This window comes from Myotis yumanensis, unplaced genomic scaffold, assembly GCF_028538775.1.
Source record: "Myotis yumanensis isolate MYYU_CA2020_CCGP unplaced genomic scaffold, mMyoYum1.0.hap1 SCAF_1, whole genome shotgun sequence".
Lineage (NCBI taxonomy): Eukaryota > Metazoa > Chordata > Mammalia > Chiroptera > Vespertilionidae > Myotis > Myotis yumanensis.
In genome coordinates this window covers 14711263-14986149 of record NW_027223752.1, presented here as the reverse complement: position 1 = coordinate 14986149, position 274887 = coordinate 14711263, and the positions used below count along the sequence as shown (strand labels likewise).

Sequence of the window (274887 nt, the reverse complement as noted above, 5' to 3'; positions counted from 1 at the left end):
AGCCAGTCCCCACTCATGCACCAGGCCTCTATCCTATATAGTAAAAGGGTAATATGCAAACTGACCCTAACAGCAGAAAGACTGGGAATGACTGGTCACTATGACACACACTGACCACCAGGGGGCAGACGCTCAATGCAGGAGCTACCCTCTGGTGTTCAGTGTGCTCCCACATGGGGGAGCTCTGCTCAGCCACAAGCCAGGCTGATGGCTGCCAGTACAGCAGTGGTGGTGGGAGCCTCTCCTGCCTCCTCAGCAGTGCTAAGAATGTCTGACTGCAGCTTAGGTCTGCTCCCCACTGGCAAGTGGACATCCCCCAAGGGCTGCCAGGCTGCCAGAGGGATGTCTGATTGCCATCTTAGGCCCAATCCCTCGGGGAGCAGGCCTCAGCCAGCAGGTGGTCATCCCCCAAGGGGTCCCAGACTGCGAGAGGGCACAGGCTGGGCCAAGGGGACCCCCCCCCCCCGAGTGCACAAATTTTTGTGCACCAGGCCTCTAGTATATATTTTTTTTTCTTTTTTAATACAGTAATAATGAAATACCTTTCATCCCTGCCATATTGGCAAATATTAAAAATTTTAGGCCCTGTCCAGTTTTTCTCAGTGGTTAGAGTGTTGGCCCTCAGACCGAAGGATCCAGGTTCGATTCCTGGTCAAGGACATGTATTTGGGTTGCAGGGCCAATTCCAGCCTGGGTCGGGGCTTGTGCAGGAGGCAATCTATTTATTTTTTTTTTAATTTGGTAATATCCAACATTGGAGAGTGTGTGGCAAAACTAGTAGCATCTTCATAAACTTTATAGGAATGTAAATTGATGTAAACTGTTTGGAATACAATTTTACATTATCTATAAAAAATGCACAGAGCAAAGAAAAAGACAATACAATTTTTTAAATGGGCAAAACTTAACACTTCACAAAAAGACAACATTCTCCTGGCCGATGATCATGTGGAAAGGTGTTCAATGTCAGCATTCACCAAGGAAATACAAATAAAAGCATAACCGTGCCCTTATACCCCCCTCCCACTGCAGCGGCTACAATGAAGAGGAGTGGAAAACAAAGTGTTGGTGAGGAAATGGAGCAACTGAAAGTGTAAATTGGTACGACCGCTGCGGAAAATGGTTCTGCAGTATCTAAAACTCAGCAAACATATGAGCTAAAGCACATACACCCTATGACCTACCAACTCTGCTCCTGGGTGTATAACTGAAATGCATGCTTTGATTACAAAAAAAAAAAAAAAAAAAAAAAAAAAGCATACAAAAGTGTTCTTTATAATAGCCCAACACTGGAAATAACACAATGTCTGTCAGCAGCTGTAACATGTTGCACAGGTTGTAGTATGTTCATACATTTTCGTGGAATACTACACAGCAATGAAAAATGACCACTGCCATGAAATAAAAATTAAAAGACAAAAAAAAAAAAAAAAGACCACTGCTACACACATCAACATAAGTGAATCCCACAGACTTAATGAGTAGAAGTAACCAGAACATAACAGACAATACTGCCCAACCAGCGTGGCTCAGTGCTTGAACGTTGACTTATGAACCCAGAGGTCACAGTTTGATTCAGGGCACATGCCCAGGCTGCAGGCTCAATCCCCAGTAAGGGGTGTGTAGGAGGCAGCTGATCAATGATTCTCTCTCATCATGGATGTTTCTATCTCTCTCCCCCTCTCCCTTCCTCTCTGAAATAAAAAAAATATATATCTTAAAAAAAAAACAGACACTACTAACTATTGGTGTCACAGTAGTGGTTATCTTTGAGGGAAACGATTGAGAGAGGACATGGGGAGCTTTCAGGGATGCTGGAAATGCTATATTTTAATTTGGGTGTGTACATATGGAAAACTTTATCAAGCACTACACTACACTTACGATTTTTGTATGTAACTTATACCTCAATAAAAAGTAAAAGAAATCCAATCTATAATAATAAAAGCATAATATGCTAATTAGACCTGACGTCCTTTCGGACGAAGCCAGGGCTGCAAGGGAAGCCCGGGTCCCCGGTGCCAGAGGGAAGCCAGTGTCAGCAGCCATGGAAAGGAAGGCCTACTCTTGCATGAATTTCATGCATCAGGCCTCTAGTTGTCTAATAAAAATTAAAATAAATGAAATGAAATGCCCTACCTAGCCCTACTAAAGTCAGGACAAGACTGTCCATTGTTCCTACTACCGTTTAACATTGTACTGAAGGTATTAACCAAAGCAACCAGACAAGAGGAAGAAATTACATACATAAACATCAGAATGGAGGAAGTAAAACTTTTACTATTTGTCGATGACCAAGTACTTAGTAAACCCAAGAGAATCGACTAGAACACTGCTATTAAGATAATGTATTGTGATGGGGAATAAAATTATGTACAGAAAGCCGAAGGCTTTGTGTGCACACATGCACAGGCGGCGTCACCGTGACCATCCTCACACCTGTCCTCTTAGGGGCCCATGCGAGCCTTTCCCTTGGACGTGTGCTCAGGAGCAGATCCTGGGCCCGAGGGCTCTGCATTTGACTGAAACTGCCAGGTGGTGCTCTGGAACAGCTGCACCCACAACGCTTCCCCCGCCACACACACACCCCCAGCACACCAGCCGGCGTTTGCCATGTGCCCTAGAGAATGTGCTTCTGCACGCCCCACACTGGGGATTGAGCCCACAACCCGGGCATGTGCCCTTATTGGGAGCTAGCAAACAGGGATTCCAGTGGAGGGGAGAGGTGGGAGGAAGTCCGGGGAGGGCAGCAGGCCTAAGACGGAGCAGGAAGCCAGGCGGGGGAGGGAGGATTCCAGGAGGTTAGTGGGTGACCGCTGCACTTCAGTGCCTTTTTGTTGTTGTTAATACTCATCTGAGGATATTTTTTTCCATTGCCTTTTTTAGAGAGAGTGGAAGGGAGGGAAGAGGGAGGTAGAGAGAGAAGCCTAGAAACATCGATGTGCCTCACATTGCTGGTTGCCTCCCAAACACGCCCGAGCAGAGCTGGGATGGAACCTGCAACCCAGGCACGTGCCCTTGACCAGGAATCGAACCCACGACCCTTCGGTGCCCAGGCTGACACTCTAACCTCTGAGCAACACAATCCAAGGTGCATTTCAGTGCTTTTTTAAAAAATATATTTTATTGATTTTTTTACAGAGAAGAAGGGAGAGGGATAGAGTTAGAAATATCGATGAGAGAGAAACATCGACCAGCTGCCTCCTACACACCCCGCACTGGGGATGTGCCCGCAACCCAGGTACATGCCCCTGACCGGAATCGAACCCGGGACCCTTGAGTCCGCAGGCCGACGCTCTATCCACTGAACCAAACCGGCCAGGGCCATTTCAGTGCTTTTGAAAATATTATATTGTTGGTATTTAAAGGATCTGATGGAGACTGTAGAAAAAAATTTATAAAGCATAAACAGTGCAAATAAATAAGTGCAGGGCAATTATTAATGGGTTAATTAAAGGTTATCAAAGGAGGCCATGTAATGGTTACAGTTCTTGGCTCATCATTGAGCAAGTCTTACATATCCTTAATAATGTAAACACTATTGATTTAACCAAAATTTATTGTAAACTATAGCGGGAGGATGGGGAGCACAAGCAGGGGTTGGTGTAGTACAGAGCTCCGTCTTCACATATCATAACAGGAAATCAGTCGTATGTACTGGACATTTTTTCAATAGCTGCATAGGCCTATTTGTAAACTGCTAAAGGGGTCGAAAGTGGCTGCCTGCCTGTCCCAGGCGGTGGGGGCGGGTGGCCAGCAAACTGCTGGTTTTCATTATAAGCCTTTTAGAAAAATTTTATTTTTAAACTATATATTACTTTGGAAAAAATCAATTTAGATTGTGATAATGTTACCGGGAAACCCCAGTTGGGCTTGGGCTGCCTGTCGCCGTGTTCAATAACGAAGGCAGGGTTGAATCATAGGCGTTTATTGAGGAGAAGGCTAGCCAGCCAAGAAGACAGGGTGCTTACCAGTATAAGCATCAAATTCTGTCTCCCCAGCAAGGTACAGGGGGCAGGATTATAAAGGGGAAGGGGCGAGGGTGAGGCAGCCCTGGAGGTCCGCAGACGTCAGCTATGGTCCTTAGTCCTCAGGCGATGAGATGATGTTGAGGAGATAATGTTGCTGAGATGATGTTTTGACTCCTGGTGGGTCTGTTTGACCCTGCTTATCCGTTCTGCTTGCTGGATTCACAGCTGAGCCAGCTCCTCAATCGCTTGGCACAGTCCTTGAAAAGGAAACTTAAGGAAAAACTTAACCCTCTATTCACACATAGGACACTTAACCCCCTATTCACATAAGTATATGTGCTCTAAGATTTAAAATATTATGATTGCTTTTTCAGATTAATCCAGGTGCCCCCTATCAGTAAGAACAATGAAAGCACTAGCAAGTTCTGAAAATCCTGCTCTATTCTAACAATCCTATACATTTGGAAAACGAGGATTCAAAATAGTGTTTGTGGTCCGTGCAGTAGGTTGGATTCAGGAAACTATCTCCTCGGGTTGCGTACTTCGATCAGCACAGCGCTCTGTAGTCAAACATGTCTCAGTAAATCCTGAAACAACTGTTTAACCACAATACAGACACACAGTGTATACACCGCCAAATTGTCAACCAGGTTTCAGTGAACTAAGAAGCATTACTTTTTAAAATTGATTTCAGAGAGAAAGGAAGAGAGAGAGAGAGAAACATCAATGATGAGAGAGAATCATTGATCGGCTGCCTCCTGCACATCCCACACTGGGGATTGAGCCCACAACCTGGGCATGTGCCCTTATTGGGAATCAAACCTTGACCTCCGGGTTCATAGGTCAACGCTCAACCACTGAGCCATGCCGGCCGGGTGTTAGAAGCGTTCTTGATCTTTCATGACATTGACAACAGAGGAGCATTAGATTTTGCCTTTGCACGTGCAGAAAACATTTTAGTCTGAATAATCTTCAGGACTGTCCCAGAAATATTCCCTTACCCAAGTATCCCTGCATGTGCCTTAAACCCCGAGAAAGCCTGGCCGGTGTGGCTCAGTGGTCTAGCATCGACCCATGAACCAGGAGGTCACACACAGTTTGATTCCCGGTGAGGGCACATACCTAGGATTTGGGCTCGATCCCAAGTAGGGGGACGTGCATGAGGCAGCTGACCGATGATTCTCTCTCATCATTGATGTTTCTTTTTTTTTTAAATATATTTTTATTGATTTCAGAGAGGAAGGGAGATGGAGAGGAAGATAGAAACATCAATGATGAGAGAGAATCACTAATCAGCTGCCTTCTGCACACCCCCCACTGGGGATCAAGCCCACAACCCGAGCATGTGCCCTGACCAGAATAGAACTCAGGACCCTTCAGTCCGCAGGCTGATGCTCCATCCACTGAGCCATACCAGCCAGGGCAATAATACAGAACTCTTGATGTTTGCCCCTAAACGTATTCTTCCCCAGTCCTTTGCATCCCAGAAATGACAGCACCCTCCCCCCAGCACTGCTCAGTCAAAATCCCAGGCTTAAAGAAGAGCTTTTAGAAATTGATGACTATCATTGCCAAACTTCAACATGACTGCTCATTGGAACAGGCCATCGTGAAAGATTTTTGGTATTTATTGAAGTCAATAAATCATCAACATTTGCTGCTGAGCTTCCTGACACTCTTCTGAATGGACAGACTTTTTCTTTATCATCTCATCTTTCCCCTATTGTTTTGGTTCCTGTCTGAGAGTGTCCTGAGTCTCATAATCTTCTGTCTCTCTTGTTTTCAATTTCATCATCTATTCTTCTTGGCTGCCATGATTCTTTTCCTCATCTTCATGATTTTGACCGTGAGAATTGTTAGTGTCCACTGGGATGTAATGGCAGTTTTTAAGGTTTTTACCTTTCCACCCATCTTCTTTCGCTTCGTGTGTCTCGCCTCCACTCGGTTACCTCCTTCTTATCAGATATGAATTTTGGTGTGATCAGAAATTTGGAAAGAATGTATAAAATTAACCTGAAATTAAGAAGACGTGCAGACATAACAATTAAGTGGGTTTTAGCCGCTACGGCGTATTGCGCCACGTTGTTGTAATCAGATTGTTTCTGCACTTTCACGCGGACTCGCCGGTGAAAACGTGTGGAGCTCTGTCACTTGTTCCTGAGGCTTCGCCACCTCTGGGTCGGTTTTGCATGGCAGACTTCATCAGGTAAGACACGCAAGGCAGGCATATTTGCGCTCCAGTACACGGGGACGGAGAAAGCCCGTGACTTCATACACGGGTGTCTTTGGCTATTTGCAGTATTGCTACTGGTTCTTGCACTGGACACGGGAATTCTGATCAAGTCGGTTTCACAGAATGCCTATTTAAAATGTGTGATGCGTTTAGCAGAGCATTCGCTGCACTACTGTGTGTGTCCCTAACAGAAGAGGCCTCCCCTTTGACCAGGCCTGGGTGAGAACTGTCTTCCATCCACGTCTCACACCTCTGCTAACTGGCAGGATTTTCCACCAGCTGCCTCCTGGTTTCATGTACTTCACAGCTGGCGTCTCCCCAGCGTGGCACAGTCTCCTGTTGCCGGGCCCAATAGGACACAATAGTTCACAAGCAAGCTGGGGGCACCGGGGCTGCACAGCGGCGGCACCCCTCAGCACAGCCCACTAACCCGGACCAAGTGTCGCTGGCCCCCAGGAGGAGGGTGACGGGTAAGCACAGCAGAAGCAGATGATGGTCTTAACCAGGGGTCCTCAAACTTTTTAAACAGGGGCCAGGTCACTGTCCCTCAGACCGTTGGAGGGCCGGACTATAGTTTAAAAAAAAACAACTATGAACACATTCCTATGCACACTGCACATATCTTATTTTGAAGTAAAAAAGCAAAACGGGAACAAATACAATATTTGTTTTGCATGTGGCCCTCAGGCTGTAGTTTGAGGACCCCTGGTTAACCATGTGGTGGGAAATGGCTTATTTTTTCGAAAGTTACAGAAACGTGAACACATTGTAGGACTGTCCAGGGGGACCCCTCCAAGTGAGGGACCCTTCATGCTAGAGCCACCCCGTGAGTGGCAGCTGCCCCCAAAACACACCAGGCCCCCCCACTCCACTTCCAATCAAGAACGTGCTCCCCTTCCTTCCACTCTGCTCCTCTTCCTCACAGGCACCTGCAGGACGGCGCCTCTCTGAGGCCGATCCCGCCTCCAGGAGCCAGGCCGGCGAGGCGGCAGCGGAGGCTCCGAACACTCACCCACTAATAACTTTCCAGTCCACAGAGTACCTCTGTCTTTTATGAGATGACTTGGGGGTCTTGGGAGGGTTGTTAATATCCTCTTGCTTCCCTGCCTGAGTTCAGAACTACTTGAGACTCACAGGAGTCGGGCAGGTGGGGATTAAGCTATTAGCTTGATTACTGAGAAGCTGGTTAGGAAGAAGGGTTATACATCTGTGGCCAAAGGGACTTCCCTTTGAGTTCCAATTCCCTTAGGATTCCTTTCACCCTCCCGTCACAGCCTGGAGGGACGATGGCAGGCCCCCCCTTGGGGCAGAGAGCAGGCCAGGGTGCGTGCTTGTGCAGCTGGGCCATCAGAGAGGATGGCTTTGAGGGTGCTCAGTCCTCCTCCCAAACGTCAATCATCTCCTCCAAGAGACCAGTGTTAGGTCAGAGCCACAGGTCCTCGACTCCAGTCCTCGGCTTCCGAGGGTCTGTGAGTCCCTGACTCGTGTGTGTGTGTGTGTGTGTGTGTGTGTGTGTGTGTGAGAGAGAGAGAGAGAGAGAGAGAGAGGGAGTCTCCCGGAGAGTCTGAAGAAAATGTGGGTGTCTTGGCCGGATCCCTTTCATCCACCCAGGGCTGCTGAGAGTGTTGGCAGATAACTCCCAGCTGCCCCTTTAGTGATATTTCCTTGGCCAAAAGGGCGTCCCTACCAGAAAGGCTGTGCCTGCCCCCCACCAGGAGAAATTGACTGACTGGGGGTGCAAAAGTGGATACGGTGGGAACAACTCTATCATGCTCCAGGTGTCTCAGGAGGCCAGGCGGAGCTGGACGGTCTTGCCTTTCTCCCCGGCCCTAGCCTGCTCCCCTCGCCTTTCTCCTTGGGGCGCTCCCTCCATAAGTCACCTGATCAAGAAGCCCTGCCCAGGCTCTGCTTCCAATCCCGGTTCCCTAGCGCTCATCAGACTCTGAAAGTGGCTTATGACCCTGTACTGGGTTGAATGCTGGTCCCCAAAGGATAATTCACATCCTGATCCCCGAAACCTACGCACGTCAGCTTATTTGGAAAAAGGGCCTTTGAGGATGTAAATAAGTTAAGGATCTTGAGGTGCAACCATCCTGGTTTATCCAAGTGGACCCTACAGCCAATGACAAGTGTCTTTGAAGACACACAGAGGAGACGCAGATGCAGGACGAGGCATGTGAACACGGAGGCAGTTGGGAGTGATGCAGCCACAGGCCAAGGAACGCCTGGGCCACCGGGAGCTGGAGGAGACCGGGGAGGGCCCTCCCCAGGGTCTTTGGAGGGAGCGGACACCTCGATGTTGGACTCCCGGCCTCCAGGCTGTGAGATAAGAAATCTCTCTTGCTTTAAGCCGCCCAGCTTGGGATCATTTGTTACAGTGGCCACAGGAAACTAATACCTCCAAAAGGTTAAGAATTCCTACAGCTCCAGCCCTAGCCGGTTTGGCTCAGTGGATAGAGCGTCGGCCTGTGAGCTGAAAGGTCCTAGGTTCGATTCTGGTCAAGGGCACATACCCGGGTTGTGGGCTCCATCCCCAGGAGGGGGCGTGCAGGAGGCAGCCAATCCATGATTCTCTCTCATCATGGATGTTTCTATCTCTCTCTCCCTCTTCCTTCCTCTTTGAAATCAATAAAAATATATATTTTTTAAAAAAAGAATAATTCCTACAGCTCCTGAAGTCGAAGTCCTTCCACATGGAGAAAAAAGAGAGAGTGTCATGACTGGCCGTTCCCCTGTCCCCTTCTGCATCACTACGGTCTCCAGAGTCGCCATCCCCAGGCCGTCTTAAAGGTCTGCGCTTATCAGGAAACAGGCCTGTGCTTTGCTGGAATCAGTGGCAAGGGCAGCCGCCCTGTGTGTGTGAAGGTGCAGCTGTGGCGCATTCACACCATGGAATACTGAGCAGCTGAAAAAGGAAGGACCTCCTACCCTTGGCGACAAAACGAATGGACCTGGAGATTATGCACATGAAATAAGCCAGTCAGAGAAAGACAAGTATCACATGACCTCACTCATATGTGGAATCTAATGAACAAAATAAACTGACGCACAAAATAGGACCAGAGGCATGGGTGCATGGAACAGACGGACGGATCTCAGAGGGGAGGGGGTGGGCAGATGGGAAGAGATTAACCAAAGAACATATATGTGTATATGCATAGACCATGGACACAGACAATCCTGTGGTGCCCTGGGGTGGGGCAGGGGTTGGGTGGGGAGGGCAAAGGGGAGGGGAGAGGGGGGACATCTGTAATATTGTCAACGATTTTTAAAAGGTGCATGTTCCTTTTTTTTTTTAAGTAGACTAGCTAGTTTTGCTTTTTATTTTTTAAAATATATTTTTATTGATTTAAGAGAGGAAGGGAGAGGGAGAGAGAGATAGAAACATCAATAATGAGAGAGAATCATGGATCGGCTGCCTCCTGCACACCCCACACTAGGGATGGAGCCCACAACCCGGGCATGTGCCCTGTCTGGGAATTGAACCGTGACCTCCTGGTTCATAGGTCGATGCTCAACAACTGAACCATGCCCGCTCTCAGCATCACTCCACTTCACCATCCCCTGAGCAGCACATCCATCCCTTCTTTGTTCTTCTGTCTCTGAGAATAGCTCTAAAGACCTTTCCGTTCTCCTTGGGTTTTCTGCAAACCTCAGCAGCCTTCCGACAGTGCTTGTCAGGGCTGTCATGTTGCAGGTGCACCTCCGCCTGCTCTTTCCTTCATCTCTATTCTGTCCCTCCTCTCACAGTGAGCTGCACGGGGAGCTGGGGCTGGCAGCGGGCCTCCACGGCTCCTGGCTCCCTTCAGCTGTGTCCTGACGCATCGTGACTGGATGCATAAGCAGGATTTCCTTTGGAAGGAGCCCCCTCCTCGGGACGAGCTGTAGAACAGAAGGTCCTTGATCAGAGGGTGGCTCGCTGCTGCTCGCTGAAAGTCCAAAGCTAACGAAATGCTCTGAGCGACATGAACGTGGATGTCCATTGCTGCGAGAACAGCAGGAACCCTCCAGGAGCCATTGCGTAGCTGTGTGGGCAGGTGCTGTCAGAGGTCAGGAGAAGCCGGCCGCGCTCCCTCACTGCAGGGGGGTGATGTGAATGACTCACGCCAGGTTCCTTGTCCAGGAAGCCTCGCTTCTCTGCCTGGACCCGAGCCTTCCTAACTGCCTCCCCGTGCCCAGGCTGGTGGCCCTCAAATCCCAGCTCCACCGAGTCACCGACCTCCACCAAGAACACAGATTTGTGAATGGCTGTCCCTGCTGCCCACTGCCTCCTGCAGGACGGACACCTCGCTCCCAGTCCAGGCGCCCAGCCTGCCCGCTGCCTCTCGCCTTACCCCTCGGCCAGGTCCCCTCCGCGGGCACGCCCCTCCTCCGCCCTGACGAGCTCCATCCTTGCCACTCACTCAGGTGGCATCTGCCCTCTGAAGCCTGCTCTGCCCTCACTGTGCTCCTCACACCCTGAGCCTCTTTTCATCATCACCTTGTCCGGGTGTAGAACTGCCTGTTCTTGTGTCCGTCTCCCCAGCGGTGAGCCCCCGTGAGCGGGGACGGGTCCTGTGGGTCTGAGCCCCGACCTCGGTCATTGCGTGCTGAGTGAAGGTCGAAAGAAACCTCTTGCCTCATAGAAGGAGCGACAGCAATGCCCGTTCTCTGTTTCTCCATCTACCTCATAAATTATTTTTGAATGGTTGAAATGCTTACTTATACTTAGTTTTATCCAGAACGAAAAGAAACTAGCAATTTCTGTGATAAAAAGTCCATTATTTAACTTATTAATTATTTTATACCTCTACCAACTTCTAAATATTATACGAGGCAACGGATAATAAAAAGAAAACGATCAAACCATTAAACCACACTCCTCCACACACCACCCCAACCACCACCCTTAACGGCCTGTGCTTCTGCCTCGTTGGCCAGGACAGGGTCCCAGGCCCCCTGCTGAGAGGCGGGGGAGCCAGGACAGCGCTGCTCAGCTTTCCGGCCTCGCTGTGCTGCCCAGGGAGAGGCTGGGGGATGACTGAAGAGAAACCGAGTGTCTGCCGCTGAACGTAAGGAGCACGAACAGTCCCTCATTCCTTCCTTATCCGACCCAGGGGTCCTGCCTCGGCAGCAAAGGTTCCATCTCTTCGATTGGGAAGAAATGCATTACTCCTCTGAGGCCCCGCCACCCAGGAAGAGCTTCCTGGGGATGCTGAGGGATGCTTCACCCCAGGCCACTCAGATCTCCTTTGGTTGCAGAACACGGGACCCCACCTCTCAGTAGCCTAATGACAAAGGGAGTATTGGCTCCAGAGCCAAGCGGGAGGGGCAGGAGAGGAGCGTGCTTCCATGCTGGCTGCTGAAAGCGCCTCACTGTCCCCCTCTCACCTCTGCTCCTGGAGGCCTCCACACACCAGAGGCACACACCCTATAACCTTGAATCTGAAAGGGAACATCAACTCTTCACCACCAGCTCTAGTTAGAACACTCCCATAAGGGAGGCATGATGGTGTCTGTCCTGAACCAGTCTCCATGTCCCGTGATGCAGTGCTGCAGATGACCTCCTGAGGCAGGCGCCCAACAGAGTGTGTGTGTGTGTGTGTGTGTGTGTGTGTGTGCGCGCGCGCGCGCTATTGGTCACCCCACCAAGAAGCAACGGTACTGCGACATAAGAAGAGGAGGAGGAGCCAGTGCGGGGCCCACAGAAGCCTCACCACGCTGGTGGGTGGCCGCCCTCCACACTTTTGACCCACAGGCCTCGTTTCCCTTCTGCCTCACCACTGCCCCTGAAACCCTAACAGCTGTGGGGGGTGGGGGGGCGGGCCCATGTGCCCGAGCTATTGCATAGCGGACCAGCAGACTGCAGACTCTGGCTGAGTGGGGCTCTGTCCTCACAACACTCCGAGCGGTGAGTCCTCAGGATGTGGCTAAGGCACCCCTCCCACAGACCTCGCTCCATGGGGGCCATTCACACCCCACCCCATCTCCCCAGTCCCAATGAGCCGCTCTGTTGGCCTATGCACAAGCCAGCCTTTCCCCAAGACGTGTCCCACGGCCACTGGCTGTGCCAAGAGCCAGTCCTTGCCCAGGATTCCCTCCTTGGACCCCTGACACAAACACACATATTTTTTAATATAAAAAATTGCTCCCTTCTGTTCTCGTACAAAGACAGCTTTGTTCTTACTCAGTGAAAGGCCGGAAGCTTTGCCACGAACGTTTCAGGGTGAGACACTAATGATGGTGATCTGGATCGGAGTTCACATAATTCTCTCCCCTGATTCCCCTGTTCACCTTGTGCCCCAAAGCCTCTTCCAGTTGGAGGCCCAAATACAACCAACCAACTGGCCACTAGATGGCGCCAAAGGTCCATCACTGCCTTTGGGCTGAAGGGTTGCAACCTGCGCCTTCACATACAGCAGGTCCTTGATGGGTCTTTTCCTCGAGGTGGTTTCATTTTAACACGAACAGGGAAAACACGTTTCCTATCCGGGACCGCTGTCCATGAAGTGTGCCGGTGTCCCCGTGGACTTCCTCCCACATCACAGAGCCGTGCACGGGAGGTGAATGGCCTGTCTACACCGTCCCGGTGTGAGTGTTAGTGGTTGTGAGGTCACCTGCGATGGGAGGGCGTCCAGGGTGGCCTCGTCCTGCGCCTTGAGCAGCCAGGAGAGGCTCCAGGCACCTGGGACACTGAACTGGAATCATTATCGGACTTGTGTTTTTGTTTTGTTTGTTTTGTTTTTAATATATTTTATTGATTTTTTACAGAGAGGAAGGGAGAGGGATAGAGAGTTAGAAACATCAATGAGAGAGAAACATCGATCAGCCGCCTCCTGCACACCCCCTGCTGGAAATGTGCCTGCAGCCAAGGTACATGCTCTTGACCAGAATCGAACCTGGGACCCTTCAGTCCGCAGGCCGACGCTCTATCCACTGAGCCAAACCAGTTAGGGCTGACTTGTTTTTATTCATCATTCTTAGATGTCTGTATAGCTCAATTTATTTCAATATTTAATGTTAAATATTGGGTCTTCGTTATAAGTTTGGTGATGTTTCTGTGGCCAAAAATATGCTGTAGGAACGTAACTCTTGTTTATATCAATTAGCCTAGGGTACAACTGGTTTTGTTATGCTGCGTGGTTTTGCTGAAAGTCGAAGTTTCCAAGAATCTACCATCAATGTTAAATGAGGGCTCATGTACTCATTCATGCCCCACGTTAGGTGGCCACCTGCCATGGGCCAGGTCCTGAGCTGGTCTTGGGCCAAAGAGGTAAGAAAGACAACGTCTAATTTCAGTGGGGCCCCCTGGGCTAAGAGCTGCGGAGGAGGCACCTGGGGCGAGTTTGGCCTCAGAGCCCCTCCCCCACACAGCGGGAGGAATCTCAGGCCGCAGCCCCAGGTGACTCCAAGTTGAGCTGAGCTTGGTAGACAAGTGTCAACCTGCAGACGCGGTGAAGGGTGTTGGAGGTGGAGGAATTGCCCTGAGGTTCCAGGCACGTTTGGGGAGCAACTGAGAGCGGACAGATAAACGTCCTGAGAGAAGGTCAGGGCCAGCCATCAAGCCTTTGCATCGCTGCAATAATCAGGTGGGGGGTGGGGGTGGGGGGCTGAGAGGATGGAGGAGGGAGACCAGGAAACAATGCAGCAGCTTGTTCTTGGTGCTCACCCGCCAACACACACACACACACACACACACACACACACACACTTTCATGTTCTATTCTTCCTCCCTTCCTATCAATTTCTCTGCTATATTCTTACATTTAAGGCCACCTGGTCAGGGCTGACAGTGGTTCCTCCTCCTCGGGAGGGGTTGTGAGCAGGGCCTGTGGGGCCTGGGTGACATGTGGGTGTCTGTAGCCGGCGTTCCAGATCTGAGAGCACCGAGGTCAGAGGTCAGGCATGCAGATGGGGAGGATGAGGCTGGAAGAACGAGGGGCCCAGGGGAAGGATGAGCTGGGCAGCTGGGCCCTGGGCTTTGCCACCTTGTGAGGGACTGCTAGTTTGGTGTCCTGGGAGTCCTGCTCTGGGAAGGGGCCAGATGAAAACAGGAACAGAGGATAAATCCTGAAAGAGCCAGATGAAGGTGGCCATTACTTGGGACTCTGAACATGAACAGACAGGACACTTTAAAGGAAAAATCCACCAGACTTGGCAGCTGGCAGAATGTGGAGGTTGAAGGATGAGTCAGATGACTCAGAAGGTTTGGAGGTGAGTCCAAGGGGAAATGATGGTGCTTCCAGGAAGTTCATGTTTGTGGCCAGGACTGCTGGTTCCTTTAGGATTGAAGAACTACCTGAACTGGGCCCATTCCCTGTTTGCATGTTTATTTTATTTTTAAACATATTTTATTGTTTTTTTACAGAGAGGATGGGAGAGGGATAGTTAGAAACATCGATGAGAGAGAAACATCGATCAGCTGCCTCCTGCACACCCTCTACTGGGGATGTGCCCGCAACCAAGGTACATGCCCTTGATCAGAATCGAACCTGGGACCCTTCAGTCTGCAGGCCCACACTCTATCCACTGAACCAAACCGGTTAGGGCTGTTTGCATGTTTATAGTTTGCACCAACCCGCCCTACACACACACACACACACACACACACACACACACACACACACTGGAATGCAAGCTCCTGAGGCTGCTGCCTGAATTCCTCCAGCTGGGTGGGGAGGGGCTCAGTGCATATCTGCCCACTGCCTGACTCAGAGCAGGCCCTACCGATGGGGCTTCCACCAGAGACTGGGGAGGCGGGAAAGGGACGGGGAGGGAGAGTCCTGCCACCCAGGTGTCCCCACCCTGCATCCCCCTCAAAGGCCAGCCTCCTGTTCCCAGTTCCCTCTCCCTCCCAGTCTCCAGCCCTTGGGCTCTACAGAGACCGCCGTCCTGCACCTGTCTAGGCACGCACAGGTCCCTTCCTTCCATCCGTCCCTCCCACCAGTTCTTGCTCACATCCCCAGACCCCTGTTTCCTGGGCACTCATCCACGTTTAGGCCCAACATGGATGACACTGAACAGTCACCTGCCGCACCACGGTGACCACAGCCCCGCCCGTGTAGGATCCTGCGGGCTCTACGGCCTCGCCCAGCCTGCTATCTCCTTGGTCTCTCCCAAGCCTACCCGCCTCCACACACCAGCTCTGCAGGTGCAGGCCTTCTCGGGTCTCACTGGTCCCAGCACCACCCGCACCCGGTCAGCGTGGCTGCGGGTCTGACTGGGCTCCTGGGAAGGCCTCCAACGTCTCCTGTGACGCTCGGGCCACACGGCCAGCCCCTGGCCCAGCGCCTGGGGCTTTCACTGCTGCCACCTCCTCTGAGTCGATTGTGCCTCTTTCCAAAGTATGCACCACTGAATTTTCCTGTATGACTTGACTGAACACACCTCCCAGGTCTTTGCTAAACAACACCCATCTTTAAAGAACAGCTTTATGGGGTCTAATTGACACATGCTGCAAACTGGACGTGTTTGAAGTGCAGTTTGAAACGTGTCAGCACAGGCGGGCACCTGCGAACCATCACCTAGTGAGGAGCTTCATCTCCCACGGTGTCCTCTGCCCTGCCGCCCTCCCTCCTGGCCCCAGCAGCCCTGCCCCTGGCGTGTGTGCAGCACACACAGCCGCTGATCTGCCTTCTGACACTACAGATTAGTTTGCATTGTCTAAAATTTTATTTAAGTGACTGGCATCTTTCCCTCCGCATAATTAACTTGTGCACAGAACCTTTACCAAGATAACTCTCAATAAATTTGAAAGAATTTAAATCTTGCAAAGTGATCTCTGATCACAATGGGATCAAATACCAGAAACCAGTAAAAGTTGTCTTGAAAACCTCCACATATATGGACACTAATACATTTGTAAATTGCCCATGGGTCAGAGAAGAAGTCGAAAGGGAAGTTAGAAAGTTGTTTACTTTAATAGACATATACAGAGCAGTTACTGTATGCCAGACCCCGTCCTGGCCATTTTCAAAACCAGAAGTAGCTCATTTAAGCCTCGAAACAACCCTACGAGGAAGGTAATCTCATGCCCATTTTACAGATGCTGAGCCTGAGGCACTGAGTGACTTGCCTGGGTCACACAGAAAGGAAGTGGCCGAGCTGGGATTCAGGCACCTGGATCTAGAGTCTGTGCCTCCTGTCTCAGTTTAATGGAGGGACACTGAAGGTTTCCAATGGAGGAGGTTTCAAATGTCAGCTTCCCCCGACAGTAAGATCACTTTGGGGCAAGTTCAACAAAACGTAGGAGCTATGTCTGCAGGACTTGGCGAGGCGTTAGAAATACAGAGTTGAGGAGGCAGGAAGAGGCTGGCAGCAAAGGAAGTGAGGGGGGAGTGGACAAGTGGGGGCTGGAAGGTTCAGTGAAGTGGGTGAGCCATGTGGTGCATGCTGGGAAGGAGGCGCCCAAGTTCTGAGAAGCTTTTCATCTCAGGGCAAGGTGGGGGTGGGAAGGGGTCCCTAAGGAAATACTGAGCTGGAGGTCCATTAGGACATAATTAGAAGAAAAAGAGGGGGGATGGTGTTCCAGGCTGGAGGAGCATGCCGACAGTCCTGTGGGGTGATCATGGAGTGGGGCTTAGAAAAGAGTGAACTGAAGATAAAGGGGCAGGCGGGGTGCCCTGCTGGGCTCATGGGCCTGGTTAAGGAGCTGTCTTTCTCCCAGGAGTGATGGGGTGTCAGTGAGCGTTTGGGGAGTGTGTGGAGGAGGGAGTGACAGGGTTAGATCTGTGTTCTCAAAGCTCGCTCTGGCTACAGGGTGGAGACAGACCTGAGCAGATGCAAGGAGCAGTCAGGTGGCTATGAAGGTCTTCCAGGTGAGCTGATGCTTGTGTGGACAGTAGTGAGGGACCTAGGGAGGTGGCGGGGGGAGGGGGGACAGTGGAGAGAAGTGGGGAGATTCACGAGGTATTTAGGAGGCATAAATGGCAGCGCTCACCCAGTTCCCCTGTAGGGATGCTTGGGTTCTAAAAGCTGGGGGGTGGGGGAGGGGGACCATCACCTGGCTAGTGAGCCCTGGAAGAATGCCAGGTAGGTGGGGAAGTGGCCTCAGTGTCCAGGTCTGGAGTCCCGATCTGGGCTGTTCTGTGAATCACCTGCACAGGTACTGCTCCGGGAGCTCCAGCAATAGGCCAGGGAGAGAGTGAGTCTGCAGAGGAGACTGTGCGTGTGTGCGTGTGTGCGTGTGCGTGTGCGTGTGCGTGTGTGTGTGTGTGTGTGTGTGTAGGGGGGGAGGGGGCAACGGTGGTTACCCAGAGGTCAAAGAGGTCAGGCAGGGTGAGCTGGAAGGCAGCAGCATTTGGAAGGTGGAGCTTGCTGGGAAGCAAAGGTTCCCCGTGGCCTCGGGCGAGTTCCCCCGCAGGAGAGGGGAGGTGAAGGCTCCAGAACAGAGTTTCACCGCTGGGGTTTGGAGTGGCTCGTCCACAGGAAATCTTAAACCCCCTGGGCCCCTGCAGAAGTGGGCCAGGCTCCAAGTCAGGAGAGCAGGTGGAGGAGGAGGTGGAGGAGGCGCGTGGTGACCTGGCCCTGCTGACAGCGGCCACAGGGAAGTTGCCGCTTCAATTGCTTCTCCTTCCTCTTCCTCCTCCTCGCCCCGGCCGCTGGGAAAAGCCCGGCTGAGAGCATGAGGCGCAGCTGGGTCGGAAGTGCTTCTGCAGCGTTACCCCCAGATGCCCAACGACCACCACGTGGTGGGCCTGGCCACCCTGTTTCTTCTGTTTTAACGTGACTCAGGGCGCCCCGCGTTGACTTCACCCACTTCTAATGGGTCCCCAGCCCCAGTTTAAAAGCCCGACCTTGGAGAGACTGGGGAAGGCAGGGGAGGGGTGTGCGGCCAAGTTTGCTCACTTCCTAGGAAGATTCCAGACTGTCCCCGAAGGCCCGGGTGCGGGGAGGAGGAGGGCCGCCGGGGGAGGAGCTGGAAACAAAGAAGCGGAGTGTGGGCGGCTGGGGGAGGGCGGGGCGCTCAGGTTCCTCACCCCCAAACCCCCAAACCCCGCGTGGGGCCGGCCAGGGGACAGAACCCCTCTCCTGGCCTGGTTCACGGCGCTGTGAATGGCCATTTAGAAACTGGCTTTGGGCGCAGCTTACTCACCCCTAAAAGGATTCCTGGAATTATGTAAATTAATACTTTTTAAAGAAAACACGTGCTTTATCGATAGGTGTAGCTGGGGCGCAGCATTTTGTTCACCAAGAGCTGGGATTCCGCACCAAGGGGCCCGCAGGGTGTGGCTCCGGGAGACCACGGAGCTGTGCTAGGGTTTGGGGGTTCGGGGCTGTGCTAGGGTTTGGGGGTTCGGGGCTGTGCTAGGGTTTGGGGGCTCGGGGCTGTGCTAGGGTTTGGGGGTTCGGGGCGGTGCTATGGTTTGGGGGTACGGGGCTGTGCGCCCGCCCCCTTCCGCAGGTTCCAGCCCCGAAACCGGGCATTGGCCTGCGCTCCCCGATTCTAGGGGGACAGGCGGACCCCCAGCATCACCTCGGGGCGCCGGGAGGGCGGGGGCAGCCTTCAGTGAAGGCAGAAACCAGGGGTCCATTGCCCCCCGGGCCACATGCCCTGGTCACCGCCCCGGCCGGGCCGCACCGGGAGGCTCTGCAGACACATGTCCGAATTCCAGGGGCCTGAACCCACACTCGCTGCCAAAGAGATGCGGTCCCGTCCCCCCACAAGCCTCTACACGTGCCCCGGATCCTCCAGTCAGTGCCCCGCACTCCTACCCACGGCCTCGAGGCCCTGAACCTGGCCCCGGGCCCCTGAGGCTGGGGTCCCGGTTCTGGGGCTGCGAGGACCGCCGGCAGGAACCTGGGGGCTGCCCCGCCTGTAGTGCACGCAGCTGACGCCATCGGGACACTCTAAAACCACAAGTTCACTTTCTCGGACACCACCGACGCGCGAGCGCGGACCCCGAACCCCCCACCCCCCGCCCCGGGCCTTCGGGGTACGGCCCGCCCGCGCGCGCGCAGAGTGGAGGGGGCGGGGCGGGGCTGGGCCGGCGGCGCCTCGGGCGCGAGACCTTCCCGAGAGTTCCGGGCCGCGCAGGCGCGCTGCGGCGGCGGTTGGGGGTGGCGCGGGCGGCGGCCAGGGCGCAGGCGCAGGCGCGCGGCCGCGGCAGCAGTTGGGGAGGGCTCTTCCGGAAGGTTCCGGAGGCTTCTGGAAAGGCGCCGCGCGCGCAGGGCGGGCCCGCGTCTATATAAGGAGGAGCGGGCGCCGTGCGCCACTTGATTCTGCGTCCTCGTGCGGTGTTGCTGCGGAGCCTTTGCGGACCCTTAAGCCAAGGTGAGGGGGCGCCTGGGGGCCTTTGGGGAGCGGGGGAGGTAGGGCTCAGGGGCGAGCAGGCGCGCGTGGGGCGGCGGGCGGCGGGGGCCCGGCCCGGAGCCCCTCGGCCCCGCGGGTGCAGGGCAGGCTTGGTGCGCGGCGGAGGCCTCGGCCTGCTGCGGGCCCGCACCCCCTTCGGGAAGGGCCGTGCGGCGGGGGCCCTGCGGGAGGGAGGACCTCCCCCCGCCCGGAAGGCCTCTCCCGGGGCCCGGCCCGCGGGTTGGAGCCGCAGCGAGGCGGCGCCCGTTGCCCGCGGCCTGCAAGCGAGTGGAGCTCGGGTGGCGCGCGCCCCTGTGAGCGGCGCGGCGCGGCGCGGCCCGGAATGAGGTCATCCCTTTGTCGGCAGCCTCCTGTCTGCGTGTCCCCCGCAGTCTCGCTTGTCCCTGAAATGAAGCCCTAAACACACGGGGCGGCCGCGGTTGGGGCCGCAGCGCTGCTGCGGACGTGCTGCTGCGCGCGGTCCCAACGGGCTGCCGGGGTCCTTTGCAGATGCCGGAGGAAACCCAGACCCACGACCAACCGATGGAGGAGGAGGAAGTGGAGACGTTCGCCTTCCAGGCAGAAATTGCCCAGTTGATGTCACTGATCATCAACACTTTCTACTCGAATAAAGAGATCTTCCTGAGGGAGCTTATTTCAAACTCATCCGATGTAAGTCGCCTTTCCCTGCAGAGGTGGGTTTTGGTTTCACCATCTGGGGCTCTTGTGTTTTAACAACGTGTATTTTTTTTTTTTTTTTTTTTTTTTTTTTGATAGGCTCTGGACAAGATCAGATACGAAAGCTTGACAGATCCCAGTAAACTAGACTCCGGGAAAGAGCTGCACATCAATCTGATTCCCAACAAGCAAGACCGAACCCTCACTATTGTGGATACCGGAATCGGAATGACCAAGGCCGATTTGATCAATAACCTGGGTACCATCGCCAAGTCCGGGACCAAAGCATTCATGGAAGCTTTGCAGGCTGGTGCAGATATCTCCATGATTGGCCAGTTTGGTGTCGGGTTCTATTCAGCCTATCTGGTTGCTGAGAAAGTGACTGTGATCACCAAACACAACGATGATGAGCAGTATGCCTGGGAGTCCTCTGCAGGAGGATCCTTCACGGTTAGGACTGACGTAGGTAGGCACCTGATGGCTTAATTTGCTGGGTAAGCCAATGGCTGGGAGGTAGGGTGCGTGGGCAGTGGACCCAAAGAGGCTGTGAAATTTGCCTGACGTTGGGGAGCGAGCTGGTGAGCAGCGATAGTGTAATAGCCTAACATGGAGGTTATCTTGGGCAGGCAGTTAACTGCTGTGAGACTGACTCCATCCAGGAACAGTAAAGCTTGCTTTGTAAATTGGCTTAAAAAGTGTTAGGTATGGCCGATGAGAGCTGAATAGATTGTAGTTTTTTACCCTAATTTGGCCATTGAGGTTGAAATTGAATTGTTTTCCCTGCTTCTCTTCCAGGGGAACCCATGGGGCGCGGAACAAAGGTTATCCTGCACTTGAAAGAGGACCAGACTGAGTACTTGGAGGAGAGAAGGATCAAAGAGATCGTGAAGAAACACTCTCAATTTATTGGCTACCCCATTACTCTCTTTGTAAGTTTCTATGTAGATAACCAAAGCGACTGAATTAAAATGTTTGGTCCTTTAAGATTTGTTAAGGCAAAGACCCAAACTTCCAGTAGTTATTGGACTAGTCTGAAGTTCTTAACTGCAAGGTACCCCAGGTCTCTCTATAATACTAAAAGGATAACATGCTAATTAGACGGGATGTCCTGCTATGAGGGAAGCCTGGGTCCAGGGTGCCAGAGGGAAGCTGGGTTTCCGCAGCCGCAGCCCCCGGGGGAAGGAAGGCCTACTCTTTTTTTTTCTTCTCATTAAACTTTCTTACTTTAATGGGTCTCAAAATTCTGTGACAGGTTTTTGGTCATGTTGTTTCCATTAAAAAGTGTTGATTTTAAAAACTAGTAACTTAAAACTGCCACACACAAAAGAGTCAAATGGTACACAAAACATTCTAAGAAGGCCTACTCTTGCATGAATTTCTTGCATCAGGCCTCTAGTATTTAGTTAAAAACATCAAGTATTCATGAGAAGTTTCTTGGTTAATGTTTCTTAGCTAATTTAGGCTTTGGTATAGTCTTTACCTTCATTTAGTTAATTTTTTCATTCTAGAATGTGACTGTCTTTTTTTTTGCAGGTGGAGAAGGAACGTGATAAAGAAGTCAGTGATGATGAGGCTGAAGAAAAGGAAGAGAAAGAGGAAGAGAAAGAAAAAGAAGAAAAGGAGTCCGAAGACAAGCCTGAAATCGAAGATGTTGGCTCTGACGAAGAGGAAGAAGAAAAGAAGGATGGTGACAAGAAGAAGAAAAAGAAGATCAAGGAGAAGTACATCGATCAAGAAGAACTGAACAAAACAAAGCCAATTTGGACCAGAAATCCCGATGACATTACTAATGAAGAATATGGGGAATTCTACAAGAGCCTGACTAATGACTGGGAGGATCACTTGGCAGTGAAGGTGAGTGACTGCCGAGTGCGGCCGGGCCAGTCTGCCTCTGCAGGTTCTGTCTGAAGTAGTTAAATTTTCTCATCCCAGCTCTTCTCCCACAGTGCTTTGAGTTAGGGAACGGCTCGTGTTTATCCACTGATTAAGACTTTGTGTTTTATTACAGCATTTTTCAGTTGAAGGACAGTTGGAATTCAGAGCCCTTCTTTTTGTCCCAAGACGTGCTCCGTTTGACCTGTTTGAAAACAGAAAGAAAAAGAACAACATTAAGTTGTATGTTCGCAGAGTTTTCATCATGGATAACTGTGAGGAGCTGATCCCTGAATACCTGAGTAAGTAGAGTTGGGTATGAAGAATGACCACTGTCACTGGTTAAAGTTATTCTTAACTTAAGGGGGGGGGGGGGGGGGGGGGACAATTTATCTTTGGTTTTGGGGGCTTGCTCGTATTTGGTTGATTTTTGTCCTTAGAGTGACTTTGGTCTTTATATTCTTTCAGATTTCATTAGAGGCGTGGTGGACTCTGAGGATCTCCCTCTAAATATTTCCCGGGAGATGTTGCAACAAAGCAAAATTTTGAAAGTTATCAGAAAGAATTTGGTCAAAAAATGCTTAGAACTCTTCACTGAACTGGCAGAAGATAAGGAGAACTACAAAAAGTTTTATGAGCAGTTCTCTAAAAATATTAAGGTTGGTATAAACACACTGGAGCATTAGTAATAATGAAACTGGCTTCTCAAATTTTAAATTTTGTTTTAATGCAGAAAGTTTTTCTAAAGCTAATGTTTTCTTTCAGCTTGGAATTCATGAAGATTCTCAAAACCGGAAGAAGCTCTCTGAGCTATTAAGATACTACACATCTGCTTCTGGTGATGAGATGGTCTCCCTCAAGGACTACTGCACAAGAATGAAGGAGAACCAGAAGCACATCTACTACATCACAGGTAATGGACGATAGTGTTCATGTCACCCATGGTGCTTGGAACCTCACGGTGACTGGGTGTTTTCTACCTGTGTGGCTCTCTCTGTACATTAGTAGGTGTTTATCTCGGCAAGGTAGTTAACTGAGCTGGCCATATCTGTGGTGGTCAGATCTGACTAGATAAGAAAAGCCAAGGGAGATGACACCTTGTGAAAGGTCTAAAAGTAATTCTTCGATACAGGGGAGACCAAGGACCAGGTCGCTAACTCGGCCTTCGTGGAGCGTCTTCGGAAGCACGGCCTAGAAGTGATCTATATGATCGAGCCTATTGATGAGTACTGTGTGCAGCAGCTGAAGGAGTTTGAGGGGAAGACCTTAGTGTCAGTCACCAAAGAGGGCTTGGAACTTCCAGAAGATGAAGAAGAGAAAAAGAAGCAGGAAGAGAAAAAAACCAAGTTTGAAAACCTGTGCAAAATCATGAAGGACATCTTGGAGAAAAAAGTAGAAAAGGTGTGTTTCTTCTACCTACATTTGCTAATTTTTGACACTTCTGAGAAGTGTTGTTATATTCTGCCCCCGCCCCCCGCCCCCCCCCCCCCCCCCCCCCCCATGTTAAGCCATACAATGTACTTGCAAACTTAGGATAGAAAACTTTTAGCCTTTCTGTTCAGTGGGATGTCTAAGTTTGCAAGTACATCATATTTCTGATTCCTCAGTACTTGTTAGATTCCTTAGATTTCACTTCACAATAAAGCTGACATAGGTGCTGAGGAGTTGTAGTAATCTTAACTACAACTTAATGCCCAGACATCTTAATGCTTAATACTTTGATTACAGGTGGTCGTATCAAACCGATTGGTGACATCCCCATGCTGCATTGTCACAAGCACATATGGCTGGACAGCAAACATGGAGAGAATCATGAAGGCTCAAGCCCTGAGAGACAACTCAACAATGGGTTACATGGCAGCAAAGAAACACCTGGAGATAAACCCAGACCATTCCATCATCGAGACCTTAAGGCAGAAGGCGGAGGCAGACAAGAATGACAAGTCTGTGAAGGATCTGGTCATCCTGCTCTATGAGACCGCGCTCCTGTCCTCTGGCTTCAGTCTGGAAGACCCTCAGACACACGCTAACAGGATCTACAGGATGATCAAACTTGGTCTTGGTAAGCCTGTGTTGTCAGAAAGAGACTTCCCACGTGACTATTGGGCGGGTAACTTTTAGCTACTTGATCACAATTGGGATTATGTCATGCCACTTGAGAAACTAAAGTAACGTGTTGAAGGGGTGGATAAATAGGTCCCTAGTCCATAAAGGCTAAAAAATGGAACTGGACTCAAATACCCTATAATTGCTTAGCGTTGGGAGCAGTTATAAGCCAGCAGTAGTATTAGGCTAACTAGTTGGTTTTAAGAAATCTAATACATGGCTTTTATTTCCAAAAAGGTATCGATGAAGATGACCCCACTGCTGATGAGAGCAGTGCTGCTGTGACCGAAGAGATGCCACCCCTGGAAGGAGACGACGACACCTCCCGCATGGAGGAAGTAGACTAAGCTCCCCTGCAGGACACCTGCTCCCGTGTTCAGTTCTTTACCTTCATTCCCTTGGATAATATATTTTCAAGGACTTTTTTCTTTATTTTTGTTAACATTGTAAAAATATGTATGGCATGGCAACTACTTAAAGGGAAGACCGGGTTCCTTTCCCCCTACGTGTATGAGACTGTGATACTTCAGGCACTGAAGCCGGGCTTGTTTTCTTTCCTAGTTCCATGTTGGCCTGTTTTAACAGAACGGGGCCATCTTTGTTGTAAGATACGTGTAGCCTAATGTTTGTCAGCTTTGTGGTCTGAAGTGTTTCTCTCAAGCAGGTTCCTAAGTAGACCAAATCTTTGTTGCTCCAGTGTTCTGAGATGCGTGGTTAAAACAACCTTCCTCCCCTAAGATCTACTTTTTAAGCCTGACATCCCCTGTAGTTATCAACTGCATGTACTAGTACGGCCTCTAGAAGTTAGTATGCTAAGCTGACCAACAGGATGGTAGTAACTGTCCATAGGGTTTGTCTCTAAAGGATTGTGTAGCATAGCAGAAATATAAGCTACCTAGGCATATGTTGTAAAGCCGTTGGGAAGTAACTCAGAGCAAGTTTTGTGAATAGAAGTGCAGTGCTCTCGTCATGTTCTGCTTTAAAAGGTTATGACAAATACAAATTAAAAAGAAAAGTTCTGTGAAAGTGTCTTATTTGGGGGCTGTTGCTGGTGTAACAGCACTGGGTATACATAAATCTTGCCTAGACAAGTGGAGGAAACAATAGATGGTTCACATTGATCACCCCAAGTCTCTCTGCGACTTCCCAGGGACCCAGGTTTCAGGGTGTCATCAGGCAGCATGCCCTCCCCATCTGTCTAATACGGTCTCTAATCGAGCGTTCTACATCGGGGTTGGTATGTCCAAGCTGCATGTTGGTGGCATTTCTGAAACATTGCTGTCCAAATAGAGCCCTTTAAAACCTTGGCCTTAGTGTCTCCAAGTTCTTTCCTAAATCTACTTACTGTCATCCCCCCCTCATACCTTGCTTTGTTTTTTTCTGTTGCTTTATTGAGCCTCAGGTAAGAGGCAGGTTTAGGTGGCTGAGCTGCTGGTATCAGTAGGAAGAGCATGATCATTGGTCTCAAAGGAAACAATGGGGTCCCTTCTGGGACAGCGATAGCTAAATTAGTCTTCCAGGCCTGAAGTTGATTGTTTTTAGAAAACTTGGTGGTAGGTCCATGCAGGATTCGTGTTCATATTCCATACCCTGGGAAAAGCCGGTGCCCTAGTGCTCAGTAGGTTCTTAGTGGCCTGGTGAACACTAATCACATTTACTCCTTAAAGTCCTCTGCGGCAGAAGTTCTTAGGAATTACTTGAGGTGTCAGTACTTGACCCACATTTAACTCCACAGCCCATAGTCTTTCTGCTGTTGTGCTTACTGAGAGGTTACCAGCTGGAGGAAGTGAGTGTACTTGCTGGAGCTAGTGCAACAGGGAGGTTACAATGGCTCCTAAGAATGTTCAGGACAATTCAAATCAAAGCAGCAGGCACTTGAGGGAATCTGCCAACTGAGGACTAACTGACCCTGCCCTCAGAGATTGATGGCAAGTAGGCAAGTGCTGTCTCTGGAACTGTCCCCAGGAACCCCTGGGCTGGAGATGGGACCACCCACGGGTCGCTCAGCCCAGCGGGCACACACACCACCAGGAGTCTCACCTGCTTTAAAACCGAATGTGACTTCACACCTGTCAGCCCCCTCCTGCCCTGGAGGAGGGTAATGAGTGCTGAAAAAGCAGAGAGGCACAGACTGGAAAAGGTAAAATTTATTCACAAAAATGGTCTGAGAATTAATACCTGAATTTAGCAAAGTCCTAGGATAGATCAATATACAAAAACCTTTTGAATTTGTGTTAGCAACTATCGTTAATTAAATCTGTAAGTGTTCATTCACAGTAGCGTACTAAATTGAAATAAATTTTACAAAAAGGCTTTGCAACACCTGGACACAACAAAAAAAATTAGAGACCTAGGTAAATATCGGTTCCGTGTTGGAAACTCAATGGTGTTAAGATCAGGGTTCTGAAAAAGCGTTAAATGAGCCAGTCATAAAAAGCTACCTACTACTTGATTTCATATAATTCTAGAAAAAGCAAAAATACATCAGAAAATGGGGCCTAGTGGGATTGTCGAGGGGCAAGAGGGAACATTTGAAAGTGTCCAAAAACTTTAAATAATGATTGCATGGGTGTATATAAATCCATAGAGCTTAAAAAGGGGTGGATAATGAATGGTGTACTATACCTAATAACAAATGAAAAAAAGAAAAAGATGTAGAAAGCAGCCTACTGCCATTCAGGTGACCTTGAGCAAGTCTCTGGACCCCTTCCTCTTACCTCATTTGTAAATGAGACAGAGTACCTTCAAGGCTGCTCTGCCATTTTCTAGGTAAGTGGGCTTAGCAGGTGCCTGGCATTACCAAGTGCTCACTAATGGACAGCCATTACTTCCAAAGACTCACCTCAGGTGGGACCTTTCCTCCCTGGCGTCCTATGAGGTCACCTTACTCAGGTTCACTTCTGCCACAGATAATCTCCTAGCTCGGTGGTTCTCAACTTTCTGGCCCTTTAAATACAGTTCCTCATGTTGTGACCCAACCATAAAATTATTTTCGTTGCTACTTCATAACTGTAATGTTGCTACTGTTATGAATCGTCATGTAAATATCTGATATACAGGATGGTCTTAGGCAACCCCTGTGAAAGGGTCATTCGATCGCCAAAGGGGTCGCGACCCACAGGTTGAGAACCGCTGTCCTAGAGTGTAACATCCTGCAAGCCCCAGTCTAAGTCTCACTCCGCCAGGAAGTTTTCTAGACTACTTCTAGGGAACACCCAACTGAGAACCAGCCCAGTTCAGTTTGGTGGGCCACACGAAAACGGCGTCACTGGGAAAGGGGGGCAGAGCCAAACAGAGGTGGCAGCTGCAATGAGGCCCTGAGGATCCCAGCAGAGGTGTGGGACAGCAAGAAGGGGCCGGGTGTGGGCAAGCTCCTGGGAGGAGCCGGCTGGGGACAGGAAGCTGACCTCATTTCAACAAGGGAGTGGGGAGCCTCCAGGACGAGGGAGGGGGCGTTGCCAGGGCGGAGAGCCTGGAGGGCTCGGTCTTGGGAAGGAACACGTGGATGGTCTGATGAGAGAAAGATGGAGGGTGGAAACCACTGTGTCTTGAACATTAGCCCCAGGTAAACATATCTTACCATTTTAAGTGTACAGTTCAGTGGCATTAACTACATTTAAAATGTTGTGCAGCCATCATCAGTATCTATTTCCAGAACTTTAAAAAAAAATGGATCTGAGAGAAAGAGGGGAAAGGGGCAGGGAGAGAGAGAAAGATCAATTTGTTGTTCCACTTATTCATGCATTCATTGGTTGCTTCTTGCTTGTGCCCTGACTGGGGATCGAACCCACAGCCTTGGTGTATTGGGATGATACTCTAACCAACTGAGCCACCCGGCCAGGGCCTATTTCCAGCACTTTTTCATATCCCAAACAGAAATCTCATTAAGCAGTAACTTGCCTGTGATGGGTCTCATGCCCCCTAGGACCAGGCTAAATCCTCCCATTGTCTGGCCTCAGTTTACCAGTCCTTTTCTTCAGAAAAGCCCCGGTAGCCTCTCCCTTTGTGGCATTTCTCACAATTGTCCTGGGGTGATTCATTTTAGGTCTCTCTTGCCTCCCTGCTGCCTGTCCCCATGAAGGCAGACACGCCGGCCCAGTGCACCTGGGACTTATTTGTGGAATTGAATGAATAACTGGTATATATAACTGTTGTGTCTCCCCCTTCCTCCGGGGATGGCAATTTGCTTAAATAACTTTGTGTAATTTGGGAAGCTTATGTTCCCTTTTCTAAGCCTTCACGATCTGCTCCAACCTTTGAAAGTGTGATTCCAGATGACTCCCTGTAGGAAGGAACATCACTTCACCTCCCTGGGAAGAACGTTCCAGGAAGCAGGGCTCTCAGTGAGTCACGGTGTATAAATAGCAGCGTTAAAGCCTGAACGAAGATTCCATGGAGATATGCAGAACCAGCCAGCCGAGCAGATCGTCCATCCAGGGTGTCGGCCTGCTCAAAACACACATCACCTTGTGAAAAGTACACTAGGGCCTCAACATGTGACCAATGCGTGTTCTAGAGCTGGAACGGGGGTCCAAAAGGAAGCACCGTTGTTTTTAAAATTCCAGATCAGAAAAACAGCAACCCTAACAAGTCAGAATGAGAAAGAATCAATAGATCAGCTCCCCGCTTGTTACATGGCTGAATGGATGGAGACACAGCCCCTGAAATCCCTCCTGGCTCTCTGAAGTGCCTCCTGGGTTTTGTCACATGGTTTCATCTGTTCCTTAGCACATCTTTGTAACTCAGACACACACCGGGTACTTGTACGATGAAATGCACAAGTCAGACTAAGGATGTTCATTCTCACCAGTTCTACTCAACACTGCACTGGAGGTTGGAGCCAGGGCCATTAGTCAAGAGAAAGGAAAAGAAGGCATCCTGATTGGACAGGAAGGAGTAAAAAGTATCTCTATTAGTGGATGACATGATCTTGTATAGAGAAAATCATAAGGACTCCACACACACCCACACACACCTCTATTAGAACAAGTTCAATAAGGTTGCAGGATACAAGATCAATATTTAAAAATCAGTTGTATTGCCCAGCTAATGGTGCTCAGTGGATTGAGCATCATTCCATGCACCAACAGGTCACTGGTTTGATTCCTAGTCAGGACATATGCCTGGGTTGCAGGCTCGATCCCCAGTAGGGGGCGTGCAGGAGGCAGCCGATTGATGTTTCTCATCATTGATGTTTCTATCTCTCCCTCTTCCTTCCTCTCTCTAAAATCAATAAAAACTATTTTTAAAAATCAGTTGTATTTCTATACACTAACAAGGAACAATTCAAAAATAAAATTAAGAAAACAGTTCTATTTTTACAATAGTATAAAAAATACTTAGAAATAAATTTAACAAAAGAAATGTGTGACTCATGCTCTAAAAGCCACAAAAATGCGTTAAAAGAAGATCTAATAAAGCAATGGTTCTCAACCTTCTGGCCCTTGAAATACAGTCCCTCATGTTGTGACCCAACCATAAAATTATTTTCGTTGCTACTTCATAACTGTAATGTTGCTACTGTTATGAATCGTAATGTAAATATCTGATATGCAGGATGGTCTTAGGCGACCCCTGTGAAAGGGTCGTTTGACCGCCAAAGGGGTCGCGACCCACAGGTTGAGAACCACTATAAGGAAAAGACATTCCATGCTCAAGGATTGGAAGACAGAATATGGTTAAGATGGCAATACTCCCTAAGGTGATCTACAGATTCAACACAATCCTTATCAAAATCCCCGCTGACACATTTTTCAGAAATGGACAAGCTGATTCTAAAATTCACATGGAAACGCAAGGGACCCAGAAGAACCAAACAACCTTGAAAACAAAGTTGGCCTGCAGTGGGCGCACGCACGGAGAAGCGGCTTCAAACCGGGATTTGGAAGCCACGGAAGGCTTCCCGGAGGAGGTGTCAAACTAAGCCAATAAGGTAAAGCTGGCGGGGATGGAGGCGGGGTGCGGGGCGCATCTCGGGCCGAGGTCAGAGCTGTGGGTAGGGGGAGAGGAGGGGCTCGGAGCCTCCCCGGTTTAGGAGAAGTGGGCCGGTTCTCAGGAGGCGAGCGGGAGGCCCAGGGAAACGGCTGGGACCGCCCTGGGCACGAGGGAGTCGCTCAAGGTTTTGTGGGAAAATTAGGTCCTAAAAAAGGCCTCGCTGGCGCCGCGTGGAGCACCGAAGGCTGGGCCCGGCGGGAGGAAGGATCTGGAGCTTTGTGGAGGGACCAGCAAAGCGGCAGGAGGCACTCCGCCCTCCCGAGGGTGCGGACCGGACCTCGTTGCCATGGAGACGCCTGTGGCGTCACACAGCCCGGGTCTGGCCCGCATGACCTTCCTTCCTGACTCAGGAAGGTTCACTCGGGGCACAAAATGGACATGCGGTGCAGAAGGTAGGTGCGGTGACGGCCCGCCCTGCGCACCCGACCCTGCATCCCGGCCCCCGCTGCTTTCAATAAGCACCGCCGGGGCCCTAACTTGAGTGACAGCGCCTAAGCGGACTCTGGTGACCCCAACTTGAGTGACAGCACCCCTATTCGGAGTCACCCTCGCGCCCCAGGTCCTTGCCGCCCTGGGAGGTTGAAGGGCCGGGAAGCTGCGGCCCAGCTCAGGCTCGGACAGGTGCGGGGCCAGGTGCGGGGCCAGGTGCTCGGGCCACGTGCGCCCGCCCCGCTCGAAGTGCTGCCACCTGGGGCGCCTTTTGCAGGGCTGCTGGCCCCGCGGGGGGCGCTGGCCGGGATAGGAGAGGGATGCCTCCTCCAGAAAGAAGGGGTCCCGAGGCCGCCCAGCCCCCACCCCGTGGGAGTGAGGACACCCTCTGGGGACATCTCTGCCTTTTGAGAGTAAGGACATAACCACCACACCCCACTGCCCCCCACCCCCACGTGAGGGGTGTCCCTGCAGGGAGCAGTGAAGAGTGAGGATGGTCCCCACCCTCTGTCCCTGGGGTCCCTGCTTCGGAGTCCCTGGTGGGGGCTGATGTGACAGGTATGAGGAGTGAGGGACGGAGGAAGCGCCTTCCCAGCCGACTTCCAGCACGGGGTGGCGGGGCCGGCTCTGCCCAGGGAGCCCGGGAGCGGGGCCTCGGGCTGCCCCTGCTTTGTCCTCAGCAGCCAGCCTGTGCTGGGCAGTGTGGCCTCCCCACCCGCCCTCCCAACCCGCAGCAGAACTCCTGGCACCTGGGGCTAAGGGCGGTTAATTAGCATCTGCTGGCGAAGCTACTCCGGATTTCTCCCAAATATTAGTGTATCCCGTGGTTTCCTCTAGAGCAGTGGTTCTCAACCTTGGCTGCACATTAGAATCACCTGGGAATCTTTTTAAAATCCTGATTTCTGGGCCTCATCCTCCGGAAATTCCATTTCTTTGTTACTAATGTTGTGGCCCCACCCCATAACAAAGAAACAGAATTTCCGGAGGATGAGGCCCAGAAATCAGGATTTTAAAAAGATTCCCAGGTGATTCTAATGTGCAGCCAAGGTTGAGAACCACTGCTCTAAAGCAAAGGGCTTTGAAACAAGAAACGAATTCCCTGCGGTGCTGTGCTCCTGTATGTGTTCTGTGGCCGCCTCCCGCCAAACGGGTTTCCTCTCTTTGGGGTGTAGACCTCTGTGAGCTGATGGATTCTGCGAGGAGCCCAGGCACTGTGGAGAGGTCAGCCCACACATACCAGGTAAGACCAGCGGGCCGGAGCTCAACGGGTTTTTCCCTTTGAAGCGTGGCCCACATTGTCTGGAACACGACTTACAAATGTTGACCTTTTTTTTTCAGTGGCATAGGGACAGGAGATTGCAGAATTGGGGGAAAAATTCACTGTCAAGTCTTTTTAATTTGTTATATCTCAGAATAATTGTACAAAAATGTGTCTGGTCAAAATAATACCAAGTATGATTTGAAGATGTTCATCTTAAAAATTAACACTGGGGAAAACAGAAGGAAGAAAAGAACCTGTGATTTGAGCACCAAAATCCAGGCCTTGCTGTCCCCGTTAAGAGCCAACCTTGCCAATGAGTATGTTCCCATCCTCATGTGGAGCGTCCGTCTGCAGTTAGGCCAGGGGTCATGTTCAGTCCCGACTTCCCCTTAGGGCAGTTGTTCTCAACCTTCTGGCCCTTGAAATACAGTTCCTCGTGTTGTGACCCAACCATAAAATTATTTTCGTTGCTACTTCATAACTGTAATGTTGCTACTGTGATGAATCGTCATGTAAATATCTGATATGCAGGATGGTCTTAGGCGACCCCTGTGAAAGGGTCGTTTGACCGCCAAAGGGGTCGCGACCCACAGGTTGAGAACCGCTGCCGTAGGGGATCACACGTGAACATTTCCTGAGCACGGCCCCTGGCCCCTTGGCTGTGGAGATGATGAAGGTGTTCATGTCAGGATGGGTTCTTGTTACAAGTGTGTGTGAAGGACATAGTGTGTGTGTGCATGTCTTTGTGTGTCTGTGTATGTGGGATGTATCTGTGTGTGTACGTATGTGTATGTGTGTATGCCTCTCTGTGTGTATGTATGTGTGGTGTGTGTATGTCTGTGTGTGTGGTGTGTGTATATGTGTGGCCCACAGGTCTCTTCCTGAGCGGGTGGGGCCGGGACAGTTTTCTCTCTGACAAAGAGGCGGCTCGGCATGTTTTCTTCTGTTGTCGGTTCTGAGAGGAGACTTGCTAAGCCGCCTTTCTCCAAAGACGCTTCGTGTCTGCTCTGATGCCTCCCTTCGTCCTCAGGCCAGCGGCGCTGCCCCGACTCCCCTGCCCTCGGCAGCGGGCTCTCTGGACTCCACCTGCACCTCCTGTTTGTAGCCCTGCCCTCGGAGGCTCCCGCACTCCAGGTAGGAACCTAAGAGGCGGCTCTTTGGGGAGCTGGCTAGTTCCCTCAGGAACACCCTCCTGGGCCTGGCTCCAGGGGTGGAGGCTGGGGCAGGTCCCAGGCGGAGCTGCGGGCTCTCAGGCCTGGGCCCCTCCCTCCCGGGATGGAGGAGGCCGCCCTGGTCCCTGGGGATTTGGACTGCTTGGAGGCGTTCAGTCTGTTATTTTTAAAAAATTGTTTTTGCTGTTATCCAGTGTTTATCTAATGCGTTAAACGTTCTATTTACAAAGTGGAGTTTAAAAGGCGTCAGTAGGAAAATTTACCAAATGTTCACCTTCATTTAAACATGTGTCGAGTTCACGTCGACCCTTGCCATCGGGCACGCTGAACCGGCACAAGACGCCAGATGATGAGAGACAGTGCACGCTTCTGTCTTCCATTTCTGTTTTGCTTTTGGGCTGTTCATCCTCCTCCTTCAGAATCACAGCTGCCTGAAGCTGGGCGTCAGGATGGACAGGGCGGGGCCCGGATGGACAAGGGACACAAGCAAGGACTGGCCGGAAGTTGGCTTGCTGCTCCCTAACTTTTCTTTCCTTTTTTTAAAATATTTTATTGATTTTTTACAGAGAGGAAGGGAGAGAGATAGAGAGTTAGAAACATCGATGAGAGAGAAACATAGATGAGCTGCCTCCTGCACATCTCCTACTGGGGATGTGCCCGCAACCCAGGTACATGCCCTTGACCGGAATCGAACCTGGGACCTTTCAGTCCGCAGGCCGACGCTCTATCCACTGAGCCAAACCGGTTTCGGCTAACTTTTCTATTTTAACACTTCAGGTTACCAGGCTGTGACTTCTTAAAAAATGGTTTTTTAAAAATATACTTTTATTTATTTTTAAATATATTTTTATTGATTTCAGAAAGGAAGAGAGAGGGATAGAGAGATAGAAACATCAATGATGAGAGAGAATCATTGATTGACTGCCTCCTGCACACACACCCCCACTGGGGATTGAGCCCGAAACCCAGGCATGTGCCCTGACCGGGAATCGAACCGTGACCTCCTGGTTTGTCGATCGACGCTCAACCACTGAGCCACACTGGCCAGGCAGGTTATGACTTCTTGACCTCCCTCTTGTGAGGTCAGTCTGACAATGACTGTTTCCCAGGTTGGGAGGGTGGGTGGCTAGGGTTGCTTCTGTTTTTGTGTGTTTTTTACTGTCTAAAGCTCAAATATAACATTGGGAGATGATACCTTTAAAAATATAACATTTTTTCTGTGTTTCCTATCAGTTGGGGTTTTCTCCCCACATATTGGAAGTAGTGTCACTTTCAATGGTTGAAGTTCTGGTGACCAACGCTGAGTTCAGGGAACCAACACTGGTTTTGTGTCCGGCCTGGCCTTTTGCCATCTTGGTGCTTAAATGTCAGACTCCAGCCTGCAGCCCCGGCTGGCGTGTCTCCCATCCTCACAAAGTAAACGGCGCCGCGATCTGCTCCCGTTCTCTGCGGTTCAAACGAAAGGAACGGGATTCTTTGAGATCACGTCCCTTCTCTCGGAGGACCAGCCCTGGACTTGGGGCGCATTCCTTTCCCGAGGCTGCCCTGAGAGATGACCACCAGCTGGGTGGCTTCACACCACAGAGATTCCCTCTCCCAGGCCTGGAGGCCAGCGTCTGAGGTCCAGGTGTTGGGGGCCCTCCCGAGGCCCCGAGGGAGAGTCTGTGCCAGGACTCTGCTGTTCAGGAACCTACCAGAGACCCCAGTGGGTGGGGGGTGTGGAGCTGGGAGAGACAACTGGGCCATCAGAGGTGGTGGGTGGAGCCTTGGGGCCAGATGACACGTGGGTGTGCTCTGTGTGTTCACATGTCTGTGTGTGCGTGTGTGTGCATGTGCATGCATGTGCTCACACGTGCACCTGTGCCGGTGCTGGATGAGGGCAGTGGCACTCGGTGTTAGAGCTTCATGGACGGAACTGGCTTGAAGGTAGAGATTTGGTGGCTTGCGGGCTGAGGTGGTGACTTCTGAACTCTTCATGGAGCATTTCAAACATACAGCGGAAGAGAACCGTGTAACGTGCTCCCAGCCCCAGGACCGACATTCCCCGGCCTCCCTTTCATGCCCCCCACCCCCCCTCCGCCCCGTGCCTCCCTCATCAGCCTTGGGTGCTCACCTGGAACCTCAGCCCCTTGGGCCATGGCCTTGAGCTGTGGGGGCTGGAGAAGCAGCTGCAGCCCCTTGGGGTTGAGGACCTTCTGCTGGAGCACAAGCCAGTGTGGTCCCCAGAGCAGGCACGGGAGGGCGCTGGGCACAGTGGGGGTGGGGCCTCGTGTGCTTCCTGTGTGTGATTGAATAGTTTGGTTTGTTTTTAACCGACACCCAAGGATATGTTTAGAGACAGGGCAAGAGAGAAACATCAATTGGTTCCTCCCATATGCGGCCCGACCAGGAACTGAACCTGAAACCTGGGTATGAGCCCCGACTGGGAATGGAGCCCCCAACCTTTTGGTGTGTGGAATGACGCTCCACCACCTGAGCTACCCGGCCAGGGCTGAACAGTTGGTTTTAACCGGGTGGTGGGATGCCTGTGGTTGGAAACTGGATGAGATGTCCTTTAACCTGGTGCCCGCCCCCTGGTCTAGGAAACGGGGGGTGGGTGCTGACTGGGGGCCGAACCCGGTGGGTCAGGTTCCTCTGCTGGTTGTAACTTCACCGTTCTGGTGCTTTTGCCTGAACTCGGCCTGGGGGGAGGACTAAGCCTGCACACACCTGCCCCTGGGGGTCCCGGTTAAGTCAGCCTGGCTCGTTAAAGGGACGTGGGGGCCAACAGAGCGAGTCCCGGCCAAAGCAGAAGGAAGGAAATGACGCTGTCTTGGGTCGTAGCCCAAGAGCCAGATACACGGGAGTCCACGCTGATGGGAGGGGGCAGAGGTCCTGCTCCCTCAGGAGGCCCTCCCTGCTCCTGGAGTGGCTGCAGGGCGCCGGCTTCCCAAAGAGGACAGCGCGGAAACAGGGTCTCTCTCTCCCTTCCCGCCCTGAAATCAATAAAGATATAGTTAGAAAAAAGAGAGAGAGAACAAAAATAAAGGCAAAAAACCCCCCAAAACTGCTGTGTATTGCACACAATGAGGGTGCCTTAGGGCAGCGATCTCCTACCGGAGTGCCATGAGGATTTTTTTTTAAATCCCCAGTTCTTTTTTAAAATATGTTTTTATTGATTTCAGAGAGGAAAGAGAGGGAGGGATGGAAACATCAATGATGAGAGAGAATTATTGATCAGCTGCCTCCTGCACGCCCCCTACTGGGGATCCAGCCCACAACCCAGGCATGTGCCTGGATCAGGAATCCAACCATGACCTCTTGGTTCCTGGGTCGAGATGCTCAACCACTGAGCCACACCAGCCAGGCGTGAACCCCTATTTCTGAGCCAGGCATTGTGCTAGGTACTTTTCGTGCATACTTTAAAAAATATATTTTGTTTTAATTGATTTTTTTGGGAGAGGGGGAGAGAGAGAGAAACATCAATGATGAGAGAGAATCACTGATCAGCTGTCTCCTGCACACCCCTTACTGTGGATCAAGCCCACAACCTGGGCATGTGCCTTGACCAGGAATCAAACCATGACCCCTTGGTTCCTGAGTCGACAGTCAGCCACTAAGCCACATTATCCAGGCTCATGCGTACCTTTTCACAGCAACACTCCAGGGCTGGGGTTTTTATTATCTCCTTTTCAGTGAGGAAATGGAGGCTCAGAGAAGCCAAGGAACTAATCCAAAGTTACACAGCAATTAAGTGACAACCCGGGGACTCCCAAGTCACTCCCCTCACAAGGGGAGGGACTTATTTTTTTGCCAACCTGTTTCCTCCCCCCTTTTCCCCTCCCTCCTCGCTGTTATCCTCTGCTTGGGGAGCTGACATCATTACTGTGGCCCAGAGGCCCCATCAGGGGCTCTCCCCAAGGGACCTGACTACAGCAATCCCCGGCCCAAGAGGGCCTCCTGAGTTGAAGTTTTAATCAGCCATCACTGCTCTTCCCAGAACCCTGACCTGCCCAGGCTAGCTCTGCGGCAGGAGGCAGGACTGGCCTCCAACCCAACCCAGCAGCACAGCTGCAGCCACCCAGCACGGGCGGGGTGTGCCTGGGCCCTGTCCCACCCCGCTCCCTGGCCCCCTGCCGGGAGGATTGTACAACAGGCAGGGCCTGACTGTGTAGCCAGGGACACCGACCTCTTTCCCTTCGATTGTCAAGTTAAAAAAAATGACAACAGCCAACACATCAATAGCTGTCTGGTATAAACGAATCAAAATCATACCTTTTTTTTTATCAGATCGGCAAAAAATGTATTTTTGGTATGCCGCAGAATTTTAGTAATTAGTTTATGTGCCATGAGATGGAAAAGGTTGACAGCCCACAACCTGGGCACGTGGGCACTTTAGTGACGGGCACTTCCCCACAGGCCTCGCGGAGCCTCCCCGGGATCCTTGCGGAAACCGTGACATGAAACTCCACAGAGGTGTGTCGTCTCTTCTTCTCTTGGTTTGTTTTTATTTTATTTTTGTTTCATTTATTTTTATTAATTTCAGAGAGGAAGGGAAAGGGACAGAGATAGAAACATCAGTGATGAGAGAGAATCATTGATCTAGTGCCTCCTGCATGCCCCCCACTGGGGATCGAGCCCGCAACTGGGCATGTGCCCTGACGGGGAATCGAACTGTGACCTCCTGGTTCATAGGTCGACGCTCAACCACTGAGCCTCGCTGGCCGGGCGGTGTGTTTGTTTTTAGAGTGGATGTTCTCTCTGTTCTTTGGGTGTATAGTGTTTGTTTGTTTGTTTGTTTTTATTTTATTTTTTGTGTGCTTGCTTCAGTAGCACATACACTAAAAAAAAATTGAATGATACAGAGACGATTAGCATGGCGGCTGTGTGAGGGTGACGCGAATTCATCAAGCGTTCCATATTAAAAAAAATTATTTTTTTAACAACTTCAAACTTTCTAGGAAAAGCTCTGAGTTTATGTCACGTTGGCCGAGTCAGTCCCCAGCCTGGGCTGACATTTCTTTATCTGTTAAAGCAAAGCAGGGTGGCCATTTGGGCTGGATGGTGGTCCCGTCTGCACTGCAGTGTTCTAGAACTTTCCATGTTAATGCGTGTGGAGTTTCCCAGGCCACCAGCTGCCTGTGGGTTTTCTTTTGACTAAAAAATTTTTGAAAACTAGGTTTGTCCGACCGATGTACACCTTACGGTGAAGGTCACCCTTTGGGCCCACGGCTCTGACCTTTGACAAATGTGCCCCGTGGAGCGACCACCACCATAGACAGGACGGGTTCCTACTTGCAGAAAGTCCCCTCGTCCTTGTGTGGTCAGCGCTTCACCCACCTTGTGACCCTGACCTGTGCTCTGTCCCCATGCACCGGGTGTTCTCAGTGCAGTGAACAGCGCATCACCCACCTTGTGACCCTGACCTGTGCTCTGTCCCCATGCACCGGGTGTTCTCAGTGCAGTGAACAGCGCATCACCCACCTTGTGACCCTGACCTGTGCTCTGTCCCCATGCACCGGGTGTTCTCAGTGCAGTGAACAGCGCATCACCCACCTTGTGACCCTGACCTGTGCTCTGCCCCCATGCACCGGGTGTTCTCAGTGCAGTGAACAGCGCTTCACCCACCTTGTGACCCTGACCTGTGCTCTGTCCCCATGCACCGGGTGTTCTCAGTGCAGTAACAGCGCATCACCCACCTTGTGACCCTGACCTGTGCTCTGTCCCCATGCACCGGGTGTTCTCAGTGCAGTGAACAGCGCATCACCGCCCGGACCATGGCCAGTGTGCGGTCCAGCCGCCCCAGCTGCATCCGGGCCGCGTTCAGCGCCACCAGCACCAGGGCCGGCCTCCGCAGGAGGCAGAGGAACGCGCTCCATCGCCTCAAGGTGCTTCCCGCGCAGCCTTTCCCTCTCCCGGGAATGGGGCGGGGGGGGGGGGGGGGGACACGGGGGTGGGCAGGCGAGGGGACCCCGTGTGCCCGAGACCAGGAACCCCTGCCCTGGGCCTGGCCGCCTGAGAAACAGGTGCTTGGCGTCATCCTTCCAGGTCTTTTTCTCTTCCCTGAGTCAGGTGTTCACATCCCTGTCCTTAGGGGGCCTGTCTTTTGATTAAGAAAAAAACGGAAGAGTGGCTTTTGCCCCCGGCACCCTGGGTTTGCTGGGGAGGGTTCTAGAATGTCTGCCGAGCAAGGCCTGGTTCTAGAATGTCTGCCAAGCAAGGCCTGGCCGCGTCTGTCCGGACCTCAGCGTCTGCATCCTCGGGGAAGGGTTGGTGGGCGCCTGGTTCTCCCCGAGCGAGTGCAGCCGTCCTGGCGGGTCCCCGGGACATTTTTGCTCTTCCCAATGCGCTCGCTGGTGGGTAGTCACCGCCAGGTCTGTCTCCTGCGCTCCTGGTTCCTGGTCCGGGGAGGCCCAGCTTTGCGTTTCAGTCCCTCAGCCAAACCTCTAAGGGCTCTGCTGCCCCTGCTCCGGCTCCTCCTTGCCAGTCCCCGCCCCTGGCAGAGACCATGGGCGCGGGCAGCGGGCACCCTTGCTCTTGCCTTTGAACATTCAGCAGCCGCCTGCTTCCCTTGATTGGAAGGATTGTTCAACCCTTTTCCCCAGGTCAGTCACAGAAAGAACCACGTGGACTTCGTGGAAGGTATCTGGAGAGAGGTACGTTGGACCATGAGCTGGCAGCCACTCTTAAATTTTATTTATTTTTAATTTTTTATTAATGAGAGAGAGAGAGAGAGAGAGAGGGGAAGTGGGGAGAGAAAAACATCAATTTCTTGTTCCACTTGTTTATGCATTCATCGGTTGACTTGTATGTGCCCTGACCGGGGACCAAGCCCACAACCTTGGTGTGTCGGGAGGATGCTCTAACCAGCTGAGCCACCTGGCCAGGGCCGCCAGCAGCCCCTCTTATGTAGGGGATGGCGAGAGCCGTCCTGAAACCCCAGTCCCCAGGGTGAGCCCAGGGCCAGCCTTGCCAGCTGACCTGGGGAGCAGCCTTCCGCCTGCTCGCAGCCTCTTCCTGCACGGTGCTGGTGACATATTTTAGGAAAAACTTTATTCTGATATTTAAATTATTTTTACTCTTTCAAAAAAATTTTAAATAAGAAAAAAAAAGACTCAAAGTATTTTTGTCTGGACAGTTGACAGTTGTCAGCTTACAATTCATCAATTTCAAAATTCTCAGTCAAAACTAAAATGAACTCCAAAGGTCAGGGGTGAGGAGAGCTGCTACTAGACGTCCAAAAAGCTCCAAAGCCTTGGCCGAGGTGGCGGCCCCGGGGGTGGCGTGGGGGTGGCGCCTGCACTGCGGCCCACCCTGCGGCTCACAGGTGCTGCACAGGGGCGTGGAGAACAGACCACGGCGCCTTTCAAAATAGGGAGCAGTTGGACCTGAGGGCTCATTTCAGCTTCTCTCAGCCACTGTGCCAGGGCGGTGGGCAGCGAGGGGTCTGCGCAGGCCTGGTCAGGGCGCAGGAAGGGTGGAGTTTGTCCTGCACCAGGGACTCTGTGCCTTGGAGGGGATGTTGGGAGGGGATGGGCTCAGGTGGGCAGGCCCCGTGGACGGAGCCAGCAGGGGGCCTGACCCTGTGCAGGGTGAGGGCTTTCATCACAGGGCTCTGCCTGGCCGGACCCCAGCGACAGTGGTGCCTCAGGCGGGTTGGTGCCATGTGACTGATGCAGTTTAAAGGATCTATTTGGGAGGCAGGTCACGCCAACTTTGCCAGATCGGTGAGGGAAGCATGACTGTAGACCAGGGGTGCACCTGCCCGCTGCTGGGAGGGGCTCAGTGGCTTTGGCGTCAGTTTTTAGATCCTTACTCGGGTTTGGAGGACACCCCCGCCCACCTGGCCTGTGGCTTCAAGGACTGTTCTCCAGGTGACGTGACCGGCCACGGGCCTGCGCACACACCGACGCCCGGGAGCCCAGAAGTCCACTCAGGAGCCCCCCTCTCGACAGAAGGTCCAGCCGTGAAAGCCACCGGCGGGGCTTCCGTGTCCCTGGGGGACAACGATGTGGACATGCAGCCCGCAGAAATGACGGAGGAAGACTGGGGGCCCCTCCTCCCTGCCGGGGAGCCCCCCGAGACTGGTCGGCGCCTGCAGGGCAGGGCCAGAGTGTCACGGCCGCCACCCAGACTCGCGAGTGAGAAGGACAAGACGCCCAAGCTCTCACTGTCCAAGAGGAAACTGGAGCTTCTGCTGTCGGAGCCCGAGAAGAGGAAGAGGAGGAAGCAGTATGCGGCCTAGACCCAGGTGAGTGGGGGGTGGGGGGGTGACCGTGGGCGGGCCCCGGGCGGAGCTCTCGCTGTTGGAGGAGGAACACAGCCCCATCTCATTCTGCTGCCTCACCTGTGCTGCTCCAGGAACATCTGAGCCGATGGCTTTTTTTTTGGCAAACATTTAAAAAGTGTGTTTTGATTGACTTCAGAGAGGAAGGGAGAGGGAGAGAGAGAGAGAGAAAGCAACATGAATGATGAGAGAGAATCCTTGATCGGCTGCCTCCCGCACACTTCCTACTGGGGATCGAGCCTGCAACCTGGGCATGTGCCCTGACTGGGAATCGGATCATGGCCTCTGGGTTCCTAGGTCGAGGTCCAACCGCTGAGCCGCCCAGCCCGGCTGAGCACTGGCTTTGGCTTGGCTTTGGCTCATTCGCCGGCTCGTTCAGGCGAGCATGGTCCCAGGGCAGTGACATCCGAACACAGCAGGGCGGCCGCTCTCGTGCTTCCCGATTGACAGTGGTTCATTCCTCGCAGGCAACGACCGCACGCCCTCCGAGCCCCCTCCGAGCCCTCTGCCGGCCGCTGCCCGCAGCCCCGGGACCACGCTGTTCCCAGTGCCAATAAAGGGTCCCCCGAGGACAGGGCTGCGTGTCCTTTGGCGCCTGGGCCCTGGGAGTCGCTTCTCCTCCAGGGCAGCCTGGGCTGGTGGCCTGTTGTGGACTGGCTCCTCGGGCGGGTGCTGTCATGTGCCCCCTGGCCCCTCAGGTCCCCCTTCTGCCAGCTCAGCCAGTGAGAACAGGTAGGGCTGTGGCCACTGTCCAGCTGGACCCTCCAGGGGCAGGGCCAGTGGTGGTCCCAGAGATGAGGTCCCGAGTCAGCGAGGGGCTGGGTGGGGCGAGGCTGGAGGAGGCCCTGCCCTGGTGGCGTCACCTCGGGCGTGGGGTTGGGAGGCCGTAGGCGCTTTGGGCACTCCTCCTGGCAGTCCTCCGCGGGGAGCTGGGACCCTGGACCTGCGGGACGGCCCCAGGCTGAGGCGGGGGATGGTGTCTCAGGGGTGGCTGGGTGGCCGGTAGCTGAGTTGCTGCAGCCAAGCCCTCCGCCCTGTGGGGAGCTGCTCTGCGCTCCCTCCCAGGGGGCCTCTGGATCACGGCGAGTTCCTCCTGTTCTGGACCCTCACCTGGCGCCACATCAGCTTCTGTGCTCGGGACCCTCGCCCGTAAGTGGGGCGAAGTGGGGTGGGCTGGAGGGTCGGGACCCTCACTCTGCTGGGGCCTCACCACTCAACCCTGGGAACTCCCGCAGGGACCCGGAAGGGAGGCCACACCCCCTACGCCGCCCTCACGTCCCCCTGAACAGGAGCAGCACTCAGACTGCCAGCTGCCTCTCCCTGCCGCCCCCTAGGATCTGCGGGAATGAGACGCTGGGAGGAGGGGACCGGTGGCAGAGCCCGACGAGCACCTCGGCACCCGCTCCCCCACGAGGGGCTGCACAGGCTAAGGTATCGGTTATTTATTTTTATTGACTTCAGAGAGGAAGGGAGAGGGAATCATTGATCAGCTGCCCCCTGCATGCCCCACACTGGTGATCAAGCCCGCAGCCTGGGCGTGTGCTCTGACCGTGACCTCCTGGTTCATAGGTTGATCTCAACCACTGAGCCACGCTGGCCGGGCTCAGGTATCGGTTATTGATCCAGGACACCTGGCTGCTCGGTGTCCCGAGGGGTTCCTACCCAGGCTTGTAATTCAGCAGCCGCAGCAGAGCTCACAGTGCCCGAGGCGGTGCTGAGACAGAAGAGGCGGGAGCCGGGTCATGCTTAGTGTTTTATTTAATAAAACAAGCCATGCCATCGACCCTCAAAACACGTGCCTGGGCCCGTCCACCTCACCTCCCACCAGTCCTGACCGTCCGTCCTCACGCTCCTCCAGCCTCAAACCGACGACCTGGCTCCGACAAGTGCATGCCTTTCGAAGGTTTAAGAATGAGAATGAGTCCGTGTTAAATATTGCATCGTCCCCTACAGACGGGAGCTGGGAAACGTCGTTCACTCCGTGCACAGGACGGCGACCCCACGCTCGTAGAAGCTGCGAGGGTCTTCCTTGGTGGCGATTTCAAAGTCCACCGTGAAGATGAGGTCTGCCCGGGTGAAGTTCAGGTAGACGGGTAAGGTCACCTGCAAGGAAAGGCGGGGTCAGTGCTGGCGGAGGGAGAGGGAGGCGGCGGCGAAGGCGACAAGGGCCTTCCTGAGGGAAGTGGGGCTCCTGGACTGTGGACCAGGTGCGGGTCCCGCTCCCAGGTGGACGGGGGAGGTGACTTCTCTCTGGTTATGGGGTCGTGTCTCCCTGACCACAGAGGCCAAGAGGCGCCACCTACCACGTTAGCCTTCTTCTCCGCGTTTGTCTGCTTGACCCAGCGCAGCTGTGTGAGAGGCAGGACCGTGGAGATGGCGTTGGAGAGCGAGAGCTTGTTGTTGCTGCACATGGCCCCCTGCAGCTTCAGACCTGGAGGAAGGACCAGCCATGAAGAGTGGGAACAGCCCGGGAACCCGCGGCCCAGCTCCAGCTCCTGGCCCTCTGACCTCCTTCCACACGTCTGGGGGCGACACGGAGGCTGGGTCCACACCCTCCAACTCACCCGTGACCCCAAAGCTGCAGGCGTCCAGGGTGGTGTTCTGCGAAGTGGTGACATTGACCTCCAGGCAGAGCTCCTCCAGGGACCAGCTGTTGGCCTGGGCCACGTACTGCCTCGTGGCGGTGATGTACGCCTCGGGCACAAACAGGCCACCCAGACACACGTGGATGTTCTGTGGGGAGAAGCAGCCCCGGTGAGGAGCACGCCCCACGCGTCCTCCCAGGTCAGAGCTGGGCCTCTGCTTGCCCGCCCCCCCCCCCCCCCCGCCTGCTGCTGCCACCCCTCCCCCAGCCGCTCAGGAGCGCCATCACCACCTTCAGCTCCTTGGCGCCGCCAGACGCAGCCGCCAGAGAAATATTCTGTAGCTGTTTGATCCTCTCGCTGAAGTCAGACACCCACTGGATGACGGTCATGCCCGCAGGTACCGTGTAGTGGGACCAGCTGCGCGGCAAGATCCCTGCAAGGAGACCCAGGCTGCGGCATCAGTTCCCACAATCCCCCAGCACAGACTGGCCAACCTGCTGGCACTCACCTGGGCCCCGAGTGTGTCCACAGAGGCACACGCCCCTCCCCCCAGCTGCACTGGCCAGGGCTCTGCCTGCCCTACAGCAGTTCAGTGCACCCGAGGGTGCGTGTCTGGAGGACCTGACACCACAGCCACAACCTCTAACCCACAGCTCTGCCTGGAGGCCACTGATGATGCGGGCTCTTGGGGTTGCTGGGCGACACCTGGGCTGCCCTGCGTCTTTGCACCTGCGGCGCCCAATTTTCCTGTCCTGCCCCAGCCCCCCATACACTGCAGAAATTGCATAAAGCATTTAGTTCCTGTTCGACAGACCAGCATAAAAGGAAAACAAATGCCTTTGGCCTTCCTTCCTAAGGCTGCCCGAGTGAGGGGCCCAGCGGCCGGAGAAGCCGGAGCAGAGGACAGGGTGTGAGACCTGGCGGGACCTGATGATGCTCTGAGCACAGAGGCCGACGCCCAGCCCCCGAGCACACCTTTCACCAGCTCGTTTATGAGCGTGCGCAGGTAGTTGGTCTGCTTCTTCTTCCCTTCGCACACTTGGACGACGTCCGCGAGATCCTGGCGGACATCCTGCAGCAACTTGGCGCCCATCTTCACTTCTCTCTCGAAGAATCGGAACAAAGGGTCCTAAGGTGGTTCGCACCGAAGGCAGAGCGAAGGGAAGAGGGTTTAGAAGAGGCCTCCTCCCCAGTAACCAGCCCCAGGACCCCAGCACCGGTCAGGTGCCCACGGCTGCCCGAGCACGATCTGGGCCCGACCTCCATGACGCTGGTTGGACCTGACAGGGTCCTGCTGACAGGCAGCAGCCCAGTCCCCATCTCCTGGGAGATGGACAGCCTTCGGGACTCGCCGTTTAGTGAGGCAGCCTCCCGTCTGGCTTGGGCGAGTGCCCCTGGGACAGTACTGAGCACAGTCTGCCACTGGCCACCTGGCTAAGAGCTTCTCGAGCCCCTGGACTTGGGCGGCCCCGCCCCTCCCGCCGGCCACCTTGATGTTGTCCACTGTTCTCTTGAGATGGCTCAGCGTCTGGGGGATGAGGTGCAGCCAGTTGGAGGCGGTGGTGTGCAGCGTCCTCATCCAGGCGGGGCGCCCGTCGGATGTGGAGTCCGCCCGCGCCTTCTTCTCGGTCTCCGCGTAGGCCAGGTCATCCTCGTCCTCCAGCATCTGCATCTTTAGCATCTTGCTGATCATGTCCACGCCTGGGCCACAGTCCCAGCAGCGGAGGGGGCAGCGAGGCAACAGGGAGAGCAGAGGAAGGAAGGACGTCAGTGTGAGGCCACAGAGTGAGTCACAAACAGGTGCAGGAGGCAGCCCAGCCACGTCGCACTCCCACATCGATGTTCGTTCTCCTTCTCTCTCTAAAAATTACAAACCAACCCCCTCCCCAAACGGATGGCTGGCCCCCAGCAGCCAGTTCTGAGTCCGGAGGTGTGGGGTGGGCCTGAGAACCTGCCTTTCTGAGAATGTGCAGGCGAGGCTCATGCTGGTCTGGGGACCACACTTTGAGAACCACTGGATCAGATGCTTATTGGGAAAGCATCTGGCAAGTGAAAAAATTCTAAAAACATTCCAGTAAGAGACGGATGGTTTAAAACATCCCTCAGTACCGGGTACTTGCCAACTCTCAGACGACAAGCTGAAATGCTTTCTGAGTGTGGACTGACCCCCTCACTTGCAGACACAGCCTCCCAGCCCTGCCTGAGCTGCAGGACTCTGCGGGGTGAAGTCGCTGCCCGGGAGCGGGCGTGGGCGGCCTGAGGGGCCCGGGCACTCACCCTGGGTGGTGAGGAGGACTCTCTCGGCGTTGTTGGGCAGGCCCAGCCAGGAGGGTGTCTGGGTGTCGGGGAGCAGCTCCACCCACTGCACGAACTCCTCTCGCCTGGAAAACCAGCACACGGGACGTGCTGTCACGCGCGGCGGGAAAGTGCCTGGCGTCCCGACCGCACGGGCAGGGAGCGGCCGTACCTGATGCCGTCCGGCATTTGGATGTCCTTGTGCCCGTCGACCTTGCAGGCCAGCTTGAACTCGCTGTCGAAACTCTTCGTGGTGAACAGGCGCTCCAGGAAGGTGTTGAGCAGACGCTGGTCAAACTCGTTGTCCACGCGCCCGCCGTAGATGGACTGGGCCATCAAGGTCTTCAGCGCGGACCAGGGGATCTTATCCGGCGAGATGTTCTGCCGCCCCTGGGCGAGCAAAGGCTGGTCAGTAGGGGGTGGGGGCACGCCCCGAGCCCGTCTGCAGGGTCCTCCCTCACACTCACACCTAGCAGGTCGTTCGCGCTGCCCGCTGGTTTCTAAGCTGCCCTCACAACCGGAATGTTTCTAGGCTTCCCCTCCCTCTGACCAGGCACAGCCCACACTTGCCTTTGCCGTGTCGTCCAGCCACGTGTCCACGGTGTCGCAGGCCGACCGCAGGTCCGACTCCCCGAACTCGTACTTCTTTGACCAGCCCAGGGGAGCATACCGTAAGCGCTCCTGGATGATGGCGTGGAACCAGGCCAGCAGGAAGTACAAGCGCGCACGCTCGTTGGGAGACTACGGGAGGAAAGTTACCAAGGACGGGTCACCAGAGAGCAGCGCCCGTTCGGTCTAGGAAAACAGTGCCGATCCTCGTGGGAATCGAGGCTTTGAACCACCGTGAGCTGCAGGGCTCACTATGCGGCAGGTGAACACAAACGAGAGGTGTGGTTAGTGACACTGCTGAGGTAGGTGATTCAGCCAACAGTGATGCGGACGACGGTGCGTCCTGGCACAACATAAAACACAGCTGGCCTCCAACTACGTGGGTTTGGACTGCACGGGTCGACTTACACGTGGACTTGTTTTCAACAAATAGCTCTTCCTATTGCTGGGTTTTGCACCCCCAGGTGTGGAGGGCTGATGACATGTCATGTTCTGCACCATTTACAGAGGGGGACGTGAGCAGCACAGACTTGGTATCCACCGGAATCCTGGCACCAACCCAGACACTGACTGCAGAGGTTTTCGGGGAGTCAAGTGACACGTGGATTTTTGACTGCAGAGGTCACACTGTTCCAGGTCAACTGCAGCATGAAGAATGCCCCTCCTCCTGCCCACCCCTTGGGGCGCTCATGACGGGAGCAATGGATTCCCCAGCATCTGGGATAGTAATGGGTTCCAGGACTTTACTGCGGGCGTGTCACAGCCCGGCCCCCACACGAGTACGTGTACTTTAACCTTTCACCGCATGTGAACTGCCTGCAGTTAGGAAACCACCTGCGGTCGGGCCCTTCTGGGTGTCTGGGGAGCAGGGAGGCGGCGCCTGAATGCGGCGACGGGCCTGCCTTTGCTAAGACGGACTAACGCGGGCCTCACCTTGCATATCCGAGCGACGGGGATGCTGCTGAACGTCCTCAGCATGTTGGCCTTCACCCCCGGGGGCGGCTCAAACACGAAGATGCGGCCGGCTCGGAGCAGGTTCACGGGCACCTGGGAAGAGGGGCCTGTCACCGCTCTGTGTGCTGGGCGCTGTGGCTCAGGTGCCCACACCCCCCTGGGCAGGATGTCCGCCAGTCTCCCCTGGTGCCCACCTTGGGGTTGATCTCCATGGTGAGGAAGAGCCGGAAGCAGGCGTGCGGCTGCAGGGAGTGCAGCTTCTTCTCGAGCTGCATCAGCCACCCCGGGGCCAGGTGCACGTTCTTCAGCATCACCCACCTGCAGGCAGAGCGAGAGCCGCCACGCTCAGTTTCCTGTCGGCCCCTGGGAGCCAGGCGTCCTGAGCAAGTACAGCAGGCCTACCTGCCCGACTTCACCGCCGTGTTGATGGCCTTGTCCGCTTGGTTGAAGCCTTCTGCTGAGCCTGGGGCCAGAAGCTGAGTCAGCACGCAGGCCGCAGGCGGGAGCTCAGGGCTTCCACCCAGAACGTGACCAGGCCCCCGCCCACGCCCCCTTACCGATCGCGATGGATGTGATCTGTGTGTTCTGCTCAGCTGCCAGGTCTTCCACGTGCCCGCTGGCATCATAACCAGGCACGGAGCACATGAGGACAGGCGTGTTCGGCTTTACCTGCAGATGAAGAAGTCGGGATTCAGCTCGGGCGTCCAGCGGACAGCGTGGCCCCGTGCGGAGCGAGGAGAACCCTGCGATGAGGCCCACCTCCGTGTCCACGATGTGCGTCAGGTCAAGCGGCTGCTCCATGATCGACATGAAGGACTCCCCGAGGTTCGTGGAGACAAACACGTGGGCCATGGCCAGCAGGCGGTCGGGGCGGAAAGCCTGGATCAGGAGCAGGCGGTGGATGGCTTGCCCGATGGGCGCTGAAACGAGGCCGTGCGAAGGGTGGGAGTTGGTGACAGCACTGACTGAGCTGACCCCCAGCCTGGCCTTTCTCAGGAGGATTCTCTAATCAGCAAACACTCGACCCCTCAGAAGTCACGACACTGCCTCTGGTCCTCTCTGCCCGGGAGAACTGTCCCATCCTGGTCCTCAGCGAGCCCCTGGACACACGAGGACACCTTCACGGGCACTGGGCACTTAGAATTTTAAATGACCCACTGTACCCGCTCACTGTGTAGATAGAACCCCGAGTCCTCCGTCTACAGAGCAGGGCAGTCATCACCAGCCCTCCCCATGCCTCTAGGGGCCTGGCTGGCCACACACACAGTAACAGCCCATCTCTCCTCCATGCTGGGCAAGGGCCTTCCTATCATTTCTCGTTGGGTGCTGAAGCACGAGAGGGGACAGGCATGAGCAAGCGTTGCTCTCCCACTGCTAAGCCGACTCCTAAAGCTTCAGCACAGACACTGCTCTCAGGAACCAGTGGCTGCGAAGCCCAGGAGGGGATGACGGGGCTCACTTGCAGGGCTCTCTTCACTCCAGAGGTAGGGCACCGTCTGCTCGGGGGAGCTGCTGTCCAGCCAGATGCCAAATTGCTGTGGAGACACAGTGGGAGCGTCACCGCGAGCAGAGCCCATGCTCGTGGGCACAGGCGGCCCTGGTACCACAGGCGGCCCTGGTACCACAGGCGCACAAGCAGGTGGCTCTGGTGTGCACCACACACACTCCTGGTGCGTTTCCCGGGGAGAGGAACGTCAGCACCCACCTCGTCGGCCTGAACCTTGGCGATCAGGTCTCTGAACGCAGGGAGGCAGCTCAGCCTCACGACGGCTTCCGCCTGCTCCACAGTCAGGCCCTGGATGGTGGGTGTGGAGCCGGCCGTCAGCACGATCTCCTTCCCTCGCAGGAAGTGCTGGAACTCTGCATCGTAGGTGGGCTCCCTGCAAAGGGTGGTGGGCAAGTAGGTGTCTTAGACGCCCCTGTCACTGAGAGCCGCATGACTGACAGGACAGTGCCCGCCCAGGATGGAGTGGGCCGGCGCCGCCTTACCCGAGGGTGCCCTTCAGCTTGATCCTGGCCAGCAGCATGGCGAAGGTGATGTGGTCCTGGTGCAGCATGCCCCTGGCCACCCGGTTGAACGCCACCTGGGGGCGAAAGCAGGAAATGCTGCTGCTCCGAGGAGCCCCGCTGCCCGCCCCGCCCCACCCCGCCCGACAGCAAGGGGCCGCACCTGGAAGAGGTCCTTGGTGATGATGGAGAGGCGCTGCGTGTGGTCCGTGATGCCCTTCAGGTTGGGGTTCTCGTACAGGACGTTGTGGTAGATGTCCAGGAAGAACTGCAGCGAGTACTGGTACAGGAAGTGTATCTGCCGAGGAGGCGACAGGGCCGTCAGCACCCACCCGGCACCGCGTGCCCTCACCCGGCCGCGGCCACTACCCCTGCCGCGCGGGCACCTGCTTCAGGGACTCCATGGTGAAGTAGATGCTGCTGCAGGCGGTGGACAGCGGCAGGTACTGCTGGGACACCGTCTCCACCTCCTGCATCACGATGTCCGTCTCCTCAACCTTGCGCGTCACCTCGGCGGCCTCCCGCTTGAGGTTCTCCAGTGTCGTGATGATGGTGTCGTCGTCCAGGATGCGCCCCTTCACCTCGTTGAGCGCCTGCAGCAGGGACTTCTCCAGCTGCCGCAGGCGGAGCTGGAACTCCCCTGGAACAACCGACAGCGGGGTCTGCGGCAGCGCTCCCTGGCTAAGGGACGCGCTCCGAGAGCCTGGCGCACGCGGAAACATCGGCCCCTCGAAGCCCAGCCTCCGTACCCCCAGCCCCACCCAGGAACGTACCTTGGAGCTTAAGAAGGTCGGAGCGTTTCTCGTCCACGTCAGGTCTTTCTGCTTTGAGCACCTCATTGAGACACTGGCTTTGTAAGCTGCTGCGGGTGACGGTGAAGTTGACGAAGGTGACCCGGGAGCAGAGGTCTGGAGGGAACTCCACCTGCCGGAAGGGGTAACGGGACCGTCGGCTTTGATGCGTCAGCCTCAACCCCACTATGCCATGTGCCTACGGGAAGGGCCTCGCTCCTTACGGTTGGGTCGCGGGTGGACAGGAAGATGACGAAGGAGGGAGACAGGTCAATGTCCTGGTCCCCGAGGGTGATCAGCACTCTCCCTCCCGTGCGCCGCACCTCGCGGTTCAGCACCGGATTCAACACCGGGTCGTAGCTTTCCACGTCCTGCAGATACACGTGGAGACGGCCGGGGTGAGCACTGTGTGCACCAGGTGAGGGTGCCTCGACAGACGTCCCGCTCCGGTGAGCACACCTTCCCAGCGCACCCGCCGTTCAGACCGGCACCGGCAACACGGAGCCAGAGCCGCAGCGGCTGCTTTAAAAACACTCCGTCCCTTAGTCACATTAGCCAGACGTGCCCACGACGGCCGGGCATCTCCGTCACTGCCAGGGGATGGGACCAGCTAAGGGGCATCTACGTGCAAGCCCTGCTTTTGTTGGGTCTGTTTTCTAACAGGACACTCTCTAAGCTTTTCCTGCTCTGCCACAGGAAGGCTCACAAAGCTCACAATCTGCCCCTTTGTACCAGTCAGTCAGGTGTCTTTCACATGGACTTTCTGTGAAAGATCTCCTAACAGGACTTCACTCTCAGAAGCAGGATGTGAAGAGCTCAGAGGCCACAGACCTGGACCAGCAGTGGGTTCCCGAACCGCAGCGCGCTCTCCAGGTTCTTCCTGAAGGCGTCGTCCAGGAAGCTGGTCCGCGTGATCTTGCGGTCCTTGTACTCGTTCATGATGAACTCCGTGGCCTGTCCCGAGGGGTCGATGATCAGCGGGTACCTGAGGACGAGGTGGAGGAGCCGTCGGGGAAGGCAACAGGAAGGCAAGAACATGGCGGGGGGAGCGGGGGGCTGAGCCAGACAAGGCAGGCGGAGGGCTACTGCCGCTCAGGTGTGGTTTCCAGATACTGATGACAATGGTGACCGAACAGAGAGGCTGAGCAGGGCTGCAGTTACACCCTCTCTCGGCCGAGCACACGGCCAGAATGACTGTTCTGTGCTACGGCTGCACCTGTCAGCCATAATCCCATGAGGCATGTTCTCACACCTGTTTTTATAAAGGAGGAACGAAAAGGCTAAAATCTGTTCAGGGTCACACAGCCAATTAAAACAAAGTTCAACAGAATGTTAAACTACAATGGGGAGCCTGGGGAGGGTTGGGGGGGGGGGGGATTAAGAGACCAACTGAAGGACTTATATGCATGCATATAAGATTAACCAATGGACACAAGACACGGGGCGGGGGGGGGGGGCGGGGGGTAGGGGCCGGGGGAATGTCATGGGGGGGAAAAAGGAGACATATGTAATACTCTTTGTAATACTTTAAGAAATAAAAATTATTTAAAAAAAAAAAAAAAAAAAAAATAAAAAAATAAAATAAAAAAAAAAAAAAAAAAAAAAAAAAACAAAGTTCAAGCCGAAACCGGTTTGGCTCAGTGGATAGAGCGTTGGCCTGCGGACTGAAAGGTCCCAGGTTCGATTCCGGTCAAGGGCATGTACCTGGGTTGCGGGCACATCCCCAGTGGGAGATGTGCAGGAGGCAGCTGATCAATGTTTCTCTCTCATCGATGTTTCTAAATCTCTATCTCTCTCCCTTCCTCTCTGTAAAAAATCAATAAAAATATATTTAAAAACACACACAAAAAAAAACAAAGTTCAAAATGTAATATACACACACATGCTTCTATAAAGTTCAGAAGCTACAAAAGTGAGAATCCTCCTGTAGCCCCCAATTTCTGGTTGGTCTGTGTGAAGATTAGGCGTTTATATACGTGTGTCTGAGGGGAAGCGCACCCCCCTGCTCAGCACCTGCCCTCACCCCCTTGGTGCATGCACGGCTCTGTGGACAGCGGGCTGGCAAAGACCCCCGGCCTCCCCGTGCACAGGCCTAACAAGGGCACCCGCGGCACCCCACCTTCCGCTGGCGCACTCTGGCCCCACGTGCCAGCTATCGAATCAACACCTAGAAGTGTGTGTGCTTTCCATGAGCGGATCCAGCTCCACACACCACAGACGGGGCAACATCTCGAGATGCTCATGGGACCTGAGGGTTTGCTCCTGAACGCCAACAACACTGGCCGAGTCTCATCGTCTGTGTCCCTGGACCAATGGCACACAGCAAGGGCTCACAGGTCCTAACACATCCACATGAGGTTAAAAATAAACCTGAGGATAAGGTTTTAAAAAAAACAACCTGGGCCGGTGTGGCTCGGTTGGGCGGTGTTCCGTACAACAGAAGGTTGCCAGTTGATTCCCGGTTAGGGTACATGTCCGGGTTGCAGATGCGATAGATGTTTAGTTCTCTCACATGGATGTTTCTCTCTCTCCTCCTCTCTCACTAAAAACCAATTTTAAAAACTTTTAAAGAAAACAGCAAGGACACTGGGTGTGAGAGCAGCCGTAGAGGGCCGAGCCTGAGAGCTGGTGCCGTCACATCTGACCCGAGGGCTCTGTGACCGGCAGGGTCTAGCCCACCTGCGTGGAGCCACGGTCCATGTCTCACTCTGGCAGCCATTTCTCCTGTGACACTACTGCAAGCTGAGTATTTTCAGTCCCAACATTTCAAGAGCATCTGGTCTGTTCAATGTCCACCCGGCACACAACCCGGCCATTCAGTTTCATCAGGTTAGAGCAGACACAGTCACTGCAGAGCGAGTCAGACGCCGAGACCGAGCAGAAGGACGTGCCCCCGCCATCGGAGGGGAGCACAGACCGGTCAGCACGGCCTGCCCACGAGGAGGGGGGTTGGAAATGGGGCCTGCACACGGCCTGGCAGCCCGCATACCTGTTGAAGCGTTTGAGCATGATGGCGTTTTCTGTGCACAGGTCGTCGGCAGGTAAGGAGCTGGCCTGCCAGCGGAGGCGCTCGTCAGCATTGGAAAGGTACTCCGTCCTGGCGATGTCTGTGCGGAACTGAGGGGCAGGGCGGTTAGCCTCCTCGCTGCACGCTGCTGGGCGGGGCCCGTTTCCTGGACCCGGTCAGGCTCGCCCCCCAGGAAGCTCCCGGGGCTGTACCTGGATATTGGCCTGCTGCAGGTGGTGGGACCACGTGGTGAACAGGTTCTGCCGCATCTGCTGGTCGAAGTAACCCGCGTAAGCAATGAACGCCGCCGACAGGAGACAGTCCCCAGCGATGGTTGACATCTGGTTTTTGAAGGTCTCGCTTGTTTTTTCCCATCGTTCGCGTTCAGCAGACAGACTCTTCAGAAGGGCAGTGCTCCGGTTTACCTAGAGGACAAGCAGCAGGGTCTACACAGGGAAGCGCACGCGTTCCCCACAGTGTGCAGGCTTGGGGGCGGGCTGGGAATACAAGCAGGCTCCAGGTCACAGCCCGAAGTAGACGGCATATTAGCCTGTGCCTGAGCAGAGACGGGGCAGGAAGGACAGTGGAAGGAACAGTAGGAAAGGGCTGGCCTGTAGGGAAGATGCAGGGGCAGAGATTAGAGTATTCTGAGGACTCAGAGGGCGGGTGTGAGCAATGATGGGGACACAGTGGATGGGAGGCCCTGACAAGGAGGCCCTTGGTGACGGGAGAACAAACAGGTTTGGAGCTGGGGGTGGGGAGGGGTGCACTGGTTTTAGCCCGCCCAGGGGCATCTACCTATATGCCACTCAAGAGTCCCAGCACCCTCTCAGCCATGACAGCGCTAACTCGCCGAGACAAAGGTGGTGCGTACAGCATGTGTCATGGGTGTTGACGCCGAGACAGAATCCGGGGGTGGGCAGAAAGGTCTCGGGTCCCCAAGGACTTACTTTCGCCTCAACGGCGGCCAGGTCTGCTTTGATGGCCTGGGCCTCGGAGATCAGCACCGCGTACTCCTCCTTGTAGCGGGCGATGCTGGCCTCCAGGTCCCGGATCATCTGCTCCACCTCGTTGGCCTTCTGCTGGTTGTCCTTGGCGTCGTCCTCCAGCTTCTGCAGCTCGTTGCGCAGAGGCTCCACACGCTTCAGCATGTCTGCGTAGTTGAGCTGAGGAGGGCGGACAGAACTCTTACTCACAAGCGACTGCACAGGAGGTCACTGCGCACGGGAGCTCCTGGGTTCCTGGGCTCCTTACCTGTGCGATGGCCCACTTCACCATCGGCCCGCAGGCCAGGGAAGCCCGGTTCACAATTTCATAGTTGTAGCTCGGGTTGGACATGTAGTTTTTCTTCATCTTCTCCCTTATGGCATCACTGCAACAGAGGAGGCGTGTTTCTAAGTACGTGCCAGGCAAAGTGAAGCAGAGCTTGCAGGAAATTCAAAGGGGATGGCCAGTTCCCATCTGCTGCCCAGTGACCACGGAGGACTGGCCACTCTGACCCTCGTTCTAAGTGACAGTGGACGCAGCTGCTGAGGACTCTGACCTTCGGCCTCTCGCCTCCCTGACAGGAGACAGGCTGGGACCAGCTCTGCAGCCCGGGCTTGGCTCGCAGGGGTGAAGGGACCAGAAAAGCCCGGCAGGAACGTGGGAAAAACCTGACTCCTCGGGGGGGAAGTGGCCTGGAAAGGCATCTCTGTGACCAACACAACTTGCACCAGAGCAACCACCATGACACCTGCAGTCCCCGCCGCCCCCGCCCCGCTCACCTGATCTCCTCGGCAGAGAAGTTCACGATGGTGGGGATGAAGTTCTCCCGCATGATGATGGAGCGGATCTGCTTCCAGTCCGTGGTGCTCTCGCCCAGCAGCAGGCAGATGGACTCGAGCGCCAGCTTCACGGCGGCAGGGGGGTTGGCCATGGACCGCACCTCCACCAGGTGCTGCTTCTTGATGGACTTCACAGCTGAGCGCGGTGGAGGCGGAAGAGGTTTGGGGGGAGAAGAGAGCATGGCAGTGAGAAGGGAGCACACCACAGCCAGACACTTTGACTCCGATCGGAACAGGACAACGGCTCAGGAACAGCTGAGTTTCTGTCCTTAAACCCCGGAACAGCTTCAGCAGCCGGTCTTTTAAACAGTCGTGGAGAGCTTACTGAACGAGCACAAACTGCAACACTATGAAAAGCAGGCTGTCACCTTTAAGACTGCCTCAGGAAGGATCCGGAACTATTTAAAAAATGTTTTTACACATAATGTAACTGCATTTCCTACAGTTTAAACAAAGAGGCTTTCGACCGGCCAGTCTAGAGGCTGCCTGACTTGCTGCGTGAAGACATGGACCCAACAGGCCTAAGAAATGGCCAGCGCCTTCCACAAGCTGAAAGGCAGTTTTCCAGCCTGAACTTGACTTAAAACACTTTTTAAGCGATTACTCAGCAGATGAGAACTAAATTCTCGCCTACGTCCAACTATGAGTAAAAATGTATAGTCTGGATGATGCCTGTTAGTTTATCTTGTGGTGTGATGTGGAGACGACATAACGAGTTACCGGAAACAAGTTCAACGTTAGCGAGCAGGCAGGGGCACAGGGGTGAGGCCACTCCTAATACCGTGTAGACTGCCAACCAAGCAGGTCAGGCCCCTGCAGCCACGGTCCACAGGGCGCCAGCCAGGGGGGAAGGAATGGGAAGCACTGTGGTCACCACTTAAAAATCAGTAGGCACCGGCCACGACCAGAGCACTCTCAGACATGACCACCAGAGGGCAACACTGCACACTTCGGAGTATTTCTTGCTGAAATTCAAGCCAGAATTACAAATGGCCTATTTAAGTAATCACCAGATTTTTAGAAAATTTGTATCAGCACGAAGCTTGTTTTGTCAGTTTCCTCATGAGAAGGGCTTTGCTAAGGTGGAAGCAGCCTAGCTGGACGGGAACGTTGCTTTAAGGGCCAAAGACAGCCCTTACCGTTCTGGGCCTCGATGACGGCGGGCTCCACCTTGTCCAGGTCTTCCTTGACGCTCATCTGCTTGTCTGCGATGACCTCCTGCTGCTTGTGCAGCTGCTCCTGGATTTCCTGGCTCATGACCTGAAAGGGGAGGCCGGCTCAGCGCTGGACTACGGATGGGTAACCTGCCAAGTGGCTCCTAGAGCCGCACTCCTCACCCTACCCCAAGCCCCCCCACCCCATTAACCTGTTAAACCCCAAAAGCCACCTCAGTCCGCAGTCCCCACCCTCCTCAGAGACTGAAAACGCCCGGCTCACGAGGCCTGCAGATCCTGAAATGAAAACTCACCTTTTTCTTTTCGGCCTCTTGCTGGTCCTTCACCATCTTCTTCAGCTTGTCATTGGCGGCCGCATTCTTCACCTCCAGCTCTTGGCTCTTTATCCTCAAGTCACGACGCAGCTCTTCTACCTGAAACACAAAATCCACGCCAGGGAGGGAGGACCGTGGATAACCACTCAGAGGCCCTCACTGCCGTGCACCGTGTAACATGGCTGTGCGGCGAGTACCTGGTCCACGGTCTCCTTGATCTTCCTGAGCCCGACGTTCAGGTGCATCTGCTGCTCCTCCAGCTCGCTGCGCTTCTCGTGGAACAGGTTGGCGTAGTGGTTGATGAAGTCCAGATAGTGGCGGGGCGTGATGGCCATCGTCCTGCCACCCCGCTTGGCGAGCCGAGCATTAGCCTTTTAGAAAATAAAGTTAAACTTTCACTCTTCAGGACGTTCTCTGCGATTTAACCTCAAAAACCCCTCCTGTTTTGCCTGTTGGCCACAGTGTGACACGTGGCAGGTACCCAGCCCTCAGGGGCCACAACACTTGAGCTGGGGCCTTAGCTCAGCCTCCTGCGAGGTCTTGAAAGCCCCTGAAACCTCAGCTTTCTCCTCAAGCTCCTCTAAGACAGGAAGGGGATCTGACACCCCCAGACGCACTCCCTGGGGAGGGTGATGGTGTGGTCGCTGTGGAACTACGAACGGGATTGCTACAGTTCGCTACGCCTCCTCTGCCGCCGCTGCTTGTTTCTGTGGACACTACCATGAGAGCCGGCCCCGGGCAAGGCAGCGCAGGCTCCCCGTCACCATGCTGCCCTCTGCCAGAGGGGGCGTGTGGCGCACAGCGGCGGGACCTGCGGCCAGCAGGAAGCCAGGGCTGGACGGCCTTCTGGAAGCCATGGAGGTGCCCGCAGGTGTGATGGGGGTGTGGAGGGCGCAGGGCACTGGCCGCCAGAACCCCCACAAGCTCAGAGTAGTTTTTACAGGCTTTTCAGGTGGAAGCGGACTGGACGCTTCTACCAGAGTCAGGAGCAAGGTCAGCAGCCAGGCCCAGGCAAGCCTGCCCCCGCACGTTCCTGTGCAGGAAGCGGGCGGCACAGCACGCCCATCCGTCTACATGGGACTGCGGGGCTCCTGTGCTACACGGCAGAGCCAGAGCCCTGTCTGCTCGCAAAGCCTGAGACGTTTACTGTCTGGCCCTTTACAGAAACAGTGTGCGGATCCCTGGGTGAGGAGAGCACAGGCCCGGACACAGGCGTCAGTGAGCACAGGAGAGAACACTGTAGGGAGAATCGGGGGCAGGAAAGGGCGGTGACAAGGAGATGTCGACAGAGGCCAGGAAAGAGAAGAGCAGGGTATCTCTGTTGCAGGTGACGGCCCAGGGGCGACCGTGAAGCACCACAGGGCCCCGCTCTGTGACCCACCTGGTGAAGAGTCTGGTGGACAAACACACAGCTGTTCACGATGGCCTCCCGGTGTGACGGTGGCTGCGGCAGTTTGTCATACACGACCGGCATGTAGTCGGGCACAATGTAATTCGGCTTCTCCAGGTCCATCTTGCTGGTGAATTCTTTGCCAACTTGATAGAGCGCTTCCGTGGACCAGTCCCCAAACCAGTTCAACACACACCTGCGGGAAGGCCCGAGTCTCAGACGGCGGCCAAGGCAGGGTTTGCCCCGGAGGGAAATCTACGTGCTGACCCAGAGCTGAGCGCAGACCATGTACCTGTTGAAAAGAGCCGGGGATGTGGCCGCGCGGTCCTTGAGCCCCTCGGAGGACGGGTTCATGGTGAAGACGACGTGGAGGTTGCGGATGACCTGGCTGGTGAACCACTTGTACAGCTCCTCGTGTGAGTCCAGCATCAGGCCCTCCTTCTGGGCCCCCTCTTTGCACTGGGTCATCAAGGTGGCATACTCATCGCCTTCGAACAGACCAGGGACCTACGAGATAAACAGCACCATGCCCGACGGGTCCTGGTGACGCCACCACGGAACAGCCACCAGGGCAACAGGCCACTGCATCACCTCTCCATTGGCCAGAAGTGTATTCATTCGCTCCAGGAATCCAGAATCCAACACGTTGGACTCGTCCATTATAAATGCTATCTTTTCATTTTTGCAGCCAGAACGTCTCAGCACTGTCCGAAGGTCTTCGTCAAAGTCTTCCCCCGTGTACTTCCTGTGGACCTGCGGGGGCAGCGGCAGGTTAAGCCCTCTCACCCCAGGAGCTCCGAGCAGGAACCAGAACCCACTGCTGGATGAAGAGCCTACGGAGACCCACCTTGATCTGGTACACACTCAAACCGTTCATCCAGGCCACGAATCGGGACAGGGTGGTTTTTCCCGCTCCACTGACCCCAATCAGAAGCAAGTGGCCTTGAGGCTGGCGGAATATTCTGAAACGGTACCGGAAAGAATACATTTAAGGCTTTATGCTGCATTTTCCTTTTGATACTCGTGTTCTGCACTTTTCTAGGATTCAGTCTACAACATTTCTAACGTGTTTTAACTTGAATTTGTTAAATAACAATTTAACATTTTCATTTGCCAGGTCCAGTGCGATGAAAAGATCCGATGGCACGAGGGAGACAGGTCTGGGAGGTGGAAAGGGCTGTCAGCACAGGGGCGCAGGACTAGGAGGAGCTGACGGAGGTCTGCTTAGCAGGCAAGTGGGGGTCAGAAAAGCGGGACTCATAAAGAAGGGGGGGTCCCTTGGCCGGGCTGAGGTGGGACTTGGGAGGGTCAGTCGGGAGAAGAGCACCGGTCCCTGTACCACCCCCACCCCCGCCCCGCCCAGAGCAGCTCAGGTGAGTGGGGAGCTGTGATAACAAGAAGCCCACCGGTCGATCCTGAGCACGTGGTCCAGCACTTCGTTAAACAGGACCAGAGGAACGTCAAGCTCTTCTTCATAGAAGACTTTCAGCCTCGCTTTGACGTAATCTCTTAACTCTTCTTGGTCTACTGGGATGTAATCCTGGAGAAGAAAGATAAGACCCAAATTACTAAGAAGAAATGATCTTAGTTATTATACCAAAGTCAATTATATTTCCACATTATTGAATGACCCTCTGTTAAAAATGCAGTAAAAGATGTCATTTACAACACAGCCAAGAAAAACACAAGGTAACTGGGACTAGATCTGGAAACACGGAGAATCTGCAGAGAAGGCCGACTCCCTGAAGACACGAGGGAGACCTATGTACGTGGAGAGAACCGTGGTCCTGCAGAAAAAGCACCGACCGTGCACAGGCCACTCCCACCCACAGACAATCAATGGGATCCCAGCCCACAGCAGTGGGTGGCAGTTCTGCTGCAGCCTGACAAACCAATTCTAAATGTCATTTGGAGAGGAGAGGCCCAAAGGTCAGGACCTCCCTACAGAAGAGCCAGGGGTGAGGCCCTAGATCAGACAGACTTATCACTGTCATCAGGAGGATGTGGTTTGCACACAGGAAGCGACAAACCGATCAGTGGACAGGACGGAGCTCTGAAACAGACCCGTGCACACAGAAGTTCATTTTGATAGTGACACTGCAGAGTAGAGGTCATTCAACAAACGGTGCTGGGACCGTGGATGTTCATGGGAAAGAAAATGCGTCCATAGCTCACTCCATACACAAACAAAACTACTGATGAATTACGAATTTCAATAGTATTTCTTTAAGAACATTTGTTTCGCCCGGCCAGTTGTGGCACAGTGGTTGGACTTCGACCTATGAACCAGGAGGTCCTGGTTCAATTCCCGGTCAGGGCACATGCCTGGGTTGTGGCTCAATCCCGAGTAGGGGGCATGCAAGAAGCAACTGATCAATGATTCTCATTATTGCTGTTTCTACCTTTCTCCCTTCCTCTCTAAAATCAATAAAAATATATTTAAAACCAAGAAAAATCATTTGTTTCTCAAAAACCACCAAAGAGTGAAAAGACAAGCCACTGGGAGGAGCTACTGCCTCTAACTGAAGGATTAGCATCTCGAGTCTGGAAGTAAACTGCAGATTCTAGCACAAGCATGTCAAACTCCCCAGCCAATATAACGGTATGTAAGAAACGTTTACACTGTCAAACTACAGCAGGAAGGCCGGGGAGGGTTGGGGGGCAGGAGTGGGGGGGTAAGAGATCAACCGAAGGACTTGTATGCATGCATATAAGCATAACCAATGGACATAAGACACTGGGGGGTAGGGGAGGCCAGAGGATTGTCAAGGGCGGGGGGGGGGGGGGGGGGCGGGGGCGGGGAAAGGAGACATATGTAATACTCTTTGTAATACTTTAAGCAATAAAACAATTTAAAAAAAAGAAACATTTTAACAAAAATTTCGTTAGCTTAATTCTTACAATATCCTGTTATACATAATTGTTAATAACGAACTACAATGTTTGCTAATGACTGATAACTATAATCACGTTGCATTCATTTCCCTTACGCGCCTTATGCACAGGCGCACCATTTCTCTCCACTAATACTAGCAGCGAATATTTAAGCAGCCAATTGCCATGTCATTAGTCTTGGACTGACTTGTTTGGTGTGCACAACAGGAAATATTTCGCTTTTGGAGAACAAAAACATAGGCTTATTTGTGTTACGCTTATTAATTTGTGCAGTTATTCAGTGTCTGATAAGTTAATGTTTAAGAAAAAACATTACTTTTTATTAAAATGTCCTATTATTTTATGTTAATGATGACTCATTTACCTCAGCCCTTTGTGTTCAGCATGTCTCTATCGAAATAAACCTACGTTTCCATGAAAATGGAAGCTTTTGTTTTTTTGCGGCCACATACACTTAACCCTTGTTTGGCCTGTGTTAGCCGTGGAGTCTGACAGGCTTGCTCCAGCACAATGAACACACCTGCCCGCTGCCTTTGCTCCCGTCAGGCCCTCTGCCTGGCAAGCCCTTCCTGACGCCCAGGAGGCCCGCGAGCCTGGAGACCCGACGCCAGGACCTCTCGCGATGGGCCACGTCCCTGTCTCGCCCTTTTAGACTGTGGCCCTGACACGCCCCCGAATCAGCTGCTACCAAATGACGTGCACAGCAAGAGGACAACTCACTAAAGCGCCCCACCTCCTCTTCAGAGAAAAGGACGGCTCGCGGCTGTGCTGGAAACGTGACCTCTGTGGAGGATCTTAGTGTATGAAACGTTCACACAAATGAGGAAAGAGCGAAGGGGAAGCAGAGGCTTTCCCTGCAAACACGCTGGAGCCACATCTGCTGCTGGAGCAGCCATTGCACGGAGATAAGAAACAGCCGTCCAGCCCCACTCCGGGGACTCTACCCCAAACCCCTATGTTATCAGCGGCTGCAGAGACGCAGTCACCGTCACGCGCGTAACCACCTTCATTGACAGCGCACTTCCAGACAGACACGTTTTTTGGTCAGAGGATCATTCTAACCGACAGGAATGCAGAGAGGGCATGGCTGACTGACAGGAGGTGGGAGCAGGGCTAACTGCAGGGCCAGGTCACAGAGGAGGGGTCAGGGGTCACAGAGGAGGGAGCAGGGCTGACTGCAGGGCCTGGTCACCTTGGACAGCCAGTTGCTGTACAGGATGGGCCGGCTCATGGCTCTCTCCTTGTCGATGTTGGGGAAGTGCTTCAGAGCCACCATGTCGATGTTCTCGTCGGTCCAGCGCCGCTCCTCGTCCTCCACAAGCCTGCCGGGAGAGCAGCGTGTGAGTCCGGAGGTCAATGGGGGTGGGAGGGGAACACCAGGTTGTGTGTTAACACTTGGAGTGCAGGAAACGAGTTAAGTCGGCTCGCGTGAATTGCACGTACTCCGCGGGAGCCGTCTTTAACTTGGTTCATATAGATTTGCGGTGGAGTGCGGGAAACGTGTAAACTCGGGCCGATTGTAACTGCGTATTACCAAATATTTGTTTGTAATCCACCCTTTTGGTGGATGGAACAAAACCAAAAGACAGAGCCATCTTATATTTTGGCGGAAAATTCACCCGCACTCCAAGTGTTAAGGGTGACTCCAAGGGCTGAGATCAGTCTTTATCAGAAATTTTCATTTTCTACAAATGGAAAAACCTGAGAATCTGAACTCAAGATGCTTAAGCAATCCAAAGTTTTAACATCCCATATAATAAAAGGCCAGTATGCAAATTGTCCCCTCGACCGGGAGTTCTACCAGGGGACCAGGCCAGCCTGCCAACAGCCCATGGCTCCTTCCCCCAGCCAGCCGGACCCCACCTATGCATGAATTCATGCACCGGGCCTCTAGTTAAACATAAAACCCTGAGACCTATGGCACTACACTGAAAACAACTCCCTTAGAAAGGCTTAACCACGTGGTTTAAGAAGAGACCGTGGTCCAGGGCCTCGGCTTTTTGAACAGTGCTCTGAGCGCAGGTGCTGAGGACAGATGGGAACCGCAGTGTGCAGCTCTGGAGGTGCAGGCTCGTGAAGAAAACAGCAAGCAGGTGAGCTGTGCCTGTCCCTACAACTGGGAGGGGACCTTGGGAGGTGACTACACTGAGCAGGCATGTCATGGAGTTACTGCAGTCCATCAGAACTGAGATGCATGGTGGCTATGCCTACATTCAAATCTAAGCAAAACCTTTCTCTGGTATTTTGGGAAAGCTGTGAAAATTGCACTACAGCTCAAAATTCATTTAAAAAATATTTTTACTGCCCAAACCTGTTTGGCTCAGTGGATAGAGCAATCGGCCTGCGGACTGAAGGGTCCCAGGTTCGATTCTGGTCAAGGGCATGTACCTTGGTTGCGGGCACATCCCCAGTAGGGAGTGTGCAGGAGGCAGCTGATCGATGTTTCTCTCTCATGGATGTTTCTAACTCTCTATCCCTCTCCTTTCCTCTCTGTAAAAAATCAATAAAATATATTTAACAAAAATATTTTTACTGATTTCAGAGAGGAAGGGAGAGGGAGAGAGAAATAGAAACATCAATGATGAGAGAGAAAAACTGACAGGCTGCCTCCTACACACTCCCTATTGGGGATCGAGTCCGCAACCTGGGCATGTGCCCTTGACTGTAATCAAACCCTTCAACCCGCAGGCCAGCACTCTATCCACTGAGCCAAACCGGCTAGTGCTCAAAATTCATTTTTTAAGTTAAAAAAGGGAGAGCAAGCCCTGGCTGGTGTGGCTCAGTGGATAGAATGTCTGTCAGCCTATGGACTGAAGGGTCCCGGGTTCAATTCCAGGGGGCGTGCAGGAGGCAGCCGATCAATGATTCTCTCTCATCATTGATGTTTCTATCTCTCCCTCTCCCTTCCTCTCTGAAATCAATACAAACACATTAAAAAAAAAGGGGGGGGGGGAGTGAAGGTAGCTCACATAACAACGAAAAGACTGCATTTTTAAACCACAGAGCTGCCAGGGCTCATGTGCTGCTTCCCCGGCCCTGCCTCACGCACCTCGCTCCAGGCTCTCAGTAAGGCAGTCCGTGGGATCCAGAGATGCCATGCAGCCTGGCCTGAAAACGATGGGTCTATACGGCAGCACTAAGACCCCAACAAGCCGGGATGAGAACAGCTGCCTGGGGGCAGGACACTGGTCTCCAGGAGTAACTGCCAAACGCTTCTTTCTCAGTCTGCCAGTCTGGAAGCAGCTATTGGCCGGGCCTTCCCAGGGGAGTAACTGCTAACTAGCTGCCAGCGACTCCCAGCAGCTGAGATTAGCAGTGGCCAGATGAGCTCACCTGGTCCTGCTGCAGATGGCCACCTGGGAGGGCGAGGGCCTGGCCCTGCGTGCATCCGCTCTGAGCCCTCCCTGTCCACTGTGAGATCTGGCTCACGGGCACGTTTCCCCAAATGACATGCAATAGGAAACTTGGTGCTGTATTAAATACCAAGTCAGTTAAGATCTATTGTTTACTAAACGTTTAGTTAAGGCAACACAAATTTAACTTTTTCTCACTAACCTAAAATGAGCCTAATATTCTGTGAAAAATTGCAGTGTTGAAATACATAAAATTAAAACTGTAAGAAGAAAAAACTGACACAAACATTAGGAATTTATTGTAAAACAAAGGTTGTACGAAATTATAAAGAAGGCAAGAAAAAGGTCCTGATTTTACAAGGTCAATAACTTTCAAGATTCCTTAAATGAGAAAAAGACTCAACTTTTTACTGTGACACTTGGTCTGACTTGGACCACACCGGCTGTGATGGATACTGATCCCCACAGTCATCAGCAATTCCCTTCCCGAAGTAACAAGGAAAACACGAAGCTTACAAGACAACAGCGGATACAAGTGGCCAACAGTGAGAGAGAAATCCAATGCCTCAGACGCAGCTGCAACCCCTTGATGAGAACCAAGACGGGGGACAAGGAAGGGGGTGGCTGTGGAGGCCACACGCCACATCGTGTTAGAAGGCATTTAACTCACCGGTGAACTCTGCGCTTGGACAGGACATCACAGGTAACTACCTTGTGTGGTGCCCACTGGACAGAGGGTGAGATGCCTCCCCAAGGTCACAGGTGACCAGGGTGGGCGGCCACAGTGCGCTGCCACCCGTCTGTCAGGGGTGGGCATGATGAATCCCAGACACAAGGCTGCCCTGGCCACCTCCGTTCCTTCCATTCCCAGCTCAGAGCTCAGCTTGGCTCACGGGGCGGGAAAGCCTCACTGAACCCCACTCAGAGGGACTCAAAGTGGGGGGACGGCACTGCCCGGGTCTGTGGACTTACCTGTCTTGGAAGAGGCGCAGGGCTTCATGGGCCCAGATTCTGATGAGCCCTTCCACAGGCAGAGTCTCCAGCGGCCGCAGGGCCTCGAAGATGCCCCGCACCCACCTCGTCATCTCTCGGGGTGAGTAGATGTAGTGGGGCTGTGTGTCCTGGGTGAACCTCTCCTGCGGGAACCGGGAAAATGAAGTTACATGTGAGTATCTTAAGACATGAAAAGTGGTCGAAAGGTCAAATGCTGTATAACATTCTTACATTAAAAATAAAGAACCTAGCCCCAGAACACTTAAGGATGGATTAAATAGTGTTGGAGCAACTGGACAACTGTCCAGAACTAAGTTAGATCCAAGTTGCTCATTTTATGTTGGGAAAAAAAAAAAAAAAAAACCCCTACAAAATATTCCTCTAAAAATATTTTTTTAATGAAATTCCTAAGTTGAGCCTTTCTAGGCATGATTTCATTAAAACCACAATTGAAACAAAGAAAAAGACTTACAATGATGACAACAATAATTCTGTAGGAAAAAACTACAATTATACAAAATAAAAAACAATTTTAAAAACTGGGGAAGTTGTTGCAACCTGCCCGGCAGCGCTCCCAAAGGCCTGGAGCAAGATGGACGATGGCCGGGCACGGAAGCGGGCGTTCTCGGCCCTGGGAAAGGCAGGCAGGCAGGCAGGCTGCCCCAGGGATGCCGGGGAGAACCACTGGGCTCACCCAGTGGCAAAGGGACGCTTCTACTAAACATTAAGATGCTAACGAGGGCCGAAACCGGTTTGGCTCAGTGGATAGAGCGTCGGCTTGCGGACTGAAAGGTCTCAGGTTCGATTCCGGTCAAGGGCATGTACCTGGGTTGCGGGCACATCCCCAGTAGGAGATGTGCAGGAGGCAGCTGATCGATGTTTCTCTCTCATCGATGTTTCTAACTCTCTATCTCTCTCCCTTCCTCTCTGTAAAAAATCAATAAAATATATTTAAAAAAAAAAAAAAAAGATGCTAACGAGGAAAGGCAGAGGCCTTGCAGGTGGGGTGAGAGTCCAGCCGGGTGAGACAGCAGGTGCCCCTAGAGACACTGCGGCCCGATCAGACAGGCTCTGCTCACAGCCCCAGCCTCATAGGGAAACAGTGCAGGGCAAGAAGCAGCACAGAAACCTCGGCAGTCATGACCTGCACAGGGGAACGCTGGGTGGCAGACTCTGGAGAAAGGCTCTTGGCTAAACGAGGGGTTGGAATAAAGCTGTCTCCTGGCAGAGCCCTCCCATGACCAGAGGGGTGGGGAAGCCCGCGTACCTGAGACATGGTGTAGAACTCCACCATGGCGGCGGTGAGCGGCTCCGCATACGTGCGCAGAGACGGGATGAGCCGCAGCATGGCCCGGTTGAAGGTGCCGTAGATCTGCGTCAGCGAGGCAGGTCCCGGGTAATCCACGTACACCACAGGCACGTGACGCAAGAATCTGTGCAAAAACAGCGGGCTCAGACTCCCGGTGAGGAGTGGTGCCCCAGCGCGGCGCCCGTCCTGGGCGGGACCCCAACCTGCTCCCTAACCCACCTACACAGGCTTCACGCCAGTCACCTGAGATCACACCAAACAGCTCAGGTCTGAGCCTGACACCTAACAGTAGATGCAAGGCACTTGAGAAAGAATTAAAACAGCGCAGGCTTGCTCTAACCGGTTTGGCTCAGTGGATAGAGCGTTGGCCTGTGGACTGAAGGGTCCCAGGTTTGACTCCAGCCAAGGGCACATGCCCGGGTTGTGGGCACATCCCCAGTAGGGAGTGTGCAGGAGGCAGCTGATCGATGTTTCTCTCTCATCGATGTTTCTGACTCTCAATCCCTCTCCCTTCCTCTCTGTAAAAAATCAGTAAAATATATTAAAAAAACACACAAAACAAAACAGCGCAGGCTCATTTCAGCCTCTTCCTGGCCCTGCAGACAGTCTGGGCAGATCACTGCTGCCCGAGGAGTGGATGCTTCCACCGCCAGTGCTTCCCAGCGCACAGCAGTGCAGGAGCCCAGGAGGGGCCCCAGGATGTCAGCCTTTTGTTACCTTTTTACAGTTAAACCAGATGTTTGTTGTGCCGCCTATAAAGCCACCCTGGAATTCGTGTGTCAGGCCAGTGAGGTCAGCAGAGCTGGCATTACCTGTGAGAGAGAGGCTTTCTCCCAGGATCCGTGGGCGGATTGCAAGCCCCGACAAACTGGATCCTCTCCAGCTTCACCCAGGTTTGATCTGAGGTTCGGTAGAAGCCTCCATGTTCCACCATCTGAGGGAAGCAGGAGGGGACACGTTAGGAGCATACGTGCGAACCCGGGGAGCAGGGCCGCGGGCGTAAACAAACCTGTCTGATGAAGGAAATGACCCTCTGCGTCCCGTACTTGTCCATGTCTGGCAAGTTGATCTCATCACAGAACAGCACCAGCCACTTGCCCAGCTGGACGGGAGCCAGGACGACGCCGTTGGGCGTGCGCCGGTACTCGCAGTAGTGGTCGAAGGTCTTCAGCAGCAGCTCTGGAGTAGTGGCGCTCGAGAAGTTCAGACCCACCACCTGCAGACAGGACGACACCATCAGTATCAGAGGGCCGACCCAACCACGACAGCCTCCTGCCCACCTCCCGCCGCGTTACCTCCATGTCGGGCAGGGCCCGCAGGGCACTGAAGAGCGTCATGGTTTTGCCGGACCCGGGGGGGCCACACAAGACCAGTGGCTTGTGCTCGGCCAGCCAGGTGTACAGGAGGGCTTCGTGGCGGACCGTGTCCAGGGTCGGCACGACGACGTCTGGGGCCGCCACCTTGTGGGTCTCCACTTCAATCTGAGGCACCTTGGCCTGCCACGGCGACCACTCTCCACTGATGGACACCTACCCAGAGAGACGGGGGGAACAGTCACCCCGGGGCCCCTGTGCCTCCTCACAAGACACGCTCAGTTTCACACAAATCAGAACTTTCAAGCTAGTCTGTGCTCCTTGTACAGCATGAATCAAAGAGGAGAAGCTGCTTCTAGAAGTGGAGAGGGGAGTCCGAGTCCACAGCGAGGCTGCACCAAAGGGGGAGGCTGCGCCTCGGACCACTGACCTCGTAATCAATGATGGGGATGTTGGGTGCAGCGGGCAGGGGCACGGTCGTGATCCTTCTGATGTACTCGCCCAGCTCTGCCCTCATTTTCAGCCGACTGTCCCCAGACAAGGACCAGAGAATGGCATAAACCAGATACCGCTGTGGAAAGAGAAGCAACTTGTTTTCCATCAAGTTCCCACAACAACAAAGCAGACGTCAATGCAACATTAACCCTGAGAGTGGCTCCTGGACGCTCAGAGCACACGCAGGGCACGCAGTTGCCCTGACCTGGATGTAGCGCTCCAGCTGCTCAATCTGCATGGGGAAGTCGGGGTGGTTGGCGTTGTACTGGGCCACGTTGCGGCAGGCCTGGTGCAGCATGGAGAAGAGGGAGCCCAGGCAGCGCAGGCGGGTCAGGTCCATGATGTGCTCCAGCTTGAAGGCGTGCTCCAGGGCCTTGGTGACCAGGCCGTTGGACGTGAAGTACGGCTGCATGATGGTTGCCGCGTCCCTTTGGATCTGCGAGAGGAAGGAAATGCCGCGTAACTCATTTCAAGAGCCTGGGAACTTTCAAGCACTTCTAATCTAGGCCTGGGCAGGTCACTTGATCTCGGGAGAGTATATTTTGGATTAAAAAATGAAGGATGAGCTCAAATGACCAATCCTCATCCCTTCATCCTGATGGTTCTCAAAAATCATGTTTTCTGGGAACACTGGTTCCCTCCAGCAACGTGAAAGGGCAGACGTCCATCAGTCTATGTGGGAAGGAAGCAGAGGGCTCTACACGCTCTCCCGCGTGCCTTAGCTTTGGCAGCTGCAGTGGCTGGGCTTCCTCAGGGGCAGGTGTAACACAAACCTCAAGAGAGTGCCTGCCTGGCTTCCGCAGTGTGTGTGTACGCGCGCACGCATGTATGTGCATGGGACGGGGGGAAGGACACAACCCTCGGACCCGAGCTCGTGGTGCCTACCTGCAGCATCGGGGACGCAGCCTCCTCCCCCTCGTCCTCCTTGCCCTTGCGCCGGCGCTGGGCCTCGTCCTCCCCTTCGTCCAGGGGGATGCTGCGCAGCCGGGCCAGGAAGTTGTTGAAGATCATGTCTGTGCTGAGCACGTCCTCGCTGAACCAGACCATGCCGCAGCGCGACACCGTGGCCAGGGTGGCGTACTTCAGGTCCTGCACTTCAAACATGATTCGCACCTGGAGGGAAAACACCAAGCAGGTTGAACGATGCAGGTTTGGTAGAAACCTGGATGTTAAAGTTCTCTTTCCTATGTATGCCCTGAAAGAGTGATTTCTATCCAATTTTTCTGCACTTAGTTAAAAAGAAAAAATATCAATGGGCCCTTGGAGAAGCCACGGCTCCGGGAAGGGGACGCCAGCAGTGAGCACCCCTGCTCATCGTGGCCCATGCTCCCGGCTGGAACCCGCTCGGCCCTCACCAGTGCCCGGGGCAGGCGCACAGCGTCTCCACGTTACAGATGGGCTGGGGCTTTCCCAGGTCCCACAGCCACCAGATGGTGAGGCCGAGATCAAACCAGATGCCCAGACTCCAGAGCACCGCCCTCGGTGCTCACCTGCCTCTGGGAGAGCAAGCCCTCTCCGACCACAGACTCTACTGGACAATGCGCTCTGAGAAAACACCCGACTAGTCAAATCCAGACACGCGTCTGAGTGGGCACAGCTGCTGCGGCCAAGCACCTCGGTCATGCTCCGCTCCTCCTTTCTCACACCCGCCTCTGGTGGTCCATCGGCCACTCCCTACACCTTCGCTTCCGACCCACCCCCACGGCTCTGCCTGGTACCAGGCAGCCTCTAAAGGTCCCCTTGCTCCCAGCCTGTCCTCCAACCAGCAGCCAGAGGGGTCTTTGGCAACAACAGTGACACTGTCCAGACTCTCCCATGCTTCCAGCTCACCCGGCGGGCAGGCTCAGTCCTCACAAGGACCCAGAGGCCCATGTCCTCTGTGATCTCACTGCCTTCTCCCCTCGTTCTTCCACGCCAGCTGCTGCCCCTTGCTTCCCTCGCACACAGCAGCACCTGCCACGTCTCCTGCCATCTGTCCCTTCACCCAGAATGCCCAGAAGGCTCCTCTCACCCCTCCATCCTTACTAAGACCCACCTTCCCAGTGACACTTTGGCTGCCCCAGCCAACAGGGCAGCCTCCACCTGCCACCAACACCGCCCGCCCTCTCCCAGCATCCTTTCTGCTCACACCATCGCCTCTTCTCCTGCCCATCTGTCTTCCCAGCGACTGTGAGCCCCAGGACTACAAGGGTTCTGTCCATGCTCTTTATTCCTGCACACTCAGCATCTAGAACGGGCCGCACACGATGGCTCCAAAAACGCTGGGTCAAGAATGAACGTGAACCCCCGCCAGGCCTGCCCAGGTTTCCACGTCTGCAGGCGGTGTGTTCAGGGCCCGATCCAATGCTCACCTCCAGGGACGGCCATGACAGCGTTGCTATCTGAATCCCTCAGGTGCCACCTTCTCACATACAGTAACCCTACCTCCAACTCCACTCACGGGGTTGTAGGACGAGCTGAATGTGCTAAATATTCAGATCGTGGAGAGTTACGTGTAAGCCCTGTGAGACGCTTCTCACTAGCCCTGGGCGTGAATACCCAGCGTGCAGGCTGACTGAGAGGTATCTGCACAACCAGCTGCTCCCCCCGGAAGCGTCTCCAGGGCCGGGCTCTGCGGGCACTCGGTCTGCGGTTGGGACGGGATGGGACGGAGGAAGTGCCTACATTGGGCGGGAGGCTGAGGCGCTCGCCGTTGGGCAGAGTCAGGAGCTTGTTGTCATCCAGCACCGAGTTCAGGTTCTCCACCCACTCCGGGTCCACGTCGCCGTCGAAGATGACCCACTGGCGCTTCTGCAGCTCGCCCCGCACGTTGTCGATGATCCTGTGGGAGGGTCACAGCTGGGACTCACTGGGGTTAGCTTTTACATGCTCGCCCTGTGATGGTTTCTCAGCCGACTGTGCAACTAGGCTCAGACTTGGGCTGCAGAGCGCCAGGTCCCACTGGGACTCACTGACCGAGCGACTTACTTTCTCAGGACATGTGTGAACAGCCCATCGGTCCATTCCCTGGTGTTGGGGTCCAGGGTCCCGTACAGGTGGTCTTTGCTGATGGCTTTGGGGTCGATGATGTGGGCCACGCCTTCCACTCCCTCGAGTCTCTCCAAAGCCTTGAGAAGAACGCGCCAGGCCATGCTCTTCCCGCTCCCCGAGGGCCCCACCATCATCAGGCCGTGGTTGATCTGGGTGATCTGGTAGAGCTGGAGGACCTGCGGGCAGACACACAGCACGTGACCTTCCAGAGAGAGGAGCGAGCTTCTCCAGCCACTTCCCGTGTCAACAGCAAGAAATGTTCGGTGTGGCTTCTTAAAGGCACGTACTAGAACTTTCTTTTTTTTAATCCTCACCAGAGGATATTTTTTCAGAGGGGGGAGGGGGGAGATGAGAGAGAGAGAGAGACAGACAGACAGACATCAATGGGTTGCCTCCCTGTGCCCCGACCGGGAATGGAACCAACAACCTTTTGTTTTACGAGATGATGCTCCAACCATCTGAGCCACCTGGCCAGGGCAACACTGAAACTTTTTTCTTTTTTTAAAAATATTTTTTTAATTGAATTCCGAGAAAGGAAGAGGGAGAAAGAGATAGAAACATCAATGAGAGAGAATCATTGATCGGCTGCCTCTTGCAAGCCCCCTACTGGGGATCAAGCCTGCAACCTGGCATGTGCCCTTGACTGGAATCGAACCCAGGACCCTTCAGTCCACAGGCCAACGCTCTATCCACTGAGCCAAACCAGCTAGGGCAGCACTGTAACTTTTTAACCAGAGATACGTCACACAGGCCACACCTGCAAAACTTTCACAAGGGTTGTGACTACACTGTGGAGAGCCCTTTGGTGAGTCAGGAAGGTGGGAGCCAGTGGAATGGGAGACGCTGACCCAGTTGCCTGACAGACACCAAAGCCCCCCCACCCCCCAGGAGGGGAGCCCACGGGTGTTCAATGCAGACAGTGCGCTCAGGCGCATGCGTACTTTTCCTCATGTGAGCCTCCCAGAGGAAGGGAAGAGGCCAATGCAGTATGTCAGCCATGAGTTGGTTAGAGACTTACGCTGTCTTGTAAATAAAACTCTCATTGGCGTAAACATTTTCTGTTGTAAATCATGCCCTTAGCCAGCATTTTCAGAGAATGAACTATCTCACGTAAGTAAAATTCTCAGGTAAGTTTTGCTCTCTCTACATTTAAGTTAAGAAAAAAGTACAGTCCTGGTGGGTGTGGCTCAGTGGGTTGGGCCTGGTCCCGTAAACCGAAAGGCTCAGTCCTAATGTGCCTGGGTTGCAGCTCAGTCCCTGTCAGGCCCAGACATGCAGGAGGAAGGTAATCATTGTTCTCTCTCTCTCTCTCAAAATCAATAAACATAAATCTAAAAAAAAAAAAGCCAAAGGAAAAACGTCCACACAGGCGTGGGGACAAGCCATAAACCAGCAGGCCTGGCCTTTGACAGCTCTAATGTCCTCGTGTGCGGCGTCCCGCAGTTGTCATGGCTGCAGCCACCCCACCAACAGAACAACCCCAGGTACCTTTTCAACCCACATTCCGCCAACTTCTTCCCCGTCTCCATACGTCAGATACATCTCCTGACACACTTTCTTCAGCTCCTCCCGCAGTGCGGTCATCTCCCCGCGGTGGTACTGGACGCCAGGGAACACGTCCGACAGGAGACTGAAGAGCAGCGGGATGTCTTCGGCCACCAGCTTTGGCACCATCGTCTCACAGACGCTCTGGATCAGAATCTGCGTGGGAGAAGGGGCGAGCATGTTGCACTGCACATCTGGCTGAGCCCCTCACAGCCACGCACCCTGTGAACGTCGCCACCCGCCTCCCCCGCCCCACCGCCCCTGCAGTGATCGCACCGAGCGCTCCCATGTGGTTCAATGTGGAAGGAAAGTTTAACCAGTGCCCAAGGTTTCAGTGGCTGAGAGGACATGTGGACAAACCTCCTGTTCAGGTAGATTTTCTGCAATCTCTCCTTCATCCACTACTTCGCCTCGTTCTTCCTTCTCCCTCTTTATCTTCTGAATCCTCTCTCTCTTCACGTTACCTGCACTCACCAGCACACTCTTCAAAGCTCGAAGCCCAAAGTCATAATGGCTCTGAGAAGAGAGCTGCTCATCACACAGCCTAGAAAAGAAAGCGTCTTCTAAAAACCGTGCACTTACGTAACAAGTGCCGAGTCAGGAAACGTGAGAATACTATTCAAGATGCACCGTAATTGGAGGTAAACTTGAAATGGGCACGTTGGGCACCAGCTAGAAATGCGATTATGAATCACTGAGTCACTCACTTAAAGAAGGGGACGATCTTGTTGGCAAGGACTTCGGCCGTGCGGAAGCCCTGTGAGTACAGCATGACCTGGGCAATCAGCTGCCGGTCGGGCTTGGTCATGGCCAAACTCCGGAACAGCTTCTTCAAGTTGTCTGGGAGGTTGGACCTGCCCGCGTAGCCAGGGTTCATGGTGATGAAGATGGCCATGTCCGGGCTCACCTTGACTTGTTTGTTCAGCAGCTCACAAGTAATGGGGGCAGAGGCTGAAAATTGGGGGAGAACGTCAAGACTCACGATGTCCAAAAACTACATAAAAATCTCTCTAAAATTACAAAGCACCATTTCCCTGCTGGCCTCGAAGCGCACAGCCCAGGGCTGCAGGGAGCCGCTCGAGGCCTCTCTGCAGGCACCATCTCCCCACACCTCACCCACGGACGTGTCCAACTATGGAACAGACTGACCCCAGGCAGAAAGCCCTGCTCTAGGTGTGCGACACCGTGTGTCACAGGCCAACGCTCAGCTAGCGATGCAGTCTAAGGATGGTTGCAGAAATGAAACCAACCCAAGTGACACGACTGGCTGGCTTCGGTCATGAGTTACCCTTTCTGAGGATCGTTAAAAACACCCCACACTGAGCCTGCGGGGTGGCATGCACCTGCTCCAGGTACTGATTTCGCTGATTCTACTTGCTTTATGTAGGAGGTCTGGACATTGTTTCATAGGACAAGTTACTGTTATTCTGGGATAAAAGGAAACTCTGCAAGTTAACTGTGCACAGGAACTACCCAACATTGCCATGTGGGTGCACTCATCCTGATGTGCCTCTCCCTTCGCAGTGATGCAGCCCTCGGAGCTCTCTGCAGGCGCTCCTATCTGACCTCATTCCCCAAGCTCTGCGGAACCCTGGCCAGACAGGTGGCGAGGAAGGCTGGCTCCGGGGAGGGAGGGGGAGCACCCAGGGTTCACAAAGGCACACGCTGTGGGAGGGGCACGGGGATGCTCGGGTTGGGCTTCTCTGGGACAAGCCGTGCAAACTGCTGATGCGGAGATGCCCCGGGCTTCCCTTCCATCTGCACCCTGCCTGCAACAGTGAGTCCTGGAGCGAATGAAATGCTCCCTCACTTCTGATCAAAGCCGTCCCCAGTGGCATTCCACCCACATTCCGAGAGGCCGTGGAGGAGGGAAGCCTTACTCTTATCGAAGTTGGGGTTGGAGTGCTCCCGCAGCGCTTCCTGGATGCACTGCACCTGCTGGGACACGGCCGACAGCATCCGCTCCTCCAGGCGGTTGAACTCGTCAAAGCAGCCCCACGCTCCCACTTGGCAAAGGCCCACAAAGATGCGTCCCATCGCCTGAAACAGCAACAAGGGCGCTAAAACCAGCTGCCGCGGCGCTGGCTCAAATCCTGCCTGCGGTGACCTGTCCGACCCGGTCCTGGGCAAGCGCCATCTGGGAACCCACGTCTGCTCATCTCCGACGTGGGACTAAGAGCACCTCCCGCCCAAGGTGGCTGTGAAGATGTAATCAGGCTCACAGTGAGGCGAGGGCCCGCCTGCCACAGCAAGAGCTTCTTCAACAAGAGGGGTCCTTAGTGGACAGAGGGGCCCTCACACCTTTTCCTCTTGTGCCCAAGTCCTAATGACAAAGCTGTCATTTGTATTTTACACTTTCTGTTGCTTAAAACATTTCTTTTAATATATATATATATATATATATATATATATATATATATATATTTTTTTTTATTTCAGAGAGGAATGGAGAGGAAGAGAGAGATAGAAACATCAATGATGAGGGGGAATCATTGATCGGCTGCCTCCTGCATACCCCACACTGGGGATCGAGCCCGCAACCCAGGCATGTGCCCTTGACTGGAATCGAACCCGGGAACATTCAGTCCGCAGGCCAACGCTCTATCCACTGAGCCAAGCCATCCAGGGCTTAAAGAACTTTCTGCATAACCTGCATTTAGGACCCCTTCTTTAAGAAAGGCGGTATGCTGCACTAATGAGGGGACTCTGAAAACATGAAGCTCAATGTTGAAGCACAGGTGGGGACCGAAAGCTCCCGTCCCCAAAGGCCTCGGAGGCCCCGCTGGGCAACAAGGACGTCAGCTTTGAGAGGCGCAAGCACGGTATCCCCACCTGACCCTCTCAGGCCATCCAATTTTGTGTGGACCCCACAAAGCTGCTCACCTGGAAATCAAAGGTTTCGTCACAATTGAAAACCAAAACAAAGCGTCCCAGCTGATGGCCAAGGGCCTTGACAGACTCGGTCTTCCCGGTCCCAGCAGGCCCTGTTACAGGAAGAAGGCGACTCAGTGCCTGAGTCCATCACTCAGTGGGACTCAGCTATATCGTTAAGACAACTGTAAAAAGCAATTCGTTTTAAAAAACAAATGTAAAAAATGAAGACAAATTTAGTTTTTAGAACACAGTAGCCACGTGATTAGGAAATATATATGATGATTTAAATACACTGAAATCATTCAATCTTTAAAATGACGTCCAGGATGGTGGAGTCACTTACCAAACGGGGACCCGCCCAGCCTGGCCTCCAGGGCTTGCGTCATGGTCAGGTAGCAGCGGTCAGTGAGGGGCGTCTGCACCAGCTTGTCCTGGACTCCCAGGTACTCAAAGCCATAGTTAAACTTGGCGTTTGCCATCTGGATGGACAGCTGCTGTAACACGTCCGTCTGCTTGGGGTCGAAGTAAAACCGCATCTGGCGGAGCCATTCGAAAGACTTGCTGTTGTCGATCTTGCTTTTGATCAGGGCCCGGGTGACGTCTCTCTGGTGAACCAGCTCTGTAATCTGCAGAGAGAGCGCGAGAGCTCGTCATGGCTGAGCAGTGCTGTGCCCTCTGGGCGTGTGGATTATTGGGGAGACCGACACGCAGAGCTGAGTTTGTCTTCACTACACTCCCAGGTGCTAATTCACTTTCAGAAACGCTGGTCATCAGTGTGATTAGAGTCAAAAGCGGCAACAAACACGAAACACCTGCTAAGTACGAACTCTGCAACCAGCATACACCCCATCGGGAGAACAGCTGTCCCTGTCCCAGCCGTCTCTCTGCTGCACTGGGGGTGCAGAGCCCTGCCCACCTCACCGGGCCTGCCGACTGCCTCCGCGCCTCCTTGAAAGGAGACGAGGAGTGCAAGACTCAGGTCAAGGGCACCACTTCCCTTTCACCAGGATGATGTCGCATATATAACCCCTGTGCTCCACCCAGATTATTTTCAGGGGGGGGACACAGAGCCCTATACCCATTCCAGGGCATATCCGTCTGCTAACTACTGTTCTCCCTAGTGCAAAAAGAAAATTTTCCAGAAAGGATTCAACTGCCTGAGTTGAAGGCACGGAGCCGAACAGGGAGGGAATGAGTCGGGCACGGGACTGACCAAGTGCTCCAGCTTCCGCCGGCGCAGCGGGGGCTGCTCCATGAGGACCGAGTCGGCCAGCACGTTGAGGGTGACCTCCACGTTGCTCAGCACTGACTGCAGGGTTGCTGCGTCCCCGTTTCCACCCGTGCTGCTCAGGGCTGTCTCCACATTTTCAGACCAGGCTATCTGGGCCGACAAAACCACAAGCTGGGCCTGAAAGACACGAGACACAAGGTCCAAGAGGGTTGTTTTAGAGATCAGCCTGCCCTCACCTATAGCCCACCCCACGTCTACACTGTGTTACCTGGTATTTATCGATCCAAGTGATGTAGGTATTGGGGTCGATTGAAGTGGCTTTACCAAAAATCTCAACCTCCGTCACAGACTCAGCCAGGAGCTTGGCCAATGTGACTCTCATCTCCTTCTCCACCAGCGTGAGCCACTCGTTGATTTTGGGATGCTCGGTAATTGACACGGGAGTTTTAAATATAACCTGAAATAAGTGAAATCTAAGAATTAAGGTGTGCAAAAACGGGAGAGAAGCTTTCTAAGAGGCAGGCCCCAGCGAACTACCTCCTCTCCTTCTCGGGATGAAATGCCCAGGACAACAGAGTTGTCCTCGTTCAGGATGATGCTGGAAACGCCGGCGAACATCTTCTTGAAGTGCTTCTGTAACTTAGCGACATTCTTGCTGTTTCCAATGATTTCAAGCAAATCCTCGTCACCCACAAAATAGAACCTAGAATGGAAACAGCATCCGTATTCCTCAGATGTTACACAGAAACAAATAAGGGGAACCAGGGCACAAGGCCAGACTGCAGGTGCTGTCCAGCCTCAGCCTGGACTGGTCACACCCAAACTCCCCTTCCCCCAGCAAACGTCCACCCTCACCTAATAAGACACCAAAGAGGAATTCAATAAATCTGACATCACGCACCTTATTTCACAAACCCAATTTTTAAAAACCTGTCTGATTTACGCTAAGTACATTATTCAGAAAAGCGATGCCACTTAGAAAATAACCAGAACTAAATCTGTAAGTGATGCAAGCTGCCTGGAAGGTGGAGAAGGTTAAAGGAAGCCTAATAAACAAATCCATGTAGGAAATTAAGGATTATCTGTTGCACTTAGGAATCAGTGCATGAAAGGGAAATAGTACTGATTAAATGGATGATCGGTGACAAAACCCTTGACATTAAAGTGACTGCCACAGGCCCAGAGGGAGGGGAGGGCCGGCAGCAGCACAGCGGAAGGCTTACCTGGGGAAAGATGACCGCTCCCTTTCCAGGTACTCGCCCAGTGCTTTCTGGATCTTCCCCAGCAGGTCTGCCAGCCTCTCCAGGGACCTCTGCACCCCCTGGATGTTGAGAACATCCATCACCAGGGGAGACTTGGATACTTTTTTCATGAGCGCCAAGAACTCCGTGCTGATGCTACAAGTCGGGTGGAAGCCGAGGTCAGCCTTGGTGTGAGGAGTGGCTCCCAGCCCGCCTCACCCATGGGGAGGCCCTACCTCTGGAACCGCTGGGTTTCCACGGGCAGCAGGTGCTTGATATCTGCGCTGCCCGTGAAGATGCCTTCCAGGTAGACCCAGCGCCTCTGCACGTCGATCCACACGTCAAAGAGGGCCATGATGCGATTCAGCTTGTCTTCCCAGCTCAGGGCGTCCTCCTCGAAAACCTGGTGGGCAGATGGAAGGAAGAGCTCAACCACTCACTCCCATTCCCAGCAGACACGCAGCCTCACCGAGAATGCAGGGCGAGACCCGCCCGGTTACCTGGCTCATGCACCAGCAGGCCAGGACTGCCTCCGAGGCACTGCAGGGCCAGAGCAGGGGAAGCCTGAGGGGAGGGGACGTTCCCCACACGGTACCTTGTAGTACGGAGACAGCTTCATGGCGGAGACACTGTTGATGTGCTCTTTGACCTTGTTGAAGAGGTCGTCCCAGCCTCGAATCAAGCGACACTTGTTCTGGTAGTTAACCAAGTCTAACTCGTACGTGTTCCACACTTCTCTTATCTGCACCAAAACCAGAGACGCAGGTCATCACTGTGTGGGCACTCACCTGCACGGCAACCGTGTGACAGGGACAGAGGATCCCGGATGGGGCTCCGTTGTTACACGGCGCGAGGCTACACGGCAGCCTGAAACGTGACACGGAGGTGCGGCCGGTCCCGGAATTCACCTGCTTCAAAAACTCCTCCAACGCCATCTCCCCCTGCGCCACGAGCAGCACATCCTTCACGATGGCTTCGTTCTTCTGCAGGTCGACGTCCCAGATCTGCCCGAGGGTGAGCTCCGACACCACCCAGTTCACGTGCAGTCTCTTCATCAGCTGCTTCCAGTGGCGATCCTTCAGGGCCTCGGACTTCAGCTCGATCACCAGCATGTTGATCTGCGGAGAGCCAGCAGGTCACCCGGGGCAGCGCTTCCCAGTGGCCCCCCCCCCCGCCCCCCGACTGCAGCGCCCGTCACCCACCTTCAGGTAGCCTTTCAGGAGCCGCTGGACGAACTCGTAGGATGCGTACTGCCGCAAGCGGGCGGGGAAGTTTTTCAGCTGGTTCAGGAGGCCATCCAAATTCTGCCGAAGCTGTCGTGAGAAAAACCATGATCCCCAGTTAGCCAGCATTCTTCTCCGTGTTAAAGATGGTTGTAAAAGAAACGTTAGATTAGGTGGATGAGCGGTGCACATGACACACAGGGGTTAGGTGAGTTCCTGTGAGCTCCTTGTTGGGGGGTCTCTAAGGAAACCTGTAACTCCCAGGGCCTGCAGGCACACACAGACACTACTGAGATGTACCTTCCGAGGCTGCACCGACACCCACGGCTGCTCCTTCATCTGATCAATCTGCTCCCAGACCTTGGAGAGTTCCGACCAAACGCCCTTGAGGTCCTGTAATTCCTCCAGGGCCACCTGTGAGTAAGAACAGTAAGGCAGTGAGACTGGAAACAGACCGTGTCAGGATGCAGCGGGTCAGGGGCAGAGTCAGGACGAGGAGCCACGTCCCGGCCTCTCCGCAGTGGCTCGTACCTGGACGCGCTCTTCGCTGCCGCTCAGGAGTCCCGTGTCCGTCAGTTCCAGCGCCTCCTTGGCCTTCGCACACTTCTCCCGGTCGTCCTTCAGCCTGCCGAACTTGCCCTCGTAGATGGTGAGAGCCTGCAGCGCCTCCTCCGGGCGGAGATTGCCCTAAAAGCGGACAGAGCAGGGAGTTGCAGGCTGTGTCCAGGACAGATGGACGCTGCGGCTCCAAGGGGGGCAGGGAGCCTGCTGGAGTCCTGGACACTTGTGGTTACAGTTCTGAGTGCCATGCTTACACCCACATCTGACAAATAAAAATGTAAGGAAGGAAGGTGGGACGCCTCTCAGTTCAGCCATGAGCTCACGACGTGCCCTGGGGGACGGGAGAGAAGATTGACCTGGGGACACTGGATCTGAGGGGCCTGCAGCACACCCTCCCCGACAGGCAGCTGTCCCATCGGCTCCTGAGAGAAGCCCGAGAAACCATGCGTCGCTCTCCCTGGGACGGCCTCCGCTCAGCATTCGCACCCTCCACACACTTCCTTCCACGTTAATGACCTTGGGAATGACTAAAACGTCCGTTACAGTCCTGACTACGACACATCACCAGCAAGGTGACGGGCAGAGCCATTCAGGTGTTGGTGACCAGTGCTCACTCCCTCACTGGAACCAGCATTCTGCAGAGTCCTCAGAACCAGGGCTCCCGAACCAAAGTCAAACACAAATAAGGACGTCCGGGCCCATCCGCTGGGACAGGGTTGAGAGCAGGCAGGGCCCTGCCTGATGGATGGTGGGAGGCCACCCCGGCCACCAGGCAGGCCTGCTGTGGAAAACCTGTATCCTCACGAGACCAGGCTAACATTCAGGGCACTAACACCCTTCCTGTCTGTGCTTACACACATTACATTCCCAAACGAGTGAGATTTCATCTCCATCGTGATCCTCACCCAGCCTCACATGCGCTCCCCTCGGCCTGGAACCCTTGCCCCTCAGGCGCCTGCGGGACTTGCCAGCTCCCCTCGTCTGGGGTCCCCGCAGATGGCACCTCCCCTGACAGCAGCACACCACCCACACCCTCTCCCATGGGCCCACCTTCCCACAGCACATAGCACCAAGAATAAGTACATGCTTCCTTGCCCGGATTTATCATCCGTCTCTCCCCTGGGAGTGTGGCTCCGAGAGGGAGGCTCCTGTCTTTCTGTTCACTGCTATATCCCGATGCCCACAGGACGCCTGGAACACAGGGGGAACTCGACAAATACTGGATGAGCCAAGAGGACCGGAGATGGCAGTTCCTCTTGGGTACAGACAGTTACTAACTGCGACGTCGATGACAGAGACAGAGAGCCTGCAGCAGCATGAGGCTCGGCCTGTGTCCACAAGAAATTAAATTCCAATTTTTGAGTTTGTTTCAGAGGATAATGTAAGAACAGAAAATTTTTAAAACCATCTCCTGACTGAAGGGACTGTCATGAGGGAGGGGTTCTGGGTCAAGAGATGGAAGTTGGCGCTCAAGTTTCCAACCGTCCTATCTGTTAAGTTTTGCTTTCTTCATGACAAAAGAAAAAGTCTTCATCATCAGAAAGCAGAGCCAGGGCCAGGCCTTTTAGTCTGAAGACGGACACCAGATCACGCTGCTGGCTACGGGTTCTCAGGGCCAGACTCACCGTGACGGGCTTGGTCTTCTCCCAGTCGGTCAGCAGGTCGGTGGTGCGGCTCTCCACGGCCCGGTCCTCCTGGACGATCTTCATCTGCAGGTTTGCCACCTGCTGCTGAATGGCAGAGTCCTTCCGCCGCATGATGTCATTGAAGGCCCCCCACTCGCCCTCGATGTTGTCAATATAAAGCCAGGAGGGTGGGAACTGGAACCTCTGCTTTTCCAGCAAGCGCTGACCATTGCGGTAGAGCTTTGAGAGATAAGAAGTAAATTAAATTTTTGCTTCCATGACAATAATAACAATAAACTACCGTCAGGGTCTATGGTAGAGAAGTCACAGTGGCAACAGAATATAAAACATCAATACGTTTGCCCTTCTCCAGAAGCCTCCCACCCCGAGTGTGCGGTCACCTGGGTGCTGTGATCAGAGGCAGTGCCCCGAGAGCCTCCCTGGCAGTCCAGCTACGTACCTAGCTGCATCCCGAAGGCCCTGGAGAGGGCCTCTGCATGCTGCTCCACCCCACCCCCTCCCAAATTATAAAAAGGAAATTCAAGTTTGATGACTTGAAGATCAACAGCCAGTGGTTCTCAGACCTCAGTGCGTAGAGGAAACCCCTGCAGAGCTCTCTAAAATGCAGATGCCTGGATGCCACATGTGCACATTAACAAGCACATCAGGTGGTGACAATACAGGTGACCGGTGGCCGCGCCTCAAGGGCTGGTGGTGAGTCAGAGCCCTCGGTGAGAATTTTAACTACTCCTAGAACTCACTCACCTCAACTTGCTTCTCAAACTGCTTGATCTTCCGTTTCAAAGACTGCACGTAGGTGATGAAGGTGACTGCGTCCGAGGTGCTGGCGGTGTCCACCGAGTGCTGCTCCAGCTCTTGGCGAGACTGCGAGAGAGCACAGCGCTCAGCTGGAGCCGAGATCAACCCGCAGACCCCTGCGCCGACAGGTCCCATCCCCTCACCTTGGAGATCTGCGTGTGGAATTCTGTCATGTTGGATCCAAGCATCTGCCCAAACTTGCTGAGAACCTCCTTATGCCAGGAGTCGTACTTCAAGTTCACCTTGGACTGCACCTGCAGTGAGCGAGCACAAGACAGAGCGTCCGCCTCAGAGGCATGCTGCAGTCCCACTCCATTTCAGCCAGACCCAGAGGCCGCCTTTAGAGCAACCGGCACCTTTCAACAAGCCAGCAGGGCTCACCTTGCCATAATCTATGACCACGGGCCCAAACTCTTTCTTGGTTTCCGCGTTGTCAAAGGTCCCTCTGGCCTTCCTTATCTGAACCAAGAGAGCTTGCCACTTGTTGAGGTCTTCCCCGAGTCTGTTATAGATGTTCTCGGCCTGCATATCCCACAAGCACTGGTACTGGAGCCAAACCTGCAGACAAGAACATAGTCAGACTACAGTTTGGCCTTTCATTTTGTAGAATGTTGATACATATCTTCATGTTCTGTTAAAAAGGTTCATGTTCATTCACTACCATTAAAAAAAATTCCCACTTCAAATTCTCAGAACTTTCACATCAAAAAAGAATAAAATCGCCCTAACTGGTTTGGCTCAGTGGATGGAGCATCAGCCTGCGGACTGAAGGGTCCCAGGTTTAATTCCAGTCAAGGGCACCTTGTTTGCAGGCACATCCCCAGTAGGGGGTGTGCAGGAGGCAGCTGATTGATGTTTCTCTCTCATCAATGTTTCTAACTCTCTATCTCTCTTCCTTCCTCTCTGTAAAAAACCAATAAAATATATATTTAAAAAAAAAGAAAAAAAGAATAAAATCTGCCCAGCCAGCTTGGCTCAGTGGTTGAGCGTTGACCTATAAACCAGGAGGTCACAGTTAGATTCCTGGTCAGGGCACATGCCCAGTGTGGGCAGCCAATCAATGATTCTCTCTCATAATTGATGTTTCTGTCTCTCTCTCCCTCCCTCTCCATTCCTCTCTGAAATCAATAAAACTATATTTTAAAAAATTTTAATAAAATTTACAATCCTCCAAAATGATAATACCTCATAAGATTTGTCCAATATTTTTCTTTGCATTAAAATAGCAAATATCTACTGAATCATATTACATTTAGTCAAGACCTTTTAGCTTCCTCGTCATTATATCTCATGCTCCTAAGTGTCTAAGATGGAAATTGGGAGCTTCTTACCTTGACATACTGCTCGACTTCAGTTACGATGCCCATGACTGCAGAGTAGGACTCTTCCAGGGCCACGGGGCCATCCGGCATCCGTGTCAAAGCATTCCGATAGAACTTCTCCTCTTCCGTCAGTTCGTAATGTACGCCCACCTGACCAAGCAAAGCCGGAGATGAACGCATGTGTGCAACACTGCTCATCTCAGGGGCACCTCTCAGTAAAAATGAACTGAAAGACCAGCCCACGATAAAAATGGCATTTAAGGGACAACATCTACTTACCAGTCACAAGTGACAGAAGCCTACTTACATTTAATTCGTCAAGCCAATAAAAGGAAGAGATCAACCACGCCTGAGGGGCAGCGGCCCAGGAGCAGCCATGAAGGCAGCTCTTTCATGTTTGCCAAGAGGAGCAGGGAAATTAGGTGGCTGGAGGAGGACGAGGTCAAGTTTATTCACTGACAGGAAGACTGAGAAGAGAGGGAGGAACTGCTGGGCCCCAGGGCACGGGGATCAGTGCTCAAGAGGGGCTGGCGTTAGTGCGTTCCAGAGGAGACAAATAGGAGAACTGCAAACACACGTGTGCTGGCGAGAGGCAGGGGAAACACAGGCACAGACCCGAGGGGCAGGCACCACCCACAGCTCGTTCCCCCCAGGTGCACGTCGCCACATCTGGGCCCACACTGCCGAGACTGTGAGCCCACGGGCAGCTGCTACTGCAGAAAAATCTCTGAAAAACTGAGTCTGTGTTCAAAGTTAAGGAAAGAGATACACTTCCTAAGAGGACACTACGCTCCAGACAAGCCTGTCAGAGCAGAGGCTGTGGGAGCTGCTTATCTGACAGCACCAGTCCTGTTCCCAGAGGCCCAGGCGGGACCAAGTGGTCGGTAGAGTGTTCTTTGCTCTATGGGAGTTGTCTTAAAATAATCTGGTAGGGTGTGTGCAGGGGAATGCAAATGAAACAAAATTGGCCACGTGTTGATAAATAAAGCAAGGTGATATAAATTCCCCCGACTTGTGCGGATGTTTGCAAACTCCCATAATAAAAAGTGGGGGTGGGGGAAAGAAGCAGGAAGTAAAATTCCCCCAAGTTCATGGAGGGACTCTCTAAGAGCCACTGAGACCTGAGCTGCAAACGCGACGACTGGGAAAAGTACTGCGAGAAAAGTCAGGCACACAGGCTTCTCCCCTTAGAGAGCAGGGCCTGAGACCGGGAGTTGAAAAGACACCAAGAGTTGCATTTAAGGAGACCGGGGAGAGGCCAGGAGGCTCACCTGGTACCTCTGACTTTGGATCCTGGGGAGGGACAGCACGATCATCTTCCAGGCAAACATCTCCTGATACAGCTTGTACCTGCACTCTTCGATGGGCGGGTTCAAGTAGATGACCTGATTGGTTATTCTGAGCTCGTGAACGACATTCTGAAAAGCAAAGATTTCATGTCTTACTCCGCGATCTGCTTCAACAGAATGGTATTGATGCATCACCCTTTCTCTAAGTTACTAAACTGCTTCCCTCTGAACCATGATCTTCTGCAGTGCCATGCTTGCGGTCTGGGCCCTCCCCAGGGATGCAAGTCGGAGGGCAGGCTGAGCCTCCCGAAGGTCCCCCATGCCTGGGTGCTCAATGAGGCACCACCTGCTGGGCTGTGCACCTGAGCCCAGCGCAGCTGCAGCAGGGACATGAGCTGGCATTCGCAGTTGGGCTCCTGTTCACTGAGGCAGGTCTGCCTGTGCCACCTGCCGGTGCTGGGAGCTGGTCAGGAACTCCCCACCATCTCCACCTGACTCTATCACTTGGACACACTCATTTGCTTTCCTGACTCTCAGTATTTTAAAAAATATGCTCTGGGGATAAATAGCCGTAATATTCAAAAGTGAAAACATTTTTCAAGCATTAGGAGGAAAAAAACTGAGAAGGTAAAGTCTGGGAAGGAAAAGAAAGCCAAACGTTTCCCCAGGTCAGAGTTTTACTTGCAGTTCTTTTAGGCTTCTGATTCGTGATACCTTTCTTACTGATAATTACACAAACTACAGAAAACAACACGGCACTTAGGAAATTCCTGTGAGGTGCGCATGTCTCCGACCACCTCCCACATCAGGAGACAGGGCCTATTAGCACAGTCTGAATTAACAGAATTTTCCAGAAAGCTTGCTAGGATCCACTGACCACGTCGCACAGGAATGCGAACAGGCGCTTGGAGACAGACTGTGTCCAGGGTGTGACCACCGAGCTATTACCGACTCATCCATGCAGTTCCTACCCAGATTCATGTTAAGACAGGGACGGGTCAGTGTCATAGCCTGAACGTCCACTTGGAGATTACGTTCAGTCCCTGAAATGATTTCTTGCACGTGTGCTTGGAAAGCAGAGGGTTATTTTTTTCTGTGTACATTTTTCATTTGTTAAAAACGAAACTAAGTTTAGACTTTCAGGAGAGTCACCAAGAAAGCAGGAAGTTCCCAAGCGCCCTTCACCAGCCTGCTCTGACGTGAAGCCGGCCATGGCACAATGACCACAGCAAAGAAGTTAACACTGACCCAGCACCCCGACCTGGAACACAGGCTGTCACACGTGCAGGCTCTCGTCCAGAGCCCATCCCACGACTCTTCCCAGTCTCCCATCTTCCTCTCCTGACCTGGGCACTGGTCAGGCATTGTGCCAATGACCCTCAAGGCAGCAGAGTGATTTGGACGAGATCCTGGGGGCGAGGCACCCTCTGATCACACCGCACAGTCCCACACAACATCATGGGGGATGCTGGCCTGGGTCGCCGGGTGAGGTGATGTCTGTCAGGTTTCCATGGTGAGAGGCTTTTTCATTGGTACGTTTCAGGGCAGAGGTTCATTTACTTGCATGGGATGCTCTGGGAAACACTCACCTTGATCTTTGGCTCTCCACCAGGCTTGTGACTAACTTGTGGCGCGTCTGTGTCCATGTCGACTTCTGATTTATCTTCAGCTTGTCCAAGAAGCACCTGGGTCCAAGCTCTGAGGCCAGCTTGCAGGCGGACACCCAGTATTCTTTCAATCTGCAGAGAAAGCAGTGTTGCAGAACAGTGAGTCTTCTAAACTGGAGCTGACCGAGCACATTAAATAGAAAGAAGAGGCACCTTCTTGATCAATAAACCTTTCCTTACTCAAAAAAAAAAAAAGAAAACAAAAAGAAAACAGAGGCTTTAGGTCAAAGATAAAGAGTTAATTGTAACCATCCTCCCTCTATTCTGAGTCTCGCTTCTGGCGCTTCCTCCCAGCCTCAGGTAACTGTCTCCATTAGGCTCACTGTGTTGTCCCACTGAGGGCCGAGTCGCCAATACATGTGGTAAGGAGAGTAACACAAACTCAGATATGCAACTAAGGTCCTGATACTGTTTAATATAATAGAAAACTCACAAAACAAAAGTGTTTTCCTGGTCGCCTCAGAGATAAAACTAGAAAACTGTAATTTGAAAATTAAACCATTTTCTTTTTCTTATTGTTGAGGTATTATTGTCACATAATGTTACATTAGTTTCAGGCATGGCATAATCTGTATATGTAAAAGGCTAAGTGACCATCCAACCACCTGATCGGTAGCTATGACGCGCAATGACCACCAGGGGGCAGACGCTCAACACAGGAGCTGCTGAGCTGTGGTGACTTGGCAGCAGTGGTTCTCAGTGAGAACCCAAGAACCGCTCTCTTGCAATCTGGGACCCCTTGGGGGATGTTGGAGAGCCAGTTTTAGCCTAATCCCCGCAAGGCCAGGCCAAGGGATCCCATCTGCTGGAGGGACCCCGCTCACTCCAGAGACGCCCTTTGAGCTGCAGCACTGCCCCAGGTGTGGCTGGCCAGGGTGGGACCCAGGGAGATTGGCTCCAGGGCATGTCCAGCCCATCTTGCCTAGTCCCGCCCTGCCAGCCACCTTCTAATTAATTTCCTTTCAATGAGCATGAATCCATGCACCGGGCCACTAGTGATTAGATATTTGTATATGTTGCAAAATGATCACGATAGTCTGATCAACATCTATCACTCTCCATGTTGACCACTTTCTGTTACAAGTAAAGAACAAAATCTTCTCTCTGACCTAGAATGAGACAAGTAAGTTTCTGCGAACAGGACGCCTGTGTGTCTTTGTGAAAAGTCGGCCTTGGCCACAGGACCACCTGGGATGCTGTGAGGGCGGCTGTGAGGAAGGCTGAGACTGTCAGTGGACTCAGTAGAGTGGGCTTTGTCAGCTTTCCCTCTGTTGGTCTCCCTTTGTGTGAATACACCGCCACTGATTTACCCTTTTTAAAAGGGAAGGAAAGCATGCCCGGCTGGCGTAGCTCAGTGGTTGAACATCGACCTATGAACCAGGAGGTCACAGTGTGGGGTGTGCAGGAGGCAGCTGATCAATGAAATAAAAGAAAAGAAAAAAATAAGTGAAGGAAAGGCCTAGCTGGTTTGGTACAACGGATAGAGCATTGGCCCATGGACTGAAGGGTCCCGGGTTAGATGCCCATCAAGGGCACGTATCTCGGTTGCAGGATCGATCTCGTGTGTGGGAGGCAACCAATCGATGTGTGTCTCTGTCTCTCCGCCTCACCTCCATGTCAGTGAGGACCCATTCAGTGCCCAGCCTCACCTCCATGTCCAGCTTGTTGACCCAGATGGGCAGGTTGGAGTACGAGTGCAGGTTCAGGTCGTCCACAGCTTTCTGGACCCTGTTCAGGATCTCTGAGAAAGTCTTGTGATCGTACAGACAGGTCTCCAGGGAACGCACTTCCAGGTCTATTTTTTCTTCAATAATCAGCAGATCATCCACCTAAAGGGAAGTATATTTAATATTTAAAACATCTACTCACTCCATCCCTTAATTTTTACGTACATTCTTCTCAATTGACAAATGCTCGAGGCAGAGAAGTTTTTCCATAAACAGCTAATCCTACTGGGTGAGAGGGAAGGGAAATGTATGGAGACTGTCAGCTTGCCCCTCCCTCCTGCTCACGGGAGGGAAGGCCTCTGCTTGATAAGACTGGGAGCAGAAGTAAGATGGGCTCCACTCGCTTCCGTCCTCGGGAGCCAGCGTGCACCAGACGCACGCACTCTGGCCTGCTTGCGGTGGCAGGCGCAGGACCTACACTGGCCAGCTGCGCAGGGGCCGGGGCGGAAGTCTAGGACAGGGTGGAGCGACAGCAAGCACCTCTCCAGGCAGCTTTATCAGGAACAAAGCTCTCGTTTCGCTCTTCGACTCCTGTGCCGGTCATCTCTCCACTGATTTCTAGACTCAGGTGTTAGTTATTCAGGGGCCCCCCTAAAGCCCTCATCCCGTCAAACAGCCCAGTGGCCCTTTCTCCCTTTCAGCTCCCACGTCTCCTGTTTCAATCCCGCAGCTACGGGAGACCAACATGGTGAGCCAGCTGTCCTGGCCACGGGAGGACTGCCCGGAACACACCTTTTCCTGGAAGTTGAAGACAGTCTCCGCCAGCCGCTGCACGTACGGGTCGAGTTTGTAGGACTCCCACACCAAGGCGATGCCCTCTGCGATCAGGGCCTGCACCTCCTTCTTCAGGCCGGCCACCAGCAGAGAGATGGTGTTCCGTTCCTCCACCTTCTCACAGGTGCGCTCGTAGGTGCGCACGCTCTCAATCAGGGAGATGGCAAACGGGTAGAGCTGGTTGGCTTGATGAGCCTTGTTCACAATCGCCAGAGGGACTCGGAAACCAAGCCACTTGAGGTTTCGAACCTCTTTTGAAAGTGTGATAATCTCGGGGAGGAAGTTGACCTTAAGCTTGAGGACGTTCCCGGATCGGCCACGAACCCGGGTACTTTCGATGGTGAAGATGCGCCCCGAGACGCCCAGGTTCCGCTGCTGCACCTTCCGGGCCCAGTCGTCAAATATTTCTTGGGTGTTGAGCTTCATGCGGAAACTGTCGCCATCCTGCTTCAGCTTCTGCCCCTCCACGTGGTTCTCCCAGCCCTTGCCCAGGACGTCCTCCACACGCTTCATGTAGGCGGTCAGCTGTCTGTCAATCTGCTTCGCCCAGATGATGGACCCAGACACAGGCGGCAGATCGCGCACGTGGCTCATCTTACACGCCTGACTCTGTGGGTACTGGACTTTGAACTTGTCGTGAAGAGACTCGATGTCGTCTTTCACGCGCTGGATTAGCTGGGTCTGGTATTCACGGATGGCCCCGCGGATGTGAGGCCTGACAAACAGTGCGTTGAACCTGGAGAAAATCCTAAACATCTCGTTAGCATTCTTGGCCGTGCCGAGCTGATCGCGAAGGCGAGCAGTGATCCGGGTCTCCACCCTGTCAATCCTCTCGTCGTATCTCTTCATGGCGGCCTCCCACGCCTCTGTGCCTTCTTTGGAAACATCCAGTCCATCCACTTCCTTGACATTCTCATAGGCGAGGTTTACCTCCTCAATAGCATTCGCATCAGCAGCATCAAAAAGAACCTCAGCTACTTTCATATCCTGGGGTTCAGGGACCTCCCCTTGATTCTGCTGTGCAACCGCCGTGACCTGAAAGGGAAGGATTCGTGACAAGGTTACCAATGAAGGCTGTATTCTGTTGTACACCAGCAGAGCACACACACACACAAATTACCAGTCAGCCTCGGTAATGCTTGTTTGACTCTAGCAAACACTTAAAAAACATTTTTAAGAGAGAGGAAGAGGGAGAGATACATGATGAGAGAGAAACATCATCCATTGGCTGCCTCCTGCATGCCCCTTACTGGGGATGGAGCCTGCAAACTGGGCAAGTGCCCTGATCAGGAATCAACCAGGAGACAACCAAGATGGCGGCACAGGTAAACACCTGAACTTGCTGCCTCACACAACCACATCAAAACTACAACTAAAAGACAAAATGGATATCATCCAGAACCATGGGAAGGCTGGCTGAGTGGAAGAAGGAAAGAAAAAGGCACACTGAGGCTGGGAGGAGGTGCGGAGGTGCAGAAATGCGGAGGTATGGAGGCACGCAGAAACGGGCCGGCAATTGGGTATGCTGTTGTCTTTTTGAATTGGGAGGGAGATACAAGCTCCTGACTGCTCTGAACTCCAGTTCCGAGCAAGACTCTGCGGACCCAGACTCACACAGGGAGAAACTGAACTGTCTGGCATCGGGCCGGAACATGAGGGCGGCTTTCTCTCAGAGGTGCTTGCAGCAATCATTGTTCCTGCATGGGGCCGCGGGACCTCCACCTAGCCTGCACCCTCTCCAATCTGGGACCCCTCAGGGGATGTCCGACAGCTGGTTGTGGGACATCCCTCTCGAAATCCGGGACTGCTGGCTCCTAACTGCTCACCTGTCTGCCTGCCTGATTGCCCCTAACCACTCAGGCTGCTCGCCCCCAATTGCCCACCCTCGCCAGCCTTCTTGCCCCCAACTGCCCCCCCTGCTGGTCTTCTTGCCTCCAAGTGCTCCCCCTTGCTGGTCTGATAGCCCCCAAATGCCCCTCTGCCAGCTTGCTCGCCCCCAACTGCTCCCCCTGCCGGCCTGCTTGCCCCCAACTGCCCCCACTCCCACTGGCCTGATCACCCCCAACTGCCCTCCCCTTCTGGCCTGATCGCCCCTAACCACCTCTTCCTTGGCCCTGCCACCATGGCTTTGTCTGGAAGGACGTCCGGAAGGTCTTCTGGAAGGTCTCCTGGTCTAATTAGCATATTACCCTTTTTTTAGTATAGATTTTGCAGATGAGGAATCTGGAGAAAAGGTTAAATAATGTGTCCAAGTCACACAGCTAGTTCAGCAGTGGGTTGCAGGTTCTGGCTCTAGGGTTCATGCAATTTGAGGGTAGGAATGAATGGGTGGAGAACGTTAAAGATTTGGATTGAAACAATATAATACAGAATCACTAGATCTTAAAGATGACAGCGACAAGACGGAGCTAAAGGAGTAATAATGCAAAACAGAAACAAGTAGTTCATCTGAAACAATCATGCGTGAATATCTGGGATGGGAATCACACCTGTGGCCTCAGGACCCTGACGATGACTGCTCTCAGCTGTTCGTGCTGCCGTCGAAACTTCCTCATCTGGTCTAGGCGAGCCTGAAGCTTCCTGTGGGCAGGGTTGATTCGCCACACCATCTTCAGATTTTCTTCCCTTTTCCGTTTGACAATGTCTCTCAACAACACCTGAAGTTTCTCGTATTCATCATCCCAAGTCTGAAACACTTCAAAGCACGCAACCATAACCTAGGATGTAATTTCAGAAAGGAAGCTTGTTATTACAGCGCAGTTTGGTCTAATGCCCCGAGGTTGGTTTCTGATATAGTAAAACGTACTTTTTCAAATTCTTCATAAGCAACATGCATTAGTTTTCTAGTGCCCAACACTTTGAGTAACTGGGAACTCAAGTCTCTTGAAATGGCCTCCACCAAGCGCAGGGCCCTCTGGATGGGATACTTCGTGTTCCGGATCTTTCTCAAATGGGTGAAGATCGCCACAAGAGCCTGCCTGATCTTGTCCAGCTCAGTGGCAGACAGCAAATCGTTCAGAGGGAAATCTTTCATCAGAGGGTTGTAGTCATTCACGGTTTCCAAAGCCTGTTTTAGACCTAGATTAAGAGACAGTTAATGGTTTTCATATAAAGTAAAACGACTCTAACATAATGGTAGATGTCAATCTTACCTCGACTGAAAAGTAATGCAACTACAGGATATTCCGTACAGGCCTACTACTGGGAAAGTAAATGGAAATGTGTCCTCATGATGGGACAGTTTAATGTTGCAAAAGATTTAGTGACAAAGAAACTATTTGATATTTCGGGGAAAAAACTCATTAATAGGATGATCCTAGCACAGCCTCATTTTCACTTGTTAAAGAGCATCAGGGATGCCCTCATAGTTCATCTTCTTTTGCTTTCTAGATTATCTAAATGTTCTACTAAAAACAAGTTTAAAAAACTAGAATTTCGTCATCTTTAAAAACACTAGAATTTAAATTTTATGCCCATGGCACAATTTAGGTGAGTACGTTATTGACACAATCACAGAAACACCTGGGTCCTAGTCTAGTTTTTTACTTCCTCTGGCACAAGATTTTTGAAAACATGTTAAAAAGACATAAAGGTTTTGGAGGTATTACAGAAAATTCTATACTTTTCCACATTAGTAAACGTGTACAGTGTGATCAATGTAATAGGACGATTTCCACCCAAAATCTCCTCTAACATTTGCCGACTGTGGTCCGGCTGCTGGCTCTAGCGGGCCTCGTGGGCATGGAGTCGTACACACATGCTAACTGTGCCCGAGCGCTCCAACGTTCATGTGCCCACTGGGTGCTAACGAAACACCACTCACTGCGGCCCACGCCGAAAACTAAAGGCTCCTCGCCCCCTTTCAGAACAGGGAGGGGAGCAGAGAACAGGACGGAGCAGGTGAGAGGAGGAAGAGGAAGTACTGAGCAGCTCTCTGTCCCCAGCCCTGCAGGCAAGTAACTGCTGCTTCTGTGAACAGTCTTCCTGCCGCCTGTCTGGGGCACACTGACTTCACACTGAAAGCACAGCCTGCCCGGGGGACTGAGTAACAGGGACAGGATGGAACTCCCACGGCTCCCGACACTCAGGCCTAGAAACCGGCTGTGTCCTCCAAACCCCGGGAGGAAACGGGGGGTCCGTGGAAAGTCACTTTCATTACCTAGGACTGGGGGAGATATGAGACAAGATGCGAGAGGAAAAGGAAAGGTGGTGCATACATTAACTTTCATCTCAATTACCAGCAAGGTCTCACAAAAGGCAGATTAACTGCCTGATCGATGATCAGTTCTAGTTTTACCTGTGTCAGTATCGAAACTGACGGTGGCATGGAAGCGCTTGCCGTGCTTCAGGATATCCAGCGTAAGCAGAACCTCGGGGCTCTCGCGCTTCTCCTGTATGCGGTACAACGCACGTTCCAAGTTCAGCCAAAAACTGATTTCTTGTAAGGCCGTTCCCGAAGCGGGGTCTCGGTCGAGTTTGGTCACCTTTAAACATAAAATAACACTGAAGGGTATTCACATTTAAATAAAGGTGGAAAAGTATCATTAACTAAACGCATGCGTTACAATTTAATTTCCATATTTCAAGTGGATTTCCTGCCTGCAAATGACAAGTAGTTGAACTTGTCACAGGTAGGAAAGAGGTCAGACGAAGGCTCAGGGTGATGGCGCGCGTCTCCCACTTCCCCGGGCTTGGCAGGCCTGCTGAGCAGTCCCGGCACCAAGGGCAGGTTCGGCCAACAGTCACCCAAGAATTTACCTCACAGATAACAGACATGAAGCCTTTACAACTACTTTCAGCCTGTGCTCTTACTTTTTGAATTTCTCGGATCCAGCGGTTAACTCCGGATTGTAGCTGATTGAGAAAAGTTGGGTCTTCAACCTTATCTCCAAAGTCTGTAACTTTGGGCTTTTCTCCACGCTCATAGCACTGCTTTGCGACATTTGTAATAATTGGATGAATTGGCAGGCTGATCTCTGGAATTTCAATGTTTTGCTGCAGGTGAAGGAGTCCCATTTCAAGTTCCGCAATCTTTTTTTCAACTGAAGGAGCCATTTTATCACCATCCCTAAAAACACAGAAAATATTTCAAAACTTAGTGCACTACTGGTCTCCAAGACATGCTCTTATTTCAGATCTGTCAGATATTAATAATAAACATTTTATTAACACAACAGATTTACATCCTCTTGGTTGTTAGCTCTACCTCCCGATTCCTGAATTTTACATCACTTTCCAATGTCTTGTGAAGACGTAGTGAAGTATGATTCAAACCAACAAAGGGAAAATGGTTTTTACCTGTCTGCCTTGCCAGACTCTCTGATGTATGACTTAAAGAAAGGAGCCACCGCATTGCTAATGAAAGAATGCAAGGTTTCATATGGGGAGTCCTCGCTGAGCGTGAGAACACGGAGCTGGGAAGACACTGGTTTGTCTGCATCAATGACTGGAGTGCGTTTAATGAATGCCAAGCTACAAGAAAGCAAAGAAGAAATTAGAACACAAAGTCTCATTCCTAATCGGTCTTGACAACTGTGGCCTTCTCTGTGTTGCATACAAATTAAAAATTCATTTGGCCCTGGCCGGTGTTGCTCTGTGGTTAGAGCATCAACCTGCGCACCAAAAGGTCTCCGGTTCGATTCCCAGGCAAGGGCCCGTATCTGGTTGCGGGTTTGCTCCCCATCCCCGGCCAGGGAACATGTGGGAGGCAACCAGTTGATGTGAGATCTCACATTGATGTTTCCTTCCCTCCCTCCCTCCCTCCCTCCCTCCCCTCAACTCTCTGAAAAGCAATGGGAAAAAATATATGGTGAGGATTAACAAACAAAAATATTCATTTGACTGTTTCAATTTTAAAATCCTATTAAGAATAGAATATTGAAACACAGTGCTCATCTTTACTCACATGAGAACTAACCAAATCAAGGTTATGGTTATAATAAGGGACCGTGAAACCAAGCAAAATTCATTTGTCTTATAAATGGGTTACATTCATAACCTTGGCCTCATTAACGCTAACCTTCCTAGCAACTGCAGGTTACAAGCCATAACGTACTTAAATCTGATCTTACACTAATTTGTACCATTCACTTATGGTCCAGAGTCACATATCAGCTTGAATAAGCAAAGTCACTCCCAGGTTAAAGTGAAAGTGGGCATTCCAGGCCCCACTGCTCTCCCAGTTCCATCCCCTGCTGAGCCCCCCTTCCCTTCCCCACCTCAGTCACTACTTAAGCTAGATGTTCCTTTCTCCAAACGTGTCATGTGCTTTTGTGCCTTTGCTTAAGAATCGATATTCAGCTGCTGAAATTCCAAGTAACCCTGAAAACCCGCTTCCTGCACTGCTTCTTCCACAGGGCCTGCCCTAGCAAGAAGCAATCTCGCCGACCTCCATGTTTCAGGGCAGCTCGCACCGCTAAGACCGTCAGGTGCAGAGATGGCTGTGTACTCACCACCTTCCTCCCAAACACCACAGGCTTCTGGGGAACAGGACCCGGGTTTATTGTTTACATATCTACTGCATATCTTATGTATAGCAGGTGCTCAAAGGTAGCTGGATTAATATCTTTAAGAAAATTAATATCTGAATTTTCCTGTTCCCAGGCCAGTATTTTATATACAATACTTAATATTCTAAAATGTCAATGAGGTTCCCTGATTGGACACCATGAGAGGAACAAAGTTGCAACAGAATTCCTGCCAAAAATGTACAACCTGAATCTGACCATGGACAACACAGACAAACCCAACTGAGGGATGTGCCGTAGACCACCATCTGTCCTTATCAAGGTCAACGTCATGAGAGACACAAAGGACCAACACAGACAGACACAGAACTGAACTCTGGGTCCCGGGAGAACTGCTGTGAGGAGCTTTACCAAGACAGTCAGAACCCTGGACCTGAAGGACAGCATTGTTCCAATATTGCATTTCCGGAAGCTGATCGCTGTGCTGAGGCTAAGGATGGGGATGTTCCTGTTCTTAGGAAATACTCTCAAGTATTTAGGGAAAAGAGGCAGGTTGTCTATAACCAACTCTGAAGTGGTTCAGGGGGAAAATGAGAATGCGAACGTGCTAAATGTTAACAGCTGATACCTGGGAGTTCTATATACTAGTCATGAAACTCCTGTAAGCTTGAAATTATTCAAAATAACAAGTTTTAAAAGCGAACACAGTCTATTACAACATCTGTATATTTAAATCTGGATAAGTCTACTGGAGTATAAACAGGCACAATATTTCTAGAAGGTGGAAAATCTGGTAACACACATTGAAAATGTCGATGCACCATGTCTGAACCTGTGACACTGTTTATAGGGATTTGTCCTACAAAGACTCAGACCTGTACCTAACAGTGTTTACCAGTTATCTATACTAATAAAAGGGTAATATGCTAATTAGACCGGGAGACTTTCCGGACATCCTTCCAGACAAAGCCATGGTGGCGGGGCCAAGGCAGAGGTGGTTAGGGGCGATCAGGCCAGGAGGGGAGGGCAGTTGGGGGCGATCAGGCCGGCAAGGGGGGGGCAGTTGGGGGCGAGCAGGCTGGCGGGGGGAAGGGGGGCAGTTGGGGGTGAGCAGGCCAGCTGGGGAGGTGGCAGTTGGGGCGATCAGGCCGGCGGGAGGGGGGTAAGTTGGGGGCGAGAAGGCCGGCAGGCAGAGTGGTTAGGGGTGATCAGGCAACCTAAGCAACCGAACGACCGGTCACTATGACACACACTGACCACCAGGGGACAGACGCTCAATGCAGGAGCTTCCCCTGGTGGTCAGTGGGCTCCCACAGTGGGAGCGCTGGTCGCCCAGCTCACTGACGGGCACCCAGCCCAGGTTCGGGCTCCTCCCTGGCCACCTGCCGCTACTACTACATCCCTCAGGGGATGTTGGACTGCCGGTTTTGCCCGATCCTCGCTTGGCCTGTGGGGATTGGGCCAAAAGCAGCAGTACGACATCCCCCAAGGGGTCCCGGATTGCGAGAGAGTGCAGGCCAGGCTGAGGGACCACTCCGGTGCACAAATCTGTGCACCAGGCCTCTAGTTTATAATAATGATGATTCAGATATAATCTGAGGGCATTATTAGATATGTTACAATGGGTGCCATGACATGGATATTAAAGTAAAAATATTTTAGAATTTATCTTAATTTGGAAATCCTCTTAACTTGAATTCATGAAATCAAAGATAAGATACTGAAATTGCAGAGTAGAAATCTTTTGAGTGTTTTCTTAATGTCTTCATCTGAGTCAGTTAAGACTGATGCTTAATTCTCGCAAGCTCAGAACCCGATATTATGGTTACAGTCACACTACTCACCTGTTGGACTTGACTCCATAATGAATGTCTATATTGATATTATAGGAAATGAATTCTTTTTCTTCTTCTCCTTCATCACCAACATCCTCTACAAATTAAAATAAACATTGTATCACATTCTTGTCAACATTTCCAATTTTGAGTCAGCTCAACTTATTCTCCCTTCCTACCCATTTTTTTTCTGACTCCTGCCCTGGGCCCTCCTTTGCTGCATAATCTTGGGCAAGGGGGTGAACCTCTCTGGGCCTCCGTTTCTGTGCCTGGGCTGTTGGGCACATTAAGGAGCTGTTGCTGGGCAGTGCTGCAGGTGGGCAGGCATGCTGTGCTAGGGGAGCGGGGGTGCCTTACAGCCAGTTCTCTAGGCCCCACCCACCCCCACCTTGGCTCCCTACACAGAAGTTACCTCTCTCTTCCCTTCCTCTCCCTCCCCTGCCCCTCCCCGACACCCATTCTGCTCAGTTGCTAACTCTGCACTTACTATGTGACAGGCATTTTACTAAGTACTTTAGGTACATCATGTCTTTAACCCTCACTACAACCTATGGGGACTGGCATGACTATTACTATCCTTGTTTCCCAGGTAAGAAATGTAAGCAAATTGTCCTCAGACCGTAGCTGGAAAGGGACAACCTAAGAATTCAGGAGTCAGTGATTCTAAACCCAGTGTCCTCACCAGTACACAGGCTGCCCCTCCCTCATCCAGGCCCCCAGGGCAAACTGCTGTCTAGCATCACCCCAGGGTCCCTGAGAGGTGTTCCCCTCGCCTTCCCCTCTGCTCCTGGAGCATTTCTCATGGCCTGCTGGGGGATCGACTTAGGGATGCACTTCCTCCCCCAAGGTGGGCTCCTGATGCCCAGGAGCCCTTTGAAAAGCTGACTGAATTTAACAGTAAGATAGCTCAAGACACATGTGAGCACAATTTCTAAATGGCTGAAAATCAAAACAGAAAAATAAAAATAAAAATGTGTAAGAACGGAAATAACGCAAACCTGTAGGTGTAGCACTAACCCACCAGAGGCCTGGATGCTCTAGTCAATTATTTCCGAAATGATAAGTTATATGGAAACGTGTGCTAGCAGAAATCACTATCCCAGGATTAAGTTAACAGTATGTATGTGAAATCACTATCCCAGGATTAACAGTATGTATGTGAAATCACTATCCCAGGATTAAGTTAACAGTATGTATGTGAAATCACTATCCCAGGATTAAGTTAACAGTATGTATGTGAAATCACTATCCCAAGATTAAGTTAACAGTATGTATGTGAAATCACTATCCCAGAATTAAGTTAACATGGTTTGCCTTCCCTTTCACCTCCGTGATGGAACAGCATAAGCAGTAGACGTAGCTAAGTGATCTTGGGAAGGCCATTTTCCTCCTCTGGGCTTCAAATCCATGATATGACACGGGCAGCAGGGCGTGGGGTAGTAAGTCAAGTGGCCTACATGAGATGTCCCATTTCTTTAGTGCTAAACACTAGGAAATCTCAGCGTATAGGGCAGGAGTCCTCAAACTACGGCCCACGGGCCACATGCGGCCTGCCGAAAACATTTATCTGGCCCGCCTGCCGCCGCTGTGTGCATAGGAATTTGTTCATAGTTTTTTTTTTTTAAACTATAGTCCGGCCCTCCAACAGTCTGAGGGACAGTGAACTGGTCCCCTGTTTAAAAAGTTTGAGGACCCCTGGTATAGGGCCTGAGCAAAAGCCCTACTTCATTAGTTTTCACACGAGGCAAAACCCACGCTTCAACTGTATAAAATATTACTATGTCAATAAGACAATGACTCTTTCAAAATACTGTTTTTGGTATAGTTTTAGGAAGGGGAAGAATGGCAGAACATTCTAGTATGCCAGATACTTACAAGTTTGTTTTTTTTAAAATATATTTTATTGATTTTTTTACAGAGAGGAAGGGAGAGGGATAGATAGTTAGAAACATCAATGAGAGAGAAACATCGATCAGCTGCCTCCTGCACATCTCCTACTGGGGATGTGCCCGCAACCCAGGTACATGCCCTTGACCGGAATCGAACCTGGGACCTTTCAGTCCGCAGGCCTACGCTCTATCCACTGAGCCAAACCGGTTTCGGCACAAGTTGTTTTTTAAAAATGACTAAAAACAAAACAAAACAGAAAACCAACTGAACAAATCAGCTGGATGTTCTGACTACCAAAATGTGGCTCCCCCACAGGTATGAGAAGCCACACTGCCAGACACCAGCAACACACGTAGCTCAGTCGGTGCTGTGCGAGCACCTGGACCAAGAGCAGCAGGGAATCCTGGACAAACAGCTGTCAGGTGGCGGCATGCTGAAGGATCTCCTCTCTTCACTTTCTGAACTTTCCTTAAGCTGTTCTATAATTTATGTAAAACACATTATCAAAATAACACCCAAACCACACACAGAAAATAAAAGTCACATTCTAGAACCCACCAAAGGAGATACTGACATAACTAAAAGCAAGCACCTCATGGTAACTTGGAATCACTTCTTCTCCCAGCTAAAGTTTCCTCATCTATGTAAACAAAACGACTTGGACTGGACGCAGCATCTAAGGATGCGCCTGCACCTCCGAAGCGGGCCGGGTTACAGGAAGCGGGCAGCAGGCCAGGCCAGGGGATGAGTCAGGGCTCCCACAGGACACTGCAGTGCGGCGGAGCGCAGCTGGGGCTCAGCAGGCACACCCGCTGACGTAATCCCCAGACACAGACATGCAAGTGGGTCTTCTCCAATGCTCTGCGAAATCCTACCTCCTCTCGATGACAATAACTAATGGAAGTTGCTACTAATCGCTCACAGAGTACATTTTTAAAAAAATATATTTTATTGATTTTTTACAGAGAAGAAGGGAGAGAGATAGAGAGTTAAAAACATCGATGAGAGAGAAACATCGATCAGCTGCCTCCTGCACATCTCCTACTGGGGATGTGCCCACAACCCAGGTACATGCCCTTGACCGGAATCAAACCTGGGACCCTTCAGTCCGCAGGCCGACGCTCTATCCACCGAGCCAAACCGGTTTTGGCCACAGAGTACATTTTGGAATCATTTTTAAATGCCTATTCCCCATAAACAGAGATTAAATGAAGTCTGAGCATGTCTGATTCCCACAGAATTAAAGAATCTATGGCTGTTTTATAAACTGCCATCCAATAACTTAACCTTTGTGTCTCTCTGTAAATGATTCCATCTTCTAAATAACAACTTGACATTTTACTTCGGCAGAACTATTAAAAATTGTTCGGAGGAGGAAAGACACTTGATAGTTAATTCTTAATAACAAGGAGACTATTAATCCTGCTATATCTAGAAGCCTGTATACAAACACAAACTGCGTGCTTCATCAGGTACTGTCTGTCAGTAAAGTTTGAGTCAGTTTCCTAACGCTGCTGAGTACTACTGGTTAACACACAATGACTGACAGGAACTGCCTGTTAAGACAGTCAGAGAATGGAAGGACCCGGGCATGCTGGGCTGCCCCTAAGGGCAAACCGTGAGCATTTCTTTTGCTAACTTCTGAGACTGCCAAAATTCTACAGATGTTCAGAGTGTCATTTAGCATCAATCTGTATGCTTTTATTGAAGGACTAGTTTACTTTAAACTATGAGTGATTTATTTTTTTCATGTTTTTATTTTTTTTAGAGAGAGGAAGAGAGACACATCATCGATCGGCTGCCTCCTGCACACCTTCGCCCCCCTTACTGGGGATTGAGCCTGCAACCCGGGCACGTGCCCTGACCCGGAATCAAACCTCAAACCGGTGACCTCTTGGGCCATGGGTCACCGCTCAACCAGAGTCACACCGGCTGGGCAAACTATGAGTGATTTATAACATTATGCTGCGCATTAGGCGAGCACTATGCCTTGTTTCATGAAATAGGAAAACGTGCACATTCAATGACCTTTAAGACTCCAACTACCTCTCCTGGTAGATGGGGATGATTCCACAGTTTGGTGGACGAACAGGTGGAAGAAGGTTAAAGCAAGCTAAGCTGGTAACGGAGGGTGAGGCTGCCTGGCTCCCTGCACCCGTGGGCATTCCCTCATTCACGCTTCTCTCTCAGCCTCCTCCCAGCCACAGGACAAGTCTCTTTCCCAGCGGTGAATGAGCCAGTCCTTCTCTTGGGCCTACACACACTACCAAGTTACTTGTTACATGTTCCTGTTCTGTCTTCCACCTTCTTTTCCTTTAAAACCAAAACCGTGCCAGCGCCCCGTGATTCTGTCCATCACGACCACACATGTCCTCCCTTCCCCTCAGGCAGCGGCCCTAGTTCCCCTTTCCCGGCTCTGGTGCTTTCTCCTGTCACCTCAACAGCCACCCTTCCATCCTGCAGAGGGGCTGTGACTTCCCTGCCACAGCCACTCCGGGCTCCGGGACAAGGTGAAGGCCGGGGAGGAAGTCTGAGGGTCCCTTCAACCCGAAGCCTCCCTCTGAGACACTGTTAGGAATGTGGAGGGCTAAACCCCACATGATACTTGTACATAATGTAAAACTGGGGCTCGTTTTGATATTTCCAGAAAAATAAAGGAGAAATAAGGAACTGAAAACTAGTAAGTTACTAATGCCTAAGGGACTTAAGATTTAATCTTTTTGTTTTGTTAATCCTCACCCCAGGACATTTTTTTCATTGATTTTTAGAAAGAGTAGAAAAAAGGAAGGGAAGCAGGGAGGGAGGGAGAGGGGTGTGTGTGACAGAGACACATCCACTGTTTGCCTCCTACACATGCCCTGACTGGGACTGGAGATCAGACTGCAACCAGGTACAGACCCTTGACTGGGAATTAAACCAGTGACTTTTCAGTACATGGGCGGACGCTCTAACCACTCAGAACACCAGCCAGGGAAAGAAGAGAAACTTTATTTAGAAAGTTACAGAGGTAGAAAAACTGGGCTGTAGGAGAAATGGGTTCAGGAAACAAGTTACAGAAGCAAAAGGGCCTTTGGAGCTTAGGAGAGAGTGAGAAAATAAAAAAGAGACACACACACACACACACACACACACACGTACGTGTGCGTGCAAGGAAAACAACGCCCTGGGAGAAGAGAAAGGCACAGGTGGGAGGGAGAGTGACAAGATGTAATATTTTTAAGCTAATACTAATTCAAAAGACACAAATGATATAAAATAAAGGAAAACAAACTCTCCTATTTCAATAGGTACCAAGGAACTGAATTCTTTCTTTTTTAATATGTTTTTATTGGTTTCAGAGAGGAAGGGAGAGGGAGAGATACAAACTCACTGATGAGAGAGACGCATCAATGGGCTGCCTCCTGTATGGCCCCCACCAGGGATCAGGACTGCAATCCGGGCATGTGCCCTGACTGGGAATCAAACCGTGACCTCCTGGTTCCTGGGTCAATGCTCAACCGCTGAGCCACCCGGGTTGGAATTCAATTCTTAAAACATCTTTTTCTCAACTGGGTCTTCAAAGCCTCGATTTCGGTTTCTCAGTGAAGACAAAGGAGGCTGGACCAACTTGCCAAGTTCTGCTGATAAACAGAACTTCTACCCAACTTAACTGTTTAAAAGAAGTGCTGGCCATTTTCCCTTTGCTGTTCATAAATGTTATTACTCTGCCCTAACCGGTTTGGCTCAGTGGATAGAGCATCAGCCTGTGGACTGAAGGGTCCCGGGTTCGATTCCAGTCAAGGGCATGTACCTTGGTTGCGGGCACATCCCCAGTGGGGGGTGTGCAGGAGGCAGCTGATCGATGTTTCTCTCTCATGGATGTTTCTAACTCTCTGTCCCTCTCCCTTTCTCTCTGTAAAAAATCAATAAAATATATTTTTAAAAAAATAAATAAATGTTATTACTCTGCTACACTGCATTCAATCCATCTTCTGCAGATGGTTTCTCCTATGAAGGGTGCTGGGCCCCGCCTACCGTGTCACAGCACAGGACATCTATAAGGGCCCAGGTGGATGGACTCCTGGCCTGTGTGACAAGACAGTACGGTGCCATAGGAAATTCTTCCTGTTAACTTATTAACTATTTTATTAGCCATTTGGTGGATGTGGGGGCGGGGGGGAGAGCTAAGCAAAGGCCAAAAACAAGTACTTTTTAGTCATCAATTTACTTCATTTCTTTGTGCTTTAGGGAAATTAAGTCCTCAAATAATTTTTAAACACACACACACACACACACACACACACACACACACACACACACACCCCACACGCTCCTCATACAACTTTCCAGGCTGTTGCAGCTCTAAGAAGCTGAGTGCTGTCAAAGGCACTATTTGCTTTCAGACTCAGTCCCTACCTGCCTCGCACTGACGAAGAGGAGGTGGGCCCCTCGATATGTATCCCAGGAGAAGTAGAATTCTAAGCGTAGGGGAAGTGCTGGCTAAAGGCAGCCACTATTTTCAGTCTTCAAGTTCTAAGTTAAAGTTTTAGACCTTAGAAACACACAGCACCTGACCCCGGCCTGGTCACCAACAAGCGGGAGTGCGCACACAGGTCCCGGGGCACCTGCGGCCTGTTCCTCCCTCCACCACCAGCCTCTCCCGGGGATAGAGCACAGCCCTGAAGGCACCCAGTAGAAGTGCTACAGACACCCCCAACTCCAAAACGGCTACTCGGCAATGAGCTCCATCGGGCCTTCATTCCAGAAGCACACAATGAAGAAAACGATGTTAAAAAGAAAGAAAGAAAACAAGGTTCTACATGCCGGAGATGACAGAAAGGAGATTTCTCTTTTTAACGAGGAGCTACAATTTAACTTTCCCTTTCCCACAAACTCTCCAGTTCTTCACTATCAAAATAAACTGTTTAGTTCACAGCCTTTATTTTACATTTTAAGGAATGTTACCTTAACAACAACAAAAAATACTTTCATATATATATATATATATATATATATATATATAAAATCTGGGGTAGTTACAAGTAAAAAACATATAGAGATCTTCATGTAAAAATGCTTCTATATTCCATCACAAGTGTTTGGAAAACTCCTTCCATTAAAAGGGGGGAGGGGTAAAAGAAAAGCAATCTGTCCTCATTAAATAAGTTCTATGACTTCATTGTCGGTGGTGGCCTTTATTCAGATTAAATAGTTCCGGGTTGTTTTCCATATTATAATGCAAGCCTACCTTTTCACACGACTACAGGATGCTCGTATTTGCTTAAATGTACAAATGCCAAAGCTAACTCACAAAACCACCCGGAAGAAAGCCCTCTCACCAAGTGACCCGGGACTGCACGTCTATCTCAATTAGGCTAGTGTAGCCAGGATGCTAACAAGGCTAACGGTACCACCTAGCTTTCCTCAGACTTTTTGTAAGTGGAAAATAAATTACAGGCAGGCTGAATTACTTTAAATACCTCAGGGATTTATGTATTGTTTTTAACCCTCACTCAAGGATATGCTTATTGATTTTAGACAGAGGGGAAGGGAGAGATGGAGAGAGGAAAGGGGAGGAAGAGGGAGAGGGCAAGAGAGATATGAGAGAGAGAGAGAGAGAGAGGAGGGAGGGAGAGAGAGAGAGAGAGAGAGAGAGAGAGACAGAGAGAGAGAGAGAGAGAGAGAGAGGTGAGAGGGAGCATCTATTGATTGCCTTATGTATGTGTCCCAATTGGGGATCAAACTGGCAACTTGGGTATGTGCCCTGACTGGGAACCACCACCCCCAACCTTTTGGCGTGTGGAATGACGCTCCAACCAACTGAGCCGCACCAGGCAGGGCTTCAGGGATTTTTATAAACGAAGGAATGAGGTAGGATTTCAATTTTAGCCGGTCTCATTCTTTGGTCAATGTTCAAAAGTGCAAGTCATTATGGAGACAAGATTTGGATGCCTAGATATCCGCTTTGCTGAAAGAAGAAAATGTGCTCATCAAGATCTGCACAAACTAGAACACATACGAGAGGAATAGGGTTCCACCTAAAAATTAGCAACGTCCAATCCTAAGATGTTTGAGCAAAGTGAAGTACTTATGAGCACTCTAGAAGCAAAGAACAACGCAACTTAAAAGAAATTAAAGACTCAACATGGAAATCACTGATCTCAATCAACTGTTCAATGAAAATATTATCAAGAATTAGCCAAGGTCAAAGAACTCAAAATACAATAACTTAAACAACTAAGATTAAAATATGTTTTAATAAAATAATGTGCATTCAATGAAAAAAAGACCAGAAGAACTGACACCAAAAATGCTGACAGTGGTTACAGCTGGGTTGATGGTGACTCTAATTTTATCTGTATTACTTTAAATTTTTCTAGCATGACTATGTGCTCTTTTTGAAAAAGAGTATATGAGTTAAATGTATTTTAGTAAAAAACACTAGTGGGGCCCAGCCAGCATGGCTCGGTGGTTAAGCCTCAACCTATGAACCAGGAGGTCACAGTTCAATTCCCCTTCAGGGCACATGCCCGGCTTGTGGGATGGATCCCCAGTGGGGGTTGTGCAGGATGCAGCCCATGGATGATTCTTTCTCATCACTGATGTTTCTCTCTCTCTCTCTCCGTTCCTGTCTGAAATCAATGAAAATATATTTTAAAAAACACTAGTGGATTTCCATTCGGGAAAACATAAACTCAATCATAACAGAAAACCCTAAACATTAATAACCTAAATATGCCCGAAAGGCTTCTTTGCATTAACATTCCCTGTGGATCTAAGAACATTATTCTTTCACACTCTGACCCTCAACCCTCCTGCAGAAGCAGAGGCCACAATGAAGCATCTCCCGAGATCACTAGTCTTTGAAAGAAACAAATTATCACAAAGAAACAAATGGGTGAGGCCCATCGCATAGGCTCTCTGTTAACAGACCACGCAGCCTTCAGAGATTATAAGCAGCTATAAGCAGCTTGCAGGGGGAGGTTTTCTGACAATGCACAATTCTTTGGTGCTAACGCTCAAAGCTCAAAGACGCCTGCACGTCATCCCTGGGTTCCCAGACGGACCGGGCCACACCCATCCGCGTGGCCGTCCTCTACCAAGTGGTCTTCCAGAATCAACGGGAAGCCCTCCCTGCAGGCAAGCTCTACCCTCAAGGCAATCAAGCCCGGCGTTTGGAAGGTCACCATTTGCCTCCTCTCCCCACTAGCTGCCTAACCCGAATCTTTCTTTTCTAAAATCTGTGCAATAGACTCAAACATCCCAGGTATCCTCTAGGCATCACACAAATGATAAGGTATGATTAGCGTGGGCTGGAAGCTGAGCCGTTGCGTCTAAGGACGAGGATTGGCTGGTGACCTTGACTCACGTCACCGGAGCCTCAGTTTCCTCGCGTGGGAAATGGGGAGATACACACACTCCGCAGGGACGCTGTGGGGACCAAGAGGCGGAGCTGGGGGCGCGCATCCACCCAGAAGTGAAGCGGGGCTCGCAGCCCTGTCACTCCGGGAGGCCCGGCGTCCGGGTCCGCACCAGGCCCGGGCGGGGATGCCCGCCGGCCGCCGCTCCCCCGGCTCCGACCGCCTGGACCGCCAAAGGGCCAGGACCCCGCTGCCCACGTCCCCCCAGATCCCGGCGCCGGGACACAAATCGAAACCGAAAAGCTCATGTGACATTGGAGGCCGGGATGCGGCCTCCGCCCGCCGCGCTCAGCCCGGAGACGCTGTCTCCACCCAACTCGGCCATCTTGAGGCCGGCAGACAAAGCGATGCCATTGTTGGGGGTGACGGCGAGACAGGGACGCCCTCCTCCCTCCGCCACCCGGAAGGGGCACCCGGGCTCCGCCGGCCACCGGCCGGGCCGGACCGCACCTTTGAGCGTGGAGCGCTCCACCAGCACCGTGTGGACCTGCGGGTCCGAGAGGAACTTGCGCATCTGCTCGAGGGCGCTCTTCTCCTCCAGCGCCGCCTCCAGCGCGGCTGGCGCCTCGCCGCCGTCTTCCAGCAGCAGCGGCACCAACTTGCGCAGATGCTTCTGCAGCATCGACACGTCGGCCACGTTCTGCACGGCCGACACCTCCAGGCCGGCCGAGCCGTCCTCGCCGCCGCCCCCGGGATCCGACATGACGCCGCGCTCGGGACCCGCGGGCAGTGCAGAGAAAGTGGCTGAACTCCGCGCGAGACCTGGCGAACCAGAGAAACGGGCGCCGGACGCCGACCGCCGCTAACCCGCGGCCGACTGAGACCCGCAAGCACCGGCTCCGCCCTAAAGGCCACCGCCCGCCGGCCCCGCCCCGCCGCCCGCTCGCCGCCTGCCGCAGCCACTGGCGCCCGCTCGCGGCCCTGGCGTCACGACGTAGCGCATGCGCACAGGCGGGCCCATGGGCGAGGATGCGCAGACTTCTGGGACTTGTAGTCCCAGCATTGGGCGGGACCCAGCGTCCCGCACCTCCAGCCCTTAAGAATGGGGACTTAGCGCAGGGGTCGGTGTGGGGTAGGCATGAGCTACGGTTTTTCTTGTTTACTGCTGTGGCTGCTGCGAACAGCCTAGAGCCAAGACACTCCACAAATATTAAATGAACGAAGAAATGGTGTTATTGACGAGAGCTAACGTTTTTTGAGCACTGAGCTTGTGCCCGACATTGTTCTAAGCACGTAGCCAGTGTTCTTTCGTTGAACAAATGAATGACTACAATGTGTTCAGTGCTAAAATATGTAGTCATGACATATGTATAATTAGATATATTTGGGAGGGTGAGGACATTGATCAGAAGGGGGAGGAGATGAGGGGCGTGTCAGGAACGAGTCAGGTGGCTAGGCTGGAAGGAGGGAGGTGGGGAGGGGCACTCCCAGCAAAGAAAATAGCCTTTACAAGGGTAGAGGGCTTGAAGGTTGCAGCTGGAGCCCTGACTACAGGGGCAATGTTAGGTGAAGCTGAGAGATGACACCTGACCGGCAGGGTAAAGCCAAGCGGTGGGTCCTGGGCTGCTTATGACAAAATAATTCCCCCCAAGGTGCAGTGAGGACCAAGGGGGAGACCTATGTGAGAGCATCCACCCGGAACAGTGATGTTCCACTCGCAGGGACGGGGGGGGGGAGCTGGTACTGTCATTCGTGGGCCTCAGCATCTGGGTCCACACCAGGCGGGGCTGAGAGGCCTGCTGGCTAAGGGTCCCGGCTCCCATCCATCTGGACCTCCTTCCTTACACTGAAATGACATCAGGGCCAGAATCTAGGTGGCCTGCATTCTTGGTTTGTTTGTTTGTTTGTTTGTATATTACATGTTCTTGGTTTAGAGATGACAGTTTCTTTTAATTGGCCTTTGATAGTTCAAATTCATAACTTGCTTATTAAATTGCGTGAAGGAAGGGAAGCCAAAGGCATTATTTTTGTATCAAAGTGCACAGTCAGAGAGCTGAGTCCTGATTGGTGGAAGGATGGTGGGATGATTTGATTTCCCCAAATCACCTTTGGAAAACTTCAAGACATAAAATTATCCTTGCTCCATCACCAGGTGCCAGGCCCCAGCGGCTGCTGGAACATGAAGATGAAACAGATTCTTGATGTTAAGGAGCTAATGGAGGGAGAGATTAATATCCCGCTCCCCTGCCCTTGCAGTCCACCCTTGGGTAGTATGCCCAAGCAGATAGACACAGCCTTCCGGGAACAATAAGCGCAGCTGCGGCGAGTCTGCACTATGATCATAACGGTAATGAATAATCACACCGCCAACAGCTAACACTGAGTGCTCACTCAGTGCTGGGCACTCTGCTGAGTTCTCTCCCAACCCCATGTCCCTGGGGGTAGGAACAGGGACAGAGGAAAATCTTTTAGGTGCAGGTCAGTGAAATCGGAACTGACTGCACACCATCTGAGCCCAGAAATCCAGCAGCAACCTGGCAGAGGGGGAGAGGCTGCTTGAGGGCTGCACGGTGAGTCAGCACCAACCTGGAGACCTCACCTCCAGCATCTAAGCGACTCCAGCATCTGCAGCCTGGCCCCCCGCCAGGGCAACAGGGCCGCAGCCTCCGGATCTGCAGCCCAAACCTGGCTGCTCCCATTGCTTAGTGGATTGGATATCTCAGCTGTCTCTTGTCCCTAGTGGAATCATCCTTTAATAGGCAGTGGGCCGGAGGTGCTGGAGACAGGATTCGTTCTAAGCCAGTGGTTCTCAATCTTGGCTGCACATTAGAATCACCTGGGAATCTTTTTAAAATCCTGATTTCTGTGCCTCATCCTCCGGAAATTCTGTTTCTTTGTTATGGGGTGGGGCCACAACATTAGTAACAAAGAAACAGAATTTCCGGGGGATGAGGCCCAGAAATCAGGATTTTAAAAAGATTCCCAGATGAGTATCTTTGTGTGGCAATATATATACATTTTTTAAAGAATGTTTTCTTTTGGAAAAAAAATAAAAAGATTCCCAGGTGATTCTAATGTGCAGCCAAGGTTGAGAACCACTGTAAGTTGATGGGAAATGATGGCTGCTAGGGAGGCACTTGTATTTTATCGGAAATTGGCGATGAGCTGTCTACACGGAGGAGGCCGCATCCACTCTTTAAAATACTGCGTTGGTGGCTCTCCAAGTCCGAGTCTGTCAGTCTCACCTCCACCTTCCCTCTCCCTCCCCCACTCCCAACCCAGGTGGCCCGAGCGCCTCAGCGCGAGCCCCGCCGGCCCAGCACTTTTCAGGATCTGCCCCAAGGCTCTCCCTCCTCTCCCTCGAAATTCCACATTGGGTTGGGTTGGCCCTCTCATCCATCCATCCATCCATTCATTCATCCATCCCATGGGCGCTGGTTATGTCCTCCCCCGGGAAACGCGGTACTGGCGGTGGTAGCAGGGTCTGTTCCGCTGGGCACACTTTGGATTTTGACCTTTCCAGCGGCTGCCAGCGCGGGGCTCCACCCATCTATAGGGCACCGGGTTACAGGGTGCTTTCTGACGAAGCTCCTCCCAGGATCCACCCCCTTTTCTATCTTGGTTCCCAGTCCAGAACCCCAGGTAAGGCTGGGACCAAACAGGGAACCCTGGAGGCTTTGAGCCCCGCTGCCCACGGCTGCAGGGCTGGAGGGGAAGGGACCCCGACCAGAACGGTGCGGTGTCTTGGCGCCCTCTGGTGGCGCCGAGGAGCACGCGCACAATGGCACTTCCTCCCGGGGCAGGAGGGCCCTCCCTAGCCAGCTTCCCTATCCACCTTCGCAAGGTCACCTGAATCACTCGTCCAGAGCAATGCCAGCCCGTGGCTTAGCCTGCATCCCCCGCCCGTCCATTAGTGAAGGGTCTCTGAACCCCTGACAGTGCCCTGGCCCCTTCTCTTACGTAAGAACTGTGTCTGTCCCCAGCCAAGGCCACCCTTCCGGCCCTGAGAGCGCTGGCCCCCATCCCCTCTGGTGGATGGATATCGCCTCTGAAATTCTCCACCTGCTCCCAAATGTTCTCCCTCCCCCCCTCCTGAATTCTTCCCAACGGTGTCCAGTGCATCCCTTCTTTAAAAAGGAAAAGGAGAAAACCCTGCCAAACCTTCCTGCCCTTTTCAGCAAAACTCCTTGAAAAATGAGTGCACGTGGCGCCTGCCTCTCACCCGCCTTGAACATACCCAGGGGTGCTCTGAGCTCACCCCCACGTTCCTGAGCAGGTGCTCCTGTGGAGGTCACCCACGCCTCCCCATGGCCAAATCCAGCGAGCAGCCCTTGGTCCTCATCTTGCTGATTATTGGACAGGATTAGCCCCCGTCCCCCCAAACATTCCTTCACCAGCTTTTGGCGGCCACATTCTCCTGGTGGTCCTCATCACCACGGCTCCTTCTCCGCCTCCTTTGCTGGATCCTCTCCTCTTTCCAACCCCTGCAGGTTGGAGGGGCCCAATGTTCAGCCTTCAGATGGCATGTGTTCCATCAGCGCTCCCTCCCCAGGGGGCCTCCTGGTCCTGTGACCTTCAATACTTCTCCACATGACTCCCACCTCAGGAAGCGTTCCGCTGCTGGGGGGGGGGGGGGGGGGGGGGTGAGTGTTCTAGGAATTGCCAATTAGGCCACGTTGGTTGAAAGTGCTGTTCAAGGCCTCTACATCAAGCATGTTAAACACACAGCCCACAAGGAATATTTTTGCAGCCCAGCCAATATAATGGTATGTAAGAAACGCTTTAATAAAATTTTCATAACTTAATTTTTACAATATCCTGTTATACATAATTATTAATAACGAACTACAACGTTCGCTAATGACTGATTACTATAATCATGTTGCATTCATTTCCCTTACGCGCCTTACGCACAGGCGCACCATTTCTCTCCACTAATACTAGCAGCGAATATTTTAGCAGCTAGTCTTGGACTGGTTTGGTGTGCGAAACAGGAAATATTTCGCTTTCGGAGAACAGGAAAAATAGGTTTATTTGCCTTACCCTTATGAATTTGTACAGTTATTCAGCGTCTGCTAAGTTAATGTTCAAGAAAAAATAATTTTTGTTAAAATGTTCTATTATTTTGTTAATGATTACTCGCTTATTTCAGCCCTTTGTATTCAGCATGTCTCTATCAAAATAAACCTACATTTCTATGAAAATTTAAGCTTTTGTTTTTTTGCGGCCCACATAAACTTAAACCTTGTTTATTTGGCCTGTGTTAGCCTTTCAGTTTGACACGCTTGCTCTACATCCTTACTGATTGTCTACCCACAGGTTCTATAGATCACTGAGAGGCGTTAAACTTGCGAATTATGACTGAGCATTCGTCTCTCTCCTTGTAGTTAGATCTGTTTTTGCTCCATGTATTTTGAGGCCGTTATTAGATGAATAAACATAAGGCAGTTATGCCATTTTCATGAACTGACCCTTTTGATTTTTAAAAGTTGATTTTGGAGAGAGGAACAAAGAGAAATATTGATTTGTTGTTCCAATTATGCATTCATTAATTCCCGTATGTGCTCTGACTGGGGATTGAACTAGCAACCTTGGCATGTTAGGACAACACTCTAACCAACTGACCTACCTGGCCAGGGCTCCCTCTGTCATTTTGAAATGTCTCTCGTTATTCCGAGTAGCAGCATGTACCCTCTGATTATTTTTGTCCCATTTTAGCACGCCCAATCTACAAGGATTCATTCGTTCACGCACTCCAGCTTTCTTCTGATCAGTGTTAGTGTGATACATCCGTTCCCGTCCTTTACTTTTAACCTGTTGGTTCTTTATATTTAAAGTGGCTTCTTATGGGCAGTGTACAAAGTTGGCTCTTGCTTTTAAAAAGTCTTCTCTAACACCCCCTGCCCTGTATTTGGAAGAATTATTGCTATGGCTGGGTTAGGTCACCACCTTTGACTTGTCTTACATTTGTCCCCGTTCTTTGTCATCTCAGAGGGAAAGACGTCCTAGGCTTGCCCACGTGGGCCCTGAGTGACCTGGCCCTGGGCTCGCCCTCAGACCCGTCTCCTAGTTCTGTCCCCCGAGCTTGCTGACCTCCTGTTGTCCCCAATGACACAAGGCACACCTCAGCCTGAGGGTCTTTTCCTCTTCCCAGAATGCTCTTCCTCCAGGGTGCGAATGGGCTGGCTGGCCCCTTTTCTGAGTCACACCCCTGCTCAAGTGTGACCCTTCAGGGGGGACCTCCTTGACCACCTTCTCCAAAATAACACCCTTGCCGAGCTCCCTTCACTTATCGCTCCGTTTTTCTCCCGAGCATGTTTCCTGGTGCGACGCTCGTGTGCTTCCTGTTCACGGTCTGCACCCCCAGCTAGAATGAGATTCCATGCAGTCCAGGACGTTCCCTGAGTAACACCAAATCCTGCACGTGTCCCTGCCTGAACCTGTGTCCTGCTCGCTGTGGGTGTGGAATAAATCTTTGGGTCAGGAGTAAACAGAGCACTCCTGTCCAGGTGAATTGCCGAGTAATTCTAGAAGGACAGAACTTTAAAAATGAAAAGATTATTCAGCAACCAAGTTACAGATAAACACATCAAAGCCAATTTTTAAAAACAAGATATTTTTATTGATTTCAGAGAGGAAGGGAGAGGGAGAGATAGAAACATCAATGATGAGAATCGTTGATTGGCAGCCTCCTGCAAGCCCCCTACTGGAGATTGAGCCTGCAACCTGGGCATGTGCCCCTGACCAGGATCAAACCCAGGACCCTTCAGTCCACAGGTCAATGCTCTATCCACTGAGCCAAACTGGCCAGGGCATCAAAGCCAATTAATAAAGAAACAGTCCAGCTTATTTCTATGATATTACAGACTTGCACTAAGCACCTTGGGTCACATGCATCCCTGTCTAATCCTTCCCAGGCCTTTGCAGTTTATCACCATCCATGGTCGCAGTGGCAGCCACAATGTACCCCTTCATTCCTCAAGACTGAGAAGAGGAGACATGTACCAAGCTCTTTTTTTTTTTAAACATATTTTATTGATTTTTTTACAGAGAAGAAGGGAGAGGGATAGAGAGCCAGAAACATCAATGAGAGAAACATCGATCAGCTGCCTCCTGCACACTCCCCACTGGGGACGTGCCTACAACCAAGGCACATGCCCTTGACCAGAATCGAACCCGGGACCCTTCAGTCCACAGGCCGACGCTCTATCCACTGAGCCAAACCGGTCAGGGCACGTACCAAGTTCTTGATGCACCTTCATGAAGTCACTGCATTGGACAGCTGCGGATTTGGGATGTCACATTGTGGGTTGAATGGTGTCCCCCAAAATGTTGAAGTCCTAACCGCTGGTACCTGTGAATGTGACCTTATTTATAAAAGGGGTCTTTGCAGATGTAATGAAGATGTCATTACATTTAGTGCAGGACCTAAATCCAATGACTGGTGTTCTTTAATTTTTATTTTTTAATATATCTTTATTGTTGAAAGTATTACAGATGTCTCCCCATCCCTCGCCCCCCTTAATCCCTTCCACCCCGTTCCTGCCCCCTCCCCAGACCTTCACTGCACTATTGTCTGTCCAGGGGTTATGCATATATGCATGTCAGTTCTTTGGTTAACCTCTTCCCCCCTTTCCCTCTGAAATTCGTCAGTCTGTTGCATGCTTCAGTCTCTGACTGGTGTGCTTATAAGATGGAAATCTGGACCCAGACACACAGGCCCACGTGGGAAGGAAGAGCTCTACAAGCCGAGGACAGCAAGGTTGCTGGCAACACCAGGAGCTGGAGCCTGGAACAGATTTTCCCTCAGTCTCCGAAGGAAGCAGCCCTGCTGACACCTGGATTTCAGAGGTCTAGCCTGCAGAACCGTGTGAGAGTAAGTCCTACTGTTTGAGCCACCCAGTGTGGGGTAACTTACTACAGCAGACCTGGAGGGTGAAGTACTGGTGTCCCAGAGACAGCTTAATAATTTGCCCAGCACCCCAACTCCTGCACCCTGGAAGCTTCAGAACTTTGGGATGGAAGGGAACTAAGACCCCATCTGCCAGAAAATGAAGTTGTCTCAAACTTCCATTGGCAAGTCCTCCACTAACCAGTGGGCCAAACACCCATGCGTCTGATGTGGCACAAAGATAAACTTTCGGCAAATCCCTCGTGTGAGCAACAGCAACACACTGGTTTCAGTGCTCTAATGCAGCATCATGTGGTTCACTTTTATTTTATTTTTATTAAAATATATTGTATTGATTGTTTACAGAGAGGGAGAGGGATAGTTAGAAACATCGATGAGTGAGAAACATCGATCAGTTGCCTCCTGCACACCCCCTACTGGGAATGTGCCCCCAACCAAGGTACATGCCCTTGACCGGAATCGAACCTGGGACCCTTCAGTCCAGAGGCCAATGCTCTATCCACTGGGCCAAACCGGTCAGGGCAGTGGTTGGCAAACTGCGGCTCTCGAGCCACATTCGGCTCTTTGGCCCCTTGAGTGTGGCCATGAAGTTTCAACCGCACGGTACGTGCCCGCACGTGGTATTTTGTGGAAGAGCCACACTCAAGGGGCCGCAGTTTGCTGACCACTGGGTTAGGGCGTGATTCACTTTTATACTGAAGAGGCATATAGTCTTTTTTTCCCCTCAAAACATGTTTTATTGATTTTAGAGAGAGAGAGAAAGAAACATCAATGTGAAAGAGTAATATAGATCGGTTACCAATTGGGGATCGAACCTGAAACCCGGTTATGTGCCCTGACTCTGGGAATCCAACTGACAACTTTCTGGTGCACGGGACGATGCTCAACCAACTGAGCCACACTAGCCAGGGCTGAAGTGGCATATAGTCTTGTCATTAAATGGGCGAGACCTGCCAACAGCTTCACCTGCTGGGTGCCTCTGACAATGTAGCAGAAGTTGCAGGTGCAGGTGGAAAGACTTCATCTTCTGTCCCCTGATGAAGAACTTGCCAGATCAGGAACCTCAGGACCAGACATGCTGAAGGGCTGATGGGACTTGGGGAGAGGGAGTTCCGAACTGGCTGCGCCTCGTCTGGAAAGCCGCAGGCCCCTCTCGGTGCGGTGAAAATGGCACCTGTGTGCAGCAGCCCCACTAGGCCACGCAGTGCTGTGACTGTATACCCACTGGCCATCTCAGCACCTAGGAAACTCTGTGTGGCAGCCTGCAGCTCAGAGACCTGGGCTGTGACGACGCACCAGTCAGGGCCAGGTTTTCCCCATGAAGATGCATCAGGGTGGGGTGGGGATCAGGAATGGGAGAACCAAAGTGGAAGGATGAGGGCTGGGTGCTGGGGTCATGAGCAGGGGCTGCTCCCATTCCCCGGGTGAAGATGCCAGAGATGCCAGAGGTTTGGAATTTTGGGGGGTAGAGGGAATACTGCCTTCCTGGCGTGGGGTCTATCTAGCTTGGTTAAGAATAGCACAGCAAAGAGGCTGCAGGGGATGCTGGTGGGAAGGCTGTCTCACAATCCTACAAAGGCCTTATCTGAGAACTAAATTCCAAGTCTTTTTGTGGCCACCAGTTGTATCTCTGAACATCTCCTACTGTGCAAACTCCCATTCCACTGCGGGCTCCCTCCTACCCCAGGGCCCTCGCATGTGCTCTGCTTTTCTGCCTGAACGCTCTTCCCTCACTTCCTTCCAAGTAACTTCTCAGTTAAGGCCTCACCTGCCCCTTATGTAAATTTGTGCCCACCTCCTAGGCCTTTCCTATCCCTCTCCCGTTTTAGTTTTTCCCAGTGGCACTTACCACTTCTAATATAGTATGAATGTTGTTGATCTTGCTTATTGTGTTTTTCCTGCACTGGGAGGTAAGTTCTCTGGGGGCAGGGATTTCTACTTCTCTTGTTTAGCTAGACCTGCAGTGCCGAGAAAAGCGGCTGATCCCCAGGAGGTGTTTAATAGGCACTTGTTGAACTGAATGAACTAAGCTGTGGTCACTGTTTCTCTTTGGGCCTTGTCCCATTTCTCATGCCCCTCTTTCCACCTGTGGCTTCCGGGCTCCTCCCTCCTTCCGCTTCTTTTCCTGGAGCCGCCTGACACCCAGCTGCCTCTGCTGCGCCTGACACAGTTCTGCCCGGTGGGGAGGGGAGACTGGGGAGCTGTTGGCTCCATCCTCCAGCCACCAAATTTTGAACAGGAAGCAGTAGGGAAGGGGTATGTCATCGCGGCCTGGGTGACTATGCACGAAAAGAGGGCGTGTGTGCTCCCAGGTGGCTCGCCCACCCTCACTTTTCAGGGTGCAAGAGCCTTCTGGCGGGGTGAGCAGGTCTAACCCTGGCTCCTCCACTTCCAGGCTGGGCGGCCCCAGCAAAGTCTCTCCCAGGCTCTGGGCCTCACCCAGAGGGTGCGGGACCGCCACGTACCTATCGACGATTGGTCGCTGAAGTCAGCCAAGGACAGGGGCTCTGCCTTGCGCAACAACCTGGTTCACAGTCGGCTTTCCGAGCAGATGGCGCGGGTCCCCGCCTCACACTCGGCAGCGCATTTCCACGCACTCTGCCTCACGTAGGCGTCGGGCCACCTTGTTCTTCGGGCAACACTGGGCCCACGGCACAGCCGAGGGAACCGAGGTCCAGACGCAGAGGGCGGGCTTCTTACTTCGTAAGTGGACGAACCCGCCCTGCAGACGGCCGCGTGCGGAAGCCGGAGCCGGAGGGCAGCCGCGAGCTTCACCGTCCCGAGCCCCGCTTTGGGGTCTAGTCTCTCCAGTCCCCTCCCGCCACAGACAGAAACCAGTTTCAAGGAAGCCGCCACCCTGGTCACGTGTCCCGTTCGGTCATGTGAGCGCTCGGACCAATCGCCAAGGCTAGGACTGGGAGGCCTTAGGATTGGCCCATCCCTGCCAGGAGGCGGGGCTTTGCTCCGAGGAGGGGGAAACATAGTCAGCCCCTCCCTGCCCAGTGCTGTCATCCGCGTGAATCTCGCTCGCTCGCTCGCGAGACCCGAGGCCCAGCTGGTGACTCTAAGCCCTACAATGCACCGGGCAGGGGTGGGGCAGCGCGTATTGGCGCCGCCTCGCGCGCCGCTTGCGTCATCTTTCTGAGTCGGCCTTGAATTAATGGCGCTTGTCGTCCTGAAATCCCTGTTCGGCTTCCCATTGCATGGAAAATTGGGACAAGTTTCATAACGTGGACGCAAGGGCCTCCCACCGCCGTCCTTTCCTGCCTCCAGGCCCCTGTCCCCGCGGCTTCTGCAGCCCTCGGTTCCTTCCTCACGTCTGTCGTGGGCTGGCTCGCCTTCCAAGCACTCGCTGGATTGCTCTTGTTGCAGCTAGACTTGGGATATTTAAGCCGTGGTCCTTAGCTGGGCTTCCGGGGGCTGTGACCCCCTTCAAATTATATGCAGAATAGGGTGTGTAGGTGCAGCTGTGGGCTTGGGGTGGGAGGGGTTTTCGCTGAGAACCCCCACAGGACTATCAGGGCCCCGCGAGGTCTGTGGTTTGAGCAGGGCCTGGCACAGGTGTTCGAAGACATTCTTATGAGGCCGAGGAGAATATGCTAACGTCATTTCTCCCAAATCTGCACTCACCTCAGTGTTCTCCTGCAGGAATACTTGCTATTACCTGCACGCAACTTGATGGCATGCCTCCCTAGGGGGGTCGTGCTTTTCGGTCCGGAATGCTCATTCATTCGTCCTTTCATCAAATACCGATTGAGCCTATGTGCTTGGGGTGAAGGAGTCGGGCACAGCGCCAGACACTGGAGACTAGTGAACCACACGAGCCCAGGCACTGTTCTTCGTTGCTAGACAGTGAAGGACTCACTCTGCCCAGAGAGGGCCACCCCTTGCTCCCAGCTCCTGGCAGGTCGCCCCTGAACCCTGATAGGAGTGTCTGTGTACCTGGGGCCTTGGGCCATGTTGGAGAGTCAATGCCAACAGTGGGATTTACCCACTGGGTCTTGGGCTGCACAATATCCGCTCACCCTTTGGAGGGGCTGGACACTAAGGGCAGCCATGTAAATGTGACTGACCTCCAATAAAACTGTGGACACTAGGGCTTGGGTGTGCTTCCCTGGATGACAACACTCCCCAGGGAGAGGACACCTGGAAGCTCGGAGACTGGTCTCGGTCACCATGACCCTGCCCTGTGCATCTTTTCTGGCTTCTGACTTTATCTGTATCCTTTCACTCTCCTACATCATAGCCACATGTGCTTCCTAGGGAATTACTGAACCTGAGGGTGGCCTTGGGGGCATCCTGAAGTAGGCAGCCCCCTTCCCACTGACACCCCTAGAGCACCTGGAAAGCCTGCTTCTCTCCTCTGCCCATCACTCCAGTGTTTGGGCTTCACTGGTTTCATTTGATCAGTAGGCTTTTTGTTCCGGTCTTGAAACTCATGAAGAATCAGTTCTGGAAGAAGCAACCTCTAGATTTCCTTGCAGGAACTTTCACTCTAGAATCGTCTGGACTTGGACAACACTGAGAAAAAGCATTAAAACAACTCATTCAATAGTCATACTGGGTGTATTATTTGCTTTCAGCTCAAGACCAGCCAGTGATATGGCCGTGGGGGGTCAGCCTGGATTGTGTGGCTCTGTGGCAAAGTCCACATGGCGCCCAACATGGGGGTTTGCAAGGCCCTGTTTCTGTTCAGGAGGTGGCCACCCTCTGGTGATAACGCTTGCTCCGGTAACTTCGGATGGAAGAGCCCTTTTCAATAAGGTCTAAACACCCTCTAAACAAGTGTGCGATGAACAGGTGCCCCGGGCTCCCCTCACCTGTCTGGGGAACTTGGGGCTCCAAGAGACCCCTGAGGAAAGGGTCACTGGCCTGGTGCCCTGACCTTTACACCTAACTCGAGGCCAATTTCTACAAGACACATTTAGGAGACGGAAATGAAGACTCTAATGAAGCTACCACACCTGAGAGATCAGCCTTTTAAAAAATACATATTTTTATTGATTTCAGAGAGGAGGAGGGAGCGATAGAAACATCAACGATGAGAATCACTGATTGGCTGCCTCCTGCATGCCACCTACTGGGGATTGAGCCTGAAATCTGGGCATGTGCCCTTGACCCGAATGGAACCTGGGGCCCTTCAGTGCGCAGGCTTACACTCTATCGACTGAGCCAAAGCAGTTAGGGTGAGACCAGACTTCTTGATATCACAATTTAGTGTGAAGATCCACCCTACTTTGCCCATTGTCCCCTCAAATCCGTATTCTATGCTTATTGTGCGTGCATGTGGGTCATGGTGTGTGTGTATGGGGGAGCAAAACTTCTGGTACACAGACCCATTTGATAAAAGCTATTCCTGCAGAAGACATAGGCATAATTCCAGGAGGTCCGTGGGGGCTCCCGGGTCTGGGGTAAAGCCCCTCACAGTCCACGTTGCTCCCCTTCCATCCCAACTGTGCTGAGTTACCCAAAGTGCCTGCGACCAGCTGCTGTTATTGCAGGAACTACTTTATGGTAATTATGAGATGGAAGTTAACTAAACTTATTGTAGTAATCACTTCAGGGTGTGTATGTTGAGTCACTACACTTACCAGCATGTCCGAGCCAACCGGACTATCCTAGATGCCTATGGAGTGGGAGCATGTCCCAGCTCTGTGGCTCACCCTACACTTTTCTGGATGTGATCAGGAAAAGCTCTGGACAGAAAAGATGAATTAGTTTCTTTACTCCCCTCCCCATTCCCAGTCTATGGAATTTACATAATACTTTTGGAAAAAGCAGAAAAACATGAGACAGCACGCCAGAGTGTGTGTGTGTGGGGGGGGGACGACACTCGTCTCTTTACCCCTAGGAACTACTTCTTTCTTTAAAAAAGTGTTCTTAGTGGATTTTAAATTTTGTGGTAGTCAAACCCATTCTGCCCCCCCCCCATGAGTCTTATATAAACCACACATGTATTAAACAAATAGGAGCTGAATTTTTGAAAAATTTATAGGTTCATATTAGTAACAAAATTAAATGAAAACAGAAGCTAATGAGTTGCTGGTCTCCAAAGTGTTGAATGTGGTATATGTTTTTTTTTTTTAAAGTAAAATATTACAGAATGTAATTCACATAAAAACAGCTTCTGAAGTGTGGATGCGGCCACTGGACTAGATGGTGTCTGAGGTTCTAGTTCTAGGTCAGAAGCCCTCCCGTGTTCACGGCCACCCTGACACTGCAGGTTTCTCTGGCGATCCTGGGGCCTCACATGTGTGTGGCCTTCCCCTAAAATGCTCTAGGTGTTTCCACAGTGTCTGCAGTGGTGAGGGGAGGAATCCAGGGCTACGCCACTTGGGTTGAAACCTGGCTGCATTCAGTACTTGTGTGACCTTGGGAAAGTGACTTAACCCTTGTGTGCCTCAGTTTCCTCACTTGTCAACACACTGTGAGAATGAAGCAACACAGGAAAATGAGATACCTACAGCAGCCTGTGGCACAAAGGTGGCGGTAAGGAATCAGTTATTGTCATTCCTGTTGACTGTCAGACCAATCTTCATGGAAGGAGACACAAAGCCGGTTCAACTTCGCTTTTAGGCCTCTTGCTACCGTAAAGCAAGTGCAGCAAGAAGTTGGACTTAGATTCAACGAGAGAATCGAAGATGGCGGCATAGGTAAACACCGGAGACTGCCGCCGTGGACAACCACTTCAAAAATACAACTAAAAGTCGGAGCGGACATCAACCAGAACCACGGGAAGGCTGGCTGAGGAGAGTCTCTTCAACTAGAAGCAAAAACAACAGCATTCCGGCGCTCAGCGGAGGTGCAGTGTGGAAAATTTAAAGGTACGGCGGTGCGGTGGTGAGGGTGCGCGCGCAAAGCGGGCTGGCGGCTGAGGGCGCGATTGTCGTTTTCACTCAGGAGCGAGTCTCAGACTCTGGGCTACAGATCCGGGCGAGTCTCTAGGGACCCAGACTCAAACGGGAGAAGTGGGACTGTCTGGCTACGGCCCCTCCGAGGTTTGCAGCGATTGCTGGGACAGAGAGGCAGAGCCCCTGGGGACGGACTGAGAGCGGCCATAGCTGCTCCCTCCCCCCCGCCCCGTTGAGCCCACCCCGCCCAAACCCTGCGCAGAGCCATTTGCCGATCGCCTCAGGCAAGGGCTGGACTAGCGCCTCCCCTGAGGACTGAAGTTTTCCCACAGCTGATTTCCACCGCCAGTCGGCCTGGTGGTCAAATCCCTCTAGTGTTAACTACAACAATTAAGGCTTGGCTAGAACAAGACTGCGCACAGAGACCACAAGGGGGTGCACCAAGAAAGCATAAAAGATGCGGAGACAAAAAAACATGACAGAAATGGAGGATATGGAGCTAAGAATCGCAATTTTGAGGGCTTGCCATAAATTTGTGCAGAGCCTCACGAAAACTAATGAGACCCTCGATGCTACGATAAAGAAATTAGAAAGTAAGCATACACGGACTGAAATAAAGAATATTATACCCAATAGCAGACCAGAGGAGCACAAGAATCAAACCAAAGATTCGACAAAAAACACCCAATTGGAAAAGCAAAATGAAAAAAGAATCCGAAAATACGAAGATAGTGTAAGGAGCCTCTGGGACAGCTTTAAGCGGACTAATATCAGAGTCATTGGAGTCCCAGAAGATGAGAGACAGCAAGATATTGAAAACCTATTTCAAGAAATAATGGCAGGAAACTTCCCCCACCTGGAGAAAGAAATGGACTTACAGGTCCAAGAAGCGCAGAGAACCCCAAACAAAAGGAATCCAAAGAGGACCACACCAAGACACATCATCATTAAAATGCCAAGAGCAAAAGACAAAGAGAAAATCTTAAAAGCAGCAAGAGAAAGAGGCTCAATTACCTACAAGGGAATACCCATACGACTGTCAGCTGATTTCTCAACAGAAACTTTGCAGGCCAGAAGGGAATGGCAAGAAATATTCAAAGTGCTGAATACCAAGAACCTACAACCAAGATTACTTTATCCAGCAAAGCTATCATTCAGAATTGAAGGTCAGATAAAGAGCTTCACAGATAAGGAAAAACTAAAGGAGTTCATCACCGCCAAACCAGTATTATATGAAATGCTGAAAGGTATCCTTTAAGAAGAGGAAGAAGAAAAAGGTAAAGATACAAATTATGAACAACAAATATGCATCTATCAACAAATGAATCTAAGAATCAAGTGAATAAATAACCTGATGTACAGAATGAACTGGTGACTATAATGAATCAGGGACATAGAAAGGGAATGGACTGACTATTCTTGGGGGGGGAAGGGGAATGGGAGATTCGGGAAGAGACTGGACAAAAATCATGCACCTATGGATGAACTCAGTGGGTGGGGAGTGAGGGTGGAGGGTGGGGTGGGAGCTGGAAGGAGGGGAGTTATGGGGGGAAAAAAGAGGAACAAATGTAATAATCTGAACAATAAAGATTTATATAATAAAAAAAAAAAAAAGAAGTTGGACTTAACCCACAGCATGCCTCTATTCTAAGTTTTCTGGAGAATTCTTCTTGAGCTGAAGGAAGTTGCTAAACACTATGGCTTCCTCCAATTCCAAGATGGGAGATGAGGAGGCTGCACCTGAGGAAAGTGTTTGGGAGCTGCAGCAGACGGCTCCCGGGTGGAAGCGGGGACTGTGCGGCTCCCAAACTCCCCCACAGGGTTACCAGACGCTCAGGCCACAGACCCTCGGGGCGGTCCCGGTCCCTTTCCTGCACCCCAGCTCCCAGCGTGACCGCTTCCACTGTGAGGAGGAGTCACAGGCACAACTCACCTGCTGGAATGTCGATCAGGCGTGACTGTGGAGGTGATGGAACCTCCTCCATCCCAGGTCTCCTCTCACGGCCTCTTAGTAACAGCCTCGGTGAGGACAATGAGCTCCACCACACAGGAGGGGGGTCACCTAAGACCCCACATTCCTATTCTCAGTGAGTCTACTCTTATTTTCAAGATGTTTCAAGAATCATTCCAAACATGATCAGGGCTCGAATAATCCATTTCCACAAACTGTGTCCCAATTCACATTTGGCTCAAAGAGAGGTGGTTGGTATGAAAACACCTCTACTTCTGCCCGTAGAGAAATTAAAATGAGTTTACAGAACGCTGGGGCAGGACCCGCCATCATGGGCCGCACAGCAGGCACTGGCCTGGAGCCGCGCCAGCGCCGCCTGCCCACCTTCCAGCCAGTGTCCTGGGCTAGGCCGCCCGACCCTGGCAGTGACTTGAGAATGGTCAGAAGCAGCTGGCCCAACACCATGGCTACATTTAGTTTCATGATGAGCATTAAAATTCACATGTTCTTTATTTAGTCCATATAATACACCATTTTTAGAGTTTTTAAAAATTAGATAAAAGAGCATATTAAATGGCAAGTGTATGAAGTCTCTCTTCATAAACAATGTCAAAACAAAAAGTTTTGAGTTACAAAATGTTTAAAAATATGTAGGTACTTAACATTTCACTAAAGCATAATGTTACAGATATTTTCTAAAGAAAAATAATTGTGCCACTTACCTATTTTTGCTGTTTCTATGAACTTTTTTATTCTGTACATAGGACATTTTGTACAAAATATGAAGTCTACATTTTTATTATTACCATAAAACAAAGATACAATGTATGTACAATATTAAAAGGAAGCCATACTACAGCCACACTAAAAAGACACTCGGAACAGTGACATTTCTGATGTATAGGGACATTTGGGAAAGAGTGAAGATGCCAAACGCAGAACTTTATGAAGAAAAACAGTCACCAGTTTATTTTCAATGTAGTACTTTTGAAATCAGTTGGTACAGAATAAACAATGTATCTATATAATAATATATAAGTTGAACAATTAGCACAGGGCATCTGAATACTAACTAGGAAAACTTTAATAGGCCAAAATATTAAATAATACTCTTGTCAAAGAAAATTAGTTTCTCTCAAAATGCTTTTTCCCCTTTTTTGGTGAATGTTTGTCTTCAATAAAGAGCAGAAATAAAACCTAGACAAAAGATGTTCTTATACTTTGAGCTTTACACAATCACCCAAACATTGAAATGTTGCTATTTTTTAGGGCATAAGAGTCTTCCAGAAAGCTCTCTCACAAACATACTGAACATCCAAAATCAAGGCTATCTGAGCATCTGTCAGCCAAAGACGGAAGTTCAAACAATGGTATATCAAAATACATAAGATGCTGCTTTATACAATAAAAAGCACCCTTTTTCCCTCAAAAGGAGAAGGCATCTAAACTTTTTTTGTAATCGCAAATTTCATAATGGTAAAATGGATCGATACTTGTCAAGTTTCTCAGGAAGTGTGTCTGCTCGCGCAGCGGGCTTCCCACGGGCGGCTGGGCACTCTGAATCCAGCACGCGTGCTCCACACAGGAAGTCCCCTCCCCCCAAACGAGTCTCCTCCAACACATGGGACATACAGTCTGTGATTTAAGTGGCAGGGAACGACAGTCTGCTTTTACAATGAGTGGATACCAAGACCTCGAATAGAAGACAATTCCTAAAAGAAGCCACGTTGCATCTTTTATGCATAAAGACATTTAACATTAAGTTATATAATCTTATGCTGGAGACAAAAACACCCTAGAATCACTTGTTTAGGAGAGCAGTACACATCTCAAATAGCTTTCAAGCAGATAAATAAGTCAAGATACTGGCCACCCTGAGAGAAATAAAACATACAAAGCACTAAGTTTAAAGAATTTTCCTCGTGCTATTCCATCGAAAACGAGAAGCTCAACACATGCAAGGAAGTCTGGGAAATATATAGCAGCATTTGATGAAAACTCAGACACGGTACTTTCCTTAGAAGTGCATATAATGTGTGCTCGTTTCCACACAGGGGTTCACCTGCAGTCACCCGCCTGTTCCTCCCTCGGCCCTCAGCACCACGTCACACAATAATGAGTGTCACGCTAGCGCCCGGCGTGCACGGTGTGGCTATGTTTGCCCAAAGGCAGCTGCCGGCTAAGAACTGGCTTAACGCAGAATGTTCTCATCCTAGCCTTCTATCAGGTGTGGAATTCTTAGAGACTCTAATTTTATTAATTCGAGAGCCTTGCTAAAGGGCAACAACGTGTAAGTACAGAAAAAGAAAATCTGCAAACCCCAAATGAACACATTGTTTTAAAAATTCCAATTCTAGCCATGGGAGGCAGAAAGAGCTCTTTATAAAATAAATTTCTCCTATGAGCTTACTCCTGGAGTCCTGGTGCCGGACCACCAACGGGCAAATATGGCTTTAGAAATACACGAAAGAAGTCAGACATGATGTACATGTCGCTGCTCAAAGTGAAGGACACCTCAGGAAGAAACAGCGGCTGAGGATTGTCACTTTTCCTGTGTTAGAACAATGACAGCAAAAAATCATTTTAATGAAATTGAAAAAAAACACATCAAAAACAGAAAGACATTGCTGGTGTAAACAATCACATGGAAACAACTTCAAAGGTTGTTAAGTCTTAAAAATATGAAATATTTTTTAAGTGTTTCTTTGATTCGAAAAACATTGATACTCTTAGAACTATTTATTTTAAACAATCACCAATTCCATTTGGGTAGAAGGTGAAGGTGATGACCAGGGTGCTGATTTTGGTTCGCTGTCATATTTGGGACCGTGGCGGGGACACCGTGGCCGGCTCTGCCTGGGTCTGAGTCACCATTGTTTGAACTCCTAATCTCGAGCTGGGGACGGAGTGCATTACTGCCTACAGGAGGGGGGCGAAGAAAGCTCTGACTCTGAGTGTAACTGATTTGTATGGCACAAAAGTATGTGTTTTCTACAGAATCCAGGACCGAGCCGGCAGGCGGGCAGCTAGCGGCCGTCCTGGGACAGCAGCTCGTCGGCTCTGCAGTGAGCCTCCAAGGCGTTCTTGGTGTGGAGGTCCTGAGGCAGCTCGGACTTGCGGCGCACCAGAACCCGGTCCTTCTTCAGGTCCTTCTGTGCCTGGAATTACAAACGCAGGGCGTTGGCTATAAACCACAGTCCCCACAGCGAGCGCACATCCGCTTCAGCAGCCAAGGACAGCTGTGCGGCGGTGGCAGCACACACCCAGGGCCCCTCTGCACTCTAAGGGACAGGCAAAGAGGCAAGTATTTCCTCTTGTGGCAACTACCCCAAATGCATGTCTATTAAAAACAACCTCATGACCAGTGTGAAGGACGGTGTGCACACAATTGTGTTCTGTCTTTGAAAATGCATAGGTTTGCACAGATTACTCAATACCTCTATTTTGCAAATCCACCAGTTTTGGTCAAAAGCCCAGGGCCACTGCGTTGACAGCAGTATTTTGGAAATATGACAACAAACCATCTCACTCATCCAAACACCATGTACGTGTATACAGAGGACTGTCGGTCAGAAACTTGACCCTGAACCAAGCCTTCTTCCTATCAAGTGTCTCCATCAAAGAGAAGACGGTATTTACAGAGGATAAGTCACTTGGTGGTGAATAGGTGTCTACCAGAGGAAATATGTTATATGTCAGTAATTTGACAACAAAAAGAATATAATGGTAAAACTTCTCATAGTTTCTAGATACCTTACAGTATAGCCTGTAAAGTATACTTAAATGAAAAATTCAAGGACCTGCAGAAGTCATACATGAAGTGTTCACATTTTTTGCAGAGCTAATATGTCTCAGAGCTCTTTGCAAATTTATCTACGGAGACAGCAATACTGTTAGAGTTTAGAAAGAATTTTGTGTGACATCATTTTAGATTATTTCTAAAATGTTATCTGAATATTAATATTCATTCATGGTAAAGGAAGGAGTTTTGGTTTCCCCTGGAAACTGGTGTAAGATGGCCCAGGAAAGCCACACACATCAGAGACAGAGGGGCACCAGCCTGTCGTGGTCACAGTACTTGTAAGAGTGCTTTTGTGAAGCGGATTTGCCTTCGACCTGTGGGAAACTCAGAGGGAAACTACCCTGAGTTTTATGTACGTTCCAGGGTGAGCTGTAAAAGAATGCAAGGCAAAGCCAAAAAAACCAAGACTTTATATGCTTGAAGTATTCCTGATTGCCGAGACAGGCATTCCAGAGAGAAAAAGGCAACAGCAAAAACCGTGGCGCTGGAACAGCAGATGCAAACTGGGAACACAGACCCTGGGCTTCTGAAAGGCAAGGGCAGAGGTGTGCTGGCGCAGCGGGCCGCTCCACGCAGGCTTGGTAAATTGATGTGTAAAGCAGAGAATAACTTCACAACCCCCTGGGGAAAAGGTCAGAGGAACAGGAGCAGGGGAGCATGAGGCACCATGCAGATGGTCACCTAGGTGAGTAATGCTTGGTGAAGGGGACATGCTGGCGGACATGCTGATTGTGGATGGAACATACAAGACACATGGAACAGACAGACAGTTGGAGAGGCATGACCGTGACATCCTGCTATGGGTGCAGCTGGAGGAAACGGCCTGTTCCGCAGCATATGGCAGAGCTGAGAGACTCATTTACATAGTGAGTGGTCACAGAGCACCAGGGGCTGGGCACACGTAACTGCATGGTTTTACTCAAATCGGGGCAGAACTAATAAAAGGGTCTTAAGGGAGCACATTTCTTGGAATGACAGGGAAAATACTTCATGTACACATTAGCTTGTCACTCCTTTTCCTCAACAGAAAGGCCTTAATACTCTATAGATTGAGTAAAGAGTACCTGCACTTCCCACCTTCCGTCTTTCTACACCTTCCTGAATTGCATGGCTGGCACTGCTTTTCTCCCGACCGACTGTTAAAATGAGAATTGTAAACATTTTAAATGTCTCTGGTAGAAATGTCATTCACATGAAATTTACTAGTTTTCTTAGGATGCTCTATATAGAATTATACAAGTTTCTCAAAAGAAATGCGAATATCGTCTGACAGGTAAGCATACAGTTGACTTCCTCCACAATATTCCAACCAGCTACCTTCCACTGCCTTAGAACCGCCTCCCCTCCCCTCCTGCAATGCTGTCATTTGCCTCACGTGTCACGCCGAGCCAGCACTTGAGTCATTTTTAGCTAAAGCTTCTTATGTCAATTTGGTATCCAAATCACCCACATACGTTTTTTCCTTGAATCTCGGTATCTCCTCTTTGCTTTAACAACAGTGTTTTTGAGAATTTCAGGAATATGACTGTAAACATTTTCAAATTAAGAATAGTCTATCATATCAAATATTATACCTAAGAGACTGCACTAAAAATATCTTCATCTAGATAGAGATTGGGAGGGGGTTTCAATCCATCCATACAAATCTGTAAGTCTTGAATTGGGGAGTGGTAATCTTCCAACCTTATTCTCTTATTGGCATTAATTTGGCTATTCTAGGTCCTCTGGATTACCATATAAATTTTAGAATCAGCTCATCAATTTCTAAAAAAAAAGTCTGGGATTCTGACTGAGATTGTGTTAATTTGGGGAGAACTGGCATCTTAATGGTATTGAGTCTTTCAACCTGATCCCTAGAAACCTAAAGGTAAGGGTGGGGGAATAATTTTTGTAAGAATGTCCATCACACGAAACACCGAGTCATGTAATCTAATTTCAAGGGTCATGAAAACAAACATGTTACAGAGGAGGCCCTAAATCATAAAGAAGCCCGTAACTCACACAATTATGTATTATGTTCATTACATTTTGGGCACTGTTTGCTCTTTTCCGAGCTTTAATTATCAAGTCGGAGAATGTACTGAAAAGAACAATTCTCCAACCCTAAAATATTTAATGTGAAAGAACTGGCTTGTAAACCATCAGTTTCCTTCTCAACTTTATATGGACTCACAAATGAACATGTGGTTACAAGTTCACAGGCAGGCTCCCTGGGGGAGGGCACTGGCTTGATTTCCTCTGGAAGTGTGCAGGTGACAGGCTGGCTGTCCTGTCCTTAGCACACGTTAAGCCGTAGAACCAAAATAGTAATAAAAAAGAGGACCTCAAATTCCAAGTTAAAAAAAAAAAATCAAGTAGGAAAATTAATACTCCCACAAATAGAGAAAAATATAAGAATTTTATCCTTTTTATTAAATCTATTTCATTGGTAAAAATATTAATTGTGAGGAAATTATGGTATGCGATTATATTAAGTAAAAAATGTTACTAGGGGTTTAGTGAATTTTACCACTGTACTTTTAGTATTTCCAAGATTTGATGAGCTGAAAGAAGCACGAATTCACCTGCTTTTTATTTTAACCTACAGCCAGGAGCTGGCTGGCAGAAGCGGCGTGACCGTGGTCAGCACGGGCACCTCCTTCTGTAGCACCAAGAAAAAGAGTCCAGACCAGGGCTGCCCAATGGAAAGGTAATGCCACCTACGTATGTAATTCTAAATTTTCTAGTAGCCACATCAAAAAGTAAAAAGTAATAGTAATAGGTGAAAGTAATTTTAATGTTTTATTTAACACAGTATATTAAAAATATTATAATTTCAACAAATAATCAATAATAAAAAAATGAGGAATGGAATGTTTTTACATTCTTTCCCTCACAGGAAGCCTGGGAATGCCTGAGTTTGAGTGACGGCACACGCGGTGCTGACGGCCACATTTCAGTGTGCAGCCACGTGGCTGGGGGTAGGACAGCACAGTCAGATGGTCTGGACCGTATGCTCTGGGAAAAGTCTGATCCTATCTGACCAGGTGGGGAATACAATTTACTTGAATTAAAATCAAACAGACTAACACCCCCCTCTCTGTTTAACTGCGTTCGGAATGACACTAGCACTTACGAGCCATTTGCACACAGTGCACAGTGTCACTCCAGCCACTCAATTTTCGCTGTCAGAATCCCAGTGCTGGTGTCTTTGGAAACTCTTTTGCTGGTCGGAGGGGATTAAAGTTCAAAGTCAGAGCCAGCCCAGATCCCCAGCCCGGCCAGGACGACATCAGCTTCCATGGACAGAGAAGCACAGCACCGCGAGGCTGTGCGCACGCAGGCGGAGCTAGTGCGTGACCTCAGTGGCCCATGCTGTATATATTCCCTCTTCAGTAATAAGAGTGTATTTGGACCAGTGGGGTCTAAATAGGTATTCCCACCACAGTGGAACAAAACCACTCGAGCGAGATAGTGCGTGCGGTGGTTCTGACAGAGTCCGCAGCCCTGGGAACCCCAACAGGGCCCGGGCCCTGCACAGGCCTCACAGACCCTGAGGTTCTTCGAGGGGAGGGAGACAAGGCTCCACCCTGGTGTCTGGGCTGCTGAGCTTGGCCGTAACTATGACTAATGGGGACCAAGAGAAGTTGGAGGGAGGCAGAGGGAAAAGCGGCAAGACATTACTGCGAAGCTTTTGACTTTTTTGCTCAAGTTAACATTGAAAGACATTTAAGGGTGGGGATTACTGTTAAGATAAATGAATAGACAAATTGCAGGCACATACTTCACTCTTAAAAACTGTTTCTAGTAAACTGATCACTGAGATGTACAGATAAATGTTTCCTGTAAGTTTACCAAAGTTTAATTTTTAATTCTGGCTCGCAAAGACTGCTGGACAGCACCTCACCTACACAATCATGTGCATTTCAAAGCAAATCTACAGCGAGCGCCTCTCCGCTGAGCTCTGCGCACTTTTACCTGGCGAGCCTCTTCGTTCACTGTCTTTCTCAGCATCTGCACATCTTCAAATAAGGGCCCATCTGTCTCCATTGCAACCGGGATGCTCATGGTGCTCGCTTGACTATGTAACGTATACTGCAATGCAAAGTGTGGAATCACTCTCTGTTAGCGCCTGGGGTCTGACGCCAGGGTCTCCTCCTGGCTGGGCACAACTTCCCACCAACGCTCCCCAGGGCCCTCTGCGGCCTCCACCTGCCACTGACCACCTGGAGTGCCTACAGTTCTGGTGACACGCAGGTGAAGGGCAGAGCTGGTGTCAGTGGTCACTCCACCATCCCGGCCCCTGGGGCCGGGGGCCGGTGGTGACACCTGCCTCACAGCCTTTGGTGTCCTGATCCCACATAAGCAGTGAGGGCACAACCTGGATTGGTCACCAGGGCCTGTTTCACACTGAAACCGCCACCTCTAACCTCCCAACCTTTGCACACCACCTGCTGATCAGTGATGTGCACCCTTTCCTCTCCCATCCTCCTTTCTGGATCTTTTACTCCATTTTCCTAACTTGCTTCAGCCCCAACATGGACCGCATCCTTTGCCCACACCCAGAATGCACAGCTGCTGCCCCGAGCTAGCACTGGAGGGAAGCACCAGTGCACCCCCAAGTCCAGGACCTCCTGTCCACTGGGCCCAGTGGCTCCCCTGTCACCTCCCCACTGGCCCTGAGCTTGGAATGAATTGCAGACGGGTCTTTTAGACTGTTTATCTGAGTGTAACACGGGGCTAAGATCAGAGGGTTGTTACTGAGCCAAGAGACTTGAAACAGCCAGATTACCATGAGCATCTAGTGTCCACTTTCTCTGTGAGGGTGAGGACAAGGGGAAGAAACCCAGGAGTCTGCTGAGTGGTGCTATTCCAGGGGCTTCCATGCCTTGTGACAGACCCATAAAGTGGGTGCCATGGCCCATCTGACGAGGACGGAGGCTCTGAGTGGGCAGTGAGGGGCAGCTGTTGCCCTTCCATCACAGACCCTCCAACGCTTTGCCCGGGGGGGGGGGGGGGGGGGGGAGGGCCCTCTGGCCTCTAACCTCCTCCCTCCCACCTCAGTGAACTTCCAGGAATGACGTTCGGCGCGCTCCCCTCCCCGCCCCGCGCGCTCCCCTCCCCGCCCCGCGCGCCCCGTGCCGCCGCCGGTTCACCGCCTGCTTTGAGCCCTCAGCTCTGTGATGGGACCTTAGTCACCAGGCTGTCAGAGGTGCCATCTCTTGGTTGCTAAGCCACTTTTTGTTTCTATCCTCCTGGACCTGACCACCACCATCCCTGAGGCTTCCCCTCCTGCTGTCTCCGGATGACAGTGCTTGCCTGTCTCACGCGTCCTGTGGGATCTCGACCCCACCTTGTTCACTGTGCCTTCCTTGTCCCCCTGGACCCTGTCCTTGTAATGGCTGCTCACTCACTCACTCGGGCCACATCCTCACTGTTTCTTCAACACCAGTGGGTTCCCGGGTCCCCTCGGTGCCCAGCGGAGCCCCTCCTAAGTGCCCAACCCTCCAGGCCCCTCCACTGCCACCAGATGAGTTTCTGAACTGCAAGTCTGACTGGGCCACCTTGCTCTTCGTGACACTAACACCTGCACACATTTTTGGGAACAAAGCCCACACTTCTGTTCCGTCTCCAGCTTTGGCCCTGGAATGAAGCAGTCAGCGCCTCCTCCATCGCCCAGAGGCCACCTGTGTTGAACAGATCGGCTTCCCTGCTGTCCTCTCTCTGACTTGAGTGTTTTCCCCAGATTCAGAATGGGTAAGCCCAGGACTATGGCCTCCCACACCTGCATCTTTTCTTCATGTGCCCCCCGCCATCATCACTCGGCATGCTACCATCTGACCGCCTGAACTGAACTCTGGCCCTGCCTGGCCCACTCATGGCCTTTAGCTCCTTGAAGCTGGGGGCTGTGCCCTGTTCTCATCTTTGTACTGGGGAAATTCCATGATTAGGGACACAGCACAGTGCCTCGTCCTCTCGGGGCTCGCAGCCGCTGGGCCAGACAGAAGTGACAGTAACTGCAACACCCGGGCGGCGCAGGGCCTGCACTGAGCCAGCACCAGCTTTGGCTTCTCTGAGCGAAAACGGAGTGTGCTCCACAGAACCCGGCAAGGTCCTCGCTGGGCCCAAGGCAGAGAAAAGTGTCAACCAGGTGCTATCAAACGTTCACAGCAAAACCAATGTCCTGTGGCAGGACAGGGTCCTTACTAGGGACAGACACCCCCATCAAGGCACAAAGGGTGAAGGGTGGCACACCAGAGCTACACAAAGAATTCAGATGTTGTCGTCACTTCCCATGAGGCCCATGAAAGTCAGGGAGAAATAAGTAGTCAAATGAGGAAAGACACATTTATGTTAGAGATCTTCACCATCTCATGATTTAAAAAGCTGAATCATGTATGACAATAAACCCCCACGAAGCTGCCACCACTGCTAGAGCGACAGACTGAGGACCCTTTCCCAGGTTCCACGGCGCACACACTGGTGAGAACTCCCAATACATGGTTTGTAAAAAACAGGGACCGTCCGGAAGACTTCTTGATACATGTCAGTAAACAGACAGTGAATTACTGGGAATCCACTTTAAAAAAGGAAGCTATTAAATCAATTCTCAAAAAGGCAGATTTGAGATATAGAACCAAGCTTCAAAACCCCAACTATTTTTGTTACAGAGATAAGAAATAAATTATTTACTCTTTGCTGTGAATGGCAAGCAGTGATTAGAATTCAGAAAAATATTCTCTCTAGAATTAAAACAAGTTCGAAGGCCTGATTTCTAGCCCTGAGATTGGTCATGAAGTATTTTCCGTTTGCACACAGACAGGTCTGTTGGGGTCGAGTCACAGATGGGTGGACACAGAGATGAGGAGTCAGGACAGTGCTCGGACCAGAGTGCAGGTCCCCAGTGAGTGCACGGCCCTGATCACCAAGACATTTGTAAAGAGAGCAGGGAACAGAAATGTGATGTCAAAAAGCCCAGAGAGTTCGGAACAATCCATATTTCAGAAGGAAAACCTGTTACAGCTCCAAGGTGAAACAGCCTGGTAACACAATCACCTGCACTCCCCCTTCGTAATGCTCAAGTTTATGCAACTTCCCATGAGGTTATTTCTATATCCCAGCTAAAACCAATTAGATCAGACACTCCGATCTGTACATATGTTATATGTTTCCAGGGTGCTGGTTTCCAATATGTGACAGTTAGGTTAGGGTCAGGGTTAGGTTCTGACAGTCCAGCCGGGACTGACTGCCCTTTGCACTTACACCTGCCCAGATTTACGGTTTTCCTGTGCTTTAAAAGGAATGTCAGTATTTTAACCTTACTTTCAACATAAATTCCATTCTTTTTTTTAAAATGTATTTTTATTGATTTCAGAGAGGAAGGGAGAGGGAGTGAGAGAAAGAAACATCAGTGAGAAGAATCATTGATTGGCTGCTTCTTGCATGCCCCCTACTGGGGACCAAGTCTGCAACCAGGACATGTGCCCTTGGCCAGAATTGAACCTGAGACCCTTGAGTCTGCAGGCCGAAGCTCTATCCAGAGCCAAACTGGCTAGGGCATAAATTCCATTCTTTAAAGTAGATACCCATAGCTATCTACCTACGTTAAGTGCTACACAGTTCCACAGTGATCTTAAAATAGCACTCGATGCAGAAGCATGGGGTATGTACTGGCAGCACAAGGCTGGCTACTGGTGTTAGACAGAATCAGGATTCACTTAAGAATGTCACTTAGTTTTCCTATGGCTCAAGTTTCTTGACTGTAGTTTTAGCAAAGGGAATACAAATCAATATGTGATTCTATAGGTAAATAGAATGTAACTTTGTATTCATGTATTGCTTTTTATTAAATGTGAGAGATTTAAAAACTACACACCAACTTGGATAATAATTACTTATGTGCCCCTCTCATCGGAGGGAATAGATGACTTATCATTTAGTTCACCTTCCTGAACCTACTAGGATTTTGGGGATAAGCTGAGCAGCTCTCCTCATAAAGGAAAACCTTTTATTTTATTTTCTGGGCAGTTGGAAAAAGCCTGAGAATTCTCAACGTGGCAAAGACCCACACAAACGCTTTTCAGGAAGCGCAGGCCCCGTGAAGACCGCCAAGCCCTGTGCTGACTGACAGGGGAAAGTCTGCAGAGACAGTGCTCCAGTCACCCAGACCCGCAGACGGAAAACCAGAGACCACAACTCCAGCCCCAGAGCCTGGCACCCTGGGAGTCAGCCCAAGAGTCAGTGCTATGTAGGATACGGCTGGCCACTCTGGAAGGCAGGGCACCTGTGCCCACCAACAGAGCGCAAGGGCCCTCCTGGCTCAGAGCAGGTACTCACATGGTAGAAGTCAGGCAATTTTTTAAGGACAAAAGGCTTAATTTTAGGAAAGAGGACATAAACTTTATACTTGATCTATTCCAAATCTAATTTCTTTTAGAATTTGATATTAAAGAGAAGGAAATATAGTTTGAGTTACAGCATCTATGATATTTGCAAGAGAAAGCAAATTATAATCTTGGTCCAAAATAAAGGCTGTATCCTGGTTTTCTTTTTACCACAGTATATTCATCAATTTCATATCTTATTTTAAAAGCAGAAGAAAACGTGTCAATCCTGTGGTAAAAACTTTTTGGGGCAAATGAAGTACTTATACAAAAGTTGGAAAGTATTTTTCCTTTATGGATATTTTCATAAACAATGGTAGTGAATGCGATTCCCCTCCTTCCCATGACGAAGCCACAGGCCTAACTTATAAAAACATGCAGTCACACCCTAGACGGTTTCAAGAAACGTTACTCTCGTTTGTAGTACCTGGGGGTTTGCTTTGGCTAGATTTTCTATTTTAACCCATGCTTCTTCTCGTTCTTTCATTTTTAGCTTCTCTCTGAAAAACAGTAAAATGTAATTAGAGAAATGAATTACATTCAAGAAACAGTTAAAGGGGAAAACACTGAACGGGCAGTGACATAGTCCTATCTCATTCACAGTGGGGATTACAATACATGGGACATGAAAAAATGCAAAAACAACAAGACTTAGAGGAAAAAGATAAAAGTAAATGCTAAAACTTCAACATGTCCACTGACAATGAGTCAGCATGACCTTCAGTCAATCACTGAACTCGACTTTTCTGAAAATCCACAAGATGTGCAACAAGACCTTGAGGTTCCCTTTTAGAAACTGTGATAGTCTATGGGAGAAGGTGTGCCATCGGAAAAGCCCGATGTTTATATATTTCACATCTGAACACTGCGTTCAGCTGAGCTAAGAAGGGACCAGGCAGCCTGAAGGGTAAAGAAAGCCCCCTGTGCCCTGCCCTGCTGTTTACTATCGTCTCACACTCCACGTCTCACGTGTTTACACTTGGCTGTCTTTCTCTTTCCACACTGCCCCGAACGTAAATCCCACAAAGACAAGGGTCTTGTTTGCTTTACTCACTGCTGTGTTGCCAGAACCTAAGCCAGGGCCTGGCATACAGGTAAACACTTCCATGCTGTATATGGAACAAACGTGACCACTGGCTATATAGACTGCATGTGAATTACATTCAGTCAAGTTTATCTGCCTGAGCCAGTTTTAAGTGACAAGCCAAGAATAAACTCTGCTAACAGTTCATACTGGACTCTGAAGTGGGGGTATAACTAGTTAACCACTGAGACAGTCTTTGTCACTAGACTGTCCCTGGGCAGTGAGCGCAGGGCCCTGGTTCTGCGGGCACAGGTGAGACTCCAGAGAATGCTTACAGCACGGATGTTACCACATTAGAACAAAGTCCTGTGGAGATGAAGATTCTTGCTCTCTCATACAAACCTTACAAAACGTAATTCAAATGCCTGCCTTATAAACATGAAAAATTACTACACATTACAGCCGGTAAGGGTCCCTGAGAAAAGCAAAAATTCTGAAAGTTAAATGATTAAACTAGTAGAATGGAGGAAATAGCTAACTTTAAATGTGTTCTCTGAAAATAAGTTATCATAACAAAGTTTTTATTTGCTTTCCAAGTATGAAAGGATTGATTTTGCTTTAAAGTGAAAGATAACATGCTAGGACAAACTAATGGGAGAGGTTTATTGAGGGTTAAGGAGAAAAATCCCTGAAAGAGTAACTTTTGAAAAGAGCCACTTACTTCAGCTTCTCTGCTTTAAACTGTTGGGTGCAGTCATCGAATAGTTTTTGGTTCATTTCCATGAAGAGTTTCAGTGCGTTGTATATCAAGCCATGTATTGTCCTATATGTAAAACTCATGTTGAAACTCAGAATACATGATCTTTTTTACCCTCTCCCTCTGCCTGGGATACAATCTATTTTCATCCAAACTTATCAGACTATTTCAATATTCATTTCACAAGTTTCCTGCACTTTAAAGTAAAGAAGTTGCTGCTTTTGATTCATTTGTTCCTTTTCTTTAAAAAAATTTTTTTTTAATTGATTTCAGAGAGAGGAAGGGAGAGAAAGAGTGGGATAGAAACATCAGTTGCCTCATGCATGCGCTCTACTAGGGATTGAGCCCACAACCGGACATGTGCCCTGAACTGTGACCTCCTGGTTCATGGGTTGACCCTCAACCACTGAGCCACACTAGCCAGACCATTTGTTCCTTTTCTTACAGTCCACCATGCAGCCTGTAACATCCTTCGGGAACCAAAAGCCACCTTACAAGCTGAATAAAAATGTTGGAACTTGAACAAGTGTAACTAAGACAAGCTTAATTATATAGGAGACAATAATGTGAACATTTTATTTCCTATAAATGTTAGTTTCCTTTCTATCTTATTCACTGAGGACAGAAAAATTAATTTTAATAATGCCTGTAGAGCTTTGGTAGGTAGAACATAAAACTGCCACAGAGCTGCTTAGTCAAACTTAGCTGCAGGATCTGACACACAGAAGGGGAGCCCAGCTGCTCTGCGTCCCAGCGGAGCCCCGTGACTCAAGTCCCAGCTGCCATCTGTGGAGCCACATAAGCGACCCTCCAGTAATGGCAGAGAAACTGCGCAGCAGAGCCTTGCAAACCAAGGAATTGTGAGCAACAATAAAATAGGAGTTAAACCAAAACCCAAGCCAAAAACTAAACTTTCAAATCACAACTACTTTTTAATTCACTTTATAATAAACCCAAATCATAATTAGACAACACTTAGAAGAACCTTTCTTCCTTGGCCCTGGGCAGGAATCATGCTCAATCAAGTACAGGAACTTTGTTATCACCCGCTAAACTTGATGGTTTAGTGTTGACATATGAACTAGGAGGTCATGGTTCACTTTCTGGTCAGGGCACATGACCAGGTTGCGGCTCGATCCCCAGTAGTGGACATGCAGGTGGTGGCTGATCAATGACTCTCATCATCTATGTTTCTACCTCTCTCTCCATCTCTCTGAAATCAATAAAAACATATAAAAAAAGTAAAAAAAGAAAAAAACAGATGCTACAAAGAGGTTGTTAAAAGTCAACATTTTAACAATGACTAGACAACTCAAGGACGATTCCAGCCCCAAGACTGCAGTGAGCGGTCACAGGTGTGGTCAGGCACTACGACTTGTTAACTTCACCTTAATTAACCATCACATCAAGGTGAAGGTCACCTGCAAAGCAGGGTGTTTTGTGTATGGGCACACCTAGATGATATGGTGGGTTTGGTTCCAGACCACAACCATAGCGCAAGTAGTCATCCTTTTGCTGGAGGAGGGTCCTGCCTTCATTTTTGTTGTTGTTAGTCCTCACTGAGGATATTTTTTCCATTGATTTTTAGAAAAAGTGGAAGGGAAGGAGGGCGAGAGGGAGACAGAAAAACATCGATGATTGGTTGCTTCCTGCATGTGCCCCAACAGGGCCGGGGATGAATCCTCAACCCAGTATGTGTGCCCTGGGCGGGAATCAAACCTGCCACCCTTCAGTGCTTGGGCTGATGATCCAACAACTGAGCAACACTGGCCAGGGCCTGCCTTCAATGTGTAAAAAACACATTGTGAAGTGCAATAAAGCAAGGTGTGCCTGTTTACTAACATTGTCTTGATTGGTCATCACAAAACACTCAGCTGGGTGATAATATTCTCTATTTTTTGGAGAAAATCAGTCCATCAGTCCATTCCTGCTCTTCCGTGAAAGGACAGGAGAAGCAGAGCAAATGTGAGGTTCCTCAGGCGGGTTGAGATCACCTGCTCTAGAGGCAGGGAGCACAGTGGGTGGTTCTAGGTCACAGAGGAATACTCCCAGGGTGTGTGACAGCAGAACTTGAGGGTCCCAAGGATGGAGTGGCCATCCTGCTGGGGCTGTGCCCCGGGAGCTCTGACGGGACCTTTTGACTCCTCTGGAGGGAACTTAACAAGATGCTGCTACTCACACGGCCAGATATGGCAGCTGTGAACATGTGGGCTTGGACTGGGGGTAAGGAGGCAAATGAAAGACATACTTCCACTTAACTACTAGTCCAATAAGACATCAATAGCTCGTTCCTTAACTGATACTTCAGACTTGGATTTCAATTCTAACTGGTTTGAAGTATAAGCAGAATATGCAAATGTAAAAATATATAGATACTATACCTGAAACTCATATAAATAATGTTCAGTGCAAACTATAATTGAGAAATAAAATAAAAACAAATAAATAAAAACACGTAGATGTGAGGATGGCAGCCTGCTTACTTATTCCAGTGGGTCTTTGAATTGCGGTACAAGGACGGGAACATGATGGGCAGGATCTTGGCTGCGTTGTCACTGATGAGGCTCATAATGTACTCATTGTTCCAGTAATACAGCGCTCGCTCTGCCACCTGGAAGACAGGAGGTGCATGCTCTGTTCCGGGTCATGACTGAAATCATTCAGCAAATATCCCCTCTACTACACCTGTGAGTAGGATAATGAAGTATACTGCCTTAGAAAATTATGATTATTTTTACAAATTCACAAAGCCCTAGACAGCGATTGTAAACCAGTGTGCCTCCAGAATTTTTAAAACATATAATACCTGACTATTTAGTCAGGGACATTGACCTCTTTTCCCTTAGATTGTAAAAAAAAAAAAAAAAAAAAAAAAAAAAAAAAAGACAACATCCAGCACACAGTGGCCACCAGTGTGAATGCCCTGTCTTGAATCATAAATACTGGTATATAGGTCATATTATAGGGTTGCTTCTTATTGGTCTCATCAATTTGTAAAATATAAAAAAAGTTACATCTGATTGGTTAATTCTTGGTACCAAAAATACTTATATACAAGTAGAGGCACCAGATTGTTTAAAAACGTCACTTTGGAGCAAAAAGGGTAGGCAATTACTATTATTATTACTATCATTTTTGTAAATCAATCAAAATTATATCTAATTTTTGTCAGATCAGCAAACTCCGTATTTTTGGTGTGCTGCAGGATTCTGGCAATTAGTTTATGTGCCACAAGATGAGAAAGGTTGAAAACTGCTGCCCTAGACTGTAACCCTAAAGAGCCTTCAACAAAGAGGCAGATGGTTTCTTGGGCACCAAGAACACTGGCACAGCTTACTCAACATTCATGCCAGACACTGGGCTATATGCTGAGGGACACAAGTCAAATGAATCCTTCTGCTACCTGCCGCCCATGCACACACAGCTCAGCAGGGACGAGGCATTTGGTGGGTGAATTATTTAATCCATTAGAAGTGATACATCATGTGGTGAACAGCGGTGGGGCAGGGGACATGGAGTGCTGTGTGCGCGTGGGAAAACGTGGTCATGGAGCAGGTCCCCGAGGGAGGTGAGGGCACTGGCCGAGGGCATCGGGAGTCATTAGATGGAGGGATGGGAGGGGCTGGGGCAACATGTACACAGGTCACGTGGAGCTGTGCTGGCACATTTTCCCTCCTCTGCTGGGTCACCAACTCCCTGAAGACCGTGAGGTTTTGCTCATTTTGTGGCTAGATTTTCACCCTGTTCATGATGAATTTACAATAAATGTCTGTTCAGCGACACAAAAGGATGGGGTGGCAGAGTAGCCAAATAAAGCCACTGGGGAAAACCTTTGAGAGCCTTGAAGGGTTTAAGAAGGAAATCAGGAAAAGAAAGCGGAAAGTGACTTGATTGAGAATTCCCTAGTGACAAAAATCAAGACTATTAATTAAGTTTTTCTAAAGGGTGAAGGGAGATGAATTTAAATGATGTCAGAAACAAAGAGCTTTATGGAGAGAATCCAGAGCTGAAGGTTTTATCATATTACCAATAGATATCGATTACTCAATTATGGAAAATAGGGTTTTATGCATTTTGGAACATGCTGAACACAAAGATAGTTTTACAGAGAAGTCATTTAAAAACTTTTATTGATTTTAGAAAGAGAGGGGGAGGCACAAAGAGGGAAGGGGGGGGAGACAGAGAGAGAGAGAGAGAGAGAGAGAGAGAGAGAGAGAGAGAGAGATGGATTGAGATTAACCTGCTGTTCCACCCGTTTATGGGTTCACTGGCTGACTCCTGTATGTGCCTGACCGGGGATTGAACCTGCAATCTTGGCACACTGGTACGATGCTCCAATCAACTGAGCCACCCAGCCAGGGCGAAAAGCCTTTTTTTAAAAATATATTTTATTGATTTTTTTACAGAGAGGAAGGGAGAGGGATAGAGAGTCAGAAACATCGATGAGAGAGAAACATCGATCAGCTGCCTCCAGCACACTCCCTACTGGGTATGTGCCCGCAACCAAGGTACATGCCCTTGACCGGAATCGAACCTGGGACCCTTCAGTCTGCAGGCCGACGCTCTATCCACTGAGCCAAACCAGTTAGGGCAGAGAAGCCATTTTTAATTGCTCTTTTAAAAAAAACTGTTCTTATTGAGAAATGTTGTCAGTTATGGGAACAAGATACTAAAGTATATTTTACAGAACTAACGTCTTAGCATCTTATTTTGAGGTGCGATTAAAGTGCAAACTTGAAGTTTACTTTCAAATCACATGAGAAGCACAACATGAGAAGCCACACCCAGTAACCTGTCACCCCAACAGGAGCCCACCCAGCAGCTGCTCACCACTCTCTGCACCCTCCCCCAAGTCCATACCTGGAAGTGTGGGCTGGAGACGCACTTGGCCAACTGCCGGAAGAGCGGCTCCATGACCTTGACAAATTCCGACGGTTCAATCACATCTAAAATTTCTTCTAACTCATTCAAGAACATTACTTCTTTTGGACTGTGAGTCTTTGGCCAGTATTTGAGCAGTGCCATGACCACCTATGGAAGAAAGAGCACACAGTGTGATGTCCATGGTGCCCCAACATCCGTTAATTAAGTCGGTTTTCAGTCCCCATTGCACAGCAACAAAATAAGGTGGTGCTTTTTTCCTTATAGGAGAAACAGTGATTCAGTCGATTACTAGCTGAGTTTTTTATAATTAGAGAAACAGGTAAAATTTTATACACTTTATTATTTTTTTTAATCTTTATTGTTGAGCGTATTACAGATGTCCCTCTTTTTTCCTCCACTGCCCCCCTCCACGCGGTTCCCACCCCGCCCCAGACCTTTGCCATTCTATTGAATTTTATACACTTTAGAACCACAATTTTAATGTATGGGACCCACTCACTCTTACTGACACGTTTCAGTGTTAGTTTCTTTAAAAAAGCGAAAACAAACAAAGAGGCAGTTAGGAGAGCTTAGAGAGAAAAGACCAATGGACAAACACAGAGCACATGAATTCTACATGTCTCAGTGTCCAAGTGGCCAGTTCTAAAATTGTTGGTGACACATACACATGTACAGAATCCATTTCTTTCTCAAGTTAATTGATTACTCATATACATTTATACACAAACATGTGTGTGGTTATGTATGGTGTTTTCAATGGTGCTAAAACATATCAAAGAGACAAAAATGAGCTGGTATTATTAGCTCCTGCTTCATGAGGCTGCAGAGGGATCTGAGCTTGGGCCCACACTGCCTTCTGTGTGCATGACCTTGGACTGATCACCAATCCTTTGGTGCCTCAGAGCCTTCATCAAAGACGAGGGATACAACAACCTCTGCCCTGGGGCCGCTGTGGGGAGCAGACTATGAAATCCACACAGCTGCCTGGGGATTGCTGGCCCTTAGAAGGCGTGCGTTGGTGTGGCCGTAGCGAGAACCCCACCTAGACAGCGCCCTTGAAGGCACATTCAGTCCCATGGCAGTGGCTTCCTGATTTGTGGATGTTAGATGTCCCATTCCTTGCCCAAGTCAGACAGGTAGTTTCTGCTGGGCAATCTTTTTTTTATCATATTGCTATAGTTTCCAAATTTCCTACCACAATCACACCAGTAAGCATTAATAATGCTTCTAGAGGTTAGCCACTTTAAGTCTAAAACAGCACAACCCAGAGCCAGCATTTACATGTAAGCACACGTCCTTGAATGACTGTAACCTACTACCTGAAAGCTCTGTTTAGCCTCTGAACAACCAGCCAGCCGCTAGCATTAGGACTGCTGCTAAGTCATCACGGCTCGTGCGTACTGGCTGGTGGTCCCACCTCGTCATTTCCAGCCTGAAGACCACACTAGTCACGGCTTAGCAGGCCAGCCCCGTACTCACCACCGTGGTTAGAGTCATGGTGGCCTCTGAGCAGCATCTATATAGAACAATTCTGTTTTGATGCTTGTGGCATTTAGGTTTCTGGATAATCTTTGATGTTAAACTTTATAAAACTCCAAAATTTATAAAAAAGAAAGCACTCCTAGTTTGGAGGTCTGGCTGACATAATTTACAACACAATTATCTTAAAAAGGAATTATTTTTAAAAATGCATCACTTAATGGATTTCCTCCTACTTTTTGCTCAAAATAACTTAATAGACATTTATCAAGCACCTACTACAGCCTGGATGTATGGGAACCACTGTTAAGAGTACAGCAGATGCACATCACTGCACAGCCCACGGCTCCTAGTCATTTGACAAATGGAATTTTATGGGAGAAACACATTAATATTCGAGCTGCAGGACAACTGATGTAGCTACTCATGTCGCTGGAAAGGTATTATTTCTGGAATCAGAGTCACACCCTGACTTTTCACACTATTTGCATCCACCTATGAGCAGATCAATAACCAACTGTTTCAGAGTGTGACAGCCTTTTGCAGAAGAGTATGTCTGCTCTGGGAATGCTAATACCAGGCGACAATGGCCGCTCGCTGATGGGAACACTTCAAGAACGGGGCTTTCCTTGGCAAACTCAATGGGCTGCTGGCTCTCTGGAGAGGACTGGCAGCCCCTGCCTGGCTTCCTGGGGAGTCCCCTTCCTGACCTGGCACATTAGGGAAAGAGAAAGAGCTCTCACCAGGCTGTAGAGGCCTATAAAGACAGGTGGGCAACAAGAACACGATTTTACTTCCTGATGAGTTTCTGTTCTTCTTACAATACTGTACGTGCTCGATGTGCCCAGAACACTTTAGAGCACTGTATATAGGTTGCAAATAAAAAATATTTATTACAGATTACAAATGGGAGCAAAAAATGTCTTTTAAATGGGTTGTACTTTATGAATTCTGGAGCCCCCAAACAAATAAAAGAAAAGAAAAATTCTGGAATCTGAACATTTCCTTGGGAGCTTCCAGAATCTCAGAGCTGAGGCAGAGGTGTGAGAAGACTCCAGGGAGGACACTGCAGGGACGAGTCACTCTGAAAGGGGCTGCCTGTCACCTCTACAGGCAGCATCTGAGGGACGTGATCAGAGCTGGCCCTGAATTCGTGGGTGAGGTAGGGGAGTCTACACACAGCATTTAGAAGCTTAAAAGAAAGCAGAGATCAGAAGTCAGTTTCACACAGGAACACAGTATTAGGATTTCTTCATGTCTTTTCACAAGAAAACTAAAAGACTGCACCTAATACTTTTTACTTTGTTACTCACTAGTAAAAACAACCCAAATAAAGAATGGGCAATGGCCCTGGCTGGTGTACTCAGTGGTTAGAGCATCGGCCCATGCACCAAAGAGTCGAGGGTTCAATTCCCGATCAAGGGCACGTACCTGGGTTTTGGGTTTGCTCCCTGCCCCTGATAGGGATGAATTGGGGAGGCAACCAGTCAATGTGTCTATCTCACATAGATGTTTCTCTCTCTCTTCCCCCCCACCCTTCCACTCTCTTTGAAAAGCAATGGAAAATGTATCCTCAGGTGAGGATTAATAACAACAAAAAAACACAGAAACCACCCCCCACCCCAACAAAAAGTAGGGTCTGTCTTATTAAAAAAAAAAACAAAAAGAAAAAAGAATGGGCAATGGAGAAACTGCTGATGGGAATGTAACATGGTGTACTGCTGTGGAGAACACAGTTTGGTGGTTCCTCAAAAACCTAACCCTAGAATTACCATAAGATCCAGCAATTCCATTTCTGGGTGTATACCCAAAGGCACTGTAAGCAGGCACTTAAAGAGTTATTTGTATGCCCCATGCTCATAGCAGCATCATTCACAGTAGCCACTGAAAGGTGAATGATAGACAAAAACTGGTCCATCCACTCAATGGAATATTATTCAGCCATAATAAGAAATGGAATTCTGACACCTGCTACAATACGGATGGACCCTGATGACATTATGCTGAGAGAAACCGCCTCACAGAAGGACAAATCCTGTAGTGGGGAATTCATTAGAGACAAAAGGAGGACGGAGGTCACCAGAGGCTTGGGGAGGGGAATAGGGAGTTAGTATTGAGCGTGTGCAGAGTTTCTGTTTGGGGTAATGACAAAGTTTTGGAAACAATGGTGAAAATTGCACAACTTTGTGAATGTCATTAATGCCAATGAATTATACACCTAAAACAGCAAAGTTTATGTTATGTGTATTTTACCACAATTTATAAAAACTTAGTAACAGCCCAGCCGGTGTGGCTCAGTGGTTGAGCATCAACCTATGAACCAGGAGGTCATGGTTCAATTCCTGCTCAGGGTACATGCCAGGCTCAATCCCCAGGAGGGGGCATATAGAATGCAGCTGATCAATGATTCTCTCTCATCATTCATGTTTCTCTCTCTCTTCCTCTCTCTTTTCTTTTCTGAAAAAACAAAATCCTATATAATAAAACCCTAATATACAAATCGACCAAACGGTGGAACAACTGGTCTCTATGACATGCACTGATCACCAGGGGGCAGACGTTCAAAACAGGAGCTGCCCCCCGGTGGTCAGTGCGCTCCCACAGGGGGAGCACTGATCAGTTAGAAGCTGGGCTCATGGCTGGTGGGCTCAGCGGCGGTGGCGGGACCCTCCCTGCCTCCGCTGCAGGCGGGCAGTAAGGAGTGAGGGGTCCTGGACTGAGAGATCCCCAGACTGTGACAGGGATCCTGGACTGCGAGAGGGCGCAGGCCAGGCTGAGGGACGCCCTCTTCCCCAGTGCATGAATTATGTGCACCAGGCCCCTACTGTGAACATCTACACTAATAAAAGAGAAACATGCAAATTGGTGTCACTCCGCTACGCCCACCAGCCAAACAGAGTGACTATGCAAATTAACCCAACAAAGATGGCGGTTAATTTGCATACACAGACGCAGAGCAAAGACCGAAGGCTCTGGCCGGAGTGAAGATTGAAGACTGAAGAGGCTTGGCTTCTCCGCTGCGGCCGGAGGGGAGAAGCCAAGCCTTGCTGCGGCCGGAGGGGAAAAGCCTAGCCTCGAGGCTTGGCTTCTCCGCTGTGGCCGGACCAAAGGCCTGGGTCCCGGGTGCCGGAGGAAAACCGGTGCCGGCAGCAAGGAGAAGGAAGGCCTATTGCGCGAATCTTCGTGCAACGGGCTTCTAGAATATATATATAATGAAAAAAATTAATAACATAATGTACTAAAACCCACTGAACTGTACATATTAAATGGGTGAATTTTGTGGTATGTGAATTATATCTTAACAAAGCTGTTAAAATTTCTTCAAACGCTTCCCCTGACATCTGACATGCCCGACTATGTTAATCTAGGCTACAATAGCTTTTGTATTTTTAATAGAGATTAAATGCCAAGAAATTGAGAAATCTAAGCACTGAATGGCAGCAATGTGCATTCACTTATGAAGCAATGATCAGGAAACAGTTACCCTCTTATGTGGAAAGACTGTTACTGACAGCAAAGCCTCTTCGGCACAACAGCACTAGAACCCTCACTATAGTCCCTCTGACTGACGTCAGTTACATGTGCTGCTAAACCAAGAGGGGAGTGTTAAGCTGCATACAACTTACTGGTGACAACTGCCCAGCACTCTGAGTTCCAAGTACAGTGAGGGACAAGGTGACATTGTGGCATAAATCCCCTACAATCCAGGGACCTGTCACTAAAAGGACTACACCTGGAAAACCCATAACACCGAGTGAACTCAGTGTCATTAGGCCTATAGCTGCAGAGGAAAGAGCTGAACAGCTGTGTGCTGAGCAGACAGTGGGGTGTCGACACTGAGTACGCTGTGTGTGGGGGGGCGCTTGGTGACAGGGCAGTGCAGGACCACTTACTGGTTCTGTGAGGGTGCTGTCCTTCTCCAGAAACTGCACAACACAGTACGCCAGCTGACAAGTAAAGGAGAAAAGAATTAACGTTTCATTTTAACATGGAAATGCTGCTAGGTTTCTAGGATCCTAGCATCACTGTTAACATTTCCTTTGCTGAGACAAGGGTCTGACACACTCAGGTGCTGCCCGGGGGTGTCCCCAACCAGGTGGGATGGGCCCCACTGCAGGCCAGCACAGGTTCTTCCCCCTCATCAACTGCAGAGGGTACAACGGAAAGCTGAGGAAATCAGGAAACTGTCTTTTGGGCTAACACCAATATGTCAGCCCAGGTCTGATGGGGATTTTTCCTGTGGTTTTTTGGAGACTAACGAACAAGTAATATGACAAATGGGAAAAACCGAATTAAAATTTGGTCCCACCTTCAATCTCTGAAGTATTGATTTCTAATACAGGACAATTAATATGACATCAACGGGGCTGAATGTAAAGATCTTACCAGTTAGTAACAAACAAAACTCGAAGCAAAATATTTCCCAGGAGGCCAATGTCATTAGAATCATCTGAAGAATATACAGTTGACCCTGAACAACGCAGAGGCTGGGGCCAATGCCTGCACACAAAAATCCACGTGTAACTCAAGCCAGTGCTCCACACACGTGGATTCTCTGCACACGCGGGCTCCCTACTGCCAGTTGACCCTTACCTATTGTACGCCATAAGCATCTGTAGATGCAAGAGGCGGACCTTCCTCACGGGCCTGTGCATCTATAAAAAAAAATGTTTTCCCTAAGTGGCAGCCCTGACCAAGTTTAAAATCATTTTTCATGAGAATTTTCAGCTGAAAATATTCAAGAACACCCGAATTGTCATATATATTTATTTTTGTAATATTCATTGCAAATTGACTTTTTAAAAATTAAATTCAAAATATCGTGGCGTGTGGGGATGGTTTCTGTTTTGGACGTATGGCAGTTTAAACATGGGTCTGAACTATGTGAGTCAATTGAAAAAAAATCTAAGCCGAGGGGACCCCCACAGTTCAAGCCTGAGTTGTTCAAGGGTCAACAGTTCTTTCTGCAATTTATCCTTCACTGCAAATTCCCTAAGTGGAGCCCTGCAGAGCAGAGCTTCTGGAACACACTGGCTACTGAAGGTGGGAGTGCCCAAATCCAGCACCCTGCCATCAGCCTCACTGAGGTCTGTCTACATGGACCTTAGAAGAATAAGAGTGAAGGAAAAACCAGATCTCCTGGGTACCTGCAGTGGTTAGTAACCACATATGGACCTACTTTTCAGTATGACTGTAATTAGATTTTTACAAAGTTGTGGCTATGGGTGTACAGGTACTATGTACAGGTACCTTTTCCTTTAAGGTGCTAGTTTATAAATGATACTACAGACAAATTTCCTTTGAGAAGTCTTCCTCGACTCTTTTCAAGCCTGTTACTCCCTTTCCTATGCTTAAAACTCATTGTGAAATTCTCTACTCCTGAGATTTTTCTGATTTTCTTAAAAGGAATCTCTTTACCCCCTTGTTCTTTCATTTACCACCAGAGCCTTGGTACCTGAGTCAGTAATGTGATATAAGAAAGGAGCACTCCCAATGAACAGGATGGACTCAGTCTCGGGGCTCAGTAATGTTCCGGGAAGACCGCCTGCTACCGAGCCCCTGGCACGACTGAGGCCCTTACCTGGGGGTGGTAGACACTCAGAGATTTCACTTTGTGCAAAGGTAGTAACACCTTCAATAAGAAAATCTTGTGCTCTTCTTTTAGTGGTAAGGCAAATCCATTAATTATACTGTGAAAACAGAATTCATGTACAGTTTGAATATTTACAAATTCCAGATTTAAAAAAAGTATCTTGCTGTTTTTTCCCCGTTTTAGTTTTTATCATGAAAACCAGCAAGCAAAAAGATGCGTTTCAGAAAAAAGGAGAGTATCAGCAGAAATTTAAAAGAAAATTAAATACCTTCAAGGTTAATTTTGTCTCTGTAACTACAGGGCAATTTTAAATTTCTGGATTTACAGGGTGTTACCCAGAACAGTGGGAGTCTCTGGGGGTAAAAAAACCTCCTTCCTTAGGCCACGAAGACCAGGCAGCTCAGTTGGCACCCCCAGCTCCAGGGTGCCCCCACCCAGCACTTTCCTTTGGCCTTCACCCATCCTTAGGAATTCACTTTCCAGGAGAAAGTCTGGCTCATTATTCTAACGCTGAGTGCACAGAACGGCTTTGCAAAGAAAGGAGGGTCTTACTCTTAACCTGCAAACCAAAGTTTCTGTTTCTAATATCAAGTAGTTTATCCACTTGTTTTTATAATTACGCAGCTGCAGGTAAATGTTACCAAGAGCTATGAAAGCAGTTAAAGCATTTTCTAAATTGTTCCCCCATCATTCATGAACCTCAGGGACAGGGGCCCTGCAGGCAGGGTTAGGCTTAAGTGGCCGTCAAGGACAATATGCTCATTCACCTGGGGGGACCCTCAGATCAGATGCCTCCTCTGGAAGGATAGAGTAGTCAAGCCTAGCCATGGGAGGGCATGGAGGCCTGTGTGCGCTGTGCCGGACACCGCAGACAGCTCACCTTGCCTCTCGACCCAGCAAGTGAATAAAATTTATCTTCCCATTTCACAGATAAGGAAACAGATGCAGAGTGGTAAGTAACTTGCCCAAGGTCATACAACCTGTAAGGGACACCCACCTAACCGCTCACTATGCTCTACCGAGGGAGAGAGACCCACCGAGTGTGTTGACACTAGTTGAAGAAGAAATCTCCATGAGGACTAACTTTTTTTTTTTCAAATTATATCTTTAACAGCAAGTATAATTTTTTTCTCGGAACAATAGGGCAGGACTACTGAGCCACAGGATGACCAGCATTCTTTGAGAAAAGCTTCTCAGTAGTTTTGGAAACCATTAAACAAAAACCTACAGGCCCTTTCACTGCAGGACTCCTCAGAACCTCTAGCTGTCAATGTGCATGGAATCCCCAGGAGAGGAGCCACTGAACCCTGAGGACTCTGGGAAGTGGTGGGTAGGAGGCCTGCCACACAACGTATAGTCAACAATTTAAAAAATGACAGCAAGCAAGAACTTTACTTGCATTAAGATAAAAGTTTTCGAAATGTTAATTATTTTGTAAGTATATATGAAAAATTTATAAAATCAAAGCATTCTGAAATATTAGTATTTATTCAGTTCCTCAAATGTATAATAAATGATCTATTCTTCTAAGTGTCAAATATAAACCTTAATGTGACTATTTTTAGCATTGCCTTTGAGGAAACAATTGAACTTGTGTTTCCACAGAATGCTCCTGAGGCGTAGGAGGTGGAGTCTACATACTGAACCACACAAATGGAAGACACTTGTCATCTAGCATGTTCTCAACCAAGAGCTCCTGAACTCTTCCATAAGTGAGATCTTTTTTTTTTAAAAAAATATATATTTTATTGATTTTTTACAGAGAGGAAGGGAGAGGGATAGAGAGTTAGAAATATCGATGAGAGAGCAACATCCATCAGCTGCCTCCTGCACACTCCCCACTGGGGATGCGCCCGCAACCAAGGTACATGCCCTTGATCGGAATCAAACCTGGGACCCTTTAGTCCACAGGCTGACGCTCCATCCACTGAGCCAAACCAGTTAGGGCCATAAGTGAGATCTTGTTTAAGTTCTAGAATCTAGAGAATGTTTTAAACCCTGGCTGGTTTGGCTCAGTGGATAGAGCATCGGCCTGTGGACTGAAAGGTCCCAGGTTCGATTCCGGTCAAGGGCATGTACCTTGGTTGCGGGCACATCCCCAGTGGAGAGTGTGCAGGAGGCAGCTGAATCCATGTTTCTCTCTCATCGATGTTTCTAACTCTATCCCTCTCCATCTCCCTTTCTCTCTGTAAAAAAAATCAATAAAATATATATTTTTTAAAAAAGAGAATGGTTTAAGTTTTCTTGCTTTGGGGAGGGGGTGGTTGAATTTAATCAACTGGATCATTCTGCTATAAATTCCATCTAAAGCCAATCACTACCAATAACACAAAGATGACTTACCTTCCCAGTATTTCCAGTAATTCTGCTATGCCATTGTGATGCTCTGTTTCATAAATAAACCTGGAAAAGGCAATTTGTCATGTAGAATTAGACAGTGAAATAACAGCTGGGAAGACTAAAATCCTTTGAATAAGAAACAGTGCTTTTAGGGGGAAAATCACGCAGTCAGGCAACAATAAGCACATCAATTTTGTAAAACCATCCCAGGGGCACTGTTTCTTGTCATCAATAAACTCCTCGTAGCCTGCCGCTCAAAAATTCCCCCAACATTTTATTCTGAAAATTTTCAAACAAAAAGTTGGAGGAATTTTACAGTGAGCATCCGTGTTTCAACCATCCAGACTTTACAATGAACATTTTGATGTTTGCCTTATCAGATCCATCCACTCACCCCTCTATTAATTCACCTTTTTTTTTTGCTGCATTTCAACGTAAGTGGACATCTTAATCTCGATGCCTCCAATATTTAGTCTCTGCAAAGGTAGAAGCTCTTTCCTGACCACTTGGGCCGCCTTGCTGCTTCCTCTGACACTGCCCCGCCCCTCCCCTGTGCACAGGGCAACCTGAAGACCTCGATCCCCTTGCTGGGACCCAGCCTGCCATCCATCCATCAGATACTTCAAACAGGTCACTGAATAAACTGGGGCAATGAGCGGGAACAGGGACACAAAACAGGAAGACGTCTCTTCCCCACAGGATCTGCTCAGGAACCACCGGCCCCTGCCTCACACCTGCTCACCTGGGGTTAGTCAGTCAAAAGCAGGAGTGGGGAACGGCTGGCCCTGAGAAATCATTTGGTCTGGCCCTGCCAGGGCATTAGGGGTAAGTTAAATGTTTGACCAAAATAACAGTCTAACACTTAAGATGATAATTTTGTACGGTCAAAATGATGTTATAAATATCCAAATGGCCCCTGGCAGAAAAAAAGTTCGCCACCAACATTCGGGCTGATTCGGCTGAAGTGAGGGGTGTAAGAAACGGTTCCTGCCTCCCAGATGGAAACTTAGTTTAGATATGCTCTAAGCCAAAAATGAGTTTGTGATTTATAAAGAATGTGACTCCAATTTTATTGTCCTTGTTTGGAAACTTGGCCGAACACCCACAGGATGTAAAATAATCCTGCAGGATGGGCCTAACACATCCACAGGGTGTTCAGAAGTAGGTTTACAGTTGAGAGTATGCAAAACAATTTATACTTGTATTATGTATTAATTATTGTATTATTTTCCACCTGACCAACTGTAAACCTACTTTTGCCCACCCCATATACTACTGGATGGCCAGTCCACTGAGGGGTCAGTTCTTGAACTGAGCCCCGAGGTAGGCTTCCCACAGATTTTTAAAGACAGGGGTGTGGAGTGGGGAGAGAACTCATTTGGCTGGAACAAAGGTTTGTGACTTGGACCGGGTAGCGGGCAACTGGCAGGAAGGTGGGCAGCGTCCATGGAGACTGGAGGCCAGCTCAGACCCACTCGGATCTGAGGCCACAGTGGCAGGGTCAGCAGAACAGTGACATAGATGGAAGTGGATCTAGTGGCAGCATAAAGATGGGCAGGGAAGTGACGAATGGAACGTGGCAGCCTGGGTGGGAATGAGGGCGGGAAGGAAGCGGCTGAGCCACCAGCAGATATATCTCTTCACTGCCACTGCCTCATGAAGCTCAACCTGAAGGCTCCCTCTGCGTCACTGGTTTGAAATATTCAAAACAGTTTAAATGCACAAAGCTACAGCTTTGCATATAGTACCACCTAGCAACTTCTGATACAACTACTCTCACTCAGACCTGGGAGGAGTCCCAGCCCGCCCGAGACACAGAGGAGCCTGCCCAGCCCCTCGCCCCTGCTAAGTCAACAATATTTTCTTATTGGTAAGTTCTTAATTTCTCATTACTTTAACCTGATTTGAAATTGGTATACAAAATAGAAAAGTAGTTTTCCTTCTTACTTTTCCAGTGGGAGACAAAAAACAGGGTGTAAAACAAGAGGGAAGCCAGGGAGATCCATGAAGAGGGGGCAAGAGGGTTGTCCACTCTTTCAGCAACAACGGAATTAGGACTCTCTAAACCCATGGGTTCCTCTCCTCCCTGCAGGATAAGTCCTGCCCTCTTGTGAAGAGGTGGAACCACTTCTTGCCCCTGAGTCTGTGCTGTCCAGTCCCGGCACGAGTGGCTGGGACCAAAACACAGGGTGGAAGTCTGAACCACTTCCGGCCACACCCTCAAACCCTGGCAGCCCCCCTCCCTCTCCTGGGAGCTGCTGGGGCCTTGAGGTTGCACTGCCCTGAGCCACTGCGGCCATCCCAGCCCTCGTGGACACCATGTGCCCCAGTGTAAGAATTGTGAGAAAGAATACATTGTGGTTTTTGGCCACTCAGATGTGGGGTGGTTTGCTAGCAGTAGGGGACTGAAGCCTGGCCCCACCACAGACACCTAACCTTCCGGGTCCACTGTCTGCCCAAACAGGTGTTACCGCTATCTAGAGCTCTCTCTAAACCACATCTCCGAAATGCTGATGAGAATGAGAAACCATAGAAACAGGAACTTCACATTTGAGTAAGTTGAAGCAAATATGTTTGACATATTCTTTTTCTTATCAGATACTAGGAAGAACTTCGCTGAGCTGAATCTCTCTCCCAAGGTGGTCCTTTCTAATTGTTTTCTCACATGAAATGATGAGGAAGTGGGATTGAGGGTGGAGACTCAAACAATTATGGAATCTACATGATATGCTTATTTTTGATTGCATGTATTAATAATTATAATTATAGAAAAGATAACTGAAAATACCACACTCTCACACTGAGCATTTAGTGAGAGCTGAACTAAACTGTGTAGTAACTTTTCAATAACCTATTTAAGTATTTCAGTTCTAAATTAGAGCTCTTTAAGATATGAGACATTTTTCACTTCTTTAATGTGGGTGTTATTTGTGACTCTGTTATTCAAACAAAACCTACATTTAAGGACAAAAAACCCACTTCAGTGAAGCTTACTTTTAGACCTAAAAGACTGGACTATAAATTGCACCTCTCGTTTAAATAATGGCTATTATGTTGATAGATGAGCACACTAGCCAAGTAACGATCTTGTTAACTAGGAGGTGTGACACCAAGAACATAAACCAGGAACATGCACAGGAGCACACCACCATCTGGGTGCGTCACCGTTCCCGGGGCTGCTACAGAAATGGACGCAGGGCACCTGGAAGGAGTTCAGAGGGCAGCCCCACCCACACTGGAAGCTCTGACCTCGGAGTGCCGTACTGAGTGTGAAGATAAGGGAGAGGATTATACCCCGATGACCGCAGAAGTGTAGGCCCCGGAGACTTCAAGGACTGGGTGGTACACTAGGGCCAGGCTGGTGACGGAATGCGAGGAACCGGTGACAGAAACACCAGAGAGGCTGTTGGTTTCCATCTGTCCAATCCCCCTTGGCCCTTTTCTCCCCCAATGCTCGGTCATGGTGTCTAAGGGACCTGCCTGGCCTGGGCAGTGCTCCGGCCGGGTCGGCATTCTCACTCTGGCACTGCTGCTGACTGTCTCCCTGAGGGATATGCACACTGTGCCTGTCCCCACTAGGACCTGTCACTGAGCCATCCTGGAGTTGGGGGGCCTTAGGGTAAGTCTTCCTTAGAAGCCACAATTCACAGAATAAACTACTAATTTAGTGAGCCTCCCAGGGCCAGATAAGAAACTGCATTAAGTATTTCATCCATCAACATTTATTTGGTGCCACCATGGCTGGGCACGAGCTGGCACTGGGTGTGTGACAGAGCAGCTGACACAAAGCCTACCCTCACAGGGAGACCGCACCCATCCGCCAGGCCAGGGAGGCTTTCCTGGCAAGCAGATGTTTCCAGAAGCCTGGCAGGTTGAGGAGAAGGGCTGGTGGAAAAGATCATCGTGGAGGATCAAACAAGGCTTCCAGGTGGTGGTGTGGAAGGAGCCGAAGCTGCGCAGGGAGCCAACTATGAGGAGCCAGACCTGTGACACCCAGGGCCCCACCCAGGACTTAACACCTGTTCACCCAAAGGGTGTCGGTCAGCGGGTGACTCAGAGGCAGCAGCAGCAGAGACGAAGGTGTTGAAACTGGGATGGGAAGGGCTGGGGTCAAGGTGAACACTGTACTTGGAACATTCTCTTGTGAGCTGCAGGGCTGTGCCCTCCTCCTCGTAAACTCTTGTGACCAGCTTCCCAGTTTCCATGGTCCTGCAGGCCTAGAGATGGCGGTGGCTGTGACCGCTAAAAGCTGCCGGGTCTTCACATGCTGCTCTCAGCAGGGCTGCCTTTTCCCTGGGTGCACAGGGCAGTTCCCAAACCTCTAATGTAAGTCTCATATTTCCTCAAGATCCACTCCTCACTCCTGCTTTCACTGAGATGCAATGGGGAAGAATGAAGGAAGGGCAGGAGGAAGGCACAGCCAGCTTTGGACAGATCACTCTATCCGCACTCCAGAGGGAACCACTGGTTTTAGTAAAAACCGAAATAAAGGAGGGTGTGTGGTGAGATGCTGGGAGTGAGCCATGGGGAGGGGTGGAGAAGGAGGACAGGCCAGCCCCAGCCTGGCACGGAGATGCAGGTGCAGACTGGAGCCACCTGGACATGAACAGCTGGCTGCTCAGAAACAGCCACTAGTGCTCTTTGGTCACTTGTCAAAAGAATGATGACGTGGGGGCATTAAGTATGCAAATGAACATCACCACGCGAGAAGAGAAATGTCACCCATGCTGACTTACCTATAAAATATATTATTTATCTGTTTTCTGATGTAAGCTCTTAAGCCTAAGAATTTTCCGTAGATTCTGTGAAGGGTAGTTTTAAGAAAATCTCTCTCTCGAGGATCTTCACTGTCAAAGAGCTCTAAAAGCTTCAAGAAGAAAAAGACACTTAGTAACCTGGATTCTCTGTAAAGTAGGGCTTTTGTGCTTTCAGCTAATTTGTGCCTTACCTGCAATACAAACTTCTGATCAATATATTTCTTCGCTATATTAGGTTGGAAATCTGGAGACTCTAAAAATCTTAGGAAAAATTCATAAACAAGCTAGGAGGGAAAAACAACAGTGAGTCAAAAAACATGGTATTTTACTAAATGGAGATTAAAAATACACCATGAGTTGAATCTTTGTCTTCGTATATTAGCCTTAAAAAAGCCATGTATCTGTAGATTTAATGCTAAATTACGTGGCTTAATTTAATTGTAACTGATGATGGTAACTGTTTTCTTTTGCTAAGAACCACAGACTATCTCCTTAAATGGCATTTAAACAAAAGGATGTCACCCATGCTTAAATTACGCTGCTCAGAGACCCCGATGCTCAGCAGCCACAGCTGGGCTGGGACCAAGTTCTGGGTGGGATTTGTAGCCTGTCACCTCCAAGTGCCCTGGGAGAGGCAGGCCGACAGAAGCTGGGACTCGTTGGTGAGCAGATGTCCCAGATGCCACAGGCGGGAACGCTCTGCTGCCGAGACAGCTCTCCTTTTCCGTCTGTTCCCCGCTTGGCCCCTTCCTGGGTTTCTCATCTCTCCATCTCCCCTCCTAGGACCGCCCAGACCTCCCAGTCCAGTGCTCTGCTCAGAGTGGGCTCAGTGCCTTCCCACAGGCATGCTCCCAATCAACCTCTCGCCCTACAAAGGCTCTGAGAAAGGCATTCGCCAGCAGGTGAGCTTTGGGGCACGTAGCAGGAGCACATTAAATCTAAGTACCCCAAACTGGGAAATGCCGTGTGAGTCCTCCAGGTCTCAATTCAATGGCTGTCAGCAAAATAATCATTTCCATCAAAGACATGCTGACAATTCCATATCTCTGTAGTTGATATACAGTATCTACACAAAGAAAAGCCATTGAACATTCTCTCTTCTGCTAAAACATTTTCATGTACACATAGGTGTGCAAGGCCTATGCCAGTATGATCAGAGGTCCACCTGCAACCAGCTGGGATGAGGCCCTCAGGCCAGTGCATCTGCGTCAGAGGAAGACCCCACGCACATATACATCTCATTTACGCCCGTTTCTGGCCCATTCCCCAGTTCAGTACCTGTAGGTGAGGCCAGGCTGCTTCTAACGTTGGTTCGTCTTCCTCTGGGTCAAATTCTGCTCCCGTAGGATTGGAGGAAGGTGGTAATGTTCGAAACATATTAACTGCAAACTAAAATCCACATAGTCTATAATTATAACCAGGGCATTAAAAATATTTACAAAGAACATTAAAAAAAAATCTTAAGTAATTCTAAAGAGAGCTGATTCCAGTGGAATTCTCAAAATTCAGAAGCAGTGTGGGCCCGCAACGAGATTCTGGTCAAAACTGCAGCAGGAGCCCTAGCTAGTTTGGCTCAGTGGATAGAGTGTCGGCCTGAGGACCAAAGGGCATGTACCTCAGTTGCAGGCTCCTCCCGGGCCCAGGCTCTGGTCAGGGCTCATGCAGGATGCAACCAATCGATGTGTTTCTCTCACATCGATATTCCTCTCTGTCTTTCCCTCTCTCTCTAAAAATCAATGAGGATTAAAACAACAACAACAACAAAAACCACCTGCAGCAGGGGTTAAGAACCGAAGACACTGATACATGGCAAATGCCACTTTGTGCTGGGACACCCTGTGACTGATGAAGAGCCCTCTGGAATCCACACTGATGGCGACAGTCAAGACGGGGGACTCCTGAGTGTGCGGCTAGAAAGTCATTCCCAGAGACAGGCTGCAAGAATCATTACAGGACAGCCTGGCTGAGTGCCCAGAGACCTGACAGTTAAGAAGAAAATTCTTTGGGGTTTGGATGGTTTCTCATAGGACTCCTAACCCCTTTCTTGGATCCCCATCTTCACATCACCCTTCACCAGTCCCCTATCCTGGCTTCGTTTATTTTCAACTTCATAAAAATGAATCAATGTGTGTTAGAACAGATGTTTTCTGTATTAAGTTTACGGTTATTTGGAGCATAGGTGTTTTACTGCCTGTATGGTTAATATGAAAAGTTAGCTCTCTAAATAAAGCACAACATAATTGACACATTCGTGACCAGCTACCTTACGGAGTCTGAACCTACCACCGGCCAGTTACAGAGTTGGGCTCTTACAGGTGATCAGAAAAAGCCCTGGCCCCATCACTCCCCAAAGCACAAAATCGAAACACTTGACCTTACGCCAGAGTCCGACTCCATGACAACAATGAGAAGGTATCTGTGGAGGAGAGTCCAGCACGTGCCACCACCCAGCTCATCCTGTCTTCACTGTTACTGATTCTGAACCCCAAACGGTAACATCATTTTTCATGAAGAAAAATGCCTGCTCTTTTAGCCATTGCTGTAACAGCCCCGAGCACCAAGTTTGTTCTCTGTGTCATCTGGAGGATGGGCTGCGGCAGAGCAACTATGATGGGGCGCAGAGACAGGACAGGGGGTGAGGGGAGGGATGAAAAAAATGGTTGGAAATCTAGAAACTAATAGTTGTAAAACATTTGCAGTAAAAAAATGAGTAAAGCTCCTAAGACACAGTAGAAAGAGAAAGAAGTCTGGAACCTGTGAACAAGTTGTGTACAGGGCTCGGGAAGGACCTCCCAGACAACAGGTGATTAACGAACAGAGGCTGTGACAGGTGTTACCAGGTAGTGGGCACATCCTCAATCACTGGCCCCAGGGTACTCCTCTAGGCACCCTGATCCCAAAGCCCGCACAAGACAATAAGGGGCCGTGGAGAGCTTCCACCCCTGCCCCCCGCAAAGGAAAGGCCACACCCTGGGTGGGCACCGTCACCTCCAGGGGGTGCCTTCTAGGGCTAAGAAAGCACAGAGGAGAGGCAGAGGCTGTGACCTTTATGAGGAGTGTGTCATTTGTGATCTGGGGTTTTCTAACCTCTCCCTCAAAGCCAAATGATTGGGGGACTCCAAGAGAGTCACCCAGAGATTGGGGGCTGGTGGATGACAGCCGCAGGCTCAGTGTCCCTGGTGGCAGACGTGTCTATGAACACACACTGCCTGCCTCTCAAAGCCTTCAGAGGCAGGAGATGTGCTGGAGCAGCCCGTGACTCCGGGGTGAACTGCACCTGGAGGGGAACACAGGTGGAGGGATAAAAGGAGCAGTGGGGATGCCCAGGGACTGCCTAGGGAGTGGTCAGTTCACCCAGATGGGGGCTAGAGGTCTGAAGAAAAGGGGAGAAGGCTGCCCCTCTGGATGGGTCTCCAGAGCACAGACATTCCACTCCTTGCCTCACCCACTTTAGGTGCCTCACCTGCCAAGTTGCTCACCGGAGGGTACACATGAGGCTGGAGTCTAGGGTTAAAGCGTTAAACTAGGGAAAACAGCTATAACCAAGATGACAAAAAGGGGCAGGAAAAAAAGGTTCCACAAGTCATGGTTAAAGACAACGGTCAGTTTTAGAGTAGCCCATTATTCAATCAAGCAGTAATGTGAGCATCACTGTGGAGGGAGGTAGTAGTTAGCACCCAATTAGCTGACTTTAAGGAGATCACCCTCATGAATATGGGTGAGCCTCACCCATCAGTTGAAACGCCTTAGGAGTGACACTGTGGTCCCCGAGGAAGAAGGAATCCCATGTGAACAGCTGTCAGCCCTGCCCTAGTCCAGCCTGGCCCTGCCCCACGGTGTTCGCCTCGCCCCGTCACCTCCACAGGTGGAAGACAGTTCCCTGAATGCTCCATCAATCTCTCTGTCTCTACCCGCTGGTCTGCTCTCTGGCAGCACTCTGACAGACTCAGCGGTGGGCTGGCTCTAGTTTCAGGGTGAGGCCCCACGCCCAGCGTTCTGACAACCTTGGCCCATTCCCAGCACCTGTACCTTCACTGAGTTCTAGATGCTGAGCTAGGAGGCTGCAAGGGGACATGGACCAAACTGCTTTTAATGTAGAAGTCCCCTTTTTTGGTATTCTTTAAGGATGATCACCCTAGATCCATGAAGTGTCATTATTAGCCAACTCTAATTGATAAAAAGTTATTTATTTTAGGCAACAAATCTCACTCGCACCGTAATTTCCACCCTTTCCGACAACACTACACTGCAATAATTTAATGCTCATCTCTAGAAAAGGTTAGGAGAGAAGAAGGAAAACAGGAGGCCACTTGGAGTTATTCTTGGGTTTCTAGCCTAGCAACATTTCTTAGCACAAAAGCTATGGGGGTCAAATTTGTTAAGTGCCGTGGTGCTGATGTCCATGTGCTCGAAGGGAGTGTGCTGTCCAGATACACGGAGTTCTGTCTGAGGGAAACACAGAAGGTGACCTTCGTCAATGTCATGCCATGGAAGCCAAAGGGAACCTTGTGTCTACTGTTGGTCTGGGGAGTCTGATGGGATCACACAGGTCCATTGTCCTGCTCAGCTGAGGGGCTTTGATGCAGGTAGTCAGGTCACACAGAGCAGCATGGCCGTGGGGGAGAGCCTCCCCCGGCCTCCTCCCACCCAGAAGCAGGACCCTAGACTGAAAATCCTGCCCTCCAAGCCTCAGTTTCCTCAGCTGCTGAAAGAGGGTAAATCCTCTTTGCACTGGGCACAGGTGAAGTGGAAAAGCACTAAGCATGAAGAGTCACCACATGGGTGGGCGCACGCCTGTGGTCTACACGGCCACTGTGGTGGTGTGGACGGACTCTGTAATATGAGGAAGCACCTGCTTTTACAGCTTTCTTGAAACTCCCACTTGCAGTACTTAAAATCAGTACCAAATTGCTACATTTACTGAATTAGATGCAAACCAAATTATGGAAACTCCTCATGATTCTGTAGTATCACAAAGCCTTTCTATCACTGTAATAGTCACTACCAGGGGGAGTACTAACACATTCGGATCAGAGGTCACTGCAGCACAGGGCACACGTGGAGGTGTGAGACAGAAAGGGATTCGCTCCAGAGAACACTGCTAATCTAATTTCAGAGGTGACGAGGAAGGAAAGGTTGATTATTCAGTTCTTTGTTCACAACCACCAGGGCTATGATAGTGATGCTGTTTTATGCACGCGAGTAGGATTTATAAAGGTGAGTTCACCAAAGCCCAACTTACAGTTCCTCCAGACACTCTTCCTCCTGTAGTAGAAATTCTAAGCTCTGAGTAAGGTTAGGGGTGGAGGTGGGGGGGCAGTGGAAGCCCATCTACAATTTCTTTAAATAAAAAGTTATATTTACTTATAAATAGTACAACGTATGTGTAAAACCAACAGAGGGAGGCAACAGACAGAATATCTCAGCAGGGCCACAGATGCAAACTCAACAAAAACCAAAAATACAAACCTAACGACAACAACCTCACCTCTAATAAGCAACATGAAAACATAACCGATAGGAGTATCCAAGGACACAGCCACTACAATGGCCAGTTAGTTACCAAGCCTAGCGATGGGCACTGAAGAGCTCCCCAACTGGTGACGGGACTGGCCATTCTCTAGGGTGGGGGGATGTCACTTCTCCACGAGGCAGCTCATACACCAAATACAATCTTAAACACAATTCTTATTGAGGCTTTTAATGAACTCAATGGATATAATTTAAACTTTAGGTGGATAATAAAAGTCCTAGGAGCAATCTTAAAGAGAGAGACTGTCTCTTTCTTAGTTGTAAACTTAGTCCAAATCTGCTTTCCCGGCTGAGTTCAGCTGTCATCCTGAGGACACGCGCCACAATTCACTCACTGCTTACTCTCCAGCACCTGCCGCAGGGCGTCACCCACGAGGTCCTCATATACCTGCTGCCACTCACCTTATTAACTGCAATGCCACATAATTACTAAAACCTGTGACCACTTTCCGCCGACACCTAAGATCCCAGTTGCAGGCAACGCTTGTCAGGGAGCCTTTCCCAAGCCCAGATGTAATTGGCTCTGATTTTAAGCTCACCTGTCAGGCAGTACATTTGTCTTAAATATAACCAGATGGCTGGGTCATTCTTGGTTTAACATCTTTCTCCAGTGCCACCTCCCAGGTGATCACACTGCCTGAGTGGCACAGACGAGCACTCAGTAAACAGGGGGTGAAGCAGGGTCCCCCTTTTCCTAACACAACATGGCCACTTTCTGATTGGTATGTTTCATAACAAATTACTGGGCAAGAGCCTTCAAATCACATAGTTTATCTCCAAGTAGATGCCAGAATGTGATATTTAAGAAAAGAACTATTATTAAATTCTTATTTTGAATAGCTTATTTTTATAATCATTCAACTATGTTCTTAAGTAACAAATATATTGTGGAGCCCTAGCCAGTTTTGCTCAGTGGATAGAGTATCGGCCTGCAGACTGAAGGGTCCCTGGTTCGATTCCGGTTAAGGGCACATGCCCGGGCTGCAAGCTCGATCCCCAGTGGGAGGCTTGTAGGAGACAGCCAATCAATGATTCTCTCTCATCATTGATGTTTCTATCTCTCTCTCCCTCTCCCTTCCTCTCTGAAATCAATAAAAATCTCTCTCTCTCTATATATAAAAGGCTAATATGCTAAGTGTCCAACCGTCCGACCAGTCGCTATGACGCGCACTGACCACCAGGGGGGCAGACACTCAACACAGGAGCTGCCGTGACGCACACTGGCCATTTACAGAGAAATGGCACTGCGGACCTGGTGCTCACAAAACAACACTCAGCTTCCCCCAAGTGGAACCAGGCCCTGCCACCACCCCAGAGCAATAGCCCACCAAATTGCAGCCAACGCTGCCGAGACCCCATGGTGCAAAATGCAGCCCACAGCCCAGCCCAGCCTAGCCCAGCCTGGAAACGGTGGCTGTGGGCGCCGGGTAATGACGTCACGTAGCAACCCCCAACTTCTTTTCCCTAGCAATAGGCCATTTAACAATAAATGGCACTGCGGACCTGGCGCCCACAAAGCAACACTTGGCTTCCCCCAAGTGGGAGACAGGCCTTGCCACCACCCTGAAGCAACACCCCACCAAATCGTAGCCAACACTGCTGAGACCCCATGGCACAAAATGTGGCCCACAGCCCTGCCCAGCCTGGAAATGGTGGCTGTGGGCGCTGGGTATTGACGTCATATACCAACGCCCGGCTTCTTCTTCCTAGCGACTAGCCTCCTTGCAGTTTCTTCAGCCCAGGAACACGACTTGCTTTACAGCCAGGTGGAAACATTTTACACTTTAACCAAATGTCTGTGAATCATTTTCCCGCCCAGGAACACGACTTGCTTTACAGCCAGGTGGAAACATTTTACACTTTAACCAAATGTCTGTGAATCATTTTCCCGTGCCTCATCTCATTTGATCCTCACAGAAGTCCTGAAGTAGGTAGATAGGAGACTCGGTGGAATCCTATTTTCTTTTCATTAGCTGGGAAAATGGAGATTTAGAAAGCTTAGAAACTTGACCAGACTGAAAAGAAGTAAGAAATGGTGGACCTTGAAAATGACTTCGGGTTTTCTCACTGCGCAGAATATAGTCAAACACTGCTGCAGTTAAATATTTTACCCTTTGTTCTCCCTGCGTGATCTACAATAATAATCTGCTTCATGTTGACATTTACTGCTGTATTGCTGACAATTACCTGAAAGAGAAGTTGGGGTGCTTCACTGGGCTGGACAAAGTTTAGCTAAATCAGAAAGTGGGTCTAATTAAGCAAGTTTATTTATATATATAAAGCTCTCACTGGCATTAATCGCACCGGTGTGTTTTGATCTGTCTTGTTGATCGTGAATTTGGTTCTCTATTATAGAGAAAGGGCAAATAGCGATATTAAAATATATCTTCTAATTAATTTCTTTTCAATGTGCATGAATTTGTGCACGGGGCCACTAGTCTACACTAATAAAAGAGAAACATGGTAATTGGCGTACGACCGCTACCCTTCCCATTGGCTAATCAGCGTATCCTTATGCAAATTAACTGTCAGCCAAGATGGCGGCCGGCAGCCAGGCAGCTGGAAGCGAACATGAGGCTTGCTTGCTCCAGTGACTGCAGACTCCAACGTTCCCCGCCTGCGCTGCCGGTCTCTGAGCTGGCAGTTTGAAACATTCTAACAAATATAGGCCGGGATCTCAGAGCTGAAGTTATACATTGTTTCGATTATAGAAAGCAAACAAACCAGCAGAGGAAGCCTCAGAGCTAGAGCCAGAGCTAAAGCTGGCCCAGAATAAAAAAGAAAAAAAGAAAAAAAGGAGCGGTTGGGAGCTTCAGTCAATCAGCCCTCAGCCCCTCACCCAGACTGGCCAGGCACCCCAGTGGGGACCCCCACCCTGAAGGGTGTGTGACCAGCTGCAAACAGCCATCATCCCCTCATCCAGGCTGGCCAGGCACCCCAGTGGGGACCCCCACCCTGATCCAGGACACCCTTCAGGGCAAACCAGCCGGCCCCCAGGCCTCTATCCTATATAGTAAAAGGATAATATGCCTCCCAGCACCGGGATCAGCGGAGCCACGAGGCCTCCTGGCACCAGATCAGCGTGACAGGGGGCAGCACCCAAACCCCCTGATCGCCCTGTGGCTCTGTGTGTGACAGGGGGCGGGGCCACAACCTCCCTATCCACCCTGCTCTGTGTGTGACAGGGGGCGGGGCCACAACCCCCCCCCCCCCACCACCACCACAGGCCCTGCTCTGTGTGTGACAGGGTAGAGCCATAACCTCCCCATCGGCCCTGCCCTGAGTGTGACAGTGGCTGCACCCCAACCCCCTGATCGGCCCTGCTCTGTGTGTGACGGGGTAGAGCCATAACCTCCCCATCGGCCCTGCCCTGAGTGTGACAGTGGTGGCGCCCCAACCCCCTGATCGGCCCTGTTCTGTGGGTGATAGAGGGCGGTGCCCTAACTCCCCTATCGGCCCTACTCTGTGCGTGACGGGGGGAGCTCCCCAACCCCCTGATGGGCCTGCTCTGTGCATGACAGGGGGCAGCGCCCAACCCCCTGATTGGCCCTGCTCTGTGCGTGACAGGGTACGGAGCCCCAACCCCCCTGATGGACCCTGCTCTGTGGGTGACAGGGGGCAGCGCCCCAACCCCCTGATTGGCCCTGCTCTGTGCGTGACAGGGGGTGGTGCCGCAACCTCCCCATCGACCCTGCCTTGAGTGTGATAGGGGGCGGTGCCCCAACCCCCCAATCAGCCCTACCCTGAGCGTGACTGAGGGGGGCATTGCAACCTCCCAATCCACCCCAACTCCCCAATCAGCCCTGCTCCGAGCCCGACCAGGGGCTGCACCTAGGGATTGGGCCTGCCCTCTGCCACCTGGGAGCAGGCCTAAGCCAGCAGGTCGTTATCTCCCAAGGGGTCCCAGACTGCGAGAGGGCACAGGCCGGGCTGAGGCCTCCCCCCCCCCCCCCCCCCCCCCCCGCCGAGTGCACAAATTTTTGTGCACTGGGCCTCTAGTATATATATAAAAAAAGATACTGTAGAAATAAAAAGCCTACAAATAAAAAAACCCTAAAACCCTATTAAAGGAAATTTAGTCTTTTTTTAAAACAAAGAATATTTTAATTTTATGACTACTTCACAACTAAATGTACAATACCACCTATATATATAAAAGCCTAAGCGACCATTCGACCGTCTGACCAGTAGCTATGATGCGCACTGACCACCAGGGGGCAGATGCTCAATGCAGGATCTGCCGAGCTGTGGTGACTTGACAGCTGTGGATCTCAGGTGACGCACCAAGAAACAGAGGAGGGAGCCCAATTCCGGGGTGTGTCACTGGAGAACTGCCCTCTTGCAATCCGGGAGGGGAAGGAGGCGAAGGAGAAGCTCAGGTGGGAAGAAGGTGGTTCTCACTGCCACAGGACTCCGCCTGGGTAGAAGGTCTGGGCAGGAACCTGACACTGAGCAGGGTCTTGCCTTAGGCCGATTAGATTCTAGGCTAAGTAAATCCTGTTTGCTAAATAATTGCATTTTTCAGCTAAATGCCCACAAGTTGTCAGTTACTGCTAAGCTTAGGGTAAAGTGAGATGAAAGCAATTCAGATACAGAAAGTGATATAATATTGGAAGAGAGGAGGGAGCCCGATTCTGGGGTGTGTCCCCCGAGAACCGCCCTCTTGCAATCTGGGACCTCTCAGGGGATGTCAGAGAGCCGGTTTCGGCCCGATCCCTGCAGGCTAGGCTGAGGGAGGACCCCACTGGTGCACAAATCTGTGCACTGAGCCTCTAGTCTTCAGATAAGCATGAAAATATGCTACTCATTTATAATTATTTGTATGTTTATTCTTTATTTTTAATTTTTGAGTTTAAAATTAGATTACTTGCACAAGATAAGCAATGACTTGTAATATAGCAGTTCCTTCAATAACATCATTTTGTCCCACATTGTTTTGTTATAATTTTTTTTGAGTAAAAACAACAACACTGTTTCTTGTCTGGGGCCTCTGTCTGTGGAGTGTGCCTGGTGTTCCTGATCTGCATGGATTTTCTCCAGGAACTCTGGTTTCCTCCTGTATCACAGAGCTGTGCATGGGAGGTGAATGGTGTATCTACACAATCCCAGTGTGAGTATAGTGTGAGTGGGTGTGAGGTCACCTGCGATGGGAGGGCATCCAGAGTGGACCCATCTATGTGCCCTGATCAGCCAGGAGAAACTTCAGCTACCTGTGGCAGTCAACTGGAATTGGCAGGTTAAAAAATAATTATCTGCTGAAACCGGTTTGGCTCAGTGGATAGAGCGTCGGCCTGTGGAATGAAAGGTCCCAGGTTCGATTCCAGTCAAGGGCATGTACCTGGGTTGCGGACACATCCCCAGTGGGGAGTGTGCAGGAGGCAGCTGATGGATGTTTCTCTCTCATCGATGTTTCTAACTCTCTATCCCCCTCCCTTCCTCTCTGTAAGAAATCAATAAAAAATATATATTAAAAAAAAAAATAATTATCTGACTTGTTTTTATTCACCATTCTTAGATGTCTGTATAGCTCACATTTATTTCAATGTTTAATGTTAGAAATGTTTTGGGTCTTCATTTAAAAACCTGGTGATGTTTCTGTGACTAGAAATATGCCACAGGACCTTAACTCTTGCTTTTATCATTAGCCTAGGGTACAACTGGTTTTGTTATACTACATTGTTTCACTTAAAGTCAGTTTCCAGGAACCTATTGATGACATTGAGGACTTAAGGTACTTTTAATTTAATTCAATCAGTGTTAAAGATAACACTGAATTTGGAAGTTTCTCTTAGGTGATTTACTCTGGACCAAAGGTTAGTTCTGCATAGATTCTGAATGATGTATATGCCCCAACATTTTGTTATGAAAAATACCAATCAAAAAAGTTTAATCTTCTAGAGAATAGCTATGTAGCTACCAGTTAGATTTTACATTTACACTCTCATGTATTTGCTTTCCACATATTCTGATCTTTTTTTTTGCAGTAAAATGTGAGAAAGTTTAGGAATGCTTTAGAATAGCAAAACTATATATTCTGTAGCCTACATGATATAAATAAACTGAAAAGGGAAGTTTCAGAGCTCAAGTACTGATTTCCCAGTCATATATGTATAGCCAACCATTTTCATGCTATGTCCCTAGCCATATACTATATGTATATAGTTATGGAATTACAAATGATACAAGTAGCCTTTGATCAGTATATCTTTTTAGAATCATTGCTGCATGAAGTTGTGTTGATTATTATAAATAAAGCAGAGACTTATACTGAAGAGTAATAGGAATGGGATTTACCCTACCTCCTGACCAAAAACCTGGGAAAAATATATGGAATTATGGCTTTCAAGACCCTGGTTTGGCCGAGACCAGTTTGGCTCAGTGGATAGAGCGTCGGCCTGCGGACTGAAGGGTCCCAGGTTCGATTCCGGTCAAGGGCATAAACCTGGGTTGTGGGCACATCCCCAGTGGGAGATGTGCAGGAGGCAGCTGATCGATGTTTCTCTCTCATCGATGTTTCTAACTCTCTATCCCTCTCCCTTCCTCTCTGTGAAAAATCAATAAAATATATTAAAAAAAAAAAAAAAGACCCTGGTTTGCAGATGAAGGATAGAGACCCTGAGAACTAGGAAACAGTGAGGTGAGTCCTACGACTGCCCAGATTCCTGCCTAGATAGAACTTCCAGGTTGCAGCACAGGGAGAAAGAACCCAGGAAGAGCCCAGCAGACAACGGTGGTTAGAACTTGCAAGGCAAAGGCCCAGAGAGAAGAGAGCTGCAGAGAGAGAACACTGAGATTGCAGAGGCCCCCCTCAACTCGATAAGCACACCTTTCAAAATCAAAAGCAAAAGAAAGACCTTTCAAACATATTAAAGAAAGTCCTTCAGTCAGAAGGAAAACTAATCCCAGGTGGGTTTCTGGATTCAGAGAATGGAGTGAAGAACACTGAAAATGGCCCTGGCCAGTGTTGCTCAGTTGGTTGAGCATCGTCCTGTGCACTGAGGTGGCCGGTTCAATATGCTGGGAGCTGTGGGTTTCATCTCTGGTCAGAGCATATGCCCAGAGTGCAGGCTTGATCCCCAACAGGGGGAATACAAGAGGCAGCTGATCGATGTTTTCCTCTCTCACTGATATTTCTTTCCCTCTTCTTTCTTCTCTCTCTGAAATCAATGAAAACATATTAAAAAGTAAAAGAACACTGAAAAAGGAAGTATCTGGGAAGTATAATACGTTTTAAAAATTACTTAAATCTCTTTAAAAGATAATTATTTAAAAATAAAAATTAATATATTGTGGGGTTTATAACATATGAAGAAGTAAAATGTATGCCAACAATAGTAAAAAGGCTGGGAGAGAAGAAATGGAAGTGTGTTGTCGTAAACTTATATTCTATGTGAAATAGTATGTTATCACTTGAGGGAAGTTAAAGATGTATTCGAGAAAAGTTAAATAAATGAGATCAAACAATAACAGTTATAGTTAAAAAGCCAACAAAGGAGATAAAATGGAATCATAAGAAGTACCCAGCTGACCTAAAAGAAAGCAGAACAAAAGAAAAAGGGAACAGAGAACAGATGGGACAAATAGAAAAAATATAGCAAGATGGCAGATTTCAACTTAACACATCAATACTCACATTGAAAGTAAATGGCTTGAACGCTCTTATCAAAAGGTCGAGATTGTCTGACTGAATAAAAAAGCAACACCCAACCAAAAAAATAAATGTGGAAAAAGACATATCACACTAACACTAGTCAAGAGAGAGCTGGAGTGGCTACAGTAACATCAGACAAAATAGATTTTGGAGTAAATAATATCATCAGGGATAAAGAAGATCATTGTATAATGATAAAAGAGTTAATTCAACTAATAAATAATACTAATATTTATACCAAATAACATGAAGTAAAACCTGATAGAACTTCAAGAAAAAATAGACAATAAACAATTAGAAATAGAAAATAAACAGCCTCAATTACAACAGTACCCAAAAATAAAAAACTTACTTATGAGTCTAAAACAGCCGTGGGCAAACTACGGCCCGTGGGCCGGATCCGGCCCATTTGAAATGAATAAAACTAAAAAAAAAAAAAGACCGTACCCTTTTATGTAATGATGTTTACTTTGAATTTATATTAGTTCACACAAACACTCCATCCATGCTTTTGTTCCGGCCCTCCGGTCCAGTTTAAGAACCCATTGTGGCCCTCGAGTCAAAAAGTTTGCCCACCCCTGGTCTAAAACGATACATGTCAGATCTGCATGCTGAAAACTATAAAACAAAGAAGAGCAAAATGGGGAGATACACTGTGCTCATAGACGGAAAGATTCAATATTGTTAAGCTATCAATTCTCTCCAAATCTACATATTCAATGCAATCCAATCAAAACCCCTGATGGATATTTTGTAGATAATGACAAGTTGGTTCTAAAATTTATATGTAAAGTTAAAATAATTAGAACAGACAAACATTTTTGGAAGAGAGTGGGAGAATTCATACTACCTGATCTCAATATTTACTATAAAGCGACAATAATGAAGACAATATAGTATCAGTGAATAGATTCCTAGATCAATGGAACAGAATAAAAACTTGCAAATATGGTCAAATGATTGTTGAGAGAGGTGCAAAGGCAATTCAAAGGAGGATGGTTAATCTTTTCAACAGTTTTCCACAAATAGAATATCTGGACATCCACATACCAAAAAAATGAATCTCAAAGTGGATCATGGACCTAAATGTGAAATACAGAACTGTAACACTTTTAGAAGAAAATCTTTGTGAACTTGGGTTAGACAAAGACTTCTTAGATGTGATAACAAAAGTACTACTCGTGAAAGAAACAAATAATAAATTAGACTTTATTTAAGTGAAAAACTTTGTAAAAGACACTGTTAATGTAAAAAGACAACCCACAGATGGAGAAAATATTTGCAAATCACATAACTAGCAAACAATTTCTACCCAGACTATGTAAAGAAGTCTCAAACTCAGTAACAAGAAAACAAGCTAATTAAAACCCCAGCAAAGGATCTGGATAGACACCTTACCAAGGAAGATACACAAATGATAAATAAGCACAGGACAGAATGCCCAGCATCAATAATGAATCGGGAAATGCAAATGAAAGCCAAGTTGAAACAAATGGACTGATGACACCAAATGCTGACGAGGCTGTGGAGCCACCAGAACTCACACACTGTGGGTGGGAATGCAAAGATGGGTCAGCCACGTTGTGACAGTTTGGTGGTTTCTCAGAAAGTTCAACATACACTTACAATATGACCAACAATCCCACGCCTTCTTGTTTACCCAAGTAAAATAAAAACCTATGTCCAAAACTTATACATGGATATTTATAATAGTTTTATTGCCAAAAACTCGAAATAATCCAACTTTTCCTCAACTAGAAAATGGATAAACTCTGGTACTTCTATAAAATGAGAAACTACCAAGCAATGAAAAGGAATGAACTATTTATACATCAACATCATGAATGACTCTCAAACACATTATGCCAAGTGAAAGAAGCCAGACTCCATTTATATGACATTTTGGAAAAGACAAAATGACAGGACTGGAGGACAGATGGGTGGTGGTCAGGGACAATGGAGAAGGGAAAGGCCTGATTACAAAGGAGTAGCATATAGCACTTTATTGGAAGGGTAATGACTATTCTCTATCTTTTTAAAAAAATGTTTTTATTGATTTTAGGAAGAGAGGAAGCGAGAGCGAGAAACACTGATCAGCTGCCTCCTGCACGCCTCACACCAGGGATCAGACCCACAACTCTTGCCATTCGCAACAGCATGGATGGACATGGAGAGCACTATGCTAAGTGAAATAAGCCAGTCGGAGAAAGACAAATATCACATGATCTCACTCAGTTGTGGAATATAATGAACATAGACTGATGAACAAAAATAGATACAGAGATAGAGCAGCCTCGAACAGACTGTCAAACTACAGCCGGAAGGCCGGGGAGGGTTGGGGGGCAGGAGGGGAGGGTAAGAGATCAACCGAAGGACGTGTATGCATGTATATAAGCATAACCAATGGACATAAGACACTGGGGGGTAGGGGAGGCCAGGGGATTGTCAAGGGCGGGAAAAAAAGGAGACATATGTAATACTCTTTGTAATACTTTAAGCAATAAAACAATTTAAAAAAAGAAAGAAAAAAAAGATTAAAAAAATAAATAAAAGTCACAGTATTATCTAAAAAAAAAAAAAAATTCCAGGAGGATTATAAAGTGTATTGTGAACAAGAAAATATAACAGTATGAGGAGAAAATATCAGAGATTTTTCTTTGTGATTCTGGAGTTTGGGAGGCTTTCCAAAGTAATTGAGAATTGAAATTAGTAAGAGAAAAAGATATTCCCCAATTTTCCTTAATGTAAATGGGTAAGGTTTTAGAGTATTTACCATTCAGTATATGTACCTGTGACTATTCTTCAGGTGTGAGTTTGGGGAAGGAACCTACTCGGCCTTCACAGCCCTAGTCTGACAATACACTGATAAATTTGGAACTTTAAAGAGTTAACAATAATATATTAAAACTAGAGCCCAGTGCATGACATTTGTGCACTGGGAGGGGGCGGGTCCCTCAGCCCAGCCTGCACCCTTTCACGGTCCAGCAGCCATCAGTTGGACATCCTCAGCACTGCCACGGAGGCGGGAGAGGCTCCCACCACTCACCGCTGCGCTTGCCAGCCATCAGCCCGGCTTGTGGCTGAGCGGTGCTCCAGCTATGGGAGCACACTGACCACCAGGGGGCAGCTCCTGTGTTGAGTGTCTGCCCCCTGGTGGTCAATGCACGTCATAACTACTGGTTGTTGCCCTGTTCGTTCGATTTGCATACAGACAGTCTTCGGGTTATGTCAGACTCGACATATATCGTTTTGTGGTTACGTCGCCATCTCCCATTTATTTATAAAAATAAAAAAAGTTCCATCATTTCAACGTATGTACATATGTGCTTTATGTTTTTTATGATTTATTTACTACAAGGTCAGGAATTGTTATCTTTCTTTTAATTTTTTTACTGTTTCACTTCATTACTGCTGTGTATGTGCTCCATGTGAGTGACGTAGGTGCTAATGTAGGTGGATTCCGACTTACGGCGAAAATCGTGTTACGTCAAGCCGTAGGAACGGATCTCCGATGTAACCTGAGGACCTACTGTATTACCCTTTTATTATATAGGATAGTCAAGATGATCTCAATTCCTGACATAATAGATTGTGAAGTACAAAAATAACATCATTTTCATCTTCTTTTCCAAAGCAAACATATAAAAGTGAGAAATAAACACATTTTAGGTCAATAAGTCTAGTCAATTCTGAAATATATAGCTTTGAGCGAGGGGAGAGGGGAGAGAATCACTGAATGTAAGGAGTTCAATGAAAATAAGAATTTAAAATTTTATCTTAAGCAACAAGGACTCCCTAATAGCTGAGGACTACTAATTTCAAAGGCAGATAAAATAGCAATAATTCAAAAAGAATGAGAAACGAGTTCAGTGCCAAACAGTAAGTTTTAATAACTTTAGGCCTCGTATGAAATGTTTCCAGGTGGTACCCACTAAGGTCAATGCAAAGAACCTGAAACAGGCTGTAAAGTAGGAGACAGCAGAGGACTGAGATTTGGGGGCGGAATGAAACCAGCCATGAGTTAACTGTAGGACAGAGTTGGGTGTGTCTTGACATGGCACTGACAGATGGAGGCCGGCTCAGCCAATCAGGATGGACTATCCTGATACCAGCTGGGTCCTATCACTATCTGCACTGAACCCACCACTAGAATTTTCCTGTACATGTATGGAGAACATATTTACTTCTATATTATGTATGGGCATTATTATACTAAGGTTATGTATGTTAAAACACACACAAAAATTTGAAGAGGATAACATAGTAAGTAGAAATAAAAATTCTAATATTTCTACCCCATTTGGTGACTGTGAGGATTAAATAAATGAACTCTTCAATGGGTCCCTAGAAGGCACCCTATTTCCCTCACTGTTATCATTACGATAATCCAGGGCACATTGCAAAGATTTCCATTCTTCAAGGTGCAAGTACAAACTCTGGAACAGGAGGACTTTTTTGTGGGAAGTGCTGTGTTAGGCTCCAGTATCTCAGCTTATTCTAAGATGTCAGAGTCCTGGCGTAGCTCAGGGTTGGGACATGCTGGTTAGGTTGGAATCACTTACCATATGGACCACTTCTGGGTAGATAGGCTCTGTGATCACATTCCGGTTATGGGTGATATATTCCACCATCTCACTTAAAGCAGCTCGTTTTACTTCCTTCCACTTTAGGTCACTTAGTGGATCGGAAACAAAGTCAAAGAGGACACAACACTGACGTAACTTCTGGATAAAAAGCTTCTCTTGTTCAGGAGGAGGAACATCTGAAAAGCAGAAAGCAAAGTATACTGATCACAAAAATGTTTAACCCCAAATTACTGTGAAACACTTTAAGCTGTTCACTATTTTTAGTCTGAATAGATATTCAAGAAAAAAAGAGATGGGATGCGGTGAATAGAGGTTAAATATTCCTTAAATAAATGAGAAGAAAAAAAACACACTAGTCACTGCTCAGATCATATGCTTCATATGATAAAATTTCTATACTTCTTAAGTCTAAAACCACGTTGAGTGCTGTTCAAAACCAATTCCCTCTAAATGCATTCATTTGAATATTATCTGAGCACCAGTCACCACATGCCAGTACCATGTGAGCAATGGAACAAGAGGCAAATGAGGAGGAGGCGGTGAGGGGCATGGACATTCACACCAACATGACAACTGGTCACAGGTGCAGGCAAGGTAAGAAAAGGCCACACGAAAGACGAAAGACGTTCCCTCAGGTCTGCTGCTGCTGTAACCTACAGGGGAAGTCTGAAGCTTGCCCAAATGAGCTGTTGCACACACCAAGCAGGAGCCTGTACCCTGGTGCTCCACAAAGCACCTTCCACTCCTCTTTTTGGGCTATGGTCAACACATGTTACATATGATGACAGCGACACAGAAAAGTGCAAATAACAACAATCACTACTATTTACTGAGTGCTCACCTGGGTCAGGTGCCATCTAAAAGCTTTCCACGTCTTTACACATTGATTCCATTTATCCTTTAGGATGATACAAGATTAAGAAATAGGTCTAGAGGGTCAATGTAGGGTTGGAAAGTAATGGAACTCTGTATGTCTTTCCAGAATTCCGGGAAGCTTGGAAAGCGATCTGCCAGGGCGAGTTTGACAGCTTCCCCGGGATGAGGATGAGATCAGGGGGATACTAACAATGGGGTTTATTGATACAGGCAGTGAAATCTATCCATGATTTGCCAACTGCCTTAGAAGATTTGTGTAACTCAGTGATCAGTATTTTCCAAGGGATCAATAAATGGTGTTTCAATATCATTCAAGGACAAAAGAGCCATTCAAAGTGCAAGATAGTCCTCTGGATTTTAATGTGATGAAATGTACAGACAGCTTATTAATATGGTTTTAGATTCCACATTGCAGGTTCCTTCAAGAAACTACCTATTGTTAAGCTTTGGTGTAATACCAAAGAAAACATCCACAACAATCTGAACAAGCTATTAAAATACTCCTCTTCCCAGTCAAGCCTTCCTACACTTCAACCCAAACGGAACTCAGAGGCACCCAGGAGAATCCAGCTATCTCCTATGAAGCCAGACATTAAAGATTTGAAAAAAAAAAACCTCACACAAAAACAAAAAAACTGCTGCCCTCTCATTAGAGTTGTTTTAGAAAACATGGCTATTTTCATAACAGTATATTATTTCTGTTCACATGCAATAGGTTAGTCATTTTAGTAATGAATTAGTGAATAATGCTTAAACCTTTTTTGTGTGGCTTAATTTCAAATATGGTCAATATTGGTAGCTAAACCCACATCACAAAAGCTTTTTGGAATCCTATATACTTTTCCCTAGTGTGAAGGGGTCCTGAGACGGAAGGTGCTGAGACCACTTGCCCACACCAGCCTGCGCCCAGGGCATGCCCACAGGGCTTCCACATCGCTGGGATCACCACCTCTTCCCACCGAGCCCTCTGGCTCCTCTTTCCAACCTTAACTGTCCACCTCCTGCTCAGGGTTCTTCTACAGGCCTCTCCTTCTTTCCAAGTTAGAGCATATGTGTTACTCTGAGCTAGCCACTCAGCACTTCCTGGTGCTCTAAACAGGTAGCTATCTTCCCCAACTAGACACTTTTGGAGGGCAGGTGCCAGGTTATGATATTTTTCAGCTCTGTCCCCTCATGCCCAAGCCTGAATCGAACCACTTTGTGGACAACTCTGGTTCCCTTACTTCCTGTACTGCGTGCAGCAGGGCAAGGGTATTAAGGCCTACAGGATACTTATAAGACCACGGGAATAAAAACTTGATTCATAAATAGTGTAATTACTCAGTGACTATGCAACCATTTTAAATGAGTAACGTCACTATAATGTTTGTTTGGGTCTCTTAACATTAAAACACCCAGCCTTTTCCAATGAAAAGCTTTCATTTTCTGAATGGCCTCCTTGCCTGACTTCAACCCTCACTCACTTTGATACCCTTTGTTCAGTCTCTAGTTTGCAGGATTACCTTATGAGCTCATTTTGTAGTCACAGCTTGTATATCTGGAACCTTTGGGTATTCTCACGTTCTTGGCACTGCAGGGAAGCCTGTACCCCTAAGGGCCACCCTGACACCCATGACACTCTCAGCGTGGCTTCTAAGAAGTGACAGGTGAGCCCTCTAAGCACACTCCATGGGCCTTATAAGGACAGTGCCAGGCAGACACCGCTTACCATGTGGAGATGAGAGCACACACACACTGAGAGCCCAAATGCCTTGCTCACGGCCACCACATCGCTCAGTGGCACAGCACAGACGTGACAATATACTCTAACACGAGGGCATCGGAAGGCAAGATGATGTGGGGTCATTTCAGGCATCTAAGTCTTACATGCACTAAAAGGTCCTGAAAGCACCAGCCACTTTTAAACACAGGACAGTAACCGACATTCACAAAAGGAGACTCAGTTGTCACCAAAACACTAAAACAAATCCATTATAATTAAGAAGTAGAGCAGATTAAAATCCTCCTGTCCCCCATAAAATTTGTATTTAAAAATTCCTCAAAAAAGGCAAGAAAATATCAAATTTGTAGAAATTATATAAACTTTTCCAAGGTTCCAAACAGTGAAGATGTTACTGTACTATTTTTGTTTATAGTTTATCAAAGTTTGTGATTATTATCTCATGGGCTCTCTTTACTTTTTGAAACCTCATTTGGCTATTTTTTACAATTTCACGATTTAAAAAAAACACTGTATCATAATAATCAAATTGAGCACAACGATAATAACATCCCTAATCCCTGTTAGATATTTCCATATGTGTTCTGAATGCCACTGAATTTAGCTTCTTATTGGTCAGTGCATTGAAAAAGTCTTACTTTCTGCTGCGTTAATAGGACTGCACCACTGGGGAGTAAAAACCAGTGCAGGTGGTGAAAGAATAGGCTTTCGGCCTTAATGTATTCTGCTGTTTTAACAGTATAAATGAGTTATTTCTGTAATTAAAAAAAAAAGCTTTATAAGTTAGCACTGCTAATCTTGAAGGAGGTAAAGAGGTATGGCAGAACATAACCTGTACTCGACTCCTTCGATGACCCATGTTATGGGAACCAAATGAGAGAAACTAACCAGGACTGATACTTGGTATATTACACTTCTGTGCTTGGTATCCAAGACTGCCTGGCTCGTATTGACCCAACTCTTCCAATTACCTCTTGGAGCAGAATTTAAAAAATGATTTTTGAATTCTTCCCATGAATAATAGTGGCTTACTTTAATTTTAAATTGTACACAGAGTAATAACCTTGACACAGTTGTTCCAAAACATACTCAAGTGCAGCCTGTTGGAGTGGCTCACAGACAGGTTCTTGAACTAGAAAGGGGTGTAAAAAGGACACCTGCCAGGAAAAGTCCCATGACACCACCAAAAGTCCAACACTATGTTGAAACTACTGATCTTACAGAAAGAGGAACATAAAAGAGGCTATCACAGTTTAGGCTAATAGTCTCAATATTAATTAATACTTCCTCTTATTATTTTTAAAGTTAAGAGCTGTAACATTCTTCTACACAAATACTACCACAAGCATCTTAGGTTTGTATAAGTCTCTTTACCCTCCCACCCCTGGCGTTTTCACTGATTTGCTATGGTGAACTTGGGATACTTTCTAATTATTTCAAGGCCAATCCTTAATATCAGGAGCAAAATGTATGGGCATCCTTGTGCAAAAACTGTAGGGTGTGAAGGGAAGAAGACTGACCATAGCATCAGAAATAACACAAAGAAAGTGGATTTAAGAATTCACATATATTCTTTTAAAAACATATTTTACTAAAGGGAATTCTGTAGTTAACAAATGGTGAACGGAAGCTTAATGAAGGTGTTACCATTAGAGCAGAAGGGAGCACCCATTTCTGGCTCGGTAGGTGTTCCTGGTCCCACAGTGCATCAGTAGCACTGAGCAAGCTACACAGAGTGGGCTTGTTCCACTGACTTCTGATCTCCAATGTGGGGGCAAGCCCCAGTTACCCAAGGTGACAACAAACTTCCACTTTATTTTTTTCTGCTACAAAAAAATAAAAAAGTCAGAGGTGCTAACATCTATATCTATACTAATAAAAGAGTAATACGCTAATTAGACCTGGAGACCTTCTGGACAAAGCCATGGTGGCAGGGCGGAGGCAGAGGCAGTTAGGGGTGATCAGGCCAGCGGGGGGTGGGGGGATGTTGCGGGCGAGCAGGCTGGCGGGGGGGGGGGGGGCGGGGGGGGCGGGCAGTTGGGGGCAATCAGTCTGGCAGGGGTGGGCAGTTAGGGGTGATCAGGCCGGAAGGGGGCCAGTTGGGGTTGATCAGGCTGGCAGGCAGAGTGCTTAGGGGCCATCAGGCAGGCAGGTAGGTGAGCGGTTAGGAGCCAGCGGTCCCAGATTTCGAGAGGGATCCCAGATTGGAGAGGGTGCAGGCCGGGCTGAGGGACACGCCCCCCCCCCCCCCCCCCCAACACACTAGTTTACTATGTAAACACTGGGCCACTAGTTTACTATATAAACTGATACATGCTGGAGGTGTGTGCTTGAGACTGCTCTGCAGCCAAACATGTGCGATCGAGTCTGGAGACCATGAGAGGCAGTAAGGAGCCCCACAGTTTGTACACGGCAATCCAAAACGGCCAATCATATCACACCATCTGCACAGGTGCTGCAAGCAACGTGTACAACACTTCCAGAGAGACTGACCGACATGACATAAGACACCGTAATATCATAAGGCTGAATTACCAAACTGTCGGTATATATGAAGAGACACCATGCATACTCCGTTTGTGACAGAATTAAAAAAAAAAAAAAAGCCACGCCCACTTCCACATGATGAGTTTTGGTGATGAAAAGAAACACTCCAAGATACAAAAGGACCAGATCTCTGCAGGACAGCTGCACAAAGATAGCAGAACCAGGCTGTTCTGGTACAGAGATGGTGGCTTTCCCCAAATAACCGTGACCCCAACGAAACAGAGACAGAGCTGCAAACACTACGGGCCTAGAGGATGCCAACTCAGGAGATGTCCACGGGTACGCTGCCTGGTCACCCACATGCTATTGGCTAAGCAGTGGAAGCAGCTTGATTTTCACGGAGACCACATATCAGCATCCTCATCTGAGTGTTCACTCTGCCTTCCCAAGAGCTCAGTGCGTGGGGCCTCTGACAGTAAATGAAAACAAACCAGCAATCTCTCCAAAGCAAAGAGCCAAACCTTCAGCTGTGTGTCATCTTGTTTTTCTAATACATTTATTCTTAGTACAAAGTGAACAGGAATAAAGTTATATCCAACTACTAACAGTCTGGAGTAAATTTGGTATTCTTCATTAAAATGCACTAAATTCCACTTAACTTCATTTCCTATATGAGGGAACTTAGCAGATGGCAAGTTTCCCCCACTAGGAAAACAATGTTTGGCAACATGATTTTGTTTATGAAAGAGAAAATTCACCCACCATTTACTGTACTGACCACTTCCCCATTTCCTGTGTGTCCTCTGGCCTAGACACATGTCTGCAGGGGTGGGCACTCTTTGGTAGTGGTCACTGCTCCCCGCACCTGTACCACAGAGCCTTAGAATAAGACTTACTGCCTATCAGACTCAGTCCTTTGCCTTGCTCTGCTCCATGTCTCAACTATTCATGGCTTTTATATTTCCCACAACACATAATTTTTTAGATTTATTCTTAGGTATTTGTAATGTTCTGATGCTATTGTAGAGTATCTTTAAAAAGACAATTTTCTAGCTGCTGCTGCAATATAAAAAAAATGATTTTGGTTATCACTTCTGTATCCAGCTAGCTTGCTTAGCCTTAATCCTAAGAAGTATCTGTCAATCCTCTGGTTTTCTGTGTATATTGTCATTTCATCTGCAAATGCCACCACTGTTTGGCTGCTTGCCTGAGCTGTGAGGAAGTGGCCAGAGCAGCATCCTCACCTCTTGCCCATTTCCAGGGAAGCTCTTACTGCTTCAACACTGAGTTCGATGCTTGCACTAGGGCTCTGTGGATTAACACTTTCCAGATGAAGGGACTGACCTACAGATTCAGTGCAATCCCAATCCCTATATCTCAACAGAGACCATGCAACTGGATAAGTGGATTCCAAAATGTACATGGAAATACAAAGGGTCAACACTTGCCAGGACCCTGGCAAAAGAACAACAGAGAGTGTGTTTGGGGGGGAGGGGGGGGGGGGGAGGCTTGCTGTTCCAGAAATCTAGACTAACTGTAAAGCTTCAATAATGAAAACAGCCAAGCCTGAAATGCCACAGAGAACACAGTCCAGAACAGGCCTGTGTGCATGTGGATACATGACTTATGACAAGTGGATTACAGAGCAGTGAAAAAAGGCCCGTCTTTAAATATATGGTGCTGGAACAAGCAGGTACCCAGGGATGAAAAGAAAGGGAAAAGAAAAGAAATAAGGGGAGAAAAAGGAAGGGGAAAGGAGAGGTGAGGGGGAGAAGGAAAAGAAAAGTTGGATTACATCCTTTTTAATAAAACCTTAATATGCAAATCGACCAACTGGCGGAATGACTGGTTGCTATGATGCGCAATGACTACCAGGGGGCAGACACTCAACTCAGGAGCTGCCCCCTGGTGGTCAGTGCGTTCCCACAGGGGGAGCGCAGCTCAGCCAGAAGCTGGGCTCACGGCTGGTGAGCGCAGTGGCGGTGGCAGGAACCCCTCCTGCCTCCGCAGCAGCACTAAGGAACAGCAAGCTGAGCGGTAAGGAGCAGTAAGCAGGTGGGCGGTAAGGAGTGAGGGGGTCTCAGACTGTGAGAGGGACCCCGGACTGTGACAGGGATGTCCGCCTGCTGGCTCAGGCCCGATCCTCAGGGGGATCCAGTAGGCAGACATCCCCCGAGGGGTCCCAGACTACGAGAGGGCACAGGCCAGGCTGAGGGAACCCCCTCCCTCCCGTGCATGAATTTTGTGCACCGGGCCTCTAGTTATATATAAAAATAAAATATAAGCTTCTGGAAGGTTAGGACTTAAATCTGAAAGACAGAGCTTGAATGCTTTTAGAAAATAATATAGAAAAATTATTATGTAAAAGAAGAGGTAGAGAAGAACTTAAGACATAAAAACAGTAATTTTAAAAGATTGATAAATTGAATTATAAAAAAATCAAACTTTTTTTTTTTTTCATCAAGACACCACCAAGAATAAAAAGACAAACCACAGAGTAGGGGAACTACCTGAATACATATAGCCAACGAATTCATATGAAGAATATATTAACTTTTCCAAAAAATCAGTAAGAAAAATCCAGAGTACCAAGAGAGAAGTAGGCAAAAGTCTTAACCAGGCACTTCATAAAATGTACCCAAATGGCTAATCACATATGAAAGGATCGTCACCCATTAATAACTAGAGAAATGCAAATGGAAACCACAATGAGATACCATTAGACACCCAACAGATCGACAATCATTTAACAGTCTGAGGATGCACAGTGCTGGGAGGCGCTGAGCAGGAGTTCACACAGTGCTGAGCGGCTGCAGGTCGGGTGGAGTGCAGGGCAGACATGTGCGCTGTGGCACATAACCCACTCAGTGAGGCTCACACACGTGCTCAACAACGTAGGTAAGAGAATGTTCGCAGCAGCCCCATGTCCATCAGTAGTGGATATCTTACAATAGTACAAAACTACGGAGATGAATAAAGTACAGCTATACACAATAAGGATAAATCTTACAAAACACTGTTGAGTGAAAGAGGGGAGATAAAAAGGATTAATTCAGTATGATTTCATTTACATAAAGCATAGAAATGGCATCCTGAAAACAGAACAATGATAGTATACTTTAATAACTATGTGAATGTGTTCTCTCGAAATATTGGTATTATACTTTTCTTACCCTCCTTGTGATGACATGAGATAATGTCTATGTGATGAGATGAAGTGTGAGAATGACGTGGACATTATGACAGTACCTAGAGGGGGCTTTTGGGTGCCTGGTCTGGCTGGTGGTTACATGAGCACTTACTTTATAATTATTCATTGTACTTGTTTTATATGCTTCTGTATGTGAGTTATATTTCAAATTAAAAAGGCTACATAATATGTGCATATCTCAACCCCTCCCCCCCCAAAACACCCTCTTTTCTCCCAAAGGCATCCACTGTCACCAGTTGGTGTCCCCCCAGAGCTGCTCCATGCCACAGCCCAGGCATACTGTATGTACATGTAAGCCTTTTCCACAATGCTCTAGATCAGCGGTTCTCAACCTGTGGGTCGCGACCCCTTTGGGGGTCGAACGACCCTTTCACAGGGGTCGCCTAAGACCATCGGAAAACACATATATAGTTACATATTGTTTTTGTGATTAATCACTATGCTTTAATTATGTTCAATTTGTAAGAATGAAATTGGGGGTCACCACAACATGAGGAACTGTATTAAAGGGTCGCGGCATTAGGAAGGCTGAGAACCACTGCTCTAGATGAATCAACACTGAAAACCTCCAAACTAACCTTGAAACACATGCACACATGTGCACTCCCAACACATTTTCTAACGTTCCTTCCTCTACATAGTGTTTATGTTGAAGAATTTAAGTTCTGGATATTGTTGTGTTTTATTTTTAAGTGAAAAAAATTTCCCAATCAAGGTGAAGTTCTAAGTGATCTCTAATTATTTTTTATTTATATAAAGTTTCTCCCTCTTCCTCTTTCTCTAAGATAAGCAATTATGATCCCAAATGTATAATATAAATTGGGGGTATGATTTGCTTATCAGATCTAATGCATCTGGTGTGAAGCAACTGAGACATGGAAACATGTCCAATCCTGAGTATGTAGCCTGTAACATAAGGAATTAAAAAATTTATCCAACATGCATGCCAGGCACTGTTACTAGACATTGACAACACAGAGATAAATTAAACCATGATATAGTAGTCCCCCTTATCTGCAGTTTCAGTTATCTGTGGCTGACTGAGGTCCAAAAATATTGTTGAAAATTCCGGAGATTAAACAATTCATGTTTCAAATTGTGCATCACTCTGAGTAGTATGATAAAATCTTGCGCTGTCCCACTCTGTCCCATCCAGGACATGACTGATCCCTTTGTCCAGCATATTCACGCTGTATATGCTACCAGCCCATTGGTCACTTAGGCGCTGTCCCAGTTATCAAATGAACTGTCGTGGTGTTGATGTAGCTGGTGTCCAAGTCTGCTGTACAGCAGTCTAACACTATGCCACGGTGTCCACGTCATTCTCACACTTCATCTCATCACACAGACACTATCTCATGTCATCTCATGGAGGGTGAGAAAAGAACAATACCAATATTTCAAGAGAACACATTCACATAGTTATTACGGTATACTATTATTGTTCTGTTTTATTATTCACTAGTATTAATCTCTTAGGGTGCATAATTTATAAATTAAGCTTTATCATAGGGGTGTAGGTAAGGAAAAACATAGTATAGGTAGGGTTCAGTACTAGCCACAGTTTCAGGCACCCACTGGGGACACTGGAACATACTCTCTGTGGGTAAGGAGGGATGACTGTACTTGATCTAAAAGAAAACAACTAAAATCTGTGAGAAATGCTATGACCGAGACATGTGAGGTACAGTAGGGATCCAGGGGCTGGGGGACAGGGATGCAGGTTGACGGAAGCGTTTCCTGGGGGCCCTTGAGCTTGGCTTTGGAGGAGAGTGAGCAGGAGCCACATCAGCTTCAAGAGGCTGAGGCCTGCTGTGGAGGCACCGAAGCCCCCTCAGGGGAAGATATTATCTATAGGAGCCCACTTCTCAAACCAGAGGGCCCTGGAGTTATGGGACAAATGAAATAGGGTGCTTTTTCCTGGAAAATTGATTCCTCCCCAAAAGACAGAACCTTAAATTAGGACACTACTGATTCTATTTCACAAGGTCTAAATTAATAATACAGGATCCTTAATCAGAAATTCTCACAGAGGAGGGTCTTTGTCTTGTTCACCACTTGAGCCTTCATAGCTAACACCGGCTGAGCACAGTGGGACCTCAAATATTTGTTAAATGAACAAATCAATCCGAAGGAAACAAATTCAGGTAATTTAACGAAGAAGAGGTCGCATAATTTAAAACCTATTTATATTCACAAGTAGTAGAGTAGAATGCAAAGTCTACAAAAACTCAAGATAAAACCAAGGTCTTCAAAGAAACTGCTGGTGACAGGCATTTTAGCACTCTGGATCTTTCTCACAGCCAGAGGCACTTTGATAGAGAAATGTGAGCAGCACCAGGGGTAGAGAGATCCGAATCACAGAGGGCTTCTAACAGATGAGCGATACAACCTGACCTGGGAATAAGAAAGATCTGTTCCGAAGGGACTGAGGGACTGAAATTAAGATGCTGGAAGCGTGAAGATCTACTTTGAAAGAGAAGGCTGGTCCATGAAACCAGTTTCCCAGTCTTTTCAGGAGGCAACCACCATGCCTGGGCTCTGGTTCCTCAGGTGTGGTAACAACGAACTCCTACCCTATAAATCTAAACGTCTACAATTTGAAAGCAAGATGAACATGACTAAATGAAATATTCACTTTATGTATTTGAAGTATTATAAGACTAACTTCTACCCTGACCCTTAATATCCACATAATTTCAAAATTGAGTTAATTCCTAACTCAATGGTCTTCAAAATGACAATAAACTTCTCAATGTCAAAATGCAAGTATCAGTTTGTCTGTTCTAACATATACATTTTTCAAGTGAACGTCCCCCAGATCAAGTTGTGTCTTTCACTTGACAGCTGTAGTCTCCTTCCTTCTTAGTAACCCTTAGAATGGTTTGCCCTCTGCTCGGTAGCAGTTAGACTTGAGGAGACACTGTGGTTGGGCTTCAGCAGTTATCTATAATAATGAAAGTGTAATATGCTAATTAGACCTGACGTCCTTCCGGAAGTCCTTCCTTTAGGACAAAGCCTCAATGGTGGGGGGCCAAGGTCCTTGCACAAATTTCATGCATCAGGCCTCTAGTTATTTCATAAACACTGAGCCCCTGAGCACTGTCTACAGGACCTAATGTCAAGGAGATGGAGTGACAGTGGTGACTCAAAACAGACAGGAGCGCTCACTGTTGAAGAACACCATTGCTGCTACCTGCATGGAGCTTCTGTTAGCCAGTGTTCCAAGAGAAAGAGTCAGAAACAGGGAGCATTCCTCCGTGCCCAGCACTCTGGCCCCTTTCCCAGGAGTCCTGCCTACTAAGCTAATTTGCATAGAAATGTGATAACAACGTAAGGCTGGCCAGCAATTTCTACATGGATACTTTCATCTTAAAATAATGTTTTCTCAGAGACAACCAGTAGCTAAAAATCCATTGAGTGTTCCCTTTAAACCTAACTCTGTAGTCCATCAGGGGCCAAGTTTGGGGTGGAAACCAGCTCAGGATGAGCAGATCTTGTGTAGATCCCACAGCCAAGTTGTTTGCCCAAACCTGAAGCTCTCTCCTCTCTCCTCGGACATTAGAGATCTGCCCTCCCTTTCGGCTTTTCTGTGATTCTTCAGCTCGCCTTTATTTGTACATATAGAAAGGGGTGATATTCACTTTCCTCACAACTCCCCCAGCCCCCAACTCCCACCCACTGCCCCTTTCTCAAAAATTACAGTGTAATTTTATAAGACAGATACTTCCATTTCAAAAAACAGTGACTGGAGCCAAGGTCTAGCTCGCCCCACCCTTTGCCCCTGAGAACTGGCATCCTCCCCAGGGACTGGGTGGGGAGGCAGTGCGGCACACTGAGATAAGAGAAGGCCAGGAGAGACTGGTTTCCGCAGTAAAGCTCTTAAGGCAAGTGAATTTTTTAGTGAAGAAGTATCCTGGAAGAAACAAATGATTTCTAGTCTAGATTCCACTATAGTAAAAAGATGGTGAAGTCATGACAATCTAAGCCCCAGGTTCCTTAAGCTATATGACCTCTTGTGGACCCACATGTATGTTCAGAAACATGTCCTCATCTCCTGGGACAGCTGACATGTAAGAGAAACTCAAGCGATCTTAGTTGAATTTGAAGCCTTAGCTTTTTAAAAAAATATATATTTTATTGGTTTTTTTTTACAGAGAGGAACGGAGAGGGATAGAGAGTTAGAAACATCGATGAGAGAGAAGCATCGATCAGCTGCCTCCTGCACACTTCCTACTGGGTATGTGCCCGCAACCAAGGTACATGCCCTTGACCGGAATCGAACCTGAGACCCTTGAGTCCGCAGGCTGACGCTCTATCCACTGAGCCAAACCGGTTAGGGCCCTTGGCTTTTTAATAAGAAAAGATGAAGATGTGTCAGACTCCTAGGAACATAAAAGCCTAAGCAACCGTCTGACCAGTAGCTATGACGTGCAATGACCACCAGGGGACAGGCGTTCATCCCAGGAGCTGCTGAGCTGCAGTGACTTGGCAGCGGCAGTTCTCGGGTGACACACCCTGGAACCAGAGAGGAGGGACCCCGATTCTGGGGTGTGTCACCCACGAACCGCCCTCTCACAATCCGGGAACCCTTGGGGGATGTCAGAGAGCTGGTTTCGGCCTGATCCCCACAGGCCAGGCCGAGGGACCCCACCAGTGCATGAATCAGTGCACCAGGCCTCTAATAAAGATATAAATCCCCAAACAGCCTGACTTGTTGACAAGGACCCTGTTTCCTGCTTAGACCTCCTTCTGGAATGCCTTGTAGGAACAGCTAGACCAGTGGTCGGAAACTGCAGCTTGCAAGCCACATGCGGCTCTTTGGCCCCTTGAGTGTGGCTCTTCCTAAGCCTTAGGAGTACCCTAATTAAGTTAATAACAATGTACCTACCTATATAGTTTCAGTTTAAAAAATCTGGCTCTCAAAAGAAATTTCAATCGTTGTACTGTTGATATTTGGCTCTGTTGACTAATGAGTTTGCTGACCACTGAGCTAGACACTCCCCATTTGGACAAGTGAGTTCAACACCTTGGGTGGATCCATATCACTTCATCTTCCACTTAGACTAGCACTTTTGGTGAAACACTAAATATTAATCTTCATGTACATGGTGACCAGTTACCAACATAGCTCATTATCTAAAGCATAAGGACAGGTACCATTTCAGGAAAAATAGCTGATTTTATCACATATGATGAACAAGGAACTGCCAAAGGAAGATTCTGAAAATTTGAATATGTTTACCAGCAGACAGAACAATGTAGAGCTGAGGGAAGGACATGCTGGAAATATGCACACATTCTTTTCAGTTTCTATTTCATATCCCCTTTTCCTTTCTCTGTGTCTCAGAAAGATACAAGGGGTTCTTTCTGGACACAAGCTCTTTTATGATGAATTCTGGGTTCTTAACACATGACGTCTGACCCAGGGCTGCAGCAGGGGGGAACCAAGGGACAACACAGTCAAATAAGCCTCAGGGCCTGTGTGCCAAGACCTGGGAGAGAATCCTGGGACTCAGGGCCCTAAAGTGATACAGGCATCATGACACGCACAGGGAACCACAAAATCAGGGACCATGTGTATGCATGTGTGTTCTCATGGGGAGGTGGAGCAGATGAAAATCGGTGCTAAATCCCTCTAGTCCCCATTCCCAGGATCTGCTGACCTCTTCATCTCCACCCCCGTGGGATTAGTATTAGTTAACAGTGTTCATTTTTTTAAAAATGAATGATTTCAGAGAGGAAGGGAGAGGGAGAGAGAGATAGAAACATCAATGATGAGAGAGAATCATTGATCGGCTGCCTCCTGCACGCCCCCTACTAGGGCTCTAGCCCACAACCTAGGCATATGCCCTTGACCGGAATTGAACCTGGAACCCTTCAGTCTGCAGGCTGACGCTCTATCCACTGAGCAAAACCGGCTAGGGCAATAGTGTTAATATTAACCTATGCTGGGTTACACTATATATCTCACCTGGTCATCATCTATTCCTGGCAGGAGGCCAACAGTGTAAAGATACAAGCCAATAAAGAAAAATAATAGTTCTTTCTGGTGGTGGGGAGTGGCCTATGGCCTCCTGGGGACTGGACAAGCTTTCCCCAGGGCCTCCTGACTCTCACTGTAATCCTAGGAGGAACAGAGGCTGAGAGGGGGCATGGCATCCTCCACCTCCTCTGTATCCCAGCAAATGACAGGTGCTCAACAAATGTGTCACATAAACTAATGATGCTGAGGGGACAAAACTGCAGGTGTTCATAACCAGTGATTTCCACACTCCTGCATAAGGCATCCCTCTTAGACAGGGCGCCCCTCACCCCTTGCCCAGTGTAGAGGGCAAGAAAGAATCCTGAGGCATAAACTAAATGGAAACTTCACACTGCTTACGCCTGCCACTTTACTATCTTAATACATAAATTATAAAGAGAAGGCTTTAAACTCAGAGCTTGGATACAGTAAGACAGAAACACTGTAAGGCTGCTCTGACAGGACGACAAGCCCACAGCACGTCTTCTTATGCCCGGCAAGTGTGACCGGCCAGGGCCTGGTCCCAGGTCTGTGAAACTGGAACGTAATCCTGGGGGAGACACCCCGCACTTTGCTCACTCCCACCCGCACCCCCCATAGCAGGCCTCTTTACGGCAGGGGTGATTAGTGGTGACACTGCTCTGTGATGAAACCCTCCCCGACATTCCTGTCACGGGGGAGTCATGGCTCTGAGGCCGAGTCTAGGTGGGTCCTTGGATGGAGCACACAGAGAGGACAAAAGCGAAGCTCACTGCTGTTTTTTAGGAAACTCTCCAGCAGCGGCTCCCCAGCTGGCCCTGGAGACACCCACCTCTCATCACTTTATAAAAGGGCCCGAGCACATTCATGCTGCCCAAATCACACACAACTGTAATCCATTTAGTGTATCACCGCAGGGCCCACTACCCTGGAAAAGAACATGCCACTTTGGCATCTGATGTTTTTATTATTAGTTAAAACAAGAAATACTCTAGTGTTCTGGTATCTGTTGAAAGACATTTAGCTAATCCTTTTCTGCGTATTTTATCCCAAATTGCACAAGGAACTGAAAGGCAGTAGGGGCAGGTAGAAGAGGGTAAAGGGGGAATGAATGGTGATGGAAGGAAACGACTTTGGGTGGTGAACACACAGTACAATATACAGATGATGTATTATTGAATTGTACACCTGAAATCTATAAAATTTTATTAACCAATGTCATCCAATAAATTTTTTTTAATTGCAAAAGAAATTGAAATTATACCTCAAATCATATATGTACACACTTCCATTCAATTCCTCCTTTCTTGAGGAGGCAGGGTTTGGTAAGGGTTAAATCAGCTGGTACAATGGGGCTCCGCCTCAGGCTATGTGAGCTGGTCCTGGGAAGAGGAGCTCCACTGTCCACTCTCTTGTGGGGATGGCAAGAGGCAGCCACTACAGGCAGTGCCAACCTTCTAGCAGTGCCAAGAACCATACACAAGACGTTCCCCTGGGAGCTTGTAGCCACAATGGTTTTTGAGACAGGGTGGGCGCAACATGACGGTCGACGGAATGTGCTCTTCCTGGGAAATACCAGCCTCTGGGTCACCTGGCCATCTCAGGCACTGCTCCTGGCCTGGCTTGCTGCCTCCCTTGGTCTCAAAGTTTCCCCCCTTGGCAGGCAACGATCCCCGCCTCCCCCCCCCCCCCCCCCGAAACCTTTACTCCAGACTGCTCTCTGTGTTTGAAACCAGAGGGTTTTATTACAAACGGAACACCACGCTGGTGTACCCAGCAGTGGCAGTGCCCGGCTAGACACAGAGCACATTTATGGGACCTGGAGCAGGATGCTGCCCTGAGCTCTACATTGAAGCTGCCTGTTGAATGTGGTGATCTAAGCTGGTGCCTTTTCAGGAAATCTCTATGGTCTAGTACTCTACAAATTCCATGACTCTGTAAAAAGCATTTTGAAAAACTTGTTCTTTATAGCCCACATTTTATAGTTAAATCAAAACAACATATGCTTATGGCATTCCGAGGCCATAACTGCCCCTTGGTTTCTGATGCCGACTCCTTCACTTACAAACACTAACAGAGTCCTGAGACACTGGCAGCAGAACAAAGGGGTCAGAACTTGGGTGGGAATGTGGGGATACCTGGGTTGGAATCCCAGCTCCACTTGTTACTATTCTGGTGACCATGGGCATGGTACTTTACTTTTTTGGGGCCTGTTTCCTCAATTGGAAAATGGATTCTCGGTCCCTAGTGGGTTCCTGTGAATTAACAAATGTGCTGTGCTCAGAGCAATGTCTCAGATAGAATATGTCTGCAGTAAACACTACAGGTTTTTGCTTCTGCACATCAGGAGACTTCTTAGCTTCTATCACTCAATACTGTTTATGCTCTGTCCTTAAAAAAATGTTCATTATGGAGGCAACGCCATCTGTCCTCCCTAGGCATTTCCACACAGGCCACCAATGCACTGTACTCAGCCACTAAACTTGTCCCTAACGAAAGGTGGGCTCTTGATTTGGCAGTGTCTGGCTGTGCGTAACTCAATTATGTGGCTGTGTCGGCACAGAGCATAGGCACCCGCTTTGCTCTTCTGGTTCTAGAGCGGTGCAGCACGAGGGCAGCTACTTAAACGTGGTGAAAGAGACTGAGCGAACCAAATCCAATTATAGCACACGTGTCTGCTAGGTCACCGAGGAGCCAATCCTTTGCCAGTTCACAGACATTTCCATTCTATCCATTTGTGGCATAACTAGATCTGAATGGAAAAATATCCTTCAAGTTTGATAGGTTAATAAAAGGATTATAGTGGAGCTTTTTTTTTTGGGCGGGGGGGGGGGGGGGGGGGGAAAGAATAGGGCTAGAAGCTAACAGGATAAGAAGATCAATAAAACTGGAAAATGGCCAGCAGACCAGGGTGCAGGAGACACTGTGGTGACCCAGTTGTGCCCAGCTCCTTGAGATTTCTGGGCCTCAGTCTCCAGGAGATTGAAGGAGCTCCTCAGAGACCAGAGTGCCAGCAGCAGTCAGGATAAAAACACAGCAGGGTCTCCAGACAGGAACAGGGCAAGAACCGTGTGATTTTTCTTTTTTAAATCCAGGACAGGAACTGATAGTGGGTAACACAGCGGGAAACATAAAAAGCCAAGGGCATAAACCTATCTTTCTCTTTGCATATGGTTGATAACTGGACTTTCAATAAAACTGGAACTTAATTGCTAATATATGATATATTCACATGTATTACATATTTTTGAAGAATTTTGTTTTCAGAAAAATGATACATGTTCACTGTGAAATTAAAAAAAAAAATCTAAACAGTTGGTTAGAGTGTTGTCTCATACATCAAAAGACTGCGGGTTCGATCCTGGTCGGGAAGCATATCAGAGGCAAATGATCGATGTTTCTCTCTCCCTCCCTCCCTCCCCCCCCCGCCTCCCTCCCTCCCTTCCTCTTTCTCTCTCCCCTCTTCCTCTTTCTCTAAAATTAATAAACATATCCTCGGGTGAGGATAAAAAATATCCAAACAACAAAGAAAGGGAAATGCAGAGAAGGGCTGTTGCCCACTGACGAACGCCTACCTGGTCTCCACATCCACCACATGCTGAATTGTGTCAAGCTATTGGGCATCAGGCTTCCTAACGCCCCATTTTTGCCTTCCTCAACTGCTTCAAGAATGTCCCATAGATCAATAACTAGACCAACATCATCCAACGTTGTTTGGAATTTCACTGTATATGTGTGCTATAATTTAACAAGTCAAACTAGTTTTTTCAGTGTTCTTTTAAAAAAGGTTACAAATAATGCTTTAATTTGTAATTACAGGTGGAAGATGGAACACACTTATCTAGTTGTACTACTCCCATCTAAAACCTCACTAAAAAGGACAGTGAACGCTGAAGGGCTCACACTTTCCAGGCAATGGGACTGCTCGCCGGAGAGCAGGTGGGGGAGGGAGGCTGGCTGGTCAGCAGGGAGAGGGGTACAGGACACGGTATGGCTGTGGGTGGTGGGGAAGCAACCTGGAACACACTGGTGAGGCCCCAATGGCCCTGGTAAGAATGGCCACAGGCCCCACAAAGCAGGCTGCAGGGGGGCGGACAGCAGACTGGGGGAAAGGTCCTTAACAGCCATCCTCCGCAGACCTCTTGGCTTCCATCCCCTCCCCATGACTACAAAGGCTAATAAGGTCTCTCTCCTCTCAGCGAGAAAAACTTGAGAAAATATTTTTAAAACAATGTGTTTAAAGGCACCAATAAGTTCACAAAATAGTGAGGATTCATAGGTTCAAGAAGAAAATACAATAGAAACCAAGGGGGTGAGCCCTGGGGTCACCCCGCCCTTCTTGAGGCAGAAAGGAACTGAGGGCCCTTGAAGGCTGAAGGGGCTGCTTGGACCCCCAATCTCCCTGAAGGTAGATCTGTACGTGAGCAGAACGACAATGTGGCAGAAGGAGGCATGGCCAGCGTCCCCAGTGTCCCATTTGGGATCAATGTGGCAGAACACTGACAAATGGATGAAACTTGATAAAGCTTTTTTGTACTTTTCAACAACTTTCCATACATTTGAAATTATTTCAAAAAGTTAAAAACAATCATACCTCAAAATTAAGAAATGGACGTTGAATTTTACCAAACGCTACCTTCAGATCTATGGAGATGTTCCCTTCCATCTTTCCTTTGAACTGTGACACGCTGTGCGGTGACTTCCACCACGGGCTTCTGTGCCTGCCTTTGCCCTTCCTCCACCACCCACCCTCTTCCAAACTGGCTCTTTGGTTTTATCCATTTTTGTTTTCAGTTTCCTAATTCATTTATTTCTCCTCTGCCTTTATAGAATACAGAAATCCTTTAACTTATTTTGGTCCTTTTCTATCTTTTTAAAAAAGTGTTTAGATGATTTCTTCTCATCCTTATTTAATAACTATCTTTACATGTTACCTTTGTAAGACGCCACCTTAACTCACAGTCACTCACGGAGACAGGGCTGGCCTGGGATCTGAGAGCACAGCCCATGTCAGGCAGCCCTGCTCAGACCTCAGTCCTCTGGCTCACCTGCTGTCACTTTGTGAGTAGTTGGCTGTTTAGGCTTCGACTCCACATGGGACAATGGGGACACTGGCCATGCCTCCTCTGGAGTGAACGTAAGGAGTAGCTATGGTAACAGTGTAAGTGCATAGGACGGTCCCTGCAGCATAATGTTCCTATTACTAACTGTTGTTCATCTGACGACATTGTTCAGTCTACTGAGGGCCAGGCAGTGATCTAGACTTTGAGGATAAAGTTTTCAACCCAACAGGAAAGGTCCCTGCCTTCATGGAGGGTACACTCAAGTTGGGGGAGACAAGCAAGTAAAAACAAAACCAAAACACCAAAAAAACAATTTCAGGGAAGAAGAAATCCTAGTGATGGGTTGGATGGGGCTAGGGGCCTGTCCTTGAAGATGGGTCTGGTTGAAACATGGAAGATAAAGAGGAACCAGCAGGGTCATGCCTGTGAAGCTCCAGCCAGGCAGCCCAGCACCCACCAGCAGGCCTGCTTCTACTTCTGCATTCATTCCTACTTTTACTGCATTACATGAGAGAATATGGTTTCCACTCATTTCAAATTTTGAGAAACTGCAGTCTTTCTCTGTGAACGATTGTATGTTAAAACCCTGGTGAGCACCTGTTTTGGGAAGTCCCCCATTTCACTTAGTAACTCCTGGTTACCATCCGCTCTGGGAGTGGGCATGTCTCCCTCCACCCCTGGCCTCAGGGACTGTGTCCCTCCAGCTCTTGCCATTCAATCAGTAGGCCACGTATGTTCATGGTGGTTTTGTCATCCTGTGGACTGTGCTTTAGTGTGAGGAAGCACTCCTGACTGCCTGAATCTTTTCTGCCTTGAATTCACCTTTGCCCAGAATGAAGGTCTTGGCCTCTGCTTTTCTTTTGCCCACGGGGCCACTTTAACATGGAGCCGGAGCTGCCACACCAGAAGGATGTTAAAGCAGGCAAAATAACCTTTGCACTGGGCCAAGACAACTTTGTGCCCCAAAGAACCATTTGCAAAGATATTACAACTACTGGACTGATGAGAACTGGACAGAAAATTAAATTGTTTAGAATTAGCATCACTGTGTTAGCTTTATCTGCACCAATAGAAATGCCTTCTTCTATGGATGTAATTGTTTTCCCTCCCTTTGCCTTTGTCTCCTCATCAGAACACTATTTGGCCTTCTGCCTAAGTCAGTGTGTTAGGAAAAGCTATACTTCGTGATCTCAAATAAATATTTGTTGCCTCTCACTATGAAAGGCCTTTTATTTTCAGGTTAACATGCTTAACATATTTCCTTTTTCATTTCCATATTTATTCTATATTCTTTTTAATGCCCTTGTGCATATTACCCACTTCATTTTAGGATTTAAGGCCAAAGTCTGAACCACATTTATTCAATTTGTTACATATAGTGTTACATATTTGCACATATAAGGATAAACCTAACTTAAATCTATGGAAGTAATCCTTAAATTTTGCTAGCTTAAAAAAAATATATTTAATATTTCATTAGATATTATATTTAAATAAATTTATTCAGTTTACATAGCATTTTGAAAAGATCTTCAGATCCTTGAGATATAAATTTCCAAATTGCAGAATGAGTCATCTATCTATCTATATAAAAGGCTAAGTGTCCGACTGTCTGATAGGTATGATACACATTGACTACCAGGGGGCAGACGCTCAACACAGGAGCTGCCGAGCTGCGGTGACTTGGCAGTGGCGGTTCTTGGGTGACACACCCCAGAATCAGAGAGGAGGGAGCCCGATTCCGAGGTGCGTCACCTGAGGTGCATCACCTGAGAACCGTCCTCTTGCAATCTGGGACCCCTCGGGGGATGTTGGAGAGCCAGTTTCTGCCCGATCCCCGCAGGCCAGGCTGAGGGACCCCACCTGCTGGAAGGACCCCGCCCACTCTACAGATACCCTTTGAGCCACAGCCCTGCCCCAGGTGCAGCCGGCCGGGAGGGGCCATGGGAGGTTGGCTCCAGGCTATGTCCAGCCTGTCTTGTCCAGTCCCACCCCGCTGGCCACCTTCTAATTAATTTTATTTTAATGTGCACAAATCCGAGCACCGGGGCACTAGTTTACAGTAAGGACTGAACGTCACAAAAACTAGCTATGAACGTGTGTGAGATTCTAGAAGCTGATTTTGGTCTTAAGGGCTAAGAACACCGCTATTCCTGCATGTGCCAGGCAGTCTCCCTTCAATGGTCCCAGCCAAAGAGCCATGTCCCTGGACTGTAAGGAAAAGATCCAGGCCATCAGCAGGTGGTATCAGAGATTCCCAAGCCTAAAGGACAAAGGCCATGTTTTCCTCACTGCTCACATGGTCGAACACACTCCTGAGAGCAACACGCTTCTCCAGGAATCTGGCAAGAAAGGGAAGCAAAACAGAAGCTCCTGCCAGACCTAACCTTTCTCTGAGGCTTTTTAAAAAATATATTTTTATTGATTTCAGAGAGGAAGGAAGAGGGAGAGAGAGACAGAAACATCAATGATGAGAGAGAATCACTGATCGGCTGCCTCCTGCAAGCCCTCGGGGATCGAGCCTGCAACCCAGGCATGTGCCCTTGACCGGAATCGAACCTGGGACCCTTCAGTCCGCAGGCCAACACTCTATCCACCAAGCCAAACCGGCCAGGGCTCTCTGAGGCTTTTTTATCACGTGCTCACAGAAGCTGAATTTAAGAAAGTGAATCTCCAAGATTTTTGAGGACTTTTTCTCAGAGCTTTTTGGCCTAGTCACCCTGAAAGAGGAAAGGCTAGTGGCAGTCTACTGGAGTGTTAATTTCTGATTTTCCCAGCATACAATCAAGATTCACTCCTCTAATCCCCATTCAGACTCCTGATAAACCAAATTAGCATCTTATGCATAAATCCTTTGCACAAATGCTCGAAGCAACCTGACAGCCTGTGAGGGTAAGCAGCCATTATATGACCTCATAATTGAAGGGACTCGGATGCCAGGACTGACGTTTCACCTACAAGAGTCTGGGAAGAGTGTTTCCCTTGAGCCAGGTGTCCTGGAACTGTCGCCTGAACCACAGAGGAAAATACCTCTCCAGGTTAAATTACTGGTGGCCGCAGACGTCAACAGCTACACCTAGATGCCTTATCAGGATCATTTCATGTCATAATCTTTCTTCATCTCCTTTTTCTGTGAAGACTGTTTTTTGTATAGATCTAAAAGACGTCTTCTTCCTGAAACTGGCCTCAGTATCGCTGTCACTGCTTCTAGCCTCATGTGTGACATAACTGCCCTGATTGCACCACTTGGTTAATCAGAGGACTAGACCATTCAAACTCTGGAATCAATGAAGACAGAAGTTAAGCCAAAGCACTCCCAGCTGTATTAGGAAATTTGAAAGAAAACCACTTGTAGTACTTCAATGCTTTAGACAGCTTGTTTACAAACATCATGCTGCCTGATCCTCCTCACAAGCCCATGAGAAAACTCCGTTTTGGAATAGTTACTTCACTTGACAATAGTTGGGAGAGACAGAGCTCAAACTCAGGTCCTCCCACTCCATCACACTGTGTCCTCTCCAAATGTAAGTAAGGGAGGAGGGGGCTTTGGGGCTGGGTGATCAGAGCCAAGAATGAATGCAAAATTAAGCACAGTGGGTTACCACTGTGGTAGTTTCTGAAGAATTAATAAACCACATAATTAAATCAGTTGTTTTAGGCAACTTGGTGATCCCGTAACAACTTGTGCAAAACTTTCTGAGTCTAGGAATCTACTAGCTGACCTTCAGTAACCCATCTCCTTGAAACATCTGCTCCAACAGACCAAGCTGGCCAAGACTGCTCACACCAGAAGGGTGGAGGCTGCCTTGGAGCAGGAGTCCCCCTCCCTGCCATTGCTCACGAGAGCCCCAACACTAGCCAGTTAGCAGTGGTGCCCACTTTGCGCACAGGAGCAGGCCCAGCTGCAGGTTTTTGCACCACCTGGACCTCCCTACCAGGCAGGTTGGGCCAAGAGTAAACAAACAACTTGATTAGAGGGCAATGTTTTGGCCAAATTGAAGCTTTTCTCCTGAAAACTGAAGCTATCAACCATCAGTTTTCACTAACTGGAATCTGAATTTGGAAACATGGGAAGAATCAAGCAGATCAAATCATCCATTGTCACTGCTAACATTATGGATTTTAGTGTGTTCCAGATTCTGTGCCAAGTTCTCTCACATTCATCTCATTAAAAACACACAACTATTCCATGGGGAGAATTATTATTCCCATTTTGCAAATGAGGAAGCAGGTATTCAGCAGATTAAAGTAACTGGCACCAGCCATAATACCATGGAGCAGAAGTGAAGAGACAGGCAGAGAAATTACCAGGGGAATGAATCGCCAGGAGGTGGAGGGGCAGGGATAGAGGCCACAAAGAGGGAGGGAGCTGTGAGTTGCGCTGCCAGTGCCCCTCCCCCAGGCTGCCAGGATCCTGGCTGTCAGCCTCCAAGTGCAGCTGCAGTGCTCCTGTGCTTGGAACCAAATTCGAGACTGGAGAGGCTCTTCAGAACAGTCTTCAAGGAGTGAACGGGAGGCGGGGGATGGGGGGGCAGGGCTCCCCACACTAGGCATACACCAATGGCTTCTCGATTTTTACCACAACTGTGACCAGTTGTGCTATTATTTACTTGGTGTTTTTCTTTAAATGAACACACTTTTTACTAAGCTCTGACCTAAGCAATAGTGATCCAAGAAATAATGATTTTGATTTGCTAATTATATACTTTATATTCATCAATAGAAAAATATTAAAACAATGTTCAACTCTGATCACTAAATCATCTCCTGTACCCCTGGTGGGGTGCATCTCCCATGCTTGGGAATCTGGGGCCACCCACGGAATAAAGAACAAGAACCCCTAATTCCCCTAATTCGTAGATTTCTCTGTTGATTACCAGTCAACACAGTGCAGGATCCGGAGTCTTCATCGCCTGTCCTAAAAGAGGATCAAGATCATCCTACCCTTATTGTACATTCTGTTTCTCTGACTGAGAGGACAGCCAGACAGATCATTCCTCTCAGTCTCTGCTGATCCCCTGGCCAGTCTTTGGTTCTATAAAATGAAACTGTTTAGAAACCCAGTGTAGGAATCTCTCCACCAATCTCAGGCTATCAATTAATTCTTTTCAGTTTTGCCTTCATATTTACATTGTAATATTGCTGCTAATTTAAGAGTATCTTTGGACAAATTAAACTGAATTTTAACAGGCTCATTCTTTTACTTATATAAAGAACGTACAGTGATAGGTAGCATGTCCCATCTCAAGTCACACAGGAGGTGAGCATCTTCCTTTGCGCAATGGTTTTAGCATCACAAACTAGAAGGGAGCCAAGAAGATGCTGTGTCCACTGGCCCATGAGCAGCATACACTTTTTCTGAAACTGTGTTGAAACTCCAACTGGCCCTCCAAACTAGTTTTTAGTAAGCTTTTTTCTTTTAATATATGTTGCATATATTCTAACATTTTAGGCCATATCAAAATTCTTTTGTGGAAGTAGCCAAGATATAAATAATGTCCTTTATAAACGCCTAGCATGTGTTAAACAGTAAGACATCATAGGTGCCAACAAGAACTGTATTTCAATTGTGGTGAAACAAACAAACAAACAAGAAGCAGCACTTCGTCCCCCAGAGCGGAGCTGAGCGTGGCGCCCTCCTCGGGCTCGGCTGACACCCTGGCACAAGCTGCTTCTCCTGCTCACACACATTCTCCGCACATGGATTGTGGGCCTCACACTTTTCACCTGTGTGACAGCTATCAGACACCAAGTGCTCAGAAACATGCGTGGAACAAACACATTTAAACAAGGGCTCAATGCACCACACTACTGGAACCCTGTCCGTCCACGCCGTTTGTCCTGCCTGGTCCTCTGACGCCCAATCCTGCAGGGACACTTAGCATTTCTCCATCCTCTTGCTCCTCTAGTTGGTCCCATCTGACTTTCCACTATTGATATTTATGTCCTTCTAGTCACTTGGGTTGCAAACTTCCTGAGGATAGGCTTTCTGACTTATATTTGTATTTTTTACTTTATGTTCTTGAATTTTTCTTTTACACCTTTAAACTCAAGTACCTATCATTTCAGCCAACCTAACAGAAATCGTGTGTTTAACAGAATAACACAATACGCTGAATTTTCACTAAGTACCTTTGCTAGAATGATCCACCTCATTGGACATACTGCTGCCAGGTCCCTTCCAGACACACCCCATCAGGAACCCCAGCTGGGGCAACATTCTGTTGCTCCAACTTCCACTGACCCGGGTCAGCCTCAAAGCAGGGCCAAATCGGGTCAGAACCTTCAAGCCACAACTGAGGACTTGCCTTTGGTTCTGGTGAGAGCAGTGTCAAGTTAGAGGTCGGTGCAATTCCCCTGTGATAACTGAAGACAGCATTGAAATACGTGTTTCAGGGGTTGTGAATATGAGCTGTAACAGCGACCTGGGCTCTGGATTTGGAAATTCTCTCTCCTATGGACTAAGCACAACGAATCTTCAAGAACCAGTAGGAGAGTGCAGCCGGCATGGCTCAGTGGCTGAGTGTCCACTTATGAACCAGGAGATCATGGTTTGATTCTCAGGCAGGGCACATGCCTGGGTTGCGGGCTCCATCCCCAGTGTGGGGCTTGCAGGAGGCAGCCGATCAATGATTCTCTCTCATCACTGATGTTTCTATTTCTCTCTCCCTCTCCCTTCCTCTCTGAAATCAATAAAAATATGTTTTTGAAAAAAGAACACTGGGAGAACACTATGGCATTGTTAGGAATTATACTTCAGTGCTTCTCTGTCATAAATATATCTAACTAAGATCTTCTCAATGACAGGCCTGAAAACGCAGATGCGTTCTTTACAAAATTATTACTCGCAGATTCTGAGGTTCAGATAATACCATGCATGTCCTAATTTCAGTTCCAGCTCTTATGAGGCAAGAATGCCAAGCAACCAGCTGTGGCAGCAGGGGACTGAAGAGACAACTTCAGAAAACTTTTCTTGTTTATCACTATGGACACTAAACCAGTGTTCGGTTTCTAGGAGCACAATTTCAATCCTGCAAAAAGGAAAACAACAACAAAAGTAGGACCGAACTGCTTGCCCCTGAAGAAATGCAATTTGAAGGCGCAATTAAAGGTGATGGGATGGGACTTGGGGGCCAGGAATTGCCGATATGCGAAGCTGTGTGTCTGAATTCATCCCTGTGTGACCAGGGTACGCAGACTGTCCTGTGACTAGGGTCCGTACACAGAAAACCATCTGAACAGAGACAACACATAACACATTTACAAATGCAATCCAAGTTAATTGAAAAAAAAATCATCTTTCTTGAAAAAATTCCAACTTTATGAAATATTATGAGATCTTAACGTTCTACGGAAAGTAAAGCACAATCAGTATTTTAGGTGAAGTTAAGGTGACAAGCTCAATTATTTTAGGAAACCAGAAACCTGAACAGTAATGAATGTTTAGATCGGCCCTGAACCCCAAGTCCAGGTGGGGCCCTAACCCAGCATTTCCCCTTTATGGGTTCCTTCCGGACGCAGCAGGGAGAGAAAGTCTAAAAAATGCTGCCCCCAGAATTCATAATAAAGATTTTACTCACACATAATGCAGGGTCTTTTTCTTTTCCCTTCCTTTCTTTTTTGGGGGAGGGGAGGAAAGAGCTCACGCTGCCTTTCAGCATTTACAGAACAGAGCTGGCTGGCTCCCTGCCCTCAGCTTGGTGGCCAGCGTCCCAGTAAACAAGGAGAACAGATCCACTACAGAGTGGGAAGAGAAACTACAGATTTCAAAAGGTGATTTCAAAACTTCAACTTTCCAGTGTGAGAGGCTGGAAAATGTTGGTGGATGTGTATTGTTTCTGAGGTTGAGAACAGGGAAATCTTTGAGTCTCAGTAGAATGTTAAAACAAACCTTCCTGCTATTCCAAAGGAGAAAGTCTGTCTACCTAATAGCTTCTAATGGTTATGCTTTGAGATACAAGTGAATAATGTATGTGTAGCATGTGTATATGTGTGTATATAAGCATGTATCGTGTGCTCACCTGGATTTATATAACCTGAATAAAACACTCCCCCTCCCACTCCATTTATACTAGTATAAATAATTATACTAGTGAATAGAGTGGGCTTGAAAAAAAAGGTGAAATTCACATAATACACAATAAATCATTTTAAGTGCACAATTCAGTGGCACTTAATGCATTCACAATGTTGTGTAACCACCACCTCTCTCTAGTTTCAAAACTTTTTCTTTATCCCAGAATAACACCCTGTACCCTGTAAGTAATCACTCCCCATCTTCCCCTCCCCTCAGGCCCTGGCACCTCTAATCTGCTTTCTGTCTCCATGAATTAGCGCATCTTGGACATTTCATATAAAAGGAATAAAAAATGGGCTTTTAAGTTATATAAGAGATCTGAAATATTATGTGGTAATTCCAAATGTAAACAAGGTAAAAATTTGGTATTTGTGGTTTAAAATTTTGTTTTGGAGTTAGGATTTCACAGATAGTAAAATTTTATAAAGAATCTTAAAGATGGACATTGGTTTACCACCCTAACAAATAAAAACATTAAAAAACACACAAAGAAAGGATATTTTAATACTAAAAAGGACAATCTTAGAATAAAGAGTAGTCCTATATACAAAGTAAATTTAGCTTTGTGAAAAACTCACACTACATCACCTCTACTTTTGCTGTGGATGGGTAAAAGCACTGCCTCAGAGCACACAGGTGTTTGGGGATCTCTGATCCTGGACCACCTTTGGTCCACCTGCACCTACATAAGCTAAGTATGTGTGCTCCCTGGCCAAGAACTTTGATTTTCCAAAAAAGATAACTTTGAAACAAAATGGACTTTATCCCATAAGAATGAAATCTTTTTGATGGACAAGCCTGACAGGATCTAAGCCTATCTTGAGTCCACAGAAAGGATAGCAGCTTCACTAGAGATACCAACATCTGTGTGTGAGTCAGGACTTACTACTTGTCGGTATGGATGTGTGCGCCTGGGGGTTGGAGAGGCAAGATGGCAATGGTCAAAGAACCCACTTTTACAAGGACAAGAGCTCTCAGAGGTAGGTTTCCCCAGCTGGGCATTTTAAATTAGGACATGCATCTGGGGGTTACATAAAGCCATAGGGTAAACGTGATACACTTCCTAGAATACTAGTTTTACAATGCAGTTCAATCATGTTAAGTATTTTTACATTAAACTATAATAGTTATGAAATAGAATGCAAAATTCAATTCGCTTTAAAAAAAATCCTTACCAAAAGATATTTTTTTCCATTGATTTTCAAATATAGTGAAAGGTAGGGAAGAGGTGGGGAGAGAGAGAGAAACATTGATGTGAGAGAGATACATCAATCAGTTGCCTCCTGCACTTGCTCCAACTGGGCCCAAGGATCAATCCTGCAACCAAGGTACATGCCCTTGACCAGGAATGGCACCCACGATCCTTCGGTGCTCACGCTGGCGCTCTAACAACTGAGCAAAACTGGCCAGGGCTCAATTCACTTTTAATGACAAATCCTGAGATTTCAGAAACACAGGTTCTGGGGGTTCTTAACAGACCACAAAGGGCCAAGGCCCCGACTCCCTACAGGAAGGGTTCTCCTCTCAGTCAGAGCCTCTGGGCCACAATGTCCCCATCTACCCACTCTGAGTGCATACGGGACTCCAGAAAGAGGCCAGGAGTGCTGACAAACTGGCCCTAAAATTCACATGGAAATGCCAGGGAAGCGAACACCAAAACAATTTGGAAAATGAAGAACAAAGCTGGAGGATTCACACTGCCTGGTTTTAAAAGTTCTGACCAAGCTACAGTAATCAAGACTGGTGCAGACATACAGACTGAGGAATAGCAGAGAGTCCAGAAATAAACCCACACATTTATGATCTACTGATTTTCCACAAGCGTGCTAAGTCCATCCACTGGGGAAAGAAGAGTCTTTTCAACAAACGGTGCTGGGAAAACTGGATATCCACATGCAAAAGAATGAACTTGGACCTTTCCCTAACACCATATACAAAAATTAACTCAAGATGGATTGAAGAGCAAATATGAAAGCTAAGATTATAAAACTCTTGAAAGAAAACATAAGAGCAAACTTTGGATTAGGCAATGGTTTCTTAGATATGACACTAAAAACACAGCAACAAAAGATAAACTAGATAACTTGGACTTCATCCAAATTAAAAACATTTGTGCTGCAAATGATACCATCAAGAAAGTGAAAGCCAACCCACAGATTGGAGAAAATATTTTCTATGCTTATCTATAAGGGACTGGCATCAAGATTCAGGGTGGGGCAAAAGTAGGTTTACAGCTGTAGTGAGTACATGAAACAGTTTATTCTTGTATTAGTATTAATTATTGTACCATTTTCTATACAAACAACTGTAAACTACTTTTGCCTCACCCTGAAGACTTAGCTGTGACGATGTCCCGATCGCCACCCTTGATCTTGCCCTTCAGGCCACTCCACACTCCCCAGTCTTTGGTCAGCTCCCTCTTCATTTTCCACACTTCCCACCTCACCTCCCTCCTCAATTTTCTGCACAGGCCTCCCCTCTTGTGCCACCAGGAAAACAAATCAATTAGGCCCTAACCTCACCAACTTTCTTTTTAAATTCCCTTCCTGCCCCAGAAACATGTGAAAACCCTTTCGGCTCTTGAAGATGACACTCTACTTTCTGGTTTTCAGCAGACCTGGTTTTCACAGCCTTAATTCACAGATAAGAAAGGGACAGGGCTGACTGTAAAGCAAGCATGTCAAACTGGTAGCTGGCAGGCCGTGAGTTTGACATGCTTGCTGTAGAGTGACAATGTCTGAAATACAGCAAAACTGGTTCATTCGACTAAATGACACACAATGACAGGTCAGCTTCACCAGAATGATACCCATCTGAGTGAGGCCCTGAGTAGAATGTGATGGGGTGACTGCCTTGCTCCGTCCCCTTGCATCTGCGTATGGCGCCCTCCTAAATGAAGGCAACACCTGACCAGGCCGGGCAGGAGCGGGAGCCAGTGCTGGGTAAGAAGGGGCAGAGCTCACCTTTGGCCAGGTCTCACATCCAAGCCCAAGCTCTCGGCCTTTCGATGCTGTGTTCTAGCCAGTCAACTGACTGGAAGCACAGCGATAATTCAAAGGTGCAGAGAGAGCAGCCCGTGGCTCTGACTGAGGACCAGCCATCAGGTCATGCCTCTGACTTTGAGTGCTCTCCCTTCTTATTTAATTTCTTGAATAGAAAATATGTTCACCGGCCAAATACACACGCAGTGAAAACCCGCCACCCCACCACCTCAGGGATCACTTTTAATTTCTTTTTTGTCTTGTTTCACTTAGAACCTTAACACATGTCCCTCCAGCCCCTGTAGTGACAAAGGTGGCCAGATGTCCCCACTCTGCACCCCCACCCCACCCGCTCCACTCAGTCGCTCCCTGACGCTGCAGGTCCATAAAGAGTCATCGTTTACTCAATATAAACCCTTTTCCAGGGTTTCTTCTTGCCACACCCACACTACACACTCCCCAGCCTGCTGAGTGAGTCACCCCTGTCCCCAACTGCTCTCTGGGACCACCACTGAGGTGACCCACCACTGAGCTGATTGAGTGGGACTCCTGGGAGGCCCCACCCCTGCCCACACGCTGCTGTCACCCCTGTGCCTTGTGAGGCAGGATTGTCTGTGATGGCACAGATGCTCAGTGCTGAACACAGCCAACGTCCAAGGCAGTGACTTCTAAATATGTGTTAAAGGAATGAAACAAAGCTTTCGGTGGCTTTTGTAAGGCAGAAGGTCAAAGCTAAACTGTGTTCTCCTTTCTATGTTCAGTATATTCCACAAAGTTTTCCTGCCTTTTGGATGAATTCAGTTAACTAAATTTTTTGTTTTTGTGTGTTTTTTTGTTAATCCTCACCCGAGGATATTTTTCCCATTGATTTTTAGAGGGAGTGGAAGGGTGGGGGAGAGACAGAGAGAGAAATATTAATGTAAGAGAGACATATTGATTGGTTGCCTCCGGCATGCTCCCCGAGTGGGGCCGGGGATTGAGCCTACAACTTATGTACATGCCCTTGACCGGAATGGAACCTGGGACTCTTCAGTCTGAGGGCTGACGCTCTAACCACTTAGTCATACCAGCTTAACTAAAAATTTTGGGTCTTAATTTTGACCTTATCTGGCACAACAAAGAGTGTAGGGATACTATACCAAAAAGGGCTTAAATCAGCAAGAGCACACATGCTGAGTGCCCAGAAGCAAAGAATGAGGAAGGGGAACATTTGTAAAGCTTTATGTAAATCAGAAATAGGATCATAGACCTTTTTTTACTACAGTGTAAACAATCCTTCAATTGTATACAGCATCAAGAAATAGTTCTGTTTAGTACCGGCTCCCCTTGGACAAATGCCTCTCTTAAAACAGCCAGTTTTTAGATAAAGAATGCCTCTCTCCCTGGCTCCCCAAGAGCTCTCTACTGCCTCACACCAACAGAGCAATATATCTAACCAAACTGAGATTACTCATGAGGAACCTTTAGTAGCAGCCAGGTTATGTTTAGCACTGAAATACTCTCCTTGGCTATGTTGAAAATGCAACTTCAACATGACTCCCTCAAGATGTCCAAAATCCTTAACCCAAGTGCAACACTGTCATGAGGGCCGTGTGTCTTCAGAGCTGCTGGGCTACGCTAAGGGGCAAGGGGGCCCTTTGGGTTGCTAGACAATGTAAGGCTCAGTTGAGTTAATTTCATCCACAACCACGAACCCCCAAGGTACAGCCTTACCTTCGTGACCCAGAATCTGCATCTCTTGTTGTTCTAGATGACACCATAAGATCAACTAGCCTGGTTTCAGCTGCACTGCACTCTACACGGCTGTATAAACCGAGAGCACAAAGTACTGCGTGGCTAGATCTCTGTGATAAAGGAACCTGCAGGAGCAGCTGGTGCGTGCTCACGCTCAGAGGTGTGAGCCCACAGCCTGAGTCAGAAAACCCAGTGCTCGCTTGCTCTCAGTCACCAATTCCTCCTGGGACCTCAGGCAAGTCGGGAGCCTCTCTGCTTTGGTTTCCACAACTGTAAAAAGGGGACTAACAATACCTGTTTGCAACTCATAGGAAAGAGGACGGTTAATGAACACTTGCAAGGAGCTTTGAAGATTAGGAAGGTTCCTGGGTGCTAATGACAAACTCGTCCAAGCATTCTCCTTTGGGCGTCCATCCTGCTGAAGACTGGGAGTACCAAAGTGCCCTCAGTAATCTGCTCTTCTCAAACAACCATAAAAAACTGGAAGAAATGAGTGACAGCCAGGCTTGGTGCAGCAGACTTTTGCAAGATGGCAGACACTGAGCTGATCAGCTCTTGGGCTGCCCGCCTCAGTTCCACACACACTGAGCTGTATAAATATTTACTCAGGCGGCATGTTGTAGTTACTATGGATGCCACAGTTAAAGCTATTAGGCTGGTAAGTTCCTGTTTCCTGCCAAAGAACGCTTTACTGAACATGCTTCTTAAATTTCTCTTTATTATTGTTTTTAACATTTAAACGTGAAGTACAGTGTAAAAATTATTTTAGGGACTCCAAATCTATCTTATATTCCACTTAAAGACTTTCCTTTTTCTTTTTTTTCTTTTTTTAGATAGAGAAAAGGCTCAAATAAACAATGCTGAAGCCCATCAATTATACTAAATAAGACTACAGACTGAACTGGTTTTTATAAGTTGCTTTCTGGCTTCACATAAACACAACATGCACACACATGTACTCCCCCCAAATATACTTTTCTAACCCATGTAGGCAGGACAATCTATATTCATTTAATTAGATACCTATAATTGCAACTCATATAAGAAATGCAAAAATTCAAGATTAATATGCATTTAATGAATGCACAAAACTTAATGAAAATGGAGGACTCATAACCACTGACATTGCACTATTTGAATAAGAGAGTTCACATGTTTTAGAAAAGGTCAGTTTCAATACCTGAAGGCCTCACCTGGAAAATAAACGAGATAAAATAAGAAAGAAGGGCTTAGGAAGTAGGGAGAGAGGAAGTAAAAAATTTCAGAACATCATAAGTTGAACTGTGGCTTAAAGTGTAAATTTAAGTTAACCTCTGTTTAAGATGGTTACTTCTTACTTTTCCAATATGTCACTTGTGACTTCATTTGCAAAGAAAAAAAACTTTTGAATTTATTTGTTTTACAAAGAAACCCTCACTCACTGGATAGTCACTTCAGGTTTCTACTGGCATTCTCTCTCTTAACTAAGGATAAAACAAAGGGAGAAATCTGTGCATTATCACTGTGCCTTTTGTCCTTAGGGACACCAGGAATGGCAATCTAAGCTTCTTCTGTTCAATTCCCTTGAAAATAAGTAACTTACTAAAATGTCCACAAGTTCAGGAAGGGATGGAGACTTAATCAAGGACCCCAATAAGGGACACTGTTGGGTAGGCCTTAAACCCAGATCTGACAGCTCCAGATTGTGGTGTGACTGAATCTAATTTAGGAAGGGGTGTGTGTAGGGGGTGGGAAGAGGGGAGAGGTGGGTCACTAAATTAACAAGACCTCAATGTTTTCAAATCTAGTAAAATATATTTTTAAAAGCTGTTCTTCAATTATAGTTGACGCACAATATTATATTACTTTCAGGTGTATAACACAGTGATTTCAAATTATATACCTTACAAAGTGATCACCCCATAAGTCTAGTACTCACCTGACACCATACATAATAATTACATTATTATTGACTATACTAGAGGCCCGGTGCACAAAAATTTGTGCACTGGGGGGGAGGGTCCCTCAGCTTGGCCTGTGCCCTCTCGCAGTCTGGGACCCCTTGGGGGATGACCACTTGCTGGCTTAGGCCCGCTCCCCGGGGGATTGGGCCTAAGCTGGCAATCAGACATCCCTCTGGCAGCCTGGGAGCCCTTGGGGGATGTCCACTTGCCAGCAGGGAGCAGGCCTAAGCTGCAGTCAGACATCCTTAGTGCTGCTGAGGAGGCGGGAGAGGCTCCCACCACCACTGCTATACTGGCAGCCGTCAGCCTGGCTTGTGGCTGAGCAGAGCTCCCCCTGTGGGAGCGCACTGATCACCAGAGGGCAGCTCCTGCATTGAGCGTCTGCCCCCTGATGGTCAGTGTGTCATAGTGACCAGTCATTCCCAGTCGTTCTGCTGTTAGGGTCAGTTTGCATATTACCCTTTTATTATATAGGATAGAGGCCTGGTGCATGGGTGGGGGCCGGCTGGTTTGCCTTGAAGGGTGTCCTGGATCAGGGTGGGGGTCCCGCTGGGGTGCCTGGCCAGCATGGGTGAGGGGCTGATGGGTGTTTTCAGGCTGGTCACACCCCCTTCAGGGTGGGGGTCCCCACTGGGGTGCCTGGCCAGCCTGGGTAAGGGGCTGATGGCTGTTTGCAGCTGGTCACACCCCCTTCAGGGTGGGGGTCCTCACTGGGGTGCCTGGCCAGCCTGGGTGAGGGGCTGATGGCTGTTTGCAGGCTGGTCAAGCCCCCCGCCCCGTGGGGACCCTCACCCCATGGAGATTTGGCCAGTCTGGGTGAGGGGCTGATGGCTGTTTTCAGGCTGGTCACAGCCCCTTTAGGGTAGGGGGTCCCCACTGGGGTGTCTGGCCAGTCTGGGTGAGGGGCTGAGGGCTGTTTTCAGGCTGGCCAAGCCTCCTGGCGACGGAAGCTCCCAGCTTCTCCTTTTTTTCTTTTCTTTTTTTATTCTGGGATTTATTTACCTTCTATAATTGAAACTTTGTTGCCTTCAGTGGAGCTCAGAGCCAGCCGCAGCAGACTGGAAGCTTGGCTTCCTCCATCACTGGAACAACCAAGCCTCCTGCTCGCTCCAGCTCCGTGGCTGCTGGCCGCCATCTTGGCTGGGTTAATTTGCATATAATCACTCTGATTGGCTGGTGGGAGTGGCTTAAGGCATAGCGAAGGTACAGTCAATTTGCATGCTTGTGTTTTATTAGATTAGATTCCCTAGTAGTAAAATATTTTTAAAAGCAGGTACAGAAGGGTCACTGATTTAACCTGAAGTAAAAAAATCTCCTGAGGACCAGGTCTCAAGCACAGGGAAACAAAACGCCACATTCCCCACAGCCTGGTGTAGTAACAGGGGCAGCCTAAATTTCAGCCAGACAGCTCCAGGTTTCTTCTGGCCTCGTCACTCACAGTTTGGTTAGGCCCACTTGTGGACACTCATTTAGACAACTGTAAAACTGAGCATGGAGCTTCTCTTCTGCCAGGCTGTGGAAGTTAAGTGTCTGGGACCATCCCCGCCACAAGAGCAGGTGCTCCACTAGCCACTCCTCCCAGATGCCCACTTACTGTAGTCTGAGAGTTTAAATCAAGTTAGCAGACTTGGGAGGACACAGTAAGAGTTTATGCCATGCCCATGTATATATAGCACATCACAGGATAACACGATGTAACAACTTAGCTCAAGCATCACGAATCATTTTAGAGCACTGTCAGGATACTAAAAACATGTAAAATGTTTAGGTTTTGAAAACTGCTGTCAATTTTTTTCTTAAACAAAAACTACTATATACTTTCTGTGAATAAATGCATGTATATAATATATATGTGAAAACACACACACACACACATACACACATGCATGTCTGGGATGATACACAGCAAACTCCAAATGATTCACTTTGAGATGGCCAGGAAAGACAGGAGACTGATTTGGAGGATAAAGCCAGGGAGAATTTTAGTAATTTGTAATTTTTAAAAAATTTAAAAGTGACTATCTTCACATATAGATTTTTGTAAAAAGATAAAAGGCAGCTGACTTAAGACAGAAAGGGCAGCTCAGGGTCCTGAGGTGACTCTATTGCCTACCCCACAGGCGCCGGATGCAGGTACTGCCTCTCACTGTGGCCCCTGAGGCTTGTTTGCATTATTAACTGACTAGTGAATTTAGGCAAAATTTTTTTTTTTGGAGGGAGGAAGAGAAAAAATACAGAGGCTTGTGAAAACAGAGTCAGGGGCACATCTTGCCCACACTAGAGAGATTTCCTGGGCCAAGGATTTTCAAGTATTCGGTGTCAGGATCCATGTGTACTCTAAAAAAGTATGGAGGAGCCAGAAGAGCTTGGGTTACATGGGTTATACCTATGACATTAACCAGATTAGAGAATGTTTAAAATATTTACTTACTAATTCATTAAAAATAACAAGAAGAGGCTCATTTCATGCTAACTTAAGTAACATTAGGAAAAGAACTTTATTAAAAAATAGGAAGAATGGGACTCTTTTGCATTGTGGTACATCTCTCAGTGTTTGACTTGGCAGAAGACAGGGACACTCGCATTTCTGCTTCTGTATGAGACTCGCATATCTGTTTGATATGCTGTTTTGGTTGAAGTTTCTGAGCAAAAAGCCAGCCTCATACAGACATGTTTAGTTACAAAAGGAAGGTATTTCAATGGCTTAAGAAAAAAAAGTAATGTTCTTTGGTTCTACATTAAGATTTGACAAGTGGTAGTTTCTCAAAGATTGGCTGCAGTGTGGAATCTGAAACCGTGCTGGTGGGTGTTTCAGTTACGTCAACTCCTGGGTGTGTCCTGCACTTGAATGTCTCCTCTGCCCACGCCTGTTTTGTGGCAGCATTTGGCTGTTGCTGGTGAGGAGTCAGGCAGATTTTCCTTCCCTGTCCATGTCAAGAAACCCATTTGTCCACATCACCCATTCACCACTGGCAGTGGTCAATCTCACATTGGCAGATTCAAGTTCTCCAAAATTCACATTTTTTTCTTGCAAACTTGAATTTTATCATGTGCAACAAATGGTGTCACTGTTGTTTCCCTTGAGTTGACAGCCTCACTTCGTTCCTTTTTAAGGAAATGGTTGTCAAATATTCAAATCTTAACACCTAGTTTGTCTGACTTTCATTCTTTCCAGTAAAAATGATGTTCCTGAGAAAGTGGCTAGTTTAGCTTGCAACTCAAACAACTGCACAGTTCCCCTGGAGAGAGCACTGTGCTCCGACATACCGAGGGCTTTATGTGGACTTTGCCGTCATCATACAATGTGAAAAGCTGAGTATGCAGGGTTGAGATTTAGTAAAACCAAGCACCTCATGCTTCACCCAGAATTCTTAGGTCAGACCGGCATGCACCTGGTGGAGCACACAGTGGCTGCTAGTTGCACACCCTGCCTTGCTCTATGTAAGGAGCTAACCTACATAGCTATTGCTTCCTTGGCACCATGCAGGCAAATGGCCACACAGTGAAGAGGCAGCTGAGGCCTTGGTATTCTTATGAAGACAGTTGTGGCCTTGCAGATCCCTGGAAAGTGGCTCTGGGATTCTACTGTGAATGCTGCCCTATGTAAAGACTGAGGACCCCTTCACAGCTTCTGAGTTGAGAACATGGCCAGCAAGTGCTGCCCCTGGATAAGCTCAGGTTATACATAAAGGTGAAGAAAACAACTCCCAGTTTTCTATGTATAGACATGATGGACAACCGCAAACACACAAGTATGTGCCACCCTCACCACCAAGAATCAGGGACCAGCTACATAGAAAGAACTGAGCTTGTTCCCAGAGTGAAACATTACTCTTCTCCATAGTTTTATAAGTCAAAATACTGTAATTAGAGCATACTGCTCATGAGTAACACAACCACAGACAAGAATCCAAATGCTGTGCACTGACCGGGTAGCTCAGTTGGTTAGAGCATCATCCCCATACCCTAAGGTTGTGGGTTCAATCCCTGGTCAGGGCACATACAAGAATTAACCAATGAATGTATAAACAAATGGAACAACAAATCAATGTTTCTCTTTCTCTCCCTTCCTCTCTCTCTAAAATCAATTTAAAAAAAAAGAATCCAAATGTTGCACTAAAAGTTCACAAACATCAATGACAGAGATGGAAAAATCAACCCAAACAGTGTTTAAGTTCAAATTCTATGAAAAATACCACAGCATTAAAACTTAAAACAATAAGATTTAAGGTTACAGTTGAGATCCCACTTAGTTCAAATACTATCCCAATTAAAAAAATCTTGAAGGAATTCAGGAGTTTAATATTATGGGATCCTATATAATAAAAGGCTAATATGCAATCTACTGAACTGTGGAACGATAGGTCGCTATGACGTGCACTGACCGCCAGGGGGCAGAGACTCAATGCAGGAGCTGCCTCCCGGTGGTCAGTGCGTCCCACCGGGAGAGCGCCACTCAACCAGAAGCCAGGCTCACAGCTGGTGAGTGCAGTGGCAGTGGTGGGAGCCCCTCCTGCCTCCACAACAGCAGACTGAGTTGAGAACATGGCCAGCAAGTGCTGCCCCTGGATAAGCTCAGGTTATACATAAAGGTGAAGAAAACAACTCCCAGTCTCTTAATTGGGATAGTATTTGAACTAAGTGGGATCTCAACTGTAACCTTAAATCTTATTGTTTTAAGTTTTAATGCTGTGGTATTTTTCATAGAATTTGAACTTAAACACTGTTTGGGTTGATTTTTCCATCTCTGTCATTGATGTTTGTGAACTTTTAGTGCAACATTTGGATTCTTTTTTTTTAATTGATTTTAGAGAGAGAGGAAGGGAGAGAAAGAGAAACATTGATTTGTTGTTCCATTTGTTTATACATTCATTGGTTAATTCTTGTATGTGCCCTGACCAGGGATTGAACCCACAACCTTGGGGTATGGGGATGATGCTCTAACCAACTGAGCTACCCGGTCAGTGCACAGTCTCATGAGACTGACAAGGATCCTAATTTCTTCAGGAGGTGAAGGACAAGAGGAACAAATACAAATAAATGGAGTGAGTGTGGTTAAGGCACTGGGCTCTGAAGTGCCACACAGGACCTAGAAAGGGATGACCTTGGCAACCACTAACACTCCGAGTCTTACACGTGGCCGGCACCATTTTCTACACGGATTACACACACTCATTTAAACTTCACAGAACCCAGAGGTGGGTCACCTTGTTCTCATGTCATTCCTGTTTCCAGGCCCAGAGAGCTGAGTCCCTTGCCCAAGACTAGAGCAGGGGTGGAGTGGGTGAGGAAGCTCACCCCAGTCTTGTGGTTTCAGAACGCCTCCCCCACCCTCAACCACCAAGCACCCTGCCTCTCAAGTTCAGAGGGAACCTTGGTTTTCTCTCAGAGTGTGCCTTAAAGGCTGTTACCCTTTAAAAGACCAATAAAATGCCAATAAACATTAAAAAAAGGTGTACACCCCCAACACCGTTTGGTAAGATGGTGTAGCGGTCTATGCAGCCACTCTGAGTTAGCAAGGAGGAGACTGGTACAGTAGGTGGGGGCACCCCTGCTGTGAGGCTGCCAGCATCGGCTGGGTCTCAACCTTGCCCACCCAGATGGCTAATATGTCAACATCAAAATAAAAAGGAAAACACAGGAAAGGCTGAAGCTTGAACATAAAAGGCTGCTGCTCACAATTAAGGAAACAATTCTAAGCAATGCCATTTCCTTTGCACACTTTTTCTAAAGCAGAACATTTTAAAGATATTTCTCTCAAACATTACAGAAAACCTACAGGACACACCTGTATACCCACTGTCCTAGAACCGGCAGGTGTCTGCATTTGAGCACACTTGGGCACAGTGACTTTTCTCTGATGTTTCAAATGCTTGTAGAGATCACGCTAAGCCCTCCTAGGCCCCTCCTGCAAGCCCCAGAGCAGGACGGCCTGGCAGCACAGCCTCTGCCACACCTGCACAGAGAACAGGATCACAATCCTCCGACTGCCCCAGCAAGGTCTTCTGTGGTTTGATTTTGTCTTTTTAAAACAAGGATCCTATACAGATTTGCTCGCTGTATTTCACTATTACATCTCTTTTGTTGTTTAAGTTGAAGGGGTTTTGATTTGTGGATGATGAATTCAAGGGCTTGAAGCAAAACTAGACCTCACTTGCTGTAGCAGCAGTCTGTCCTCGTGCGCTTGAGCCAATGTGTTTTCAAGATTCAAAAGACTTTTCTTTAAGTACATCACGAGAGTAGCCACTTGCCCTGTTTTTGAGTTTTCCTGTTTCCACATCCTGGGTGGGGCTATTTCCATCTGAGAGGGAAGAGGAGATCAGGCGGGCGAGGCAGAGTGGTTACCTGTGGTCAATTTTTTCAACCAGGTCCCTCATACAGCTTCTCATGAGACTGACAAGTACTATTTGACTGACCAAGTAATTAGCTAAGAAACACACCAGTAACTATTCTCTGAGTGGTCATTCAGAGAAACAACTTTTTATTTTCAATCCACCAGTGCTTACACTCAGAGATGGTCTCAGACGTCATGAAAAATAACCAGATGACCACGACCTTCCCCAGGACACTTACGATTCATGGAGGAAATTAAACCAGCGATGAATACCTGGCCGACTGGGTAAGTGAAATGGGACAGCAGGGAAGGACATCTTCAACTTCCCCCTCACAACATGAATGGATGCTTGGAGCTTCACCACCTTTCCCTTAAACCCGAGATGAGTTTGAACTCCAGACACTGAAATATATCACAGTATAGAAAGCATAACAACCAGAAGGTACATGTGATGGGAGCTTTTACAGCCACCCCTCAACACCCTGCCCTGGCGCCAAGGGAGCTGGGCTGACTCCCACTTCATTCATCGCTGTGGCCCTGGGCAAAAGAGGGTGCCCCTGCTTTACTGGAACAGGCCAGTAACACTGTCTCACAGTGCAGGCAGCTCAGTGATAGTACAGAGGGGGAGGCCTGGTCCCGGCCCCCGCACAGTGAAGTGCTCCATACACACTGCCTCTCCTTCTGGGACACCACTGGGGCAGGGGGCTGGGGCCTGGACTCATCCGTACAGGCTGGTGACCTTGGGGAGAGAGACAGCAGGACCCATCCTGCTCACCTCTCAGTATGCTGTGTTGTAGGGTTAGAGCAGTGATGGCGAACCTTTTGAGCTCGGCGTGTCAGCATTTTGAAAAACCCTAACTTAACTCTGGTGCCATGTCACACATAGAAATTTTTTGATATTTGCAACCATAGTAAAACAAAGACTTATATTTTTGATATTTATTTTATATATTTAAATACCATTTAACAAAGAAAAATCAACCAAAAAAATGAGTTCGCGTGTCACCTCTGACACACGTGTCATAGGTTCGCCATCACTGGGTTAGAGAAACCACCCTGCCATGGAGCCAGAAGTAGCATGTATCCCAACCACTCTGCCTGTGAGGTGTCTGTCCTTTTCCTAGGATTAAAAACGTACCCATTTTTCTTGACTACTAACTTTTCCTCTTATTGTTCTTTTATTCTTCAACACAAGTAACATATTCTAATGAAAAAATTCCAAGAGTTTAGCTTTTGTTGCAAGGCAGGAATCATGATCAGAAACCTGAGCAGACACTGTACCCAAGTTCAAGGGCAGACAATTAACAATGATGCGCAGGCTTTACACAAACATGCACTCCCCCTCCCCTGTGATACTTTGGTTAAGTTCCACACCTCAGGAACACAAAATAAACATCTTTACATAGAGGGTACATTCCTATGTACCCTCTACAAGTGAGCTTTGAAGGTATATTTCTAAAAAGTCAAGGCAGAGTGGGACAGCTACACAACATACAGCTGTTTGTGAGGTAATCCTGAGTTGCTGCACTATTCAGGCAATGAGTCACTGGCTTGATCTTTTGGAGAGTTTTTTATTTTTGGTCATCACCGAAACACTTTTCCTTCCTCATTTAGGGGAGTGAGGATCATCCTAGGCACGTCCTCACTAGTATTTACTGACTGCACATCATGTAGGTGTGTTCTCCATCTAGGAACCCACGTGCGTGTGTACAGGTTTTACTAGTAGTACCGGCTAAGCCATTAGATTGAGTGTAGCAGGAAATGACACCAGGGAATCCAACTTCCACACAGCCTTCCTGCACACTCTTCTCTAAGGTGAAGATTTCCATTTAATTGGTGATCCAGGAAGACTCGTGAGAAACTAAACCTTTCTATCATCAGACCTCCATTTCCCAGGAAGAATGGGCTTACACAAAAAGAGTAATTTGCTCTCTGGCTCCCTACCAGTCTTACAAATACAGACTCATAGATGGGTGAGCTTGCTAAGGACTAGAACAAGATTAGGGCAGTTAACAACTTTCTTGAGGCCAGAATAACAGCCAGCTGGAAAAGGATCAGATAGCTTTCTTCCTCTCTGGCCATGAATGTCATTTTGGCTTGGCTCTTTCTGCTCTGAGCCCAGCTCTGGACATAAATGTGGGTTCTATCTATGGAGGGCCCAGTTCCCCAAACCCCACCCAGCCATCAAGTAGAGGGAAGACCACATGACACCTGTTTTATTATTCCTTTAAAAAAAATATATATATTTTTTATTGATTTTATTTATTTCAGAGAAGAAGGGAGAGGGAGAGAGAGAGAAACATCAACAATGAGAGACAATCATGGATCAGCTCCATCCTGCATGCCCCCTACTGGGGATCGAGCTGGCAACCTGGGTATGTGCCCTGACCAGGAATCGAACCGTGACCTCCTGGTTCATAGGTTGATGCTCAACCGCTGAGCCATGCTGGCCGGGCTATTTTACTATTCTTAACAGGCAATTAAAAAATTCAAGCAAGCCCTGACCGGTTTGGCTCAGTGGATAGAGCATCGGTCTGCGGACTGAAGGGTCCCAGGTTCACTTCCGGTCAAGGGCATGTACCTTGGTTGCGGGCACATCCCCAGTGGGGGGTGTGCAGGAGGCAGCTGATCGATGTTTCTCTCTCGTCGATGTTTCTAACTCTCTATCCCTCTCCTGTCCTCTCTGTAAAAAAAAAAACCAATAAAATATATATAAAAAAAATTCAAGCAATAGCCTTAGATGGGAGGCTTGGTCCTGTACACCAAAAAAGTTTAGGGTTTGATCCCTAGTTGGGGCCTGTACGGGAGGCAACTGATTATTAGTTTCCCTTTCATATTGATGTTTCTCTCTCTCTCTCCCAAATCAATAAAAACACATCCTTGGGTGAGGATTAGTAAAAAAAATTGAAGCAATAGCCTGAACCAGAGGCCAAATCTAACCTGCCCCCTGCTTTTGTATATAGAGCTTTACTGGCACACCGTCATGCCCCTTTGTTTACTCATTGTCTATGGTTGCTTTCATCACGGCCAAAAACAGAGACTGCCCAGAAACTGAAAACATTGTCAATCCCCATCCAGAGCTGTGCTGTCCAATACAGCAGTCACTAGACACATGTGCCTATTTAAATTTGAAATAAAATACAATTTAAAATTCAATTGCTCAGTTGCACTAGTCACATTTTAAGTGCTCAACAGTCACATGTGGCCAGGGGCCACGGCAGTGGACAGATAGCACGGAGAACATTCCTGACACCGAGCAGTTCCCTTGGACAGCACTGGAAGTACAGGATTTAAATCATCAAGTTAAATTTACAGCCATCCGGGTCCAGGCACCTTCCTCCTTCTACAGGCAGAAGTGTTCAATAGTATGTCATATTCACACTTGAACTTTTTAGAATATGCTAATTCACCATATTAATGGAAAATGCTAGACTATCTAATAGAAGGAAACCACCAAGCCAATTGGGACAACTAATCAGTGTAGTGATAGTATTGGTTTATTTGTTTACTTGTCTGCTCCCCCCCCCCCACCTCCCCACCCCCTCCTGTAAACTCTAGGAAAGCTGGGCCATCGCCATTGCTTCATAGGGTCCTGCTTGGCAGAAGGAGGCAGGGACTGGACAAATATTTGTATAATAAATGAAGAAGTGAGTCCTGGGCACAAAACTGTCATACAAAGGAGGCTGCTGAAACAGATGGATGTTGATAAGGCCTTGGAAAGAACTGCTATTAATCCTGTGGCAAAGGTTCTACAAACAGCCCAAATTTCAATTTTAAATGAGGTAGTTTTTTTTTTAATGATCTAAACATAGCCAGGTTTGAGGCCTGGCCCTGCCACTTACAGGCTGTGTGACCTTGGGCAGGCTCTTTTCCCATCCCTGTGGGAGACCCTGCTCCCTAAGTGGGAACCATGGTGCTCCAGGGTGAGAGGAGCCCCTCAGTGCTGCCCCTGGGCCGTTTCCCAGCACCACTACATCAGGCCCCGCTCTCTAGTGCACCTGCCCAGAGCTGGCTCCTCAGGTGTCTCTCCTGCACCAGGGTCCTTGCTGGGTTTCTCCACTGAACTTGGGCTCCTCTGCAGTGGGGCTGTCTCTCAGTCAAGTTTAATGACCCTCGGCACTGAACACACAGCATAGCTGCTAACGGATGTTAAAATAATCAAGACTCTCAAAGCCCAAATAAATACAACACTTTGCTAAACCTCATTAACATGCTTTTTCTTAAAAAATCCTTACCAGTAAATCAAGCATTCTTCAAGTTTTGAAATTAGAAAGTACCCCCACCGTTTGAATTAGAAATTAGTTTTAGGTCCCTAAAGGTGACCCCTTCTTAACAACTCAAGTCCCTTCAAGTTAATGCACTCCACTCCTTTCCCTCCGAGGTTAGAGAGCAAACAACCAACCACTCACCCAACAGCAGAAAGTACAAATAGGCCATAACGAAGTCTTGGAATTAAAAAAACAAAATCAATGTGGTATAAGATAAAAAATAAAATTATTTCATTTCAGAATAAATTCATAGTTCAAAAAATAACTGGTACACAAGTGTCTAATAAAATCAGAAATCTCACAAATCAAAAATGTCTATTATTTATAAGATACTTCAAAATAAGTACTGCCAACTTAAATCACAATTGCATTTGTTTTTGCCCACTTGGCTCTTACAGCTGAATTATCTACAGGCCACGCTCGGCGGCGTTTGCTCTTTCCTGGGCACACAGCAAAACAGCGAATTCACAGCCTGACCTATAAGTTGGTCACTGTGGACACTCATTCCCACCAGCTTCAGGAAAGAGGGTTGGAGAGAACAGCAACACCCATTTTATTCCAACTGATTGCGTTTATCATCGCTGGGTCCACCCTGGGCTCTGAAAAATCCTGCCCTGCACTTTAGTCACACAAACTATTTAGTCACCTAGAAAACGTGCCCCCACCCTTCCTCAAGGGGATTCTGACAGGTCAAATGGTCTTATTAGGCACAGCTGTGATATACATTTTGAAATGCTTGTAAGAAGCTTTTAACATCTATGTTCTATTTCACCCCAACAAAAAATCTGCATAATAAATATTTTAAAATACCAAGAATAAGTATAGTACTACATGGACACATTTTAATGTTACTATTATTAATTACTATAGGAATTGTCTTTTAAGCTAAGTTTGTGTTTTTTAAGCCAAATTTTGTATAAATTATAAGAGGCAAACTGAAATTATTAAAAGTAACCTATATACACATTGAAAACTTGTTGCCATGTTAAATATTAAAGTCAGATGGCAAGACAGAGCCAATTTAAATGCAAAATATGTCCTAGGTGTCTACGAAAGCACTAACATTTCAGAAATTAGGACCCACAATGGATTTCAATATTTCAGAGAAGGACTGTATGTCTCTTTTAGGCTCCACAGCAAGAATGAAAACAATCCTTTCAAAGGAAGTTCTTTTCTAATGGTTTCTGCACAATTTCTGACTGCAATTCATCTTTAATTCAGGGATGTGTCCCCGATGAAACCTTCGCAGTATTAAGCAGCATAGATGTAACAGAAACTCTGCGGACGGACAGACAACTTGGCCAGGCACTGCCACCCGCCTCCCCTTCCTCCCCCCACCCAACACCTTCCCCAGGCGGTGACTTCACATCCTTTGACATCAGCACAGCTCGGAAAGGGGGATGGGAGAGCGAGCAGAAAGCAGAAAAACCAGCTTTGAACTATGCATGCAAGGCCTCTCTCAAGACTCAAATTCTGTGAGTAGAACGTAAAAAGCCAAACTGCAGGGACACGCCCAGCCGCCCCTGGTTAAGTCTGCAGTGAAACCGTGAATTCTGCTGGAAAGGACTTCCTGCTGGTCGTATCTGAAGCACAATAGCCATTTATTAACTAGCCACAGAAGGTTCCGACTCAGTGAAACGCACAATAACTTACCTCGAATATGGAGAAGGGCCACGGGCTGGAAAGGCCCATTGGAGTTGGCCGCATCCACCACCATCCTGCCCCCCGCTTTATTACATGTCAACATCTAGACTCGGCGGGGAAGGCAATGGACTCCTTAAGGCAAGAAAGCAGCCTCCATTTTAGTTTTAAAAAAAAGACAAACTGAAGCTCTGCAGCTGGAGGGAACTGGCTGCCGCGTGATGTCAGCAGGCACGGAGCCCGCCGATTGGCCGGAAGCTGCAACTTAAAATGACACTAAAAAAAACCTGCAAATGGAAAGAGCCTTCAGTTTGGCTGTCAGCGTGCACGGGAAGCCAGGGCATTTTTGGCTTTCTGCAGTATTCATTTCAATAACTTTTAGGCAAAGATCCCATCTCTAAGGGGGCAGGATTGAGGCCATAACCCCGCCAGACTGTAAACAGATGACTGAGAGCTACCAAAACCAGTGTGTGTGGGTATCTGTACCGGAACCTGAAATTTCAGTAGTCCCCTAATTGGTATCCCAAAGTCAATGGATTTTATACCCACTGGCCGCCTTCTATTTTCTAGGTCTAATGACTTTAATGTCTGTATTTTATTTAGCATCTTGGCAATCCAGGTGTGTTTTTTTTTTTAAAGCAAACAGCTATTCAAATATTACACAGTCCCAATTCATAAATTTGGGCTCTTGTCAACCTCTCCTACCACCAAGTTATAAACTTATAATCATCAAACACTGGTTCTTCTTGAGCTCTAATTTTTATTGGAAAAATTAAGTTAAAACTTAAAAAAATGAAATTATATGGAAAATGAAAACTTTAATTGCTAGAAAGTAGGAGTTTAAAAAAGACAAAACAAAATGCAGTATTTATTGTATTTTAAAGATGTCAACATATTAGATACTTTTATGTTTTAGATATTTTGTTTATATTTAAAACTAAAAATATTTTAAAATTATTTTTATGGGGCTAGTATTAAAAGTTATTGCTCAGATCTTAATTTTTTATTTATAAAAAAGGCTAATGAAAAAGCTGTTCCAAGGAGAAAGACATAGTTTCTAAATTGGAATATCCTGGGTGGGGTGGGGGAGGGTTGAATAGATTCCCTACACTAAGAAATATATGAGCACGAAATAAGAACAAGTAAACTCTAAGAATAATCTCTCTGGCAGGCAGGACTTAAGAAATTCCTCATTTCTTCACATGTACAACTAAGTCTGTCTGAACCACATACCTCTTTTTATAATTTCTCACACAACTCCCCCACCCCTCTTGCTCACTTATGAACAAGAATGTAAAAACCCTTTGGTTCTTAAATATATTAATAAGGAGAAACACCTGGAACACAACTAGGGTGGGCAGTTACATCAATTCCCAGTCAGGGCACATATAACTAGATTTCGGGTTCAATTCCTGATCCCGGTGAGAATGGGAGGCAACTGATGGATGTTTCTCTCTTACATCAATGTTTCTCTCTCTCTCTCAAAATCAATAAAAATGTATCTTCAGGTGAGAATTAAAAACAAATAAACAAGTAAAAACACACCAAATCCCACCCTTACCCTCGCCCACTCCCCCCGTCCGCCCGTGCCCGCCCCCCCCCCCCCCGCCCGCCCGCCCGCTTCCACAGAGCTGAGGATGCTGCTGGAGTCTATAGCTGGCCACGAAATTATAACGAGTAACAGGGAGCAGGCACCGGTGAGGAGCCTCACACCTGCCTGGCTCCTCTGCCATTTGAACAGCAGACGTGGCTTAACAAAAACAGCCTGTGCTTGGAGTCAGGTGACGAGAATTTAGATTCTGGGTGCTGACCCTCTGGGTTCGCTGGAGGTGGGTGAAATGGCTCCCCCTCACCCCCGGAGTGATGCCAGATGAACTCAGACTTAAGTACAATTAGGAATGAGGGGTACAGGGGGCTTGGTTACGGGTCCAGAAGCACATGCTTACTGCAGGTCTGTACTTTAAAAACACAGAGACCTGCCCTCAAATACTTTAATTTTTCACTTGAGACAAGATGAGGCAAGTACCTGTCCTAAGATTGTGATAATGAATCAGAATGCAAAATAAGGGGGAAATACCACCTAGAATCTATATATATAAAACCCTAATATGCAAATAGACTGAAAGGTGGAACAACTGGTCACTATGATGTGCACTGACCACCAGGGGGCGAGCATGGAACATGGTGGGCATTGGCTGCAGTAGGATGGTGGAGCAGGTGAGCAGGGCACCAGACCAAGATGGGGCGAGGTCATGTCAACTGGGTGAGCCTCTGGTGGTTACTGAAAATTCTTTGCTCCTGTGCCCCATGGTCCCACCCGTCGCACACACCTGCTGCCAGCGCCAGTCCCACTTGTACCTGCTGCTGGCACCAGCCCTGATCACTCAGTGACATCCGTGGGTCCAAGCAGCAGCTGCCCATATCACACTGCCCATATCACACCGTGTGATATGGGCAGCTGCCCCTGAAGGGTTCTCCACCTCCCCCTGCTCCTGAGTGGCAATCGGGCCCGGCAACCGCCTCTCACACCCGCTATCGGTGACAGTCCCACTCGCACCCGCTACCGGGGCTGGCCCTGCTCACACTTGCAGCCGGCCAACTCACACCTGCTGCTGGTGCCTGGTGTCAGTGCCGATTGCTTGGTGCCGTGAGTGGATGTGAGCAGCAGCTGCTGGCCCCAATCACCCCTGAGGGCTTCTCCTTCTCCTCCGGCTCCTGAGGGGTGATCAGGGCAGCAGCTGCCAGTAGCACCTGCTGCTGGCGCTGGCCCCAATCACTCCGCGCCATCAGCGCATGGAAGTGGCAGCGGCGGGAGTGGGGCTGCTGGCAGATAGGGAACAGGTGACCGAGGTGGGAGGTTCCAGGTGGGTGTGCGGAGAATGGGCCAAGAACCGCCCCTGTGCCTACCGCAGTCTTGTGGCCCACAGTTCCTTTCAAGGTGCACGAATTCGTGCACTGGGCCCCTAGTCTTTATATAAAACATTCAGATTAGAAGTCAAAGAAAAAGTGAAGACACTTCCTGATGCATTTTCCCCTAATGGTCTTAGATCAAAGGATCTCAACTTTCTTAGTGACTCTGCATGCTCTTTTGAGCCTTATGCATATGAAGTTCTTTAAAGAACTAAAAGACTGCAATCTGGAAATCACCAATGAAACACACTCTAAAAGAGAAACAAAAAAATCAATAATATGGGGAAGGAAAAACCCTGAACAAGTAAAGATAAGGTATGTTTCTGGACTGGAAGCATCCTAAATAATAAAAGCCTAATATGCTAAGTGTCTGGTCGTCTGGTTGGCCATTCAACCAATCAAAGCATAATATGCTAATGATATGCTAAGGCCGCTCAACTGCTTGCTATGACTGTGCACTGACCACCAGGGGGCAGACAGTCAACCAATCGTTATGATGTAAACTGACCACGAGGGGACAGGCGCTCTGACCGGTAGGTTAGCTTGCTACTGGGGTCCGGCCGATTGGGACTGAGACAGGCTGGACATGCCCTGGAACCCTCCCGCAGTCCCTCCCCAGCTAGCCAACCTCCTACGTCCCTCTCCAGCCTCGATTGTACACTGGTGGGGTCCCTCGGCCTGACCTGCATCCTCTCGCAATCTGGGACCCCTCAGGGGATGTCGGAGAGCGGGTTTCAGCCCAACAGTGGAATGACTGGTCGCTATGATGCGCACTGACCACCACGGGGCAGACACTCAATGCAAGAGCTGCCCCCTGGTGGTCAGTGCGCTCCCACAGGGGGAGCACTGCTCAGCCAGAAGCCGGGCTCGCGGCTGGCAAGCACAGCGGCAGTGGTGGGAGCCTCTCCTGCCTCTGCAGCAGCACTAAGGATGTCCGACTGACAGCTTAGGCCCGCTCCTGCTCCGGGACATCCCCAAAGGGCTCCCAGACTGCAAGAGGGTGCAGACCAGGCTGAGGGGACCCGCCCCCCCCCATCCTAAGTGCACAAATTTTGTGCACTGGGCCTCTAGTAAATACTATAAATAGGCTGGTGTTAATTCTTCCTAAAATTGGTTTATAGTCAAAATTCACCTGGGTCTCTTTATTTTCCTGGTAACTTGACAAAATAATCCTTAAGTTCACCAGGAAAAATAAGAAGCAAGAAGAATGAGGACACTTCTAATAGAAAAGGACAGTTCTACCAACTATAAAGTGTATAAATTAATGACAGTGTGATATGGGCTTAGGAGGCAAGTTGATGGGACAGAAGCAACAGCCCCAAACTGATAAATATATTTATACAAGTGTAATATTATGATAAAGAATTAATCTCAAATCAAGGATGACTGGTTGGCTATATGTGAGGGAAAATCAACTTAAGTCTTAATTTCATACCAAAGTAAGATCTGAGTTGGGTTAAGCAGTTAAATAGATGGAAATGACAACTCCAAGTCTCCATAGCCTTTAGAAGAAAAGGGAAGTGAATATCAATTTTCAAGCAGAAACGAACATTTAAAAACACTGAACCCCTAAGGGATATTGCTCACATTAAAAAGTTTCAAATTTCTGTATGTTTCCTCTGAACACCAAAAGGAAATATAAATGCTACAAATGCAACGAGTTAACAATATACTATAACTGGTTAGAAAAAAACTGAGGCCTCAATGTTTAAATGATTTAGTTCACAAAAGAACTATTATCAAGAATTGTATGAAAAAGTAATTCTTCACCTATCAAATCAGCAATAATTAGTAAGAATTATAATTACTCAATACTGGTAAAAGCAAGCTGTAACCCTGCCAAAAAATCTATAAATTGTTCTGGAAAACAATTTGATAATATGTGTCAAGATTCCTTAAGTAATTTTACTTCTGGGAATCCATTCTAGAAATATAGTAGCCATGAGTGAGCACCACATTTTTTTAACTTTAAAAAATTTTGCTAAAAAACACAAAACATAACATTTATCATCTTAACCATTTTTAAGTACACAGTTTAGTGGCACTAAATACATTCACATTGTTGTGTAACCATCACCACCATCCATCCACAGAACACTTCCATCCTGAAAAACTGAAACTTGGTCCCCCAATAAATACTACCTCCCCACCCCCTCTCGCAGCCCCCACACACACCATCCCACTGTCTAAGTCTGATTATTCTAAGGACCTCATCGGAGTGGAACCAGACAGAATTGGTCGTCTGTGATGGGATTATTTCACTCAGCCCAATGTCCTCAGGGTTCATCCACGTTCTTTCCTTTTAGGGCCAAATAATATGCCTGCCTTTAGATGGATGGACCCCGTCTTGTCCCATTCATCCTTGATGGACATTAGTTTGCTTCCACCTTTTGGCTAATGTAAATAATACTGTTATATCCTGGGTACACAAAAACTATTTAAGTCCCTGCTTCCAATTCTTTTGGGTACATTCTGAGAAATTGAATTGCTGGATCATATGGTAATTCTATTTCTAATTTTCTGGTGAATTACCATGTAGTTTTCCGCAGTAGCATTTTACAATCCCACCAACAGTGCACAAGGGTTCAAATTTCTCCACATCCTTGCCAAAGCATGTATGTACCTGGTATGTACTATTTAGTATGTATGTATGTATGTATGTATGTATCTATCTATCTATAGTAGTCAACCTAATGGGTGTGAAGTATCTCACTGTGATTTTGATTTGCATTTTTCTAATGATCAGTGATGTTGATCATTTTTCATGTGCTCATTGGCCATCTGTATTTCTTCTTTGGAGAAATGTCTATTCAAGTCCTTTGCACATTTTAAAATAGGATCATTTGTTATTTTATTGTTGAGTTGTAGGAGTTCTCTATAAATTCTAGATATTAATCCCTTATCAGATAAATGATTTCCAAATATTTTTTCCATTCTGTGGGTTGCCTTTTCACTTTGTTGATTGTGACCTTTGATGCACAGAAGTTTTACATTTTGATGTAGTCTAATTTATCCTTCTGGTTGTTGTTGCCTATGTTTTTGATGTCATAGTCAAGAAATCATTGACAAATCCAATGTCTAAAGTTTTTCTTCTGTTTTCCACCAAGAGTTCATAGTCTTAGCTTTTACATTTAGGTCTTTGATCCACTTTGAAATAATGTTTGTGTGTGGTGTAAGGTAAGGGCCCAACTTTATTCTTTTGTATGTGGATACTCAATTTTCTAAAAACCATTTCTTAAAAAAAAATGCTTTTATTGATTTTAGAGAAAGGGAGAGAGATAGAAACATCAATGACAAGAGAAACACTGATCAGCTGCCTCCTACACGCTGTTACTGGGGACTGAACCTGCAACCTGGACATGTGCCCTGACTGGGAATTGAACCGGTAATCTCCTGGTTCATGGGTCAAAGCTCAACCATTGAGCCACACTAGCTGAGCTCAAGACCATTTCTTGAAGAGACTGTCCTTTCCTCATGAATGAGTGGCACCCTTGCCGAAAACCATTTGACCATATAGCAGAGGGTTTATTTCTGGGTTCTCTATTCCACTATGCTGTTCTACATGACTGTCTTTATGCCAGCACCATGCTGATTTTATTATTGTAACTTTGTGCAAGTTTTAAAATCAGAAAGTGTAAGACCTCCTACTTTGTTCATCTTTTTTGAAGATTGCTTTGGCTATCAGGGTCCTGTGAGATTCCATGTGGATTTTAGGATGGATTTTCTTATTTTTGGAAAAAAATACTGTCAGAATTTTAACAGGGATTGCATTGAGCCTGTAGGTTCCTTTGGGCAGCACTGACATCTGAACAATGTTCATCTTCCGACCCACAAACACAGGTGTCTTTCTATTTGTGTTTTCTTTAATATCTTTCACAACGTTGTGTAGGTTTCAATGTCCAAGTCTTTCACCTCTTTGGTTAAGTTAATTCCTAAGTATTTTATTCTTTTTAGGAGCATCACACTTTTATTTAAGATTCTGAAATATCAGAAACTACCTTAATTCAAAGGGATTATATCACAGTAAAAAACTACACCCATAAAAAATATTTAGCGGGACCAGCGTGGCTCAGTGGTTGAGTGTCGACCCATGAACCAGGAGGTCACGGTTCGATTCCCAGTCAGGGCACATGTCCAGGATACGGGCTGGATCCCCAGTGTGGGGCAGGCAGGAGGCAGCTGATGGATGATTCTTTCTTATCACTGATGCTTCTATCTTTTTCTCCCTCTCCCTTCCTCTGTGAAATCCCTAAAAATATTTTTAAAATATTTATAAATTTTTAAAATGAAAATAAGTGAGGAGGTGTAATTTTTCAGAAATAGTATAATCATAAAAAATACTCCCCAAATATCGACAGTAGTCACTGTTGAGTGTTATAGCTAGAAATGTTTTTTTCTTTCTGAAACCCCTCTATATTTTTTCAGTATTGCTAAAGTAAGCATATAATGCTTTCATGAAAATTAAAAGTAATTATTTTTGAAAAAACAGAGATTAAGTTACAGCAGGGAGAATCCCTCACTGACTGCTGCCTCTCAGCAGTAGGCTAATAATAGAGAAAGGACTGTGATGGGAAGCCAGGCAACAGGATAAAAAGATCTTTTGTAATGCACAAAGGAGATCATGTATGTAAAAACACAAAAATTAGCCTCATCAGGTGTGACAAACTGAACCAACAAGTTAGAGCAGCCGTGGGCAAACTACGGCCCACGGGCCGAATCCGGCCCGTTTGAAATGAATAAAACTAAAAAAAAAAAAGACCGTACCCTTTTATGAAATGATGTTTACTTTGAATTTATATTAGTTCACACAAACACTCCAACCATGCTTTTGTTCCGGCCCTCCGGTCCAGTTTAAGAACCCATTGTGGCCCTCGAGTCAAAAAGTTTGCCCACCCCTGAGTTAGAGGATGTCAACTCCGTCTTGTAGGATCAGGTATTGGACAACTTCTTTTACTGCAAGGCTGTCGCTGCTGCTTGGAATCTACATGCTTATCTAGGCTATCAGGGCTCAGTCCCTCCCTGATGAAGCAAAGAATCAGCAGTGCCACCTAGGACAGGCATGAACGCAGTCCTCTTCCTGGCACTGGGAGAGGCCGACTTGAACAACCCTGGGGCTGGAGGTCCTTCCCCATTATGTGATCTCCCTACTCCTCGCTTGTTAGGAGTAAACGACTCTGCTGAGGTGAAATGGAGAGCTCAGAAAAAAGCAGCTGTGACCCATGCAGGATCCAACCACACATGGTCACTCTGGCTGTGACAGGTGAGTGCAGGCAGCAGGGGACACTGGTGTGCTTTAGAAGAAGCTCCCAGGCTTCAGTGGGGGGTGTGGCAGAGCCACAGAAGGGCTCTTGGCTCGGACTAACCCCTCCAGGAGGCCTTCCTCTTCCCTCCCTGCCCAGGCCCTAGTGCTCTGCACAGAAGTGTGCAACCAAAGTTAGTAAGTGAATGATCAAGCAATAATGCCCAATTCTAACTCTACAAAGCTCTCTTATTACTCTTAAATGCCTTCCCTGTAGCACAGAACTCAGAGAACTGTGCCACCTGATGACCTGGAGAACCACCACCCCCAACACAGAAGTCAGGGCCAGTCTCTCAGCGTGCACTCCAGCCGCTTGATGGGCCCTCCTTGCCCTCTGTGGCCTCACCGCCTATCTGTGACATCAGCCCCTCCCCTCCTTCATCCAGGCGCACTGGGAAGGGCTTGAGCTAACGCTGAGGACAGGGGCTTATGGCTCAGGGCAGTGCGCCTTCCAGAAAGGAAGGTGGGCAAACAGTCCCAGGTCTCAATGCGTTCCCACGGGACATTACAGACACAGCATCTCTGAACTGCTCCAAAATGAAGGTTCAGAAAGGAATTATCCTTTATTCTCTGTCACTTCATTTTGGTCTTTATTTAAAAAACAAATGGCTTATAAACACCTCCCACTGGTTTTATTTCTAGGGAGCATTTCTGAATAAAACTTTCAAATTTTCGTTTCTAAATTCAGCAAAGGCGTTATTTTTCACGTCCCCAGTAATTCTGTAGGCAAATTAAATGTGCTCCATTTTAGTGGGGAAGTTTTACGGCTGTTTCATTAGGAGGCAGCTGTCTTTTTGGACCTAGACAACAGGCATCTTAACCGCAGGCACTGGCACTGTAACTGCTTTAACTGGAAACTCTGACTGTGGCGATGTATGTTTTGTCGGTAAGAATCTAACCTAAAAAATTTGGCTTCACTTACAGTTTAAAATAGACTTTTTCCTTAGGCAAATCAAGGCTACCTGGCATTCAGCTGTGTTCAAAGGTTGCCACAGGACTTTCTGATGCCAACAGCAAGGACAAAGGGACAGACACTTGTCCTGTTGATGGGAGAAAGTCTTGTGAGTGATTAGAAGGGTGGACCAGGTCATCCCCAGGTCAGGCCGGCAGAAGGCAGTGAAGTGGACGGACCGAAGTTTCCCTGAGCGCTGTTAGGGGACCTGGGCTGGGGAGCCTGCAAAGTCAGGCAGGTCCCTATAGCCCTTCCTTGATCTGAGGCGGGAAACCCACACAGAGTAGACAGAACATGTGACTGACTGAAGGGCTTCCGTGTCAACTTTCAATGACAAATCCGTTTTACAAAGAACCTGAGGCAGGGGGAGTGATGAATCTGGATGGGTTCTAGTTGACCTACAGAGGGGACACCACAGCAATTCTGTGGAAAAGAATAGACAGGGGCCTGAAGTGCTTTCCATTCCTTAGTCAAACGTGCTTCTGGGGCTCTTGGTGGATGTTGGAGTGGGCACCACAACAAACATGCAGACAGCCTCTGCCCATGGGGATGCTCCAGACGTGTGGTGGGCGAAGCCGTGTGTGCAGATTGCTCTGCAACCTGAGTGTCTATAATGAATGAGGTCCATCCACACAGAGGATGCCACCCAGCCTTAAAAAGGAAGGAGATTCTGACAGATGCTACAATGTGGATGAGCCTTGCGGACATCATGCTCAGTGTAATAAGCCATTCACCAAAGGACAAACACTGTATGATCCACTTATGAGGGACCTAGGGGAGTCAAAATCAGGGACAGGTGGTGGATGCCAGGGGCTAGGAGGATGGATTAATAGCACAGGGGTCCTAATCGGTTTGGCTCAGTGGATACAGTGCTGGCCTGCGGACTGAAGGGTCCCAGGTTCGATTCTGGTCAAGGGCATGTACCTTGGTTGTGGGCACATCCCCAGTTGGGGGTGTACAGAAGGCAGCTGATTGATGTTTCTCTCTTATCGATGTTTCTAACTCTCTATCCCTCTCCCTTCCTCTCTGTAAAAAAACCCAATAAAATATATTTTTAAAAAACAGCACAGGGTTTTGGTGAGGATGGTGAATAGACAACAGTGATGGGCATTGTGAATATATTTAATGCTACTAAATTGAACACTTAAGAATGGTAAAAATGATACATATTATTTTTATTTATTTTTTTAAAATATATTTTATTGATTTTCTACAGAGAGGAAGGGAGAGAGATAGAGAGTTAGAAACATCGATGAGAGAGGAACATCGATCAGCTGCCTCCTGCACATCCCCCACTGGGGATGTGCCCGCAACCCAGGTACATGCCCTTGACCAGAATCGAACCTGGGACCCCTCAGTCCGCAGGCCGACGCTCCATCCACTGAGCCAAACCGGTTTTCGGCAAAATGATACATATTATGCTTTGTATATTTACTAGAGGAGACAGAACCAGCGGCGGGGAGACCACCTTTGGGGGAGCAGGGCACCAAGGAAACTCAGGGCCATAGGGCCCCAGAGGGACTGGAAAGATGATGGGATCATTCTAGGAACAGTGTGTGTGTGTGTGTGTGTGTGTGTGAGAGAGAGAGAGAGAGAGAGAGAGAGAGAGAGAGAGAGAGAGAAAGAGAGAGAGAATGAGAATGAGAGAATATGTAAGGTGCTGGGAGAAATCCAGGTGAGGTTTGGGGAAGGCTGAGTTAAACATTCAATTTGTGATTACAGCTGCCAGCTGACACCAAACCCCAGGTTCTGCCCAGAGGGTCTTGCAGAGTATGACAAGCAGAGGCCTGAGACTCACCCTGGAGTAACAGCCACATCTGTGGCCCAATAAGAATGGGCTGGGCTGGCTATGGCTTGCCGCTGGGCTAGACTGTCAGACATGAGACCACCTCTCACTTATTCATAAGAGCAGCCCTGGTTGTGCCTCTGCTGCCCAGCTGCTGGCAGAACGCAGTCAAGAGGGGCCAGAATGAGGTACATTATTGTCCTGACCACCACCCCATGTTCCACACAACCCAGGTGGCCAGTAAATATTTGCTGGGAACTGGCACCTGCGTCACCAGACCCAAGGCTCCTTCCCTTCATTACTGTGTCAGGAGAAGACACGGAACTCAAAACACAATAGAAGACACGCCTAGACCAGAGGAGAAAAGACTGATGAAAGCTCTGGGAACTTCTCTCCATTTCTGTTATTCTTCAACTAATGGGCAAGAGGATAAGTTCTTCTAATTCATTTTTAGGCAGGAAAACAATCCACATGGTGGCAAAACTTTCAACTATATAAGAAGAAAGGTTGTGTTGAATGATTTTGAAGTATTATATTTTCACAAAAGGGGGGGGGGGATAAAATTTTAACTGCCATTCAAAAGCCAATTTAAAAAAATTCTAGTAAATTCTCCCAACAAAGTGGCAACTTCTTTCCCAAAACACCAAATACTTAGCAACTAAATTTCTGCCCCATGGTTTTCAGTTAATTTTATTAAGTCCCACCTTGTTCTATTATAACTCTGACTTCTCCCAGGCCTTTCTTTTCTAAAATAGGGAGAATGCCTCAAGAAATAGAGTCCATAATTAATTTAATCCCCCATAAGTCACTTAAAGAAGTGGTCTCTTCAGTTTCCCTTATTATTAACCTTTTGCATTAGTGTGGTACATTTGTTACAATTCATGAACATTTTTATTAACTAAAAACGATTTACATTAGGGTTCACTCTGGGTTGTACATCCCGTGGGTTTTGACAAATGCAAAATGCCATCTGTGTAGTCACCATTATAGTATCACAGAGAAGTTTCACTGCTTTAAAACTCTCCTGCACTACTGTCTTCTCTTTTTTTAAATCCTTATCCAAGAACATGCTCATTGATTTTAGAAAGGGAGGGAGGGGGAAGAGGGGAGGGGGAGTGGAACAGAGAGAGAAACATTGATGTGAGAGAAAACATCAATCGCTTGCCTTCAGTGCGCCCCCCTCACACCTGGGAATTAAACCCAAAACCTTTTGGTACGTGGGATAAAAACCCCAACCAACCGAACCACACTGGCCAGGGCAGCCACTGATCTTTTTACTGTCCCCATAGTTTTGCCTTTTCCAGAATGTCATATACTTGGAATCATACAGAATGCAGCCTTGGCTTCTTTCCCTTAGTAATATGCGTTTAAGATTCCTCCATGTCTTTTCATGGCCTGATAGCTAATTTCTTTTTATTGCTGAACAACATTCCATCGTCTGGATGGACCACAGCTTATTTATCCTTTCAACACCTGAAGGATATCTTGGAGGGTGGCTTCCAAATTTTGGAAATTATGAAAAAAGTATGGCATAGTTTTTTAATCTCTCCAAATTCTTGCATAAAATCATCCAGAGCAACTAAGATGGCAAAACTAGAAGCCCGTGGTCAACATCTATAACAGAATTAGCTGACAATGAGCATATGGGGCTAGACTACCAGCAGCTATAAGACCTGCGTGATATCAGCGTCTGCAAGGAAGATGGCAGAGAAGCCCGGCTGGCCTGTGGAGTGATAGCACAGAAACACTCACACAGAGAGCTGGGGGAGCCCACCGAGAACAGCACTGCAAACAAAAGCGGCTGTACCCTCCAGGGGTGAGAGCAACATGGCCATGGCTAAGTCTGAAGGGGCTGAACCTGTCTGAGCCCGGGAACCCTTCAAACTCAGCAGCTGAGGTTCCCTTTCAGAACTAGGCCACACTGGGGAGAAACTGCTGGGAAGAGAATCCCAATTGAGCAGCAGGGACAGAGAGGAAATGGGAAAAGTAGGTCCAGTTAGAAAAGACTGAATCAGGGCACTAAGAAGGTGAGCTGCCATATTTTTGAAAATTTCACAAAAATAACCTAAGCTAGAGCTCTAGAACCCAACCCTCCTCTCTAATCTCCTCCCCGCTCTCAATAGGAGGGATCAAAGTCAAGTCCCACACAGAGTGATTATAAGGAAAAGAACAAGGAACAGGTTGACATCTCTGCAGACAGTAAAAGCATGTCAGAAAGACATCCCACAAAAGATATTAAAACTACAACTTAATGCTTCAAGACAAGCCAAAGACATTAATGGAATAATATAATGTGTGAAAGGACGACATGAATTTTTAATAGAAAAACTCAGAAATAGGTACTATAACTCTGTAAATAATTAAAAATAAAATATAAATAATTTCAGAAGTGAAAATTAACGGCAAGAAATACAAGAGCCAATAAACGCAATGTAAAATGCCTTACAAGGAACAGTACATGAAAAAGAAAAATAATTTAAAGGAAGAAGAAATGAAAAGCACAAAGAGAGAAACAACAAAAATAAAAAGAGGCAAAGAAGATTCACTATTTATACAACAGGAGTCGCCACAGGAGAAAATGAAAGCACGAAAACAGAACAAATCCTCAAAATAATAATCCAAGAAAAAGATCTGCTACTACATATAGAAAGACATGACAGTCATGAGGGAAACTAACGCAGAATGAGACAGTCTGAAATTGGACTCTTTAGGCATGAAAGCAAAAAGACCAAGTAACCTGTAAGAGACAGAAAATTAAAGTGACATCAGCTTCTGACAGCAATGCTTTCTTACAGAGGAAATGGAGGGACAGCCCTAAGACTCTCATAAAAAGAAAAAATCAGCCCGGGATTTCCTAGCCAGACATTCTTTGGAGTTGAAACCTACTCGAGAGGAGGAGTGTCGGCATGGAGCCTGGTGTGGAACACAAATGATACACTCAGGTGGGAGTGAAGTTTGCACAGACTGGGAGGGCGAGGACAGTCTGCAATGGCTACGTGTCTGACAATGAGCAGAGAGCAAAACCATAAAAAGGGGGGGAGGGGGAAGAAAATTTAAAAATGCAAAAAATTTTAACCTTTTAATCATCACATTGGTTATATTGGTTTTATTTTACTGAGAATATTTTGTGTGTAATATGGGATTATCTGATATTTAAATAGATGATTATCTGATATTTAAGTTCTATGATCGCTGATGTCCTTGAGAACCAGAAATCTTGGGGTGGCTAAAAGAAGATATAAAAGACCTGTACAAAATGACCATTCTAATAGTAACAAGAATCCTAGCACCTTTACTGTGGTCTTGAAATATCATTCCCCACTAAAAGAAACCAGGACTTAGAGAAATGGCTGATTCTCAAATTTATAAGGAAATGAAAAGAGCCAAGGAAATTATGAAGAAAAAGCGGAAGGGATTACACTACCAGATATCAAGACCTACTAGGGCCCTAGCTGGTTTGCTCAGTGGATAGAGCATCGGCCTGTGGACTGAAGGGTCCCAGGTTCAATTCCGGTTAAGGGCACATGCCCGGGTTGCAGGCTCGATCCAAGTAGTTGGGGTGTAGGAGGCAGCCAATCAATGATTCTCTCTCATCACTGATGTTTCTATTTCTCTCTCCTTCTCCCTTCCTCTCTGAAATCAATAAAAATATACATATATTTAAAAAGACCTACTAGGATGGTTAGTGTTGTACTCACACAAGATGAGATAGCCCAGGAATGAATCCACACTCCGCTAGTACTTAAGTTAAGACAAAGATAACACTGCAATGAGTGAAGGAGGATCTTGTCCCCCAAGGGTGCTGTGCCAAACAGAGAGCCACCTGGAAAAACTGGAATCTGACTTCTAACACCACAACAGATACGAAAGTAATTCTATATGGACTGTACAGCTAAATGTGAAAGGTGAAATAAAGTTTTAGGGGGGAAAAAAGACTCAGGCTAACATCTTCATTACTTTGTAGCAAAGACTAATTAAAGAGGACATACAAAGTTCTCTCAATGCAATAATGTCTTTGAGAGTGAAAATTCAAAATAGAGAAGAAAATTTTCAATTCCTATATCTACAAAGGACCTATATCTAAATTCCTACAGATCTAATTTTTAAGAAATGGTACAACCTAATAGAAAGATAGGCCCAAAGACTTAAACAGGTACTTCACAAAAGAAGTTATCTGAAGAGGCCATACACCTAGAGATGTTGGACTTCATCCATCATCAATTAACTAGACATTGAAACCAGCTCACTGGAATGGCTAAAATGAAAAAGACAAGCTATAGTGGAAAAATGCATTTGCAACATATAACCAACAAAGAGTTCATATTCAGAATAAACAAAGAATTCTTTTAAAAATTTAAGAAAATGTCAGGCAGCCCAGTGGAAAACAACATTTGAAAAGATACCTGACCTCATCACTGAAATGCAAATTCAAACAATGAGATGGCACAATGAAATTGTGTGGTACTGATATATAGCAGGCATACAGAGCCATGGAATAAAACTGAGAGCCCAGAATGAGCAGAGAGCAAAACCATAAAAAGGGGAAGGGGGAGAAATCAACCTTTACATTTATGGTCACTTGGTTTCTGACAAGCTGCCAAGACAACTCCATGGGGAAAGAGTCGCTTTTGCAATAAATGGTGCTGGGACAACTGGAGTTGCACGGGCAGTAAGATGAATTGGTACTTCTATTTCACATTATACTGAAAGTGGATCACAGACCTAAATATAAAACTATAAAACTTCTAAAGAAAACACGGGAAAAAACACTCTGTGTCCTTGTGTTAGGCAAAGAGTTCTCATATACAACAACAAAATCAAGATCTATAAAAGAAAATCATGATAAATTGGGCTTCATCAAAATTTAAAACTTTTATGCTACAAAGACACACAAAAGAGTGGAAAAATAAGAGATCAACGGAAGGACTTGTATGCATGCATATAAGCATAACCAAGGGACACAAGACACTGGGGGGTAGGGGAGGCCGGGGGAAGGTCAAGGGCAAAAAAAAAGAGACATAGGTAATACTCTTTTGTAATACTTTAAGCAATAAAACAAAATTTAAAAAAAAAGAGTGCAAAAAGACAAGTCACAAACTGGGATAAAGTATTTGTAAATCATATAACTTATTATTGAACTAGGGGCCCAGTATACGAATTCGTGCACCTTGAAAGGAACTGTGGGCCGAGAGGCTGTGGTGGGCACAGGGGTGGGTCTCAGCCCATGCTCCGGGCCGCCACCTGGCCCCTCAGATGTGGCTGGTAGGAATGTAAAATGATGTTATATAGTTGACTCCTGAACAACATGGGTTTGAACTGCATGGATCTGCTTATATGCAAATTTTCTTCAATAAATACTATATTTTCTCTTCCTTATGGTTTTCTTAATAATATTTTATTTTCTTTAGCTTACTTTATTTTAAGAATGCAGTATATAATACATAACATGTTAACTGACTTTTTATATTACTGGTAAGGCTTCCTTCCAGTCAACAGTAGGCTATTAGTAATTAAGTTTTTGGGGAGTCGAAAGTTGTCCATGGATTTTCGACTACACAAGGGGGTTGGCAAACCTAACCCCCATGTTGTTTAAGGATCAACTGTAATCTATATGTATAAAACCCTAATATGCAAATAGACCAAACAGTGGACCATCTGAACAACCGGTCGCTATAATGTGTGCTGACCACCAGGGGGTGCACATGGAACATGGTGGGCATCAGCAGCAGGCGGATGGTGGCGCAGGTAAGCAGGGGCACCAGACCAAGGCAGGGCGCCAGTGGCTGTCATCGGGGCGAGCCTCTGGTAATTACTGAAAATTCTTTGCTCCCATGCGCCACAGTCCTGCCCAGTGCTCACACCTGCTGCCGGCGCCAGCCCCACTCGCACCTGCTACTGGATCTGGAGCCACTGCTCGCACCCGCTTGCCAGTGCCTGGCGCCGGTCCCAATCGCTCAGTGCCATCAGTGGGTGTAAGTGGTGGCTGCCAGCCCCAATCACCCCTGAGTGCTTCTCCACCTCCCCCTGCTCCTGAGGGGTGATCAGGCAGCAGCCACTGCTCGCACCCACTGCTGGCGCCGGCCCCAATCACTTTGTACCATCAGCGGGTGTGAGTGGGGCTGGTGCCATCAGTACGTGGCAACAGCGGCGGCAGGAGCGGGACTGCAGGCAGATAGGGGACTGGGGACCACGATGGGAAGGGCCAGGTGGGGGCCCGGAGCATGGGCTGAGGCCCGCCCCTGTGCCCACCACAGCCTCGCGGCCCACAGTTCCTTTCAAGGTGCACGAATTCGTACACTGGGCCCCTAGTTCAATAATAAGAGGACATCCGATTTAAAAGCTGTGATAGACATTTCAGCAAAGAAGATACAGAAATAGCTAACAGGTACATGAAAAGGTGTGTAACATTAGCAATCATTAGAGAAATACAAATTAAACTATAAGGAAGAAGATACCACTACACACCCACAAGAAAGACTATAATCCAAAAGACAGACAATTACAAGTATTAGCAAGACTGTGGACACACTGGAACCCTCAGATGTGGCTGGTAGGAATGTAAAATGATGCAACCACTTTGGAAAACAGTTTGGCAAGTTTCTTAAAAAAATGAAACATAAACTTACCATACAAGCCAGCAATTCCACTCCTAGGTATCAACCCAAGACAGGAAAATATATATTCAAACAAAGATTTGTACACGAATGTTCATAGCAGCATTATTCATTATAGCCAAAGAACAACTCAAATATCCATCAATTTGTGAATGGAAAAACAAAAGATGAGATGTTCATATAATAGAATATTATTCAGCATTAAAAAAGAAACACTGGTCTAGGGTGGCTGAATGGATAAGAAAACATGATCCATATATATGCTGTCTACAAGAGATGACCTCAGAACAAAGGATTCAACAGACTGAAAGTGAAGGGATGGAAAAAATTTTTTCAGGCAAACAGAAATGAAAAAAACAGCTGGGGTAGCAATACTTATATCTGACAAAATAGACCTCAAAGTGAAGGCCTTACCAAGAGATAAGGAAGGCCACTTCATAATACTAAAGGGATCGATACAACTAGAGGATAAAACTCTGGTAAACATATATGCACCCAATACAGGAGCACCCAGATACATAAAAAAGAAAAAAGAAACACTAGTCAACATAGAGAAACCTCAAAAAATTAATACCAAGAGAAAGAACCAGATGTGAAGGACTACATACTGTATGATTTCATTGATAGGAAATGGCTAGAAAAGGCAAATCCCAAGACAGAAAGCCAATCAGTGTTGCTTGCAGCTGGAGATAGGAGTGGGGATTGATGGCAAATGGCACAAGGTGACTTTTTTTGATGGAAATATTCTAAAACAAATTGTGGTAATGGTTGCATAACAATGAGTGAATTTTACAGCATGTAAATTATGCCTCAATAAGACTAAAAAAAGTCTATGATTTGGAAAAAAAAGATAATCTATGAATACAGCTGAAGTTATATTCAGAGAAATATGCATCTTTAAATTCTTTTATTATTAAAAACAAACTAAAATAAGTGAACTCTGTACTTAACTTTAAATGAGGAAAAGAATAAAATAAAGCAAAATAGAATAATTAAAGATAAATGTGAAAATGAATGATATTGAAAACAAAATAACCAAAAGAACAAACGAGCTCAGAAGGAGACATGACCACCTCGGATGTGGAAGACATTAAAACATTCGTTAAGAACATAATGTACAAGTTAACACATGATGTACTCTAAAATGATGGAAGAAATATACAGATTTATCACTGAGAAAAGCACTAGGCTCACTGAGTTCTAAGTCGATCTTCAACCCTGTGTTGGACTTTAAGAGCACACACGCCAATCCACGTCTGATAACTGCAGCACAGTCCCTGCCACTGGACAGCAGCGTAACAGAGATGCAGGAAGCCTGCAGGCCGCCTCTGGGAAAGATCACACGAGCCAGTATCCGCACACCTTAGAGTGGATAACACACAGTAACATGAAACAGGCCAGCTCCATGTGATAAATACAGAAGCAGAAAATTAGTAAACTGAACCACATAAAAGTCACCATAGACTGTGCAATACTGAGGTTAATCCCAGTAATGTAAGGATAGTTCAAAAGCAGAAAATCTATTCACACACAATTACTATGTTAACATCTTTTGGCGAGAAATCATATGGCATCAGATAAAACTCAGCAATAGTGCACGGCACCAACCAGCCAGCACAGGCGGTAACAGCCATGTGAAGGTAGACCACGGACCATCACACTCTGGGTTGAGGCCATTTACCAGAAACCAAGAGCCATTTTCACAAGAAACCAGGAAATGCTGAAACCTTTTACCAAAATGGGAGAAAACAGGGAGGCCTGCTCTCATCTCTGATATCTATGTTTTACTGGTGCTAAAGTTAAAATAACTAGTATATATTGGTATAAATGTTGGAGGAAAGATAAAAGTAACTATAAATGACAGAACTATATATGCAAACTGTAGTAAAAAAATTACTAAGATTAATAAGAAAATTTGGTAAGATAATAGAGTAAGAAAATGTTAAAAAACCAACAGCCTTTCTTTAGATTAGTAAGAACTAATTGGAGGCAGAAATTAAAAAAATATAACCCAGTCAGAAGAGTAACAAAAACTATAAAGTACTTATGAATAAATTTAATGAAAAGGTAGCAACTTAAAAGAAAATCACAGCCCTGGCTGGTTTGGCTCAGTGGATAGAGTGTCAGCCTGTGGACTGACGGGTCCCAGGTTTGATTCCGGTCAAGGGCATGTACTTCAGTTGCGGGCACATCTCCAGTAGGGGGTGTGCAGGAGGCAGCTGTTTCTCTCTCATCGACGTTTCTAACTCTCTATACCTCTCCCTTCCTCTCTGTAAAAAGTCAATAAAATATATTTGTTTAAAAAAAAAAAAGAAAATCACAAGATCCAGAAAAATGGAAGCGATATATCATCTTCTGCAATGGGAAAAGAATATGATAAAAATGTCAATCAATCTTCCCCAAATTAACATACAACTTCAATGTTATTCCAATCAACTCCTATTTTTCTGAATTAGACAAAATTATTTTAACATATATGCAGAAGCACTTACGTTTCAGAGTAGCCAGGAAAGACTAATCAAACAAGATCAGTGAAGGGAACTGACTTGACCAGTATGAATTCCCTGGATATGTGGATACACAACAGAAAACTGATCCCTCTGGGAATAGTGCAAGCAGACTACATGCCGTTCTTACTTGGTATAAAGAAAAACAGAGAAAAGGGAGGTTGAGAATCACAAACTGAGACCTGGAGAAAGAGGGTTGCGCAGAGAAGCAAAGGAAGCCACAGGGCTGGGCCTCTGCATGGTGCCCTGAGGGCGAGCATAAGCCCTAATGACAGAAGCCTAGCCTAATACTTATGATGGGTATTAGGGATGGGGCTTGGACAGAGAAGGCTCAATAATGGTTATGGGACACCTTCTCCACCACAGACATCTCATGTATGGTGGCCAGCGTCCTAAGGGTACTGGAAGGAGTCATGGGCACACACTCCTTTTCTCACTGGCTGTTTCCCACCTTGGGACAGGATGTTGGCTCCAGCAGAGCAGACTCTGGTTTTTATTTAATGCTGTACCCCAGAACCTAGAACAAGGCCTGTTTTTGTAGTTACTCAATACAGTATTTGCTAAATGAATGAATAACCCCAGAAAGGCATGGACTATTTGGGAGGGAAAGACTCCTCAAAAATGACTTAGGATGTATATTATCTACCACAAAGCTAAACCAAACAAAAGTCAGATACAAGCTCTATAAACTGTACCGAGTGGATTCCTAGCAACCCAGGAGCAGGAAGTGCATCCAAGAATCCATAAGTTCCTCCCTCCACCAACCTTTCACTCCCTCCCTTCCTCCATGCCTCCCTGAATCCCACTGGCCTGCACATCTGCACCAAGCTCCTAAGTTCATAAGAAATGAAAATTCATTGTAAAAGACCCATTATTATGTACTTGAGATATGAAAAATGTCTGATGTTTCCTTTACGTATTACACTAGTCTTAGATTTAGAAAATACAAAGTTTTCCAGATGTTCACATTTGGCTTTGGGGTCCTTACCCTATTTTCTTTGATAAGGTTTTATGGACTTCAATCTCAAAATCTCCTGGAGGACCACTTTTAGGGCTGAACACCCTCAGGTAGAAAGGGGTAACTGTGCCATTTGGGGGAAATTCAAAGCAAAGAGCTCTATTCCCTGACTCCTCTCAATCAGGAAATCCCTGGGTAGAGTAATCCCCAATGACTCATAGGAGAAGTCCATCAAGGACTATAATTCCAGTCCTCATTCCTCCACCACCAGAAAAACCAAGGGATTCTACCATAGTCTTCACAATTACTCGACTTGGGGTGGCTACTTTATGAGCTGAGGAGTTCTGAGACAGATGAAAGAGAAGAATTACTTAAAAGAAAAATTGGCTAGCTTAATTATAATTAATATGAGAAGCTTTTAAGTCTTTCCTCTTTTACTTTTTAGTATATTATACCTACAATACATTTATGGTTAGATTTTTATCTTAAGTAGCTCTGGAGTTTAAAGTATTGGTTGGGTAAATAAGTTAATGGCATTCAATCTAAACAAAAACTCCATAAAGAAGAAAAGAGGACCCTACAGAATATAAACACAGTAAAGGTATAAAAAGCTAGCAAACTATCAAAACATTACTCCTCCATAAATAGCCAAAATTTAATTTTAAAAAACAAATAATAAAAATTACCTTTTAAAGATTGTAGTTTTTGAAGTTCTCTATCACTGCTGGCGCTAAACCTGGAGGAATTTTGCCGTTTGTCTTTCTTCACTATGGGCTGAACGGCTGGCACCTTAATTTTACCAGATACTGTAGACGAGACAGAACCAACGCTGCTTTTCCTGCTGGAAATCTATTTACAAAATAAAAACAAAAACAAATGAATATGTCAAATGATTTTATTTTATAGCACAATTAGACTATGGAAAAAATGTATAAAAGTTCCACTTGGGGCAGTGCCTTCCACTCACAGTTTCTGGACTGTGAGGCTCCATCCACCTCTGGCAATGCTCGATTTGGAGAGATCACAGGTCTACCTAATTTCCTTTATCTTCCTTTTGACTTTTAAATATTTACCATACAGACTGGTATGAAATGGCTGGTGATAATGACCCTCCAAAGATGTCCACACCCTAATCCCGGGACCTCACTTGGGCAAATGAACTCTGCAGATGTGATGAGGTGAAGGGTCCTGTGGTAGCAGGTGAACTCCAGGTAACCACACAGGTCTTCATAAGACAGAAGGCAATGAGATGACAAAGCAGAGGTCAGAGAGGGGCTGGCGTGCGCCACACTGCTGGCTTTGAAGATGGAGGAAGGGACCATGAGTCAAGGAGTGCAGGCAGCTTCTAAAAGTTGGGAAAGGCAAGCAAACAAACTCTTCTCTAGAGCTTCCAGAGGAACTATCCATGCCGACACCTTAATTTTGGCCCCATTTCAGATTACTGACCTCTAGAACTGTAAGATAGAAAATTGATGATCTTTTAAGCCAGTAAGTTTGTGGTCGTTGGTGCAGCAGCAATAGGAAACTAATTTGCTGAGCAGCTCATAAATGACAAGTTTCCCTGCTAGCTCACCACTCAGCCTCAAGACTCAGGGGAGGCTACAGGAGAGCCTCGGAAAATGCTTTCTAGCTGCTCTCTCCTCGCATTCACCTCTGGGCTCCAGAGACAGTGCTTGTCTCCAGACTGCATCACCATGGCTGGGCTGTCCCATGACACGCAGTCCGCCTGCAAGGTGAGGGGCAGCACACATACTCAAGCAGAGGTGGATGCGTGCTGAGGGCACACACAGCAGAACGGGCCCCCTATCTTCCAGGTAGGCCTAAGGGGACCAGCTGGCACAGGGAGCCCTGTGGAGCTCAGCTGTGCTTGGCCAAGGCAATGACAGCTGACAGATGCACTGGTGAGTATGGACCACCCAGGTTATGTGTGCAGCGAAGGTGCTTACTCTCGCACCCTGCAATCTGCTAGAGAAATGGACTTTGTACCCATTAAACTCATCTTAGAAACACAAACCCACAAGCCCCTCCAATCACTCAGGGCCAAGGAGAGCAGACCTACCGACTCAGACCCTAACTATTTACTCTCATCCTTGACTGAAAGTTTTACTAAGAAGTAAGCACTGTTTACCTTTTACTAAGGTGCTTAAGAATGCTGAGCTCCACACGCAGATGAACCTGCACAGGGACGAGGGCCTGGGCTCCCTGCCTCCCCACATCTGAGCTTCTTCCTCAATACGGGCACCTTGGGCTCTATCTGACATTTATCATTCTCTCACGTGATCATGAAAGCATGGGTCTTTCCTCCTCGAAAACCCCATCCATCACTCTCCTCCTCCACGGGCTTCCCCATGTTAAAACTCTCCTGCTAGGTTCTCTCTACATGCCCCCAGAGAAGCCTAGTATTTACTTATTCCCGTCACAAACAGCTCCTCCCAGGAGATGTTCTTGTTTTAAATGATACACACATACAAGAGTCTAGATGGAAGTTTACATGGGACTGTTATTTTTTGTAATGCCGAATCCAGTGCTACCAACATAACCTTGGAAGATGACTGGGTCAAACCTCAACAGGTGAGCTCTCTGCTGCTCCCTGGACAGATGGCCTTCACACTACAAGTGGCAATCTGGCTAAGTCATAAAACAGAACGAAATCTGTGGTATCCACAGCCCATCGTGGGGCACAATGGGTAAGGCTCCCACTGCCTGAGAAAACAAAGTTCTCCCCAAGACCTGCTGACTCCACACATCTCCTCTCCAATAGGCTCTGCTAGTCCCACCTCCTGCGTCTCCCTCCCGAGCATTCCTCCTCAAGGCCGGCAGAGTGACTTCCAGAAAAGGCAACCTGGTCCCATCTTCCCCGTGACCCCCATTCTGTTAGGAGGGGCCAGGCCTTCCTGCGCCCTGGAGCTCTCAGCTCAGGCTTCTCCTTTGTAACCAAAGCGCTGACTTTACGCTCACTTGCTGATTACAAGGTGGATGTCTTTCCCCCAGTGAGGACTGTCAGCTCCTGGGGGACAGGCCTGTCTGGCCTAGACACCACATTGTCCAGGTCTGTGAAAAACACGGGGCCGCCCAATACATGACAGGAGTCCAAGGAACTTGCAAGGTCAGGAAAGCTCCTCTGAGAGCGTGTGCACGTGTGTTCATGTGTGCGTGCGTGTGCGTGGAGCAGTGTCCAGGCAGGTGTCATGGAGAGCCGAGAGGTTCAGCACAGCCGTAGGCCACAGCAGAGAGTCGGGCAGGCACAGAGTGGGGCTGGAGTGGCCTCAGAGCCACCAGCCCAGGTTAAAGAATGTGACCTTTACCTCAAGGGAACCTTGAAGGCAAGTGAAAGGGTCTGAGTGGGGCAATGACACAAACACATTTTCCCTTTGAAAGGCCCCTAAGGCTACAGTGTGGCATCCGGTCCGGATGGTTAGGGAAGCAGAGGAGCCACAGGAGGTTTTTCCAGTTCTCCAGACAAGAGATGAGGACGGCAAATGGAACACTGGGCAGAGCAGAGAATCGGTGGAAAAATCAAGGCGCTAGTTGACAGGATGGAATGGAAGTGGGGGATGAAGAGGACGAGGAGTCAGGGAGACCTCCCAGACCTCTGGCTGACACAGGATGGGGTGGGACAAGCCGCTGAAATAGGAAAGAAAAGCGGGGAAAGAAGCTGTGAATGTGCTGAGTCGGAGGTACTTGCATGGCGATGCCAGTGTCCTGGACGAGGAGTTCCAGTGACCTCTCTGCCTCTTCTCCACACCATTCTCCCCCTCTGTCTGTTATACCAAGTGTCATTCTCCTTGGTTACTGTCTGTCCCACCAGCTCTGGAGACAGGAAGACTGGCCTGCCCTCATATACCTTCTCCACCTTGGGTGTTGCACAGCTGGCACTCAGGAAACCATCCTCTGAGCCAAAATATCAACCTGGAGTCAACTCTCTACCTGGTCACTGAGGTCAGGGAATGAATGAGAACACCTAGTCCAAGAGCATGAAGTGAGCAGAGAGGGGTGAAGGAGGAGGTGACAGAGGGAGCTGCGGAGACCCGGTTGGCGAAGCAAACGAAGGTGGGGCATCACGAGGCAAAGGGAAGAAGCTGCTCAGGAAGGAAGGAAGGTCAATTCCACCAAATGTCACTAAAGCCAATGTCTGCTGGACTCCTATCTCACAGGCTGTGGGGGCTGAGTGAGGGAGCGGAGGATGCAGCAGGAAGACCCAGAGTATTCACAACACCTTTGAAAAGTGTGGTAGGGCCCTGGCTGGTGTGGTCAGTGGTTAGAGCATCAGCATGTGGACCGGAGGACCATGGGTTCGATTCCCAGTCAAGGGCAGGTACCTGGGTTACAGGTTCAACTCCTGGCTTGGTTGGGGTACATGCGGGAGGCAACCAATCGATGTGTCTCACTCACATCAGTCTCTCTCCTCTCTCTCTCTCTCTCCCCCTCCCTCTCTCCCTCCCTCCCCCCTCCCTTCTACTCTCTCTTGAAATCAATGGAAAAAACATCCTCTGGTGAGGATTCAGAAAAGTGTGGTGGGGAGAAGGAAGCAGGCGGGGCACCAGGGGAAGAAGCAGAGTCAGAGGATGTTGCCTGTGCATTAGGGAGAAGAGGGGTCTGAATATGCTGAATGGTGACTCAGGAGTTGTAAAATGGTCAATAAGCACATGGAAAGATGCTCGACATCATTAGCCGTCAGGGAAATGAAATGAAAACCACAGTGACATACTACTTTGCAACCACTAGGGTGGCTATAATATATACTTTTTAAATGGAAGATAAGTGATGGGGAGGATGGGGAGAAACTGGAACCCTATACACCGCTAGTAAAATGAAAAATGGTGTGAGTGCTGTGGAAAACAGGCAGTTCCTCAGTAGTTTAACACAGAGTTACCATAGGACCCAGCAATCCCACTCCTAGGTACATACCCAAAGAACTGAAAACAGGTGTTCAAACAAAAACTCGTACACTAGCTAATATTCATAGTAGCAGTACTAAAATAACCAAAGATGGAAATGACTCAAGTGTCCATCAACTGATGAAACAACTGTGTTACAGCCAAACAATGGAATGTTATTCAGCCATAAAAAGGAGTGAAGTACTCACATAGGCTATGTGTGTGGTCCTTGATAACGTGATACTGAGTGAAAGAAGCCAGACACAACAAGCCCCATGTTGTATGATCCACTGACATGAAATGCCCGGAACAGGCAACTCCACAAAGAGAAGAGGCGAGGCAGTGCTGCCAGGGGCTGGGGGAAGGACTTGAAAAGTTATTGCTTAATGGGCAAGGGTTTCCTTTTGGGGTGAGGACAATGCCCTGGAACTAGACAGTGGGGATGGTTACACAATACTGTAACATACTAAATGCCACTAGTGGCAAATGTTGTGTTATGTGTATTTCACTGCATATAAGAAAGTGTTTCATCTGTTCCAGTTCAGCTTGTTCAGGAAAGCCCCCAGCCTACCCGGCCTCGCTCTGCCCCAGGCACAATCAGGAGCTTCCTTCTTCTGTTACCCCTCTGACCTCTAAATTGGCCTTAGCTCTCTCTCTCTCTGTTTTTTGTTTTCTTTAAAAAATATATTTTTATTGTTTTCAGAGAGAAAGGGATAGGGCGAGATAGAAACATCAATGAAGAGAGAGAATCATTGATTGGCTATCTCCTGCATGCCCCCTACTGGGGATCGAGCATGCAAATGTGACCTCCTTGTTCATAGGTCAGTGCTCAACTACTGAGCAACACCAGCCAGGCATCCCCCACTCCCCCATTTTTTAAAAAATATGTTTTTATTAATTTTAGAAAGAGAGAAATGGAGAGGGATAGAAAGACAGAAACATCAATGAAAGAGATACATCAATCGACTGACTCTTGCACGCCCCCTACTGGGAATCCAGAACCCAGTTGGTTCATGGGTCAAAGTTCAAGCACTGAGACACACCAGCTGGGTGGCCTTAGCTCTCTTTCTCTCACATTGGGATGGTGGGTTCCTCTCTGACAGGAAGCTGAAAGCTCAACTAGGAACCCAGTGTTGAGGCCAGTGCCAGGCACACAGCAAGGGAGGAACCACTGGAGGACGGAAGCACTAGCCTGCCATTGCTAACCAGTGCCACCCGCTGTCCCCCTTCATTCTTGGAGGCGGATGCAAACAACAGGTGCCCTGGGTGCCAAGGGACATGCCTGTTTCGAAGGCCGAATGTGCCCCGCCTGGAGGAGGCATGATCGCTGGTGGGACACTAAGTGATAAGCAACAGCTGTGCTGCTCCAGTTTAGGTGTTTACTCACAGCATGGACACTGGCTTATTTATCCCGAAATGACAAGAAAGTTTTGCAAAAAAGTATGAACATGTTTAGCTACTTGACTTGGGTAAAATCTAAAATAGACTTAGATCTTCCTTTTTTTGTCACTCCTGGAATGGAGATACCGTATGGCAGTTTTGTTTTTACCTACCGTTTGGTGAAGTGACAGATGCTCAGAATCTACTGTAAGCCTCTATTTTTGGCTCAGTGATGGGGAATTATTTACCAAAGTCAGTGTTAGGTATCAATCCCAAATCAAAATGGCTGACCTTTTCCTGTCACTGCAAGTCGCAGCTCCCCACCACATTCAGAAGCAACTGCATTTTCTAGGCCAGATGTGGGGGCTTTGGGATGATCTGAAAAACTGTTTGAGACTCAAACTGAAGCTATCCCAATGAAGTGAGAGCTCTGCCCTTCCATAGAGGGGTTTGTCAATGTGGAGCACTGGGATCCTTGAAGCTTTGGCAGCGGGGTCTTAGGAGAGGGGGAGGGGGAGGGGAAGTGGCCAGTCCCTGGCAGGTCTGGACCCAGCAATCCCACTCCTAGGTAAATACCCAAAAGAACTAAAAAACAGGTGCTGAAATAAAAACTTGTACACTAACTTGCACAGTGCTGGGCCCACAGGGAGGTGCAGAGGCAAAAGCACTGTCTGCCTAAGGCAGGGGTGGGGAACCTTTTTTCTGCCAAAGGCCATGTGGATATTTATAACTTCATTAGTGGGCCATACAAAATTATCAACTTAGCCCTAACCGCTTTGGCTCAGTGAATAGAGCATCGGCCTACGAATTGAAGGTTCTGAGGTTAGATTCCAGTCAAGGGCATGTACCTTGGTTGCAGGCACATCCCCAGTAGGGAGTGTGCAGGAGGCAGCTGATCAATGTTTCTCTCTCATCAATGTTTCTAGCTCTCTATCCCTCTCCCTCTTCCTCTCCCTTCCTCTCTGTAAAAAAATCAATAAAAAATATTTTTTAAAAAAATTATCAACTTAAAAATTAGCCTGCCCTAGCCAGTTTGGCTCAGTGGATACAGCGTCGGCCTATGGACTGACGGGTCCCAGGTTCAATTCAGGTCAAGGGCACATGCCCGGGTTGTGGACTCGATCCCCAGTAGGGGGTGTGCAGGAGGCAGCCGATCAATGATTCTCATCATTGATGTTTCTATCTCTCTCTCCCTCTCCCTTCTTCTCTGAAATCAATAACAATAATAATAATGATAATAATAATAATAATAATAAACCCTGCTAGATTTGGTCAAACATTGAATTAACTCACCCCTAATGCCTCGGCAGGGCCAGATCAAATGATTATATAGCCTGTGGGCTGGACGCTCCCTACCCCTGGCTTAATGGGTGCCAGGCATCTTCCCAATTCTTCCACAGCAGCCAGTGTGCATGGCTGCACATTGGTAGGCAGAGAGAACAAGATTCTAGAAGCTTTTCTTCACCCTCAGGAAAAAGTGACCCACTGCAGTTTCTAAAAAGATGCATCAAACTTGCACATCCCAGTGCCTGGCAGTCACCCCCTTCCCTTCAACCTTCTATATAGCCAGGCAAGAACACCCCCATAAATTCACAGTGAAAAAAAAACAACCCAAGTGTTTGGGAGGTTTTTTGTACTTTGAGATGTTTCCTTCAAACTACAAAGTAGGCACCTGAAATTGTGACAAAGCCTCATTTCTGTATGTTTTCCCATAAAAGGGATCACTGTACTAAGCAGTACCTCTTCCCTTTCAGTCAAACAATGCAAGTCTAAATATAAACAATGAGATGTAAGACATTTATTGTTCAACTAGAGGCCTGGTGCATGAAATTTGTAAATGCATAGGGTCCCTAGGCTTGACCGGAGATCAGTGCCAATCAGGTCCCGCCCCCCGCCCCCCCACCTCCTCCTTCCTTCACCCACGCTGCCACCACTGAGAGGTTCCCCCTGCCTCCCTACCTCCTCCTTCCCTCAGTGCCCCAGGGCCACTGCTGATCACCCGCCATGTTCTGCGCCGCCCCCTGGTGGTCAGCGCACATCATAGCAAGCTATCGAACTTCTATTCTCCCGGTCGAAATCCCAAGGGGACACTCTGCATATTAGCCTTTTATATATATAGACTAGAGGCCCGGTGCACAAAAATTTGTGCACTCGAGGGGGAGGGGGATCCCTCAGCCCGGCCTGTGCCCTCTCGCAGTCTGGGACCCCTCGGGAGATAACAACATGCTGGCTTAGGCCTGTTCCCGGGTGGCAGAGGGCAGGCCCAATCCCTAGATGCAGCCCCTGGTCGGGCTCAGAGCAGGGCCAATTGGGGAGTTCGGGTGCCGCCCCCTGTCATGCACAGAGCAGGGTGGATTGGGAGGTTGCGATGCCACCCTCAGTCACGCTCAGGGTAGGGCCGATTGGGGGGTTGGGGCACCGCCCCCTGTCACACTCAAGGCAGGGTTGATGGGGAGGTTGCGGCGCCACCCTGTCACGCACAGAGCAGGGCCAATAAGGGGGTTGGGGCACTGCCCCCTGTCACGCACAGAGCAGGGCCCATCAGGGGGGTTGGGGCTCCGTACCCTGTCATGCACAGAGCAGGGCCCATCAGGGGGTTGGGGAGCTCCCCCCTGTCACGCACAGAGTAGGGCCGATAGGGGAGTTGGGGCACCACCCCCTGTCACACACAGAGCAGGGCCAATGAGGGGGTTGGGCGCTGCCACTCTCACACTCAGGGCAGGGCCGATGGGGAGGTTATGGCTCTACCCTGTCACACACAGAGCAGGGCCTGTGGGGGGAGGGGCGTTGGGGCGCCGCACCCTGTCACACATAGAGCCGCAGGGCGATCAGGGGGTTGGGGAGCTCCCCCCTATCAGGCACAGAGCAGGGCTGATCAGGGGGTTGGGGCGCCTTCCCCTGTCATGAACAGAGCAGGGTGGATAGGGAGGTTGTGGCCCCGCCCCCTGTCACACACAGAGCCACAGGGCGATCAGGGGGTTTGGTTGCTGCCCCCTGTCACGCTGATGCCGGTGCCGGGAGGCATATTACCCTTTTACTATATAGGCTAGAGGCCTGGTGCATGGGTAGGGGCCGGCTGGTTTGCCCTGAAGGGTGTCCTGGATCAGGGTGGGGGTCCCCACTGGGGTGCCTGGCCAGCCTGGATGAGGGGATGATGGCTGTTTGCAGCTGGTCACACACCCTTCAGGGTGGGGGTCCCCACTGGGGTGCCTGGCCAGTCTGGGTGAGGGGCTGAGGGCTGTTTTCAGGCTGGTGGGTGACTGAAACTCCCAACCGCTCCTTTTTTTTTTTTTTTTTTTTTTATTCTGGGCCAAGGCCTCTGCTGTTGAAAGCAGGTATCTGGTTTGTTTTGGTTCTATAATCGAAACACTGTATCATCTCCAGCTCTGAGATCCCGGCCGGCTGAAAGCTGGTTTCTGGGGTTTTGTTTAGCTTCTATATTTGTTACAATGTTTCAAACTGCCAGCTGAGAGGCCGGCAAGGCAGGCGGGGAACGTTGGAGTCCTCCTTCACTGAAGCAAGCAAGCCTCATGTTTGCTTCCAGCTGCCTGGCTGCCGGCTGCCATCTTGGCTGGCAGTTAATTTGGATATCGCCCTGATTAGCCAATGGGAAGGGTAGCGGTCGTACGCTAATTACCATGTTTCTCTTTTATTAGGTAGGATTAGGCAGGTCAAACCACTGGTCTCTCAATAGCTTCCAGATGGTGAATGGAGTAAAAAAAACCAAAACAAAGGGATACTTCTTTCACAGAGCATAACCACTGCTGGTCTCAGGTAAGAGTCCATGCAGAGACCCACAAAGTAACAACAGTGCCCAGCTTCTGCCAAAGTTCCTCTAAGTACCGAACCTGATTTGGATTTCACTAGGCCAGGGGTCATCACGCTAAAGCCCATGGGCCATATCTGGCCCCTTGTCTATTTTGTGAATAAAGTGTCATTGGAACACAGCCATGGCTATTAGTTTACATGTTGTCTATGGTTACTCACTTGCTGCAATAGTAGAGTTGAGTAGTTGCAACAGAGACTGTATGACACTCAAAGTCTAAAATACTTATTATCTGACCCTTTACAGAAAAAGTTTCCTGACCCCTACATTAAGCCAACAATCCCTGGCTGAGAGGTGAAAATAAGGGAAGGACAGAGATTTTCCTGATCAAGACTGACCATGCACTCACACCAATCAGCAAACCACGTGAGCCCCATTACAAGTGGTAATGAAAGAATGGGGAAGTTAAAACCTCCAATAAGAAAAATCTGCATGGGGAGTCGTTGGTGCACCTCAGGACAAGGGCATTCAACAAATGTCTGGGAGTAGAAAGCAGACGGAGAGGTGGGTGTGGCAAGGTGTAGAAGGCAAGTGATCTGCCCACACAGAGGCCCCCAGAGGCTCAGGACTCAGAAACTCTGGAGGGAGTAAATCATGGAGTAAGTCACAGAGCGGAAAAGGAGTTTAGTGTTTGGTTTGAATAGTGACCTGTCCATAGCCACTGAACATTTGCACAACAGGTGAACCAGGTGTTTATGAAGAGAGAAAAGGTATTCTTCAAAGAAACGAGACTCTTTAGGGAAAACTAAGGCTGCTAGTGCCAGAGCGTTACTCCTTTTGAGCAAAGTTCTGCATTCTGGTCTCTAAAAGTCAGAGCCACAAAAGCCAGCTCTCAGTTCAGGCCTGTAAAGCAAGCAGTCAGCTGACAAGCCATCCAAGTCCAGAACCCACAGCCAGAGGTACCAGGGCCTCGTCTTCGCAGGTGTAGACAAGATAGCAGGCATCTGAGCGGGCCTTGTCATCTAGTGGTCTCCTTGCTTCAATTCTTGCTCCTCTATTTCCTACAAAGGATCTGTTGCAGAGGTCTTTTAAATGCTTAAGTCAGGTTGTCTCACTTCCCTACTCAAAATTCCTCAATGGTTTCATATCATCCTTAGAATAAAAACCCAAAACCCTGCTGATGGCTGCTGACAAGATCTTACTGGACCCTGCCTTGCCCATCTCTCGGACTTCACCCCTCCTGCTTGAGCCACCCTCGCTTCTCTTCAGCCAAGTTAGCCTTCTTTCTGGAGGACACACAAGCTCCCGTGTGCCGCAAAGCCTTTACACTAGCTGCTTCCACTGCTGGACCACCCTTTCCCAGATTTTGCACCACTGGCTCCTTCTTCACATTCTGCCCCCACCTTTAACACCATCACCATCTTGGCAAGACCATCTCTGACCACCTGGGTCTCTAGCAAGGGGGCTGCCAGAGGTGGTCCTGCCCTACCAGGGGTTTCTGGAAACTTGTGAGCACAGTTTTGATAACACAATGACCAGAGGGAGCTACTGGTGTCCAGAGCCCCAGAGCTACTGCTCTGCAAAGTGTGAGATGCCCTCACACCAAACGTCACCAGTGCCCCTGAGAAAACTAGTGCACACAGCACTCACGGAAAGTGAGCCACAGGGGTTCAGGCACCCTCTGTGTCCTGCACCGAATCCCCAGCACCCACAATGGCATTCAGCACACAATCTGCAACACGAAAGAGAAAAGCCAATATAAAGGGAGAATGACAGAGAGGTAGAAGGAAGACCAGTCCCATGAGCAGGAGGGTCCGGCTGGGGAGCCCACCCTCTACCACACACCTCTGCTTCCCGGGAAAGGAGGAGGTCCTGGATGTAGGGCCAATCAGCACAACAGTAGGAAGAAGTTGCTCTGCCATACGCTGACAGTGGATTAGGTGACATGGGAACTATAGATTTTCATACTTTTTAAATTTTTAAATATATTTGTTAATCCTCACCCAAGGATATTTTTTCCATTGATTTTTAGACGGAGTGGAAGGGAGGGGGAAAGACAGAGAGGGAGAAACATCAATGTGTCACCCTGACAGGGGCAGGGATTAAGCCTGTAACCGAGGTATGTGCCCTTGACCAGAATCGAACCTGAAACTGAACCCAGAACCTGTCAGCCCACAGGCCAACACTCCAACCACTGAACTAAACCAGGTAGGGCAAAACTATTTCATTTTTTAACCCTGTGTTTTGATAAAGACAAAAAGTCTACACAGAAAGTAGAGGACGACACTTTCCCTTGGGTCCCCAGGCCCACTCCTATGGGAATAGCAGATCTTCTTCTGCGTATCAGGGCCTCAGGACATGGGGGTTCCAGACCAAGTGATGACAGGGCTTCCCTCTCATCTTACCACTGAATTCCCTTTCCTTCTCCCCTTCCTCCATTCCCTAATTTTATCCACTTTCTTCTCCTTTGCCAATGTGTCTTCTTTTCCTTTAAATTTAATCTTAAATTTGCTATCTCATATTTAAAAAAGTGATAGCTAACGAAGTTAAATATACTCACATTATAAATATTTTGGAAAACACAGCTAGGTGTAAGGCAGCTCTGTCTGATCGAACTTTCTATGAAGCAGAAAATGTTCTATATTTGCTGACCAATAGTGCAGCCACTAGCCACATGTGGCTCCTGAGCACTTGAACTGTGGCTACTATGAACAAGGAACGGAATTTCTAAAGTTCATTTAATTTTCATTGATTTCAACAGACACACATGCCAGAGGCTGACGTCTTGCACAGCACAGATCTAACAGAGCAGAGCTCCCAGACACTTTGACAGTCCCACTGGCAAACACAGCACAAACTCAGGGCAACTCCCCTTTATAGCCATAATAAACCTCATCTTAAAACAAACAAAAAAATATCCAATGTCCTCAACCAATACTGCACTTTCTAGGAGAGTTTAACCTCTAGGCTTGTTCTCTTGCTCCCCCAGGTGGAGAAAACAAAGACGGGTTTGGTTTTGGGAAGCGGCACTTCCGCACAGGCTGCTCTCCAACCTGACCAAAAAGCAGGGAAGTCTGTGCTGAACAAAAACTGAGATAATGACCAGAAAATGCAAGACGATTACCTATAATGTTGTGCCGAAGCAGACACCCTGGTACCCTGACCTTGGTGGGTTCCCAATGTTTTAGAGAATCTTGGAGCTTTTTTATAGCTGAAATCGTTCAGATGAAATTTCCTTGTGACTTAGGAAAATGTCACCATGACTCATGCTGGTGGCAGACTGACCCCCCAGCTCTCACAGATGCTGCAGGGTGCCTCTCCACATACACACCTCCTGCCTCCAGGCCCTAACAAAAATGGCAAGTGCTAAGAAGCATCAAGTTAAATGCTATCTTCAAGGACTTAATCTAGTTAGGGAGGCAAATCAAGGTATCCCAGGCAGTACAAATGATAATTAATAGAGCAAATAATTGCTACTCATATTTAAAAGATGGAAAAAATATGACCCAAAATGGGGAGAAAAATCCCTCTTAAATCTCAGGATAAATGAACTTGAGTTGCAGCTAAGAGGATGAAAGGATTCAGATGGGCAGTACAAAGGACTGGAAGAGGATCCACAGTGATTCTCAAAGGCCCCTTCTGGGGTCAATTGTTTTTATGACAGTACTAAGACACAATTTGCCTTTATAACCATCATGTCGATTTTTCACTGACTATAAGACAAGTGACCAAAACAGACTGAATGCAGGAGCAGACTTGAGAAGCCAGCTTCTTCTATTAAACCAGATATTAAAGAGACCTGCAAAAACAGTGCAATGCCATTTTCTCAGTGAATTTTATAGTTATTTCTCATAAAAATATGTGATTTATAACATGTAATGGGTGTGAGATTATTATTAGATGAATTAATGAATATTTAAACTTTGTTTTAATTTCAATATGCAACCTATCTGACAGCTATAACCCACTAAATAAAGCTCTTTGGGTCCTTGCTAACTTTTAAGACTGTAAAGGTGCTGACACCCCTTCTGCCTCAGCACTGCTGCTTGAAATGAAGGAGACATTATTCTTAGACATATACGTGTTGGGCATGACTTACAAGCTAATGTACTCTGTGGAGGGGTCTCTAGAGCAGTGATCTCTACAGCGGGCCATTCTGCCCTCCAGGAGGCATCTGGTAAAGTTTGAAGTCACTTGTGGTTGTCCTACTGGAGGAGGTGGGGGGCTACTGGCATCTCCTGGGGAAGGCCAAGGACAATGGTGAACTTCCTACAGAGCACAGGACTACGGGGAAGCACCGGCCCCACACAGGTTACCAAGGGTGGGATGCCTGCCCCAGAGCAGCAGGTCTCACGGGAGGCACCCAGGGTCTACCAAGCGTCTAGCTTGGAAGCAGGACAGGAGTGGGCACTAGAAAGGGGACAGCTCGGGGAAGAACTGCTTCCCCATTGCCCCAAGGAAGGTAAAGCTCCTGGCTCCCCTCCACCGAACTCAAATACCTTCCCATCCCTGACCATCTTCTCCGCAGAGCCTCATCTTTCCTCAATGGAGCTGCTGGGGGGAGTGAACCAATTAAAAATGGGGAATTAATTACACATGAATTAAAAAATATATATAAAGTACTATTCCTTGGGTCATCTCTGAGTTACTCTACAGTTCAATCTAGGGTTGTATAGGAAAAAGTTGGGAAGAGAATGATTGAAAATGTGCTGTGGGAGGCCCCCAACAGAACCCCAAGTTCAGAACTGAGCCCACAGAGAGTGGCTTTTGGTATTCTGGGGCGGGGAATCAGGGACCCTACCCTCCCAGGATGACAGTCACAGCTGCCTCCCCAGAAAACACACCTGCCAACAAAATGACTTTCCTTGTCCTCTTCTAACTCTGGTTAAAATTCCTGCTACAGAGACAAGTGACTAGAAAGTCAAAAACTTTCTCTTGGAAAGGTATTTTCCATAAAAATGTTATTTACGTTAACATGTAACAGGTGTTATTATTATTACATGAGTTAATACATATTTTCAAAATTTCAGTTGTTAGTTTATAAACATGGCTCCACGCCCTACACCTATGGGCTCTAAGCTAGCCTGGTTCCCTGTCTCTGGGATACCAAGGGGTGGAGGCAGGGGAATGTAAAGAGACAGATTATAAAGAGGAAGAAGTTATTACCAAAGGTAGGTGTCAAAATGAGCTATCAAGTTGGAGAATGGATTGCCCAGCTTTCTTTCCAGCAACACATATTATGTAAGAGTTGCTGTAGAGACTTTCAAACAAAAACTAAGCTGAGGCAGGATATGTAAATGCACAACTAGGGAACAACACTTGTACAACCTTTAATGTACTTAAAGCAAATCACTTTACAAAAAGCATTAACACTTTATTTATTTTTATATATATATATATATATATATATATATATATATATACTTTTAAAATATATTTTTATTGATTTCAGAGAGGAAAGAAGAGGGAGAGAGAGAGATAGAAAATAGAAACATCAATGGTGGGAGAGAATCATTGATCGGCTGCCTCCTGCACACCCTCTACTGAGGATCCAGCACGCAACCCGGGTATGAGCCCTGACCAGGAATCGAACCATGACCTCCTGGTTTAAGGGTCAATGCTCAACCACTGAGCCATGCCAGCGGGGCTTATTTATATATATTTTTAAATATATATCTTTATTCATTTCAGAGAGGATGGGAGAGGGAGAAAAAGATAGAAACATCAATGATGAGAATCATTGATTGGCTGACTCATGCACGCCCCACACCGGGGATAGAGCCCACAACCCAGGCATGTGCCCTGACAGGGAATCAAACCGTGACCTCCTGGCTCATAGGATGATGCTCAACCACTGAGCCATGCTGGCTGGGCAAAGCATTAGCACTTTAAATCATAACTCTGGGCACAGCACACAAATTAAAAAACAAAAACACCATCGCGTGGCCTAGTATTCCAAAATGGCCTTTAAGACTCTCTGGGCAACATATTAAGAGTCTAAATATGCATAAGATGCCCCCAGTTATGTTTCCACAGATGTGAGTGTTACACCAAGAACAGCTATTCAAAGATGAGTTTCTCCGTCAGCCTCCAGAGTACCCCACTGCAAGCGGTCCGTGAGCCCATTTGTGGCCTCACTCCTTAAAAGTGTGCCGTGAAATGAACCAGCAGTAGGTACTGGGCAGAAATTTTTATTTCCAGGACAGGTCACAGCTGAACTAGCAAGTCAAATGTAAACATTCTATTTGAAAAAGAAAAAAAAAAAAAGAAAAATGTGCCAATACACATTATTCAAGAAGCAGAAATTTCTAGAAACAGGCAAAAACTGCACAGCAGCAGTTATGACCAGTATTTTGTTGCACTGAAAGATATAGCCTGTCACACATATTACAGGGAAAACTTGTTTCAAGAGGAGTCGCACCTAGTCCCGTATAGTAAAAAAATGGCCAAATCTGAAACTCACCAAGTCATTTTAGAGGTGAGGAAAACAGGGCCACAGAAGTTAGGTCATTGATTACAACCATCAGGGATCAGCATTTTCATCATCCAATCCCCAGGCTGAACTGCTTTCCCTATACCACTCTATCCGTTACCTCAGGACTTCATTTCCTTACTAAAAGCCCAGGCCATCAGATGTTCCTGGTTTGAACCAAAAAACGTTCCGCAGTGTAAGCCAGTGGCTCCTCTTCCTGTGAGGCTGGATTATAACTAGCCAGGACTATAGTGTCAACCTCCCCGCATTCAGATCCATGTAATAACTGCACCGCAGGCCACGTTCTGGGGCATGTTCTCTGTGGGGGTTATACCCAAATCTGGCCAACCTGACCTGGCTGGATACCTGTTCTGCACACTCTCAGGTTGTAGCCATCCTAACAGAAGTGTGTTCACAGGGTAACCTGAGCCAAAGGGCTGAATGAAGGAGGATGTGATATTAAAAAGGCTTGAAAAGCAACATGGGAACGGCAAATTGATTTAAATCATTCAGGTGAAAATATTCAAGTTCAGGGGTAATACCGAGAGGCAGGAGAGGAAAAGAGTGTGCAGTAATGGCTTAATTCACCTGCCTGAGTCAATCATGTTTGCTAAGTGGGTGGAACTCGATGTGAAGAAGCGAGATGAAGACTAAGAGGAGACAACAACAATAAAAAAGTAAGGTTCGACTCAAAGTTCAGATGAACTTAAGTGCCTCAATTTGTATTCCTGAAAAATAATTCACACAGTCATCTGCTAGTGTCATGCTTAATATGCCATGTTGCCTCTGGTATCTTTATGAGGGAGTATTGAAGGACCTGGCAGGTCAGTATTTTTTAGGGGTCATTTCAAGCTCTGTAGCTCCACCTCTCAAGACAGTAGCACCAGAAAAGACACAAAAAGACAACTGGGGCATCACATCAGACAATGCAGGCCACACCTCAAGTGTCTTCCTTAACTGACATTCTGGGAACTCAGTCCACCTTAAAAACATTTTACATATTAGTGGCTTTGGTATCTTTCAGTTACTGATAGCTTTTTCAGGCTCAAACTTCATATTATCCATCCTTATAGTCAGGTTCTTTCCACTAAAACAGGAATAAAAGAACCATACCCACTGATACTTCTTTGTGATGAGAACAGTGAGAGGAGCAGGTATGTGAGCAAGAAAGGCTTGGGGAGCACTAGGAAGTCTTAGCAGTTTTAATGAAAGATCCACAAACTAATAAAAAGAAAACAAAAAGCACCCTCTCAGAGACACTAAATTCCATTTATGTCAATGTAGTCAAGAGTGACCCGGAAGTAAGCAAGTCAAATGCGGGAACAGTAAAACTTGATTGGCTGCTATAAGGAAAGGGCAGGAAAAGACTGGCGTAGACAATCCCTAACTACAGATAGTTAAGGAATCTTTAGGATTTCTGTGTTTTGATTTGGGGAGGGCAAAAGATTTGCTGGAATAAACCACCTGCTGAATGCTTAGAATACATCCAAGATAGCCTGGGGCTCAAAGAAAGGATACTGCAAATAATGGCCACGCAGAATTGAACTCACTCTAATCTGGCTTATAGGAAGGGGTCTGACATTGGCAAATTACTGCCATCTGTGATAAGACCAGAGACCTCCAGGATCCGGCTCTGGCGGAGAACCAGGCCACTGCATCAAGCAGCTTCTCTGCTCCCAATGATTCAAAAGGGCCTATTAGCTCTGCCTGGCTCCAGACAGCTCCCTGGACCCTGAGCCTAGTCACAAGGAAGAAAAGGCAATGCCGGGGGCTGGCTCTGCAAATGCTCTCAAAGCACAACTGTGTCAGGGACTACATTGACTTCGCTGGGTAGACACAACCTTCTCCGGGCATTTCAGCTGTTCCACAATGATCCCAAAGTCAGGAAGCAAAAGAAGTCAGAATTGGCCAATACAGACAGAAAGAAAATATGAAAGATAGAAGACTATATAAATACTAGTGGCCCGGTGCACGAAATTCATGCAGGGCGGGGAGGTTTTGTCCCTCAGCCCAGCCTGCACCCTCTCCAATCTGGGACCCCTTGGTGGATGTCCAGCTCCTAACTGCTCACTTGCCTGCCTGCCTGATCACCCCTAACCACTCTGCCTGCCGGCGTGATCACCTTCAACTGCCCACCCCCCCCCCCCCCGCCCCCCGCCAGCCAGCTTGCCCCCAACTGCCCCCCCCCCCTCCAGCATGGTTGCCCCTACCCACTTCTGCTTCAGCCCCACCACCATGGCTTTGTCTGGAAGGATGTCCGGAAGGTCTCCTGGTCTAATTAGCATATTACTCTTTTATTTGTCTAGATACCCAAACCAGATACACCAAAATATAGCAACACTATTGGGGAAAGAGGCTAAGGGGATCAGACATCAAGGAGCCGGCCCAGGAAACCAGCAGCATCTGGCACAGCAAGGCGGTGGAAGGAGAAGGAGCTGCTGAGAGAGGGACCTGGCACCTGCAAAGGAAGGGGCAGGATGAGAGCTGAAAGGAACCCTGGGCGGGTGGGAGAGAGGCCATGACACCAGTCTCCACTGGATGGCTCCCAGGCTTGAGGTGGGGGGAACGGAGCTGAAAATACTAGCAGCACCAATTCGCACCACTGTCATAGAAGCAGTCTTATTGACCCAGAGTAGAATAATAAAAACCAAAGTAACTTAAAACGAGGGTGATGAAAGACACTAGAAAAAAAAAAAATCTCACATAGGGGAACATTACAAAACCCTACGTTTTCTCAGCCTCGGTTTTTCTAGCCTAACCTCAAAGCTGTTCACAAAAAAGCAGAAAGTGAGTATCTGAGAATAGTTACCTCTGGTTCTACGGTGTCTTGTGCTTCTTTTGAACCTCTTCCACTTTTTCCTGCTTTTGGTACTTCCTGGGAAACGTCAAGCAGAATTAATTAGGCTTCTCCAAGTTTGGGACGGCTGAACAACAGATAAATCAAAACACAGTTTAAAAACGGACTCATACAATTACAATGGGTTCAATCAACACCGTCCAGAAATCCTCCATCATACTGTTTAATCAGAAATACAGTATTGCGACGCCCCCCCCCCCCCCCCCCCCCCCCGTTGTACGTACTTGGGTTGAAAACTTTAAGCGGAAACAGGTAAACCCACATGTACACAGCGCTGTCGGCATTTTGAAAAGATCCCCATCTCATCCCGTTCCTCCCTCCCAGCGAAGCCCCGGGAGCGGGCATTTCTGGGGTGACACCGAAACGCTAGAGCTCCACCTGAAGCAGAAGCACCCCGCCACCCCCACGCACACGCAGCACCCACAGCCGCTCACGGCCACCCCCGCCGCCACCCCGATCATGACAGCATTTCGGGGTCCAGGGCGGCCCTCCGGAGAGCAGACCGCTCTTCCGCAGCACTAACCGGGGTCCGCTCGCTCCCCTTCGCCTCGGCCGGGGCCCCTCACGGGCGCCCGCAGCCCGCACCCCGAAACCCCATTTCCAGGTACGCGAGGCTGGGTCAACCACCTCCGCGACCGCACCTGCCCCCTCACGCCCATCGCGCGCGCCGCCCCGGGTGCCCATGCCGGCCGTCAGGACCCCCCGGCCCGGCGCGACCCGCCCCCGCCCCCGCCCCCGCCCCGGGAGCGGGCAGACCGGCGCCCCCAGAGCCCTCAGGACTCCGGCGTCGGGGGTCCAGGCGCAGGACCCCGAGCCCCGCCGCGCCCCGCTCCCGGGCAGCTCCCTGCCGCCCTCCGCGCGGCCCCTTCCCCTTCCCGCCGGCCCGTCCCGTGACCCGGGCCCCGACTCACTTTCTCCTTCTTGTTTTTATTCGGCATGGCTGGTGCGGGCCGCCGCCGCCGCCGCTCCTGCTGCCGGCCCCTCAGCAGCAGTAGCGCCCCCGCCCCGGCCGTCGCGCCCTCCCGGCCGCCGCCGCCGCCCCGGGGACTGAGCCGTTCGCTCGCTCCCGCTTCCCCTTTTCCAGGCTCCCAGAGGCTGCGGCAGCCGCGGCGGCGGCGGCGGCGGCGTCTCTCCGCCCCTTCCCCGGGCCGCCCCGCCCCTCCCCACCCCCGGGCCGCCCCGCCCCTTCCCAGCCCGCCGATCCCGGGCCGCCCGCCCCGCCCGCCCCGCCCCGGCCCGGCCACGCCCCCTCCCGCTAGGCGGCCTACCATTGGCCGAGGCGCCCTCACGTGCCCTAACGCTCTCCCGCATCTCTGCTCCCTGAGCGGGGCCTCGTCTCACTCTTCCCTGTCGCGCTCCGGCTCACGTCAGTCTCTGGCCGGGTGGCGGCGGCGGCAGCAGCGAGGTTCCGGCCCGGAGAGCCGAGCCGAGTCGGTGGAGGGGGCGTGGGGCTGCGGCTGCAGGGACGGACCGGTGCTCACCGTGGAGGTGCGGGACGGAGAGAGCAGGGGGGCAAATAAGGCGTGGAAAGAGCACGTTTGAAACGGATGGCAACAACTAGTGCGGTCGGCGGGGCGCGGACCGGCGCGAACAGCGGCCTCCTGGCCTCGCCCCCTCGCTGTGGTGCTCGCCGCACTCGAAGGCGCCCGCGCGAGTGCACCGGGCGGCAGGGAGGCCCGGTAGTCGCCGGAGCAGCGGTTTCGCGGGGCCCCGTTAGGCCCCGCCCACCGGTGTCCGCTCCGCCTCCTCCAGCGTCAGCCACGCCCACCAGCCCCGGTTCCGCCTCCTCCAGCTTAGGCCCCGCCCACCGATGCTTTCTCCCCCCCCCCCCCCCCCCCCCAGGCTCCAGCAGCGCTAGTGGGCTTTTATTTTATTCTTTAATGGGCTTGATCATAAGCCATGCGAGGAAACCTCTGTATTATGACCACTAGTCACAAGATTCTGTTACCTCGCTAATAACAACTCGGGGGAGATGAGTTTACTATGCTGTGCGTCCTATTTACCTCCACGTTCTGTCCAGTGCCAAACCGATTGGAGACCTGATGACGCATCGCGATTGAGGAAACACGCGAGGCAGTAAGAACTAGCAGTGAACGGATTTCACTTCTGAGAAGCATTGGAGCATCACTCGCGATGATTAAGGAGCCGGGTCTTAACTGGGCACTTGGAAAATCATTGTGTTCTCTTAGGTCCCGGTTTTCGTTTTTCTTTGAAAGTTGCCAGGCAAAACATTTTGGGTTATTCTGTGCTGCTCTGCGATGGGAAAGCTAAGACATAAAAGGGGCGGGGGCGGGGGGAGGCGGGGAGAGGAGACCTAAAGTGAGGAGTGGCGTAGGAGGTCCTGAAAGTAAAAGTTCTGCCTGCAGGTGTCTAAATGTGGGCTTCCAGAGGAATAATTGCCGGTAAACTGCACAACCTCGAACAGCTATATGTGCAGAAGAAATGGGTTTTGATTAGTCTTTTAAGTGGGTTAATAGTTTCTCCTAAACAAGTAGTTAAAAAATAGGACATGCAGAGCAATGCCCTCGTTAATAATATTTCATTTAAAAATAAGATGCATGTTATCAACATGATAAACCCAGTATAAATCCATATAAAAAAGGAGTAGTTCTAAAACTATGATCACAAATCTCTAAGGGGGCTGGGAGCTTCTCAGAGATAAGTCCATGCCTCTAATACTCTTGCATCACAGCCCCTGATGCAGCCCTTCCTTCCTTCCTTCCTTCCTTCCTTCCTTCCTTCCTTCTTCCTTCCTTCCTTCCTTCCTTCCTTCCTTCCTTCCTTCCTTCCTTCCTTCCTTCGCAGACATTTGTTGGATGCCCACAATGTGCCAAGCACGGTGCAAGGGATCCCGTGGTGAACAAGGCACTACCCTTGTCCTTAAGCATTCCACATCCTTGGGGTGGAAGGACACAAGAAAACAAGCGATCAGAAGAACATGACGTGGTAAGTCGCCGAGGACTGGGGTGAGGGTGGTCTGGCTTGGAAGCATGAAAGAGCGTTTTGTTACGGCTGGAGGTTAGAATGAAGGAACAAAGGCTCCCGATTAAGACTCTAGGAGGCCTTACCAAGGAGTTGGACTTCTTTTTTAATGTAATTCGGGGTAATTGAAGGATATTAAACTGGGAGTGACATACTCACATTTGCACATTAGAAGACATCTGTGGCAGGAATGCGGGGATTAGGGATGAAGGTAGGAGGCCAGGAGAGAACCAGGATCTGGTTATGGTCCAGGTGTGTGTGTGCGAGAGGCAACTCTGGCAGTAAGAAGAGGGAGGATCACAAATACCCAGGAGGGAGATTTGCTCAGGCGGGAGAGAGCCCGAATGCAGGATAAAAAGCTAATGCCCACGTTTGTGGTTTGGGCACCAAACTGATGACAAAGGGATTCAAGCAGACAGCAAGTTTTGGAGGAAATGTCAACTCCTGGGACAAGTTGAGTTTGAGTTGTGTCTGCCACATGCCGATAGAACTGTCCACGTAAAGGGTGCTGACCACAGTGCCCGGCTCACGGCAAGTGCTCAGTGCATTTCTTGGTCCTTCAGTGGACAAAGATTTGATGTGAGGTGCTATTCACTTTCGAGGAAACACCCAAAAGTCACCACCTCAAGGCCCAAGGGCAGCCAGAGAGCTCTATTAGATGAAGGCAAGCTTCTTGCCTGGCCCTCGAAGAGCTTCGAAAAATGCCACCAGTCCCTGCCGATTGGGAATAAACTCCACCAACACTGCAGCTCATGCCTGGAATACTTTCTCTACGAAAACCAAATGAAGGTTCTAAAACAACCTATGAAAGTTCTAAAATAATGTTTTAAAAACATTTGAATAGGTTTTATATCCAAGAATTGAAGAAAATGAGAAGCAGCACAGAATATAATCCCATGTCCATGTGTACAGGGTGAAGTACAACTACTTTTTTTCCCTCCCAAGTCCCTATGTCCAGGGGCAGGGATAAGGCAGGATGAGGTGGGGAGGCATATAGCCTAAGAGCATTAGCGACCCAGGGTCAGGAGGTTTCCGAGGGGGAAGGGCACATTCCTCGGGTGGCAGGTGGCAAAAAACTTGCTGGAAGCAAGGCCTGGACACAGCTGCAGCCTGCTAGGTGTTGAGTTTGAGTTCTTGTCCTAAGTTTAGGGTTATTGGTTTTATTTATGTATTTATTTATTTATTTTCTTGTTTAAAGTATTATAAATAGTAGTACACATGTCTCCTTTTTTTCCCCATTGACCTTCCCCCAGCCTCCCCTACCCCCCAGCACATGCCCGTACTCCACCCCACCCCCCAGTGTCTTGTGTCCATTGGTTATGCTTATATGCATGCATATAAGTCGTTGGGGTTATTGGTTTTAACAGTCAGGAAATAGATGGCCCAGTCAAGAAGGTCTAACTGGAAGTAAATTAATGACAAATCTATGCGCAGAGGTATGCAGGGGTCAAGCAAATGACTGCAGAGGGTACAGCACACCAGGGCTGACGGCCTGGGAGCTGGCCCCATTCCTCTGCCTAACTGCGGAGAGGGAGGCATTGGTGCTCCCAGAACCTGGCTGAGTCGCCATCAGGACCCAGTGCGCAGGGAGGGAGGGAGAGAGGGAGGACGGGAGGGAGGGAGGGAAGGAGGGAGGGAGGGGAAGTACTCCGGCCTCTCTCCCCTTCTCCTCTCTCACCTGTGCCTCCCACTGGCCCAGCCACCTGGAGCCAGAGGGCCAGGAGGCCAGTGATGTTCCCTGGATGCTCTGCTCCAGGGCATGGAGCAGGGACAAAAATGGTGGCGGTGGCTCTCAGGGGACCTTAAATGGAGGATAAGTCTGTATGGGGGAGGAATGGGAGACTCTGTGGCCTTGGCCCTGTAAATCAATGGTTCTCAAATGGGGGCGATGCTTTCTCCCAGGGGACACCCGGCAGACATTTTGGCTGTCACAGCTGGGGGGGCAGGGGTGCTACTGCCATCTAGAGGTTAGATCTGCTAAACATCCAACAGTGCACAGGACAGCCCGAGACAACGAATCCTCCTGCCTGGGTATTAGCAGTGCCGAGTGGAGCAACCCGGGTCTAAACCCGTGCAAAACGCTGTGACACACCACCCTGCCTGCTCTGTGTGACTGTGAGCACCGCAGAAGCGAGTGGGTGTGAGGCCAGAGCTGTGTCTGCAGACTTCCTTTAAGAAGGACTTGTCCATCTGGATGGAACTCTGCAGTCCCCGAATTGTCCATCTGGACGGAACTCTGCAGTCCCTGCTCCAGTGAGCGAAATCCCCTCCCAGATAATCAGATCATGTCTGTCCTGGGAGACGGGAAAGACCGCCTTTGGCAGGAACTGCCACCCAAGTTATAACTGCCACCCAAGTTATAACTGCAAGGGAACAAGACCATCTTTTTTTTTTTTTAAATATATTTTATTGATTTTTTACAGAGAGGAAGGGAGAGGGATAGAGAGTTAGAAACATAGATGAGAGAGAAACATCCATCAGCTGCCTCCTGCACACCCCTTATTGGGGATGTGCCTGCAACCAAGGTACATGCCCTTGACTGGAATCGAACCTGGGACCCTTCAGTCCGCAGGCCAACGCTCTATCCACTGAGCCAAACTGGTTAGGGCCAAGACCACCTTTTAAAAAAACAACTTCTTTATGCTACTCATTTTTTAAAAGTTGTTTGTTGATTTTAGAGAGAGGAAGGGAGAAGGAGATAGAGAGAAACATCAATTGGCTGCTTCCTGCACACACCCTGACTGGGAATTGAACCAGTGAGCTTTTGGTGCCTGGGACGATGCCCAAGCAACTGAGCCACCTGATCAGGGCTAAACAAATGTTTATGTTATGTTAGGTGATAAAATACACACAACATAAAAACTACCATTGCTAACCATTTAAAAATGTACAGTTCGGTGGCGACCCCACGCCCCCTCCCCAGACCTCCCCGCCCTCTCGACCCCCCAGGGCCTGCTGCTGGCTGGAGGAGAAGTCGCCCATCAGCAGACCCCTGGCGCTAATGGGTTTGGACCTGGGATGTCGCTGGGGCAGCCCCTCCCCACTGCTCCGTGGTGCCTGCTCAGCCACTGCTCGGCCACTGCTCAGCCACTGCTCGCTGCACTCCTCCGCTGCCCCTCCTCGGACTCCGGGTCACCTGCGCCTCACTTCATCCCAGTCCCAGGTGAGCAGTGTTGGGTTTATGTCTTTATTTGATGAAAGCGAGCTGTTGCGCAGCCATTGGTACCTGTATTGGGGGAATATCGCATACAAGCAAGGAGCTTATGACCTCAGTGGCGAAAACTTTTTCATGTCAGAGACCGAGAACTCTTGCAGTTATGTCATCCCTTCTCCAGATGGAAGGTACCAAAAAGTTGCAATCAAAGATCTCTTCATCTTATTGATAAAGCCACCAATAAGCCACAATGTCTGTCAATGTCAACCGCAGCGTGTCAGGGCAGTTCTATTGCTACAACATGCCCCGCCTGATGGCCAAGGCTGAGGGCAAAAGCAATGTAATCAAGACAGTTATGGTCAACATGGTTGGTATTGCAAAGGTGCTTAATGGGCCTCCAACGTATCCCACCAAATATTTTAGTTGTGAGCTGGGAGCACAGACCCAGTTTGATGTTAAGAATGACCGTTACATTGTCAATGGATCTCCTGAGGCGAATAGGTGGCAAGGCATGTTGGACAGATTCATTAAAAAATTTGTTCATTGTCCTGAGTGTGAGAATCCTGAGACAGAGCTGCATGTCAAACCAAAGAAGCAAACAATAGCCAATTGTAAAGCCTGTGGTTATCGAGGCATGCTTGACACACATCATAAACTCCACACACTCATTCTCAAAAACCCACCTGAGAACAGTGACAGTAATACAGGAAAGAAATAAAAATAGGAAGGGCAAAGATAAGGAAAACGGCTCTGTGCCCAGCAGAGACACCACCACCACCACCATCAAATGAAATCAGTCCTCCTCCACATGCTGTGGAAGAAGAAGAGGATGATGACTGGGGGGAGGATACCACTGAGGAAGCTCAGAGGCACAGAATGGATGAAATCAGTGGCCATGCAAACGTTCTAACATTCCCTAACCAGTTTGGCTCAGTGGATAGAGCATCGGCCTGCGGACTGAAGGGTCCCAGGTTCGATTCTGGTCAAGGGCATGTACCTGGATTGCGGGCACATCCCCAGTGGGGGGTGTGCAGGAGGCAGCTGATCGATGTTTCTAACTCTCTATCCTTCTCCCTTCCTCTCTGTAAAAAATCAATAAAAAATATTTTTAAAAATGTTTTAAATATCAATAAAATATATATTTTTTAAAAGTTCTAACACTCAGTGATGATTTGGAAAGAACTGTCGAAGAACGGGCCAATATCCTGTTTGATTTTGTTAAGAAAAGGGAAGGAGAGGATATTATCGACAAATAAATGGTTGCTGAAGCAGAAATAGTGGATGTAAAAGCTATGGGACCTCTTCTTTTGACTGAAGTTCTTTGTAATGAGAAGATTAGAGAACAGATTAAAAAATACAGGCGCCATTCCCTACTATTTTGTCACAACAATAGAAAAGCTCAACCTTCTTCATGGTTCGGAGTGTGTGGCAGCAGTGCATCAAGCTCAGCTCATCTCCAAGATTCCACATATCTTGAAGGAAATGTACGATGCAGACCTTTTGGAAGGAGAGGTCATCATCAGCTGGTCAGAAAAGGCCTAAAAGAAATATGTTTCAAAAGAACTTGCCAAAGAGATTCATGTCAAAGCAGAACCATTTGTAAAGTGGTTGAAGGAAGCCAAGGAAGAACCTTCTGGTGGTGAAGAAGATGAAGATGAGACTGTGGAGGTGGTGTATTCGAAGACTGCCAGTGTACTGAAAGTTGCAGCTGCAAAGTCTGATGACAAGGACGCTGGCATTGATATTGAGGCCATTTAAAGGGGTGGGTGCAGCCCACCTTATCTGTAATGCTGAGAATCTTTCTGCACCATCAGCCAGAGGTGCAACATGTATGTGCAAAAGCTAACGTGGCTTAACATCCTTCTACACTTTCTGCTCAAAACGTATTGCTGGGAGTGGTCTGTTGTAATTAAGCCCCCATGAGACACCTCGGGAGTTCATACACACATCAGTGAACAGATGTAGTTTGCTTATTTATAGCATGTTTCTTTTCGAAAAGGTAGTGGTGGACACATTTGGATCACATTTATACAGTTATAAAAATAAATATTTGATTTTGGTCATTCTTAAATTTTTTGGTTCTGAATGACTTAAGTTGCTGAAGGAAGCAATTAGCTCCTTTTAAAAACACTGTACCATCATTTAACCTGATAGGGATTCTTGGAGCTGGTTAGACACTATTAGGTGCTGAGACTATAAACAGGTCTTTAACAGAATGTGAGCATAAACTTATTTTTAACGAGGTCCCTTGGCCTGGCCTGCGGGGATCGGGCTGAAACTAGCTCTCTGACATCCCCCAAGGGGTCCTGGATTACAAGAGGGTGGTTCTTGGGTGATGCACCCCAGAATCAGGCTCCCTCCTCTCTGGTTCCAGGTACGTCACCCGGAGAACCGCAGCTGCCAAGTCACTGCAGCTTGGCAGCTCTTGGGTTGAGCGTCTGCCCCCTGATGGTCATTGTGCATCATAGCTACCAGTCGGGTGGTTGAATGGTCAGATGGTTGTTTAGGCTTTTATGTATATAGACTAGGGCCCCGCCCAGTCCCTCCTGCCACAGCCCTTGGTCCCCTGTCTGCTGGCAGCCCAGCTCCCGCTGCCATCGCTCCCACACTCTGAGGGCACAGAGCGATAGGGGCTGGTGCCAGCAGCGGGTGCGAGCGGTGGCTGCTGCCCCCGATCACCCCTTAGGAGCAGGGGGAGGTGGAGAAGCACTCAGGGGCAACGGGGGCTGGCAGCTGCCACTCGCACCCACTGATGGCACTGAGTGATTGGGACTGGCGCCAGGCACCGGCAGCGGGTGCGAGCGGGGTTGGCGTTGGCAGCAGGTGGGAGTGCCAGGTGGGACTGTGGTACGTGGAGCAAAGAATTTTCAGTAACCACCAGAGGCTCGCCCAGATGACATCGACTGGCACCCTGTCTTGGTCTGGTGCCCCTGCTCACCTGCTCTACCATCCCACTGTGGCCAATGGCCGCCAGGTTCTGCACACGCCCCCTGTTGGTCAGCACATGTCATAGTAACCAATTGTTTGGTTGTTTGGTTGTTCTGCCATTCTGTCTATTTGCATATTGGCCTTTTGTTACATAGGATTACCTTATTCAGCCATTAAGAAATACAGTACTTTTTAAGTCTTATCTCTAGTCCCTCAAATTGGCATCGGTAATGTACATTCTTACCATGCCAAGGTGGACAGTGCAACACCTTTATTTTACTACTAGAGGCTTGGCCCCTGCCACTGCTGCGGCTGCCAGCCTCTGCCTTGGCCCCCACCGTGGCGGCGGTCACCTCAGCCCTCGCAGCCCCGGCTTCGTCCAGAAGGTTGTCCAGAAGGATGTCCAGTCTAATTAGCATATTACGCTTTTATTATTATAGAAGAGTAAAAATGACCTGAGTGTCCTATAAATAATTTTAAGAGCAGGTTTTGAAACTTGAATTTTTTTTTCCAGTTTACATACCCTTGCCCCAAATTGTAGTCTTTGAAGTCATATGCATTGCAAGTTGGATAAGCCAGGAGAATTATTAACAAACTAGAGGCCCAGTGCATGAAATTCATGCACAGGTAGGGTCCCTAGGCCTGGTCAGTGATCAGGGCCGATCAGGGTCTTCGGGTTCCAGCTGGGGCCTCCCTCCCCCGGCTGCCGGCCACCAGCCACAGGCCCAGGCTGTCTTTTGTTTCGTGCCGCCCCCTGGTGGTCAGTGCACATTATAGTGATCAATCAAACTCCCGGTCTCCTGGTGGCACTCCTGAGGGGACAATTTGCATATTAGGCTTTTATATAGAGAGATAAGCATTTTATGTCTATGTCACTGTTGCTTTGTGCTGACAGAAAGCTCAAGCTTTGAGGTATGATTAAATAGTAAGTTCTATGATTTTATTTGGGGGAAGAAGAAAAAGGTGCACTTAATGTCTAGCAAAAAAAACCAGCATAATTTTACAGCTTTTATGGTTTAAATTACAATTTCAACAATTTCAAAATGTTTAGACATATACTTTATATTTTGTTCAGTGTGGATTTTCCCTAATACTATGGCTTATTCTTTAATGCCTTTTACATTTGGACATATAGGTTTTGGCTGCTATCTTGCTAATATTAGTGTTGCTATGCCTCAAGCTTGATTCCCGCCCCCCCCCCCCCCCCCAAGAAATGTCTTATTTAAAAAGAAAACTAAAATTGTACTTCTAAGTCAGCCTATATTTTGGCAGGAGACTTGGGTGTCTTTTATTTCACATTGAATATAGTTGGACGCTCATGAAGCCTGGTGATGGCCACTGAATACAGATGATTAGGGGCTGGCCCAGTCCATCCTGGTCTTTAGATTTGGAAATAACTTCTTGTGAATTCTTTGCCCCCAAAAGGTTATCTAAATGCACTTGTTAAGGGTTTTGAGAACTTGTTGCATTTATTCCTTTCCATTAAAAGTGTTCTAAGGGAATCAAGAATCACGGGATTCATTTTATTTGGAACATGGGCTTTCTTCATTCACCTCTGATTATAATGAGACCTTAACAAATATATGTAAAAATTTTTTCACATTGAAATTATACAAACATTTGATATAATAAAATCTTGCTAGCTTGATATTTTAACACATTGCAGACCAGTAATTTTATTGTTAGCTTTACCCAGTAGCCAGATAAGTTTCTATTGAACAAGTACAAAAAACATTTTACATAAATGTTAAAGGCACGCTCTAAAATTACATACCCGTTGCATTTTAAAGTTACATATTACATGTTCTTACAAGCTAATATCTTTTTAAAGTATGATACTTTGTAGAGCACTGTGTAATATGAAGCGAGAATTCTCGTGACCTGTCCACAATTTAAGAAATTGAAATCTAGTAATTTTACTGGAGAGAGAATGAATTAGTCACCAGCTGTCTTTTGATAGATTTTCATGAGAGTGAAGCAGAAACTATATCTGGAGGGAATGTGCTTTGTCACACCAAAGAAAGGGGTTTTGCAAATTCACACCTCACCTAGGTTTTAAATTTTGTCATTGGCCAGTTGCTTTCATTATCTGAAATCCTATAGGAGATACTGGTGGCGTAGACCAGGTTGCACTCAACATACCCAGTGTCAAGCTAATGAGGTTCTGTTATAGAAGCTTCTGTTCTGTTTTGTTTTCCTTTTAACCTGAAGGAAACTACGTTTAGGGCTTCTAAACACTAAATAAAGTTTTGGCATAGACTGGTGTTGAGTCTGGTGCCAAAATCCCAATAGATTGAAATCCACATGAAAATGTTATTCACAGAGAAAAAATTTTTTTAAAATGTACAATACTGTTAAGTATATCCACATTTTCACACCCAGGCATTTTTCATTGTGTGAAACTGAACTGCCTTCCCATGTTCCCCTTCCTAAGCCCCTGGCACCCACCACTCTGCTTTCTGTCTCTTTGAATTTGACCACTGGGGTACCTCATAAAAGTGGAATCCTATAGTATTTGTCTTTTTGTGACTGGCTTGTTTCACAGAGCATAATGTTCTTAAGGTGCATCCATGTTGTAACATGTGCCTGAATTTCCTTCTTTCCCCCCCTTTTATTGTTTGAAGTATTACATATGTCTCCCTTTTCCCCGATTGACCCACTTCCTTCTTTTTTTAAAGCTGAATAATAGTTCGTCATATGGATAGATCACATTTTATTTACTCATTCATCCCTTGGGGGACACTTGATTGCTTCCAGCCTTTTGCTGTTGTGGATACTGCTGTTAGGGGCATGGGTAGGCAGATATCTCTTTGAGACCCTGCTTTCAATTCTTTGGATACAATAACAGCTCCCCATCTCCCCAGAAAAGATGGCGAAGGGAAACCTCAAGCCAGCCAGGGGTTGAACCTGGAATCTTCTGATTCATAGTCAGAAGGGTTATCCATTGAGCCACTGGCCCTACCCTTTAGTTCTTTTGGATAGATACTCAGAAGTGGAATTGCTGGATCATATGGTCCTTTCATTTTTAACTTTTTGAGAAACTGCCATACTGTTTACCACGGAGGTTGCACCGTTTTACATTCCCACCAACAGTACACAGGGTTCCAGTGTTCCTCTCTAGCACTTTTTTTCCCTTTCTTTTTGATAATAGGCAACCTAACTGGTGTGAGGTGATATCTCATCGTGGTTTGCTTTGCATTTTCCTAATTATTGGTAATGTTGAGCATCTTTTATTTATTTATTTTTTTATAGAGAACCCACAATTCAGTTTTATTCAGAGCAAAGAAAAAAGATACTTTTGATCAGACTGGAAGAAACTCAGCCATAGGTTTGGAATCTGTACCCAAACTACACATGCAATGAAGACAATATTCTGCGAATACAATTGATTTGCTGCTGCATTTGTCTACTGTTTGCCTAATAGTAACAATTATAAACAGAGCAGTGCAACTAGTATTTGGAACAATCCTTACAGTGTTACAGTGTCAGGCACAACTTTTCACTTCACACCACTGGTTCTCTTTGCGTACCTGGGCTTCCTCTTCTTCAGTAAAGTCATTTTTTATATTGACGGTCTTGCGAATCTCTTCAGGGGTTTTCCCCTTGATCATATTGGCAACAGCCTTGCATGTAACATCAAGCAAACCTTTGATGTCTAAGTAGTTTGCAGCCAGAATTAGTTCAAATAGTGTTCGTTGGTCAACTTTGAGGAACTCTTGGTCCCAAACAGGAATATCATCTGTTCGCTTTTCTTTGTTCTCATCATCCTCAGGAGGAGGAGGAGGGTCATCCCTGTGGTGGGTGCACCTCTGAATGAGCTTTTGTAATATTGCTGCATTAACATTTGGTAGAGGAACTGGGTCGTCATCGCCTTCATCACGCATTCCCAACTCTTCTAACATGGTCTTTTTTTTTTTTTTAACATTTTAAAAAATATATTTTTTATTGATTTTTTAGAGACGAAGGGAGAGGGATAGAGAGTTAGAAATATCCATCAGCTGCCTCCTGCACACTCCCTACTGGGTATGTGTCCGCAACCAAGGTACATGCCCTTGACCGGAATCAAACCTGAGACCCTTCAGTCCACAGGCCGATGCTCTATCCATTGAGCCAAACTGGTTAGGGCCTAACACGGTCTTGATAGTCACAGACTGTTTGGCAATTTCAACATCAACTTCAAATATCTCTCCATCAGAACTCTGCAATTTAATTGAAGGCATGGTGCTCGGTCTCAAGGAGAGAGCGGGCTGGAGGCTGATGAGAGCCGGACAGCGTCAGCAGAACCAAAAGAAAGAGGTGGAGAACAAGGCCACTTACCGAGCATCTTTCCATAAGCTTGTTGCCCGTTCGTATATCCTCTTTGGAGAAATATCTAGTAAAATCTTTTGCCCATCTTTTAATTCAGTTGTTTTGTTGTTGAGTTGCTGGAGTTCCTTAAATATTCTGGATATGAATCCCTTACCATATATATATTTTTGCAAATATTTTCTCCCATCCCATAGGTTGCCTTTTCACTCTGTTCATTGTGTCCTTTAATACAAAGAAGTTTTAAATTTTGATGTAGTCCAAGTTATCCATTTTTGTTGTTGTTGTTGCCTGTG

At 48.4% G+C, this 274887-nt stretch overlaps 3 protein-coding genes, 1 long non-coding RNA gene, 1 other non-coding gene and 2 pseudogenes across 10 annotated transcripts; 4 read left to right on the top strand and 3 right to left on the bottom strand.

Annotated features, from left to right (window-relative positions):
- The first annotated feature begins 19350 nt into the window (after positions 1-19350).
- LOC139010135 (heat shock protein HSP 90-alpha) lies at positions 19351-25145 on the top strand. Its single transcript, XM_070414229.1, has 11 exons — positions 19351-19456; positions 19985-20146; positions 20252-20618; positions 20948-21081; positions 21686-22006; positions 22161-22326; positions 22493-22683; positions 22790-22937; positions 23157-23425; positions 23753-24086; positions 24368-25145. Exons 2-11 carry the CDS (start codon positions 19985-19987, stop codon positions 24475-24477), a joined length of 2202 nt encoding a protein of 733 aa, XP_070270330.1. The 5' UTR covers positions 19351-19456; the 3' UTR covers positions 24478-25145.
- Positions 25146-37780: 12635 nt separating this feature from the next.
- Positions 37781-37891, top strand: LOC139000584 (U6 spliceosomal RNA). The gene has a single exon (XR_011469642.1). It is a non-coding gene; the product is annotated as a U6 spliceosomal RNA (small nuclear RNA).
- Positions 37892-42992: 5101 nt separating this feature from the next.
- On the bottom strand, positions 42993-107887 carry LOC139010127 (cytoplasmic dynein 1 heavy chain 1-like). Its single transcript, XM_070414216.1, has 78 exons — positions 107534-107887; positions 97803-97890; positions 94790-94963; positions 94304-94559; positions 93789-93975; positions 92298-92569; positions 91981-92208; positions 89450-90526; positions 88640-88819; positions 86913-87062; positions 85306-85452; positions 84044-84184; positions 83094-83270; positions 82856-82966; positions 82659-82778; positions 81894-82133; positions 80239-80394; positions 80008-80121; positions 79687-79797; positions 79393-79602; positions 79080-79226; positions 78721-78887; positions 78467-78640; positions 77781-77946; positions 77512-77700; positions 77226-77420; positions 76356-76638; positions 76022-76122; positions 75019-75178; positions 73846-74089; positions 73499-73682; positions 73082-73294; positions 71531-71769; positions 71228-71384; positions 69449-69676; positions 68769-68999; positions 68499-68639; positions 68051-68284; positions 67765-67971; positions 67568-67689; positions 66714-66879; positions 65426-65589; positions 62293-62422; positions 59612-59745; positions 59053-59167; positions 58797-58958; positions 58498-58712; positions 58197-58401; positions 57013-57186; positions 56795-56914; positions 56466-56586; positions 55267-55462; positions 54755-54872; positions 54451-54666; positions 53713-53925; positions 53483-53610; positions 51325-51478; positions 50718-50864; positions 50476-50626; positions 50089-50342; positions 49866-50000; positions 49685-49779; positions 49401-49575; positions 49155-49230; positions 48455-48615; positions 48253-48364; positions 48098-48158; positions 47890-48013; positions 47675-47788; positions 46703-46873; positions 46305-46522; positions 46115-46218; positions 45327-45538; positions 44813-44966; positions 44128-44270; positions 43817-43985; positions 43556-43683; positions 42993-43355 (listed from the first exon to the last, which is right to left on the bottom strand). The coding sequence occupies exons 1-78, from the start codon at positions 107784-107786 to the stop codon at positions 43227-43229; spliced, it is 13938 nt and encodes a 4645-aa protein (XP_070270317.1). The 5' UTR covers positions 107787-107887; the 3' UTR covers positions 42993-43226.
- Positions 107888-124519: 16632 nt separating this feature from the next.
- Positions 124520-262311, bottom strand: LOC139010083 (serine/threonine-protein phosphatase 2A 56 kDa regulatory subunit gamma isoform-like). Of its 6 annotated transcripts, XM_070414200.1 has the most exons (17): positions 262134-262311; positions 261175-261240; positions 242557-242719; positions 174482-174681; positions 158015-158125; positions 156928-157020; positions 156716-156846; positions 151983-152042; positions 149628-149736; positions 147940-147993; positions 142544-142714; positions 140167-140294; positions 137648-137749; positions 136330-136402; positions 131497-131613; positions 128604-128675; positions 126809-126895 (listed from the first exon to the last, which is right to left on the bottom strand). In XM_070414200.1, the coding sequence occupies exons 1-16, from the start codon at positions 262158-262160 to the stop codon at positions 128628-128630; spliced, it is 1653 nt and encodes a 550-aa protein (XP_070270301.1). In that variant the 5' UTR covers positions 262161-262311; the 3' UTR covers positions 126809-126895; positions 128604-128627. The 6 variants fall into 6 exon arrangements, with proteins under 6 accessions (XP_070270296.1, XP_070270291.1, XP_070270303.1 ...); XM_070414195.1 differs by lacking the exon at positions 128604-128675 and having other exon boundaries at positions 124520-126895; XM_070414190.1 differs by lacking the exon at positions 128604-128675 and having other exon boundaries at positions 124520-126895; positions 156716-157020.
- Positions 262312-263250: 939 nt separating this feature from the next.
- On the top strand, positions 263251-267332 carry LOC139001812 (uncharacterized). The gene is made up of 3 exons (XR_011470108.1): positions 263251-263298; positions 264028-264168; positions 267154-267332. It is a non-coding gene; the product is annotated as an uncharacterized lncRNA (long non-coding RNA).
- A 276-nt stretch (positions 267333-267608) lies between these two features.
- LOC139001802 (eukaryotic translation initiation factor 5-like) lies at positions 267609-269116 on the top strand (annotated as a pseudogene).
- Positions 269117-273771: 4655 nt separating this feature from the next.
- LOC139007359 (S-phase kinase-associated protein 1 pseudogene) lies at positions 273772-274188 on the bottom strand (annotated as a pseudogene).
- Between the last annotated feature and the right edge of the window lie 699 nt (positions 274189-274887).

What these genes read in the sequence shown, in the direction of transcription:
- LOC139010135 (XM_070414229.1), top strand. Translation starts at nt 19,985, where the DNA reads ATGCCGGAGGAAACCCAGACCCACGACCAACCGATGGAGGAGGAGGAA. An exon ending in AGGATCACTTGGCAGTGAAG is followed by an intron (nt 22,007 to 22,160) that starts GTGAGTGACTGC and finishes GTTTTATTACAG; the next exon opens with CATTTTTCAGTTGAAGGACA. An exon ending in TGGAGAAAAAAGTAGAAAAG is followed by an intron (nt 23,426 to 23,752) that starts GTGTGTTTCTTC and finishes CTTTGATTACAG; the next exon opens with GTGGTCGTATCAAACCGATT.
- LOC139010127 (XM_070414216.1), bottom strand. Translation starts at nt 107,786, where the DNA reads ATGTCGGATCCCGGGGGCGGCGGCGAGGACGGCTCGGCCGGCCTGGAG. An exon ending in TCTTCAACTTCCAGGAAAAG is followed by an intron (nt 88,820 to 89,449) that starts GTGTGTTCCGGG and finishes ACTTCCCTTTAG; the next exon opens with GTGGATGATCTGCTGATTAT. An exon ending in TCAAGGAGACCGTGGACCAG is followed by an intron (nt 56,915 to 57,012) that starts GTACTCGCCGCA and finishes TTTGTGTTTCAG; the next exon opens with GTAGAAGAGCTGCGTCGTGA.
- LOC139010083 (XM_070414190.1), bottom strand. Translation starts at nt 262,160, where the DNA reads ATGCCGAATAAAAACAAGAAGGAGAAA. An exon ending in AAAACTACAATCTTTAAAAG is followed by an intron (nt 174,682 to 242,556) that starts GTAATTTTTATT and finishes TCTGCTTTTCAG; the next exon opens with ATGTTCCTCCTCCTGAACAA. An exon ending in TAGCCAAAGCAAACCCCCAG is followed by an intron (nt 131,614 to 136,329) that starts GTACTACAAACG and finishes TTTGCATTGCAG; the next exon opens with TATACGTTACATAGTCAAGC.